This window comes from Trichosurus vulpecula, chromosome 3, assembly GCF_011100635.1.
Source record: "Trichosurus vulpecula isolate mTriVul1 chromosome 3, mTriVul1.pri, whole genome shotgun sequence".
In the NCBI taxonomy this organism is placed as follows: domain Eukaryota; kingdom Metazoa; phylum Chordata; class Mammalia; order Diprotodontia; family Phalangeridae; genus Trichosurus; species Trichosurus vulpecula.
In genome coordinates this window covers 286,885,125-287,173,482 of record NC_050575.1, presented here as the reverse complement: position 1 = coordinate 287,173,482, position 288,358 = coordinate 286,885,125, and the positions used below count along the sequence as shown (strand labels likewise).

The 288,358-nt window shown below is 37.8% G+C and overlaps 1 protein-coding gene and 1 pseudogene across 1 annotated transcript; one reads left to right on the top strand and one right to left on the bottom strand.

Moving 5' to 3' along the window:
• The first annotated feature begins 84,608 nt into the window (after positions 1-84,608).
• On the top strand, positions 84,609-84,983 carry LOC118842496 (annotated as a pseudogene).
• An 18,525-nt stretch (positions 84,984-103,508) lies between these two features.
• ANAPC1 (anaphase promoting complex subunit 1) lies at positions 103,509-252,968 on the bottom strand. Its single transcript, XM_036750871.1, has 48 exons — positions 252,704-252,968; positions 248,481-248,717; positions 247,344-247,505; positions 242,088-242,139; positions 241,784-241,884; positions 240,988-241,070; positions 238,268-238,341; positions 235,332-235,477; positions 234,474-234,694; positions 233,415-233,624; positions 230,285-230,380; positions 225,178-225,268; positions 225,005-225,070; positions 218,416-218,550; positions 217,536-217,676; positions 216,776-216,836; positions 213,164-213,351; positions 207,669-207,743; positions 206,529-206,794; positions 203,504-203,595; positions 200,636-200,784; positions 199,562-199,640; positions 196,410-196,446; positions 196,261-196,331; positions 194,961-195,139; positions 183,467-183,693; positions 177,949-178,067; positions 175,678-175,949; positions 175,246-175,480; positions 172,236-172,327; positions 170,255-170,389; positions 169,931-170,013; positions 168,705-168,783; positions 167,502-167,576; positions 165,438-165,514; positions 154,246-154,336; positions 154,104-154,157; positions 153,327-153,520; positions 146,254-146,340; positions 130,178-130,295; positions 129,238-129,315; positions 128,136-128,203; positions 126,675-126,813; positions 123,725-123,811; positions 121,386-121,481; positions 118,777-118,975; positions 112,370-112,504; positions 103,509-103,867 (listed from the first exon to the last, which is right to left on the bottom strand). The coding sequence occupies exons 2-48, from the start codon at positions 248,691-248,693 to the stop codon at positions 103,752-103,754; spliced, it is 5,844 nt and encodes a 1,947-aa protein (XP_036606766.1). The 5' UTR covers positions 248,694-248,717; positions 252,704-252,968; the 3' UTR covers positions 103,509-103,751.
• Between the last annotated feature and the right edge of the window lie 35,390 nt (positions 252,969-288,358).

Below are 288,358 nucleotides of genomic sequence, written 5' to 3'. Positions count from 1 at the left end.
TAAAACACTGAAGAAGAAAAAAAACTAGACTGACACATAGTAAGGATCCAGGACAAATGAGGCACATGGGATTTCTAACAGCCTGATTTTCTGGCAATTCTTAAAATGAAAGGAGATACCATTTCTATGGTGAGACTTTTTCCCATTCATTATGATTGGTGGAGAGGTATCTTAGTACAGTGGAAATAGAGCTGGCCTCAAAGCCAAGAAGACCTGGGTACAAGTCTCACCTCAGACTCTGGCTATGCGACCCTGAGCAAGTGCCTTAACCTTGCATCGGACCTTATGCAGTTTTCTCAGGTTCTAGGATGGTTTCTGATCTCCATTAATAAATTTATTTTAGCAGGAGTTCCCTTATAACAATGAATTATACCCTACCTCCCCTCCCAAAAAAATTGCTACAAGGTATTGGAGCTATGGAGCCATAAAAATTAGGAGTAAGTTTATAAAGGGGAGAAAGAAGGGAGAAAGACAGATTTGCATCCTCAGTTTGGGGCTGGGGGCTTTGTTTGTTGGTTTTTTGAGGCAGTTAGAGTTAAGTGACTTGCCCAAGGTTACACAGCTAGTAAGTGTCTGAGGCAAGATTAGAACTCAGGTCCTCCTGACTCCAGGGCTGGTACTCAAACCACTATACCACCCAGCTGCTCCTGCATCCTCAGTTTTTAACACTGTGTCTGGCACTTCTTTCATTTCCCAATGTCGACACTCATCTGTCTTTCTCCATCACAACTTAGGAACCTAATCATCCTTTGGAATCACTTCAGCCCTGTACCTCTTTAGTGCTCTCCAGCCCTTGGGCCTCCCTCTCCCTCTGATTGGAGGGCAGAGATCTCTCCACCTAGAACCTCTATTTAAGGAGGGAGACCAGATCCACCATCTCTTTATCTCCCACCCACATGGACCGTACTCTAGATTTCTTATGCCCCCACACTGGGTACCTTCCTCTTTCTATACTACTTTACCATGTCTATATATTATCTTCTCCCATTGAATTGTAAGCTCCTTGAAAGGGGAGACTGTTGTTTGATTTGATTTGTTTTGTATCCCCGGAGCTTAGCACAGTGCCTGGCACATAAAAGCCACTTTGTAAATATAAACTGATTGATGGGCACACTGTAAATGCTTCACAAATGCTTGTTGACCAAGAAATGCTCCCTACAGCCTCCCCTTCCAACTTGAGGGACAGAGCTCTCAGCTCAAGCAGGGCTTGTGATGCAGGGAATCAGCCTGAGGAGCCCTCAATACACAGAACTGCACCTCTGAGCATTTGTCTTCATAACCAAGCTCCCCACTCCCCCACTGACACAGGTAGGTTGGGTCCAGAGATGATAGCTAACACGGTCTTTCTCCAGGGTTCTAGGGATAACCCTAAGGAGGCTGATTTGTTTTCTAATGCTCACCATCAAATGGTATGCTCAATATCCATTAGCCAGCCAGAGTTAATTTGCTTTTAAAAGCACGTATTTACTAACATGGCACATAGTGAGACTACAAAATATCCCCCAAACTGGGGACATGCCCTCTTCTTGGCACACTCTCTAAGAATGGGCTCCAGTTTAGAGAGCATATATGGCAAAGGGGTAACTCATTGCTCCTCATCAGATAGAAGTCCTTTTTTCTCTTCCTAAAGTCCATAATATTCCACTGAGGTGGCTAATGAATCCAACTTTATCAGAATTCTGGGTGTTAATTTAAGCATTTTTGACTATACAGATGGAGAGAACTTTTAGTGTAATATCTACTCTCTAATTCTTCTGTCACTCAATAGTTATAGTCCTATATAATAAAAACCCAAGCCAGTCACATATGCCATCTTTTTTGATGATCATACATTGTTTTGTTTTCATCTTATTCAGCATGTAAAATGGTGGTATAAGAAATTCACAGTAACTAATAATCATAAGTAATTATTTGTAGAACCTAAAGGCAAAACTTTGGTGCAAAATGAATAGTTCTTCGTGAAGCAAGAAAAAATGGAGCACTGGATGTTTGGTTTTTTATCTTCAAACTCCAAGATCCTTGGAAAGAGACCACCTTCAATGCCTTCCTCTCTATCTCTGTCCCCCTTATAAGCTGTGTTCCTTTTGCCCACCATTCCTTTTCCTGCCCCCACAGGTTCTTCTATCCTGATCCCTTTGAAATCTTGGCATCCTCTCCTAAATCATGCTGGAATTAGGTCTAATAGACATTGAGACAATCCCAATGTGGCTCAGGGCTGCCCTGGACCTTTCTCTCATACTTCCCTAGCTCTACTATTACCAACAACTTCCTCCAACTAGCTAAACTTCTTATTGTATCTGGCTTTGAGCAATCTAGGTCCCTTGGTGGCCTCAGACTTTTCTCTATGAAAAAAAAATTGCATCCTCCAGGATCCAAAATTTTCTGCCATCTGGGCCTCATTGATAGAGTGGTGGTGACTGAGCATCCATGCTTCCCCTTTAGGGAGGAGTGGAAATTAGGGACTATGCCAAACCATAGGAATCAACATTTATTAAGTTCTCACACTATGATAAGCGATAGGGAGACAAACATTAAAAATGATACAATCCCTACACTCCAGAAACTTGCAATCTATTACCATGGGACCATCAATACCCCTCCCACCCAAGTTTTTAGCATAGTTAGTCACTTATGCTATCTATCTATAAGGCCAGTCCTGACTTTTCACTTCTTTTGTATATGTTAGAGGTTGTTGTTTGTTGTCCAGTCGTTTGTCTGAATCTTCAAGACCCCATTTGGGACTTTCTTGGAAAAGATACTAGAGTGGTTTGCTATTTCCTTCTCTGACTTATTTTACAAATGAGGAAACTGAGGCAAACAGGGTTAAATGACTTGCCCAGGTCACACAGCTAATGAGTATCTTGAGGCAGGATTTGCACTCACAAAGATGAGTCTTCCTGACTCCAGGCCCAGTACTCTATCCACTGCACCACCTAGCTCCCACGTTAGAGGTGGAAGTACCCAAAGGTACATCCTCCACACAGCTGCCAAAGTGATTTTTTTTTTAAAAGAGATATGGGTACTTCACTCTCCTATCTTAAGAAGCATCAGGAACTCCCAATTGCCTCTAGCACAAAATACAAACCCTTCAGTTTGGCATTTAAAGTAATTTACAATCTGGCTCCAAACTATCTTTCTAGTCTTATATTATTCCCCTTGTATGTTCTACATTCTGTCCAAACTGGCCTATTTGCTTTCACCCATAAATGATATTCCATTTCTCATCTCCGTGCCTTGGCCTAGATGACCTCTGGAGTTCCTCCCGGTTATCAGTCTATGATCTTAGGAGCTATGAACTATGGACATATGGACATATCATTTTTCCAATATAGGATAATTTTCATTTTTATCTTTATATGTCTGGCACTTAGCAAATATCATAGTACTTAATCACTGCTCATTGAATTTAATTTGTAAATATCCCAGAAGGATTGTTTTAAGTTCCATTTTGACTCTAAAATAAATTTTAAAATTTTTTTTAAATCACAGAATTTATAAAATGGAGCTATTTCTCTAAGCCCCACACTGGAGGGCCTGAACCCTCAAGTAGCAACTTTACTAAGAAAAAGCAGGTCAGTTTCTGATGTTGACACCCAAGACAAATGAAACGTGCCACCATTTGAAAGCAACAGGAGTGGAGCAAAAAGAAGGCAAACCTAAGTGTTTTCCTTGACATCACCACTAAAATCTCCCATACTATAAGAGAGGTGGGGAAAGAATGGATGCAGTTTGGTGGGAGTTGCAATTTTTTTAAGTGAGGCAAAAAGTCTTCTTTCAGAAAGAGAGAAAGGGAGTCTCTGTACACAGACAGTTCAATAAAGTTCCTGAAGTACTCTTCCCACTAAAAAATGATGCTTGGAAAGAGAATTAATTAGGGGTCTTTCAGGCTTGTGCTACTGAGGATAAAAAGGAGAGTTATTTGGGTACGGTCAAGTCAATAAGCATTGATTAAGCACCAACTATGTGCCTGGTAACTATGTTAATCATTGGAGATGCAAAGAAAGGCCTAAAACAAAACAGAACAGTCCCTGTTCTCAAGGCCTTGACAGTTTAATTGGAACCACAACATGCAAACAACTATGTACAAACAAAATAGATGCATAATAAATTGGAGATAATCTTAGAGGAAAGGCGCTGGCATTAAGAGGGATCAAGCAAGGCTTGTGGTAGAAGAGGGGATTTTAGCTGAAATCTCAGGGAAGCCAGGGGTCAAAGATGAGGAGGGAGAAAATTCCAGACCTGGGGGACAGTCAATGAGAATATAAAAGGTTGTGCACACGAAACAACAAGGACAGCCTCACCCTGGATAGAATTTGGCATGTAGAAGGTAGTAAAGTAGAAGAATACTGGAAAGGGAGGAAGAGCCAGATTATAAAGTGCTCTAAAAGCCAAACAGGGGAATTTATATTTGATGTAGGAAGTAATAGGGAACCAATAGTGTTCACTGAAATGTGAGAATGACACAGTTAACTCAAGTGGCACAGATCAAATATAAGAAGAAATTTAAGATGTCACAAAAATAAAGACATATTGGTCACGACAAGGGAGATGCACTCCTTCCCCCCATGTTCAAGGGAGGTTCCAGAAAATTCAGGATGATGCCAAAGGAGATCCTTTGGCCAAAAAAGTTTTAGAACCATCAATGGAGAGGAAGACAACCTTCCATCAAGGAACCTAAATTATTGTTGTTTGGCCATCACCGTACAAATTATGTAGTATCTTTTAGAGAATAACAAAAATCCTATTATGCCAACCATGGTCATCACATAAAGTATGCCTAATACAGCAAGTTGTTAATGTCATGGTAACACATTTAGTTTTGCAAATAACCTTTTTATAAAGGCCACTAGAGATCATTGATTTCTCAAGGGAGGTGAAATGCGCATACAGCTCTGAAGAAATAAAGAGACAAAAGAATGTCAGCAAAGATGTGGGAAAAGTGTATTTCAGGTTTGGGGGGACATGCTGCAGAAATGGACTATTTTAAAAGAATCTTATTAATTGTTGTATTATATTTGCCAATCTAAGGCTTTTAGATGGAAGACTGGGTTCCTCTCCATTGATGATTCTAAAACTTTTTCTTTTTTTTTTTTTTAATGATTGACTTCCTTTGGCATGCTCAGTCAGTCAATGACCAATTATTAATCACTTACTATGAGCCAGGTACCGTTAAGTGGTGGGAATACAAAGAAAGGTAAAGATGAAGTTCCTGACTACAAGGAGTTCACATTCCAGTAGGGGAGAAAATATGTGAACAAGGGAAGGGATGGGAATAAGCAGTTATATTTGTTGCTGTTCATTTGTTTTTCAGTGGTGTCCAATTCATGACCCCATTTGAGGTTTTCTTGGCAAAGATACTGGAGTGGGTTGCCATTTCCTTCTCCAGCTCATTTTTCAGATGAGGAAACTGAGGCAAACAGGGTTAAGTGACATGCCCAGGGTCACACAGCTAATAAATGTCTGAAGTCAGATTTGAACTCGGGAAGATGAGTCTTCCTGACTCCAGGCCAAATTTCTATCCACTATGCTACCTTACTGCCCCAAGCATTTATATAGCACCTACCAGGTACCAGGAAGTATGCTGGACATTTTACAATTATTATCTCATTTGACCCTCACAACAATCCTAGGAGGTAGATGACATTATTATCCCCATTTTACAGTTAAGGAAGCTGAGACAAACAGAAGTTAAGTGACTCGTCCAGGGTTACACAGCTAGTAAGTGTCTGAGGCTGGATTTGAATTATCTTCCTAACAAGGTAAATAAAGCATGGATAGAAAGCAATCTAACAGGGCATTAGCAGTAAGAGGGAAGCAGTGAAAAGAGGATCAGAGATTTGAATGGAGTCTTGAAGGAAGCCAGAGAAATTTGAAAATGGAGGTGGGGGAGCAGAGCAAGAGTATTCCAGGCATGGGGGACAGAGAGTTAGTGCAAAGCCACAAGAAGGAAGATGGAGGGTCACCCATTAGACTGGCAGCTTCTCAAGGGTAGAGACTGCCTAGCCTTCCTTTATAGCCCTGACACTTAGCATGGAAATAGTAGGTGCCTAATATATGCTTACAGGCTGACTCATGTTTGAGGAATTGTAAGCAGATCAAAGCTTCTGAAATGTAGAGTCTGTGTAGAAGCCTGGTTCTAAGGAACATTAACAAAAGAGCTTATATCTGATTCTAAAGATAAGAGGAGGCCACTGGGCTCATTGAGCAGGGCCAAAACATGATCCAACTTACCAAATTTTCAGGAAACTCCCTAGAATTTGGGAGACCTGAGGGTTATGGCGAATATATCATTAGTTTGTGATATTTAAATTAGAGCAGGAAAATATAGATTCCCTATCCCTCTTAGCTGATCAAAACAACTTGGAACAAACTGTGGGTTGGGCAGAAGAGGGTTGGTTGGGGAGGAAGATTCAGGGGCCCAGTACACAGAGGACAGTGCAAAGGATGGGGAGCCAAGTTGAGCCTTGAAGGAAAATAAGGATTTGAGTAGAGATGAAGAGGAATTGCATTCTAGTCCATAGGAGCTGATCCAATGCACGGAAGTGAGAGATGAAGTATCAAGCTGGGCGATCAGGGCAGGGAACAACCAATAATCCAATTTGGAAGTTATTCAGAATTCATGAAAAGAAATAATATGAAATAATGACGGGGGAAAATAAGCATATACAGGCCAGATTGTCAATATGAGGCTAGGTTTTTATATTTTATCCAGTTTTTTTTTTGATGAGCAAATGACACGATTATGCCTGTGCCTCAGAAAAATTATTTTGGTGGCTATATTGAAATGGTTTGGAGAAGGAAGGGGCTGGAAGCAGAATGATCAATTACAAGGTTACTGGAGGAGTTAAGGCCAGAGGTGATACTGACTATCCCCATACATAAGAACAGAAGCTTCCATGACATTCTCATCTTTCCTGAACTGGAGCAAAAACCATACTCATGGTCCCATTGCAAACCTGGTATGAATCTTTGCAAAGGGAAACCCGGTAGGTCCAACCACAAATTATGGACCTTTCCATTCTTTTCTCTTCTACCTTCTGTCACTTTGGCTCTGTCTGGACAGCTGGCTAAACACTCTTTGGAGATAAATTCTACAAACCCCTACTCTGGATGAACTTAAAATCTAATAATGAAGATGACACATGTACATAAATAACTGTGATATGTTAGAATATTTTTAAGTGTGCAGGAGGCTTGAGAGGGCCACGTGGAGAGCCAGGGATCATTTTGGGTAGGAGGAGAGAGCAAGGAATAGGAACCATAGAAAACTTCATGGAGGAGGTAGCACCTGAGCTAAGTCTTGAAGAAAAACATTTGCAAAGGACAAAAATGTCAAGGTAGGAGGAAGGAAGGAAGGAAAGAGGGAGGGAGGAAAGGTGGAAGGGAGAAAAGGAAGAAAGGAGGGAGGGAGGAAAGGTGGAAGGGAGAAAAGGAAGAAAGGCAGGGAGAGGAAGGCAGTGAAGAAGGAAGAAAGGGATGGAAGAAAGGAGGAAGAGAAGAAATAAGCATTTATTAAGTATATACTACATGCCAGGCACTTTATAAATATCATTTAATCTTCAGAATAACCCTGAGAAGTAGGTGTTATTACCTCCATTTTATAGTTGAGGAAACTGAGGCAGACAGAGTTTAAGCGATCTCCCCGGGTCCCCATACCTAATTTGTGTCTGGGGCCATATTTGAACTCAAGTTTTCCTGATTCTGAACCCAGTGCACCTAGGCATGAGAGGCAGAGTATACAAGTAATGTAGGAGTGGAAAAGGGTGTAATGAGACTTAGAAACCAAGCAGCATAGTTTGGCTGAAACATTAAAGCCCTCTACAGTCTGGCTCCAGCCCATCTCACTAGGCTGGTTTAATATCATTCTCATCCACTCTATATCCTAGGCAAATTGGCCTGCTTACTGTGCCCAGTACACAACATCCCATTTCCAAGCCTCTGGGCTGACTCCCACATCTAGAACGTTCTCCCCACTCATTGTCAGCCTCCTAAAATCACCATCTCCCTTCAAGGCCCAGCACAAGTGCTACATGAGAATCTTTAATTCTTGGTTAAAAAGTTTATATTTTATCACATGTACAGTGATGTGCTGGCAAACATTTAACAACCAAACATTTAACCAATCAAAAATGTACACACGACTGATTTTTTACACTTAATCCACATTATTAATGCCATCTCCATCACTTCCTTAAGTCTCAACAATGGATGAAACAATCAAGCTCTGATTTTTTTGTTTGCCAATTCATGAGTTGCAAAAGCTCATACTGCAATTTTAACCATCACCTTGTGAGCCTGTAAGAACAAGTTCCAGCACAGCCCTGCATACACCTCCCAAGAACAGTCACCAAAGCTTATGAACAGACTTAATCTTTTTAATCTTCTTAATCTTTGTACATGACTAATCATGTCACCTGAACCTCTTCACTTTAAATGAGTTCAATACTAAATTAAGACCCTCAGGCGTCATTTGAAGGCTCATCAGAAAAAGATAAAAAGCTCCTGTCATTTAAAAATAACAGTATTCATAATAATAGTATACTACAATGCCAAAGAAAAAGCACCTGCAAATCCAGCCTGTATCCTGCATGTTCATACACGAAGCCACTAGGTGGCGTAATGAACAGAGGCCAAATGTTGAGTCAGGAAAATCTTGAATTTTGTTGAGTCAGGAAGAATCTTGCCTCTGATACTGGCTAGCTATGTGTATCTGGGCAAGTCATTTATCTTCCCTGGACCCTAATTTCCTAATTTGTACAATGGGGATGATAAGACCACTGACACCTTGGTGTTGTGACTTTCAGATGAAAGAATATAATGTAAAGCTCTTTGAAAACCTTAAAGTGCTATATAAGTATTACCTATTATTACACATTTAAATTACTGAGTTAAAAACTTCTAAATGTACGTGTCTTATTAAATAATCTATAAACATAAAAACCTCAATGTCAACAATAATAAAAGCTGTTAAATATGAATTACTAAATAACTGTACCTCTTTTAAGCAATGCTTCATACTTTGCCCAGTGAATTAAAGCCAAAGACAGAAGAAGACAGATTCCCTATCCCTCTTAACTGATCAAGACTATACCTGGAACAAATGGTTGATTGGGGGAGAAGTTTCAGGACTATTGCGGAGAAATTTCAGCATAAAGAGAACAGTGCAATTCCATCTGATCCTAAAAAAATGATGTGAAGCTAGCTACATGTGAGAAATCTTTCTTTTTTTATTAAGACTAGTACACAACTACCAAAACGTTTTGTTAATGTTGTTCGGAAAGGTGATTTTGTCCATGCAGGGAACTCCTGGAAAATTCATTCTACCAATGGACATCAGCTACTGTTCTACAACTAATGGCCTTAGAGAGTTTCCTAGGGCATTGGGAGGTTAAGTGATGAGTTCAAAGCCCAGTACCGGATTTGCAGCTTTAAGCCCATCACTTAACCTCCCAAACAGAATATAAGGCAATCATCAGTCTATATGCATATGTGTGTGTGTGTGTGTGTGTGTGTGTGTGTGTACTGCTGATAGCCTTATATTCTGATGTACAGGTTTTATTACTATACATACCAAGCCTAGCGGTTGTATTTTTTCTACCGGTAGATGGCACTATAACCAAGCTTAACTAGCTTTGGATATGTGGGCTGTTTTAGCTACAAGCAGCTTTAGGAATTTGGAGACTGTCTAATCCAAACCACCATTTTACAGATGAAAATGATGAAGCCAAGAGAAGTTAGATGGTTTGCTCAGAGTCACAGAGCAGCTAGCAGGTTAAGAATTCTGGTTTTCAGGTCTCCTGACTCCCCAAAACAAAAAGCACAAAGAACAAACTTTCTTTGTCCTAGAGAAAATTACCCTCTTTAAAAAAAAATAGATTTTCTGATATACTTTCAGCATTTAGTATGAAGATCTGCCCATAGTAAGGGCTTAATAAAATTTTGTTCTACGGAATTGCTGTGATGACTACAGATTAAACCAAATAAACATGTGTACTTCCCCCAGAAATGGAGGAATACATTAGTTCTAATTCTATCCCGTATGCTTCAACAGGTAAAGTAGAAGAGCAGTGATCAGTGAGACTATAAAGGAATTATTCCTAAATCAAGGAATCATGGATTTATTCCTGGAAGGGAATCTAAAGGTTATTTTTCTAACCCTCTATTTTTACAGATGAGGAGACGGAGAGTCAGAGGAGCAAAATTGTTTTTACCAAGGCCATACAAGTTCTGAGTGGCAGACTGCGATTTAAACCTACAACTTTTAAGTCTAAATAGAAGGTTCTTTCCATTATGAGATCTCTTTTAGACATATACACGGAACCTGGTCCCAGTGAAATATGTCAGGCTATATTAAATTGAAATACTTTGACATCCTTAAAAGAAATCTGCTGTAACTAGAGAATTAAAAGTGATGATAGTGACTTCCTTCTGGAATATTATTTAAATTTTAAAACTTAATCATAATAATGATATTATGATGACAATCTGTAAAGGCTGAAGTTAATATCATTCCTCTGTTATTGGAGTTGTACCAGGGATACTTTCAGTGAGCCTAAGGAGGCTGAACTTACATGCTAACACTTTTAGCTAAGTGTAAAAAGCGGTTATTTTATCCACTTGTGCAATAGAAAGGGAGGAAGTAGGAAAGGAAGGGGGGAGGGAGGGAAAAAGGAAGGAGGAAAGAAGGGTTTATTAAGTACCTAGTATATGCCAGGCAGTATGCTAAACACTTTAGAAATAGTACCTCATTTGGTCCTCACAACTACCCTGGTAAGTAGACGTGATTATGATGCCCCATTTTACAGTTAAGCAAAAACTGAGGCAGTGACTAGCCCATTAGCTTGTAAGGGTCTAAGGTCAAATCTGAACTCAGGTCTGCCTAACTGCAGACCTAATGCTCTATCCACTGCCCTACCTAGCTGCCTCTAATCATCCATAAAACATCAAATATAAAAGAATTGATAATGACTTGTTCCAGGGTTGTTGTTTTCTCCTAAACCTCAAGTTAAAAATGAGAACTTTTTACTTTACCCATTGAAGCATACAGGATAGAAATAGAACCAATCTATCCCTCCATTTCTGGGACAAGTACACATATTTATTTGCTTTAATCTGTAGTCATCAAAGCAATTCCATGAGAACAAAATGAATACTACTTCACCTAATCACCACCACCACCACCACCACCACCACCACCACCACCATCACCATCATATTATATCACATAGAACTTTAAAGTTTACAGGCCTCTTTATAGGTCATCTAGCTCATTAGTCTCATAACAGCCCTAGAGGTCAGTGCTATTATTAGCACCATTTTACAGATGAAAAAACTGAAGTTCAGACAGGGTATATAATTTGTCCAGCGCCATACAACTATTAAGTATCTGAGACAGAATATCCAAGTCTTCCTAACTCCAGATCCAATATTCTGTTATCATTCAAGTATTTATCCACCTTAGTTTATCAAACTGAGAATAAAAATTGACCAAGAAAACATGACTAAAATTTAGAAAGCTTGCCTCTCTGTGGACACCCAATAAAGTATTTGGCAGAACCCAAAGTAAATGCATCATATTCCCTCTTTCCCTAGAAGGAATCACTGCTACAAAGTAGATCATGGGATGATCCTATTTCATATAGCATATATATATATATACATATATATACACACATATATAATTCATTAAAGTATTATTTCTGATTCCACTAATCAACAGAATAGATAATAGTGTAATAATAATACTTAGCACTTATACATTGAAATCTAATAAAGACAGAAAGGAAAAAATGAAAAGATCATTTTTTTCTAGTGATCTCAATTCACATTCTTTTTCATTGGCTGACTTTTTTATGAATGCAATTTTCAGGGTAAACCACTTCCTTTTTTGAATGAAGCTGGTTAGCAATATGGCTTACTGTAAAAGAGGAAATTACAAGAAAATCAATTTCTCAAAATGATAAACCGTGCACTTAAAAATACCTTGTAGATGAAGCAGGTCACCCTAAAACCTCTTCCTGGCAGCTCAAAATAACACCTGAAATTCTACCTATAGGGGAAAAAAATCACTTTGTATCTACTAAAAATTTAATGTTATGTTTTGACATGTTTTAAAGTGTTTTGTGCTAAAACTTTGGCAAATGAATATAGTAAGAGGCATATAGTGGTAGAATGGATTCAGAATTGGACCTGAAGTCAAGAAGTTTTGTCCGATGTTTCAGTTGTATCCAATTCTTCCTGATCCCATTTGGGGTTTTCTTGGCAAAGATTCTAGAATGGTTTTGCCATTTTCTTTTCCAGCTCTTTTTACAGATGAGGAAACTGAGGTAAACAGGGTGAAGCAACTAACCCAGGGTCATATAGCCAGGAAGTGTCTGAGGCTAAATTTGAACTCAGGAAAATGGAGTTTTCCTAGTACTAATACTTTGACTCCTTACTTTCACATACCTTATCCCATCAAAGCCAGGTGACAATTATCTAATCCAAAGGTGGGGAACCTGTGGCCTCAGAGGCCACATGTGGTCCTCTAGATAATCAAGTACAGCCCTTTGACTGAATCTCGAAGGGTTGCACTTGAGGACCTAGAGAGCCACATGTAGCCTCTAGGCCTCAGATTCCCCACCCCTGATCTAATCTGATTAATTAGACTAATGGAAGAAGGTTATAGGAGCTCATTACATTTAGAGAATTAGACTGATGACATACCAAGATCATGTCATGGAAGAATCAGATGAATGAAGTGGGAATTTTTAGCCAGCAAAAGAGAAGATATTGGGAGGGGTGGGGGTACAACATGATAGTCATCTTCAAGTATTTGGAGGGCTGGCATGTAGTAGACTCCTTCTACTTGGACCCAGAGGGCAGAACTAGGGGCTGTAGGTAGAAGTTGCAACAACAAAAATAAAAGTAGTTTTAGGTTTGATAAAAGGTATGTGAATGGATGCGAAATGAAGTAAGCGGAGACACAAAAACAATATGCACAATGACTAGAACGATATAAGCAGAAAGGACAACCACTGCAAATCAAGAGAAGACGAATGTTGTGAATTTATAAAGAATAAACTTAGACTGGAAGAAGAGACGAGGAGACATCTCCCTGCTCCACTACAGAGATAGGGGTCAATTGGTAAAGAACATTTCACAAAACAACAGATTATTTTAAAATACTTTCATTAGTTTTGCTAACCAACAACTCTTCATGCTCTTCCTCCCCCCTTTTTAAAGACTTCATTATAAGGTATGGCAGTCTGTGAGGAGGAGGAAAAAATACAAGGGGGAAATCTAGTTGATATAAAAAGAAATGATATCAATTGGTAGTACTTATTACTTGAATAACCATCTTTTAAAAAAGGCAAAAGAAATTCTTGTGACTGAGATAATACTGTCTCAGACCCCGGCAAGTCATTTAACCTCAGTTTCCCCATCTGTAAAATGAGAGGGATGGCTATAGCTTCTGCCATTGTGCCTGCTGTAGCTGGAATCATCGTGCTTTAACTAAATCAAACTATTTCACTTGCACTACCAAAAAGGGTTGAGATGATTTTGTTTTCTTCTTAATGATATGGGGAGGGGTATATTTAAGAGACAGAAAAGAATTCCAAGTTCTATAGCTAAGGATGGAAGCTCTGAGAACATCCTAAATCTGGGAGTAACAGTAAAAGGAAGATTGCCCATAAACCTCAAGGAACCATTATGTTCCAAAATGAGTGTGAGAGTAATACAAAGGAACCAAAAAGGCAGAAACCAATAGGATTTGGGACTTTTTGCAGAATCTCACATTTGGCCTCAGACACTCAACAGCAGTGAGTGGGCAGGTCTCTTACTTAGTTTGCCTCAGTTTTCCTCAACTAAAAAATGGGGATAATGATAACACCTACTTCCCATTCCTACTGCTCAAGTGGCTACAAGTAGAGTTACTACAGGAACTTCTAAAAGTCAGAAGATTTGCCCCTATAGAACGTGCCTTAAGACCCTGAGCAATCAACAACCGCTATGATGCTCAAATTCCTCATCTACAAAGTAGCAGGAGCAACCAGGTACTGCAGTGGTTAGAGTGCCAAGTTGGAGTCAGGAAGACTCATCTTCTTGGGTGAAAATCCAGCCTCAGACACTTAGTAGCTATATGACCCTACACAAGTCACTTAACCCTCTTTGCCTCAGTTTCCTCAACTGTCAAACGAGCTAGAGAAGGAAATGGTGAACCACTCCAATATCTTTGCCAAGAAAATCTCAAATGGGATCAGATACGACTGAACAACAGCAATCCGGTTGAGCAGATGCATCTCAGGATGTATCCAGAGTAAAATTTTGTAACATGCTGATGAAATGCCTAACTTTCCAGAGCTGGTGAATGCATCTGCTAAGATTAAAATGGTACTTTACTACCGCCATAGTTTAAATAATCAATTTCAATAGTGAGCACATACTGCTTAGACTTGGACGGACGCCACGGCATTTTGCCTTGTCACCGCCCACTCTAGATAACTAATATCTGTCAAAGAAATCTTTCTACCATGAAGCTTTCTCTATTTCACTGGGTTTCTTTTCATTTCAATACTCAAAGGAATAGAGCTGTAATCCAGAGATGAGGCAGCCAGGTCACAAGCTAAGAACATTGCCTTCATATCAAGTCACTGAACCTAGCTAGATCTCAGTAGTGGACCAGAACACAATATTCTCATAATCCCGGCTCTGCCACGGATTCTGTAATGTGAGTCTGGGAGAGTTATTTCAGTGAGACTCACTCAACACACCCAACAGAATGGGTCGAACTCTGTGCAAATTCCTCAGTTTCTTGTGAAGAACACAAATGACTGAAGACTCTCCGCAGTTATGAAAACTCTGAGCTATATAATGCAAGCAATCCAGCTGGCCAGACTCCAATATTAGTAATATCCTTTGCATTCCTACAAGAAAAAGAACAAAATTAGCATAGAACTAACATTGATTGCCATCTGAGGCCAGTTCTATAAACAAGGGATAAATTGAGATTCACATATGGAAGGAGAGGAGGAAATAAGCATTTATCAAGTGCCTTCTACGTGCCAGGCACTGTGCTAAGTGCTTTTCAAAACAACCGTCAGAAGTAGGTATTATTACCTCATTTTTCAGATGAAGAAACTGAGGTAAACAGGGTTAAGTGACTTAGCCAGAGCCACACAGTTAGTATCTGAGGCCAAACTTGAACTCAGGTCTTCCTGACTCTAGGCATAGCAGCTTATCCACTGTACCACCTAGCTGAAAATAAAATCATTTCAATACAAGTGAACCTTAATAAGTCGTAAAGGAAAGAGTGCTGGAGTTGGAGTCAGGGGTCTAGAACTGAAAAGGAGGCTCATAGCTAGCAGGCTGGCCTCTAGCTGATAAAATCTTGGGCCAGAGCAACCCAGCCCATAGAAGCTTACCTTGCTATCAGGATGCCAAATACATTTTTGAACCTAACAGTGCTCAGGATTTTCCAGTCCTGAGCCCCTATCTCTTTTATCATTATCAAAATCTCCAAAAAACTAGTACAATACCAACAACAACAAAACAGATAGATACAGTAGATGAAAACATGGAAAAAATTAAATTAAATTAAAAGGGTCAGCTAGGTGGCACTGTGGCTAGAACACTGGCTCTGAAGTCAGGAGGACCTGAGTTCAGATCCAACCTCAGACACTAATTGTATGACCTTGGGCAAGTCACTTAACCCTGATTGACTCTCCTCCAAAAGAAATCAGTACAGTCTCAAACTTCAGGAGACAAAGCATCTGATGGATACATACACTGCCTCTAAGTGGTGTTTGTTTGTTTTAATGACTATGTCAATAAAGCAACATTCCAAGCTAAGTTACACATCCTTTGGTGGCTTTCTAAGCCACTGTATGGTGTAGTAATGTGTTCTCTGCACTGAAATTTCAGTCCTTATGGCTGATGAGGGGGGGAACATGATTTTAGAGGATAATCAAACAGCAGCCATTTGCATCCTTTGAGAAGCTATGGAATGAAAATAATTTGGGACAAGATGAAAAGAGTCCTGGAAAGATTGCCTTAAGCTTTTGTGAGTTTGTAAACTTCAAAATTGCCTTAAATGGAACACTCCATGGTTTCACAAATCTGATGGTGTTATGGCAATAATTTTCCCCAGGCATGTACAGTCAAAGACAGAGGCACCATTCAGCTGCTATGAGAAACAAGTCCTTTCTGCACTAACAAACAAGACAGATCAATTCTGAGAGACAGCAGTAGGAAAATGGGTAAGATCTGGACTCTAGTTATCCGTCGGTCTCTAACTAGCTGTGTGATCTTGAGTAACCTACTTAACCTCTCTGGTCCTAAGTTTTCTGATGGATTTCAAGGATGATTTCTAATATCCCTTCCAATTCAAAAAAAAAATCTAAGTAATCTAAAAATCTAAGAAAATGTGCTCTGTATAACTCCATTGTTCTCCATAATGCATACTCTTTCCACCTACTTAATTTTTCTTGCTTTTTTTTTTGCAACATGGGTAATATGGAAATGTTTTGCATGATTTTACATGTATAATTGATATCATATTCCTTGCCTTTTCAGTGGGTGGGGAAGAAACTGGAGGGCAGGAGAGAATGTGGAACTCAAAATTTTAAAAAATTAATATTGAAAATAAATGAACGATTTTTTAAATGAGAGTTCTATGAGGACCATTCAATGATAATATTTTCCCTTCTAAAATATAAAACATGAAAGTACACATATCCCAATAATATTTGTTAGGTGTGATAAATTTTAGTATGAAGACGGTTTTATTTTTCCTGACTCCCCTGTATCTCAGGAGTATTTAATGACCCTTAGGTTCTCTAACCCAGAATTTTGGGATCCTATAATAATAGCTGAAACTTTATATATTATTTCAAGGTTTGCAAAGTGCTTTGTAAGTATTGTCTGATTTGATCTTCACAATAAGTCTGTGAGATAAGTGCTAAAGGAAAGATGATGTGTATAATTCATAAGACTTCGGTATTAGGGTAGCTGAAGGGAATATATATACATGTACATATATACACATATATACACATATATATATACATATATATACACATATATATACAGACAGAGGGCACAGGGTGAATTGAATATGAAGGGATGATATCTAAAAAAATCAAATCAAATCAAGGGATGAGAGAGGAATATATTGAGAGACGGAGAAAGGGAGAGATAGAATAGGGTAAATTATCTCACATAAAAGTAGCAAGAAAAAGCAGTTCTGTAGGAAGAGGGGGCAGGTGAGAGAGAATGAGTGAATCTTGCTCTCATCAGATTTGACCTGAGGAGGGAATACCATACACATTCAATTGGGCATCTTACCCCACAGGAAAGAAGGAGGAAGGAGATAAAAAAAGGGGGGACGATAGAAGGGAGGGCAGATGGGGGAGGAGGTAATCAAAAACAAACACTTTGAAAAGGGACAGGGTCAAGGGAGAAAATTGAATAAAAGGGGATAGGACAGGAAGGAGCAAAATATAGTGAGTCTTTCACACCATGAGTATTGTGGAAGGGTTTTACATAATGATATGCATGTGGCTTATGTTGAATTGCTTGCCTTCTTAGGAAGGGTGGGTGGGGAGGGAAGAGGTGAGAGAATTTGGAACTCAAAGTTTTAAAAACAGATGTTCAAAAAAAAAGTTTTTGCATGCAACTAGGAAATAAGATATATAGGCAATGGGGCAAAGAAATTTATCTTGCCCTACAAGAAAGTAAGGGAAAAGGGGATGGGCGGGGGGAGTGGGGTGACAAAAGGGAGGGCTGACTGGGGAATGGGGCAATCAGAATATATGCCATCTTGGAGTGGGTGGGAGGGTAGAAATGGGGAGAAAATTTGTAATTCAAACTCTTGTGAAAATCAATGCTGAAAACTAAAAATATTAAATAAATTAAATAATTTTAAAAAATGAGCTGGAGAAGGAAATGGCAAACCACTCCAGTGTCTTTGTTAACACGAAGAGTTAAACACTGAAACAAATCAATAACTACAATAGTAGCTGAGGAAGTATGATTTGGTCTGGGAAGTCACAGGAACGGGGAGTGGACCAATGTGACCATTTATTGATATACCTTTTCCAGAAGCTATGGATCCCCTTCCTCAGAATTGGCACTTAAATATAGCTCTCCTAGATTTCAAACTATACTGCAAATTAACAATCACCAAAAGTATTTGGTACTGGATAAAAACTAGAGATGTCAATCAGTGAAACATTAAACACACAAGCTAGAAGCTTACTGTTCAATAAACCCCAAGAAGTGGTTATGGACTCACTTGTTGACAAAAACTACCAGGAAAATTAGAAAGCAGTCTCTCAGAAACATCAAAGAAATCAATCAACATTTCACCTCACACACCAAAAATAAGCTCTAAATGAATATATGACAGACAAAAAAAAAAGGTGGCATGATATGCACATGAAAGGAGTAAGGAACAAGTTCTGATGTATGGATAGAGTAAGAGTTGATAACCAAAAACAGGTGAGGGAGAAATACAGATGATAAAATAGACAATTTTGATTATATAAAAGCTTTTGCAAAACAAAACTAATGAATTTAAATTTAGAAGGGAAATAGATAATGAGGAGAAAAAATATTTGCAGCAAGTTTCTCTGATAAAGTTCTCATGTCCAAGGAATCGATTAAAACATATAAGACTAAGAGCCATTCACCAATATATAAATAGTCAAAGGTGGTTTTCAAAGGAAGCTATCAAGAACCCAATCTATCAAAACCCATATGAAAAAGAAGGTTCTTCAAATCACCAATAATTGGAGAAATGCAATTTAAAGCAACTCTAAGGTTCGACCTCAAACTCATTGGATTAACAAAGGTGACAAAAGAGGAAAATGACAAAGGCTGGAAGGGCTAAGGTAAAACAGACACACTAATGAAGTCTTGGTAGAACTACAAAATAATCCAAGTACTTTGGAAAGCAATTTGAATTTATACCTCCAAAGTCACTGTATTTTGTTTACCCTTTGACCCAATGATACCCCTACTAGACCTATACATCAAAGAAACCAAAGAAAGAGGAAAGATACCTGTATGTACAAAAATATTTATAGCAGCCCTTTTTGTGGTAGCAAAAAAAAACTGGAAACTAAGGGGAGACCCACATATTGAGGAACAGATAAACTATGATATACGATTGTAGTGGAATGCTATTGCACTATAACAAATGACAAAACAAGCAATTCATAGGAAACTCAAGACCTCTATGAACTGACCCAGATTTAAATAAGCAGAACCAGAAGGACAATTCATAGAGACATCATAAGGAAAAACAACTTTGAAAGATTTGAAAACTGATAAACGCAATGAAAAAACACAGTTCCAAAGGACTGAAAGTGAAGAATCCTACCCATCTCTTACCAGAAAGGTGATAGGTTGAAAATGTAGAACCAGTTTATTTTGTACATTGTGTCAAATTAATTTTAATAAATTATAAAGTTACATATTTATATTCTCTACATATATTGTAAAAAGCAACTGAATCCTAATACTTAGCTTCAGATGATTCACTGTAATGCCATCTAATTCTTAGTGCAATAAGTTAATGGGACTTGAAGCATATGACAGGTCATATCATTTCAAGAAGCAGGAAAAACACTAGCACACTTAGGGTTGTAAAATGTTATGCATGTAATGCCTTTGGAGATTATTACCAAGTATTAGAATTTTTGATGCGTAAATAATGAATAGACGTCATTTCTATTTAACAAGCTCTTCATAAAAACCCACCAACAAATGGAAAACCCTTCCTTATGAGGGCTTTAGAAGTCTTTTTCGTCATTAGCATTCTTATAAACTTGATGTAACATCTTTAAAAAAGAAAAAAGAGGATGTAGAAGCAGGCACATTTTTGGACATGGTCATCATTATTTTGCTTGACTATTCCTATTTGTTAGGAGAGTTTTGTTTTTTAATTGTTCAATGGGGGAGGAGTAGGAGGGAGAGAAAGTAAATACTTGTTAATCAGGAAAAAATAGCATTTTTAAAACTAATAATAAAGGAAACATGTAATGGCTAGTTCTTCTGAATTGGTTGAGGAAAAGCTATCACCCTTAAAAGAATGTGATAAAATCAAAAATACTTCTCTCTAGTCAAAATCAAAGCCGTGCGAGTCTTCCAGATTGTGAGTTACTTGTTAACTGAGTTTCAGTGTAATGACGTTACTATCGTTATTCAGTTGTTTCATTCCTGTCCAATTCTTTGTGACCCCACTTAGGGTTTTCTTGGCAAAGATACAGAAGATAGGCCTGGCTGTCCAATTTAGAATGCAAGGCTAGGTTTTAACCTTCATGGTATGACCCTGCAGTGAACGAGTTCTCAGTGGCCAGAGCAGTACCTTCTGTACAGTGGGTACTAATAAATGTCCAGTGATTCACCCTGGTGCTCAAATCCCTTCCTGATCCTTTTTTGCTTTTCTTCTCTCAAAATAACTTTGTATGCACTCGAGGCCTTTCCTGACCAGTGCCTTCCCTTTGAGTCTACCCCCGGTGTATCCTGTCTATATCTTGTTTGCACGTTGTTCTTTATATGTTGTCTCCCCCATTAGATGGTGAGCTCCTTGAGAGAAGGGATTTGTTTTTGCCTTTTTTATCCCCAGTTCTTATCGCAGTCCCTGGCATATAATATTTGTTGGACTGGATTCAATTAAGACTACTAGCCAGGGTTCTCAGAGCAAAGTGGAACGTTATTTGGCTTTGGGCTTTTCAATATAGTAATGAGGAGGAGAAGGAGGAGGAGGAAGAGAAGGAAGAAGAAGAGGAGAAAGATGAGGAGGAGGAGCAGCAGGAGGAGGAGGAGGATAAATAGCTGACATTTATACTGTATTTTGAGGTCTACAAAGTGCCTTCACAATCAGTTCTCTCATATGCTGCTACATAGTCATCCTTTTGCTTTGGCACATAGCACATGTCAAGCTAAGTTGCTTCAGCTAAAGAATAAAAGAATTGGTGGGGAGGTTTCCTAGATGGAACTCTTTTTCCCTTCTTCACAAAGAATCTTTCTTTGCCCCATCCTTCCCCGAGGCAACAGACCTCTATGTCAAGGGTATTTATTTTACCTTAGCAACAGCATCATCATTACAGAGAGACTCCTATGGGCAGCATGAGCAGAGCCAAAGGCCCACTGAAGAATCACCCACATCCTCCTCCTCCCTTCCTTTTGCTTCCTCTCCCCTGAAACAGCAATGCCCCCCCCCCCCAGAGGAAAGAAGCGGGTGTGGTACAGCCAGCATCCTCCTCCCAACATTGCCACTTGAAATATATTGAAGCATCCAGCATCCTCCTCCCAACATTGCCACTTGAAATATATTGAAGCATCCAGAGTGGGTGGATCTTTCTCCTTTTTCAGCCCAGCAATACAGGAAGGAAAATGGGTGTGGACAAAAGGGAGAGCCTACACTAGCTACTACCCATCAGTGTTCAAGGAAGAGGGAGTAGAAGGAAGGAGGTCTTCATTGAAGGTCTCCAAGCAAGGGCTGGACATCCACTTGTTGGGTGTGTTGGAAAGAGACCTCTTGATCAAGCATGGCTTAAGCTAGATGGACACCCAAGTCCCTTCCAATTCAGATTCTGTGGTCCATACATCCCGCCACCACCCACACAGGAAGGAAGAGAAACACCAAACACACACACCCACTTTATCATCCTAGAGTGACTCTAGGAAAGGGAACTGTTATTTCACAATCCTGACATCACAGCAAGTGGTAGTGAAGGTAGAGGTAAAAGCAACTAAATCCCTCCCACCCTACCACTACTACCAGCAGCAACCTTCTTACTGTAGAAGAAATTCTACAGTAGGAACTAGACTTTTTAGCTACATCACCAAGAAAGGAATCATCAAGCTCCTTAACACCAGGATCCTAGGATCCAGTGTGGGGAAGGCTGAGGGAAGGAGGTGGGTAGGACAATAATTTAAAAGGGCAGACTACGCCCCTTCCTCTAAGGACTATATGACTAGGTCCTGGTTCTCCTAACCCCTCATCTATAGAGAAATGGAGCAGAGGGAAGGGGTAAGGCAGCACCAGTCAGAGCACCCACTACAACAGGGCCCTGCCCAACAAAGAGATTGATATCTATTGGTATGGTAGACCTCAAAGCCTTACCTGGTAAACCTCCCAGCTGGTTACTTCTGCATCCTATCACATCTATCACATATCTCTCTCTCTCTCTCTCTCTCTCTCTCTCTCTCTCTCTCTCTCTCTATCTCTCTCTCTCTCTATCTCTATCTCTCTCTCTCTCTCTCATTCCCAGAAGGAAGGAAAATACGATTGGTAACCGCACCCTATAAGGAGCAGGTAGCCTCCTCAACTTGCTAAATGATGAAACCCCAGGGAACCTCAAAGCCTCTAAATCACTGTCAGACTATGACCTCCCATAATTCCCAGAGACTTTTATCCTGGAAGCCTCTCCTTCTACTTGGTAGGATTTTGAATATCTATTAAGCCATCAGCTCCTTAGTCTAGAACCTTGACCTGAACCCCAGTTCCAAGCTCCCTTCCCAGTTCCCTGCCCTCATTATCTGGTACTGTTAAGACTCAGATAAGAACCTTATTAACACCTGCCTAGCTTCACCCAAGTTGGGCATTCAGTTCGGTCCAGGACCCCAGCAGACTGCCCTGTGTCCATCTTTCTTGACGACACCCTTGTTTTGTGATTTTCTCCCAAGTTTGCCTGCTTCATTTTCTCTCTATCTACTCTCCCTCATACTGCGGTACAGTGATACTCCACCTGCCAACCATGCTTGTTCTTTCCTTAGAAACTTGATGAGCCTGTGATCTAAGACCCAGACCTATTAAGAGGTACAAAGGAGAAAAACAAGAATAGACATATTGGTATGTGGGAAGAAAGAAGAAATTGCCCTGTAGGAAAGACTATCTCAGGGCTCCCTCAAAGAAATTTTCCTTAGGGTTTCATAGCTGAAGTTGGGGACAGTCTTTATCAGGCCTAGTTCAAAGTCAAAGCTGGAAAATTTACTGGCAGGCAGCAGAACACATGGGTCCACTACCTAACGATATGGCTATTCCAGTTTTAGACAACTCTGGGAGGTAGTAGGAAAGGTATGAGGTTCGGAGTAAAAGAACATGAGTTTGAATCCTGCCTCTCATGTCAACGATATGTTCTTAGACTACTCACTTTGCCTCTGAGGGTCTCAGTTTCCTCCACTAGAAAATGAAGAAATTAGATTAAATTGCCTCCAAGATCCTTTTTTAATCGGCTCTGATTCTTTTCTACGAGTCTCTTATCAGCTTGAGCTGCTCAATAGACAGTCTGGACCATTAATGCTTAAAGTTATCCATGGGCACATATATTTATTAAAAGGCAAGGGGCCTTAACATTTTTTGTTTCATAGATCCCTTTGGTAGTCTGGTAAAGCCAAAATTATGTTTTTAAATATATAAAATATATAGGTATAATGAGGAAACCAATTATATGAAATAATATCATTAATTTTCTTTAAATTCACGAATCCAAGATTAAGAACTTCTTTAAATTCATAATCTATGGAGGCTTAATTTATTCCTAGAACCTTAGGTTTGGAAGGATCTTAGAGGTCAGCGGGGCCCAATCTCTGAATTAACGCAGAAATTACTTCTATAGTACTCCTCACACATGGTCATTCAGCTTCTGCTTGAACACTTCTGAAAACATCAAGCTCCCAACTTAACAAAATAGCCCATTCCAATTTTCGACAACTCTTATTTGTCAATAATTCTTCTACGGAGCCAATTAGGCCCGCCCATATCTTCTCCTGGTTGGCCCTAGTTTTGTCCTTCAGAGTTACACAAGATAGTTCTAATTCCCCTTCTAGGCTGACAGCACAGCATTTCCTATTGATTGGCTTAGAATGAATATAAAGAGCAATTGTTTCTGTTTTGGCCAGAGACCCTGAGGGTCTTCCCCTCTCAGATCGATTTTTTAAAAAACTGTATTTATTTATTTATTTTAACTTTTGACTAGGTAAAGAGGCTATGCTCTGCCTCAATTCTTATTAAGCCTTGATCACTGAATGGGAGTTGCCTTTGTCAAACTGAGACCTTAGCTTGAAAAGACCAAGGTCTCCCACTGCATCCTGGGCCATATCCAGTAGTCCTGATCTATATCTGGCCACTGGACCCAGATGGCTCAGGAAGAGAAAGTAAGGCTGGTGACTTTGCACAGCCCTCCCTTACTTAAATCCAATTCATTTGCACGTCATGGCATCACCTTCCTGATGTCCTGGTCCTCTTCGAGAAAGGACAAACAACAGCAATAGCACTTCATATCATATTCCCTCTAAATCCTGCAACTGATCTTCATATAATCTGGTTTCTGAACCCTTAACCATCCTACGCCCCTCCTTATACATACTCTAGGTCATCAATATCTCTCTGGTACCATGATGGAACTATAATATTCCAGATGTAATCTGACCAGTACAGGGACTTTCCTAAAGAATTTCCAGACTGGAGAATTAAAGTGTGTGCCTGGGGCAGCCATTTCTCCAAAAGTCTATTCCTAAAGTTCTTCTAACTTTATGACTGCAAGTCAGGGGGCATTAATGGAACCCTTTTTTATTCCTTGTTCTCTCTACTCCTTCTGACCTTCCCCGAACAGCTCAGCCCTTGGCCCTCAAAGTTAAAGCGACTATAAGACATCTGGCCATCAAGTTTATTATCATATTTCCTAGTTATACTCAGAGTATAGTGTCAATTTTTCATGCTATTTCGTAGATCACTGATAGCTGCAAAGACTTTCATATGCCTATACATATGGGCATGTATACACACATATACAGACTCAAAACCATGTCATATGAAGAACAGCTGTAGGATCTAAGGAGAAGTTAACTTACCAAGGAACATGATAACTGTCTTTCCATATATGAAGAGTTGTGTATAAGGGAATCATTCAGACCAATGGAGAAAGCTACAGGGAGATGGAGTCGGTTTAAAGAAGACCTTTTTAATAATTAGTTATCCAAAACTAGAATGGAACATGTCATGAAGTAGCAAACTCCCTGTCACAATACATATCCACCTCTGACATTTACTATCTGTACCACCCTAGGCAAATCACTTTAACTTCTATGTGCCTCAAGCAATTCCCTAGGATTTAAAAGAGATGCTATGGTACAACATAGTACAATGAAGTGCTAGATTTGGAGTCAGAGAATCTGGGTTCAAACACTGTATCTATTCATTGGCTACCTGGATGTCCTTGGCTAACACAATTAACCTTTCTAGACCTCAGTTTCCTCATCTATAAAATGAGGGGGCTGGATTTGATGGTCCCTAAGGTCCCTTTCAGCATGACATCTATGACCCTATGATCAAAGCATGCAGCATGGTAGTGGATAGAAAGTTACCTTGGGAGTCAGGAAGGTCAGGATTCAACTCCCACCACTTACAAATACTGGCTTCGTGACCCTGGGTGAGTCACAGCTTCTACAGGCCTCTACCCATATAGACTGGTTGAGATAGAGAGCCTCACTAAGAGCTCCCTAGGCAGATAAAGTCTCAGATCTGGTTTAAAAAAAAATTATCCGCCAAGTCATAGACAGTTTGTGATCTGTGTCAGTAGAGTGAGTTTCTAAACTCAGTTTCCTACACATTGAGGAAATCAAAGATCTAATCTAATTACTAATCTAATTCCTAAAGGCAAGGTTTCATGATAATTCCCCTTTGTATTGTGCATTACTATCCACCAAAGGTCTTCAGGCCAAGAATGTAGAACGTGTACACGAAATAAGCACCTGAATTACGTGAAGAATCAGATTGTCTACAATTAAAAATATGAACATTTACAAACAAATTTTAAAGTGTTCTTCCTTACACTGTGGCCACATGGCAATCTAAGAGTCTGCCTTACCTTGCTAGTACAGGCTCTGCCTACAATGCCCACTTGTTATATGGAGGAGAGCTCGGGTAATCAGACTGGAACCAAAAATCAAATGTCAAAAGAGAACTGAAAAAGCTTATGATATGAAAGTGTCACAAGCATGACTCTGCAATCTTCTGACTCTGTTTCAAAGAAAACAATTAACTAGACTAAACTAGAACTTTGTGTTATCAAAAACCCGTTTTGATTCTTAACAAATACAACTTAATACAAATATGATCAGAGAACACAAAAATATGATCAAAAATTGGATTGATTCCTAAAGAAACCTTTTGCTGGCAGTCATTAATAAGATGACAGCCCTCCCCCACACGCCAAGCATGAAAAACTGTTTCTGAGCTAAGAGTCTGAAGAGTGGATGGGTGTGTCCAAGTGGCAGATTTCAAAATTCATTCATAATGTGCATTCTTCTACAGGAAGTGAGCTCCTGGCCGATTGGAGGCTTTCTACCCCCACTATAGCAGCTTTCCTTTTTTCAGAGTTTTTTTTTATTTCTCAATAAGAACAGGGACAACCCATCGGAACCCAGAGGATGTGTGGGCTGTATCCATAAGGAGGCTGCAGTAAAAAGAAAGGAGGAAGACAGTAAAGTAGTTTGAGATTAAGAATGATAATTATCACATTACAAATCTGTGAAGAGTGGGATTTTTACCTATTTTCCCCTAAAAATATTTTGAGAATGACCCTCTGTAGATTAGGGCCCTAAATCCATAGGAACTTCCCTGGGGAGCAGAGAGGATACCAATGACAATTTCTCTGCCTCCCGATTACAGAATGTCTTAAGCCAGTTGGCCCCAGGTTATAATTTAGAAAATGTTTCCTGATTTGGTAGTCAGTCCTCCCTGGAGGGAAAGTCTTTATACTTCATTCACCTCCATTCTAAATCTTCCACAACATTTCAAATGTCTGAATCACTCCTCCCTCCCCCCACCCGCTCGCCCCAGACTGCCTCAGTCTCTTCGGGTGGGGGAGGGGGGGGTGTTTGTGGAATAAGTAGGAAAGAAGGGGAAGTAGGAGTAGGGTGGCTGAGCGGTTTTTAACAGACGTCCTAGGTGGGAAAGGAAAGGAAGAGCCAACTGGACAATCAGCAGGACAAATGCTGCCCCTTCCCCATCCCTTCTTATGGGGGAGGGGATAAATCCAGGCTTGCAGTTGCCCAGGGTTAGCGATTGACTCACCTAGTCCCGTGTATGTGTACATTATTCAGAGAAACTCCACAAAAAGGAAAGTGAGGCAGCCTGCCTTTAACCGCCCTACCAACTCTCACTTACACGGCTAGGCAACCGGCAGCACAAGTAACTTTCTCCTACCTAATAACCCACTTCTTCTCACCATGCAGCTGCCCACTCAATCCTAGCACCACTGCCTAGCGCAGTGGAAGCCCCTAGATCCCCACTGGGTGCAGTGAGAGGGAACACGCCTGCTCCGGGGATAGTCCAGTCTTTTCCCACCCATGGACCACAAATGCCCCCTCCCCCACCGTCATATTAGGGCGAGGGGGTGGTGGGCGGGCAATGACTGGCGTCAAAGGCAGGAGGAGAAAAAGAGAACTGTGACAAATAGTGTACTGGAGGGAAGGTGAAATTGAGGGGAGGTAGAGGAGGGGTTGCTACAAACCTAGCCGGAGCGCAGAGACAGTAGTCCTAGCTTACCTCTGCAGGGGAGGCGCTGGGTGGGCTCTCGGACTGCTGGATCACTCACCCGGGACGAGAGCTGATTTGACACTTCTGCCCACCCCTGGCCGCCCCGAGGGGCCGGGGGCTCCCGGGCGCCCCCATCCCTCTGGTCCGGGTCCTGTTGCCCCTCTTCCCTCCTCGCCACGGCTGCTGGTCTTACCTCCTCCCCGCGAGCTCAGCCTCCCGGGTATTTGTAACGGGCGCCAGAAGAGACGTCATAAGAGGAACTCCCCATTTGGGTGCCCGCGCTCGTTACTGGTTTGTTTCAAATTTGGGCGGAAGCCCTTCTTTCTCCTTCTGAGCCTCATTGGGCTTCCCCAGCCCCAACCCCAGATTCTCCTGCCCTGTGGCCACCGCTCCCCCCGTTTCGCTGGCCTAGCTCACGGGTGGGGTCGCCTTCCTCCCACTTGGAGCAGCTTCCTGCACCCGACAAAGATGTTCAGCTCAGAAAGAATGGGTGCAGCATTGGCATTGGCCAGACCCACAGGATAAGGGGCTGTGAAGCGTGCCTCCCCCACCTCACCTCCACTCCATCTTTTCTTTCTAGGATCCAAAAAAACTGAGACAGGGACCCCCACTGTATCTCCTGTTAGTCTCTTTGAAAGGTCGAAAAGCTCTCCTCCTTCCAGCCACGTGTACAAATGTGTTCAAAAGATATCCAGCCCACCCCTATGAACCAGGGACTCCCAGCAGCCCTCTACACCTGCTTGCACTTCAGTGGGGTGGGTTGCTGCAGAGACTGATAATGCCAGGAAAGGTGGGATAGATACAAATTTCTTCCCGGGGAAGAGGGAGAAAATCATAAGACTTCTCAAAAATATACAGAAAGTGCCCTTAGTGGACTTTAAGGCTAGTGGCAGGCTTTGCCCAGGACACAGGCTGCAGGTGTGGAAGCAAACTTACCTGTTTCCTAATTAGGCAGAGCAGCTGGCTCTGGTTCTGGCTCCTGGCCCACACAGCTGATTCCTCTTCTAGGTTTTAAGACAGAAGAGGGAGAGGGTGGGGGATGGGCAGAGGGACTGCTTCCTCTATTAGGAAAGACTGAACAAGGGCATTACCCTGCTTCATAGAGTAGGCTCCCTGAAAAATAGGCACATTTCCAATAGGGAAGTTTCATATATCCAGGAAATACCTCAGGGTAAAAGGTGGATTTGACTACTGAACTGTGGTGGCATGGTTAGACCAAGTGATCTCTAAGATCTTCTGTAGTCTGAGTATTACAGTATTAGAGTATTCAGCCTGAAGACCCAGGAGTTGAAGCAAGATGATTGTTTAACACTTTCCTTTTGATTCCCCACCCCCAATCACACTGACAGGGAAATAGCCCCTACTCCCATAGGAATTAGTGTAAAGGAAATTTGGCACACCACAGGCCAGGGTAGTTTTTTGGAACTTGGGTTTGCTTTTCTTTTTGGAGGTTTTTGTTTTGTTTTCAAATTGGGTTGGTTTGTTGAAGGTTTTGAGGGGAGCTGGGATGGGTGAATATTAGTAATAATACCAATAGATTTCACTGATTTAGGGGATGGAGAACTTCTCTTGTAACAAAACAGGCAGTCCTCTTTTGCTCCGCTCTGCTACTAGACAGATAATTAGGAACAACAAAAATTAAAGAACAATAAACCTCCTCACTCTGACTTATGAGAAAGACCAGAGGGAGCCAGAGATGGAAAGTCCCAACAAAAAGCAGAAATCTTTTCAGTAAGTCCCCAGAATCCCTGGGTATGGTGTCTTCTTGCCAGTGTTGAAGATAACAAGTCATTCAGTGGTCTCTGGTGACCAGAGATATTACCTTTGGGGGTTGGTGAGATGCAAGATATACTGAGATTCTATAGTGTCAGGGACAATCTCCGCTCCCCCCCCCCCCCCCCCCCCCCCCGCCTTTCCTCAACACCCCTCCCCCTAAAAAAAAAGACAGAGAAGAGTCTGGTGTGGTGGCATAAAAGAAGTAGGCCTTTAATCTTACTTCTAGAAGGAACTAACTCCCAGATGAGAAAACTTCCTCTATCAATGTAGGTCTGAAACAGAGTAGTCTAGAATATCGAGAGGTAACTGATTTCTCCAGGCTTCCACAGTGCACATTTGCCAGGGACAAGGGTGGAAGCCCTACCTCTTGGGAGCATTGAGTACGTGAAGGGAAATAGTAGGAGACAAGCCTAGAAAGGCAAGGGGGTGCCATATTATGAACATCTTTGAGAATGTACAAGAGTACAAGAGTGCACTTGACTTGGTAAATGTCTTAGTCCAAATGATAAGGTAATGAGGAAACCTGAGGACTGGCAAATGGAGTATATTCAGGGTTGCTTTACTTGCATAGGGTTAGACACAGAAGTCAGCAGACCCACAAAGGCCAAAGGAGCTATAGATGTTCTATATGGCACCCCAGCCCTGGTGAAGAAATAGCTGATGTCAGGAATCTGATCAACACAGGACTTGGAACTCCTATGAAGCTGAAGAACCCATTTCTTTAAGAAAGTGACTGGGTGAAGGAACTATCATTTCAATAGATAGTCTAGAGCAGGGGTGGGGAACTTGCGACCTTGAGGCCACATGTGGCCCTCTAGGTCCTCAAGTGAGGCCCTTTGACTGAATCTAAACTTCACAGAACAAAGCCCCTTAATAAAAGGATTTGTTCTGTAAAACCTGGACTCCCTCAAAAAGCCACAGCCACCAAATGATTGATTGGCTGGTTGGTTGACTTGTAATGTTCACCCCAGGACACAAGGTACCAAGACCCTCTGAATGTGAGTAACACTAATGTTTTCAACCTTGGGCACTAGATAAATAGTAATGCCACTGGCAGATTATAATATAGTCAGAGGCTCAGGTTTAGTGGAAAGGATACAGAAATAAGCTCAGCTTTTAAATATGCTGAGCTTGAGGTGGAACATTCAGCTGAAAGTGCTATGTAGACATTTGGAGATGCAGGTCTAGAGCTCAGAAGAGAGGTCAGAACTGTAAGTGGAGATTTGGGAATCAGCTTCATGAAAGTGACCATTGAAATCATGAGAATGAAGCAAGTTGCTGAAGGGTAAAGAGATGCAGGGGGCCAAGGACAGAACCTCCTTGGGGAACACCTATCCTGAGGGGCTAGAGATAGGACAGCAAAGGAATGTTGGTCTTCTTTTCTCAACTAGATTATGTCTTCCTCGAGGATGAGGACCATGTCTTAAACTCTTTATGTACCTTTTAGAGCCTAGCACAGTGCTGATCACATAGTAGGAAGGAACTACACAACCTCATTCAAAAAACCTTTCCACTGTCATTTAGTCCAACATGCCCTGATAAGAATCCCTTTTACAATATCCCTGATACATGGTCATCTAGCCTTGTTTAAAGACTTATAGTGAAGGCAAGGGGAGGGAGGACTCATTATCTCCTAAGACATCTCATTCAATTTTTGGGATAGTTCTAATTGCTAGGAATTCCTCAGTCTCCTAAGTCAAAAGTGACTGGTAACAAGGGGAATTTCCTGCAACTATATTATTTTTAGAGAAAATGACCATCAATAGGTGGATGAGTCTGAGCTATGTCCTGGATTATCAGAAGACATGTACTAGAGTTCTTGAGACAGTGTAGAGTTGAGGTGACCGTGAAAAAGGAGTTGTCTGTCAAAATGCACTTCTGAATCTTTTGCAATATGAATGTTTCTTTTTGTTCAGGAAATAAATAGCTACGTTGCATATTAAGTATTTCTGTTAGACAGAGGCACTGGAGGCAATGCACTTCTGAATCTTTTGCAATATGAACATTTCTTTTTGTTCAGGAAATAAATAGCTGATCTACATTGCATATTAAGTATTTCTGTTAGACAGAGGCACTGGAGGCTTCAGACTACAGCCTCTAACAGGTTCATTCTTGATCTGGTCTAACAGGAAAGAGAGCTTCAAAGGGGTTAATAATCACCTTTATTCTAGTCTAGTTTTCTGTAACACAGTGTTGCTGGTAATGGAAGCACCACAAACTCCTACAGTATTCCCTAATCACCCTTCTCGCAGGGGCCAGTGAGAAGGGGGGCGGGGAGGCAAGTACTCCTACGTCTCGATGGAGACAATTGAGACAGGCACAACTTGTGCATTCAACCCTAAATCCCCTCTAGCCCCAATGGGGGCCGGTTGAGGCAAACACAGATTCCTCCGCCCCAGGCTTTGATGGGGGCCGATCAAGGCACACAGCATTCCAGTTTGTGCATTCAACCATAAAGGTTCCCCAGCTCACTGACCACTGCCCGCCTGTTCTTTTTTTTTAATTTCACAAAACTTTATTAAGGTCCTTTGTGAACAGCATGATGGTAGGTGGAAAGAGAGAGATTAAACAATCACTGCCCTTAAGGAGCTTACAATCTAGTAGAAAGAATCACGTGGCTGAGTAGTATAGTATCTCTTTGGGTGGGGTGTAGTTGAATGAGTGGATTGACTCCTGTCTTTTTTCAGAGGTGGTAGTGGCAACAAACATTACAGAGACATCACTGACCATGGAGGGCATTATTTATGTTCTGGACCCCGGTTTCTGCAAACAAAAAGAGGTACAATCCCAGAACTGGCATGGAATCCCTTACTGTCACACCCTGTAGCAACATCAGGACTTTGAGGCAGGAGCACATGGGGAAAGGGACACTTGGCCCCAGGAAAACTCAACTTCAGGGAGGGTGCCCACCTGTTTTATAGGGCATCAGACAAAGAAGGCATGTTGCCAGCAATAGCCTCACAAGTTTACATCACTTCATCCCTATATCTTACTGCACGGTCACAGTGGATGTTTACAGTTTCAGCACACATGTTCATATTATTTATCCTTATACAATGTTGCATAAGCATGGTGGAGATGTTTTGAACCATGAGCCTGGGAATTCATATCTAATACTTGGGAAACAGAGATTGTTATGGCCATATGGGAAACTGAGGTTGTTATAGCCACAGATCCTGGGAAACTGAGGTTGTTATGGCCATAAGAAATAACAAAAATCCACTTTACACACACTAAAATCCACCTTACTTACACTAAAATTCACCTTACTAACACTTTCTAATCCCTTTAGGGGAGATCCTTTGAGCAAAGCAGAATTGCGGTAGCTCAAAAGAAGCATGAGATGTGCACATTTAGAAACATCGCCCTCCCAAAAGGTCATATGGACTATTTGTGCCCGACCTGTGGTATTGATATGGTTGGCCACAGCAGGACACACTGTACATTGACCCCTATATCATGATGTCATTTTTATCTTCTTCAAGAACAAAGGGTAAAACAACAGGGGAGATACTAGATATGAGTCAAACCTAAACTTTAGGCCATATTCTCCAGGTTTGGGGTATAAAGAGTCAGGGACGATGAGAAGAACCTGATCCTTCTCTTTAGAGGCCAGGCTCTCCCTGGACTGAATGTAGTCCACATGAGCCTAGAGCTGGACCTCCTAATGACAAAGGACACGGCCAGCCTGCCTTGGACAACGCTACTTTGTTATCACATTTACATTAATATTAAAATTTCAACTTGTGGTAGCAGAGAGAAGGTAGCCCAAATTTTCCTTTTACTAAAATGAGTTACCCTATTTTGGTAATCTCTTTTTTCATTGTCAACGGGAATTCAAAACTAACCCTATGTTTTGCCTTCCTTTAACCTATGTGTTTTTACAAGATCGGCAAAAAGATAGAGAACACCCTGTCTTATATTAAGTCCAATGACAGAGTGGCCATTTAAAGAGTCCCTGTCCCCTCCCTTGAAATGCAATAAAATGCCCTCTAAGGCCAGTGAACTGATAACTGTGTTTTCTGTATATTATAAGTATGTATGGGATATGGCTCACATCCAGGGGTCCATTTGCCCCATAAGAACACCTTTCTCTACATGCCAACTGATGCAACTTCCTGCTGTGGCTTATCATTATGGTCTAAAAGTCTTTTATTGACTTGTATCATAAGTTGTCAGCAGAGGATTTTCTTTCCATGTCTTATTCATTCCTCCTATTTCTTCCCGTTGAGGTCAAGCAAAACAAGTCTAATACCTTTTACACGATAACTCTTCAAATATAAGAGAACTTTTAGGTCCACCCTAAGACTTCTCTTCTCCAATCTAAACATTCCCAGTTGCTTCATTTCATCCTCATCTGGCATGATCTCAAGGCCTTCTGATGTCTTGTCACCTTCCTCTGGAAGATCTCCTGCTTCTCAGAGTTTTCCCAATAGTAGGTTCTAAGTAGTAATTATCAGAAGAGCTGTATCAGAGAATTTTTTCTCTGCCTCTTGAATGCTCCCAATAGAGTTATAATCTAAACTTGGGTGACAATTTTCTGTGAGGGATCATTGGATATAAAGATGGAAAGGACATGAAATATCATGTCACCCAGCTCAGGTCCCTGGACTCCAAATCAGTTACTCTTTATACTATATACACTGACTTCTTTGGACTTTACTAATTGTAAAGTAAATTAGATTAAATGCATTTCAGAGCCGGCAAATCAGAACCCAAGTTTCTTTTGTCTATTAAATTAAACATTTTAGCTATGAGAGTATAACCTTGTGAGTAGGTGTGTGTACTTAACTCCATGTGGCCTACAGCTGGTCCATCTCCAGTTAGCCTGATCTACATCTAGCCCCTGGACCCTAATGGCTCCAGAGAAGAAAATATGGCTGGTGACTTTGCACAGCCTTCTCTCACTTAAATCCAATTCATTTGCAAGTCATGGCATCATCTTCCTGATGTCACGGTCCTCTTTGAGAACAAAGGACAAACCACACCGCACACATGACCTACATTCCAAATGAAATTGTATAAAAATTTGATACATAGAGATAGGAGGGTACAATAGGAGGAGAGAGGGCACTGAAGATGAAGGGGCCAAAAATAAAGGCTTGGAACCAACCCTAGTTTCATTTATTCATTTATAACAAATTCACTTTTTAAAAAAAGTCTTTTCATCAACAGTGGCAACTCAGTTAACCAAAACTGTACCTAGAACAAATAAGTTGAAGGGAAAGAGGAAGATCGATTGCCTTAGCTAGGAGCACATTCTAACTCTAGGTTGTGTTCTATGAAGAAGGTGAGACCTGTCCCTCAGTGAGTCCTGCAGAGTAAATTTTGATCCATACCTCAGGAAGACCTGGGAAGGAAATATGGAAACACTCTTTCCCAAAAGGATGCATGTATCCCTTCCAGGGGAAGAAATGGGAGGTCTGGGAGACACCAGAACTCTGGGGTCCAAGCTCTGAGTGTAGTACACTGGTTTCAACTCTGCACTCAGTTGTATTTTTTAATCCTATATTCAGATGGAAAGTGGCATTATACCATAATTAAACTTGGGGTGAGAAGGGCATATCCATAAACATAATGAGAATGTAAAACTCAAAGACAATCATTGGATACTTATATTCTTCACTGACCCCCCAGTAACCTCTTGTAAACTCTCCCTTCAAACTGTGGGAAAAGGTTATGAGTGAGTGAAGTGTGTCATACTGTTAAATTATAATCCAGTCAGGGCCTACGCACCAAGTGAAAGAAAGATCCTTTGTTGGATAATTCATTCCAGATATAATACTACCTTTGAAACTGTAAAGCATACTCTTTGACAAAAGAAATAACTTTCCCAGAAATAAATTACCTCCATGAAAGCATATTCATCTTTATTTCGGGCTTGGCAAATTCAGGTAAATTGTCTTGCCTTTTCACATTTTCAAAGTTATTCATTTCCCTTCTGCCTTACAACCAAGTCCATGAATCTTCAAGTTCCCCTCTTTTTCTCCAATATTTGGTCTTACCCTAGCTGAAAATCACCCTTTCACTGACAGTGACAAAACATAATCCTTTCCTGGACTTCTTAGGCCACATCACACACACACACACACACACACACACACACACACACACACACCCCACAGCATTTCCTTAATCTACTAATCCACTAACCCCTTTACAAAAGGAAATGAGGTTAATTTGGCATGGCATGTTCTCGTAACACTCAACTCTAAAATGATATTCAATTTAATATAATTTGATGATTCAGAAGGCCCTTCAGAATCTTATGATGCTTCATTATCAAAAAAAAAAAAACATTGTACAGTGCTAGTTATGTAACATTTCTGGAAGGCAGTGTGGTCTGGCGGTTAGAGTGCTAGATTTGAAATCGAGAAGATCTGTCTTCAAATCTATCTCCCACGTTTACTCACTATGTGACCACAGGTAAATCAAGCAGATCTGGCTTCAAATCTACCTCCCATGTTTACTCACTATGTGACCACAGGCAAGTCATATAAACTCTTGGAGCCTTACTTACCTTATCTGTGAAATGGGGGCAGTCATGCCTGTAGTACCTATCTCAAAAGGTTATCATGAATCTCATATAGAATAATGGATACTTTGCAGTCTTAAAAGCACTATGTCGGTTATTATTTCTGGATGACTAGATTCTGAATAGTTTACTATATTTGATGAAAAAAAGTTCTTTCACAAATCCCCTCCCCCGCTGAGCTTCCATATTTACTCACCCTTTTTCTTTATTTTGCCCATTTCTTCTTACACATTCTGTTCTTCTCTCTCCTCACTCCGTGAAGACCTCAGCAATCTACTTGTAAATTACACTAGAGATACAGCTAGGACCACAGTGGAGGGGGTCCATGGCATTGACCAAAGCAAGGCCCTAATGGTTTAGTGATTGGAGTAAGGGCCAAGAGAGATGTTTCTACCAAAGTAAGCATCCAGGAATTGGTGAGCATGAGCCAAGATCCTAGAGAAGGAAAAAGAGCATGGGAGCAGGAGTAACAAGACCTGGATTCAAATCCTGGTTCTGCTACTTACTGTTTGGTTTGGGGCAAACCATTACCCCTCTCAAGACCTTGGTTTTCTCACCTATAAAATGAAAGTCCTGGACGATATGACCTCTAAATCCCCTCCTGGCTTTAAAATTATGCTACTAACAAGAAGTGAGGCAGGCAAGTCAAAAAGCAGAGATAAGATGTCATGTCTAAATAGAAAACCAGTCCTGAGAAGGGACTAGCAAGAGGTGGTGAGTTAGAGGATTCCAGTTTGAAATGTTTGGAGTCAGTCAGAAAACAAATATTCCAGTTAGCCTAAAGTGACATCTCAACTTGTTGAATTTATTGGCCCCATGACACACGCAAGTTTAAAAGCCCAGCTATGCATGACTGGGCCCTGCCCTTCAGGCTTACACAAATTCTCTTTGACCAAAAAGCTTTTGTCAGTTGCTACCTTTCCTTAACTTCTTTGTAATTACATGAAGTGAAGCACAAAACTATTGACAGCTCACCCCTTTCAAGAAATCAAGTTGTAGTAACCAATACCCTTCCTGGAATTAGCTTAGGCCTTTATCATTTGAGATCATGTAGCTACAAAATATACAAGTTAATTCAAGATTCATTCATTCAAGAAGTATTCATTAGCATCTATTACATACCAGGCACTATGCTAGTTGGGGATACAAAAACAAAACACTCTTTGACCTTAAGGAGCTTAGTTTATGTTCTATTGGAAGCAAACCATATGTACATAAATAAGTAAATACTGAGATATATATGTGTATGTATACATATATGTGTATATATGTATGTGTATATACATATATTGATATTTAGATATCAACTTGTATTTAGATGTGAATATATATATATATATATATATGTGTGTGTGTGTGTGTGTATACATGCACATATACATGACCTGCAGATACAGTCATGAATATAACCTGCAGATACGTTCATGTGGAACACGACACAATATAAACTCACTTTGATCAAATTCAGACTTTGTTAAATACCCACTTTCTTTGAATTCTAGCCTGCCTTAGGCTACATTTCTCCCCTGCCCTGACCCTTAAATCTTGCTGCAGTTGCATTGTGAACTTACACACACACACACAGACACACACACACACACATACATATGCACATGTGCACACACCCACACACACACCGAGCAAAGTAAGTTCAGGGAGGAACCAAAACTACAGTCCTGGGGACAGAAAAGGCCTCTCAGTTGGCACCTGAGCTGAACCTTAAAGGAAGCTAGGGATTTCAAGAAAGAGAAGTAAAAAAAGGGAGTGTTTTCAGGGAATAGAGACAGCTTGTACAAAGCAATGGAGGTGGAACGTGGAACACAGAAATAATGGGTCATTTTGGCTAGAATATTGAATAATTGAGGGGGAGTATAATAACCAATCATTCTGGAAGGATAGATTGGAGCCAGATATAGAAGATTTTAAATGACAAAGAAGTATTTGTATGTTATTCTAGAGGCAAAATTGAGACTTCTTGGGAAGGAGATAACATGGTAAGACCTGCACTTTAGGAATATAAGTTTGGCAACTAAAAGAAAGGAAGCAGGGAGACCAATGAGGGCCAGAACTATGGTAGTATCTACATGTGAGTGGGAAGAAAGATATGGATGTGTGGAGTGTCGCAGAGGCTGAATTGGCAACTGACTGGATATGAGGGGACATAGAGGGTGAAGAGTTGAGAGCAACTCAAAGGTTGTGAAACTGGCTAACTAGAAAGATGGTGGTAAACTTAATAGACACTGAAGTAGGGGTAGGTTTGGAAATGGGATGGGTTTAGAAAGAAATATAAATGACATCTGTTTTGGACACACTTTTACATTATGATGTAAGAGAAAGAAGGCTGGCATGAGAGGCAGTAGACCCAGATTTTTATCACGATTCTGCTACTTAATAGCTGTGTGATCTTGGGTTAGTCATTTCTCCTCTTTGAACCTCAGATTCATCACCTGTAAAATGAAGGAGCTGTATTTGATCATCTCTATGGTTTCTTCCAGTTCTAACTTTCTAAGATTCTATCATTCCTCATTTTTGTATCCATGAGCCCCTTGTCAAAACCAAAACTTGCTCATGTCTATCCCTAGCTTAAATCTGAAATAGAAATGTTCTAACTCAGTGTTGTATTCCAATGGGCAGCAATGCTGAGAGAAGCAAATCTATACAAGCTGGATATAACTGGTTCTTAAAATGCATTCTTCCATCTATCTGTTTAATTACCAACCCCTAGGCAGCATTGTTTACACCACACACACACACACACACACACACACACACACACACACACAATTGAATCTGGAAAAAGAACTAATTCATTCTTTCTATTACTCAATTGTCTTGAAATGTGATGGGAGAGGGGGGGACTCTGAGTTCATGATGGATTACCACCCATTATGGAGTATTGCTGCTACTTTTGTTGAACCTCTGTGACTCAAAACAAAAGTTTTGCAATCTCAACCAGGAGGGCATTCATTTTTGAAGATTTGTTGCTCAAAAATCATTCTCTAGTCCTGTAAGCCTTCTTAATTGTTATAATCACTTAATCATTGCTGCAGAGGGATCATTAAATCAAATTACTCCACTTATCCAGCAATACAGGATGCAAAAAGCACAATCAAAGAAATCTGAGTTTTAAAGCAGGACTAGACAGTCAACTATGAGCAAAATTTACAAACTTCATGAGATCACTGGCATTTTAAACCTTCACTTTCTCTCATAGAACTTCCACACTGAAGCAGAAGTTTTGCTAAAAGTATATAGCACTCTTAAAGCAACCACTCAGATCTCACCTCACCATTCTATGCCCTGAAAGAAACAAGGAATTCCACTGGTCTGCCTTCATTTAAACACAGCTGTTTAGGCAGCGACTAGGAGCTGTCCACTGCTGAAGTTCGCCTAGGGGTTCAAGGAGTTGGGATTAGCAACACAGCCCTAGGTTTTACAAACCTGAAGATACATGTTCATATCCTAGAATGTGACACAATACAAACTCACTTTGGTCAAATTCAGATTTTGTTGGATACCCACTTTTTTCGAACACTGCCCTGCCTTAAGACTATATTTCCTCCCTGCCCTACCCCTTAAATTTTGCTGCAGTTGCATTGTGAACATAATCAATGGACATGATTCCTGTCTCATACTCCCCTCCCCATTTCCATTGTATTTCATCTGCATTATTCCAGTAACTGACCTTTCTGTTCTGTAGGATCTTCCTTTTGTTTCTGAACCCATAGGAACAGACTTCACTGCTACAGACATTACTGTCCTAGTTATCTCAGCTCAACTACACTGAACACTAGGAGACTTCCACTATAACCCTTGGTTTGTTCCACCCAGACCAAGCCAGGGGTAACAACACATTTAAAAGGGGAATCTTTTCATGTAGTCACAAAAGTGAAAGCCAATCATACATTTCTTTCTTTCTTTTCCTTTCTTTCTCTTTCTTCTTTCTCTTTGTTTCTTTCTCTCTAGATTAGGCATACCTCTCTCACCCAAGGTGTAGGTGTATGTGCTATTCACTGGCCCAGCTCAGTTCAAATCAGCATATATTTAGGAGCAGGAGGAGAGTTAGTATTTTTATAGGATTTTAAGGTTTGCAAAGTGTTTTGCTAATATGATCTCATTTGATCCGCACAACGACTCTGGGAGGTAGGTGTTATTATTATCACCATTTTACAAATGAGGAAACTAGCACAGAGAGGTTAAAATACTTTCCCAGGTCATCTGGCTAGTAATTGTCTGAGGCCACATATGAATTCAAGACTTACAGACACCTAAGTCTGACATTCTATCCATCTAGTTGCCTCAGAATCTTTGATCTGCTTCATTTCCAATCTGGGCATGGTCACCCCTCCTTTGGCAAACTGGTTCCCCATCCCCTTCTGGGATTTATCATTTTAATGCCATATTTATTTCAGACACCCAATTATTTTAGCCCATTGAAGCTCAGAATTCCTAAGTTCAAGAGATCCACCAGTCTCAGCCAGGTAGCTGGGATTACAGATGTGCACCCCCCCCCCACCATGCTCAGCTTCCAATCAAACATATCTATACATCACTCCCTCTTTCTTCCATGTCTCTCCTCTCTCTTTGAGTAAAGATAATGGGCTTTTTGGAGTTGCAAGAGAACTTAGAGCATCATTTAGTCATGGGATTATAGAATACAGACTTGGAAGTAGCCTTAGAAGTCATCCAGAATAGGTGCCTATCAATTGGTGAATGACTGGACAGTTACATTAATATAATGGACTATTAATCTACCATAAGAAATTATATATATGAGGAGTTGAGAGAAACCTGGCAAGATGCATGAACTGATTCACAGTGAAGTCAGCAGAACCAGGGAAATCCAATGGCTACAACAATATAAATGGGAAGAATGCTAAGATGCAACTGACACTATATAACAATAATGATCAAGCAGGGCTCCAGAAAAGAATTGAGAAAATTCACTTCCCTCCTTCCCTCAACCTCAGAAAGGGAGTCATGTATGTGGATTATTGTATGTACCATCATATATGATTTGATTGATGTGCTGTTTGGTTTTAATGAACTTTTTCTTTTTTTATAAGGGAAGGCTCAATGGATAAAGGAATGGGCACATAGTTACGCAAGAGGGTGATATAAAACCAAAAAGTATGAATTTAAAATAAATAAAATGGAAAGGGGAATAGAAATCATCTAATGTAACTGCTCATTTTACAGCTGAGAATCTTTAGGTCCCGAATGGTAAGATGACTGCCCCAGGTCACACAGACTGTAAGGAGCAAAGCTAAGTCAAGAACTCTTCTCACTCCAAATCCAGCACAAATCCTATTCTTCCCTATTCCCTTCACATACAAGCTCAGAGGAGTATCATAAACAAAGAGCAGTATATTTATAGTAAGAGGTTCCAGATAAGAATGCTGACTGCCATTTAATCAGTCAATAAGTAAACAATCATTTATTAAGTATCTACTATGTGCTGGGCACTGTGTTAAGCAGTGGAGATACAAAGAAAGGCAGAAGACAGTCCCTGCTCTCCAGGAGCTCACAGTCTAATGAGTGATACAACATGCAAACAACTATGCACGAACAAGATATCTACAGGATAAATTGGAGATAATCAATAGAGAGAAGGCATTAGCATTAAGAAGAATTAGGCAAGGCTTCTAGTAGAAAGGAGTATTTTAACTGGAATTTGAAGGAAGCCAGGAAGCGGAGACAGGGAGAAAGAGAATTCTAGAAAATGCACAGAGTTGGGAAATGGATTGTCTTGTGCAAGAAACAGCAAGGAAGCCAATGTCACTAGATTGCAGAGTACAGGGAGGAGAGTAATGTATATGAAGACTTGAAAGATGAGAGGGGGGCCAGGTTATAAAGGACTTTGAATGATAGAGAATTTCACTCTGGAAGTGACAGGGAGCCACTGGTGTTTATGACATGGAGAAGTGACATGGTCAGATTTGTGGTTTAGGAAGATCAGCTTTTCAGCTAAGTAGAGGACGGACTGGAGAGAGATAAACTAGTAGGCTATATAGTAGCCATACAAGGGAGAGGAGATGAGGGCTTGCACCAACGCTGGAACAGTGTCACTGGAAAGAAAGCGGCATATACAACAGATGTTACAATGGGAAAATCAACAAGACTTGGCAACTTATTTGGATATGGGTAGGGAGAGAGAGTAAGAAGTCAACAATGATACTTAGACTGTAAGTCTCAGTGACTGGGAGGATGGTGGCACCCTCAGCAGGAATAGGAGAGGGGAGTGAGAAAGAAGGGAGAACTTGGAAGTGGTAATGGAAGAGCAAGGAGTATAGTGAGTGTCCTCAACTGGTGAGTCAGGGGAATAAATGAATGAATGTGCAACTTGTGATGGAAAGAGTGGTCATGGAGGCTATGTCATCAGGAGAGAGCCAGGTCTAAGCTAAAACCAGAAGATAGGAGCAGGAAAAGAAAAGATTTAAGATAAAAGCAAGTTTATTGCCTATGGAGCAGGCAATGGGAGACGGAGACTGGGATACGAACTGAAGGTAAGGGTTCAGTATCACTGGGATGGAGAGGGCATGACTGGGTGGGAGTTTGCTAATAATCATTAAGGAATAAGTTAAGGCAGGTAATCCCTAGGAGTTTGGCCCCAGGGTGAAAATTTTCTTGGGACATTAGGCAGCTCCACAGGGAGGGAACCAGTGAGGAAACCCATAGAATGGCTTTTCTGTCCTTTCCCTGAAGGCAGGCATTTGCATGCCAATCCAGGCCAAAGGAGAGGAAACACAATGGAATGGCATTTCTCTCCAGGCCAGGCAGGCAGGAACAGGGCAGGCCAGGAGGTAGGTGGGAGCATGTTGGCATGGCGCTTGTGTGTATGTATATGGTATGTGTGTGTGTAAGAAGCCAGGCCCAAAATTGCTTTCTATAAAATGAAGGAATTGGACTAGGTGACCTCTAAGGTCCCTCCTAGTGCTAAATCTATGGCTCTATATTTACTATACTGTTTTGTATACCTTTTCCTAATTTTTATCTCTAGTTTCTTAGTTCTTTCTCTTTATATTCTGACCAAGTCGCCTTCCAGAAAAATGCCAATCACTGACAAATCGAAGAAATAAATTCCAGTAGTTGCTATTTCAGAAGTGTGGCAAATACCTTAAAGAAGTTTATTCTAGAGATTGTGTCCCATATGGGGTAGAACTCATGCTTTAATTGGACTTCTTCTTTCCTCCATGTATTTATGTGTCCTGTGTTTGTATTTTGAGATGTTTCTGCCAGTTGTGTGCATGAGTGGGACTGACAAGACTGATGCAGTTATAGCTAGAGGCTCTGGTCATCATCTGCATGCACTTCTGCTGCTTGTACTGTCTCCTTAATTCCCAGGGCCCTATGACTGACCTACTGACTCCAAAAGAGCCATCCCTACTCTAAAGAGCCTGAGTCTAACAAACACTCTATCATGATATACTATTGTAAATAAACACAAAAATGAAGTTTTAGAATACTTCACAAACAATGTAAAATGATTAGAGATACAGACAACCAATGACAATAATAAGCACGGTTGTGTCTAGGGTAGAATGCCTGAAACTTTACCTCTGGGCCCTGAAATTTGAAGTGCAAAAAATTTTTAAATCCTGCTTTTAAAAGACTATTTGATGCTAATTAAAACAACTCTGAGGTACCACATCACACCTATCAGAGTGGCTAACATGACAAAACAGGAAAATGATAAATGTTGGAGAAGATGTGGGAAAATTGGAACACTAATACACTGTTGGTGGAATTGTGAACTGATCCAACCATTCTGGAGACCAATTTGGAACTACGCCCAAAGAGCTGTAAAACTGTGCATACCCTTTGATCCAGCAATATCACTTCTAGGGCTGTATCCCAAAGAGATCATAAAAAAGGGGAAAAGGCCCACATGTACAAAAATATTTATAGCAGCTCTTTTTGTGGTGACAAAGAATTGGAAATTGAAGTGATGTTCATCAATTGGGGAATGGTTGAACAAGTTGTGGTATATGAATGTAATTGAATACTATTGTGCTATAAGAAAGAAGTGATTTCAGATTTCAAAAAAAAAACCTGGAAAGATTTACATGAACTGATGTTGAGTGAAGTGAGCAGAACGAGGAGAAGATTGTATACAGTAATAGCAACATTGTATGATGATCAATTTAGATTTAGTTCTTCTCAGTAATACAATGATCTAAAACAATTTTAAAAAATCCCCTCTGAATGCAGATCAAAGCATACTATTTTCTATTCTTCTCAGAGTATGTTATTCCCTCCTTGAACCAAATCCAATGAAAGTAAAACCCAAACACTGCTCTTCTCCCTCCCTTCTTTCCCTCTACTATAATGTTTTTCTGCCTCTTCATGTGATGTAATTTACCCTTTTCTGCCTCCTCCTTATCTCTTCTCTCAGAACAATCCCTTTGCACCCCTTAATTATGTTTTTTATCATCACATCAGTTACTTTATACTGACACCCTCAGTCTATGTATATCCCTTTTAATTGTCGTAATAACTGTACCATTCTCAAGATTGACATATGTAACATATATAAAACAATGTAATCCTCTATAAGGATGTAAACAATTTGCCCTTGTTGAATAACAAATTTTTCCCCCTGTTTACCTTTTTATGTCTGTCTTGAGCTTTGTATTTGAAGATCTAATTTTCTATTGAGCTCTGGCCTTTTCATCAGGAAGATCTGGAATTCCCTTATTTCATTGAATGTCCATCTCCTTGCCTGAAAAATTATGCTCAGTTTTGCTGGGTAGTTGATCCTTGGTTGTAGTCCAATCTCCTTTGCCTTTCAGAATATCATATTCCAATTCCTCATGTCTTTTAATGTAGAAGCTGCTAGGTCCTGTGTGATCCTGACTATAGTGCCACGATATTTGAATTGTTTCTTTCTGGCTGCTTGCAGTATTTTCTCCAAAGCATACTCATTTTCCCTTCCTTTGTTGTTTCATTTTTTCTTTCTCATGGTTTTTCCCTTTTGTTCTGATTCTTTTTTCACAACACGACTAATGTGGAAATATGTTTAATATGATTGTGCGTGTACAGCCTATATCAGATTGCATGCCATCTTGAAGAGGAAGGGAAATTTAGAACTCAAAATCTTATAAAAGTGAATGTTGAAAACTAAAAATAAATAAATTATTTTTAAAGACTATTTTATTTTGAATATTTTTACATTTACATTTTTATGGGGCAGCTAGTAGGTAAAGTTCTGGGTCTGGAGTCAGGAAGACTCCTTTTCCTGGGTTCAAATCTGACCTCAGACACTTAATAGCTGTGTGACCCTAGGCAAGTTACTTAACTCTATTTACCTCAGTTTCCTTATCTGTAGAATGAACTATAGAAGGAAATGGCAACCACTTCAGTATCTTTGCCAAGAAAACTCGAAATGGAGTCAAAAAGAGTAGGACCCAATGGAAAAGTGAATTGAATAACCACATTTTAATAGTGTTTTTACTCTTTTGATGGTGTAGAAATAACTGAACTTAGCACCGAGTTACAAAATTAATTAAATGAAAAGGGAACCAATTGACCAGATGTGGTAGCTGAGGCTGATGGATCTCTTGAGAGTTCTGAACTGCAGTAGGGCTAAAACTGAGTAGGTCCTCACTAAGTCTGACACCAATATGGTGAGCCCCTGGGGAGGAGGGGAGGGAGGACACCAGGCTACCTAAGTAGGGATGAACCAGCTTAGGCTGGAAATAGAGCACAGCTCATATGATGCAAAGGATCAGCCTGTGAGTGGTGGCCATGACATTTTCATCCTGAGTAAGATAGGGAGAAATAATCTTTAAGGAAAAGGTAGGGGGCCAAGTGGAGGATGGGGAGGGAAATCAGTTTGTGAGCTTCTTCTCCCTTCACCTGAGAGCACACCCAAGGTGAATTTATCTTTAGCCATGTCCTGTCCTCTAGGGAGGAAGACATTTGTTTCACCAACAAAGACATTCTAGGGTCTTCCCTACTGGGGATCAAGGGTTCCCATGAAGTTTCCCTTCCTACTAAATTGAATATTCTTAATCACTTTTTGTATTATTTTTCACATTATGAACATAAAAGTTGATTTAAAGGCACCTTTTAATGCTGCTTGCCCTTAGCACATTTTGTGCTGCTTACCCTGGGCCCCCAAATCGCAAGCTACAGCTCTGATTACAAGATTTTTTTATCTTCGTTAGGTTTCAAATTTTTTCCCTACCTTCTTACCCAAGTGTTCATTTCCCTTCGTGCATTTCCTGAAATACCTAAACATTTTCTTTTTTTAAGGAGCCAAATTGACGATCCTGAAAAATGTAATTGTCTTTTAAAACCCTGGTTATAGTTAAACATTCTTACTCTTGACTGAATCAGTCTAAGAAGTAAACTGACATTTTCCTAGATAGATCTAAAATGAGGCAGAAGAATGAACCACATTTCAGAAATACATACAATCAAGGCACGTTGTAATTAAAAAAAGTAGGAGAGTTGAAAAATATTTTCTAGTCAAAATGAGTTGTCACTTTACCTTAAAATAGAAGCTTCCCTGCCAGAAAGACAGATAGATGTCTATCACTTTTCCATATCTTGACACTTTATTTTGCTGCCTTTCAGGGAGATAACACTCATTGGGAGGGCTTGCAGATCAAGTTTTTGCTGGCTGGCCTTTTCCCTTCACTGAATTTACATGCAACCTTGGTAGGTAGATAGTATTAGTACAATGATACCAAACTCAAATAGGAACAGAGGCCACTAATCCATACATAAGGATCCCTGCAGGCTGTATATTGACAAGTCTAAAATGCAATATTATCTATGTTTTTGTTGTATTTTTATTTATTTTGTTAAATAATTCCTAAGTGGTTTTTTTTTTCAATCTGGTTCAGCTTAGCCTCTGGAGGCTTGTAGGCTGCATGTGGTTTGACGCCTCTTGTAGAGTAGATAGCTTGCTGGATTTAGAGTCTGGAAGACCTGAGTTCAAAGTCAGCTTCAGACACTTACTACCCGTGTAAGCCTGGGCTAGACATCTCAGCCTCAGTTTATTTATCTGTAAAATGAGAGTAATACTAGCACCTACTTCACAAGGTTTTATGAGGATTAAATGAAATAGTATAGGTAAAGTGCTTTACAATCCTTAAAGCACCATTCAAATAATTATTATCTTGCAGGGGCAACAAGGTGGTACAGTGGTTAGAGTGCTGGGCCCAAAGTCAGGAAGACTTATCTTCCTGAGTTCAAATCTAGCTTCAAACACTTCTAGCTGTGTGATCCTGGCAAGTCAGTTAATGCTGTTTGTCTCAGTTTCTCATCTGTAAAATGTTCTGGAGAAGAAAATGGCAAACCACTCCAGTATCTTTGTCAAGAAAACCCCAAATGGCATTATGAAGAGTTAGACATGACTGAACAACATTATCTTTAAACACTTGCTTTCAATTTTCCATTGAATTAAGCAAAACCCAGGGTCCAGCCTCATGATCCTTCCTGAACACAATACAAAGAGGGGAGTGAAAAGGTCAATGACCAATGTTCATGTTGTAGACACAGCCCATCCTAATGTTTTGAATCTTCTCTTTGCCAGGAGCATTCTTGTGGTTATGAATGGGATGTTCTGAACCCTCTACAGATTTATTTGATATTTCATCATGTGCCATTCTCCAGAATCATTCACAGTAAAGTTAAATTGTTTTAATAACCTGCTATTGTGCTCCCTGGTACACAGTGTCACTTCTCTAGGTACTAGTGGGGTTGATATAATGCAGATTGTTAACAGGTCAGTACAGGAAGGTCCTATGGAATCAACATGTTTAAACAAGTCCCTAATTCAGCAGGAGAGTAAATACACAAGCTTCTCTGGGGACAGTTTCTTACAATGGACAATGGAATGTGGAGCATGCTTGAATAGTAAGCTTTAGGGAGCCTTCATCTATTACCCATTGAAGGGATAGTTTAGGACATTAAAAGGCTTATATAATTGCTGGATTCTTACTTGGTTTCCCTTTTAAAAAAAACAGCTTTCTTACAAGTATAGTATTACCTCAATATGTTTCAAAGCACAATGAAAAAACCACATCAGTACAAATACGAATAACATTGCACTGTCAACAAAAATGGAAACAGCCACCTCAGCCTGCACAGATGACAGAAACCATTGGAGCTAGGGAATGATAATCTTAATAATAACTGGTATTTATGTAGTATTTTAAGGTTCTCAAAGCATTTTACATATAATATCTTACTTGAGACTGTGAGGTCAGTACTATAGGTTTTATCAATCCCTCTCAGCCCCTTATACAATAAAGAAACAGGCTCAGAGAGGTTAATGACTTGCCCATAGTCACACAACTAGTAAATACCAGAAGCAAGATTTGAACCTAGGTCTTCGAGACTCAAAAGTCCAGCCTTCTAGCTACTTTAATTCACGGCTCCTCAGAAGACTAATAAGAATATATCCCTCAAAGAGGACAAGGTCCCATATATGCCAAAATATTCACAGAACATAACTAAGGACCATAGTTGCCCATCAGCTAAAGAATAGTTGAACCAATTGTGGCATATGAAGATAAAGGAATATCATTGTACCATAATAAACAATAAAAATGAGGAATTCAGAGAAATGTGGTAAGACTTATTTGATTTGATGCAGAGTGAAGTAAGGAGAACTAGGGGAAGAACAACAAATATGAAAAAAGCATTAAAAGGGAATCGGATCAGAGTAATGACAGTGAACATCTTGGTATGTCTTGGAAAACAGATGATGAAACATAGATGTCTCCTCTCAGTAGAGAGGTCTACAGAGACAGAAGGTTGCAGGTGGAGTAGCTCTGTCACTTGGCTTTCTTTGACTGTTTTCTTTATTACAATGAAGGGTACAGTTTTAAGGAGGGGTCATATTGGAAAGTGACTATCACTATACTGTAAAAACAGAAAGAATGAGTAAAGCTTTTTTTTTGGATGTCTCCAAAAGGAAATAGAAAAGAGGATTTGACAAGAATCTGCTAATCACTAAAGACAAGTGAATGTCAGGTCTATTGAAAAAGGAAGGGAAAGGAGGGATAAATAAGTTAGGCTCACCTACAGTCAGGACAGAAAGACTCAGACTAGGGAGGTGACAAGGTATACAAAGTTTACCAGTGAGAAAAAGAGAGAAAGAGGTTACAAAATGGAGCCTTGCTAGATTTCTCCTAGAAATATTCTCAGAAAGGAAAGCTGAGAATAGTTTCTGATTGTATTCAGGTTTAATAGAAACCTGATACTAGTAAAGAAAAAAACAGCCGAGCAAGCCTAGCATCATATCTCAAAAGAAAAGGTAAGACCTCCTAGTGGCTGAGGCCCTTGCACAGTGAATAGGGAGCCAGTAGAAATGACAGAAGACGTGTGTTTCTTCCAGCAAGTATGGAATTTTAGATTGACTCACAAAGAATAAATTTTATTTATGTTTCTCCATATGAATTAGTATTTATTAAGCACTCACCAGATGCCAGGCTCTCTGCTAAGTACTAGTTATATGAAGAAAGGCAGAAGACAGTCATTGCTCTTAAGGAGCTCAGTCTAATGGAGGAGATAACATACAAACTATGTACAAAGATGACATATACAGGATACATTCAGGATACTTTCAAAGGGAAGGTACTGATATTCAGGAGCACTAGGAAAGGCTTCTTGTAGAAGGTGGAACTTTAGTAAAAACTTGAAAGAAGTCAGGTAAGCCAGGAGACAGAAATGAGGAGGAAGAGAGTTTCAGGAAGAGGGGAACAGTCAGTGAAAATGTTCAGTCTGCCAATGGAATGGCAAGGAACAGCAATGATATCGGTATCACTCACTGTACATGTAGAAGAGTGAAGTCAAGGAAAACTGATAAGATAGGAAGGAAACAGGTTAGGAAGTGTTTTTTTAAGTTAAATTTTATTTTCTAACAAAAAATAGCCTTCTCTAGCTCATTCTTCCCTCCCCCCGCCCACGTGGAGAAAGCAAGGGAAAAAAACCTGATATAAGCATGCATACAAATTTTCACGCTGGCTGTATTTTAAAAAAATATGTCTTAATCTTCACTCCATCACCTGTCAGGAACTGGACAGCATGTTTCATCATGAGTCCTTGTGATGGGGTGCTTGTGCTTGGACCCTAATTCTAACATCACATTTCCCCTTAGCCTCTGCCTGGGTGCCTGTGCCTGTGGCAGAATTCTAATTTCAGAACACATCTAGTTCTCTAACATATTCTTTCCCAGGCAGCCTCTCTAGCTAAAGGGCAGTGTGCCCCAAAATTATCTCTGCTTCTTCCTTAGTAAGCAGCTATGCCCAATTGTAGTTTGATTCCCAGGTGTTGATAACTGACCATATACTGAGTCTAACATGTATCCTAGACATAATTCAAATGTATACTCCCTTACATTAATCTTGACTAACAAGGCACTTGATGGAACCTAGCCAGTATCTCCAGCTAGCCCTGAACTCCTGGTGACTTAGTGGTGTTTCACAGGCAAAACCACACCTCCTCCTGCCCCCCCCCTGCCTTGGGCTATTTCCCAGTGAACTCTGGGTAAGATACCTGCACAGTAGATACAAAAAGTGCATGTTCCTTTAAGAACTGACCAACCCCTAATCATGCCCTGACCACTCCCTAATCCCACCCCAACACACCTGATTGACAGATTTCACCCCTAAATCTTGTACTTAAACTTTCCCTGTAGCCCTGTATGGTTGCAGGTTTCCTAAGAACTCTTGCCCGCTTTATTAAAGCATAATAAATCTTTACCTCCTTGACTTAAAGAATGCTTGGGTTCGTGAATTCATTCAGGCAGCCTTGCCTTGGGAATTTTGGTTTGGGATTTCTACATCTCTGGGTTCATTTCTCCCTCTACACTTTAAAATTATATTTGGTTATTATGTTGATCAGAGTGCCCAAGTTTTGTTTTCTTTTTTGTTTTAATCAGTCAAAATATGTCTTTTCCCTCTCACCACACCCACTTTCTCCACCTATTGAGAATACAAGAAAAATAAAACCAATTACAAACATGTATAGTCAATCAAAACAAATTTCCACATTGACCATGTCCTAAGGAAATATTTGCCTCTTCCTGTATTCTGATTTCCTTCACCTCTCTATCAGGAGATGGGTAGTACATTTCATCATTAGTCCTCTGGAATCCTGGGTGGTCATTACATTAATAAAAGCTCAGCAAAATAGTATTCCATCATATTTATATACCATAACTTATTCATCAATTCCCCAATTTATGGATATCTCCTCAGATTCCCATTCTTTGACACCTCAAAAATATTTTTGTATATCCTCAGAATATGTTATACCAAGGACAATTTCCTCCTTTAATTTACCCTACCTCTGTTTTCTCACCCTCACCCCTTTTCCCCTTTCCCTCCTATTTCCCTACTGAGTGAAATGTTTTTTCTGTAACCAACTCTGTGTGTGTATATGCATTCTTCTTTCTTTTGACCAGTTCAAATGAGAGTGAGGTTCAAGGGTCAACTGCTCCCTTCTACCCCTTCCTCCTGGTTTGTGTAGATGTCGACTTGTGTACCCCGATAATGTAAAATAATTTTCCCTAACCCTCTTTCCCCCATCCCCACCCTGACTAGTGTATTCCTCTTTCCCTCTCTTTCCATTCTCTTATTAAGATCCTAAAGACATAACAAAATCACTCTTAGTCTTTGTCTAATTGGATTCCCTCTATGGACCCAGCTGATGATAGGGATCAGAGGGGACACAAGCTACCATCTTCCTATATTTTAATGTAATCAGTTTATCCTTGTTTAGTCTTTTATCATTGGTCATTAATGTTTACCTTTTATGTTTCTCTTCATGCCTGTGTTTGAATTGCAAAATTTCTCCACAGCTCTGATCTTTTCATCAGGAAGGTTTGGAAGTCCTCAATATCATTAAAAGTTCATTCCCTCCATAGCTTTATATTCAGATTTGCTCAGTAAGTTTTTCCTGGCTATAAGCCTATATCCTTTGCATTCTAGGATATCACATTCCAAGTTCTCAGTTTCTTTATGTGTGTGAGCCTAACTGTGGTTCCTTGGTACTTAAATTCTTTCTTTCTGGTTGCCTGCAGAATTATTGCTATTTTTTTAAACAGGCAAACTCTGGATTTTGGCTGTGATGTTCCAGGGAGTTTTCATTTGAGGGCTTCTTTCAAGAAGTAACCAATGAATTCTTTCTTTTTTCTACTTTGTCCTCTTCTTCTAAGATATCTGGAAAGTTTTAAGATTTCTTGAAATTGAATGTTTAGATTCTTTTTTTAAACCATGGCATTCAGATAGTCCAACAATTCTTAAGTTTTACTTGATTTTACCAAAAATTACTTAATTTTTACTTGATCTATTTTTCAGGTCAATTGTTTTTACTATGAGATTATGTTTTCTTCAAATTTTTTCTGGTCTTTTGACTTTATTTTATTATTTCTTGTTGCTTCATGGAGCCATTAGGGAGGGGAAATCATGTACCAGAGAATTTGGCAAAAGCCCAATCCTGACTCTTTGGAGTCAGACTTCCTAGAATAAACCTGGTTCATATGAATCTCTAGTGGAAAGAGGGGCACCCTAAACCACAGATCTTTACATCTATGTTGGACCTTTCTCCTTTTTTACCAATTTGGAGTATATACTTAGTTATGTGATCTATGGGTTAAAGGACATGGACATTTTAATTACTTGTTTAGCATAAAAAATAGAAGCAGCCTGTATAGTGTATGGAGAGCAGGCCTTAGAACCTGGAATATAGGGATCAAATTTTGTCCCTGATAGGGCAAATCACTTAATTGACCTACACAACTTTATAAGTTGCAGATAAGGTGCTTGACCTATATTGGTAGAGTTTCTTCATCTGAAAGTTCCTTCTACCAATAAAAACACAGGTCCAGTCCCTGTTCTATTTAGCAGAATTTTAAATTGCCTGCCAGGACACCTGGAGGAATTCTCAACTAAGCTTTTTTTTTTTTAAGAATTCCACTTAAAAATTCAAGAAAGTCTGAAATTTTTTGTGGTGGCCAATCCATCCTTAATATGTGAAACCAACAAGAATAGAGACTGAGATGCATTCATCAACATAAGTACTAAAAATACCGAGTTCTTTACAACTATAGTTAAATAGCCACCATATTAATATAATCACCACTGTGAGCATAACAAAAGAATAGCAAGTTTGGTTTGATCAACAACTGAAAAATGTAATGAGGAGCAGAGGAATGAGTTGATTTGTGATTGGGAAAAGAGGATGAAGTAAGGAGAGGAGAACTATACCAGAAGGACAATTCTATCTTGAATTGGGCTAAAGGAAGAAACAGATTTTTGCAAAAATTATGGAGTTAATAGTGTGAAAGATAAGAATTGTGTTTAGGATTGTTTGTAGTTGAGTGTGTATACTTTAAGATTGGTTTGGTATTAGAATTAGTAAACTAAGACAGATTTTTCAAAGTACAATAAAGGTTTAGTCATTTTTTTTGAGGCAATCAGGGTTAAATGACTTGCCCAAGGTCACACAGCTAGTAAATGTCTGAGACCCGATTTGAACTCAGGTCCTCCTGACTCCAGGGCCAGTGCTCTATCCACTGCACCACCTAGCTGTCCCAGTCAAATTTAATCATTATAATACAAAAAGAAAATATATTGAATTACCCTCTAAAAAGAAAAAAAAGAGAATGAATGAATTAAAAAAACACAATTCAATAATATGTTGCCTATAGGAAAACACCTAATATAGAAAGATGAATGTAAAAGTTAGAGGTTGGACTAAAACTTTTTCTGCTTCAGCTGACTCCAGAAAATCTGTAACTATAAACAGAGCTGAATTCAAATTGGAAAGAATTAAGAGAGATAAGGGAGTTAGATCATGCTACTGTGATTAAAGACATAGTGAAAATAACATTAAATATCTATGCATCTAATGTACACAACTAATTTGACTAAAACATTGACAGGTGCAAAAAGGAATTAGAGAAATAATAGTAATAGGAAATTAATTTTAACACCCTAGAAATAGAGTATAGTAATGCAAACAAAAAGATAAGAAAATTACAGGCTTAAATAGAGTACTGCAGAAACCAGACCTGATAGATATTGTCCTTCAACCTGCCTGACAGCACCTCCTCTGTCTCTTTATTCCTGGATCATCATCTGTCTACTCTTCATGTTTCATGGGTATCGCAAAGGTCATTTTCTGTGCCCTCTTCCTGTCTCTTTACATGGTGATCTCTTCCATAGATTTAGCTGTCATCTCTATACAAATAGATATAGTGTATTCTCTGATGAATATGCACTTTTCCAGAACCAGGGCAGCAACATATACAGCTCAGGGTCCTAGGGGTGGTGCCCTGAGGGGTTTGTGGGTCCTTCTCTACTGCCATAGGCTTAAGTCCTGACTAGCTCTATCCACCCCACCCCACTGTTAGGTGCCAGTGACTAATAACACAGTTAAACATAACCACTTAATATCAAATAGCTTTTACAAAGGGACATTTACTTCAGAAACATGCAACAACAACAACAACAAAAAAAAATACAAACAATTCCCTTCAACCATTGGGAACCCTATCCTACCCTGGTCTGTGAAACAAGGCATTGGTCCCAGCAAGTTAACATTCAAATGAGACAGACTGCCACATAAACGCTTATCTTAACTACCACTAGAGTAGGTCATGAAGGTCCCTCCCAAAAGTCATCCCTTTCCTCTCTGAGCATCAATGCTGAGCTGGCTGCAAAACCCAGATGTCAGGATGCCAAAACAACAGTATACTGGGGTTCTGGGAAACCCAGATGCTGACTCTTGTTCTCTTTTGAAACTCACAAGGTGAAAGTTCCCAATTTCTTCACCTGGAGAGTCCAAGAACCAAGGTTCATTTCATGGAGCCACAGGAATGGGCCCTCCAAGGCATTTCCACTTTGTAGTATTATCTCTCACTGGACACTCTCAGTGAAGGAGTCAAGCTACCAGAGCATAGCCAAAGAAAATGACTTAGGCTAACTAAGGTGCTGGACCTTGAGTCAAGATGACCTCAGTTCAAATCCCACCTCAGACACTAACTAGTTGTGTGACCCTGTGACCTCAATTGTAAAATGGGGATAATACCTCACAAGATTGTTGTAAGGATCAAATGAGATATTTATAAAGGACTTAGCATAATGCCTGACACATGATAGGCACTTAGTGAATGTTTGTTTCCCTCCTTTCTTACTTCTTTAAAGGTGTCCTGAGTTCTAGTTAGGCAGTTTCTCCTAACTGTGTTGCATAACTGGAATCATTTGCTGAATGTCTACACATGCTCCAATGTCTCTCCAAGGTGCTCCCAATAAATGCCATCCCAACTCTCCTGTAAGCAGGCAACTTAGCCTCTTCCAAGTGGAAAATTTGCACCAGTCAAGCATATCGATGCACTCTGTCCATGTGCCAGTCTCCATTACACATTTATCTAACCTAAATCTCTCCCCTTAACTACCTGCTGGACATTCTCACTTGAATATCTCACCAGCACCTCAAACTCAACCTGTCCAAAACAGCATGTGCTATCTTCCCTACAAAAACTACCACTCCCTCACCCAAAAGAAGGCAACCAGTCAGAAATCTAGTAAAGACAGCACAAACAGCCTTATAGCACACTTCAGGTTTCTTCTCCCCAAGTAGAAAGAAGAAAGTTCTGGGGACTTGTCAGAAATAGTTGTTTTTAGTTGTTTTAAGGAATTTCACTGAAACACCTCCTGTCTTGCCTGGCTCACCTTGAAACCCTCAGTTCCTTGTTTTGAAAAGAGCTGGTTGGCAGTTTGGGCTCCTCTCCATGTCTAGGGTACACTGCTTTGCAGCACTTTGCAGCCAGGGGAGGTCTGTTAAAGCAAGAACAAGTTTACGAAATTAGAGACAATGACTACTTACCTGCTGAGGAAAATCCAAGACAAATTTTCAAACCGTGTGCACGGAGAAAGCTGCAACATAAAATACTTCTAAATAAAATTTAGTTCAAAAACTACCACTCCTTCAACTTTTCTCTTTTTGTTGAAGGTATCACTATTCCCCCACCCCAGTCACTCAGGATCAATAAAAATATAAAAGTCACTCATTATTTATCAAGCAGCAAGCTTTATTTTCAAGAGGCAAGAAAAGGCGTCAGGAATTCCTAAGGTTATTTTAAACTTCCTTGTTCTAATGTCACACACATGGCTTTTGTGGATAAGCAAAGTCAATGTTAACTCAGCTGCATCTTCTATGATGTCCTTGCTGTTTGATTATATTCTCTGTCTGGGTTTTCTCTACAAGCTGCTAATTGTATTCATTCATAGTCCAGTGTTTTATACATTCACAGGAGGTGGAGATACATTGTCAAAGTCAGACAAGTAATCTGATGTGATTGAAATACAGTTATTCAAGGGGAGTAATATGAAATAAAGCAGGAAAGTCAGAGTGGAGGAAGATTGAGGAAGGTCTTAAAAGCCAAGCTGAAGAGTTTGTATTTTATCCTAGAGACAATAAGGAAGCCACTTAGGTTTTGAGCAAGATTCCAACAAGACATCCATGTGGAGATGTCCAACAGGCATTTGGAAGTGTGGGTCTGGGGTTCAGGAGAGAGATAGGGGCTGGAGATCTGGGAATGGGAATCATCTTAGAGAAGATAAATTGTATCTGTTAAGATCACAAAGGAAAAAATTAAGGAAAGAGTACAAAAGGGGGCTGCGAAACATCCTTGAGGGACATCTATAACTTAGGCCAGTCATGGGTATGCTACTGGGTTCAGTTTGGCATAGGTTTACACTTCCCTAGCTCATACTTGGAAAATGTTTTTTGGTTTACAAAGCATTTTGTAATGCTCACAGAAATCCTATGAAGTAGGTTAGTATTAGTATTAAACCAATTTTATGAAGGAGTAAATGGAAGTTAAGAGAAGAAGTGATTTGGCCAAGGCCAGGGTCATCTAGTAAATTTCCAAGTTAGAGTTCAAATGCAGGTCTCCTGGCCTCAAGTTTTTATTCTCATATCTAGTTACCCTTTCCAGTTGAACCTCTCTTCTACCCCTGCCCTAGTAAAGTTCTTTTATAGCTCCTCCAATAACTGAGAAAGTAAGGTCTTTTCTTTGGGGGCAAAGGTCTCCTTCTGGTTTCAGGTTAAAACTGTATTCCTGCAAATACCCAATCCTTAATTTGGCAGCACTCGTGGGATTCTGCCTATAGAATTTCCCTGATGTAGATTCTTCCTTCTCTAATCAGCCCTCCTGAGATGCTACTGCTCTGGTATCCTTGTCTACTCTAAAAACACCATTTTCTCTCTCAAAACTCCAAAGTTGTTTCACAGTTCTGTGCTTCCTAAACACACTTCCAGTTATCATTGTAGCTTAAATATAAATATTAGCATAAACATTGACACATCTCAAGATCAGTCACATTTCTATTACTCCACCCCCACCACCAGACCGAGGGGTCTCTCAAATCACATCCAATGCTGGGGAAGGGGAATTTTCCAAAGAAGAGTTTACATATTAAAGCTCAAATCCAGAAATTTGTTAAGGTTTCTTCTCCCTATATTCATAATGGGAAATATAGCCTAAAAGTTAAGAAAATGCACTACATTTCCACTTCATTATTCTGTCTTCTTGTCCATTAGAGAGATAGGCAATTAAGAAACTCTCTGTATATATTTACTTCAGTCATGCAAACATGCATATGCATATATGAGGGTTAAGAAAAGACAAAGGTGAAAAAGACTCTCTTTAAACCACTCTTCCAATGATAAGTTTCTCCAGTGGTTTGGTTACCCAGAACTGTGACAGTACAAGTCTTACATTTTAAACCACAGCCTCAGCAGCCTCACAAGGTAGCACATCTAAAGGGAGCACTTAGGAGCCAGAGCCCCTAACTATACACCTGACAAAAACAACATCACCTTAAACTGTAGGACCTATTGCATTTTTGTATCCAAAGTTCCTGGGACATTAGGCACTTCATAAGTGCTTGCTCTACTGAATCTGGTGATTAACATGGCCAATAGAAGGCATTGGGTTGGCCATGTACATTGTATTGAAAATGGTGGTAAAATTAAAAGACATTGATTTTCAATAAATGTCATTAAAAAGAGGATGCAAACATTGTTGAGCAGTAGAGAAATGACCTTAAAAAGAAAAGGAAGGAAGAAGAATAGAGGAGCCATGTTGTAATGGGCTTTGAATACCAAAAAAGTAGGATTTGTATTTGATCCCAGACACAATAGGGAGGCACTGACAGTTCTTGAGCAGGGGAATGACATGGGCAGATGTCAGGAGCTATGTGGAGGATAGACTGATGGGGGGAGTAACTAGAAATAGGGAGAACAATCAGTAGGCTATGTGCAATAGTCCAGGCAAAAGGTAAGGAAGGCCTGAGCTGGAGTGCTGGCTGTATGAAGGGAGAGAAGAGGGTGGATATCAGAGATGTAATAGAATCAACACAGCATGGCACCTGAGGATGAGGATGGGAGGGAGAGGGCGGAGTTAGTTGATGAACCCAAGATTCCAAAGCTGAGTAATACCTGCTCCAGGAGAACTTCCCCAGTGCCTCCCACCCTCATTCAGCCCCATACTTTCTAGACCTATTCCTCTCCAAGGAAATGTCCGAAATTCAGAGGTATCAAGCTGCCACTCCACTCTTTTATCTGCATGTCTGGGTCTAGAAGCTTTTAGTGGCCAAGAAATGATCTTATAAACAAGATTTGTGCTTTTCTTGTAATTTATGAATGCAGCAAGAAGCAGACCACCAATGGTTAATGAGGCATATTGTGAAGTGAAGACATTGTGACCTACCCTTGAAAGCAGGAAATAACAGTCATTTAGGGATCTTTATAAATGAATGTGGTTATCCGTGGTTAATCTGAAGTGTGAACAACAGGCCTAAAACCTGGTTACCTGAAGTAGAGTAACTATGAAAAGGAACTGGCTTCTTATACATCAGCTCTATGTTTCATCATTCTTCTCTACCTAGCTATTCTTGTTCGAAATCTCCCTTGCTCAAGCCGACTTTATGCAAGAATTTCTCCCCCCCACCCCCACTCCTGACAGAAGACCAGCATTTTAGGAGTGTAGCAACCACTTTCTTGTTACATAAAAATAGCATTTCTTAGCAGGAGGTGTTGGGAGAGGTCATGGTAAACAAGGAACTGCCTATGGAGAAATTTGAGGCTTCTTTTGTATTTACCCTTTGGGTTTCAAGTAATTGAAAACCTAACACTCAAGAGTTTGCAATACACAGTCTAAAACTAGGCTAAGAGAATCGTACCCTGGTCAGGTTCATCCATAAAGTTAGCCTCTTACCTTCATCCACCTCCATGACCCCTTTGCTCAAAGACATGAAAAAAACATTCAGAGATTGTTCAGACCCACTACAAAGGGAAGAGTTCCACTCCAGGACAGGGCAGAGCCAAGATGGCAACTGGAAAGCAGTGACTTGCATGAACTCCCCACCAAGTCCCTCCAAAAACCTATAAAAATGGCTCTAAACAAATTCTAGAACTGCAGAACCCACAAAATAGCAGAGGGAAGCAGGCCTCCAGCCCAGGACAGCCTGGATGGTCTCTGGGTAAGGTCTATTGCTCATGGAGCTGGGAGCAGAGTGGAGCACAGTGTGGGCAGCGGCAGGACCAACCAGACCAGGAGCCGGGCAGAACAGGCCCTAGCGCCCTGAATCAGTGAGCTGTGGCAGTTACCAGACTTCTCAACCCACAAACACCAAAGACAACAGAGAAGGTTAGGGGGAAAAGCTGCAGGGGACAGAGTGAAAGGAGCTTGTGCTTTGGCCACCACCCCGGGACAGCGGAGGTGGTGCGGGTGCAGCTACAGAACTACAACTGCAGTTGCTTCTGGCCCCAGGCCCACCTGGTAGGAGGAATTAAGTGGCGGATCAGAGCAGGAGTAAAGAGCCTGCTGAAGATCTGAGTCACCTCCGGGTTGGGGGTACTTGGGGAAGGAGGAGTGCTGGTGTGGCAGTGTTGGCTGCATAGAAATAGCTCTGAAAACAACAGCGCATACCCACAAGCATGGAACAAAGTACTCTTTACTCTACAAGCAGTCATACCCTGACAAAAAACTCATGGGTCAAGCAGTTGGCTGGGATTATGAACAGGCAGCAAAAAAGGACTCAGACTCAGACTCAGGCTCAGACTATATAATCTTTTTTTGGTGACAAAGAAGATCAAAACATGCAGCCAGAAGAAGACAACAAAGTCAAAGAGTCTACATCAAAAGCCTCCAAGAAAAATATGAATTGGTCTCAGGCCATGGAAGAGCTCAAAAAGGATTTGGAAAAGCAAGTAAGAGAACTAGAGGAAAAATTGGGAAGAAAAATGAAAGTGATGCAAGAAAACCATGAAAAACAACAAGTCAATGACTTGCTAAAGGAGACCCAAAAAAATACTGAAGAAAATAACACCTTAAAAAATAGACTAACCCAAATGGCAAAAGAGCTCCAAAAAGCCAATGAGGAGAAGAATGCCTTGAAAGGCAGAATTAGCCAAATGGAAAAGGAGGTCCAAAAGACCACTGAAGAAAATACCACCTTAAAAATTAGATTGGAGCAAGTGGAAGCTAGTGACTTGATGAAAAATCAAGATATTATAAAACAGAATCAAAGGAATGAAAAAATGGAAGACAATGTGAAATATCTCATAGCAAAAACCACTCACCTGGAGAATAGATCCAGAAGACATAATTTAAAAATTATTGGACTACCTGAAAGCCATGATTAAAAAAAGAGCCTAGAAATCATCTTTCAAGAAACTACCAAGGAAAACTGCTCTGATATTCTAGAACCAGAGGATAAAAAAGAAATTGAAAGAATCCACCAATTGCCTCTTGAAAAAGATCCCAAAAAGAAAACTCCTAGGAATATTGCAGCCAAATTCCAGAGTTCCCAAGGTCAAGGAGAAAATATTGCAAACAGCCAGAAAGAAACAATTGGAGCATTGTGGAAACACAATCAGGATAATACAAGATCTAGCAGCTTCTACACTAAGGGATCGAAGGGCTTCGAATATGATATTCCAGAGGTCAAAGGAGCTAGGATTAAAACCAAGAATCAACTATCCAGCAAATCTGAGTATAATACCCCAAGGCAAAATATGGATTTTCAATAAAATAGAGGACTTTCAAGCTTTCTCAATGAAAAGACCAGAGCTGAATAGAAAATTTGACTTTCAGATACAAGAATCAAGAGAAGCATGAAAAGGTAAACAAGACAATATATTGCAAGAAGGAGAAAGGGAGAGGTAGAATGGGGTAAATTATCTCACACATAAAAGTAACAAGAAAAAGTAGTTCTGTTGGAGGGGAAGAGGGGGCAGGTAAAAGGGAATGAGTGAATCTTGCTCTCATTGGAATTGACTTAAGGAGGGAATAACATGCACACTCAATTGGGTATCTTACCCCACAGGAAAGAAGGAGGAAGAAGATAAAAAAGAGGGATGATAGAAGGGAGGGCAGATAGGGGGAAGAGGTAATCAAAAACAAACACTTTTGAAAAGGGACAGGGTCAAGGGAGAAAAATGAATAAAGGGGGACAGGATAGGATGGAGGGAAATATAGTTAGTCTTTCACAACATGACTGTTATGGAAATGTTTTGCATAATGATATATACATGGCGTATGTTGAATTGCTTGCCCTCTCAAGTAGTGTGGGTGGGGAGGGAAGAAGGGAGAGAATTTGGAACTCAAAGTTCTAAAAACTCAGAAAAGCTCAGAAAAAGTTGTTTTTACATGCAGCTGAGAAATAAGATATACAGGCAATGGGGTATAGAAATCTATCTCACCGTACAAGAAAGTAAGAGGAAAAGGGATAAGGGGGGAAGAGTGGGGTGACAGAAGGGAGGGCAGACTGGGGAAAAGAGCAATCAGAATATATGCCATCTTGGAGTGGAGGGGAGGGTAGAGATGGGGAGAAAAATTTGTAACTCAAAATCTTGTGGAAATCAATGTTGAAAACTAAAAATATTAAATAAATAATAAAAAAAATTTTAAAAAAGGAAAACCTGTGAACAACATCGTCCATGGGATCATGAAGAAGAGGAAATGATTGAACAACAATGATGAAAATCATCTCTTTCATGCATTCCATTCTACATTTATGTGGCATAGTGGACAGAATCCTGGGCTTAGAGTCAGGAAAACCTGAGTTCAAATCTAACTTCAGACATTCAGTAGCTGTGTGATCCTGGGCAAGTCACTAAACTCCCGTTCACTACAATTTTCTCATCTGTAAAATGGGGATAATGGCACCTACCTCCCAGGATCAAGTGAGATAATTATGACAGCTTAGCATGGTCCCTGGCACATAGTAAGTGCTATATAAATGTCAGCTATTGTTATTTTTATTCCATGTGTGGCCCTCACCTCTCTGACTTTTCTTTTTTTTTTTTAATTTAAATTTATTTATTTAACATATTTGGTTTTCAGCATTGATTTCCACAACAGTTTGAATTACAAATTTTCTCCCCATTTCTACCCTCCCCCCCCCACTCCAAGATGGCGTATATTCTGGTTGCCCTGTTCCCCAGTCAGCCCTCCCCTCTATCACCCCGCTCCCCTCTCATCCCCTTTTCCCTTCCTTTCTTGTAGGGCAAGATAAATTTCTATAAATTTCTAGGCCCCATTGCCTGTGTATCTTATTTTTTAGTTGCATGCAAAAACTTTTTTTGTTTTTGAACATCTGATTTTAAAACTTTGAGTTCCATATTCTCTCCCCTCTTCCCTTCCCACCCACCCTCCCTAAGAAGTCGAGCAATTCAACCTAGGCCACACATGTATCATTATGTATAACCCTTCCACAATACTCATGTTGTGAAAGGCTAACTACATTTTGCTCCTTCCCAACCCATCCCGCTTTATTGAATTTTCTCCCTTGACCCTGTCCCCTTTCCAAAGTGTTTGTTTTGATTACCTCTACCCCCATCTGCCCTCCCCTCCATCACCCCCACCTTTTATTTTTTTTTTATCTTCCTCCCTCTTCTTTCCTGTGGGGTAAGATACCCAACTGAGTATGTATGGTATTCCCCCTCAGGCCAAATCTGATGAGAGCAAGGTTCACTCATTCCCCCCTCACCTGCCCTCTCCCCTCCTCCCACAGAACTGCTTCCTCTTGCCACCTTTATGCGAGATAATCCACCCCATTCTATCTCTCCCTATCTCCCTCTCTCAGTATGTTGCTCTCTCATCCCTTAATTTCATTTTATTTCTTTTAGATATCTTCCCTTCATCTTCAACTCACCCTGTGTCTGCTCTCTCTCTTTTACATATATATGTATATACATATATAAAAACACACATATATATATACACATACATACATATACACATAGATGTATACATACATACACATTCACCTATATATATACATAAACATATATATATATATATATATGCATATTCCCTTCAACTACCCTAATACTGAGGTCTCATGAATCACACACATCATCTTTCCATGTAGGAATGTAAACAAAACAGTTCAACTTTAGTAAGTCCCTTGCAATTTCCGTTTCTTGATTACCTTTTCATGCTTCTCTTGATTCTTGTGTTTGAAAGTCAAATTTTCTATTCAGTTCTGGTCTTTTCACTGAGAAAGCTTGGCAGTCCTCTATTTTACTGAAAATCCATATTTTGCCTTGGAACATGATACTCAGTTTTGCTGGGTAGGTGATTCTAGGTTTTAATCCTAGCTCCATTGACCTCCGGAATATCGCATTCCAAGCCCTTCGATCTCTTTTTTTTTTTTTAAATGCAATTTATTTATTTAACATATTTGGTTTTCAGCATTGATTTTCACAACATTTTGAATTACAAATTTTCTCCCCATTTCTACCCTCCCCCCCACTCCAAGATGGCTTATATTCTGGTTGCCCTGTTCCCCAGTCAGCCCTCCCCTCTATCACCCCGCCTCCCCTCTCATCCCCTTTTCCCTTCCTTTCATGTAGGGCAAGATAAATTTCTACGCCCCATTGCCTGTGTATCTTATTTTTTAGTTGCATACAAAAACTTTTTTTGTTTTTGAACATCTGATTTTAAAACTTTGAGTTCCAAATTCTCTTCCCTCTTCCCTTCCCACCCACCCTCCCTAAGAAGTTGAGCAATTCAACCTAGGCCACACATGTATTATTATGTATAATCCTTCCACAATACTCATGTTGTGAAAGGCTAACTACATTTTGCTCCTTCCCAACCCATCCCGCTTTATTGAATTTTCTCCCTTGACCCTGTCCCCTTTCTAAAGTGTTTGTTTTGATTACCTCCACCCCCATCTGCCCTCCCCTCCATCATCCCCCCCGCCTTTTATTTTTTTTTTTAATCTTCCTCCCTCTTCTTTCCTGTGGGGTAAGATACCCAACTGAGTATGTATGGTATTCCCCCTCAGGCCAAATCTAATGAGAGCAAGGTTCACTCATTCCCCCCTCACCTGCCCTCTCCCCTCCTCCCACAGAACTGCTTCCTCTTGCCACCTTTATGCGAGATAATCCACCCCATTCTATCTCTCCCTATCTCCCTCTCTCAGTATGTTACTCTCTCATCCCTTAATTTCATTTTATTTCTTTTAGATATCTTCCCTTCATCTTCAACTCACCCTGTGTCTGCTCTCTCTCTTTTACATTTATATATATATAAACACACACATATATATATACACATACATACATATACACATAGATACATACATACATACACATTCACTTATATATATACATAAACATATATATATACACATATATATATATATGCATATTCCCTTCAACTACCCTAATACTGAGGTCTCATGAATCATACTCATCATCTTTCCATGTAGGAATGTAAACAAAACAGTTCAACTTTAATAAGTCCCTTGCAATTTCCGTTTCTTGATTACCTTTTCATGCTTCTCTTGATTCTTGTGTTTGAAAGTCAAATTTTCTATTCAGTTCTGGTCTTTTCACTGAGAAAGCTTGAAAGTCCTCTATTTTATTGAAACTCCATATTTTGCCTTGGAACATGATAGTTTTGCTGGGTAGGTGATTCTAGGTTTTAATCCTAGCTCCATTGACCTCCGGAATATCGCATTCCAAGCCCTTCAATCTCTTAATGTAGAAGCTGCCAGATCTTGGGTTATTCTGATTGGGTTTCCACAATACTCAAATTGTTTCTTTCTGGCTGCTTGCAGTATTTTCTCCTTCATCTGGGAGCTCTGGAATTTGGCAACAATATTCCTAGGAGATTTCTTTTTGGGATCTATTTGAGGAGGCGATCGATGGATTCTTTCAATTTCTATTTTGCCCTGTGGCTCTAGAATATCAGGGCAGTTCTCCTTGATAATTTCTTGAAAGATGGTATCTAGGCTCTTTTTTTGATCATGGCTTTCAGGTAGTCCAATAATTTTTAAATTATCTCTCCTGGATCTATTTTCCAGGTCAGTGGTTTTTCCAAGGAGATATTTCACATTGTCTTCCATTTTTTCATTCCTTTGATTCTGTTTTATAATATCCTGATTTCTCATAAAGTCACTAGCTTCCACTTGCTCCAATCTAATTTTTAAAGTAGTATTTTCTTCAGTGGTCTTTTGGACCTCCTTTTCCATTTGGCTAATTCTGCCTTTCAAAGCATTCTTCTCCTCATTGGCTTTTTGGAGCTCTTTTGCCATTTGAGTTAGTCTGTTTTTTAAGGTGTTGTTTTCTTCAGTGTATTTTTCAGTATTTTTTTGGGTCTCCTTTAGCAAGTCATTGACTTGTTTTTCATGGTTTTCTCGCAACCTTCTCATTTCTCTTCCCAATTTTTCCTCTACTTCTCTAACTTGCTTTTCCAAATCCTTTTTGAGTTCTTCTATGGCCTGGGGCCAGTTCATGTTTTTCTTGGAGGCTTTGGTTGTAGGCTCTATGACTTTGTTGTCTTCTTTAGGCTGTATGTTTTGGTCTTCTTTGTCACCAAAGAAAGAATCCAAAGTCTGAGACTGAATCTGGGCGCGTTTTCGCTGCCTGGCCATATTCCCAACCAACTAACTTGACCCTTGAGTTTTTCAGTGGGGTATTACTGCTTGTAGACTAATGAGTTCTATGTTCCACGTTTGGGGGGGAGGTGCCAGCTCTGTCAGAGCCACACTCCTCCTTCCCCAAGGACCCCCAGTCCAGACTGGGCTTAGATCTTCAGCAGGCTGTTGCACTCCTGCTCTGATCCGCCACTTAATTCCTCCCACCAGGTGGGCCTGGAGCCGGAAGTAACAACAGCTGTAGCTGCCCCACCTCCGCTGCCCCCGGGGCTGGAAGCCGAACCGCGAACTCCTTCCACTCCTGCAGCTTTTCCCACTAACCTTCTCCGCAGTCTTTGGTGTTTGTGGGTCGAGGGGTCTGGTAACTGCCGCAGCTCACATATTCAGGGCGCTAGGGCCCCCTCCGCCCGGCTTCTGGTCTGGATGGTCCACGCCACTCAGGCTGGGCTCTGCTCCACTTCGTTCCTAGCTCCCAGCTCCGTGTGGAATAAACTTCACCCAGAGACCATCCAGGCTGTCCTGGGCTGGAGCCCTGCTTCCCTCTGCTGTTCTGTGGGTTCTGCCGTTCTAGAATTGGTTCAGAGCCATTTTTTATAGGTTTTTGGAGGGACTCGGGTACAGAGCTCACTCTAGTCCCTGCTTACCAGCTGCCATCCCTCTCTGACTTTTCTACAAATAGGAACCACTTTAGCACTTCCAATCACTGAGAATTTGCTGCTGTTCAGTCATTTTAGTCATGTCTGACTCTTCGAGATCCTACTTGGGTTTTTTTTTGGCAAAGACACTGGAGCAGTTTGGCATTTCCTTCTCCAGCTCTGGTAGTATGGGAAGTGAGCTTAGGATATGTGTCAGTTGATGATTTTTTCTTTTTAACCTGCTTTTAGATTCCAGGTGTTCCATGCTACAGAGATAGCTGAAGTTGTCTTATCTTTGTTACATAATTTTAGAACATAATAAATTTGAAACGTCATGGGGATCAGAGAAAATGTCTAGTCCTCTATCCTGTTGGTCACATGACCTGGAAGTGCCATTCTGCTTTTAAGATCGTCAATTCGCTACTCCTAAGGCTTCTGTCTAATTAAGTTCCTTCTATACCTCCAAATGATAATAGAGTTTTGGGGGACACATGCATCATGTTATCATATTAGAATGTAAATAGTTTGTCCTTCTTTGGTCATTTATTATTCATTTATGTTCACCTTTTTATATTTCTCTTGACACCTGTGTTTGCACTTCAAAGATTCTACACGGCTCTGCTCTTTTCTTCAGGAATTTCTGCAAGTCCTCTGTTTCATTAAAATTCTACTTTACCTTTGTAGAATTAAACTTAAGTTTATTGCTCCTGGATCAAAGTCACATGCTTATCTTTGAACTTGTTCTTAGATCGGTACACAGTCTAGGGCCCAGGACTGCTTCTTACCCCAGAAGCTACCATTGGACACAGAACCCCTCCTTATTCTTCCTCTATAGGTAACTAAGTGAGAGATCTGCCAATGGGCACCTGTTCTAGTATCCTGCATGAGGTCAAGATGCCCAATATAGGTCTGGGACCTTGCTTGTCCCAGTTCACAGTCTCTGTCTACTTTTAGTCCCTGGGCACTGAGATGCTTTTTGGGGCTTACTCTCAGCCTATGTCCCCAATAACCCCAAATCTCTCTGTCTATCTTTATATGCTAACCTGAGCTAGAAAAAAATCACTCATTGCCTATTTTTTCTTGGATTTCCCCATTAGGATTCAGTCTGGTACGTTTTATAGATCTATTTGGATGAGTTTTGTGTACAGTGTGGGGAGCTCACAGTACTTCTTCTTGTTCCTCTTACCATTTGGGCTCCAACTCTAAGACAGAGGTTCTTGACCTGGGGTCTATAAGCCCCACAATGAGTCTGTGGACAGATTTGGGGAAGGGCTTAGTAAAATAAGATGGGAAAATTAGATCTTCATTTTCACTTACATTTGTTTTCTTTTGTATCTTATTTTAGTCTTTTAACATTATTCTGAAAAAATGGGTCCATAGGCTTTACTAGACTGCCAAGGGGGTCCATGGAACAAAAAAAACGTTAAAATCCTCTATTCTAAGACTGCAAGTTGCCAAAAAGATGTTGGTCTTGCATCGGTAGAGGAAGTTTCCCCATTGAAAATTCCCTATATCGGTTAAATCACAGAGCCAAGAGGAAAAAAACAAAAACAAAAACTTTCAAAGACCATCCAGTGAGTAGTTGAGAATTTGTGATCAGAGCTGGTAGAGGCAGTGACTTGCATCAAATAACAGACCTTTAGGTCCCCAAGTGAATGATCCTTCTAACAAACCCATCCTAAATTCCCATCATTCATTGTCACAGATGTAATCTTCTTTTCTCATGTTACAGTGCCTTAGAGATGAACACAGTTTTGAACCCGTTGAAATAAGGAAAAACAAGAAAGCATTGAGTTACAGCAAAGGGGAATCTGATCCCTTCTAACTCTGGAGGAAGAGGGGATATTCCCATCTCATTGAATATTTTCTGATGATTTACACAAAAAGACAAATAGAATCCCCAGTTCCATTCTACATTATATCACAATGGATGATTAGGAGTAGTTACTTCTCTGTCAACTTCCGTTTCTCATTTTAAAAAAATTAAGGTTATTTACAAATGCTTTAAGAAATTACTATCTGCTTGCATACTATTTGACCATTTACCCACTTCTGTGTGTCAACAAATATTCATCGAGTTGTGTGCAAAGCCCTACTCCTGCTTACAATTTAGAAGGGAATATAACAAGCACAAAATCAATGAAAGTACAAGACAGACTGCGATAGGCACCTCATGAAGATATTTGTTTGGGGTTAGGAGCATTAAAAATGTCAGAGCCATCTCTAGATGGACTTGGGTACCCTGAGTCTGTGCCCAGTGCCCTACCTAACCATAGTTATAAAGAGGTCAATCATGACTTCAGGCCTATGTGTCTTCATCATTCTAATGAATGGGTTAAACTTTTCCTAGTAGCCCCTAAATTGTGTATCTTTTCTACCAAATTAGGTAGTGTATGCAAAGCCCCTTGCAAAGTTCAATGTAAACACAGGCTGTTATTTCCTACACTATTGTCTGGAAATGGATCTGGGGTTCCAGCTGATACACATTTGGTCCTTACATTAAGCCTACATTTGTACATCATTTTACAGTTTACAATGTGTTTTCCCTCCTTCCAATCATCATCAGATATAGGTAATGCAAGTATTAATTATTATCCTTTGATCTATAAATGAGCAACAATTTAGCACTGGAAGGAATGGTGGCAACCGGTATGGACCATCTGCCACGCATCCTCTTCTCCACTCTAAACTAGTCCTGATCCCTGCCATTCAGCTGTGAGATGGGTCCCCAGGTCAGCCATCAGAAGGATACTTCAGAAGGCAGTAGAGGGATATGAAGGCCACAAGATCCTTGAGGTGGGGGCTAGCAACATGGGGCAGAAGAGAGAGTGGGGGCGGGCCTGTTGCCTCCATCGTGCTCTGTAGGAGGAAGGAATGTCACCTTCTCTATACCACTAAATTACTTCCTGGGATCATAAGTTGCCAAATGTTAGTTTTGGCTCCAGTCTGAATTAACTTGCCTTTTCAGAAGCTGACTCTTCAGTTCATTACTTCTTATTCTTTACTGTTATATTTGGACCTTTCTTCCATTTAAAAATAATTTTTCAATTATTAACAATTAACAAAAGTCTACTTTCTCTCTCTCACCCCTTACTCCCTTCAGAAAAATAAAAACAAAGATAAAATCACTTAAAATGTGCATAGCCAATCAAAAGGAATTCCTTCTTTGACCTTGTCTAATACATATATAATATTATGTATATATATATATATATGTACATAAAAATACACAAATTTGTGTGTGTGTACATGTGTGTAAATCTTCACCCGGCTCTAATACTTCTTCAGGAGGCTGGTGGAAAGCATCATCATTAGTCCTTTGGAATCATGGTTGATCATTGCATTGATCAGCATTCTTAAGTCTTTCAGAGTTCTTGGTCTTTACAATGTTATTTTTATTGTATAAATATTTCTCTTAGTTCTGATCACTTCACTCTGTATCCGTTGATATAAGTCTTCCCAAATATTTTCTGAAACTATCTCCATCATTTCTTGTAGCACAATATTACTCATTACATTCATGTGACATACTTAGTTCAGTCATATCCCCAGTTGATGGGCATTCCCTTAGTTTCGAGTTTTCTGCCACCTCTAAAAAGAGCTGCTATAAATATTTTTGAACACATGGGTTCTTTTCCTCTTTCTTTGACTCCTTTGGAGAATAGGACTAGTAGTGGTATCAGTAGTCAAAGGTTATACACAGGTTAGTAACTTTTAGCATACAGTCCCAAATTATTTTTCAGAATGATTGATCTATTCACAGCTCTACTAACAGTCTAACAATGTTCCCATTTCTTCAGTTCCCTTCCAAAACTTGACATTTTATAAACTTTGCCAATCTAATGAGTATAAGGTGAACCCTCACAGTTGTTTTAATTTATGTTTCTCTAATTATTCATGAGTTATAGCATATGTAAACAAATGGCTATTGATAGCTTAGATTTCTTCCTTAAGATACTGCCTATTTATAACCTTTGCCCATTTATCAATTAGGAAATTGTTCTTATTCTTATATATTTGTGTCCATTCTTTATATAGCCTGGAAATGAGAACTTCATTTAAAAAATTCTAAAGCTTTTCTTCCCATTTCTGTTTCTCTTCTAATTTTAGCTACATTGGTTTTGTTTGGTCAAAAACTTTTAAATTTTTATATAATCAAAATCGTTTATTTGATCTTCTCTATCCTTTGTTCAGTCATGAACGTTTCCCTTATTTATTGATCTGAAAGTTCATTTCCTTTTTGCTCCTCTAATTCATTTTTTTTCTTTTTTAAAATTTTTTTATTTAATATTTTAGTTTTCAACATTGATTTCCACAAGATTTTGAGTTACAAATTTTCTCGCCATTTCCACCCTCCCTCCATTCCAACATGGCATATATTCTGATTGCTTCATTCCCCGGTTAGCCCTCTTTCTTTCACCCCACTCCCCACCCATCCCCTTTTCCCTTACTTTCTTGTAGGGCAGGATAGATTTTTATGCCCCATTGCCTGTATATCTTATTTCCCAGTTGCATGCAAAAACTTTTTTTTTTGGGCAGAACCCACAAAATAGCAGAGGGAAACAGGGATCCAGCCCAGGACAGCCTGGATGTTTGCTGGATGAGGTCTATCGTGCACCGAGTGGAGGGGAGCAGAGCTCAGCATGGGAGGCAGCAGGACCAACCAGACCAGGAGCAGGGCAGGACAAGCCCTAGCACCCTGAATCAGTGAGCTGTGGCAGTTACCAGACTTCTCAACCCACAAACACCAAAGACAACAGAGAAGGTTAGTAGGAAAAGCTGTAGGGGACAGAGTTCGCTGTTTGGCCACCGCCCCAGGGGCAGCGGGAGAGGTGCAGCTACAGAACTACAGCTGCAGTTACTTCCGGCCCCAGGTCCACCTGGTGGGAGGAATTAAGTGGCAGATCAGAGCAGGAATGCAGAGCCTGCTGAAGATTTGCATCAGGTCCAGGTTGGTGGTTCTTGAGGAAGGAGGAGTGCTGGTGTGGCAGAGCTGGCTGTATAGAAATAGCTCTGAAATCAACGGTGCATCCCCTCAAGCTTGGAACAAAGTACTCTTTGCTCTACAAGCAGTCACACCCTGACGAAAAACTCAAGGGTCAAGTAAGTTGGCTGGGAACATGAACAGGCAGCGAAAATGCACCCAGATTCAGTCTCAGACTTTGGAACCCTTCTTTGGTGACAAAGAAGACCAAAACATATAGACAGAAGAAGTCAACAAAGTCCAAGAGCCTACACCAAAAGCCTCCAAGAAAAACATGAACTGGTCTCAGGCCATGGAAGAGCTCAAAAAGGAGTTGGAAAAGCAAGTTAGAGAACTAGAGGAAAAATTGGGAAGAGAAATGAGAAGGATGCAAGAAAACCATGAAAAACAAGTCAATGACTTGCTAAAGGAGACCCAAAAAATACTGAAAAAAATTTTGAAGAAAACAACACTTTAAAAAAATAGACTAACTCAAATGTCAAAAGAGCTCCAAAAAGCCAATGAGGAGAAGAATGCTTCGAAAGGCAGAATTAGCCAAATGGAAAAGGAGGTCTAAAAGACCACTGAAGAAAATGCTACCTTAAAAATTAGATTGGAGCAAGTGGAAGCTAGTGACTTGATGAGAAATCAAGATATTATAAAACAGAACCAACGGAATGAAAAAATGGAAGACAATGTGAAATATCTCCTTGGAAAAACCACTGACCTAGAAAATAGATCCAGGAGAGATAATTTAAAAATTATTGGACTACCTGAAAGCCATGATCAAAACAAGAGCCTAGATATCATCTTTCAAGAAATTATTAAGGAGAATAACCCTGATATTCTAGAGCCAGAGGGTAAAATAGAAATTGAAAGATCCACAGATCGCCTCCTCAAATAGATCCCAAAAAGAAAACTCCTAGGAACATTGTCGCCAAATTCCAGAGCTCCCAGGTCAAGGAGAAAATACTGCAAGCAGCCAGAAAGAAACAATTTGAATATTGTGGAAAAACAATCAGGATAACACAGGATCTGGCAGCTTCCACATCAAGAGACCGAACGGCTTGGAATATGATATGCCGGAGGTCAATGGAGCTAGGATTAAAACCAAGAATCACCTACCCAGCAAAACTGAGTATCATGCTCCAAGGCAAAATATGGATTTTCAGTAAAAGAGAGGACTTTCAAGCTTTCTCAGTGAAAAGACGTGAGCTGAATAGAAAATTTGACTTTCAAACATAAGAATCAAGAGAAGCATGAAAAGGTAAACAAGAAAGAGAAATCATAAGCGACTTACTAAAGTTGAACTGTTTTGTTTACATTCCTCCATAGAAAGATGATGTGTATGATTCATGAGACCTCAATATCATAGTAGCTAAAAGGAATATGCATATATATATATGTGTGTGTGTATATACATATATATATATATACATATGTGTGTGTCTATGTATGTATATATATAGGTGTATATATATATATATATGTATATATATACACACACAAAGGGCACAGAGTGAGTTGAATATGAAGGGATGATATCTAAGAAAATAAAATCAATTTAAGGGATAAGAGAGGAATATATTGAGAGAGGGAGAAAGGGAGAGATAGAATGGGGCAAATTATCTCACATAAAAGTGGCAAGAAAAAGTAGTTCTGTAGAAAAGGAAGAGGGGGCAGGTGAGGGGGAATGAGTAAATCTTGCTCTCATCGGATTTGACCTGAGGAGGGAATACCATACACACTCAATTGGGTATCTTACCCCACAGGAAAGAAGGAGGAAGAAGATAAAAAAGGGGGGATGATAGAAGGGAGGGCAGACGGGGGGAGGAGGTAATCAAAAACAAACATTTTCAAAAAGGGACAGGGTCAAGGCAGAAAATTCAATAAAGGGGAATAGGTTAGGAAGGAGCAAAACATAGTTAATCTTTCACAACATGACTATTGTGGAAGGGTTTTACATAATGATACACATGTGGCCTATGTTGAATTGCTTGCCTTCTTAGGGAGGGTGGGTGGGGAGGGAAGAGGGAAGAGAATTTGGAACTCAAAGTTTTAAAAACAGATGTTCAAAAACAACAACAACAACAAAAAAGTTTTTTCATGCAACTAGGAAATAAGATACACAGGCAATGGGACATAGAAATTTATCTTTCCCTACAAGAGAAGAAGGGAAAGGGGGATGGGAGGGGAGTGGGTGACAGAAGGGAGGGCTGACTGGGGAACAGGGCAACCAGAATATACGCCATCTTGGAGTGGGGGGAGGGTAGAAATGGGGAAAAAATTTGTAATTCAAACTCTTGTGAAAATCAATACTGAAAAATAAATATATTAAATAAATTTTAAAAAAACTTTTTTTTTGAACATCTGCTTTAAAACTTTGACTTCCAAATTCTTTCCCCTCTTCCCTTCCCACCCACCCTCCCTAGGAAGGCAAGCAATTCAACATAGATCACAAATGCATCATTACTTAAAACACTTCCACAATGCTCATGTTGTGAAAGGCTAACTATATTTCCTTCCATCCTATCCTGTCCCCCTTTATTCAGTTTTCTCCCTTGACCCTGTCCCTTTTCAAAAGTGTTTGCTTTTGATTTCCTCCTCCCCCTCTCTGCCCACCCTTCTATCATCCCCCCCCTTTTTATCCCTTTCCCTTTACTTAAGATACCCAATTGAGTGTGCATGTTATTCCCTCTGAAAGTTGAGAGTAAGAGTAAGATTCACTCATTCCCCCTCACCTGCCCCCTCTTCCCTTCCAACAGAACTGCTTTTTCTTGCCACTTTTATGTGAGATAATTTACCCCATTCTATCTCTCCCTTTCTCTCTCTCTCAATATATTCCTCTCTCACCTCTTAAATTTATTTCATTTTTTTAGATATCACCCCTTCATATTCAACTCATCCTGTGCCCTCTGTCTATATTCCCTCCAACTCCCCTAATACTGAGAAAGGCCTCATGAATTACACACATCATCTTTCCATGTAGGAATGTAAACATAACAGTTCAACTTTAGTAAGTTCCTTATGATTTCTCTTTCCTGTTTACCTTTTCATGCTTTTCTTGATTATTATATTTGAAAGTCAAATTTTCTATTCAGCTAAGTCATCTATTTTATTGAAAATCCATATTTTGCCTTGGAGTATTATACTCAGTTTCACTGGGTAGTTGATTCTTGGTTTTAATTCTAGCCCCTTTGACCTCTGGAATATCATATTCCAAGCCTTTCGATCCCTTAGTGTAGAAGCTGCTAGATCTTGTATTATCCTGATTGTGTTTCCACAATACTCCAGTTGTTTCTTTCTGGCTGTTTGAAATATTTTCTCCTTGACCTGGGAACTCTGGAGTTTGGCTACAATATTCCTAGGAGTTTTCTTTTTGGGATCTTTTTCAAGAGGTGACTGGTGGATTCTTTCAATTTCTATTTTATCCTCAGGTTTGAGAATATCAGGGCAGTTTTCCTTGATAATTTCTTGAAAGATGATATCTAGGCCCTTTTTTTGATCATGGCTTTCAGGTAGTCCAATAATTTTTAAATTGTGTCTCCTGGATCTATTCTCCAGGTGAGTGGTTTTTGCTATGAGATATTTCATATTGTCTTCCATTTTTTCATTCCTTTGATTCTGTTTTATAATATCTTGATTTTTCATCAAGTCACTAGCTTCCACTTGCTCCAACCTAATTATTAAGGTGGTATTTTCTTCAGTGGTCTTTTGGACCTCCTTTTCCATTTGGCTGATTCTGCCTTTCAAGGCATTCTTCTCCTCATTGGCTTTTTGGAGCTCTTTTGCCATTTGGATTGGTCTATTTTTTAAGGTGTTATTTTCTTCAGTATTTTTTTGGGTCTCCTTTAGCAAGTCATTGACTTGTTGTTTTTCGTGGTTTTCTTGCATCACTTTCATTTTTCTTCCCAATTTTTCCTCTAATTCTCTTACTTGCTTTTCCAAATCCTTTTTGAGCTCTTCCATGGCCTGAGACCAATTCATATTTTTCTTGGAGGCTTTTGATGTAAGCTCTTTGACTTTGTTGACTTCTTCTGGCTATATGTTTAGATCTTCTTTGTCACCAAAAAAGGAATCTAGAGTTTGAGTTTGAGTCTGCATTTGAGTCTGAGTTCATTTTTGCTGCCTGTTCATGTTCCCAGCCAACTACTTGACCCTTGCGCTTTTTGTCAGGATATGACTGCTTGTAGAGTAGAGTGTACTTTATCCCAAGCTTTAGGGTCGAAGCACTGCTGTTTTCAGAGCTACTTCTACTCCACTGTCACCCCAGTGCTCATCCTCCCCCAAGAACTGCCAACCAGGACGGAAATACAATTCCAAGCAGGGCACAGCAAAAGAATCTGCCTTCATGCCCACAAAGCGTTCCTTGTACTCCCACTCTGATCTGCTGCTAGATTCCTCCCACCATGTGAGCCAGGGACTCGGGAAGCTCCTGAGGCTGCCTCCAGAGTACCTGCCACAGCTCACTGATTCATGGCCCCAAGGCCTGTTCTGGCTGGCTGACTCTGGGTCTGGTCTGTCCTGGCATAGCTCCGCTCCCTGCACTGTGGGATAGACCCTTCCCGGTGACCATCCAGGCTCTCCTGGGCTGGAGACCTGTTTCCCTCTCCTATCTTGTGGGTTCCGCAGCTCTACAATTTGTTTAGAGCCATTTTTTACAGGTGTTTGGAGGGATTTGGGGGAGAGCTTAAGCAGGTCCCTGCTTTCCAGCTGCCATCTTGGCTCCGCCCCCCTCTCATTTGTTTATGATGAAATTCTTTATGTAGAAGTCATATATCCATTTAGAGTTTACCTTGAATAATGGTGTAGGAAGTTGGTCTATAGATAGTTTCTGCCAAACTACTTTCTACTTTCCTCCTCCCACTTTTTAAAAAATGAATGCTTTATTCTTGTCAATAACATGAAGAGTAGAGAGACCTTCCTGAAGTCTCAAATTCTTTTCTAGCAGGGAAACCAGCCTGCACTGTGAGTAGGGATAGCAGTCACTTGGACATAGAAAAAATAGACATTTTATACTCAATGTAAGCCATTGAAGTCTCTTCCTGCTTTCTGTACTTACTAGAAGTAAGATCCTCAGTTCTTATTTTTCTTGCTAGTAGCAGCCCATAAGGCTTCTGTCAAACTGCTTCTAGGTACCTTCAGCTCTATACAAAACTCCTTATTTTGTAGAATCTTTTTTAATTCCTTGACAGGCAGCTTCAAATCTCTTTCCTTTCCCTTGTTGACTCTTACATTTTCTTCCCAATTGCCTTCTCCTTTTGTTCTTCTCTTTCTCTTCTTCATATTCCTTATGTCTTGCTCCAGTTTCTCTCCCTCTAATTTTTCCTCCTCGTATCCTTCTGCTCAAATTGCTGTTCTCTTTGAGATGTTTTTCTTTCTCTTCACTGCAAGTTCTCCTCTGCTATGGCTCTAACCCTTTGTATCCTTCAGCTTGGAATCCTTCTCCTCTTTCACAAGTTCTCCTAAATTTTCTTTCTACAAATTCAATATCTGGCTTTCTTTACAATCCATTTAAATGACTTTTACAACTCATGATGATTCTTCAGTTCAAATCATTGTCCTGATCCTGTTCTCTTTCTCACAAACTTTCCATGAAGAAGGCAGATGTAGTTCCATAGTTCTACATTTTAAAATGTATATTGATAAACTATAGAGTGTCCAGAAAGAGGTGACCATGTTGGAGAAGGTTCAGGTCCATGAGGATCTACAGAAGCAACTGAAGTGCTTAACATGTAGAAAATTGTGGTGGGGAGAGGGGTAACACATGGTAATTATCTTTAAGTATGTGATCTGCCCTATAGAGGAGAGATTATATTTGTACTTGGGGCCAGAGGGAATAAGTAGAGCAATGGGTGGAAGTTGAAAAGGGACAAACTTAGGCTCAACACAAAGAAAAATTTCCCCCATAATAAGAGCTACCCAAAAGTAGAATGGACTGCTTGCTGCATTGGGAGATAGTATGCTACCCTTCACTGGAGGTCTTCAAACAAAGGCTGGATAACCACCTGTCAGGTATGTTGTTTTTTTTTCCAGGTACACATAGGAACGAATGGTGTGGCTGAAAAATTTTGTTTTTCTTTGCTTGAAAAAAAAGGAATTTATTTTAAAAAATTGACTCAAAGTTACAGATTAACTTTGTTAATATGTATTGGCATAGATAGTTTCCATGCTAGGAGTTCCTTCAGCAAATAAATCACAAGTCCAGACAACCTCTCCTTCTACCCTCTACCCCCAAAAGGTTGAATTAATATTTTGTAAACAAGGAGGAGACAAAGAATATTTCTTACTCCTTTTATTTTCTTCTTCAAAATATAATCTTCAATTAAGGACATCAGTGACAGACTGAACTCTTGAAAAGGCCAGTGTGAATTATCCTTGGGAAGAAAAATGGTGTCAGGAAAAAACATACCAAAAATAGATTACTCAAAATCATTCAAGAAGCTACTCATAAAGGAAAATAGTCCTTTCAGATAGCTGTTCCTCTTTCATTCTTTGTAGAAACTGAAGAGAGTGATTGTGGGAGGACAAGATATAATACTCAAAGTTTTAACTCATTCGTTCTGATGCCCAAATTGTAAGGTTCTTCAATGTCAAACTGGTAGAAAGTAGAGATGGATGAATTTCAACAATTTAAGGAACATGAGAGATAAACAACCCTAAGCCTAGGTGCTTGTAATTTTTTTATAGTACAGAAGATCTCCACCACCCCATCACCCCAAACCAAATTGATTAATGGGACGTTGCTGTCGCAATTGCTTCCCCAGCTGGGGCTGGATAAAATCAGTAGGAGCTACTGTGACCTACCAGGATAAACAGAAGCTAACTGAACTTTTCTGAACCTGAAAGAGATTAAGTTAAGGATTTGGTGAAAGGTTCAAGTTCATTCTTGTGAACCATCAAGTCCGTTCTCTTTTTATCTGGGTTCCATCTGGGTTCAGATAAATGCTGCGTAGGGGGTGGAAGAAGTCATAGTTAATACGGACAGAAACAATGTCTTGCTTTCAAGGCATATAGTTGTTAGAGAACAAAAATAGGGACTTCAAAAGAAGGTGAAGGCCAGCAGAACATCTGGGGAGTGCCCTATTTCATTGCCTTTTTCTACTTGTTATAAGACATAAAAACAGACACTAGAAGAATGTTTCATGAATTGAATGTTATGATTCCATAAACTGATACTAGAGCTTTAGGGAACTGAATGAACTTTTCAGGAAGGCTGAGTTGTTATCTTAAAATAGATTCCAGGGGCAGCTAGGTAGCAAAGTCAGTAGAGCGCCGGCCTTGGAGTCAGGAGGAACTGAGTTCAAATCTGGCCTCAGACACCTGACACACTAACTAGCTGTGTGACCTTATACAAGTCACTTGACCCCAATTGCCCTGCCTCTCCTCCTGCAAAGAAAAAAAAAAGATATAGATGAAAACAAAGACTACTGTGGTATCTGGCCAAGATATTTAAAACTAAAGATAGTGCCTTCAAATCATTAGGAAAAAAAAGTAATTGCTTTTGTAGAATTTTTCCACTATAGAATGATAGGGCTAGTTATTCTTTAAGCCATAATCTGTCCATTTTACAGTGAGACTATGTGAAACCAATAGATCTACAATATTTTTCATTCTGCTTCTCTGCCCCACTATAGCGTCATCCTTGTGAGTTGTTAGAGTAGGCAGCTTTCTGCATAAAGTGATTTGAGAAGTAGCACAGAGATTCTTCCACATGCCATATCCTGTTTCCATCCCTTTGCACAGGCTGGGCCCATGCAATGATGTCCTTCTCCTCACTCCTGCCTCTTGGAATCTCTGTCTCCCTTGGAGATTTGGCTAATGTCACCATCAGAATGGGCAGCATTTCCTGATCTCTCCAGGTGTTAATGCCTTTCCCTCTACCTTAAATTTATTTTGCAATTTCTTTATATATATATATATATATGTATATATATATATATACACACACATATATATATATATATGTATGTATATTTTCTATTTCCTTACTTGTGTGCAGGTAATTTCCACTCAGTAGAAGATAAGCTTCTTGAGGGCAGAGGCTCTTTCACTTATATCTTTTTTATTCCCAGCACTTAGAAGAGAATCTTGTCCATATTGGACACAATAAATTTAATTGAATCAGTTCATGGCCCTTGTAATTCTTTAATGGTACCTAGAATCTAGCTTTAGAAATTAATTCCTTTGATCCTTGAAGTTATTTAAGATTTTAATAATATAATTACAGTAATGGGTTTGTTCATTTCTTTTTGCACAGTGCCCAGTACATAGTAAGTGCTTAACAAATGTTTCCTGATTTGACTGATTTTTATATAATGCTTTAATGTCTCCAAAGAGCTTTACAGATGTTATCTCACTTGATCTTCACAACTACCCTTTGAGAAAGGTGATATTGTGATCCCCATTATACAGTTGAAGAAACTGAGGCTCAGAGGGTTTAAGTGACTTCTCCAAACTCACAGAGCTAGTAAGTGACTGAGACAAGATTCAAATCCCGTTATTCCTGACTCTGAATGCTATGCTCCTTGGGGTAACATACTAAATCATTTACAACTAAAATCCTAATGGAAATCAACTGCTATCTTTATGAGAGCCAGGCCTTAGGGGAATACAACAGAGGACACATACCTGAGAAAATAGAAATACCAAGGTAGGGAAGAAGAGCACTAGGTAAGAGGGGGCATGATTAAGAATGCCAAAAACAAAGTTTGCCACAATAAACTTTGCCTAAGATTGACCTTATTCTTGGGGCCTATCCCTTGTATTCCATTGGACACAACCATGACAGAACTTCCATTTCACTGAAGAAGGTTTTTGGAGAGATCCAGGTGGGGAAGTCAATGCCAGTTGTTTTGCATACTATGAAGGATTAATAGTTTTTGGCCAGAAGGAGGGGCAGGCAAGAGTCAACACCATCTGTCTTCACTTCCTAACAGTTGGTCAAATCTCCTAACTCTGGTTGCCTTAACAGTGCTTCACTCTAACCCTCGACCTTCAAACCCTTTGAAAACCACTAAATTAAATCATTCTAGATCGGTGAGAATCTATTCTATTTTAAAAGAAGCAAATAAAAAATTCCAGTGAAAGAGATTCTGCAACATGCCTTGGAAAATCATTACAGTATTTTCCAAGCCTCAGGAGGAAATGTAAATCTATACAGTATCCACTTAACATCTCATCTCTTCTCCTAGACCCTACTGTAAATCAATTGACCAAGAAGTTATACACGTGAAGAGAAAATAGCTATTTTCCCTAAAGGGAAATTTCTGCTATTAACGGACAGGATTCCTATGATTTGCTTTGTATTTTCCAAAACTCACATTCTGTTCTCAGAAATACTTTGGACACCTTTTACATTTTAGGCTACCCTCTCACTAAAGATCAGAGTTTTCTACCTTAGATGCTCATTCATGATTAGCACCTGACTTGAAGCACCCTCCCAGCAGTTCTGCAGACAGATTTCTCTTCATATTAGACTAATATCTTTTAGAGATGACACCTGGAGAGTGTACAGAGGAGGGCAACTAGCATAGTGAAGGACTTTGAGTTCATAACATAGGATGATCAGTAGAAGGAAATTCCTACGTTTGGCCTAGAGAAAAGAGGACTGAGAGCAAATCTGTGTTCAAGTACTGGAAGGGCCCATGAGCATAAGGAGAAGGAATTATTCTGTTTGTTCACAAAGGGCAGAGCTGGGAGCAATGGGTAGAAGGTGAAAAGAGGCCTGTTAGGCTTGGTGCATCCCCCACAAAAAATTTTTTTTAATAATTAGAGCTCTTTAAAAATTAAATGGTTCACTTAAAAGGTGGTATATTCCCCCTCCTTGGAAGTCTACAGGAAGAATCTGGATGTCTGACATTGGGCATATTGTACATAATATTGGTTGGGATTCCTTCAGGTAAAGACTGGACAATATGGACTCTGACATCCTTTCCAACTCATAAATCTGTGATTCTGTGACTAATAACCATATTGCTACACTACAGTAATTTACTCTAGTTACAAAAGTAAGCTGCATAAGAAAAATATGGAATTCTTCATTGTTATTATTATGAAAAGACAATGACTCCCAAACAATGCAGAGGCAGAATAGTTTCATTCTGATTAAGGGATCTTTTAACCTTGAGCAAGATATAGCTTGCAGTGAAGTTTGGGATACAAAATGAGGAGCAATTACTTGGTTGGTTCCCCCTGGTGCCACTGAAAAGAACAATACTGGGCTGAAGACCACTTTTTTGGTGTCTTCAGTGCAGATGAAGCCTGAGGAGAGGTGACTAAAACACTTACTAAGGTACCCAAAAGCACCTTCAGTATTTTCATGACCTTCCTGTCAATTTCAGTGTCACAGCATCATCGTTATGAATTTGACACAAAAACTGATCAGCAAAATGGGTATCAATTGATTGGAGAAGGGCTGAGTGAACAAACTGTGGTATAGAAGAATAATAGAATATTGTTGTGCCATAAGAAATGACAAATGGGAATAATAGAAGATTTCTATGAACTGATTCCAAGTGAAGTTAGAAGAACCAGGAGAATAATATAGGAAATGAAAAAGTAAAATAAAGTCGAATGCTGAGTATCGTAATGACCTTTCTCGGCTTCAGAGAAGAGATGAATGAAATAGCAATTTCCTCTTAGAAGTGGAGAGGTAGGAGACTAAGGGCAGAGAATATTGCGTATCCTATCAGGAATATCCGATAATGTTTTTCTTTGTTACAAGGGAGGGTGCATGTAGTGGTGATAATTGGGAGGAAGTATACTTGGAATGTCTGTTAAGTTAAAACAAAAAGCATCAATAAAGCTAATTTTTATAACATTTTAAGAAAAGTCATTACTTTTGTCACATCCCCCCTTACCTTCCCTCCCTCCTTACCCATTGAGGACTACACCCATTACAATGGCCTCACTCTAGTTATATCTCTGCTTTCTTTCAGGTACAGCCAAAACTGCTGACCTCTGTCTACTGTAAATGATTCCCCAACAGCACAAACAGCCAAGGACATTAAATACTGTATATCTCTTCCAAGATTTTAACTTTTCATTTCCAAACCAATTTTCCCATCTGAAAAGCAGAATTGAAGATGCTTACTCTTAGGATTACTGTATAAATTTGCTGCCATGGAGCCTGAGGAATAATGTTTGTAAAGCACTTCAAAAGGATCATTACAATGACAGGCACATTTAGTAAGCTCAGAGAATACTGTTTAATTTCTTTGGGTTATAAAGCTGATCACTGCACATAAAAATCAAGCTTTTGCATGAATGGATATAGAGAACCTCCTGGTAGTCAATTCTGTGAGATATTATATTCAGTAACTAATTTTATAATAACTGGTGCACTCATTCAAAAATGTAGTCCATTTGCATAAAAAATACTGCTTAAATGACAAACCAATTATTACACACAAAGTCAATTATTACACATTTGTTTAAAAACTGAATATCATCATTAAAGTTTGAGTAATTTGATGTTTTTCTTATTCTAACATGAGTGTAGTAATTAGTATTCTACTTGTATAAGATTAAGTATTTCTAAAAAGTCATTAAAGTAAAAATCCCTAAACATAACGAAGAGTAAATATATGACAACTGTAGTGAATGGGATGGATAATTGTGAAGACTTCACAGGGTATGTCTAAGGGAGTAGGAGAGGTTTGGGGATTTGGCCTTGTCATTCTGGAAGGTCAAGACCTGGAGCTGTGGGCATGCCCTTCCTCCTCTTTCTCAGATGTTAGAAGATAATGAACTTCCTGTGACCTATTTGTTCTCTGCTCCAGGAAGATCTCTTCTCCACCCCACCCCACCCCCAACCCATTTCTTCTCCTAGACTTTCAGACACCTCCCTGGCAGTTGAGTTCTGATAGGGAAAACTTGAATGGACCGGATCAACCTTGGTCCTCTGTCTAGTTTTCATGCCTAGACTGTAAGCCCACCTCCAAGCCAATGGTGAGAAGGGATAGAGTTGGTCGGGAATCTTTTCTTTCATTAAGAGTATAAATTAAGGTAGGTTCCTTTTAACCTTGCCTCCTCCATTATGGAGGTATGCCCAAATCTTGCAAGGTTTGTAAAATAAATTTACCTTGTTTCTCCTGAAGATGTCTCTCCTATTATTTGAAAATCCCATCCCACGCAGTAGCATTTTAAGAAAAGTCCTATTCTTAGAAATGCTCATTCAATCCCTTTTTCCTTCCATGAGCAGATGACAGAAGTTTATTTTTCTTCTTTTGGGAGAGTGGGGTAGACTGAGACACACCTATGATTTCATTCATCCACATGTAGTCTAGGGGCATTAAGAAGTCAAACAATTTGCCCAAACCAGTAGTATGAGAGGGAGAACCAAGGATTTCATGGCCCCAAATGAGATTTTATGACTCTCTCTGCTTAGTATCATAAAAAGCTTAGACTTTGAAGACACTTTTGGACAACTTCTCATTTTAGAGATAAAGAAACTAAGATTCAAACCTAGGTCTCTCTCGAATCCTAGACTATCCCACAATGCCCTTTTTTTGCTTCCTGAAGGAAAGGTGGATGTTGAAGCTTAAAAGACACATTTAGATTTAGATTTAAGTTCTTGCCTAGCTTATAGATTAAATAAACACCATCCTAAAATTTCAGAAGTACTGTGTTAACAGGATTTCTGTGGCTAATTCTCTAATTATGAAAGTAGAACACATTTACCCAAATGGAATTTAGCTCCTAATTTCAAAGTTCTCAAATTTTTGAAAAATAAATTAATAGTAAATGTCAACCAGAATAGAGTAGATATACTGAAGAACTGTTGAAGAATTCTAGATGGAACATTTTTAAAAGCCAACAAGCATTAAGAACTTACTGTGTGCCAAACACCGTGTTACATTCAGAAGATCAAAATAAAAACTTAAAAGAAGTTTTCATCTTCAGGGAGCTTAGACTCTAATGTGGGAGAGTGCCTATATAAATCAACAAATACAAGACAAATACAGAGTAGATGGAAGGTAGCCTTAGGGGAGAAGGTATTGTAAGCTAAGGGAATTGGGGGAGGGGATGTTGGAGGAGGTGGCATTTGAGCTGAATCTTAAAGAAAGCTAAGGATTGGCAGTGAGGAAAGAGCATTTCAGTGAAAAGGCACAGAGATAGTTGACAGGAGTGTGTAAGGAACAGGAAGTTGAAGTGTAAACTCACCATAGAGCAGATGAAGTTGAATAATGTGTTAAAAGATTAGAAAGATCAATCGGTCATAGTTGTCTCAGACCAGATGGCTTCAAGGTTACTGAGGGGTGCTGGGGCACTGGCAATCCAGGCATTGAGGGCTTCTGGCCCTGCTCAGGCAGCTCCATGGCAACCGGAGGAGGTATCCCTTCTGATGAGGAGCAGGCTATTGGCTTGGAGAGGGAGATTATGATGGCTGCAAGGAATGATTTGGATCCATACAATATGCTAGCCCCAAAGGCTAGGGACTAAGCAGGAGCTCAACCTGGTCCCTTCTATCATTGACAAGCGAATAGTGGGCTATACCTGTGAAGAGGACAACAGTGCAGTCATCTGGTTCTGGCTTCACAAAGGCAAGACACAGAATCGCCCTAATTGTGGCACCCATTACAAGCTGGTACCACACCAGTTTAGCCCCTGAGCCCCTGAACTAGTTTACTTGAGATGTGTTATGTTTTCTTCCCTCCAATGAAAGACTAGCCATTTCCCTGGCTCTCCCATTAAAAAAAAAAGATTAGAAAGACAGGAAGGGACCAGCTCCTGCTGCTGTAGCTCTAATCACAAACAGATAAATAGAAACATATAAAAGTATTAGCCTGTTTTGGCATGTAGTTAGTGTGTTATCACTACCTTTAACATTAAAGTATTATCGTGGTTTTGGGCAAGTAATTAGAATGTGATTGATTTGAAAAAGTGATATCTATGTGTAATGGGCATGTTGCTGGAAGGTAATGGGTGTGTTACAGAACTTTTAAGGTGATGCTGCTGGTGTTGTAGCTGCTGCTGCTGTTGGTACTGGTGGTGGTACTTGTGCTGCTGTTGCTGCTGCTGCTAGTGGTAGTGCTATGCTCTTTTTCCTGGGGCTGCTCTATTTGGGGTAGTGTTGGTGCTAGAACCGCTAGTGCTAGATCTGCTGGATCTGCCAATGGTAGTGATAGTGGCGCTGGTGCTGGTGTTGCTGACCCTGCTGCTTCTGCTACTGGGAGGCTGCTGCTCTTTTTCCTGGGGCTGTTCTATTTGAGGTGGTGTTGGTGCTGGAGCTGCTGCTGCTGCTGGAGTTGCTGGTGGTGGTGGTGGTGGTGGTGGTGGTGGTGGTGGTGGTAGTAGTAGTGGTGCTAGTGGTGCATCCAGCCTTGCTGCTTCTAATACAGGTGGTGGTGCTCCTGCATTTCCTGAAGCTGCTATGCATGGTGGTGTTGGTGCTGGAGCTGCTGTGTTGGAGATGTTCTTGATGTTCCTGCTGCTGCTGCTTTGGCTGCTTTTCTTCTAGCTCCTGCTGGTTTTGCTGCTGCTGCTGGTGCTCGTGTTACTGGAACTGCAGGGCATTATCATGCTGATGAGTTTGCCACAGTGATATCTGTGAGTAATTGGCATGTTTCTGGCATGTAATTGGTGTGTTGTTACCTCTGAAGGTGTTGCTGCTCATGATGAAGCTGCTGGTGCTTGTGGTGGTACTGGCGGGGGTGAGGGTGGGGTGGTCCAAGTGTTGCTGCTTCTCTTGCTGTAGCTGCTGCTGCTGCTTTGGCTGCTTTTGTGCCAGCTCCGGCTGTTTTTTCTGCCTCTGGTGCCTGTGGTGTTACTGGCACAACCACAGATACAGCATCTCCAAAAATGACAGCAGCGGTTCCACTAGTAGTAAAAGCAGCAAGGTCAGCAGCAACACCAGCACCACAACCACCACCACAAGCACCAGCACCACTAACACCAGCAGTACTCCAGCATCAGAGCTCCAATTGCTATTGGTGCTGCTACTGCTGGTGGTGCAGGTGGCCTGTTGCTGGCTTTCAGGTAAATTATTAGCATGTTGTTGGAGTGTAATTGCTGCTGGAGCTGCTGCTGCTTGTGGTAGAGCTGCTAGTGCAGCTGTTGCTGATAATGATGTTGCTGCTCCCGCTGCTGATGCTGCTTGTGTTGGTGGTCTGTTGCTTGCTTTCAGGTAAAGTGTTTGCATGTTCTTGGAGGGTAATTGCTGGTGCTGCTGGTATTGCTCCTGCTGGTGTTGGTGCTGGTGCTGGTGGCCTGTTGCTGGCTTTCAGGTAAAGTATTAGCATGTTGTTGGAGTGTAATTGCTTGTGCTGGTGCTGCTACTGGTGAAGCTGCTACTGGTGCTGCCTAAAAAGCAGCAACAGGCCACAGGCACTAGGAGGAACAACACAGGATCGACCTCAGCAGCAGCACCCGCACCTACACCCATAGCAGCAGCTGCAATAGCAAAGCTAGCACCAGAGAACCAGCACCAGCACCAGCAGCACCAGCAATTACACTCCAACAACATGCTAACACTTTACCTGAAAGTCAGCAACAGGTCACCACCCGTAGCAGAAGCATCACCTGCACCAGCAGCACCAGCACTAGCAAATACATAAAATATCTGGGGATCAATCTCCCAAAGACCACAAAAAATTGTATAGATTCAATTACAAAGCACTTCTCAAAGATTTAAAGAGCAACCTAAATAGCTGGAGAAATAGTCAGTGCTCATGGCTAGGCCATGCCAATATAATAAAAATGGCAATACTATCAAATGTAATTTATACTTTTAATCCTATGCTAACCAAATCACCAAGTTATAAAAACTCAATAAAATAATAACATTATTCTTTCTTCAATCCACTATAATTATCAAACATTTTAAGTCAGAGGAGAAGGACTAAAGCATAAGAAGTGCTGAGGTTTTGGGAACTCTTGCAGGACAGTTCCTGATGATGTGCCAGATTTTGAAAGCCCAAGAGAGTCCTGAACAGCTCAGCTAAGCCTGCCACCTCTAGATGGACCCCTATGCCACATAACTAAAAGAGGCATTAGAGCCCTGTGATGACACTGAGTTCCGAGGCACCAGCTGCTGCAGCATATATGTCCCTCACTCCAAAGCATCACTATATTTCCAGCAATGCTATCTGATTATTAAAACAAACATCACACTATAAGCAATTTGGGAGAGCAAGGAATAGTTTACCTGTCAGATTTATGGGAATGGGAAGAATTCATGACCCAACAAGAGATAGAGTGCATTATAAAATGCAAAATGGATAATTTTGATTATGCTAAACTGAAAAGTTTTGTATGAACAAAGCCAATGCAACAAAGATTAGGAGGGAAGCAGAAAATTGGGAGAAAATCTTTACAACCAATGTCTCTGATGAAGGCCTCATATCTAAAATATACAGGGAACTGAGCCAAATTTATAGGAATAAAAGTCATTCCCCAATTGAGAAATGGTCAAAGGATATGAACAGGCAGTTTTCAGAGGAAGAAATTAAAGATGTCTATAGGCATATGAGAAAATGCTCTAAATCACTATTGATTAGAGAAATGCAAATCAAAACAACTCTTAGGAACCACATCTCTCCTGTCAGATTGGCTAAAATGACAAAACAGGAAAATGATAAATGCTGGAGAGGATGTGGGAAAATTGGAACACTGTTACACTGCTGGTGGAGTTGTGAACTAATCCAGCCACTCTGGAGAGCAATTTGGAGCTATGCCCAAAGGGCTATAAAAATGTTCATACCCTTTGACCCAGCAATACCACTTCTAAGGCTGTATCCCAAAGAGATCACACAAGTGGGAAAAGGGCCCATATGTACAAAAATATTTATAGCAGCTCTTTTTGTAGTAGCAAAGAATTGGAAATCAAGGGGATGCCCATCAACTGGGGAATGGCTGAACAAGCTGTGGTATATGAATGTAATGGAATACTATTGTGCTATAAGAAATGGGGAAGATACGGACTTCATAATAATCTGGAAAAACCTACATGACATAATGCTGAGTAAACAGAGCAGAACTAGGAGAGCATTATACACAACGACTAATATATGGATTCTGTGATGACTAACTTTGATAGACTTTGCTCTTCTCAGCAATACAAGGTTCAAAGACAACTCCAAAGGACTCACGATGGAGAGAGCTATCTACATCCAGAGAAAGAACTATGGAGTCTGAATGCAAATTGAGGCAAACTATTTGCTCACCTTTTTTTTCTCTTTTGTTTTTGTTATTTTTGGTTTTGTTTCTTCTTTCTCATGATTCATCCATTGGTCATAATTCTTTTTTGCAACTTGACTATTGTGTAAATAAGTTTAATGCAAAGGTTTATGTAGAATCTATATCGGACTGCATGGCATCTTGCAGGGGAGGGGGGAGAGGAGGGAAGGGAAGAAAATTTGAAAGTCAAGAACATGTAAAACTAAGTGTTGTAAACAAAAAATAAAAAATCTAATTAAAAAAAAACAAACATCACAATAGATGGACTTGTTATGTGTGCTTGTTAACTATTCCACTTTTTCTTTTCTCTGCGAAGCCCTTTGGTCTGCTTCATAAAATCCTAGAGGTTCTTGAAACAGAGTTTGAAGACTGTTCATCTTATCTTTTCAATAAGAAAATGGAAAGGGATTGTGTTTTACCCCAAATTCACACAGTGGCAGTACTTCCACCAAAACCTATGCATATAAAGTCCCATTTTTCTTAGTCTTTCCTCATTCTTAAGTCCTTCATTCCTCCGATAATTTTAATTGTCCTCTTCTGGATTTTTTCTAGCTCTAGTAAGCCTTTCTTGATGTAATGTAAACAAAATTGCACGAGAACCACAGGCATCTTCCATCAAACAACTCAAACTGTTCTATAATCTTAATAGTGAAGTATTTGTTAGGGACTGAGCTGTAGGTGGTTTGTTAGCTATTAATGATGTCACAGCTATTCCAGTGAAACCAGAACTATTCCTCCGAAGAGAATTGTCTGCTTCAGTTCCTTCTGTTTATTTGCTGCTGTAGTCCTGCTTTACCAGTTTATTTATCTTATAAACCTCTTACATCACCTGTTCTTACACCTACAAGTCTCTTAGCTCCCATTATAAAACAGATGCCCATGAATTAGTAACTTCTTTTTCTCAGAAGTGAACTAGAAAGAACACCATGCTAATAAGAGAACCATGTGCATTACTTACAAAATGCTTTAAAAGATATGCTACATTCACTTCTGTGCCTTTACTCATGCCATCCCCTACATCTGGAGTGTCCTGAAAAAAATTATCACTAATCATTTCCTCCAAAATCTGGATGAAAACATATCAGTAATCTTTCAGGATGTCTTTGAAGAATTTTATGGCACAATGGGAAAAGTACTGAGTTTGGAATTGGAGGACCTATGCTTGAACTATTGTTCTGCCGATGACAATCTCTGGGACCCTGGGCAAGTTCCTTAACTTATCTGGCCTTCAATGTTTCCTCATCTGTAAAATGAAAGGTTAACATTAGAAAGATTCCTGCCAAATACTGTTACATTGTTGGTGGAGTTGTGAACTGATCTGGCCATTCTGGAGAGCAATTTGGAACTATGCCCAAAGGGCTATAAAAATGTGTATACCCTTTGACCCAGCAATACCACTTCTACGGCTGTATCCCAAAGAGATCACACAAGTGGGAAAGAGACCCGTGTGTGCAAAAATATTCATAACAGCTCTTTTTGTGGTGGCAAAGAACTGGAAATCAAGGGGATGCCCATCAATTGGGGAATGGCTAAACAAATTGTGGTATATGAATGTAATGGAATACTACTGTGCTATAAGAAATGAGGAGCAGACAGACTTCATAATAATCTAGAAAGACTTATGTGATCTGATGCTGAGCGAGGGGAGCAGAATCAGGAGAACATTACATGGTTACAGACACACGGTATCTCTGATGACTAACTTTGATAGACTTGGCTATTCTTAGCAACACAAGGTTCAAAGAGAGCTCTAAAAGACTCATGACAGAAAAAACTATCCACATCCAAAGAAAGAATTACATAATCTGAATGTAGATTGAGGCAAACTATTTGCTCACTTTTTTCCCCTTCTATTTTGGTTTTGTTTCTTCTTTCTCATGGCTCATTTCATTGGTTATAATTCTTCTTTACAACTTGACTACTGTGTAAATAAGTTTAATGCGAAGGTATATGTAGAACCTATACAGGATTACAGGCAGTTGGGGCTGGTGGGGGCGGGGGGGAGGGGGGGGGAAGGGGGAAGAGGGAGGGAGAGGAAATAAATGTTCCTGCCAGCCCTAAATCTATGCTACATGATCACTCCTTTTATAGCCATGGGATTTTAAGACTGAGAAGGACCTTAGAAATGCTATAATCCAAACCCCTAATTTCACCATTCGTGTTTGTACTGTAGTATGTGGTTAGGATTGGTCGATATTTCATTTTTAAAGTACCTTCAAGTTTACTTCTGTTTATCTTTTCTCTCTAATAACAAGAACTGAATCTACTCACTTTTATTATGAAAAAATGTCAAGAAAGTAGCAGCAGAGATAATGCCAGTAGCAGAGATAATGCATTAACCCAGGGTAAGATCATCCAGTATTCTATGATACTATGATTCATATGATACTATGATTCATTTGCATATGACCAACTAGAGAATTTGGAATCAATAAATGGAACCATGAAGCTCAGAACTATTTTGTGATTATTAGGTAAATATACATTGCCTAGATATGGCTTAATTGGCAATGAGGATTTAATTATTTTCCATAAGTGAAATTTCTCACTGTGAGACCCTTTCTATAAACAGGAAAAGTTGATCAAAGAAAACATTCCAGAGCTATGTGAAAGAGAGAAGACTTGGTTGGTGTAAGAGTCACTGTAGTCTGCACTACCACCTGGATGGTAGCAGAAGGAGCAGAACTGGAGATGTTTTGTCAGTCCTAGAGGAAGGGTCCTTCCTCTTCTAAAAGAGCATAACGCTATCACAGCTGAGGATTAGCTGACCCTGAAGCTGGAAGTGTTTGAGACTACAATTGCTGTAAAGGAGGAAACCCAGCTGAATGGAACCTATAGTTGAGTAGCAGTGGAACAGCAAAGTAGATATGGGAAGCTAGATGGTGCAGTGGGTAGAGCCCCAGGCCAGGGGTCAGGAAGATGTCTTCCTAGGTTCAATCTGGCTTCATATACCTACTAGCCACCTTGGGCAAGTCATTTAACCCTTTTGTCTCTGTTTCCTCATCTGTAAAATGAACTGGAGAAGGAAACTGGCAAACTACTGCAGTATCTTAGCTAACAAATGGGGTCACAAAGAGTCAGGTATGACTGAACAAGCAAAGTAGATCAACTCATCCAACTGAGGCCAGGTGCTTCGTGGCAACAGAGGGGTTACTCAGCTAAACCCTAAGATTCCTCAACTTCCATGAAAGACTTCAAGGTAATAATAAATTTCTTTCACCCCATAGAAAATACATAAAAACTCATAGTAGACCCTAAACAATCCATTCCATTCTCCATCTCCAAGGAGTCCCATCTACCCCTACCCCCCACCCTGGGCCCTTTGAATGAAGTTGGAGTTGCTAGACAGGAACATTTTGGTGACTGTCACTTTGACCAAGAGACTCATAAAAAGTATTTGACCTTATGGTACTACTGTAAGGATTTGGAATTCCTTAGAAGGAAAATATATCTTGAATTGCTATCCAGGCAGCTCTTTCCCATCAGACCCACACAAAATCTGGGGTTTTGCTTCCTCCTATTGTGGCTTCAGTCATTTCTTATTCCTCTAGCTGCAGTGAGGCAGGGGTGACATGCCTGATTTATATTAGAAATATCTTGGACATAGGTAAATGTCTTGATTTGGGGGGAAAAAAGAAAAATGTAGATTCTTCATACTCTAGGCTGGTGAGTTAGCCTTTGATATCTGCCAAATGTTTTAAATTACTTCCTCTTCAAGGACCATCACTTAAGCAGCAGGCCTATGGAAAAACTACATTGGAACATTCCCAGAGTGGTATGGTTCTTCAAATCATTTAAACCTCCTGGGTTTTTTTTACCCAGGTCCAACAGCCCGACTCTCTCTTTCCCTCTACCAGAGGCAGCCATGGGAGCAATCTTTCTTGGCTTGCTCAAACAGGACTCTGTTCTCTATTCCACAATTAAATCCATTCTGTGTGCCTCATCTCTCCTCAAGCCCTTGGGTGGGGCATTTTCTGCTTGCATTGACCACACAAGTGAGTCTTCACTGTCTTTCCACCTCCCATTTTTTTCCAGGGTGATTGGGCTTGTTTATGCAAATTATGCTCTATAATTCTTGAAGATTTGCCAAAGAGGTGGGGGGGGGGGCTGCCCCGCCACCGGGGGAGTGGAACTAGTGGCTCCTGATATCCCCTTTCCAGCACAACTGCTTATAATTCAAAGGGAACCTCCTGGGGAAGATTTCCTACCCCTGTAGGCCTGGGGGGAAAAATTAGTCCCTGAAAATGACAGCTCATTTTTACAGATGAGGAAACTGAGGCAAACAGGTTTAAATGACATGTCCAGGGGTCCAGGGATGTATGAGGCTAGATTTGAATTTGAGAAGATGATTAGTTTTGGGTCAAACTACTAAACTTTTATATTGCTTTCTTTTTCTTCACAAAGGAAAATGATCTTTGGACTGGAAAATAGAGAAGAAAAATGCCTAAAAGAGAGTTAAAAACCCCAAATAATCAGGAAATTAGAAAATGACACCAGGTAAATATGTACAGTTTATGAAGGCCCCACACATTAGAGACCACAGTGAGCTTCAGAAGGGAACACTGTGCAAAGCCCCAAAGCTGAGTTGCATGATTATTTGTTTGATTTTGAGTCAAGGGCCAACTAGATTAAAGACCCCTTTTTGGTGAATGGTGTTAATGCCATGCTTTCATCCTTTACATCAAAAGAACAAGTTAATAGAACTTTTGTGGGATGATTTTTTGAAAGTAATCTTCATATGAAAGTACCCAGCTGGCCTCTGGCCACTTGTATATCATGGATACCTTGAACTGCCTGATTAAAACCATGAATTTACCCAACACCATTTTTTCCCCTAACATACATTAGTGAAGGTGAACTTTTTTGCATTTGTCGAATTCAAATCTAAATTCCAGAACAAGCTAGATTTGGAACCAGATTAAAGACTGAAACTTTCAATGCTTTGGCCAGACTTCCAGTCTCTGAAAGCTGCTAGATTGGACCAGTTGGATCTCATTCAATCATAGTATAATGGAGAGGTTGCATGACAGTAGTGGGTAGAAAGCTGGTATCAAAGTCAGGAAGACTTAGGGTCCAGTCCCACTTTTGACACATGCTGGCTCTGAGATCCTGGGCAAAGCCTTTAACTTCTCAGGGCCCCAGGCATTTCTCTATGACTGAATCTCAAAGCAGGTGCTGATCTGTAAGGGAAGTTTCCTTCCTGGGATTCCTACATAACAATCACATCACAGGTCCAATCCAAAAAATAAGAAATAAGCAAGCCAACATGCCTTCTGTGGAGTAAATAAGGCCTCGCACATGCCATATATAATATTTTTCAAATGTATGCAGATGCTGTTATGATTCATAAAAATACAATTTCATTCAAACAAGCATTTACTATGTGTCAGGTACCATGCTAGGCACTATAGATACAAAGACAAAAATAAACCAGGCCCTGCCCTCAAGGAGCTTATATTCTATTCGGGAGACAATATGTACAAAATAAACACCGGATAGTTTCCAGGAGCAGAAGGGACAGCACTAGCTGCCAGAAGAATCAAGAAAGGCCTCTCATGAAGAAGGTAGAGATTGAAATGAACTTTGAAGAAAACCTGGCAGAGGTGCTGAGAAGGAAGTGCATTCTGGGCACAAGACAAAAACAGAGAGATAAGAGGAAGAAGGCTGGGTGTATAAAAGAGAATAATCTATAATAAACTTGGAAAGGCAGATGGGAGCCAAACTGGGAAGGACTTCAAATGGGCAGAGTAGTTTATATCTGGATACAAGAGGCAATAGGGAAGTCACTGGAGAATGCTGAAGAGGGTTATGATGTGGTCAAACCTGTATAAATCGCTTGGGCAGCTTTGTGGAGTGGGTATTGGAGAGAGGAGAGATCTGGAGCAGGGAGACCGATTAGAAAATGATTACAATACAACAGGGCATATAATCAGTGTTTATCGATTGAATATTCTAAGAGAGAAGTGAAGCTCTGAACTAGGAGGTTAGCCACATGAATAGAGAAAAGGGGACACTGTGAAAACAGAATGAAGAAGACTTGGCAATGGATATGATCCTTGGGTTGAGTGAAAATGAGTGAAAGGATGATTCTGAGATTGCAGACCTGACTGACTGCAAAGAGGGCGGTGCCTTCCACAAAACTGATAGGTCTGGAAGAGAGGTGGGCTTGGGGGAAATTTTAATTAGTTCTGTTTGGAACACACTGAATTCGAAATGCCTGAGGGGCATCCAGTTTGACATGTCCAATAAATGATAGGTGATGTGGGACTGGAGGTCAGTAGAGTCTAGGGCCAGACAGGTGAATTTGCAAATGATCTGTGTAGAAATAATTCAACTCATGACACAGTACTCTTGTATACTTTTCCATACTCCCTCTACTAGGACCTCATTACCACAAGCGAGAACCTATTCTCTCTAAGACAGTCAGTCCCTTTTGATCATTTACATAATACGGTTCCTAGTCCTAATTCTGTGCTACCCTAGAGTGTTTCTATTATTTCAAGGGATGTGAATGGGAATTACTATTTGCAAGCGAAAGTTATTTTGTAATTTTTAAAAATTCATTACGGGAAAAGCCGCAGCATTTTAAAGAAAGACTCTTTGGGTAAAAACCCAAATTCAAGAAGGAAAAAAATTGTAGGAAACAGAAAAGGGTTATAAAATGCAACAGGTTTTTTGTTTTGTTTTTGTTTTTTTCCCAGAACTTTCACTGGTTTAGGAAACTCTCATTAAGGAAACTCCCTCTAGCAAAGCAGATTGGTACCTGTTCTGTTACCCATAGTCTTAAAAGATTTGCCCAGGACACTGAGAGGTTAAATGGGTTCTAGAGCTTGTATATGTCTGAGGCTGAACTTGAACTCAGATCTTCTTAACACATAGGCCAGATCTTTATTCTTGTTCCACTATGCCTTGCTCAAATAAACAAAGAAATTAATAAATAAACAAGCAAGCATAGTTTAACCAAATAAAACCTTTCAGTGCTAATAATTTATTCTATGGAAAGGGTGCTACGATGGAGGAGCAAAAATCAGTATCTTGTGCAATTATATCTATACAGCTCAGGCAAACTGTAGAAAACTTGGTTTTCTCCATTTTTATGCTCAGAAAGGGTAGCAGAGATGTTTTAGAAACCTAGTCGGGGAGCAAGGGGCCTCTGAGAATGGCTGGGCAGGGATTGTCCTTGTAGGTCCGGAATAATAACCAAAGGCAAATGACCATCAACTAGGCAGTGAAATGGATTGAGTGCTACAGACCTCTGGGCATAGTTCCAGATTGTACTGAAGTAGTGTCTTGAGATGGGTACCATGATTCGAGGCATGAAGCATTTTTTTACAACCCAATGCCTTAAGCTGGATAAGAGAGTATATAGCTTATTTTGGGTTTTGGTGTTTGGAAATAACATTTGTACCTACTAACCAATTAATGCAGTTCATTACTTTTTGGTATATAGGTCTTTAACTGTACTGATAAATAACTGACAATAGCTACATCTACATAGCACTTGCAGGTCTACAAAATTCTTTCCTTACAATAATTCTGTGAAGTAGGTAGTATCAGGGGTGGGGAACCTCCAGTCTCAAGGCCACATGTGGCCTTCTAGGTCCTTAGGTGAGGTCTTTTGACTGAGTCTTTTTATTAAAAGGATTTGTTCTATGAAGTTTGGATTCGGTCAAAGGGTTGCACTTGAGGACCTAGTGGGCTCTATGTGGCCTCAAGACCAAAGGTTCCCCACCCCTGGTATAAATTACGTTATCTTTATTTCACAGGCAAGAAAACTAAAGTTCAGAGAGGTATATTTAGTAACTTGGATAGGTTCACATAGCTAACGTTGGAACTGGAATTCAAATCTGATTCCTGAATCCACAGCCACTGCTTCATGTTCCTTTATCACACAGGCTCTGTTTCTCTGGAACAATGCTGTTTCCGTACCTCAAAGATGGCCCATAGGAGTAATGGTTTGCAGATGTGGTTACCATGAAATTGACTTTGAAAAATTCTGTCCAACACTTTCCTTTACCGGCTTTTGTTTGGGTGGCAATCGTTCTCTACAACCACAAAACTGGTGTTTTTGCTGTTTATCATTTGTAGAAAAACTGCATTTGAGGTCAGTAAAACTGTTGAAATGTACAGGTTTTACATTGGTGTTTTAACCAATGCAAGCATTCTTACATCGTTTGCTCTAAATCTAAAAATGATTCTGCTTTCTGTGTCCCTATTCTTCTGTTTTTTAGAATTATATTTTTTATTTACACCTTTAAGCATGTGAAGACTTCCCCTAGTAGAGTGGGCAGATAAGAACAATTTGTTCCAATGGCTGTGAAAGTGGCTAAAGTAGGCGCTGTGGAGCACTCAGAGATGGTCAGACATTGAAGATGACAACATCATCCATTGCATCCCAAGCCATCGCCAGTGGTCCTGACTTTGTGCAACTGCCTCATGTAAATCTATTTCACACTTGAATCAAGATATCGCCCAAGGCTGTCATTGGTTCTCTTTGAAAATGAACGATGAGCAAACAAGAACAAGAAGGACTGGAAGCAGGAAGACCTGAATTCAAATCTGCCCACCGACATTTAGTAGCTGTGTCATCTAGGGTAAGTCATTGCACCTCTGTTTGCCTCAGTTTCCTCAACTGTAAGAGGGGGATAATAATAGCACTTGTGAGGATCAAACGAGATAATAGTTGTAAAGTGCTTAGCACAGTGCCTGGAATGTAGAAGACATTATATAAATGCTTATTCTCTTTCCCTCCCTTTGTCTTTGTGGGAAATTATAAAGGTATGCATTGCTTCTGAAACAGTCAGGTTTTGAAATACCAAAGGCAATGGCAGAAGCGGCTAGCACAACTGCGTAGAGGCATGACATACCACAAGTGATAAGAGTGTGACCATTTAATCACTTATTAAGTGATTAGCAAACTCCAAACTACGTAAAACTGTGACCAAGAAAAGACAAAATAGCATCAATTTGTTCTAGGGTACTATTGTCACTAAATCTTACTCTAAATGGTATTTTCTCTTAAATGTTCTGATTTCATATTACCTAACCAAATGTAGATGTAATACTGGCAAAGCCTAAACACAGGTAAGTCTCCACAGGTCATAGTCCAAACATTCACAGATAAGACTCACCTAAACCACATAAGAAACATGGTCATTCATGTATTTCTACGTCAACCCTGAAGACTCTTATTTCACAATCTCCCTCTGAAACCTATTAAGATCACACCAAAGATTAAACAGTTCTTCCTTAAAATCTATTCTAAATCTTTCTTCAGTTTAAATCTGTTTTATTTCATTCAGTCCTCCCCAGAGTTGAACCATTATTTCAGCACCTTTTGCTAACTTAAACTTGGACGTTAGAAGGGTACGTAATCCAATCCAATAAGCATTTATTAAGTGCCAGCTATGTGCTAGGCACCGTACTAAGGGCTAGGGATGCAATTAATAAAAAGAGTTCCTGCCCTCAAGGGGTGTACAATCTAACTGCGGGGGAGGGGGGACAGCACGAGGGGAAGAAGGAAAGCTGGGTTACCTGGCTCAGAGGCATCTTGTTCCATGGAGTTGAAACCAAGCAAGGCAGCAGATTCGAAGTGGAGGGTCTAGCAATCCAAGTTCCGCCTTCTATAAAGGAAGGCACTGGGAGGAGTTTGGTTCTCTGCCCTCCAAACACAGGGGAAGAGGAAGCTTGGGGAAGTGGTATCAGTCAAAGCTTGAGGTAGCTGCACAGTGATGAGATCAGAAGTGATGAGCTTAACCTGGGAGTTGCCTCTTGTTGGGTGGAATGGAAACCAGGCAGAGCAGCAGGTGCAATGCGTAACTCAGTTCTTGGATAACTTGTCAACATTGGTTCTGTTTTTAGTGGCTTTTATAAAATCACTAACTCTATAACTCTAAGCTTGTCCCCCACATTAACAATAACCCATTTAAAGAGATTCTACCTTTCCAGACTTACTGCACATTACTCTCCTCCATGACTTTTATACTCCAGACAAAATGGCTTATGTGCTATTCCCCATAACAGGACCCTTCTATTTCTCCCATCTATGCCTTCGCACAGTACCTGGAATGCCATTCTTCCTCATCTCTGCCTTATTTAATCCCTAGCTTCCTTCAAAGTTTAAATACCACTTCCTATAGGGAGCCTATTCAAATCCTACCCATTTTCCACGTATACATTACTTTTTTCCCCTCCCATCTTCCCCTTCCCTCCCTCAGTAGAATATAATAAGTTCAAGGGCAGGGACTGTTCTGTTTTATCTTTGTATCCAAGCACCTGACACATGGTAGATGCAGAAATGAATACTTTTTGAATGAATATTAAGAGACTATTTGGTGTTAATCCATCTTCAGACACTTACTAGCTGTGTGACCCTGGGCAAGTCACTCAACCCTGTTTGCCTCAGTTTCTTCATCTATAAAATGAGCTGGAGAAGGAAATAGCAAAACCATTCCAGTATCTCTGTCAAGAAAATCCAAATGGGGTCATGAAGAGTTGGACATGACTGAGACAACCGAACAACAACAAATTCCAAAGAAATGGGGACAGGACTCACATGTACAAAAATGTTTATAGTAGCATTTTTTGGTGTAGCTAAGAATAAGAAACTAAGGGGGAACCCATGAATCTGAGAACAGCTAACCAAATGATAGCATATGAATGAAATAGAACATTATCACACCATAGGAAGTTCAATAAACATTTTAGTTCACTACACATTTATTAAGCACCTCCTATGTGCCAAATGCGGGGCAACTAGGTGGCACAATGGATAGAAGACCAGGCCTGGAGTCAGGAAGACCAGAGTTCAAACCTGGCCTCAGACACTTACCAGTTGTGCGATCCTGGGTAAGTCACTTAATCCTGTTTGCCTCAGTTTCCTCATATGTAAAATGAGCTAGAGAAGGAAAGGGCAAACCACTCCAGTGTCTTTGTGGAGAAAATCCCAAAACAGGGTTATGAAGCGTCAGACAGCTGAAAACGACTGAACAACAAATGTGCCAAGCACTGTAATAAACCCTCGGGGTACAAATAAGAAAATGACAGTCCCTGTCCTCAAGGAATTTACAGTCAAATGGGGGGCAGACAACACACAAAAGGAAGCTGAAAAGGGGGGAGCCCCTGGGGGTACACAACATGGGAGCACAATGCTCCAGTGAGTTGAAACCAAGAAGAGCTGCTGATGAAACATGGGAAAATTACCTGAAAAATTCTGATCTGAGCCCTCTATAAAGGAATGCTTTGGGAGGAGTTTATTGTTCCGCCCTCCAGACCTTCAATCTGAGGGGAGAGGAGGCTGAGGGAACTGAGAAAGCAGTAAGTACTAAAAACTGGGTCCACTTGCATGGGGATGAGATTTCAGGCCATCGGCTCATCCTGGGGGAGGCAGGATGTTTCATGGAGTTGAAAGCAAGCAGAGCCACGGATGGAAAATGGAGAGGTGCCATTGATGAAAGTTACCAATGATGACAGCAATGGATTTGGAGAAAGAAGACATATCTGAATCAATGAAGAAAGAAGTGAGAAAAACCAGAGCAACAATTTATACACTACAGCTTCACAAAAATTTTAAAAAATTATTTTATTCTGAACTTAATAAACACCAATTAAAACAGACATTTCCATATAAAGGATTGTACTTGAAACTGTAAATCTCTGTTATGTACATTTTTTTATATATATAAAGAATTTTATGTGTAACTTTCAAAGCCGTCCTTGTCTGTGATTCTGGCCTTCCCCTGCTCTCTTCTGTGCGCCTAAAAATGCCTCTCTCTATTCTCTTGCTTTCTCTTTTCTCCTCTCTCTCTCTCTCTCTCTGTCTCTGTCTCTCTCTCTATCTCCCTCTCTTTCTCTCTTTCTACCTCTTAATCTTCCCCCCCCCCCGAAAGAAAAAAAAGACTCTTGCACCTCATGCAAAACAAAATTTCACACTGTTCATGTTTGGGAATGTATGACTTAATCTACATCTTGAGTCCAGGAGAAGGTAGTATTGCTTCATTATCATTGGTCATTTGGAGTCATGATTTGTTATTTCCCTGATCAGACTTCTTAAGTCTTTCAAAATTAATTTTCTTTACAATGTTGTTATCGCACATGAATGATTCTTCTGGTTTTGCTCACTTCCCTCAGCATCACTTCATAAAATTGTTCCTGGCTTTTTTTAGACTCTTTTGTCATTTCTTACAGCATAATATTGTATTATATTCATACACTGTAATTTGTTCACTCATTGTATCCAGTTCATCAGAGACAGTATACTTTCTGTACCATCAGTAAAAGACGGAAGCTGGGAAGTTATTTTCAAGGGAATCAATCAAGGCACGTCAACAAGCATTTACTAAGTGCCTACTATGTTCCGCACTGTGCTGTCAGCACTCAGGATACAAAGGCAAAACCAACAAAACTAGTTCTTCATCTCAAGGAGCTCACAGTTGTAGGGGGAAGACGACCTGCAAACCACCATGTACAAACAAGATATATAAAGAATAAATTGGCAATAATCTCAGAGGTTAGAAACTAAGATGAAGGAGCATCTGGAAAGGTTTCCTGTAGAGGACAGAACTTTTGCTGGGACTTGAAGGAAGCTAGGGAAGACAGGAGGCAGACATGAATAGGGAGCAAGTTTCAGGTATGGGGTCGGCCAGTGAAAATACAGTCAGGAGATGGAATGCTCCCTTCAGGGAAAAGCAAGATCTCCATCATAAACTGGACAGGCCTCAGGCAGAGGGTGCGCGGTGCTGCCAATGTCTGCTGAGAAGTCCCAGGTCCCATGTTATCTGGGCTGGGTTGAGGATTCCAGAAGTCCATTTAGACAGTGGGGTCAGGGGCAGTGTCCTCGATGCGAGTCAGTGGGTGGCTAGCAGTGCTTGGTACCAGCTACGTGTGGGGCCTGTGTCTCAAAGGCACGGGTGAGACTGTAAGGCTTTGAGGAAGGATCCTGGGGTGAGTTTATTCTAGGATGTGTCTATGACCTGCTATGAAAAGATCTTGGGGTCTACATCACAAGGTTGAGAGGGCACCTAGTTGCCAAGAGGGGTGCTGGGGCTGTGACAGCAGGTGGTCAATACTCAAGGGTTTGTGAAGGAAGCTGGCTACATCACAGGGATCGGTGTGAGGACAGGGGTCCTGGACTCCAGTTGCTAGTTTAAGATCCCAGGGTTACTGTCAACAGGCAGGCAGGGCTTGGGGTTGCTGACAAGAGGCTGTCGGTTGGTGTCTGTGTCAGAGGGTGGGTGAAGCTCAGAGAAGCTGCTAGAAAGCCTCTAGTCTATCTCGGCTGGGTTGGCTTTTCTCCAAGGTCTGTGGGAGCAGTAAATGTGGGGTGGGCTGGGGGTGGCTGAGAGGAAGTCCTGGGGTCCTTGTTGCCAGGTGGGCAGGGTTCCCAGGAGTGTGAAGGGATCTCAGGGTTGAAGGCAGCAGTGGGCAGGACTATGGGCAGCTTGGGCTGGGTGCTTGGTCAATGTCATTGCATTGGTGTATGGGGGCTAGGTAGGCTGTGGGGCCTTGGGCAGTCTTAGGACTCCAAGGGGCTGGGGTGAAGTGGCAAGTATCACAGGTGATGGTCAATGCATCCACTTTGTGTGTTTCCCAGGGGCCCATAGCCAAAGGTGGTAAAAGAGGGATGATTTAGGAAGGCATTAACAGCTAGCATTTACACAGTGCTTTACAATTTGCAAAGCACTTTACAAGCTAACTAATTTTATCCTTCCAACAATCATTCTGAGAAAGGCGCTATTAACATCCTGGTTATACAGCGTTAGTATATGTCTGAGGCTGGATTTGAACTCGGGGTCTTCCTAACCCTAAGCCCAGCCTCCATTCATTGGGCTGAGTAGATGCAATAAAACAAAGAAAGCAACTTGAGTTTTGTACATGTTGAGTACACTCAAATGTTCTTGAGACATCTAGTTAAAGTTTATCACTAGGCGGCTAGAGATTTGAAGTCAGGAAAGAGGGCCCAGAACAGAGCCTTAGGGGACAGAGTCCTGGATAAGGATCCAGCAAAGTAGAATGAGAAGCCTTGCTCTTTGGTTTTCTTCTTTCCTCCGATAAGGGTGGATGATGATTCATCCCACACTATCCCTCATTTGGAAATACCTTTGCCATCAAATATAGAAACTGAAATGGGCAGGAGAAATTTTTAATCTCTTCATTTTAAAACTCCTGTAACTTAAAGAAATAACCCTTATTAAAATGGCTACAGTTTATATCCCTAACTTAAATACCTACTTTTATTTTAGACACTCCTATGAAAGATGGGCCCAAGTTTGGGTTTCTTGTTTTTATCTCAGACAGCGGCTAAATGTCTGGGTCCTCTTGAAGCAAAGGACAGCCCCTGTACAAAGCCTACAACTTAAGCATAACCTTGAGGGGAAAGCCTCAGTTACAAAGGCGCTTATCACACTGGTCAGTGGTATAGAGACATCTTTACTACCTTGGTCTTTGAGCTAGTAGTTTTTATGGACAAAAAAAAGATGAATGATACCTTGGAGATTAACTTTCCTGAGGAAACATTAAACATGTAAATCAAACTGGTATCTCAGAGGGGCCAAAGGATAAATAAAAAGAGGAAAACTCAGGATAATGGAATCCTCTACAACAGAATTTTTTCCAATTCTGATTTACCTGAGCACTAGCATAAATCTTGCTATTGGCCAGTTTTAAATCATCAATGACCTTCCATTGAAGCAGGCCATTAAACACTCTATGACTAAATTATACCCTCACTTGATTAGGTGCTAAGCAAAACTTATTTTTGAACCTTGGTACAAGGTTAGATTAATGTAAAATTATATAGATTGCTAAACTCTATTCTCAATTTTTTTTCTGCTACAGAGAGAGGAGTAGAGGTTTTTTCTTAAGTTCTTGAACTTCAAGGTGTCCCAGAATTAAAAAAAAAAAATAGAGTCTAGTCAAGATACAGCCACTTCTAAACTAAAATACTTAAAGAGGTAGTTTTGAAAACAAAAAACTTTATTTACAAAAGTAAAGTTATTTTTAATTTCACTTTTACATATTCTAACAGCAACTGAGAGTTCTCTGTAACATTGAAAACATTTGTTTTAAAATACAATTTGATGTCTGTGTAGTTCGTTTTCCTTCACAGTTCTATTACATAACTTATAAACAATACTCTAGGCTTTGATGTTTGGTCACTTTTGTGCAGAATTCACATCCAGGACAGGTCAGCTAACTAGGGTGATCACAGTACCATTGATTGTGGACTTCCAAGAAGCAAAGGAGCCAATCTTAGCAATGCTCGGACTGGCATCTTCAGTTGCTTGAATTTTAGAAGCAGTTCAGAAAAACTCATGCTTCCTAATGAAACAGAAAAGGAAACAGGTTACAAAAATATGTATATATGTACACACATGTTATACACACACGCACTCTCTATACAGAAATAAATGCCTTGATCTAAAACAAAACTCAATACACCATTATCATATTATAGAATGTTTGAGCTGGAAGGAACCTTAGAGATCACCTAATTCAATATCTTAATTTTACAGAGGAGAAAAACAGAGGTCAAAGGGCTGAAGCAACTTCAAAAGTCATGTAGTTATTTAAGTGGTAGAGACTTGATTAGGGCCTAGGTCTTCTGACTCATCATTCAGGTGCTTTTCCATAATGCTGAAGCAATTCACATTTAATGAAAGATAGATTAGGAAGTGATTTTTAAAAAAAATTCTCATTCTGTAAAATAATTTATGATGAAATTCCTTTAAAGTGAAAGTTCACAGAGCATTTCAATATGTTCATAGATAACAATTTTTCAAGAGAATGTTTATAAAGTGAAATAATTACTATGTGGTATTATCAAGCATAGAAAATGTACATAATTATTTTCATTCTGCATGTTATTTATGCAAAAGGGAAGTGTGGCTAAGACATTTAGCAAAACTTTTACCTGTCAACTTCCCCATTTAAATGAAGTAGTAGATAAAGGACTGCTATATGTTCTCTCTTTGATACTTAAATTACTTCAATACTTCAAGGACTCAGGAGTTCACAGCATGAATATGCCCCCTACTAATACAGATCAGAACAGCTCTGTAACTTTGTAGGCGTCTTTATAAGCTGCAAAAAAATGTACCATCCTTCACTCATTCATCCTGTGACCAACCTGGTGAAAAACTCTGTATTTAGCTAGGGAGGTCCTTGAATGACCAGTAAACAATTATTTGTCCCAGACTTGAACCATTTCCAGCTTTTCAGGAACTCAAATTCTGCTGGCATAGCCTTTGAGAACCCATGGGTTATTTATACACCAGGAAGAAATATCAGAATAGGACTTAATGTTTAAAGGATTAAATAACTCAATATTAATTTTTTTAAAAGGCTATAAAAATTCCATTTATTTATATATTTTAACATTTAGTCAAAATCTTGAAGAGAATAATCTACACCTATGTCAAGGTAATCTTTGAAGACAGGATAAAGATGAAATAGACTGATTTTCATAAATGATATGCTATAGAAGACTTTTTATATCATGGGAGGCTGAAAGGTACAAAGAATACAAGATCCTGTGGTGTCTGTTTTCTGTAAAAAAAAACAAAACACAAAACCTAACACTTGACCACATAAAGCACAGTACCACCTTGGAGGGGCTTTTCTTTTTTAAAATTAATTTTCTTCTAAAGTTTTGAACTTAAACACTTTTACAGCATTTCCATATATAAAGAACATAAAAAGATTCTAAATGAAAAAAAATCTCATTACTTTTTTTTTTTAAAGTATCTAATAAAACCCACACATTGCTTTCAAAATTGTCTTTCTTGTCTGTGCTTCCTTCTGAACTGCCTTCTGTTCTCTTCTGTGCACTGAAAACATTTTCAGGGGTATTTTGGAGAGGATTATTACTGTTCACCCCTTCTTTTTGCCTTCAACTTCCTCTCCTAACCCCAAATTTAAAAAAAAAACTAAAGGAAAAAAAAACACCTTGGAACAAATAAGCATATCAAGCAAATCAAATCCACTTTTATGAACTGTGAATGCATCGCTTCTTTGACAGGAAGGCGGTAACATGTCTCACCATAGATCATCTAAGTTGGTCACTGCACTGATCAGTTTTAAAGTCTTTCAAAGTTGTTTTTCTTCACAGCATTTTTCTCCTTCAATAAGTTGTTTTGGTCCTGCTTGCTTCATTCTACATCAGTTCATACCACCCAAGAGTCTCTGCAATTATCTCTCTCATCATTTCTTATGGCACATCAATGTTCTATTTTATTCGTATTCCGTAACATGTTCAGTCATTTTCAAATTGATGGGCATCCCCCCAGATTCTAGTCTGCTTTTTTTTTCCTTTTAAATTCCACTTCAGGATCAGTAAGTTTACTTTGCTTACAATTCTCCTGCCACTAGTATTATCCTCCCTCAACTCTGCTCTTCCATTTGTTCCCAGTGTTTGATGTACTTCTACACCTACTCACGCATTCCAATTATGAGAAATAGCAAGTTCTACCCCCTTCTTCCTCCTTTATATACATTTTATATCTGTTTCACCATCTCTTCTTTTTCCCCTTTTAAAACCATCAGAACTAGAACCAATCCACCCACAGGTCCTCCGTTTTTCTTTTCTTTTTTACTTCCTTCAAAACTCTTTGAAGACATTAACACTTGTTACCCTTAGAATGTTTGCGCCATGTTATAATAAACCTCCTTCCAACCAATCAAATAAATTTATCTTTCTGGGTTTTTCTTTTGTGTTTGTGTTTCAAAGTTGCCTTCCTTTGTCTGTCCTGAAAACACCACACTCAAGGGTGTAGTTGATTTACTCCCCTGGGAACTGAGGCTTCCTTGTTGTCCCTGCACTAACTGGTATGGTTTCATTTTAGGCTTTAGGCCTTCCCTTGTTTAAGTTAAAATGGACCATAACAAATGCCCACTGATTTATATCATTTGACTATCTGATTCTTTTGTAAAAACCTCCTCTATGTTCCATAACCAGACCAGGACATCATACCAGATTAGGTGCAAGATGCTACAATTTTATTTGACCAACAGATTATTAATATCAAGGCCTACAATAGGAAGACACATATTCGCCAAAGATAAGTTTATCACGATCACGGAGGCTCTCTAGCAGAGTCCAAAAGAAAGACGGATGGGAAGGGGCCCCCAGATACTCCTATTTGCGAGTAATATCATGCTAACTGTACGAAACCTGGCAACACTGCAGACTCCCAAATGAGATCCATAATCACGAAGCGTTCCAACTATTCATGCAGAAAAAATAAACCCACGGAAATAAAGAACACTATTATCTAGCCTATGACATACTAGTTGAACTGCTTATGAACTTAGTCCAAGCCCTCTAATTTTATTTATTTTCAATTATATTTTATTTTTTTCAATTAGCGAAAATCTTTAGTGTCCTATATAAATCTCCCTCTCTCCCAGGCCCTGGGTGAGAACAAGAGAAAAACAAAACCAGTTAAAAACAGTCAACCAAAACAAATTTCCACACCGGCCATGACCAGAAAAAAGTTTTGTCTTATTCTTCACAGGGTCCTTCACCTCTTTTCCAGGAAGCGGGTAGTTTTTTTCATCATTAATCCTCTAAAATCCTGGAATTTATTCAAAGTGGTTTGCCGTCATCATATTGCTGTCATTGCATAAATTGTTTTCCTAGTTCTGCTCATTTCATTTCACATCAGTTCTACATGTCTTCCCAGGTTTCTCTGAAACCATTTCCTTCATCATTTCTTACAGCACAATAGTTTTTTTTTTTTAAAATCACATTTATATACCATAACTTGTTGATGTATTCCCCAATTTATGGGTGTCCCTTCAGATTCCCATTCTTTGCTGCCTCAAAAAAAAAATGAATGTTTTTGTACATCCTTAGTTTTGCTTAGTACAGATCCCTCCCTCAATGTGCTCTCCCTTTATTTCCTTCTTCATTCCCTTTCCCTCCTACTTCCCTGTTGAGTGAAATGTATTCTGTACCCACCTGTGTGTATTTTTCCTTCCTTTGACCAGTTAAGATGAGATGAAGTGTCAGCTACTCCCCTACCCTCTCCCTCCTTGTTTGTATAGCTGTCTACTTTCACACTTCAATTAACAAGATAATTTTCCTTAACCTTCCTTTCCCTTCACATACCACTCACTCTCCTCAGTAACAATTTCTCTTTTCCCTCTTTTTCCATTCTTTCTTCCAGATCATCATCACCTAAGAGAACTACTCCCAGGCCTTAAGACTTCAGATGGGACAAATCTATTATCTTGCCATATTCGAATATAAGCAGTTTATCTTTGTTTAGTACCTTATTAATGTCCAGTTATGTTTACCTTTTTATATTTCTCTTAACTATTGTGTGTGAACTTCAAAGATTTTACAGAATTCTAGTTTTTTCATCAGGAATGCTTTTAAGTCTTCTCTTGCATGAAAGGCCCATCCTTTCCTAGAGCATTATACTCAGTTTTGTTGGGTAAGTTATTCTTGACAGTAAGCCTGTATCTTTGCCTTCTAGAGTACAGTATTTCAAGTTCTCTGATCGTCTAGACTGGCGGCTGCTAAAGCACATGTGATCCTGACTGTGGCTCCTTGGTACTTAAATTCTTTCTTTCTGGTTCCTTGGATTATTTTTTCTGGTCCTTCCCAACAGACCAAAAATGCCTGTCTTCTTTAGAATCTTAGCACAGAAAAGGTGACAAATACCCACCACAGTGAAATAAAAGAATAAAAATTCTTTCCATTCTGTATATGCTGCACACAGTAGGCACTTATTCAATGTTTGGTGACTGAATGAACTCTGGTACATTTGGAAAGTTTCTAGTCAAACAGCAAAAAGCATATTTCCACTTTAATTCCACACTTTAAATTCCACTTTGGCTACTCTGTATGTTTTCCAACCACTGTCTTATTGAAGAGAAAATGCTACTATATTTCATAAGAACACTCCGTATCATCCTGCATTGTGTAGGTGTTTCTTTTATTTTGAAATTAATCATTCTGAATGGAATAACAGTAATAAATTTGCTTGCATTTGATCCAAATGTTGGTTTGAATAGTGAAACTGAATTACCATACTTTTCTTGTGAAAATTTAGTATATTACTCATAACAGTCTAATTCTCAGAACTTTCATTTATATGTGATTCTTCTAAGAAAAATGTAGATTTCAGAGAAAGAAAAACTTGTATCAATATCTAGGTCAAAGCAGAGTTAAAAGTAGTATAGGACTTAGACTTACAACTGGAAATACCTTAGAATTTGTAGCTCACACTATTTAAGAATTAGTAAAAGTTCCCATCACATCACAGACCTAAAGGAACCATTTCCAAATACATACCGCCATCATTCAACCCCTTTCCTTTGAAGTTCATGCCATACAATTACACCACTTTCTCTTGATCTTTGTCATTGTCACCTACTCATCCCCTAGCCCCAGAGTCCCTCACCTTCCACTTGATTTGGGATTGGAGAGAGGAGAGACCAGAGGTTGGGAGTCTATAGTCCAGGCAAGAAGTATGACTATGCACTTATAAAAGGGGACGCGGGAGAGATAAGTTATGGAAGCAGAATTAACAAGACTTGGCTGGATATGGGAATCATTGTACTAGAAATGTTAGCTACAGCAATAAGACAAGGAATAGAAATCAAAGGAATAAAAATAGACCATGAGGAAACAAAACTATCACTTTGTAGATGATATAATAGTATATTTAAAGAACTCTAGAAGATAAATAAACTAAAAAACTAGTTGAAACAATTAACAACTTCAGGGAAGTTGCAAGACAGAAAATAAATCCACATAAATCATCAACATTTCTATATACTACCAACAAAATCCAATAGCAAGAGATAAAAGGAGAAATTCCATTTAAAATAACAGCAAACAATATAAAATACTTGAGCGTCTATCTGCCAAGACAAATCCAGGGATTATATAAACACAATTATAAAACACTTTTCACACAAATAAAGACAGATCTAAACAATTGGAGAAATATTAATTGTTCATAGGTAGGCCAAACCAATGTAATAAAAATTACAATTCTACCTAAATTAATTTACTTAGTGCCATGCCAATCAAAGTATCACAGAATTATTTCTTCTATCTAGAAAAAATAAGAACAAAATTAATCTGGAAGAACAAAAGATCAAGAACATAAAGGGAATCAAAAAAACGTGAAGGAAGGTGGCCTATTACAAAGCAGTGATCATCAAAACAATCTTGTACTGGCTAAGAAATAAAGTGGTAGATCAGTGGCATAGATAAGGTACACAATACACAGCAATAAATGACCATAGTAATCTAATGTTTGATAAACCCAAAGAACCAAGCTTTTGGGGTAAGAACTCAACATCTGGCAAAAATTGCTAGGAAAACTGAATAAATTATTTAAGACATAAAGGCTGATATCACAAGTAAACTAAGGAAGCACGGAAATCTGTATCTATCAGATCTATGGATGAGGGAAGAGTTTATGACCAAACAAGAGATAAAAAGGATCATGGTAAGTATATTGGATAATTTTGATTACATGAAATTAAAAAGCTTTTGCACAAACAAAACTAAGGCAGTCAAAATTAGAAGGAAAACAGGAAATTGGGGAAAAAAATTTTTACAGTAAGTTTTGCTGATAAAGACCTCATTTCTCAAATATATAGAGAACTGAGTAAAATTCATAAAAATAAAAGCCACTCCCTCCTTGATAAATAGTCAAAGGATATGAACAGTTTTCAGAAGAAACCAAAGCTATCAATAGTCACATGAAAAAATGCTCTAAATCACTATTGATTAGAGAAATGTACATTGAAACAACTCTGACTCATGACAAAAAATGCTGTCCACATCCAGAGAAAAGAACTATGGAGTCTGAATCCAGATCGAAGCATACTATTTTCTCTTTTTTTTCCTCTCTTGTGGTTTTTTTTTTCCTTTTGTTCTGATTCTTCTTTCAAACATGAATAAAGTGGAAATATGTTTAATATAATTGTACCTGTACAGCCATTGCAGGGTGTCTTGGGAGGGAGGGAGAAAAATTTGGAACTCAAAATCTTATAAAAGTGAATGCTGAAAATGAAAACTAAATAAATAAATTAATCAAGCTCTGAGATACCACCTTATACTTATCAGATGTGCTAATGTGACAGAAAAAGAAAATGACAAAAGCTGGAGGAAATATTAAAAAAATGGGACACTAAATGCATTGTTAGTGGAGCTAAACTAGTCCAACCATTCTGAAAAACAATTTGGAACTACAACCAAAGAGCTATGATCCAGCATACCCTTTGACCCAGAATCATCATTACTCGATCTGTATCCCAAAGAGATCAAAGACAAGGAAAAGGACCTATTTGTACAAAAATATTTATAGTAGTTCTTTTGGTGGTGGCAAAGAAGTGGAAATTGAGGAGATACCCATCAATTGGGGAATGGCTGAACAAGTTGTGGTATATGAATGTAATGGAATACTATTATGCTATAAGGAATGATAAGCAGGCAGACTTCAGAAAAACCTGGACTTACATGAACTGATGCTGAGTGAAATGAGCAAAAACCCAGAGAACGCTGTATATAGTAACAACGATATTGTGAAGACTTAACTACTCTGTTCAACACAATGATCTAAGGCAATTCCAAAGGACCCATGACGAAAAATGCTAGCCACCTCCAGAAAGAGAACTGATAAACTCTGAAAGCATACTGAAGCATACTTTTTAAACTTTATTTTTCTTGTCTTATTTTTTGTATTTTCTTTCACAACATGACTAATACGGAAATATGTTTTGCATGACTTCACATGTATAACTGATATAAAATTGCTTGCCTTCTCAAAGTGGGGCAGGATGAGGAGGAAGAGAATTTGGAACTCCAAATTTTTAAAAAATGATTGCTAAATTTTTTTACATGTAATTGGGAAATATTTAATGAAATAAATAAAAATATATTTACATGCGTTAATTTGTGCTACAGTATTGAATGCTATTACATTTTCACACACACAAAAAGTTTTGCCTTTTTGTAAGGATATACACAGAACAAGAAGGTGAACTAAAACTAAAATACTATTATTATCCGTTTTCAAATGAGACTGTCAAACACGGAATGACCCAGAAGTAATTCAAAAAATCTCAAATGGGGAAAATGAAGACTACCCTTTGGCCTACTGAAAAATTTGGGTTTCTCCACTCTCAAAAAAGTGACAGAAATTAGATAGTGACACAAATAACAAAGGAACTGGACTACAATGACTATCATTAAAATTATGTCATACTGTATACCTAATTGTGAAGGATTTTATATTCATGTTCTAAAAAATATGCAGCATGATAATATTCACATAATGAATACTATTTATACAAGACTCAAAATATAAGAATTTAGTTGGCACATAAATACAAAGAGAATCTGAATGAACACAGAAAAATGTCATTAACAAAGACAAATATATCTAGACATAAATACCTAATCTTTTTTTAGGAGTTGATAAGCTTCTGAGGATCTTTTAAGACCTAAAAGGAACCTAATAATGATGCAACTCTGCTGTTAGCATCAAGGAAGTAATGTGAATTAGTCACTTTTCACAACAAAAAATTCTCTATTACAACACTAAAAAACTGAGAACTAATGCAATTAAAATTAAAAGGGCGGCAAAGTGAAAAATGAATAGAAAGAAAGCTTGTTCTGAAGTTAGAGCACCTTGGTTCAAATCCTGCCTCTGTTGCTTATTGCCTATGTGATCTTGGGCAAGGCGTTTAATCTCACTGGGCCTCAGCTTCCTCATCCACAAAACGAGAAGGGTTTGTGCCTCTGCGGTACCTTCCAACTGAACAACAGTACACAGAAGGTAGACACATAATTACCTTCTAATCCTCCAGCAGACAGCTGTCCTGGGGTAGGAACAGAATGATAAATCAAGAAGCATGCCAACATGCTCAGGTGAGCTTCTTCTGTGGGCTGGCCACTTAGATACGAATGCAGGCACACATCACCTCCAGCTGTCAAAGAAAAAGAGAAAGTAAATTAGCTGATTAAGATATACAATGAGATATACTTATTCTAGAGTGGGGAAGCTAGGTGGTGCAGTGGATTGAGCACTGGGTCTCTAGTCAGGTATACACAGCCCATATATACAAAATACACATAAAAATATAAGAGGAGGGCATGAGGAGGCAGAAGCAGCTAGGGACATCAGAAAAGGCTTTATATGGGAATTGGTATTTGAATTGAGTTTTAAACACAGAGTACTGATACTTCATTTCTATTCACTTAAGGACTTAATTAAGTTACTTGTCAATAAGTAACTTACTAGGGGAAAGGAAATAAAGCATTAGTCTTGGGTTAAAAAATTAAAATGTACAAGTACAAGGTAGGAACTTCTAGCCAAGGCTGATTGCCTGAATGGAAGCAGACCACCCAGCTCCCATAAACTTTTCCCACCAAAATTCCTCAAGTTCACATCAGACTGAATAATGATAAGGAAATCCAATAGGAAACGATACTAAGTGACTTCTTCTACCTTACCCTGGGACTGTACTAGAGGTTCAGAAGCCTAAGGGTAATAGGAAAGGGGGCTGCCAGCACAAGAAAAGGGCAACTTCCCAGCTTCACTAGAAGCAGCCAAAGGCACAGAGGTCAGAAACCCTGAAAGTGGGGACTGCCGAAGCCCCTTAGAAGTACAACAAACAGCACAGTGCCACAGTGCTCAAACTGGACAGTCTAAACCTGGAGGCTTCTGAGATGCCACAGACTTTGTCTGGAAGACTCAGTGCTTTAAACTTTAAAGACCATAAGGGAAGGTAAGCTAACTTGGGGAAGTAGAGGTCAGTACTGGAAACCAGGAAAGCCAAGACAAGACTAAATAGGGCCAACGATACCACCCAAAAGTATAGCAGGGGACAGACCCTGGCTCTCACATATAGCCCCAATTCAGGAATTAAAGCTAGAGAGATCAAAGAAACTATCAACACCAAAAATCATTGCAAACCTAAAGATGCTCCAAAAGAAGAAGAGTTAACTCCATAACAACTGCAAGTAGAAACTCAAAAGGAAACACGTTAATTTTCCATAAAGATTACATTTCTACACCTATAAGAAATGAAAAGAAAGGAATAACAGTGCTGGTAGAAAGAAATGGAAAGAGACTAAATAGCTGAGAAGAGAAAGCAGTCAATCTTACACAAGAAATCGACTCCATGACTACTAGAACAGATCAAATGGAAGTTAATGATTCTATGAGATTCTATGAGACAGCAAGAAATAATCACAGAAAATAGAAGAAAATATAAGTTATGTGACATAAAAACAACATGGAAAATAGATTAAGGAAAAATAATTTTAAAATACTGAAAATAATTTTAAAATTACTGAATTTTCTGAAAGTCATGACTTAAAAAAAGTGGATATTGTACTTCAAAAAATCATAAAAAATCTATAAATCACCTCTTGAAAGAAATTCCAAAAGGGAAAGTCTAAGGATTATCATGGCCAACATCCAGAGTTTTTATGTCAAGGAAAAAATATTGCAGGCATCTAGAAAGAAAATATGTTCATTCATGTATGACTGAACCATAGTCAGGCTCACACAAGACAATTAGCTTTTACTAAAAATGAGATGAGATTTTAGAATATAATATTTCCAAAGGCAAAAGATATAAGCTTCCAAACAGGAATTACTTATTCTGCAAAGCTGAGTATAATCTCACAGCAGGAAAAATGGACCTTCAATTCAGAGAGTTTTCAAAGCATTTCTGATGAAAAGATCAGAGATAAGTAGGAACTTTGAAATGCAAATACAAAAGTCAAGAGAAATCTAGAAAAGTTAATTTATTTGAGCAATTAGAAATAGATGTAAGATGGTATAGGGCCAACATTCATAGAAAAGCAAGTGCCGCTTAGAATGCTAATGTCTTCAAAGGGTATTGAGGGAGCTAAACAAGGACCTTAGAGCAGATTATTTCTGTTCTGAAGGTCTGAAGAGGGAAAATAGATGGTTATTGGTTAAAAGTCTAGAAAGGAGGAAGGACCTTGATGTTCTCCATAATTAGCATGTGGGAGAAGAAGATTATATAAACATGGAGAAAGAGGGAAGAGTGAGCATCAGAAGAACCTTACTCTTACATGAAAAAGACAAAGAAGTGTTGAACATGCAAAACGATTTGGTGTGAAAATACACCAAACTCAATGCTGGGAAATAAATTGGGATTGGCGAAGGAGGAGATTAAGAAAAAGGATAATGTCAGAGAAGGAAGTTTATAAGTAAAACAAAGTTCCCAAGAAGGGAGAATTAAAAGAGGAAAAAGAAAGAACTAGGATCGAAGGGGATGCCTTGGACTGCCTGTTAGATAATTTTGGAATGGCTTAACAAACTGTGGTATATATAAATGTAAAGGAATAGTATATGCCCTAAGAAATACTGGAAGATACTATTTCAGAGAATCATGGGTAGCATGAATTGACTCAGAGTGAAGTGAGCAGAACCAGAACAATTTATACTAGAAGAGTAACACAATAAAGAAAAATAACTTTGAAAGACTTAAGAACTCTAATCAATGTATTGACCAACCATCTATCAAGAGGATTACCATCTCCTGATAATGGCAATGGACTCAATGTGTAAAGAGACATACATTTTTGGATATGACCAATATATGGATTCACTCTGCTTGACCATGCTCATTTAGTACGAGGATCTTTCTAGCCCTTTATTTCATTCAATTTTTAATTGATGGTGAGGTGAGGAGGTTAGTATTAGTGTGCTCCTGGAAAAAGGGCCATTGGAAAAAGGAAAATTTTAAGTGCATAGAAGAGAACAGAAAGAAGTTAAACAACTGAGATACTTTGGAAAGTAATATGTACAATTTTTCAAATTTTCTTTTCTTTTTTTTGAGGGGGGAAGGCAGGGCAATTGAGGTTAAATGACTTGCCCAAGGTCACACAGTGTGTCAAGTGTCTGAAGCCAGATTTGAACTCAGTTCCTCCTAACCCCAGGGCCAGTACTCTACTCACTGTGCCATGTAGCTGCCCCCATATTTTTTTAAAAAGCAAGCAGTATGAAGTAGAGATTAAGTCAACAGTGTGATATGGCAGCCAAAAAAGCCAAAGTTATTTTAGGCTGCAATAAGAGAGGCAGAGGATCCAGAAATAGTGATGTGTTAGCCCTGTTCTTGTCAGATACTCTGCTCTTGTCAGGAATCTGAAGCACTGCATTCAGTTCAGGGTGTCATGTTTTAAGAAGAACATTGATAAGTTGGGATGTCTACAGGAGGGAAACCAGGACGGTGAGGGGCCTTGAGAACATATCATAAGAGGTTCAGTTAAAGAAATCTTTGGCCTAGATAAGAAAAGGGTACATGAAGATGGTGTCAAGTATTTCGAGGGCTGTTATGTGAAAAAAGGATTATACTTCCCTTCTCTGCTTGTTACAAGAATATAGAACTAGGAACAGTAAGCGGAAGTTGCAAAGAAGCACAATCAAGTCTGATGTCAGAAAAAATTCCTAATATTTGGAGGTATCCAAAAGTGGAATGGGTTGCCTCAGTAAAGAGAGAGTTTCCTCTCGCTGAAGTCTTTAAGGAAAGGCTAGATGACCCCTTGCTAGGTATGAGATTCTTGTTGGTGCACAGGTTGAACTTAAATGGCTGCTGAGGTGCCTTTCAATGCGAATATCCTGTGATTGCCCTCCAGAGTGAAGATCTTGGTAACCTTTCAAACATTCAAAGACACTGGTTTTATATACACACATGCATATGATTATATATGTAATCATTAAATCAAGACAACTCTGGAATTGGAAGAGACCTTTTTGGATCTTTATTCTGACAGTTAACAAATTAGCCATCCTTCTCTGCTCTCTGCAATCTACAAATTTAATGAAATGCATTTAACTCAATGGCAAAAATTCTCAAGAGAAGAAGGCTTTAAAAATCCAAGTTCCTTTATAAAGAACTGGGCAGTCTATATAATTAAATATTATAAGACTTTGTCAAAGGCCTTACTGATATCCAGGAGTACTATATATATTTTCCCTACTTTTGATATCTTTTCAGAAGACTTAGCAAATACTCTATCTATGCCTCATTTGATTTTCTTCTAAAGTCAATGTATTTACTTAGCAGAAAGTTATACAGAGATTTGCAGTTTCCCATCACAATATTTTTTCTGTTCTACTTTGTATATAGAAAAGCTCATTTTATTTGATGTCTCAGTGCAGAATTTTAAAAACTATATATAAATTTTAAAAAGGCTAAAACAGAAAGTAAATGTATTTTACACAATAATCCTCCATGTCTGATTCCATGGCATAAATGAAAGAGTGCTAGATCTGGAGTCTGGGACACTTGGTTTTGATTTCCACCTTAAGATATAAGCTATCTTATTAGCCTGTTTCTTTTCTCTAACAGAGAGATAATACTTGTTTTAGCTATCTCACAGGGTTTTTGTAAGGAAAAGTGCTTTGTAAATCTTAAAGCATTTTTAATTATTATATTATTATTATGTATTCTTAGGTATGAAGGAGGACTTTAGGTAGCTTTGCCTATCTGTTCATAAGCACCTAAGCAGTAAGAAATGGAAGGCTTCTCACAAGTCTTCAGTTCAATGACTACTGTATGCAAATCATTGCAACAATTTTTTTTTAAAATTTCTGACCCTTATCTCTGAGGAGAAAATTTTTTACTACTTCTTGCTTATATTAGTAAATTAATCAATCAAACATTTACCAAATCCCTAGGATTTGTTCATCATTATGTCATGTATAATGGGAATATAGGAGTGTAAATGGTTCCTCTACTTAAGGAACTAAAAATCTAGCTGGAGAGGAAAGCCATGAACACAGGTAAAGACGAAAGAAATAAAATCATATTAAATTATGTGAAAGCGGGGGAAAAGCTAATAAGGGAGATAAAGGTTTTCTTTTCTAATTCAAGTTACTAGTTGGCCACATTTTAAAACTAGAGGCTCACAAAAACTATTTTCTAATAGTGTAATATGATTTCTGTAAGCCGAAAGAAAAATTGTCAGATTTATGGTAGGCATTAATCACAAATACATCACTGCAAATATGGAAAATTACAGTTGTTGCTTTCCACATGGGCTTCACATATAACTTCTTTTATGGCTTAGTTTTTATAGAAATGAGTTTCCCAGTAATTTGGGTTTGTTGTTATTCAGCTGTATCTGACTCTTTGTGATCCCATTTGGGGCTTTCTCGGCAAAGATTAGACTAGAGTGGTGCCATTTTCTTCTCCAGCATGTCCCCATTTTACAAATGAAGAACTGAGGATCTGTCCAGGGGTCACACAGCTAGTGAGTGTCTGAGGCCAGATTTGAACTCAGATCTTCCTGATTCCTGGCCTAGTGCTCTATCCACTGTATCAGCTAGCTGCCTCCTGGTGTCTCTGCCTGATTGGTTCCAACAATTACTACATTATATGGCATCTCCCTTTAAAGGAATAAAGAATTGTCAGTACTGTTTTAACTAAACCCAGCATTAGCTCACCCTGGCCAGCTGTGATTACATACATATTAAGAGCATCTAAGCAAATAAAGTAATAACAAAAATGAGGCAATGAAGAGTCAAAATGAAAACAAGCCTAACTACATTTAAAGCATGCAGCTTTTACATGAAACTTTTCTAGAAATTCTCATATCATTTGACTTATAAAAGAAATGACCCTTCCTATTATCATAATAAAATATTAATCCTCTCTGAATCAAATCTTTCTTTCCATGGGCACACTGGCAATGTTAACTACATGATCAAAGTTCTTAAAAATTCACTCATGGAGCTGAAAAAAAGACATTCATTCATCAGACCAATAACCATTCATTAAACACATACTGTATATGCAGCACTAATGTCTTTTTAGAAGAAGAAAATGATCCCCATTCTCAAGTTACTTCTAGTAGGTAAGACAAAGTAAGCACATAAGAAATAATTACAGGATGTATTCCCTAGTGTCCATATTCATAGTAAAGATATTTTTATGTACAAATGCCAGAAAAAGAAAACAAAGTTTAGAAGTATGACAATTACCTGTTTAGAATAAATACAGTTTTACTTGAAGCTTCAAATACAAAAGATATTGTCTGAGACTTGCTTTAGTACATTTTTCAGAAGATGTGATTAAAACAGGTATTCAGATTTCAGGTTACTAAAAAAGAAATGTTAATTCCTAGACAGGATTCTCCCCTCATTCAAGAAAACATGATTTTAAAAACACAGACACATTGTAGTTTAAAAATCAATGTTGCCTCATGTTTCATTTACCTTGTAACCACTGATCCAAAGCATTATCAATTGTACACTTCATCACAGGAAGGAATTCAGAGTTCATAAAAAGCCCTCGACTAGGGATCTTTTGCATTCTCTCCTGGTGGCTTCTGGAGCTGAAGAATTCTAATACCAACTTTATTTGCCAGAGTTCAAAAGTCTCAGATATTTCCCTTCTTTCTAGTCTTCTGACAGTCTTGAAAAGACAAAATACAAATAGTGATGTTTCATCTACCCAATTTTTATAAGTGAAATCACTGTATAAGGTTCCTATGCCAGAATTTAATACCTCAGGTGCACTAAAGAATACTCCATTTCCACGTGTCTCCAAGTGAGGAGGTCATTTTCCTCCCCTTTTTGGGTGGCTTTTACCCTACAGATGTGCCTATTAGTCAGTTGATAAACATTTATTAAACATCTACTATGTGTAGGCTACACTGTGCTATTACCGTTATTGTGTCCATCTGTCTGTCTTGGCAGATGGCATCTCTTTAATTTGGGTGCCAAGAAGAACCCCCATCAAGTTGAAATTAATCACCTTTGAAAAAACAAAGGTTAGTAAAACGATGGTGTATATAAAATATACCTGATTCCTAGCTTCAGTACCCTACAATTCTTGAGTCTACGGCAGTTCAAAATGTACATTCCTTGAGGAAGTTTCTTTTCTTGGCTTTGTATCCCCAGTGCCTCCATGCTGGAGGCACTTTTAAATGCCCCTTTTAAATATTTGCTGAATTTCAATCTCTCAAAATGAATAGAGACAACCAAACTTGGCAGGAAGAGAAACAGGCAGAATCTGAGAGGGAAAAGGTGAACAAAACATGAGCACTTCAATTCCAATATTCTGATATTTCTCAATCTTTCACTAAACGCAAAGCAGAGGAAAAGTCCCTACTCTTAAAAAGTGCATTCTAAGGTACTTTCATGGATAAGTAAACACAGAGTAATATGAAGAGGAAGAGAACACTAATGGGAGGGGAGAAAAGAGGATTTCCAAAAGGTGGTAGCTTCTGAGCGAAACCTTTAATTAAAGAAAAGTAAGGATTCTTAGAAGGCAGAGCTAGGGAGGAAGTGTGTTCTAGGCATCCAGGGCAGTTTACGTAAAGACAAGGGGGAGATAGCAGATGGAATACTAAGTTCTATGAATAACTACTATTTCAGTTTGGTGGGGAAAATAACAGGAAAAAGAAGCAATATGAGATATTTGGAAAAGTAGGCTGGAGACAGGTTGGAGAAGCCTTAATGTTAGGCTGAAGAACACAGAAGAAAAAGCAGCACAGATTAACCGTCTCTGGAGTCTTCTTGTTTTCAATAATCTGCTCAACCATCACTATGTGGTCAGTCTGAAGAAGCTGACCATGGACACCTGGAGGCAGCGGAGACAGGGCCAGGCCTGGAGTCAGGAAGACCTGAGGCGAGTCCTGCTTTAGACACTTACTAGCTGTGTGATCCTGGGCAAGTTATTTAACCACTGTCTGCCTCAGTTTCTCCATCTGTCAAATGGCAATAATAACAGCACCTATCTCAGAGTTGTTATGAGGATCAAATCAGACATTTGTAAAGTGCTTAGCACTCACAGGTACAGAGTAGGTGTAATGTTAGTGGCTATCATCATTATTATTATTATTGTTAAAATGAGGATTTTACCTCCCTCCATGTCTTTGAAAAGAGGCAGTTAGGTGACACCATACTGGACTTGGAGTCTAAAAGATCTGCTATAAAACCCAACCTCAGATCCTGAGGAGGTCACCTAACCACGGTCTGCCTCAGTTTCCTCACCTGTAAAATGGAGATAATAACGTCTACCTATGGGGTTATTGTGAGGATCAAATGAGTTAACATACATAAAGTGCTCTGCAAACCTTAAAGTGAAATATAAATGCTAGTTCTTACTATTCCTATTCCTTTTTTATTCTTTATTATAAAAGATAAATTTTTGGGAGAGAGTAGTACAGCAGTAAGTAAAAGTAACACAAAAATAAAGGATATGAATAAAAAGGTATTTTTGAAAAAAGATAGGTCTTATCAAGAAGGTTGCTTTGTTTAATATCTACCTTTTTCATCTACCTTTCATCTACCTAATATCTACCTTTTCGATGGTAGAAATTTCATCATTAAAGATTAATTTACTGGTTTGTTTTAGTCCCTGTTAAAAAGCAAATACTTTAGGTAGGAAAACGATTAAGTTTTATCAGTCATTTTTACCTTTGTATGAATGAGTTTATCTGATTAGTTCCTAGGAGTGTTTGATAGAGGAAAATATGAAGCAACCAGATATCTGAAGAGAATGAGAAGAAAAAGGCTTCCCCAAAGGAAGAATAGAAGGGAAGACAGGAAACATTGAAGGCATACTTTGCCTACTTTACAAAATTATATAGAGCAACCCTTTAACAATATTATCATCCCTATTCTTAACGTGCAGGGATGATTCTTTTTCTTTTAATTATGGTATGAATATTTGATGACCTTGAACATATTTAGAAGATGCTTATTTCTGCAAAGACTATAGAAACCAATAAGGTAAGAATAACAAACTTCACTGGCAAGAAACACAAAATCACATCAAAACATTTTTCCCCCAAACCCTCTCTCTACTCATCAAGTACCTGATCTATTGCTATGTATGCAGGCAGCATCTCTGGATTCTCCTGAGTGACACATTCATACAATATTGAAGAAAAGAGATCAAGAATCTCCTGTTTCTGAAAGACACAAATTGCATACTGTATGTACAGAATACAGATATATTCTTCATTGAATAAATATTTATTAAGTATCTCCTGTGCACAGCATTATGCTAGATATCATAAAGGATACTAAAGTATGACAGTCTCCTTTCTTAAATAAGTGTCCTACAATCTACTTGAGACTGAAACATACCTGAAACCTAAAAGACAATAAAGGATAATTTGGATGAATCTAATATTTCAAAGATATGGGATTTCAGAGACGTATTTTGTCTCCAAAACAGATTATGAACTCTCCTTGAGAGCTGTTGTGGCCCAAAGCCAACAAGTATACCATCAGCTTGAGGCTAATTTGGTGAGGAGGCCCTCTAAATGACAGACATTAAGTTTTTCCAAACATCTGCCAGAATGTCTATTCTACTGGCACAACCCCTAAGTATCTAGGGTCACCTCTAAACCACAACAAGGCATCAGTTAACTGGATTATGCTGCAAAAATGAATGGCACAAAAAAAGGTGTTATAGGAATTCAGAAATGAGAAATATCAACAAAGGATGGAATGAACAGGCAAGATACCATGAAGGAGATGAAATCTGAAAGGTATAGTAAGAAGAGAATCAGACACAACAGAGGAGAAAAGTCATTGAAAGAGTGGAGGGAAAGGTGGGGATAGGGGAATACAGGTGAAGGTCTAGAAGAGTCAAACCAAAATTGCTTGGAGTGTTAGAAGGGGAGAGGAGTGTGAGGACAGTATGCTGGTTAGATTGAAAGGTTTATATTGAGTAGTGGGAGAAATGAGTAATAAGAAGTTCTAGAATGAGAAATAGGATGAAAATGGTATTTTTCTAAAATCAAACAATATGTATAAGATGGATTATAAAAAGAACAAACTAAATGATTGATTTAATTTTTGTGGTGATATTCGGTTCTCAATATTTCCATTTTCTTCTGATGCTTTTCTCAGAGACAGCATTCGTGAAATGTAAGTGTAAGAATACTATATGTATCGTGGCTAGTCTTAAACTTTATCTTCCAATGTAATTTTTGTTGTCCTTATTTATGTCTAACTTTGAATTGAAGTTATTGAATATCAAAGTACATATGTCCTTAATTTTGAGGATCTTATTTAAGTTCTTTAAAACTTCTCTATCTCTCTACCCTTTGCAACAGCTATTGGTACATAAGCTGCAAGTATCTTCATGATGGTCTCTTCTGAAAATACTCATCATGAACACTGCAATATGAAAAGACCAATGTCTCACAAAATATACTTCTTGTTGTCTTTGGATGGATGATGAAACCAACTCCACCAACTCCTTTATTCGCCCTTCCAAGAAAAACCATGAGCAACTTCTGTATGTCTCCTAGTTTGGTTTATAGTGAGAATGTTGAAGTGGACATAATTGATTCCTCCAGGAGTATATTCAGTTACTGGACAAGGATTTAACATTTAGACACCACCCTGTAAGTTAATGTAGCACTTCGCAATCTTGTCCACTATTCTTACATACCATCACCACAAGAGGAGGCCACACAGGACTGAGGGCTTTTTTTTTTAAACATTTTTTTGCTTCCTGAGCAGCTATGATCAAACAATTCATCACCAAGTGGCCAGCCTACTGGTGATGGGCTTTTCTATACTTAATTAAATTGGTTCTTGGAAAGCAGATAATTGCAGAGGTTATACTGGAAGCTCTTTTCAACACAGTACTACCTGCCAGGGCTATACTCCCACTGGCATAGCCTTTGAAAACTCAAGGTCACAACGAAATGAACTTTGTGCTGGTGGTAGTATTATGACCAGTAAAACAAGTAGAATTATGTAGGATGGACAGTAAATTAACGGAACATATTATCTCAAGAGATATTTGCAGCTGAAAACAGAAATCTAAATTCAAAAGTCTCAGATAAATTCAGGTAGAGATCCACGAGAAAAGGAGGTTTTTGAGAGTATATCCCTAACTTCTTGAAATTGCTATCAGGAATGATAAAAGACCTTTTTCTAATCATTCTTTAATGTCACTATCAGAACATGAGGCTATAAATGGACTGCTAGTTTAATTTTGAATCCATTTCTTATATTCTTAAATTCAGGTAATGAGGCTTTAAGACTATGGGCAATTCTTTCTCTGTTTTATAAAGAAATGTTTCACTTCTAATGCTTTCAGTCTCTCAAAGGTTAAAAATTGTTTGTTATTGTCCAAAAACCAACAGGAGAAACAACGAAAAACATCAGGAATGGTGTTTTAGTAAAATACCTGGCCCAAGTTCACAGTTGGTTTGCAGAAATATTCAGCAAATGACAAAAGTGCTGGATCAGAGGTGAAAGCTGAAATAGCTTCTGGCTAAAAGAAAATAAAATGTAAATAAGCTCCAGGAGTTTACTCATTGCTCAAACATAAAACACATACAATTATAACAGACCTTTTCTTCTCTTGAACTACATTTGTCTAAAACTCATGTTAGGCCCAAATAAAAAACTTGATGGAATTTAATCAAGTTCCTGCTAAAAGAATATGTTAAACATCTGGACAAGTATGAAATTAGCCTGCAGACCTATTAAACACTAACCATGAAAAAAACCCCTCCTAATCCCCTCAAAGGGACCATACAGCCCTAGTTCTGTGCACTCTCAATGCCTGACTAAAATAATTCCAAGACTGAGGAAAAGATTTAACTATTAAAAAAGCCAAACAAACAAAAATCATACTGAAAGTAGGAAAGAGTAACTAAAAATAAGTCAGAAAACAGGTGCTTTCAGTGTATGTCTGCTTTTTTCAAAACACCAGATACAGAGCTAGAAAGGACTTCAGAGACCATCCAGAACAGTAGTGTCAAACTCAAATATAAACAAAGGGCATATTGACTCACAAAACCACAAATTAACATTATCCATGTTGTACTGTATTTTTATTTCTTTGGTTAAACATTTCTCAATTATATTTCAATCTAGTTCAGACTGCACTCAGGACTCATGACTTCCAGGTCTCAAGTTTGACACCTCTGATCTAGAACACCCTCTCCACCCACATCCCATTTCAACGGTGAAGAAACTAAGACCCTGGGAAGTTAGGTTACTTGTCCTAGGTCACACAGGTAGCAAGAGTAGAGGTAAGGTTTGAATCCAGAACCTAGGAACTTAGAGAACGAGAGCTCTTTCATTATACCACACCATCTCCTTCCTGATGTCATGAGAATGGACAAACGACAATGACAACAACAACCTCTCTCTCCTCTGTCCGCGTAGAGAATCATAACAATGCCTGCGGGTGCTCTACCCAAAGGAATATAAATTTTAATCCCTGAAACTTGGCAAGATATCTTGGGACTTGGGGGCTAGATTTCTTTTTTATGGACATCCCTTAAATCCAAATCACTCTGGCTCTCGCTGACTGGCCAACAATAGGTCCCAAATCAAGCCTCACTTGGTCATTATTTGGATTCAGATGGCTCAGAGTGAGTGTAAATAGCAATTGTTTCTGTTTTGACCAGAAACCCTGAGGACCTTCCCCTCCTAGAATGATTTTTTTTTTGACTAGGTAAAAGAGGCCATTCTTTGTCTCATTTTTACCTAGCCTTAATCACTGAATGAGTGTGGCCTCAGACAAACTGAGACCAGGGAAAGACCTTAGTTTAAAAAGGCAAAGACCTCCCAGTGCATCCAGGGCCATCTCCAGTCATCCTGATCTCTATCTTGCCATTGGACCAAGGTGGCTGAGGGGGAGAGAATGAGGCTGGTGACTTTTCACAGCCCTCTCTCACTTAAATCCAATTCACTTTCAAGTCATGGCATCTCCTTCCTGATGTCATGGTCCTCTTCAAGAACGAAGGACAAACAATAAACAACAACAATCTATTTCTAAAGTCTTGTGGAGCAGAGACATACAGAAACATCTTCTAAACTTTGTATACTTCTCCCTTCACTTTGGACTTTAACATAATTATTTATGATTTTTATTTTCAGAGAAGGTTAGGCATTAGTAAATTTATCCTTGACTTTGTGCCTGTATTACATAAAGCACTGTATAAATACAGGCATATGTATATGCATGTATGTATAATTGCAGACAGTAAACTTCTCCCAACAAATCCTTTGCCAGTGCCTCTCACGTAAGCTAATGAACAATTTCCTCAACTTCATTTAGCCAAACAAAATCTAATAAGGTAAAATAGTCAATCAAATTTATTAAACATCAAGGACAGTAAGGCCTAATATATTAGTACTAGTTGATCTTTGCATGCTGAATAGAGGGCTGTACTGGAGTCAGGAAAACTTGAATTCAAATTCTACTGCAATCACTTATTAACAGAGTGATCCCTGGGTTAAGTCGCTTAACCTCCTTCCGCCTCAGTTTCTTCATCTGTAAAATGAGAATAGTTATAGCACCAACCTCACAGCGTTCTGAAGATCAAGTGAGATATTTGTAGTGCTATGCATACTCTCAAGCACTTTACAAATGCTACATATTATCATTATCATCACTGCCACTAACGCAGTTTAGAAAGCATTAAGAAATGTTGTTTTTTTTTAAAAATTAATGCCCACTGCTTTGAGAAGCAAAGCACCAATCCTATTCTTCTCAATACCCATTTGCATATGGCGACTGATTTTTTTTTGAAGTTTTTTGACTACATCTTGAAAGTGGTGTCTGCTTTAGACATTTATTCTCAACGATAGGAACTTAAAGGTTAAAGATTTGAGAGTAGTTGCTTTATGGCAGGATTACTCATTTTTTAAAACTTCTAAAATTTTTATGTTAATATCAAATATACAATTGTATTAGAAAAAGGAAAGTCTGATTTTTTTGTGACCTTTACACTCAAAGAGATGAAATCTGAACAAATGAAAGGACAAAAGGAGGAAGTGGCAGACAATACTAGACAAAAGACAAACCCTGACCAGTACCAGAATTAGCTAATGAGATAAACTAAGTTCCTAAAAAGCAGTGATTTCCTTTTGTAATGTTATTAACATACAATGCGCCATTCTATCTGCTGCTAGAAGGTAAATATTAATAAGAAGGCTGGCAGGTTCGCCTAAAGTGTCCCATAAACACCAAGCCCTATTCAACAAATTAGTCTTTCACTTCAAAGTTACTTGGAGGCTCAGCAACAAACCACAAGAGTCACCCAGAAAAAAAGTTTGAAGGCCAAGAGAAACTGGGGCCGTGACTACTCTTTCTCTCCTTTTTTGCTTATCACCATTACCTTGAAAGCCCTGGCTTCAGAATTCCTGTGGGTAACTGTTTGAGCTAACAAACTTTGCCAGCCCATTGGATCTTCCTTATAGGAGAGTTGCCCCGCCCTGAGTTTCACGTATAAAACCCCATCCTTGGAAAGGATTGATCTGGAAGAAAACAAGACCAAATTTAGTATACACTATTACTGGTAGTTCTTGGTAGTTAAAAAGTGTGGTGTTTTGCAGTATAATGAATGCTCACATGTTCGCAGAGCCTAAGGTAGTTCCTGGAGGAAAACAAGGCTGTTGGATTAGAAAAACATGCTACTTCTCATTTCTGTTACTTTTTGTCTGGATTATGGGGGAGGATAGAACATTGTGACTATTCCTCCTTAATCTTAGTACCTTCCCTCTTTTGACATTTCTAATTCATCCTGTTATCTATCTTATTTGTAGAGAGTTATTTGCATACTGTCTCCTCTACTAGACTGAGATCTTTGACAGCAGGGATTGTTTGCTGCCTTCCTTTGTATCCCCAGTGCTTAGCACAGTGCCTGGCATATAGCAGCTGATTAATAAATGTTCGATGACTTGACCTGACTTATCTTGATTCTGCTACTAGCTATATAACATTGGGAAAGTCATTTAACTGCTCAGTTTTGGCACCTTTAAGAAATTGGGACAATAATACCTGTTATACCAATCTCACAGATTTTTGTGAGAACAAAACTGATTTGTAAATATATGCATATGTATATGCATGTACGTATAATTATAGAGAGCAGAACACTATATAGATAGCAGTAAAATATAAAATCCTTGAAGACAGTGTGTTTCATTTTTGACACCCAGAACCTAGTACAGTGTTATGAATGTAGTATGTACTCACTGTTTATTGAACTGAATCATCATATTATTTTAGAATCAGTGCTGAAAGAAGCTTTGTGGGTCACTTAGTCCAACTTACTATCCAATTACAGGGAAACCCTTAAAAAAACAACCCAGGTCCTCTATGTTCATGACATGTGCTTCAATTACATCATACTTCCAGTGATAAATATTTTTATAATGTATCCTATTCCAATACTGAACAGATCAAACTGTTAGGATGTTCTTCTAATATTGAATTGAAATCATCCTCCTACTGCCTCAACCATAGTTCTCCCTGAACTATCCAGAATACATTTAATCTCTTTTTCCAAATGTCAAATTAACCATCAATAGAGACAATTACACCACTGTCCTAATGAAAGTAAATTCAAATTCCTAAATAAATCTAAAATAGATATATAAGGTTGTAAAGCCCTAAATTTAAACATATTTTTATCTTACTTATAAAATGAAACAGGCCTACAAAATATTTCATTCTAAAGATTAAGATATAACAAATAATATCCTGATTATTAATTTGTTTAAATAAACACTTTTCTATCTGAGCATTTTCTCCTATACTCCACAAAAGAGTATGACACAGATTTCAATGTACTTACTTCAAGTGGTGTGTTCCTTTACTTAAGTCTATAAGCAATTCCCAATATCGTGGGCCCTTCACTTTAATCTGTCAAGATAAATATAAATAGAGGTAAGCTATTATGTATATTACTTAGAGTAAGAAAGATTCAGATTATTTGGAAGAAATGAGACTAATAAAAACTGGAATGCACCTCTCGGGTAGCTAAGTGGATTTATTTCAAACTGCTGTGGGATGTAACCAGATGAATTCCTTTTGCCATCAGGGCTGCCTATCTCCACTCCCAGCCAATCTCCATGAAGCTACCAAAGTGATTTTCCTAAAATGCAGGTCAGATATATTATTCCCCCTACTCAATAAATTCCACTGGCTTCCTGTTGCTGCCAGGATCAAATACAAAATGCTCCTATTTGGCATTCAAAATCCTTCATAACCTAGCCTCCTCCCACCTTCCCAGTCTTCTCATACCTCACTGCCCAACACATACTCTTCAATCCAGCGACAATGGCCTCCTAGCTGTTATGCAAATAAGACACTCCATCTCTCTACTACGGGCATTTTCTCTGGCTGTCCCCCATGCATGGAAACACTCTCCCTCCTCCACTCCAACTACTGATGACCCAGGCTTCCTTTAAGTCCCAACTAAAATTTCATCCTCTACAGGAAGCCTTCCCTAAGCCCTATTAATTCGAGTACTTTGCCTCTTTTAATTATTTCCTATTAATCTTATATGTCACTCACTTTGTATATATTTGTTTGCATGTTGTTTCCTCTCTTAAACTGTAAGCTCCTTGAGGCCTCTTTTGTATCCCCAAGTGCTTAGCACAGTGGCAACCACATAGCAGTTGCTTAATAAATGTGTACTGATTATTATTCAAAATCTCTAGGAAAGGAAATATAATAACCTCACTCCATGACCCGTTTGGCATCTTAAAACTTGTGGATCTTGAAATTCCTTATTTCTACTGTCATTACTAGGCTATCATCTTCGATAATGCGGGAAGAAGGGGGAAAGGAACAATTTCACTAATTTTCACATGTTCAGTGTTATTCTGATTAAATTAAACATTAGGTAGGCACATATTCACAAATGGAAGTACTCAAATCTTGTCCCAATTTACCTGCTTTAAAAGGTGAAGCTCAGGAAGAAGAGTAGGTGCCATTAGCTCTTCTGTTGTTTCTTCATACCACTGAGTGCCCTTTATAACATCCAAAGAACAAGAGCTCAGTACAATGTGCTCGGTGGAAGCCAGAATGTAAAAAAGGCTCAATTTCCCACTGATTCTGTTATTAAATGTCCCATTTTTTTTAAAGCGGCCAAAACTGACATTGTCCTCTAATTTAAATGTACATAATATGAACAAAGGATATGCTGGTTTGTAATCTAATTGTGCATATTAAATCACTAATCCCTGAATAAGATTCCCAAGCTACCTAGTGCTCTGAAGTATCATGCTAGACAGTCTAGGAAGGATACAAAGTGTAGTAGCTCTTATATTACAGTTTTTTTAGTCATGTAAAAAATACAACATCTTCAATCAAGAAAGCGTAAGTGAAAAACAGTGTGAGAGATCATATAGACCTCAGATGACACTTTTTTACACAAATACAAAAAGGCATCAAACACAGCTTGATCAGATTCACTTACCAGGATAAGGTACCAGTGTCATATTCATAACCAGAATTTTTACTGTACAAGAGACTACAGGTTTTATGGGAACCATCCTACCTTCAATTCTAGCATTCAGGGGTGAAAGAGATCTTAGGTCTCTAATCTTATCTTACCTAGTCCAACCCCTTCAATTTACAGAAGATAAAACTCAGGCCCAAGGAAGGAAAGGACCAAAGCTGTGATTCTAACCCAAGTCCTTGATTTGGAATCCCTCTTTCTACTATATCATACTGTCTGCATAATTCTAGCTACTTATTTAAAGAGATTAACCCAGATGCATCGTAGTAAGGAATGATCGTGGAAAACTGGTGAGATAAACCCTAGGGCATGAATTGAGTTGTGTATGGGATGGGGAAGGAATGGGAGGATTGGAAGAAAAAAAAAATTACCTTGTAGGTAACCTCTAATAATGCATAGCAAGGAGTATTTGTATCTACATCAACAGGCACAAGAAGTCTTGGTTCTGCTGCTAGTACATACAAGTGTCGAAGAGCCTGGAGATGATACCTATTGACAGAAAATACAAGTGTGTGGTTAGGAAAACTGTATAGTTCCTAAAATTTTCATTTGTCTGCAAGCCCAAAATGAGAGCAATAATAACAGCCATCTGTAATCTGTTTCTGTAACTAGTGCTTCATCTTAACACTTGTTTAGGGAACAGAAGAACACCAAAGAGAGATCCTATGCAAACCTTTAGTCTGCCAACACTTACCAACCTCATTTGCTTGTCTGAAAAGCACATGATTTAACCCAGTTATAGGTCAACACTTTCCACATTCTCACTTTAACTGAAACTTAGTTGTCTGGATCCTCATCACCTATTCAGTGAGGTTTGAATTCCTCTACCTAGAATGTGAGGTCCTCTAACAACATGGCACTACCTTACCTTTGACCATATTAGTCTTGTCCACTCCCCTACATGCACTCTACTGTCCAGCCAAATTGACCTTCTTATTGTTCTTCTTTCCATCTCCTGCCACCAAACCTTTTTACTGGCCCTCTGCTTCATCAAAGAGTCAGCTTATCACTCAATAGCTCTCCCATCCTTCACAGCTGAAGTCCTAAACATAAACTGCAATTTGGCTTCAGCTCTCATTACCCAACTGAAACTGCTCTCTCCAAAGCTGCCAATAATCTCTCAGCTGCCAGATCTGACCACTTTTTCTCAATCCTCATCTTTCTCTATGTCTCTGAAGCACCATCCTCTCCTCCTAGATACTCTCATCTGTCTGGGTTCTCATGGCACTGCAGCTCTTCTGGTTCACCTCTTACCTGTCTGACCGCTCCTCCTCTGCTGGATCTAAATCCACGCCCCCACCCAGTCATTATGGGGGTGGTGTTCCAAGGTTCTGTGCTACGCCCTCTTCTCTCTCTATAGTCTAACTTCATGAATTCATCACTCTCAAAGGTTAAATTTATGTCCTTGCAGATGACTGTCTTAGACTGTCCTGAGCTCTAGTGCTATATTACCAACTGATTATTAGATATTCCAAACTAGACGTCCCACAGACATCTGAAACTCAACATGTCTAAAACAGAACTCATTTTCCCCTCAAACACAACCCTCTTCTACACTTTCCTATTAATAGTGAGGGAGCCACTATCCTCCAAATCACTCAGGTCCATCCTTGACTCCATCTTTTCTCAACAATTTATTTTCAATCATTAGCCAAATCTTGACATTTTAGCCTCCACAACAACACTCAAATACATGCCTATCTCTCCATCCACACAGCTACCATTCTAGGTCTGTACAGCATTGTCACCCTGCCAGACTACTGCAATAACTTCTCGATTGGTCTCTGACTCAAGTGTCTCCTCTTTCCACTCCACCCTCCACAAAGATGCCAAAGTGACTTTCCTATAGCATAAATCCTAAGGCACATATTGTACTTTCTTAATCAATAAACTTAACATCTGAAGCTCTTTATAACCTAGTCCTTCCCTTTTTTCCCTAGTCTTATTATAGAATATTCCCCCATGTACTCTCCTACCCAGCCAAACTGGTTTTCTTCCTATTCCTCTTACACAGTACTCCATCTCCTAATCTGTATGTTTGCACTGTCTGCCTGCCTCTCAGAATTGCTGGTTTCTTTCAAAAGTTAGTGTATCTTCTACATGAGGCCTTTCCTGATTGCCCCTAGTTGCTAGTACCTTCCTTCACTCCCTCCAAAACTGTCTTTGATCTACTCTGTCTATATCTTATATGTACCCATACATGGGTACTTTTGTTTCCCCAATAGAATGCAAGCTACTCAAGAGTAAACACTATTTTCGCTCTTGTCTTTGTATTCATTCCCAGCTTCTATTGCAGTGTTTGGTAAAATGAAAGTGCATAATAAATGCTTACTGATGGATTTCTATTTTTGATGTTCCTTGCTGACACAATCAGATCATTAGCTAGTTAGAGGAAAGGTCAAAAGTAATAATCAATTAGAAAAAGGGAGAAAAATGAGAAAATTAAATGAAAATTTTAAAATGAGAAAATTAAATTAAAATTAAATAAAGTAGAATTTCTTTAACTGAAATTATTATTTATTTCTATTCATCATAAGTCCTGCCAAGTTAAATGAATAAGTATCCTATGAGAGGTTTACTGTTTGAAAATCTGAAAGACATAAGAACTTTGATCAATGAAATGACCAATCATCATTTCAGAGGACTGATGAAAAAACATGCTACCCACTTCCTGAAAGAAAGGTGATGGACTCAAAATACAGAATGAGGCATACATTTCTGAACATGGCAAATGCAGGAAATTTGTCTTACTTGACTGTGAATATTTGTTATAAAGTCTTCAGCTTGCTTTTTTCTTTTTCAATTGTAGAGGGAAGTGGAAGAGAAAATGTGTTTGCTAGTTGAAAAACACTAAATTTTTAAAACAGTTTTATTGTTGATTGTGGTCATACTATAAAATTAACTTTGCTATCTATCTCAGCTGCTAGCCATTCTTCCATTTAACAGGAACATAGCTGTTTTCTATTTTCATTTATACTGACAATGGCAATATGGATGTGGTTCAATTTCTCCAATAATGCAACTAGGTCATTAGACAAAGATCACATATTAAGAGTACTAACAATTAAATACATGTGTACTTAATGCATTTGATAAACTGTGCAAATTTTAACATTCTTCTTTTTCTGTTGCTTTGCCAAAAATGCTGGAGTGCAAGGAGAATGTAGAGGACTGTGGTTTCATGGGACATCATAAATAACACCTTTATCATCTAGTAACTAGATAATCTTATGGTAATGAGCCTCTCCATATTTAGCTATATTTCTTCAGAAAGCAAACTCTATAGAAAAACAATCAAAATCTTTCCAGATTCATACGATTTCTAAAGCAGAATATGCCACTATCATAGTCTTTAGAGACTAGGGTCATCACTGCCATCTGCACACTAGAAGACACTGCAATTAGACACTTATGGAGGAAAATGAGGCTTAATGAGGATACAAATAAAGTCCTACATTTATCATGTTTTTAAAAATCATCTGAACAGACATGGAATGAGAAGGCATGAAGAAACAGTTTATGTGACTTACAGCCATATGGCAATTTGTTTCTAAGCTCAGATCGACCTTGTCATCTCAAAACAGCAAGAAATACACTAAACTAAAAGAACAACTAGTAAAAGAAGGGAAAAGAAAAAATGTATCTCCCTGCTCCCATGATGAAAACTTCCAAAGAAAAAACCCAGCAAAGACCAAGGAAAAGAGAAAGCAAAAAAAAAAAATTACAAGACTAGAAACCCCAGAAAATAGAATATCCACAAGAACCTAGATCTCTTCAGTGGTTGGAAAGCCTACTACAAAAGTTAAAGGAAGAGATAAAAAGTAAAATGAGAGCTCTTAATGAAAAATTCAAGATGACTTAGACCAGAAACTGAAAAGTAGGAAAAATCCCTTAAAAAAGGAGTGGTGAAAGAATTCAAAGATTCAATGATACAAGAATTATTAAAAGAAAGCAAAATTGGAAAATTTGATTAGATATTTGAAATTTTTTTAAATTGATCTGGGAAATAGGACTTGAAGAGAAAAATATAAAAACCACTAGCTTCCTAGGAAAGTACAATGAAATAAAACATCTCAAAATTTTAGGAAATTATAAGACTCTCAAATACCTACAGGTACTAAAAATACGGAGCAAAAGTTAGATCAATAAAAATCTACAAGTACCTCCCCCACAAAGCAACACTAAGCTTAACTCACCAAGAATTGTTATTTTGAAGCTCTAAAGCAGAGAAAGAAAATATTTAAAGTGCCAATAAGAAACAAAACAAACTTCAAGGAATTCTGATCAAAATTACCTAAGACTACTTACAAACAATAAAAAATTAAAGGCCGAAATATATGTGGAAAATGGTTTGTACCCAGTAAGTTTTTATCCTAAAAAAATTCATCATACTCCTACAGAAGAAGGAAAAAAAGGCTTTTCGATAGAATTGATGATTTCTACGTGAGAAAACCAGAGTTAAGCAGTTTTTGAAATATACAATGCCAAAGAGGTTTAAGAAAGGTAAACAAGTTTGATTACCTCAAAAGGCACAGGTGATGCTCCAGTGCTTACACAGAAGCAGAGAAAAGATTATTATCTCCAGGGAGTCCCACCATGGCTAACAGTCTAAGAGGCCTAGGTGAGTAAAAGGAAAAGCAAGAGGTAAAGGAAGATACTTAGTATTTCCTGAAAGCCAGGCACCAGAAGTGACAGTGATTTAAACATATAAGGAGAAGAACAGGGAACAGAATCTCATGAATCATATGCTTATCTGGATGCAACAGAGAAAAGTAGAAAAAAGATGAAGGAAATGGTGCCTGTATCAGAAGGTGGTATAGGGTGAGAAATGCCATAAATAAAACAAACTATTAAAAAGGAAGGTGAGGAAAAGGCCAAGTATTTTTTTTCTCAACAGGGAAAATAGGTCTATGATCAGACTGTTCCAAGAAATACTAAAATCAAGTTTGAAGTGATGATTTTTTTTCTTTCAAATAATGGTAAAAAAAAATTCTAACAAAATTTAATGATGGGAAAGATTAACTCAATAGTTATAACCATGAATGTGAATGGTATGAACTCACACATAAAATGGAGAAGTACAGCAAAACACACTGGAAAGTAAAATACTAAAATCTGTTGTATTCCAGAAATATACAACCTAAAGATACTTAGAATTAAAATGAGGGGTTGGAATATAATGTACTCCTCAGCTGAATCATAAAAAGTAGAAATAGTAATCATGATCTCAGTCATGGCAACTGTAAAAAATAGAAGTCAAAAGTGATAAGCAAGCTGGGAAATACCATAATACCATAGGCTTTAAGGCATCATAGATAATAAAAGAGAATTAATAATATATATGTATGTTTCTCTATAAGTGTGTGTGCCAAATGACTGGCACAGATAATAGTAATTAATGTAAAAACTAATTCCACTAACTGCAAGTGACTTTAACAGATTTCTTTTAGACTTAGATGTAATAGATAAATAAGAAATTAATGCTCTGAACAGAATGCTAGCAAAACTAGATATGATACACATCTTTGGAAGTCAATGAATTGGAATGTTAAGGAGAATAACTAACTCACAATACTTTGAGGCACTTTTAAATGAACTGATTATGTGATAGAGAATATAAAATAAACACACACTATTAAACCTATACAACAAGGAGGTTAATAACAATGGCTTAAATGAAGTTTAAATGTTATCCTAAATAATGTTAATCCTAGATAATGAGAGGGTTAAAGAACAAATATAGGTTGAAAGTGTGGAGAGAGAGCAAATGAAGACACTGTTACTGAAGGTGTGAATTGATTCAATCATTCTGGAAAGCAATTTCCAATTATGGTAAGAAAATGACTAAATGTCCAAGCCTTTCAACCCAGAGATCTCACTGCTAGGGATCTCGAGTTGGTCAAAGACATAAAATAAGAGTCCCACATGCACCAAAATATTTATAGCAGTACTTTCTGTAGTAGCAAAGACTGCAAACAAAGAAGATGCCCATCGACTGAGGAATAGCTAAACAAGCTGTCGCACATGAATGTAAAAGTATATTACTATGCCATAGGAAATGAAGAATACAGAGATATAAGGAAAGAATTATATGAACTGATAGAAAGTGAAATCATCATAACCAGGAAAACAACAGTAACCACAGTGATATAAATGGGAAGAACAAAAAAAATCCAAAATTAATGTTGTGAAATTATAATTATCAAGAAGCTTTACTCAAAATAACAGACAAGAGAAACTACCTCCTTCCTGCCTCTGCAGAGGGGGAGGAAACTATAAAAGTGTAACACTATAATGTCAGACTTGGTTGATGTATCGGGTTTTTCTCTTCTTTTTTATTTTTTTATTATAAAAGATGGATCCCTAGGAGGATAAGGTAGGAAGGAAACGTTGAAAAATAAAAGTGATGTAAAAACTAATCTTATTAACAAAATTTTTTAAAAACAACAAATTACAGAAACAAAAAAGGGAATTACAATTTGACAAATATAACCAAAGTTTTGGGATGCAAACTAACACAGTCCTTAGAGGAATATTTTTTATCTCTGAACACATATATTACGTTGTTGTAGTCAATGTATAAGGGCAGCCAGGTGGCAAAGTAGATAGAGCACTGAGCCTGGAGTCAGGAAGGTTTATCTTTCTGAGTTCAAATCTGATCTCTGCCACATACTAGCTGTGTGACCCTGGGCAACTCACTTAACTGTTTGTCTCATTTCCCTCACCTTAAAATGAGTTGGAGAAGGAAATGGCAAACCACTCCAGTATCTCTGCCAACTAAGAAAACCCTGGTCACAAAGAGTCAGACATGACTGAAAATGACTGACCAAGATACAACATACATATTCTTTTCCTTATTTTGCACTTTGCAGAAGGTCACATAAGTTTTCTCAAGCTTTTCTGAGGTCTTCGTATTTATTATTTCTTATGATTCAGTAATATTTCACTACATCTGTGGTATACTAAAATTTATTCAACCATTCCCCAATCGATGGAGATCTATTTTGTCTCCAATTCTTTGCTACTACAAAAAGTGCTACGAAGGAAGCATAAATACAACTAAAAACCCTCTTTACTATAAGACAGATCAAAACAAGTAGAGAGATACTGATTGTTCATAATTGGGCCATGTCAATATAATAATGCTACCTAAATTAATTTACTTATTCGGTGATAAACCAATGAAACTACCAAAGGATTACTTTAAAGAACTAGAAAAAATATTGTAAAAATTCATTGGGAGGAACAAAAATTCAAGGTTCTCAAGAGAAATAATGAAAAAAAAAGGTGGAAAAGAAAAGAAGCTAGCACTTACCAGATCTCAAAACCATACTATAAAGATGTAATCATCAAAACTATTAGGTATAGGCTAAAAATATAAAAGTCAATCAAAGGGAACAGATTAAATATCTATCACACAGAAGAAAAAGAACATAGCAACACAGTGTTTCATAAATCTGAAGACCGCAACTACTGAGGTAAAGACTCACCATTTAACAAAAACTGCTGGAAAAACTGGAAAGCAGTCTGGCAGAAATTAGGTTTAGAACAACATCTCACACCATATACCACAATAAGCTCCAAATGGATACATGACCTAGATATAAAAGGTCACATTACAAATAAATTAGAGGAGCAAAGAAGAAAATAAAAATACCTTTCAGAGCTATGGATAGGAGAAGAATTCATATCAGACAAGGGATAAAAAGGATCACAAAAGATAAACAATTTTGATAATATAAAAATTAAAAAGTTTTTGCGCAAACAAATCAATGCAGTTAATATTAGAAGGGAAACAGTTAACTTGGAAAAAAATCTTTGCAGGAAGTTCCTCTAACATAGGCCTCAAATCCAAGCTATATAAGCAACTGATACAAATATATAAAAATGATAGCCATTTCCCAACATATAAATCAACAAAAGATACGAGCAGTTCATTCTCAAAGGAAGAAAACCAAGCTCTCGACAATCATATGAAAAAAATGCTTTTGAATTCACTATTCAAAGAAATGCTAAATAAATCAATTCTGAGATTCCACCTCCCACCTACCAGATCAGGAAAGATAATAAAAAAGAGAATGGCAATTGTTGGAGGAGTTGTGGGAAAATAAACACACAGGTAAACTGTTAGTAGAACTGTGAATTGGCTCAGTTACTCTAGAAAACTGTATGGATCAATGCTTTTAAAAAGTCACTAACCTATGCTAACCTATGTAACCCTTTGACCTAGCCGAACCATTACTAGTCCTATAACCCAAAGATATCAAAGAAAGAGGGTAAAGATCCATAAGTACAAAACTATTGACAGCAGCTCTTTCTGCTGTTGCAAAGAACTACAAACAAAAGGGATGTTCATCAATTGGGGAATGGCAGAACAAATTGCAATAAATGAATATAATGGGATTTTGCCATAAGAAACGATGAAAGGGATGGATTCAAAGAAACCTGGGAAGAACTGTATGAACTGATGGAGAGCGAAATGAGCAGAACCAAGAAAAATATTTATACAGTAATGACTGGGGCAGCTAGGTGACACAGTGGATAAAACACTGGGCCTCTGATAAGCTGTGTCACCCTGGGAAGGGAACTTTTAACATCTGACTGCATAAAGCTGGAGAAGGAAATGGTAAACCAGTCCAATAATTTTTCCAAGAAAACCTCATGGACAGTTAAACCACGGGGTCATGAAGAGTCAGACGCGACTCAACAAATGAGCAACAAAAGGAGAAACAACTCAACAACTCTGATCAATGCAATGATCAACTATGATTGTACAGGGCAATGACCCTAACTACTTCCTAAGAAAGAAAACAAAGGTTCCAAGGTGCAGAATGAGACATACCTTTCTGGACATGATAAATACGTGAATATCTTTTGACTGACTTTACTTACTTGCTATAAAGATTGCATTTTTCTTTTTTTTATTGCTTGGAGGAGGCACTGGGGGACTAGAGTTATGGGGAGAGGAGTGGCATTAGCAAGAGAATTATTAAAAAAAAAGAAATGAAAGAAAAGAGGGTCATTGAAGCATTTTTTTAAATGTACAGAAGAAAACAGAAGGAAGTTTAGAAGGAATGATCAACAAGCAGTTCAGCTTCAAATATAACATGAAAATTTACTGTGTCTGTGTGTTCATTTGTATCAATATGTATATGTATATATGTATGCATATGTATACATGTATATTTACATATGTAAATGTATACATGTATATCTATATAGATACACACACATATAAAAACACCAGGTTGTACATTCAGAGTCATATGATCTCCTTTAAACTCATGGGGTATATGGATAGAAATGGGATAAATAGATCAAAGGGTATGAGCACTTAATAATTTTTTGACATACTTACAAACTGCTTTCTAGGATGACTAGCTCAACATTTTGTTTGTGTGTCTCTTTCCACTTACCACCCCTTCTAAAACTGACTGTTCTCATCTTTGTTTATCTTAGCCATTTTCCTGGGAGTAAAGTGAAAGTTCAAAACTGTTTTGACTTGCACTTTTCTAATTAGTTCTTTGGAGAAACTATGTGTTTGTTTTTTAACAGTTTACAATTATTCTTTTGAGAATTGTTTATTCATATCCTTTGACCATACTCACTAGGGAATGGCTTTTAGTCTTCTGTATTCATATTAGCTCCCAACATATTTTGGACACCAGACTCTGAACAGATTTTTGAAGCAAAAATTTCTTTATACATTGAAAAGTTTGTTGATAATAATTAAATTCACAATAAAAACGGAAATCAAAAACTTGAGTTTGCATTTTAGCTTTGCCACTTAAAAGCTCTATGATCTGGGACAAATCATTTACCTCTGAGAGCCTCGGTTTCCTTTTCTGTAGAGGAGGGATAATAACACTTGTACCATCTACTTTAAAGGGCTGTCATGAGTATACCCTATTAAATAAAAGTATTTTTAAAAACAATATGATGGTACCTGATTTGATCCTCTAATTTTTAGTGGTATAATCATGAATATTCAAGGTACCATATCCATTTTTATCTTACTGTGTGGTATATGGTATAAGATACTCATCTAAACTTAATTTCTGCCACACTGCTTTCTGGTTTTCCATACAGTTCTTGTCAAATAGATAATTCTTTTCCAAATGTTTTATGTTCTTTGGTTTACCTTAAGTTCAATTGTTGCTGATTGTTTTTCATCCAGTTTATTTCAATGACCTAATTTTCTAATTTCAAAACTAGTACCAAATAGTTTTTATGATAACTAACATTATTTGTAACTAAGAAACATTGAAAGTTCTCCTAATAATACTATGGTAAAAGATTGCCAATATCTCCACTGTTGCATTATTTTGTATCATACTATATTATTCCAAAGATTACAGGCACAGTGATTAAGAAAGATTTGTAAATTAAAATTCTAGTATTTTTCCATACAAGGTCATAATTTGAGGGAGGGATTTTTGAGTTATCTTTCTCACCAAAATAACCATTTGACGTAGAGGCTTTCAGTTACCTTTTTTTCACTCTAAGACCCATTTAAGGGGAGGCAAAGATTGCTTCATTTCCTTAAGGATCAAACAGAGATCCTTGTTAGCAAGGTAAGACTTATATATTCATCATCTTTACTTTTATTTTTAAATTTTATAAATCAATAAAGGAACATCCTTCCTTCCCATCTTCCTCCACTATGTAAAGTAATATAAGACTAAATGCCCAACATTGGTAAACTCCACCACCACCATTAGAAAGAACATAAAAATTTCTATACTTCCTTATGCTTTCTGATAGTTTCTTTCATTTTCTGTTAAACCAGCCTAATCTAAAACTAAAGTCCATAAGCTCCTCTTGCCTAGACACATGCTTTACTATCAATCACTAAAATCAGAATTCTTCGCTCCATTTTATATTGAGTTTCTTGTATACGTAGTAGTAGTAGGAGTAGTAGTAGTAGTAGACATACTGATATATTTCTTTGTACTCTCATTTTATCAGATGTGTTGAAAGTCTCTTGTTTATCATTAATCTTGAATTCCTAACGCTCAGAGGGATCTTTCTTACTCCCTCTCACTTTTTTAAACTTATTTTATTTTAATTTTTTTAGTTCTAGTTTTCAACATTCATTTTCATAAGATTTTGAGTTCTGAGTTTTCCCCCTCCTTCTTCACCAAGATGACATGTAATCTGATATAGGATATACATATACAATCATATTAAACATACTGCCATATTAGTTATGTTTCAGAACCAAAGGAAAAAACCACAAGAAAGAAAAAAAAGAGAGAAAAAATAGTATGCTTCGATCTGTATTCAGACTCCATAGTTCTTTCTCCGGATGTGGATAGCATCTCTCATCTTTAGTCTTTTGGAACTGTCTTAGATCATTGCATTGCTAAGAAAAGCTAAGTCTATCAAAATTAGTCATCATACAATGTTGCTATTACTGTGTACAATGTTCTGGTTCTGCTCACTTCACTCAGCATCAGTTCATTTAAGTTTTTCCTGGTTTTTCTGAAATTTGCCTGCTCATCATTTCTTATGAAACGACAATATTCCATTACGTTCATATACCACAACTTTGTCTGGCCATGATTCCCCTCAATTTCCAATTCGTTGGTACCACAAAAAGAGCTGCTATAAATATTTTTGTAAATATGGGTCCTTCTCCCTTTTCTTTGATGTCTTTGGGATACAGATCTAGAAGTGACATTGCTGGATCAAAGGGTATGCACAGTTTTATAGCCCTTTGGGCATAGTTTCAAATTGCTTTCCAGAATAGCTGGACCAGTGCTCAACTCCATCAACAATGCATTAGTGTTCCAATTTTCCCACATCTTCTCCAATATCTATCATTTTCCTGTTTTGTCATGTTAGCCAGTCTGATAGGTATGATGTGGTACCTCAGAGTTTTTCTAATTTGCATTTCTCTAATCCATAGTGATTTAGAGCATTTTTTCATGACTATAGACACCTTTAATTTCTTCATCTGAAAACTGCCTGTTTATATCCTCTCACCATTTATAAATTGGGGAATGACTTATAGTCTTATAAATTTGACTCAGCTCTCTATATATTTTAGAAATGAGGCCTTGATCAAAGAAACTGGCTATAAAAATTGTCTCTCAGCTTTCTGCTTCCCTTCTAATCTTGGTTTCATTGGCTTTGTTTGTGCAAAACCTTTTTAATTTAACATAATCGAAATTTTCCATTTTGCATTTCTGTCTCTTGTTTGGTCAAAAATTCTCATGTTCTCCATAGATCTGACAGGTAAACTATTCCTTGCTCTCCTAATCTGTTTATAGTATCACTCTTCATGTCTAAATCATGTACCCATTTTGACCTTACCTTGATATACAGTGTAAGATATTGGTCTATGCCTAGTTTCTGCTATACTATTTTCCAGTTTTCCCAGCAGTTTTTGTCAAATAGTGAGTTCTTATCCCAGAAGCTGGAGTCTTTGGGTTTATCAAACAGTAGATTATTATAGTCATTGATTACTATGTCTTATGTACCTAGCCTATTCCACTGATCTACCACTCTATTTCTCAGCCAGTACCAGGTAGTTTTGATGATTGCTGTTTTATAATACAGTTTTACATCTGGTATGGCTAGGCTACCTTCCCTTGCATTTCTTTTCATTAATCCCTTTGACATCCTGGACCTTTCATTCTTCCAAATGAATTTAGTTATTTTTTTTCTAGCTCTATAAAATAATTTTTGTAGTTTGGTATGGCACTGAATAAGTAAATTAATTTAGGTAGAATTGTCATTTTTATTATATTAGCTCAGCCTACCCACATGTATAACAAGAAGAAGAGTGGTTTAGTGCTATCTAATTTGAAAATACACTACAAAACAGCAATTATCAAACCTACTACCAAATAAATTCAATTCAATTCAGCTTAATCTCAGCATTTATTAGAGACTTACTGTGGGTGAAATATTGTTCCAGGCACCAGAGATACAAAGAAAAAGTTAAAAACAGTCCCTGCCTTCAAGAACCATACGATCACTGAAAGGATACAACATTAAAATAGATAAATACAATACAATCCGAGGAGGAAGAGAACACCAACAACTAGGGGAATCAGGAAAGATTTGCAGTAGGTAGAGGTATCTAAGTTGAGTTTTAAAGAAAACTAAGAGTTCTAAGACGCAGAGGTGAGAAAAGAATACATTTCAGGCATGAAGGCCAGCCTGTGCTAAGGCAGGGAGGCAGGAGATATTTGGCAAAAAGGTGCTAGATAAGTTTGCCTGCAAAAGAGAGAGTGAAGGGGAATAATAGTAAATAAATCTGGAAGGCTAAGCTAAAGCCAAACTGAGAAAGGCTTTAAATGCCAACATGAAAATTTTTTATTTTGTCCTAGAAGCAACAGAGAATCTGAGCAAAGGAAACAGTCAGCCTTGTGCTTTAAAAAGATTTTGGCAGCTGTTTAAAAGATGGGATTGAAGAAGAATGAGACTGGAAGTCAGGAGTCCAATTATAAGCTAGTTATATAGAGTCCAGAAAAGAGGTCATGACTATGGGAGTAGAGATGTGGCTATTACAAGATATATTATACAGGTAGAAACAAGGATTGCTGAGGTAGAGGGAAGTCAGACATAGGGATGATAGGAAAAAGCTGAAGGAACCTCTCAGCACTGGGCTATGGTATTATAAAAAGAACCTTGATTTTGGGAAAGGTAAACCTAAAGCTGCTCTTTTTTTTATGAGTATGTCACTGTGTACATGAATAATAAAGTTTACGCTATGCCTGATAACCTGAGAACACTGACACTACTTCTGGAAACTGGAGGAAAAAATGAAGAGAGCCATGTAATCTCAGAGACACATGTAAAAGTAATATTGATTAGAAAAATTTACATGGGCTGATTTTCACTGTATACCAGCTACTCACTGTATACCAGCCATTCACTGTATATATGATCAGGTATATCAATAACTGAGTCAGAGTAGCACAGGGCTGGATTCAGAGTTAAAAGACCAGGGATTAAATCCATGTGAGGCTACTTACTTCCTATGTGTCCCTGGACAAGTCACTTAATAAATCCAGGCCTTAGTTTCCTCATCTGTAAAATGAAGGTATTAAATGGGATTCCTCCAAGGTCTCTTCCAACTAGGCTGTACCATAAATGTTGTTCTTAGAGTCAGGAAAACCTGAGTTTAGCTCTTGCATCAGATATTTACTAGCTCTGTGTATTGGTAATCAAGGTGGGACTTTTTTTTTTTTTTAACTGTTTTCTCTTTCAGAAATGCTAAAGTAATCAAATGCCTTTGATTAAGCCTCACTAGATGCAAAGACCCAGGCTCACACCTTTTGCTGATTAGATGTGAATCCTTTGGGCCCTGAATAGGGTATAAAAACTCAAAGGTTAGCATTCTGTCTGGGGCTCTCACTCATGGAGGAGTGTTGGTGTGGAGACTCTGGGCACCTGTTGTTAAGAGCCCCCCAGCTTGTAAACCCAGATGTTGATGCCTTCCTGGTAACTATGAATTGTGATTTGAATCAGATAAGGTCTGTTTATAATGCATGTTTGTAATGTGTTTGTATTTGCTCTGAAGTTCAGGTTGCTGGCTTTTCCTCCTGAACTAAGTGAGTTTATATGTATATGTTGGATTAAAGTAAGATTGTTAACACCTTAACACTACTTTCCTTAGTAAAACAGATCAAAGAACCTGTGTTAGCAGCCCTTCTGTATGCTGGTTGTTGTTGGTTTTACACAGCCACAGTAGCTGCTAGCCAAATTGTTGTTACACTCTGTGATCCTGGGCAAGTCACTTAACTTTTCTCGGTCTCAATTTTCTCCCCTGTAAAATGAGAGAACTGAACTCTACAGCCTCTAAGGTTCCTCCTAGCACTGTGCTTAGTGTAAGGGATAAAAAGACAAAAATGAAATAGTTCCCCCTCTCAAGGAGCTAACAAGGTATCATATTATATCTGCCCAATGAACCAATGAACTTCTAAAAAGCTTCCTTTGGTAAAAGAAACCTATGTTTGTGCTCATATCACATAGTAAAATGGACCTGTTATCACTTTAAAAAAAAACAGAAGTAATCTTATTTATGAGGTGGTGACCCCAAAGTGGGTTGGCTTTAATATATAGTGAGCCTGAATTTGCTTAGTTACTTTAAAAGAAGTAAACAAGTTTAGATTACTACTTGTGCTAGGAAAAAAACATTTCTTTTATACCATGTTTCCATAGAGTAACAAGAACATACTTTTCCTATAAATCCAATACCATTATTAACTCAGCAATGTCATTTTTGAAGAGGTAATTCCAAAACTTGTGGAAATTTATACATCAAATCTGGTTATACTAAGCAGATGATATAGAAAATCTGGCTACTTGGGAATAAGATGCTGATAAAGATTTCACATCATCATTAACTCTTTGTTATCCACAAGTAGATTATTTGAAAACTATTCACGGCAAATAGGGACCTCCAGTAGATTCGAAAGCTTCCAGCAATAGAGAAGAGTTAAGAGGGAGTAAGGGCTGAGCTCAGAAGGAAAACTACCCATATAATTACCCTGAAATACCAACCAAAGGTTATGAGAATGACCCACCATTTTTTATTATTTATGACCTTATACCTGACATTAGTTCAGATATCTAGGCATAAAGAGGATACATTTTAATATATGACATATATGTGAAAAAATACATACACGAAATATTTGCATAGATATAGATACAATCATTGTATAGAAGATGTAATATAAATATAGAAAGTAGAACTTAATGTTATCCAACAGCCTAAAATATTAATTTTTAAAATAATGACTTTGAAATTGATTAAAGATACCTATTTGACCATATATGGCTAATAAAACCATAACAGAAAATTAATTCCAAAAACTTCTTTTAGGATATTAACATTTGAAGTCTTAATAAACTGTTATAGCTATTATAAATTTATGTGAGACTTTTAAAGCACAAAGATGAAATTTATTAACCCAGCGTTAGTACATTATGCATTTTAAGCTGGTTTTCCGTAGTTACCCACTCAACAGAAAGGGTAATTAGGAAATGAATCTATGGTTCCGAGTTTGATTAACATCATGCTCTAACAACAATTAAGGCAGGAGTTTTGGAGACCCCTTTGGCACCCTGAACTATATGGATAGACCTCTTCTCAAAATAAAGTTTTTAAAGCCAAAAAAATTACATAGAATTACAAAGGAAATTGATTATGTTGAAATAATATGATTTTTTTCCTATCCAAATTTATAGATCCCTTGAAATCTATCCATAAACCCCAAGATTTGAAACTCTGAAGCAAAGTAACAAACTCAGATATGGGAAAGCAAACTTGTAAAAAGTGAAAGAAAAGCCTCTTCAAATGATAGGACTATTGTTTCCATATGTGGGAAAATTTAAAACTATATTCCAATAAAACTAAAAACAATTAGAAAATTTCTCTTTAAAGAATTTGTGAAAATAGGATATTGAATAAAATTATCAAACTCACCTATTGTCAGTGCTATGAACTGGAAAGTGGGGATAAAGTGCACAAAGAAGAGCAGCAATTGAAGAATTTGAAGTACTCAAAGAGTATCTGCAAAAAAAAAAAAAAAGATTCAAGGCCTTATTACAGATATCACAGCTAGACCCAGTTTGCAAACCACTGAAAATCTGCAAGTATGGCTATTGTGGCAATTTGGAGCATGATCAGATGTACAAATATCTTTCAAATCAACAAAAGCTTTCTTCAAGAAAGAGACATTTTAGAATTAGTTAAAACAAAGTCAACTAATGATCCCCTAGATTAAAGAAGCAAGATTCCAGAGATAATAAAGTTTTACTTTTCTGTTTTCAAAAATTTTTCACTTTTATTTTCAAAAAGAAATAGTTTGTAAATAATAAACATGAACTCAGAGAACATTAAAAGTATTAAAAGAAGTGTAGCAATTTTTTCTTACTCCCATATTCTAATATGCCGCAGATAGTAATAAAACTCAAAACTTGAGATAGCCTATTTTTTCTTCTTCAGCAAAACATATATTGATAAATACATGAAGAAAAATGAAGTGACATTATCAAAAATTTTTCACAGCTATCCATCTAAACACAAAGCCAAGTAACAATAACACTTTTACTGATTGCATATTTACATGTGAGAGGAATATGACTGCTAATTTTTCTTTATGATCATTAATATCAAGATCACGTATACATTTAGAATATACTGTGATATGGGGTCTAAGGTGTTGGTCTAAGCCCGATTTCTGCTAGATTGCTTTCCAGTTTTCCCAAAAGTTTTTAATCAAATATGAAGTTTTCCCACTTTATCAAACACTGGGTTATTGAATTCTATTGTTTCTGAATTTTCTTTATCTAGTCTGTACCACTTATATATCTCTCTATCCTTTAACCAATACCAGATGGTTTCAATAACTCATGAATATAGTTTGAGTTCTTCAAGTGTTAGTCCTTACTTCTTTTCCCGTAATGTTCCATATCTTTTGTTTTTCCAAATAAATTTTATTATTACTTTATCAAATTCTGCAAAGTACCCCCTTGATAACATGATTCCACATAGCACTAAAAGTATAAATTAATTCTGCTAGCATTGTCATTACCATATTGGCACTGCCCAGCCATGAGCACTAAATATTCCTATAGCTCTTTAGGCTGTTAATTCTTTAAGTAGTGCTTTGTAATTAAATCCATACATGTCTTTTGTGTGTTTTAAGAGGTTGATTACCAGATATTTTATGCATTTTGTAGTTATGTAGAAGCAGATTTCCCTTCCTATTTTTGCTTCTTATATTTCGTTGTTATGTAGAAAGGCTATTGATTTTTGAGGATTTGGTACGTTACAATTTTCCTGAAGCTAATGATTATCTCAATTAGTATCTTTACTGATTCCCTAGGGTTTTTCCAAGTAAGCCATCATGTTATTGGCAAATGGATAGTTTTATTTGTTCTTTGCCTATCATTATTTAATTCCTTTCTCTTATCCTATTGCTACTGTCAGCATTTCTAAAACTATATTGAATAATGGTGGAGAGAATGGGTATCACTTCTCCATTCTCATATTTACTGAAAAAGGTTCCAGTGTAGTCCCACAGCATGCGATGCTTATTTTTTGCTTTTATGATATCAGAAAAAAAGTTTCCTCTATGCCTATACTTAGAAGGGTTTTTAGTATAAAAGAGAGGTACTTTGTTAAAGGCTTTTTTTGCATTTACTGAGATGATCATTTGGTTTTGGTTGTTTTAGTTTTTAATATGATTAATTACATTGTTTTCCTAATACTGAACCATCCTTGCATCCCTGATATTCAAGTCCCAATGAATGAATTTTTGGATAAACTGTTGTGGTCTGAAAAGGTTTTAATTTTAAAATTCTGAATCAATGTTCATTAATGACACTGGCCTATAATTTTCTTTCTGTGATTTACCTTTCCCAGGTTTAGGTATTTATTAGGACTGTATTTGTGGCATAAAAGGATTCTGGTAGAGTGATTTCTTAATTTTTTAAAAAATAATTTGTGATATACAGGTACAAACTGTTCTTTAAACATTTGATAGAACTCTCCTATGAATCCTTCAGGTCCAGATTTTTTTTTCTGTAGTTTATTTACAGCTGGATCTATTTCCTTTTCTGAGATGGTGTAATTTAAGATCTCCACCTGGTCTTCCAAGAGTTTGGGTATTTTATATTTCTAAAGGTATTCTCTATTTCTTCTGTTTTCAGTTTTGATAGCATGTAACTGTGCATAATATGTTCTGATTATTTTAATTTCTTGTGATTTTGCTGTGATTTGTTTGCTCATTTGCTACTTTGTTGATTTGATTTTCTGTTCCTTTTTATTCAGATTGGCTAAGGGTTTATCAATTTTAAGTCTCTTCAAAGAACCAGCTTTTAGTCTTATTTATCATTTCTATGGAGCTGTTTCCAGTTTATCTACCCTCTAATTTTTAAAATCTCCTCTTTTATTCTTATTTTAAGTTTGATGATTTGATGATTTTCTAATTTTTAAATGTTTATTCTGCTCATTAATCTTCTCTTTTTTCTATTATATATTAATCTATAATTGTAAGGCTATGATTTTTCCCCAAGGAACCACTTTGGCCACATCTTAGAAATTCTGATGTGTTATTTCATCATTTTTTTTTCCAGTTATCTGCTGAATAACTATGTTGTTCTTTGATCCACTCATTAGTTAAAATTTCATTGTTAAGTCCCCATTTGGGTCTGGAGATTTTGTTTGTGGTCCCTATGCCAATTTCTATTTTTATTCCGTTTTGGTTTGTAAAGGATGTATTGACTATTTTTGTCTTTTTATATTTGCTTGCAATATTTCTATGCCTAAGTACACGGTCAATTTCTGCTAAAAAAAAAAAAAGCCTTATTTGGGTGCAGAGAAATATTTACTGTCCCATTTAGAAGACACCAGTAACTCTAGTTTCTCTAAAAGTTTGCTCAGTTCCATATTTTCCCCTTTATCTTTCTGTTAGACATTCAAAACTGACAAAGGGATACTGACATCTCCAGTTACTATTGTGTTACTGTCTATGTCTTCTTGAAATTCAAATAAAGTTACATTATGAATTTAGATGGTAAGGAATTTGGCTGCCAAGGCTTGAGCAAAACTCTGCAATGTGGAGCCCGAGTCTCCATGGAACTGGAAAGACTAAAAGGGAAAAGGGGTACGGACGTGTTTTGATGTAAGGCTGCATTGTGTTTTTGGATCTGCTAGTGTGATCTAATCACCATTACTGTGGGAGGTGAAGGAGCAGTAGTGAGTGAACTTAGGGTCAATGATCCTCAGTTCCTGGGTTTTAGTTTTGCTTTTTTTTTTTAACCTTCTTTTGCATTCTGGGCATCCTAAACCATGGAAACAGCTGAAATTGCTGTATCTCTGGTGCATAATTTATGTTTTGGAGAGGTTTGAGAAGTCATCGGGATTGGAGAAAATTTTCCACCATGTTGCTCCTCACACAATATGCACTATTTCTTTAACTAGCTAAGCAATTATCTTGCTTTTTCTATCTTTTTGTCTAAAATTTCAGTGGCTTCATTATGACTGCTAATATTTATATAGCACTTTAAGGTTTTCAAAGAGCTTAACAAATATTTTATTTCATCTTCACAACAACCTTGGGAGATAAGTGCTATTATTACCTTTATTTTACAATGAGGAAAGTGAGATTCAGAGGGGTTAAGTGACTTGCATGGGGTCACACAACTAGAAAGGGCCTTGAGGCCAGATTTGAAGCCAGGTCCTGAGCTCTATCCACTGCGCCACTTAGCTGCTCTATAAGTAAGCCGTTCGACTAGTAAGATACTCAGGGATACAGATCACACACTTTATTTCACCCTGTATATGTTACAAAATGCAATCAATATTTTCTGTGCTTACATCCTTGAACCCTGTACATAATTCGTCCATCTAATTAGTAACATTAAAGGAAAGACAGCATTGTCATGTGGTTTAGTGCAAACAATGGCAGACTTTCAGAGAGCCTGGACTCAAATCTCAGCTCTCCTACCTATAACTTGTGTGATCTTTGATTTTTTATGTGTAAAATGAGGGGATTAGAGTGGATGGTCTCTGGAGTCTATCTTCTAGCTCTACATTTATATTTTTGTTTTATTTCATTTCCCAAGTTTCCCTCTGAAGTAGGATTTGAATTATACTAAAGCTAATTTTCTGCAATGAGAGCAACAGAATTTGTGATAATTTCAAGTTAAATTTTTGACCATTAGATGACAATTACATACTTCAGACTTAATTATTATCCTGGATTTTAATTTCATAACAACATAATTAGTGACCCTGGGCTTTTCAAAATTCTGTAGCTTGGGCCAAGGATCTCTAGGACACTAATGGCATGTACAGGAAATGTAGAAATACACCCCCACCCCCGCCAAATTCATTCTATACTTAAAGACTCAAGAGTGAAAAAGTATAGCAAGATAGAGAGGGGATTAAATTAATTGAACAAACACTTATTAAATACCTGTTCTATGCAAAGCATTATGGCGATGACAGGAGCCTGGAATGTTCACCTTATTGTCTTAGTTGCCTTCAGCACTGAGGGTCAAAGAGCTAGTTGGTGTCAGAGGTGGGACTTGAACCCAAATTTTCTTGATTCCAAGGCTGTCTCTTTATTCACTACATCTCTCATGCCCACTTTACAGATAAGCAGAGTGCTAAATGATTTGCTCAAAGTCAGACAAGTGAGCTAAACCATGGAGCTGAACTAGAGTCACATCTTTGTACTCCAAGACTCATGCTCTTTCCCCTCAAGAGTCCTTATTTTTATATTTTAAATCAATGGAATTTTTTATTGTTAAGCTACTATAACTAAAAGACTGACAAATGAATTTTCTTTGCATATACCTACTCCTTAATTTAAATATTTCTGGGCAGATATCTAAACTTTATCATCAAGGAAAAGACATTCAGACAGATATTCATATGGGTAAACAATAAACTTTCAGGAATTTAAAAGACAGTAAATTTAATCCAGATAATAATAACAAAAAACACCATTCCTAGTATCCTATAAACATTTTTTAAAATTCAATGTTACAGCATATGAAAGGCAGCAGAGTAGAAGAGGAAGAACACTGGCCTGAAAAAAAAATATATATATACACATAAATAAATAAATGAATAAATAAATAAATGAAAGCAAAACAACAACCAAAAAAACCCCTAGTCCCAGGGTACATACTCCTTAGCTTTGTGATTGGAGTAGTTCATTAAATCTGAGCTGTTAGCAGTGATATAATTTAAGTAGCCACAATAAAACTGTATTTCTGTGGCATTTTAGAATTTAAAAGACATTTTCAGTTAATATTTAATAAGTGCTAAAAGGAAGTACATACCAAGAATGAGCAGATACATAAAACTACAATTACTCCATCCTCCAGTTTCTAGGTTGTATATCTAAATGCCATCCCCATCAGATTTCTCTTTTAGAATTAAAATCTGCCAAATCTCTAAAATTTTCTTTGTAGAACCCACTTCCCAAGTCTTGATTTCTTTCCTCACAATGACACCAACAATTTTTTGAGGCTTGTTTAACCAGAAAATTCTCATTTTGATATGTGACTTGAATATACTAAGTAAAGTTGAAGGGTTACTTCGGTTCATAATTTGTCATGTTATCACGTATTTATCCTAAGAGCATTCAAGTAGTACTATATTAATTGTGGACTACTTTGATTCCATACACATATTTAAGACAAGGCCTACCATATGTATGTGGAAATTGTTAATAAAAATAAAAAGGATCATTTGAGTTTTCTTTACTACTTCTTTGCTTCAGTTTCAAGTTAGTTGGAATTAAAATTCTGCAAATAATAATGCCAATCATCTAAGCCCACATACACTTTTGATTTTAGTGTATTTGTAATTACAGCCCCTTACCAACTTTATACCCTCAAATTTAGGACACATGCTTAAAATGAAATCCCTTTGAAAGGAAAAAATATGTAGGCATATGCTAAAACAACAACAACAAAAAACTTTGACAATAACATAGTCTCCTTCAGATTTTATGTAAGCTACATATGGGTTAAAAAAAGGGAACTATATTCTGACAAACATGGCAGTATCTATATATTAGAAAATATGCTATGCACATCCAGAGAAAGAATTTTGGAGTCTGAATGCAAACTGAGGCAAACTATTTGCTCTTTTTTTTCCACTTCTTTTTTGATTTCGTTTCTTCTGTCTCATGATTCATTCCATTGATTACAATTCTTCTTTACAACTGGACTATTACGTAAATAAGTTCGATGTGAAGCTATATGTAGAACCTACATTGGATTACATGCCATCTTGGGGGAAAGGGGAGAGGGATGGAGAGAAAATTTGGAACTCAAAAACTTGTGGAACTGAGTGTTGTAAACTAAAAATAAAAAATAAATTTATTTTGAAAAATAAGCAGATAGGTCAACTAGTTTTAGCTAAATAATTCCTTTTCTACTTACAATTTCCAAATAAATAAATATACTTGTTTATCTTCCTTAAGAATTTCAGCAGGTTTTATCCAGAATACAAAAACAGAAATCAAAATAAAAGGAAACATGTTCAAAAGTATGGCTATTCTTTAGTTGTTTTTTTTTGGGAGGGGGTGGGGGGTGGTGGGAACAACCACAAAAGACAGTTTTCAATTTTCATTCTGACAAAGTTAAGGATTTCAAACTACAAATCTTGGGTTAAATGACAGCTAAATGTAGTTTACAGCTAAATATTCAATAATCCACTGTAATTTCCTTTCAAGAACTAAGACCCTTCAAAATTATAAGTAATACAGATAAGCAGATTTCAGTGTGTGTGTGTATGTGTGTGGACAGATACAGATGCAGATCTATCTATATGTATATGATGGTGAACATATTAAGACTGCTTTCAAGAAATTACAGTGCAGTTAAAAATAAACCTAATCCGAATTATGGAAATTATTTGCAGTTCACTGCCAAAACGAAGAAGTAACACACTTATTGATACCTCCCATGAACGCGAAAGATTAAAAAATATTTTCTTTCAGGAATATTTTTAAAAACTACATTTATTACCTGCCTCCTCCTAAAAAGAGAAGTCCAAGAGCCATATGATGAGCCAAATGGAAACCATAGTTCATTTCTCCACCTGTCTTCTTGTGCATGAAGCGACAAAGCTGGAGAACCTTCAGGTTTCCGGAGCCAGCCATGATCATGGCAAGAGAGAGGAGCACAACACTTAGGCAAGTTTCTAGGTTGTAATGGCCTGTCTTGAGATACAATAAATGAAATCACAATATTAAAATTATTATTGCTATACTTCTTTGTAATCACATCTAAATTGGCCAATATTAGAAAATTACAAATTTATGTAATTTTTATAAGAAACATAGTACTGTCACTGGATCAACAGATTAGAAAATCCTCAAGGATTAGAACCATATCTTGAATGAATTCAATGCCTAATACTGCCCGGCACATGGCAGATGCTTAAGAAATGCACATTTAATTGAATTCCATGGAAAGAGTCTGGTTAGCTAAAGGAATTAAAAATGTAGGAACTAATATAAATTAGCGTTGCATGAGTTTCTGTAGAATACATCAGACATTAGGCATTTCCTTATTTATTGTCTTTGCATAAGAATCTGTTACCCACCCCACTTACAAAGACAGAACCAGAAAAAGAAAGCTTTAGTCACAACTTAAGCAACTCCATTCTTAAACTGCAATACTGCAGTTATAATCAATAACATGGCAATAAAGTATCACTGAATTTTTCCTTTATCTCAATGAATGTGTATTATTAAAATAAGAGTTTCGCTATATTTCTAAAGGAAGAAGAAACAAACTTACCACGGAAGCTGTGGGTGCAGACAAACACTTCATAAAATCTTTTGCAAATTTGTACTATAAAAAAGGTGAAGAGCAAATTTCAGAGTTAAAAATGACATTTTAAAGATTATTTAGGAACAGAGTAAAAAGAGAAACTTCTTACCAAACAGTTAAATGCCGCTAAGTTTTCTGAACCAGCAAATCGAAAACCCAGAGATAAACAAGCTCCAGCAATTATATAGACATGTGCTTGCCTAAAACCAGAGGAAGAAAAAACCTCAACAATTTTATAATTACAATATACTTTAAAAGTTTACTTGGACTTAATATCTTCTTTGTTAAAGTAGTAATAAGTGCTTGGGCTATTATATTCTGTTGTTCTATCCATTCGACAAATATGGACTACATACCTATTATGTGAAAAATCACTGCTTAAAACTGAGTGATAAAAAGAATTGGCAACAATGCGGAGCCACAAAGAACTTACTATCTGGTAAGGCAGATTCGATGTATATATGAAAATGTATAACCTAACATGTAATGTAAAAGTTGGGCAAAAGAGATATAAAAAGTTTCACAAACAGAAAAATACGCTAGTCAGAGAGGGATCAGGATGCACAAGATCTAATACTAACTCTCCTAACTAGCTATGCAATCTTGACCCCTCTGGGCCTTGGTTGAAAAAAAGCTACTAGAATTCAGAAAGAAGATGATGATGGTGAGTAAGAAATGTAGATTATAAAAAAGCAATGGTGGAGAAAGTACAATGTATCACTACAGGCTGTAAAAAAAGCACCACCAAATATTTAGCAAGACATAACCTGGTGGCTAGAATTACAGATAAGAAGTTCACTACTTTTTACGAATTGAAAGACAACAAATTCCCTTACTAAAAATGTAAACGTCAAAAAATCCAGAAGAACTCAACGAATAAATTGTACAGAAACAAGAATATTAACACAGACTGAACCCCAAACCAAGTATAACTCTGATTCATAAAATGAAAAACAAAAATTTTAATAGATATTGCCATACCAAATATGGTGCCAAGGTACAAGGAACAGCAAGCTTTCGAAGCACAGAAATTTGCCCAAGATGATAATAATGTGTGAACAAGATAAAGTATATATTCTTTAGGTTGTTTTGTCTGTTACTGGAGTTGTACCAAGTACGCTTTTAGGGAGCCTACAAAAGGTGAAAATATCCTAGTCCCTTTATTCAGCTACAAAAAAAGCAGTTATTTTACTTGCCTGTGAAATAGTAGAAAAACACTAAATACAAAGGATTTGCAACAGGATAGGGACTTGTCTCAAAACTATTTCTCATTTCCTGTCTCAAGACCAAAGAAGATGACAGGAATGAGACAACAATAATAATAGTAAAAATCACCTCCTCAAAGTCAAACCCTTTCTCTATGTTGTGATGCTAATGGGGGTGGATATCAAAGTAAGGAAATGCTGGCCAGAATGAAGTACAGAAGGGATTCTGTGTGCCTTGAGACTGCTACATTATCTATGAAGGCTTGGCAGGAACCCTGAAATGCTAGTCAACTGGGTTCTGGCAATACTAGTCAGCATTCCAGCTAGTGGGAAGAAAAGACTCCTAAGAATCTAAGAAAAAGACAGAATAACACAGACTTGCAGGCTAACCTCAGACTTGCAGGCTAACCTCAATCAAAACCATAGTGATGACTAATTTAGCATGGAAGACAAGAGTGAGTGACGCTTCTTCATATTCTGATATCACAAGAAGGCAAGCTACACTGGAGCAAATCAGAAATACCAATATTTCACCGGCTTGAAATGCTTCAGTGCTGATAGCATTGACCACTAAAGTGGATACACCACAAGTATGCAGATAATAAAGACATGAATGCTTTCATTATGCACCATTACAATAAGAAAGTCAAGGAATTTATGTTAATTTTTGTTAGCAGTATTTAGCTCCAAGTCATGCAACATTATTGATGACCACTACAGGGAAATCACAAAAAATAATTATATACCTAAGACTAAATTAAACAAAATAACAGATAAAATCAAGAATCTACTAATGTCTGAAGAGGGAAAAACTGAAGACCCTGAAGTTACTAAGAATCTTGTATGCCAAAAAGGACATCCCAAGGTTTGAAGAGGAATTTATTGATGATTAAGGTAACTACTGAACAGCACTCCCAAATGTCATAACATTTACATTACCTTTGTAAATTACCAGGAAGTCTTTGACTTAATACCACCTACATGGCTATCATGTACTGAGACTGCATAAAACAGACCCAATTATAGAGTGCTAAAGTATTTGATGCCCATGGGGAAAATTAACTGCTTTATTTAAAACACTTCACTAATAATAATGTCAAGAATATCTGATATAAAACACGGAAGTTTTCAGGAAGACAGTTTAAGCCTATTACAATTCTGCCTGGACTAACTCAATTATAGCTTCTCCTAAATAAAACTAAGTCTTCCATTTTAAAGGAGTCAAACCAAAACATCTTATTAACCACTTCATGTAAATGTATGACATCAAGCTACATAGCTCCATTGAAAGACACATTAAAGTGCTCCTTCATTTTGTGAAATCTGTGTCCAATTTTATCAAAACATCATAAAATTCTTAACATATGGCAAGGCAAGATTCAGACTGAAGTCAAGCTCAAATCTGATGGTCACAATGAATCAATGGATGAAGGATTAGCCGACAGCTGACTCACACAATGGCCCTGTCAGGAAAGTAATATTATTAACCCATTTCTGCAGATAAAGAAACTGAGGCTGAGAGCAGTTAAGTGACTTGCCCATGGTTTCCCAATGAGGCAGATTCTAACTTAGGTCTTCCTAACTCTAGGTCCCTACACAAGCTCTAAGCAACCGAAGTTGAATATGAAAAACATGTTTAAAGCAACTAATACCTATACAAGTTTTAATATATTCTTTCAAAACTACAAAATGAGCCATAACCACATCCTAATAAAAAACTGTGCAATATTAAGATACCGGGTCCATTACCCTAAGCCAGGTTCCCCACCCCTGCAACTAAGCTACACAAAAATGAACAACATTTCCTGGCCAAAAAGGAAGAAGATCAACATTCTCAGGGCATATGATAAATACAAAAAGCCTACAGAATACTTTTGGAATAATTAGATATCACTTCAAAGAACAATGGTAATAGCTATTAACAGTCTTTGGAACGCAAATGAAAAGTCATCTACCTCTAGATAGAACCTACAAAACTGTTAAAATCCAAGAAGAGAATCAAAGAGCCCTCTGTGAATAACATCTGACATTAACTCAGTCAAGAAAATGTTAACATAGAAATACAGAAGAAATAGGTCAGTCATGCAGATTTGTTTATAGAAATGGAGGAGATTATGATGGCAATTCAGGAACAGGTTACTGTCACCACATATTATAGAAGTATTATCCTTTAGAAGCCAGGAGTAAGTGATTATGGTAAATTGTTTAGGGAAATAGCAAAAATTGTACAACACATCACTGCAGGCTGCAAAAATTTAGAACCTAACACACATACAAGACTGACTTGGTGATTAGAATTGCACAACAGAAGCACATTATCTTTTGTGGACTGAGAGAGAGGAAATCCCTATACTACAAATAAACACTTTAAAACTTTCTGGACAACTTACCCAATAAACTGTGCTGGAAACAGAGCATTAACACAGACCAAACAGGTCTCCATGATTATCCAAACATAACGCTGAGAAGTAAAACTTTAAGAACAATACTTTTAATTGATGCCACCTTCCTAATATTCATAACCACCAAGTTACTTGGAACAAAAAGCTTTCAAAATATTCAGACTTAGCAGAGGTCGAAATTGTTTAAGAACAGCCACAGTGGATAGATTCCTAGGCCTAGAGTCAGAAAGACCTGATTTCAAATCTGGCCTTAGAGTTCCTGACTGTGTGACCTTGGGCAAGTTACTTAACCTCTGTTTGCCTCAGTTTCCTCTTCTGTAAAGGGGGGGGGGGAGTAATAACACCTACCTCCCAGGGTTGTTGTGAGGATCAAATGAGATAATATCTGTAAAGCACTTAGCACATGCTTGGCACATAATAAGTGCTATATAAATATTAGCTATTATTATTATTATTATTAACAAGAAGACAGGTATATCATCCCTGTTGTCCTGTGGAGTTGTGCTAAAGATGAACTTTCAACTAATACTTTCAATCAACTAAGAAAAATAGTTATTTTAAGTACCTGTGAAAGAATATGCAGAAGTATTAAGTATAAAAGAGTAAAGAGGACAGCAATTCGTCTTATGATCATTTCTGTCTGAAAGAGATGAGATGATGATTGTCGTCATATGTTATACCTGACATTCATATCACTCTTTAAGATTTGTGCAGAGTTTTACATACATTTTCTCTTACATACATTTGAGTTAGACACTACAGTTACCATTACTCCTATTTTACAGAGGAGGCAACTGAGGCTTAGTAGGGTTAAGTGAATTTCTTGTGGACAGACAGTCAAATAAACATCAGAGACAAGATGTCAGCTTAGGTTTTCCTGACTCCAAGTCCAAGACTTTATCTACCAGGAAGAATCTGGGAAGGCTTCATTGATGAGAATATTGAGCTGGATTTTGAAGGGTCAGAATGAAACAGGCAGAACTAAAGCAGAAGATGTTTCCAGGAAGAAAGACTAGCATAAGCAAAGGCACAGAAATGGGATAAATATGAAAAATGAGAAAATGAAGGGTATCTCTGAGGAATAAAAAACAGTCCAGCTTGGCTACACTTATCAATCAGCAAGTCCTGTCAGTCTGATCTTTATCACGACTACATCCCTCATACCTGTTTCCCTTACTCTCTAGTCACATTTGTATCATCACAGTGCACGTCCTCTTAACTGGACTGTTCTAAGAGAACTCTAATTGACTCCACCACCTTTCCCTTCCAACCTATTTTTCACAAACATGCCAAAATAATTTTTCTGATGGCCAGGTCTAGTGTGACTCCCTGCTCAAAAATTGCCAGTGATTCCCTATTTCCTGTTTGATCAAATGAAAACATCTGGCTTTGAACTACATTTCAAGCTTTAGTGCATATCATTCTCTTTTACACATTCAATGGTCAGACAAACTCAACTGCTTACGGTTGTTTCTCAATCTTATCCTGCTCTTACCCACGCTCTATATTTGTACATACCATTTCCTGTACCTAGAATTGATTCTTTCCATATCTCCACTAAGTCAACACATATCTTGGTCTTACTTCAGCTTGAACAGCACCTTTTCCACGACACACTTTGAGTTCCTACCCTCTCCCCACCACTGCCCCCCGCCCCAAAAGTGATTTCTATAGCATTCCATCAAAACTCTTTGCCCAGACCATATTAAATCTTATATGAAATGTGTTGCTGTGCATTTCCACCCCAGTCCCCTGCCATTAGGCTTCAAGGACCCTCAAGACAAGGAGTGAAATTTTGCTGACCACTGTATTACCTATATCTAGTCCAAAGCCTTGCACATAGTAGATATTTAACATATGACTGCTGAATCAATAAATCAAAAAGCATTTGTTAAGTACCTACTAAAGGGCATACACTGGAACTAAAACTAAAATGAATGAAATAATTTCTACTCACGAGGAGTTTACACTCTAATGGGCAGACAACAAACACAGATGTTAGGATACACAAAAGAAAGAGAGTAAATACAAAACAGTGAAGTACAAAGTAGCTTGGGAAGGCATAGACTAGCATTGGAGGGGGGATCAAGCTAAGTTTCATGTAGAAGATGCTTTTTGAGCTACACTGTAAAGGAAGAAAGGAATTCCAGGCACGGGGGACAGCAAAGGCAGAGAGACAGGACTCATGAGACAGGAAATAGAGTGCTGCATGTAAGGAAGGGAGAGAGGCCAGTATGGCTGGACTGCTAAGTGTAGGGGAGAGAACAACGCTCAATGAAGCCTGAAAGATAAATTGGGGCAGAGGTGTATAGGGAGGAGTTTATATTTATCCTAGAGGCAAGAGAGACTCTACTAGAGTTACTGAGTAGGGGATTGATATAAGATCCACATTTAATAAAAATCACTTTGGCAGCAGCATGTAGGATACACTGGCCTGGTGAGAGTCTTAAGGCAGACAGACTAATTAGGGAGCTATTGCAATACTCCAGGTGAGAGGTGATGAAGGCCTGAACCAAGGTGGTAGCTGTCTGAGCAGAGAAAACAGAAAGAGACATTGGGGTAAACTGTAGAGGGCTTTGAATGCCAGGCTATGGAATTCTTAATTTTCATTTATAACAACAGCCATAATGATAATAATGACAGGCAATGGAGATATAAAGGTTTTGAGCAAAGATGTGATGTGATAAGAACTGTATCTTTGGATGCTTAATCTGGAAGCAATGTAGAGGGCAGACTAATGGAAGAAGAGCCTAGAAATAAGGAAGGCAGTTAGATGAATACTGCAATATTTTAGGCATTAAGAGCCTGAATTAAGGGGGCAGAAGTGGGAATTTTAAAAAATCACTTTGGCAGCGGAGTGTAGGATGGACTAGAGCAGTGAGAGATATGATTCATAGGATCATGAATTTAGAACTGGGAAGGACCCTAAAATCTAGTCAACCTCCTTATTTTATAGATAAGGAAACCAGGGCTCAGAGACTTTCAGTAACTTGCCTGACAGCCCACAGGCAAGCAGCAGAGGTAAGATTCAACACAAGACCCTCTCATTCTAAATCCAGAGTTCTCTCCAGTACAAAACATGAAAGACCCCATGTAGCATTAGGGTTGATCCAAAAGAATTTTTTAAGTTGACCCAAAAGATTGATTGAGACTTATCCTTTTATCCAAACATGATCTCAAGATTTCAAGCTTAAGTAACAAAATAAAAACTGGTGGCAAAAACAGAAATAGGTAAATCAGGAACAAAGGCATTATCTAGGTAAAAGCTAGGTTCAGTTTTTAGTAACTCTGTGGAGTTAAAGGGCCTGGCAGAACATTAAAGTAGAAATGACTAGCCAATTTATGGAAATGCTTATCTGGAAGTTCAGCAGAAAGGTTACAACCAGAGACAGATTTAAAAGGCATCTGCAGAGGTTATAATTGCAGCTATGCAAGTTGAGATCACCAAGAATGAATTTGATAAGAAGCTAAAGAACAGAACCATAAAAAATTCAGCAATTAGGAGCCAAGAGAAAGGTAGGAAAATCAGGAAAATAGTGTTCCAAGCTAGGAAAGGAGAAATTTAAGAAAAAATATAAGCAGTATCAAGCGCTATAGAAAACTCAAAAGGGATAAGGATTCCATAAAGGTTATTGGGCTACTGGTAACCTGTGACAGAATTTCCATACTGTTGGAGGTAGAAGCTAAATTGTTAGGGAACAGTGAGTTATCAGTAAAAAAGTGAAGGGAAATAAATAGAGACTATATTCTGGATGAGTGAGTCTGGCAGTCAAGTAAAAAGAGGGTAAGAAGGCTGTCTTAAAAGCCTAAGCCTTCAATCTTATTTCATAACACCCTCCTTTACATGCTACCCATTCCAAGCTGGGAAGTAGATGCTCATCGTACACAACGTTTCATCTGCTGCTTGTTGCTGTTGAATAGGCTGCATCCCATTTCTGAAGGAAATGGAGTGTTGTATGCAAGAAAGCCAATGACACTGGACTGCAGAGTACACAGAAAGGAAGCAGGGGTGGGGAATCTGCAGCCTGAAGGCCACCTGTGGCCCTCTAGATCCTCAAGTGAAGCCCTTTGACTGAATCCAAACTTCACAAAACAAATCCTCTTAAGGCTGAAAGTTTCCCACCCCTATCACCAGACTTCTCAACCCACAAACACCAAAGACAACAGAGAAGATTAGTGGGGAAAAAACTGCAGGGACAGAGGGAAAGGAGTTCACAGTTTGGCCACCACCCCAGGGGCAGTGGAGGTGATGCAGCTCTGAAGCTGGTTACAGAGCTACAGCTGCAGTTGCTTCCAGCCCCAGGTCCACCTGGTGGGAGAAATTAAATGACAGATCAGAGCAGGAGTGCAGAGCCTGCTTAAGATCTGAGTCAAGGTCTGGCTTGGCGGTTCTTGGGGGAGGAGGAGCGCTGGTGGAGCAGAGCTTGCTATGTAGAAATAGCTCTGAAAACAACAGTGCAGCCGCTCAAGCTTGGGACAAAGTACTCTCTACTCTACAAGCAGTCACACCCCAACAAAAAGCTCAAGGTTCAAGTAGTTGGTGGGGAACATGGCCAGGCAGCGAATAAGGATGCAGACTCAGACTTTGGAATCTTTCTTTGGTGACAAAGAAGACCAAAACATACAGCCAGAAGAAGTCAACAAAGTGCAAGAGCCTACATCAAAAGCCTCCAAGAAAAACATGAACTGGTCTCAAGCCATGGAAGAGCTCAAAAAGGATTTGGAAAAGCAGGTTAGAGAAGTAGAGGAAAAATTAGGAAGAGAAATAAGGGTGATGCAAGAAAACCATAAAAAACAAGTCAATGACTTGCTAAAGGAGACCCAAAAAATACTGAAGAAAATGATACCTTAAAAAATAGACTAACTCAAATGGCAAAAGAGCTCCAAAAAGCCAATGAGGAAAAGAATGCCTTGAAAGGCAGAATTAGTCAAATGGAAAAGGAAGTCCAAAAGACCATTAAAGAAAATACCACCTTAAAAATTAGATGGGAGCAAGTGGAAGCTAGTGACTTGATGAGAAATCAAGATATTATAAAACAGAACCAAAGGAATGAAAAAATGGAAGACAATGTAAAATATCTCATTGGAAAAACCACTGACCTGGAAAATAGATCCAGGAGAGATAATTTAAAAATTATTGGACTACCTGAAAGCCATGATCAAAAAAAGAGCCTAGATATCATCTTTCAAGAAATTATCAAGGAGAACTGCCCTGATATTCTAGAGCCAGAGGGTAAAATAGAAATTGAAAGAATCCACAGATCGCCTCCCCAAATAGATCCCAAAAAGAAAACTCCTAGGAACATTGTTGCCAAATTCCAAAGCTCCCAGATCAAGGAGAAAATACTGCAAGCAGCCAGAAAGAAACAATTTGAGTATTGTGGAAACACAATCAGAATAACACAAAATCTAGCAGCTTCTACATTAAGGGATTGAAGGGCTTGGAATATGATATTCTGGAAGTCAATGGAGCTAGGATTAAAACGAAGAATCACCTATCCAGCAAAAATGAGTATCATGCTCCAAGGCAAAATATGGATTTTCCAATAAAATAGAGGACTTTCAAGCTTTCTCAGTAAAAAGACCAGAGCTGACTTTCAAACACAAGAATCAAGAAAAGAATGAAAAGGTAAACAAGAAAGAGAAATCATAAGGGACTTACTAAAGTGGAACTGTTTTGTTTACATTCCTACATGGAAAGATGACGTGTATGATTCATGAGACCTCAGTATTAGGGTAGCTGAAGGGAATATACATATATAGAGAGACAGAGGGCACAGGGTGAGTTGAATATGAATGGATGATATCTAAAAAAATAAAATCAAATTAAGGGATGAGAGAGGAATATATTGAGAGAGAGAAAAAGGGAGAGATAGAATGGAGTAAATTATCTTGCATAAAAGTGGCAAGAAAAAGCAGTTCTGTAAGAAGGAAAGAGGTGGCAGTTAAGGGGGAATGAGTGAATCTTGCTCTTATCAGATTTGACCTGAGGAGGGAATAACATACACACTCAACTGGGTATCTTGCCCAACCGGGTATCTTACTCCACAAGAAAGAAGGAGGAAGGAGATAAAAAAAGGGGGGGATGATAGAAGGGAGGGCAGATAGGGGGAGGAGGTAATCAAAAACAAACACTTTCAAAAAGGGACAGGGTCAAGGGAGAAAACTGAACAAAGGGGGATAGTATAGGAAGGAGCAAAATAAAGTTAGTCTTTCACAACATGAGTATTGTGGAAGGGTTTTACATAATGATACACATGTGGCCTATGTTGAATTGCTTACCTACTTAAGGAGGGTGGGTGGGGAGGGAAGAGGGGAGAGAATTTGGAACTCAAAGTTTTAAAAGAAGATTTTCAAAAAAAACAGTTTTTGCATGCAACTAGGAAATAAGATATACAGGAAATGGGGCACAGAAATCTATCTTGCCCTACAAGAATGTAAGGGAAAAGGGGATGAGGGGAGTGGGGTGACAGAAGGGAGGGCTGACTGGGGAATGGAGCAATCAGAATATATGCCATCTTGGAGGGGGGTGAGGGTGGAAATAGGGAGAAAATTTGTAATTCAAACTCCTGTGAAAATCAATGTTGAAAACTAAAAATATTAAATAAATTTAAAAAAAAAGAAAGTTTCCCATCCCTGGAATAACATATAAGAAGCCTGGAATGGTAAGAAGGTGCCAGACTGTGAAGGGATTTAAATGCCAAACAGATGACTTTATATTTGATTGCGCAAGTAATGAGAAGCCAATGGAGTACACTGGGCATATTGTTCATAGGTTAGGAAAATCACTTTGACAGCTGTGTGGAGGATGGATTGGAGTGATAGAGATTTGGAATAGAGAAACCAGTTTAAAGGAACTGAAGTCATCTAGGAGAGAGGTAACAATAGCCTATTCTAAGTTGACGGTTGTGTCAATGGGGAAAAGGAGACATACAGAAAGAGATGTTGCAAAGATAGAAACAAGATTTAAGAACAGATTGAGTTGACAAAGAGATCGAATTAGTAGGAATTAGAGTGAGGATGGCATCAAGGTTGTTAAACAAGGGAACTGGGAGGATGCTGGTACCCTCAACTGTAATAGGAAAGATGGAAAGAGGACAGGTCTTGGAGGAAAAATACCGAGTTCTGTTTTGGACATGGCGAATCTGACATACCTACAATGTCCGAGATTTCCAAAAGGTAGTTAGTGATGAGCAGGACTGGAGCACAGAAGACAGACTAAGGTTAGATATATAAATCTGGGAACCATCAGGAGAGAGAAAATAATTGAACCTAAAGGAGATGATGAGATCCCCAAGTGAAATAGCATAAAGGCAGAAGAAAAGAGGGCCAAGAACAAAGCCTTGGGTGACATACCTATGCTTAGAGGGTATGACATTCATCTTCAGTCATGAATGTACTTAATAAATGCTTGGTGAAAAGAAATTGAACTGAACTCATTTTTACATACTACATTTTAAAGAGTACGTATCTTTTATTTTTTGGACATGGCTCATGTTGGAATTTGTTTTGCTTTATCGTGTATGTTTGTTACAAGGGTTTTGTTATTCTTTTTTCAATGGGAGGGACAAAGTGGTAGGGAAAGAGAATGCATTTTTATTAATTAAAAAATGTAAAATTCAATTTATAAAATAAAGAGTATGTATCTGATAGGAATTAGGTTTTTCAATTCTTTTTCATATTATAGTACTTACGCCAGGGTTTCCAAGTTCAGGTCCTCTGAAGATGGTATTTCAGTTTCATTAAGAGAAATACTATTTTCTCTTATGATCTGTAAAGTATAAATTAATCATCCTTAGATATTTATGACCGGTTTTCAACTTACACATTTAAGTGATTTAAGGAGTAAGACATGTCATGTCTATATTTACAGATATTAGTAGTTTTCTCAAATTATTTTATAATAGTACCCATATTAGAATCTCATCAGTTTGATCTTTTATATTCCCAAGTAATCCAAGGATATGTGATTATTGATTCAAACCTAAATTAACAAAAGAATATAAGTTTGGGAGCTCACCAAATATTTCCTGAATTTAGAGCTAAAAGTGACCTTTTTTTAGGAAACAAGAGCATGGTTGGGGATGAATTAGAGGTGAGGAAGAGAGAAAAGGTGGCAAGTTAATTCTCACCGAAAAAGAACAAAAAACATGGTTTGAAATCCAATCTCCTTAATAGAAAGTTGCTTTTCTCTGAACCAGTTTCCAACTCTTCCTCAGGTAATTGGCCCTGGAGTTTATCAAACACTGGGTTACTGGGTTAACTACTACACCGAATTCAATTACTTCCGATTTTTCCTTATCTTAAGGGCAGTTAGGTGGTACAATAGACAGGCTGTTGGCCATAGAATCAAGATCTAAGTTCGAATCTTCCTTCAGATAATTACTAGCTGTGTGACCCAGGGCAAGCTGATTAGCCTCTCCCAATTGCAGTATTCCCATCTGTAAAATGGGAACAACAGCACTTGTTTCACAGAGTTGTTCTGAGGATCAAATGAGCTAACATACACAAAGCACTCTGAAAACGCTAAAGCAGTCTATGTTTCCTAGCTACTACTATTACTGTTCCTTCTCTGCTCTATTCCAGTGGTCTGCTTTTGTGTATTTTAACCAGCTGTGATGACCACTGCTCTATGACTTAATTGGAAGTCTGGATGTGGTAGTCTCTCTTCATTCGTACTAATTTCTTTGTTTCTCTTAAGATTTTAGGCCTTTTGTTCCTTGGAATGAATTCCATTGTTACTTTGTTTATCTACATAAAGCACATTGTTGGTAGTGGGATTGACATGGCACTAAATCTGCCTATTAACTTAAAATGTATTTTTATTGACAAGAATATGATCAGATAAAGGAGTTTTCAGTTTAACACTGATATTGATTCACTGTCCATGGTTCCTTTAAGTACAATGTAGTGTTCCTGTTTCTCTCCCTTGTGATTTTGATTTCTGTCTTGTCTGTTAGCAAGATTACAACTCCTGCTTTTTTTGGAATCATCTGATCCATAATAAATTTTGTCACAGCATCACCTCCCCACCTCTCATTATTCCTTTACTATTTATTTATGGATTTGACTGAGATTCATCACCCATTCTTGGCCCTTTATCCTTCCCCTTCACTATGCAAAGTTCAAGTTCTTGAGGCCACTGGTGGTGGGGTGGATAGAGCTCTGGATCTAAAGTTAAGAAGACCTGAGTTCAAATCCAGCCTCAAACACTTACTCATTGTGTGACCCTGAGTAAATCACTTAACCCCTGCCTCAGTTTCCCAAACTGCAAAATAGGGATAATAATCTTATCTACCCTTCAGGGTTGTTGTGAGGATCAAATAACATATTGTAAAGTGTTTAACAAAATGCCTGGTCGTCGTAGTCATCATCATCATCACCATCATCACTTTAGTGTCTCCCACAAAAGATAGTGATTCTCTTCTTAGAGGTCAGGAGCTTAGCTCATGGAGTAATAATTCAACTCTTAGACCTTCCTTTAACCTGATTCTTTAAGTTTCAAAGTTAATCTGTAGCTCTTTATATCCTTTCTGTCCCTCAATGATCCCTTCTTTCTTTTACCCCAGAGATTAATGTGTTTGTTTTTTAAAACAATAGAACCGATTTCATTACTTAAGTCTTTTCTAAAATGGAAACAGCAATGCCTGTACTACCTCATTGGGTTGTTCTGTAGAAAACTTTGTAAGCTATAATGTTTTATATGAGCAGTAATTATCAATGCCAAAAATCTGACAAAATCCAATAAATGTACTCACTTGTGGAACATTGCTATCAACCCACTTGGAATTCGGCAAAATGTCATCCCATAAAATCAGGCATCGAGCAAGAGTCTTAAAAAGAGAAAAGGATCAGATTAAGTTCAAGATTAATAAAATATGCAAAGTTTCGTATTATAATCACATTATAATGATTAAAAAGACATTCTGGCATTCTCTAATAACCAAGCCTATGATAAACTCCAGATGATCAGTTTCTGTATAAAATATACCAAAAAACTTTGGTTGCCTCTAAGCTATTTGGTATTAAAGAAGTAGTTGTGTAATTACACAGTAAAAGCACTTAAGAGATTAGCAACATGTTAGTGGCATATATCTTAGGAATATAGGGATATATTTAGTGCCACCCAGAGGGGTAACTGCCAGGAAGCACACTGCCATTATAATCCCTCCCTTCATAGAAATAGAGAATTTATAGAACTATAGCAATCTAATCTCCTCAATTCTACAGATAAGGAAAGTTTTGGAGATGAAGTGATTTGCCCAGGCTCACAGTGAGTAAATGAGAGAACTGGGATTTTTCTTAAGAGTCTCCTAACACAGTCCACTACACCATACTTCTCCCTTAGGAAAAGGTGGGGATGTGGCTTTAGGTTCACAGAAGGGATATCCAGCACCTTAAGTCTTGATTATAACAATGGAAGACCCAAAACAGATGTAAGAAAACTAGATTTTCTCAGGACTAGATGTGGACACACTGCCTCATATACCAGTTCCCTTTTCAGGCATCCTTCAAAGTAATTTTAGGAAAATTTTAATTACACTCACCTAATCTCTTCCTCCCCCAACTCCTTTCCCATTTAAACACAGAAACTCTTTTAAAATGGCAGGCTTAATTAAAACTTGTTCAGGAAAAAAATTTTTAAACAATATTTTTAAACAGAAAAAATGCAGAATGACAATATTTTAAAACAATGTTTCCTAGTATGAAGGACAAGAAACAAAGCAAGCAATACAGGTTGCTGTTCATAACTTGAGAAGTCTAACAATTAGTTATCCCAAGTATCAGCTAATGAAATTACTGGCAAAAAAATAGCAAAATCCCTTTTTACTAACAAAGAAGCTTTACAATCCCCAATAGAAATGTCTTTTGGACATTTAGGAAAAAACACACAAACTGAATATTAAAAATACTGGTCATTGCCTCCATGATACTATGATTTAGAGGGATACAGTCCATACCCTAAGTAAAAGAAATTCTGGTTTCACAAAATCCAACAAATACATTGTATCAGGAGCTCGGAGCCAGTCAGCAATAGATCTGTTTAAGCAGAATAACACCGTTAAGACAAATGATAGAAAAAGAAGCAACATAATCAAGAATATTAAATCACAAAATATCACTATGTTCAACTATTTTGTTAATTATGTCATACATTCGTTTTTTTATTCTATCCTCCAAAAGAATGAAAGGCCCTTGAAGTCAGTGTTTCATTTTTGTCTTTGTATCCCGGTGACTAGCATAGTGCCTGGCATGCAGTTTTTAACTAATGCCTGTTGACTGATTTATTATTGAGGGAAAAAGTCTCAGAACATTCAAAAAACCTCTTGAAATAACCAGTCGTCTCACTATTTCCATTTAAACTTACAATAACCTAATAAAATTGATTAAACTCACAGTAGAGCCCCAGCTAAGGTGAAATTTCCCACAGTAAAGAAAACTCTTGCTCTATGTCAAAATTATCTGTAATGCATTTGATGAACAAGGTTTTCTAGCCACCTACTGTGTACAATGCAGAATACTAGCCATTGAGAGCAATATAAAAATTGAAGATATAGTTCCTGCTCTTGAGGAGCTTATGATCCAGTAGGATAGTTTAACATTTGTACTTTAGATAAAATAAAAAGCAAGAGGCCGATAGAAAGAAGAAGCTTTTTCATTCATAAGGGGATCAGCACAAGTTTTATGGGGAAAATAACATTTGAACAAGGCATTGGAGGATGGGTTCAGACAGGAAAGAGGGTCCTCCAGGTAGAGGAACAGTATGAGCAAAGTTAGTAATGACAGGGTTTGTTTGTTTGTTTGTTTATCCCTAAGATAAAACAGACTATATATTTGTATACAGGATGATGAAGCAGAATTTGGACTCATTTCAAAACAAATGACCTAACAGGTTGTTTTACTAATAACATAAATTATATAAGCGCTGAAATTTTAAAAATTTTAGAATCTGGAAATTTGCAAGAACTGGACATTGTCAGATTTTTTAAATTAACATCCAAAATTTATGACCCATAGCTGAAATCTTTATAAATGATATTGTATTTGGGTGTTGATAACTAGGGGTTCATCCCTGCAACAAGAATTTAAAGTGCTTTCTTTCTGCTTTATGATTATAGATGTAAAAGACTTTTTCCACATTTTACTTAGGAAATTTTTAAAAAGGAAAATCTGTAAATATCAATACCTGTTATTAGTTTTTAGGTAGATCATTGCCAAAGCTAGAGTTGCACCGGGACAAGTCACATCTACGTTGATTGTATCACCTTCCTATCAAAAGATAATTTTTGAAGTCAATACCAATTCACATATATGACCTCTGAATTTATTTTCTCTTAAAACAATTTATTCTGGATTCTGATTGGAATTATCTTGTTAATATACTTCCCAATTTATTCGTGCATCACTCATTCAAGAAATACCTATTTTCAATGGCTTCCCCAATGGTAACACGAAAACTTAAGAACTAGTGCTTATCTGCATTTTGATATGCCTTACTTTATTGACTTACTTTAATTTGGTAACTTGGAGATTTATGTTTTTCTCTATGAATTCCTGCTTGAAAGCGCCTGTGACCTCCAACCATATACTGATAAAGTTGCTCAGGTACATTGAGATCAGACATGCCTATCAGGTTGCTACCGTGCTTGAAATAAAGAAAAAAGAGATTTTAAAACAAATCTTAAGTGATCAATTAAAGAAATGAACTAAATATAAGTCACAACACTAAATGAACTGGATACTATCTATGCTCAAACATTTCAGAAAACAAACAAAACTTCAGACCCTCTCTCTCTGCAGGAAAGAACCCTCAGTCATCTTCTAGTACAGTTGCTTCCCTAGTACAGAAATACCCTCTATAGTGGGGGTTATTCATCTTCTTTTGTGTCATAGACCCTGAAGGCAGTCTAGTGAAACTTAAGTATCCCTTCTCAGAATAATACTTCTAAATGCATAAAACTTGTAATACTTTAAAGTTTGCAAAGAACTTTACAAATCATTTTTAAAAATCAGGTTCACAGACCTCAGGTTAAGAATCTTGTTTATGACATTGCTAATAAGTGATAATCTAATCTTTTCATGAACACCTCTAGTTAGGGAAAGGATTCACTGTAGCCCATTATATTTTTGGTCTTACTAGTCTCTTTTGCTGGTTTTTCTTTTACCTTATACTTGCTACTATGAGTATATCCCCCAAGCCTCTGTCCTAGGCCCTCTTCTGGTTTTTGCTGTATACTATCTTATTTGGGTGATTCTGTGCAGATGATGCCTAGATTTATGTACCCAGCTCTAGTCTCTCTTCTGAGCGCCAGTCCTCTATCAGCTTAGTTGATTTCTTTAATAACTTAAAACATGGGGGCAGCTAGGTGGTGCAGTGAGTAGAGCATCGGCCCTGGAGTCAGGAGGACCTGAGTTCAAATCCGGCCTCAGACACTTGACACATGTACTAGCTGTGTGACATTGGGCAAGTCACTTAATCCCAACTGCCCTGCCACAAAACAAAATAACTTAAAACATACTCAAGCTATTGATTCAGAAGTTTTTAAATAGAAAAAATCTAGTCAAAAATAATCTCTGACTAGAAATGAGTCCATTTCCATAGCATGAAAGAATTTATCCCATTATCGTATGAATGTGTGCATTTGCATATAAGCATATATTTTAAAATGTATATTATACATATTTTTGTGTATTTGTGTATATACATATAAATACACACACAAATGTGTATATACATACATATTTAAACATTTGTTGTTCAGTCGTTTCTGATACTTTGTGACCCTGTGGACCATAGCATACTAATACTGTCTATATTATGGGGTTTTCTTGGCAAAGACACTAGAATGGTTTGCCATTTCTTTCTCCAGTGAATTAAGGCAAACAGAGGTTAAGTAACATGCCCAGGGTCATACAGCTGGTAAACATCTGAATCTGGATTTGAACTCAGGCCTTCCCAACTCCAAGCCCAGTGTTCTATACACTGAGCCACCTAGCTGCCTCTATGTAAATATTTACATATATACACATGTAAACATACATATGTATGTAACTATATATCAAACAGGCAAAAAGAAGGCTACTATGTACCTGTAGCAATAAACACCAGATACTTTTAGATATTTCAGGTTCTCTGCCCCCACTGTGATGAGTGAAAACACCAGTTTGAAGTCTAACTATTCACACACTTTAGTTCTAGTTCGGCATCCTGCCTTAGACGCCTTGAACATTTACCATCCAACTCCCTTCTATTATTTTCATTCCACAGATAAACACTAAACTTTAGTAAAGAAAAGAATTTTTAAGTCAGATACATACTCCAAGATATCCTCCCACTAAAACCTGGTACTTCTTTAAAATCCACAAATGAAGGGAGAATTGAAAACAAAGCTGCTAGAGTAAGACAGAGTGAGCTTCAAAGAAAGATTCAATAAGACCAACTGCAAGTTTAAGAGCTACATGCTGAAAGTGAGAAAGAATAGTGTGCTTACCCCCAAGCAAACCATGCCCAGTGCCAAACCAGCTGCTAAAGAGTAAGATTCCCTGTCAGTGCAATATTCCATTTCTGGACCTGGAGGACGGCCTTTAAAAAATAAGAAACAAAATTTCAAACAGCCCTTCTAACATGTTAATGTGGTAAATAATTTTAAGGCATTAAATTTCTAATAATTAGCAGAGGAGTTAATGCTGATCTATGACTAGTCAAAATTACTTGCAGATAAGTAAAAAATGATGCTCACCATGGCCAAATTATTAGTGAAAGAAAACTGTAAATGATCCTTTCAATTAACAAATTTTACACTTACAAACTCTGTCCCATGGAACTGTGGAGTTTGAGGGGGTAGAAAAGTTAATGGAAAAAACTCAGTTATGAAGGATGCAGTAGTTTTAAAGTTATCTTTAATGGTTTGTCTTCCCTATATTTTGTTTGTTTAAGCCAATATTTAAAATAACATATATTTAAAGTTCTTTTTATTATCACATAGCAATATATCTCAAACATTGTACCTAGTAGCATAGAACATAGACACTACTTGTTGGAAAAGATTATTTACAGCTGAAGGAAGAATAACAGACCAATCTATGTTGGTGAAAATGTTAGTTATAAAAAAAAGCATTTTCAATTATCTCAAGAAAAGATGCTGGTACCTAGACTACTCTGTCCAGTGGAAAGGCCACACAAATTGATTTAAATTTTAAAATCAAGAAAACACAAACCAAAAAAACATGATGAACAGCATTTCAAAAGTATCAGCAAGCATTAATTAAGTACCAACTATGTGCTGGCACATACAAGTACCAAGTATGAAACAATCCCTACTGGTAATGAGCTTACATTCAAGTACATACAAAAATAAGTACAACAAAAATGTAACGTCAATAAACATAAATATTTACAAGGCAGTTTGGAAGGGAGACGCTAGCAGTTAAGAACAGAAAGAACAGGAAATCAGGAAAGGCTGCATGATGAAGGATGGTACCTATGTTGTATCTTAAAGGATGAGAGGGACTCTATCAGGTAAAGGGAAGGAGGGAGTGCTGCTGCAATAATTTAGGCAAGAAGTGATCAGGGTCCAAATTAAGGTGATAGCTATATGTGTGGAAAGAAGTAGGATACAAGAAATGTTATGAAGGGAAAAAGGGCAAAATCTGGCAACTGATTTAGATATGTAGGATAAAAAAAAGGGATGAGATCAAAGTTGTGAGCCTGAGTGACCAGGAGGACATTGGTACTCTCAACTGCAATAGAAAAATTCATAGGAGGGGAGGGCCTGGGGTAAAAGATGAGTTCAGTTTTAGATACGTTGAGTTTAAAATGTTTCTAAGACGTCCTGTGTGAAATGTCCAACTGGAAACTGGTGCTCTAAAACTGATTTGGGGAAGAGACTGGAGCTGGATATATAGAGCTGTGAGTCATCTGCATGGAAATGATAGTTAAAACCATGGCATCTGATGAGAAAGTACAGATTCCTAAAACTCGTGTCCCTGAAGTAAAAAAAAAATTTTTTTTGCTATTTTTCAATATAGTTAATTTCCTTCCTAATTCTATCTAGCTTATTTCATTCATTTAAAAATGTTACTGGAAAAGGGTCCATTGGGAAGTGACAGGAATTTTCTTAAAAAGCACCGATAAAATATTTTTTAAAGAAAAAATAAAGGGCCACTATTCAATGTTCATAATTTAGTACGTCACAAAATTAAATTCCTAGTCAAAAATGATAAAATCAGAACTCAAGAATATAATGCTTAAAGCACATCTGAGGTCAGGCTTTTAGCTATTATTGCTTCTTCCTCAGATATATTCTGGCAAAAAGAATAAGCCGTAAGTTAATCGCGAAACATTTACTAAGCAACTATTATGTGCCACACATTGGGCTAAGCACTAGGGATACAAAAAAGGGCAAATGATAATCCCTGCCCTCGAGGAGCTCACAATCTAATAGGGGAGACAACATGTAAACAACCATGTACAAAATATAATAAATCCGAAATAATTAACAGAGATTGGAAGGCACTGGACATAAGAGGGATGAAGAAAGACTTCCTCAAGGAGGTGATATTTTAGCTAGGACTTAAGAAAGTCAGTGAATCTAGGAGGCAGAGATGAGGAAGGAGAATATTCTATGTATCCAGAGCAGCCAATGAAAATGCTTGGAGCAGGGAGATGGATTATCTTGCTCAAGGAATAACAAGGAGGCCAGTGTCAGTCGATGGAAGAGTATGTGGTGGGTGAAAAAGGGAAGGGAAGAGAGGTCAGGGTATACACTGCAAGAAGACTGAAAAATGACTACGTATTTTTAATAAAATTATATATTTTAGCCGCATTGTTTGAAAGCGATTTTTAAAGTACAATAATGGATGCTAACTATGCCATATTTACTTCTTTAAAACATCATCTTGAGATGGATACTACAGGTTAATACTTGTAGACAAATTAAGTTATATATTCTTGTATGGGGGAAAAAGGAGAAAGGAACTACGACTTCATTAGTGTTGTGCTCTCCTGGTGAGGAAATTCATTTTTACAATGTAGGTAAGCAACTGCTGTGCAATTTAGAATCTTAGAGAGTTGCCTAGGGAACTGAGGGGTTAAGTGATTTGCTATGGGTCACATATTCAGTTATGTGTCAGAGACAGGATTTGAACCTAACTCTTCTTGACTCTAAGAACAACTTTCTATCTACTGTATCACATTCCTTCTGTTATAAGAGTCACAAGATTCTACTACTTTAGCAACAGTGAGTACCTAGACAGAGTCAACAATGATACACTTTGAGAGCACGGACTGTCTTTTACCTTTCTTTGCATCCTCAGCAGTAAGGACAGTGGCTGGCATATACTAGGTGCTTACTAAATGCTTGCTGACTACTTTTGGTATTAGAAAAAAATTCTAGAACTGTTTCATTCTCAACTAAACCTCCTATTTATCTTAATTTTTCTAACCTTACCATTATTTTAATTTTGAAGAAATATGCTATTAAAGCCCAAATAAGATCTTACCAATTTCAGCCAACAGAACTTCTGCAGTATGCCTGTGAGCTGTCCCTTGATAGACAAGGCCTATGCCTATCACTGCAGCCACTTGAACATTGTGAGGGACATCAAGTTCTGTTGAAGTTGGAGGCAAGAGAGCAGGGATATGGATGCTGAGAAGCCGAGTAATTGACATATCCATCGTGCCTAATTTAGCAGCAGAAACACCAAGTAGCAGTCCTATGCTTGTCATCTCATGGCCCTAAAACAGTGAATTGATTGAGAATAAAAAAAAAGAACTTATGAGGGAGAAAATACACCTTTAATTCTTAGCTGCTGCATTCACAATAAACTCTAGGAGTCAAACAATAATCTTAAAGATGATCCAGCTTGGCACACTCTATGCCAGAAAATATAAGAGGATGCTAACGTTTCTCTGTTTCAAATTCAGATTCTCACCTTGGTCAAATAGTCATGTATATTAAGCGTAGCTAGCTTTGTAAGATGCCCATTCAAGCCTAAGGCCATAAGAAAGCCTGCATACTCATTGGCCAATTCTGCATTCTTTGGCTTGTTGTAGACAATCCAAGCTGAGTCAATCTGGGAAGCAGGGGCTATTTTTAACCCAGCAGCAACACCATTGTGAAAGCTAGCCCAACATGCCATGTTGGGAGGCACATCAATATTTCCACTGTTAAGGTCCACAGTTGTATTCCTAGGAGGAGCCCGTCCTATTCAGCAAAATAAAATTTAATATTAAAAATGGAAAATAAAAAATACCCAACACAAGGTAAATAGCTAAATTTAGCTCCATAAAGCACAGACTTCTTCATGTTCTTTATTACTAAACCCTTAATACCTAAATTCATGTTAAGGTTCTGTAAGCCGTCAAAAATTAACATCAATAAAAATGAATTACTTGTCTTTAAAATCAGGGACAAAGAGAGAGTTAAATTAAAAAGGTTCCCTTTTGTTGAAACACATGGAATATTCTATGATTGGTGACAAGTTCTTATATGTGAATCTGGTCACATATCATTCAGAAACATGACCCTTAAAACAGCCTACCAAACAGCAAGACACTTCAACACTGAAGTTGAGATCCATGTCAGAGACAAGAAGATAGTTTACATTACTATACATGATTAATGAAACTAGTGTTAATTCCATACATGCTGTCATGAATCTTCACTGCAATACAGTATCAGGTAGAGGTATTAAAGGAGAAATGGCATTTTCTCTGCAAATCAACCACATATGGAAAAACATTTTTAGCTTAATTATCACACAGTAGGGTGTGTGTGTGTGTGTGTGTGTGTGTGTGTGTGTATTACTACAAGCACTTTAAATTACTTTTAGACACTAGTAGAAAAGAGTGTTCACTAGGTTTTTTGAGATTGAGTCATTACTATACTTAATGCTATAGTCCTTCACTGATGCCTCACCACAGTAAGCAGTAATCACTGGCTCTCAAATAACTCTACCCCCATCTTTTAGGCTAAAGAGATTTTCAAAAACGAAGACTAGTGGTGATCTGTTTGTCTGTCATCAGAGGACCAATGTTGAATTTCCTTTTTTTTTTCTTTAGCCTTAATTTCATGGTTCTATTACTAATAGTCTAATATCCCTTAAGAGCACGAATAAGTGTTCAAGCTAAAATTAAGATAGTTAACATCATGCTGTCTAAAGTATCACAAAAAAGAGACCAAATTCAAAGTAGGCTTGAAAACAAATTTTAGAATAAAGTTTAAAAATAACATTTTAAAAGGCTGTCACCATTATCAGTACAGGGAGTAGAAAGGCAGTACAATGAGTTAAACTGGAATTTAATAAATACCTATCAAATATTCTATTAATCCAATCAAATAATAAAGTACAGTGTTGGGTCTCAATTTTTCTAATTAAGACTGAAAAGGTATACCACTGTACATAATACAAGTTAAGCCTTTAGAAATAATATAAACATTTTATCGAATAATGAAACCATTTTTCTTAAAATATAACCATCTATGGCATTAGTTTTAAATTCTTCCTAAAAAATGTTTTTACCCAACTGTCAAAAACACTCTTCTCAATCCTGCAGACAAGTCTTTCATCATTACTATATAAAGCAGCATAATAGTATCATAAAATAAAAAAGATGCTTTTGAACTGTGAGCCATTTCAGAAATCCTTTATTTTGGAATGGGTCTTTTGTATTTAAATTAACAATATTAAATAATACACAAATGAGAGATGGACTTGTATTCTCCTCCACTCGGTTTTTTAAATTACTTTATTTAATAAAGTGCTAAAGTTTTATCACACAAAACAGAATGTGTGTCATAAAGGAAAAAAAAATGAAAATGTGTTTCTTTTGTTTTCAATCCAATTTATTCCAAAAGAACTCTTTGGGACATGTTTGTTTATAATTTTCTATCACTTCTATGAGGCCTACAACTTAAATGACAATCACAGAATATCAGAGTTGCAAGGGACCTCAGTGGTAACTTTGACCATCTAGTCAAACTATACCTGAATAAGCATTTCTTATACACTGCAACAGATAAGTGGTCATCTCCCTTTGCTTGGTGAACTCCAGTTCAAGGGAAAGAATTACTTCCCAAGGTAACCCATTTCACTTTGAAATAGCTCTAATTATTAATGTTTTCTATTACATCAAGACTAAATTTATGTCTTTGCAACTTCCACCCACTGCTCCTATTTCTGCCCTCTGGGCCAACGACATACCAGTTAGATTCAGTTTAGGAACAGGCAACGGTTCTGTTGGAACTGGATGGTATGAAAACAAAGTAAACATTCCTCGCCCCAAGGGAAGTGCCATAGTTCGCTGACACAACTGGAGCAACCTATGATAAAAATAAAAAATAATGGTAGGTATGAAAAGTTAAAAAGCAATTAATAATACTATAAATCCCACATGAAGGGGCTATTTTATGTAACTCAACCTGATGTTAGCTCACAATGTAGAAGGAATATTCTCTTCAGTTCATAAGATGTCCTAACAAAATATCCTTACTCCCATTTATATACTCTATAGTAGAGAATAACCCATTTTTCTTCTGTCCACATCTACTGAGTAAAAAGCATCTAGCCTATGAACCAAATTAACCCCCAATATTCACAGAGAAATATATTCTAAGAGCCTTAAAGATATATTATGCTTTTTTTTAATTCTCACATACTGTAAGGGTTCAAATGCCCAGCTACACTGAACAAATTACACAAAGGGCCCCCAAGAATACAAATCTGTAACACAAGAATAGCTGAGGATGTAATTAGGGGAATAGCATACACATAAGGAACTTCAAGACTACGGAGGAGATAAGAGATAAGTGCAAAGGTAAAATGTAATGAAAAATATCAAGAATGGTGTGTGTTTCAAGGCCCACACTTTTTAAAATAATTATTTTTAGTTTTCAACATTCACTTCCATAAGATTTTGAGTTTTAAATTTTCTCCTGATCCTTCTCTGGCCCCTCCCCAAGACAGCATGTAATCTGATATAAGCTCTACATATATATTTATATTAAACATATTTTCACATTAGTCATGATGTAAAGAAGAATTAGGACCAACGGGAGGAACCATAAGAAAGAACAAAAAAAAAAAAAAAAAAGAGAGAGCAAATAGTATGCTTCCATCTGCATTCAGACTCCAAAGTTCTTTCTCTGGAGGCGGACAGCATTTTTCATCCGAAGTCTTTTGGAGTTGTCTTAGATCCTTGCATTGGTGAGAAGAGCTAAGTCTATCAAAGTAAGTCATTGCACAATGTGGCTGTTACTGTGTACAATGATCCCCTGGTTCTGCTCATTTCACTCAGCATCAGTTCATATAAGTCTTTTCAGGTTTTTCTGAAATACATCAAGGCTCATATTTTGAGCATCCTAAATACTGGAAAGTTTCATTTCCTTGTTTTGAGGTTCTGATGAAGCTTTATTTCAGCTACTAAAGTAAAGGAAAATAGTGCTTTGGCAGGTCTCAATTTATGAATATTCCTTACTTACAAAGGGCCATCTTATCAATAAACTCACTACCACCACCACTACTACTACTGAAACTCTTCCCTTTAAATTACTGTTAAGGACAGCCAGAAATTCTGTCCCTTTGCTGCTGAGGACTCCTGGGCCTGCTTGCCTTCTCGTCTGGACTGAAGCTCAGAAAAAAATACTGCTCTGATTTGGCACGGGAGATGAGAAAAGAGAATGGCCAACCTTATTGCTACAGTTATATTAGAGGAAAATATATTCTGTGAGTTCTCACACAGTAACTGTATCATGAAGGATAGTTATGTACCCTTAGCATTGTTCAGCTATATAAGGGGTAAGCTATCCTAGGACCTGACCATTTAAATCATTGTTTCTGTGGCAAGATACATTACAAGCAACTGATTTAGAAATAATCTTTTAAAATATAATTTATTTATAAATTGGATACACTGCTTGAGTAAGTATCTCAGGATTTTGAAACCTGTTCTTCAAATAAAAATGAGATTCTGCTTTTCCAAAAAGAAAATATCTTAAACACCACATACCTCTCCATGTTACATCTCTTCCTTCAATTCATTCAGAGGGATTATAAACTGAAACTACCATGGGATGGACTCAAGATACTGCCCAATCCGAATGTGTTATCAGGTCAGGTGATATATACCAATTAGCATTTTGTTATCCTGTTCAAACATTATGTAAAGCTTTCTTATATTATTTCCTTAAGTAAGATATTTATGGTTTTTATTTATTACTCTCACTTGGTGCCTTCAGAATCTTTTGGGAGATCTCTGATCCTTATGTTTATTTTGTAAAGCTCAATCCTTTTGGCTTACATGTAATTCATCTATTCTTTTAAAATTACTATCTTTTATTCTTTTTCCGACAAATTTTCTACCACTTCTGTATTTCTATGTTTTAAATCTGTCACACACTCTTTAAAAGCTACTTCTTTGTAGAAATTCTCTACAGTGTGTTGGAAATTTTCTATTTGTGGACTGTCTTCTTAATTCTGCAGTGAAAACTCTGGTTTCTGACTTAATTTTCAATCAACAAGCATTATTAAGAATCTACTATATATCAGGAACTGTGCTAGTCATTTCTGCTACAAATACAAAAGAAAAAGAATAAGAAAAAAAGAAACAATTCTTATTCTCAAAGACCTTATTCAAATACGGAAGACAACAAGTATATATTGATAAGTACAGATGGGATAAATATAGAGAATAAATAAAAAAATATATAAACACAAGGTAATTTGGGAAAGAGAGCACAAGGTTTCCTGCAGATAGTGAAGTCTGAGGTACACCTTGAAGAGAAGGATTATACATAATAAGACAGAGGTAAGGAGGCAGTGCATTCCAAGCTTGGGGGAAAAGTTGTTGCAACAATTCGGCTAGCAGCTGCTGTGGGGGTGAAAGACCAACACAAGCCCAACAACAAGAATGCTACCAGCACAGGTTCTTTTGATCTGCTTTACTAAGGAAAGTAATGTTAGGGGGTTAACAATCTTATTTCAATCCAACATACAAATATCATTCACTTAATTCAGGGGAAAAAGCTAGCTCCCTGAACCTCAGAGCAAATACAAAAAAATTACAAACGTACATTATAAACAGATCAAATACAATTCATAGTTACCAAGACACCATCAACATCTGAGTTCAGGAGCCGGGGAGCTCATAACAGCGGCTGGCCGAGAGTCATGCACCATTCCTCCTGTGGCTCAGAGCCCCAACAAATAGCTCTCTTCTCTCTTTTTATACACTCTTTAGCTGTCATCAAACATCATCTGAGGGACCAGAACTTAGGCTCCTACTATTGGCTCTGGTCTTAGCAACTCCTCTTAGGACCCTGAGGGCTTCGAACCCACATAGGTTTAGCACCTAGTAGTAGTTAGGGGTATGGGGCTGGGGCTTTGCACCTAGTAAGGCTCAATCAAAGATACTTAATTAATTTATCATTCTAAAACAGTAAAAAAGTGCCAACTTAATTGATATTACAAGAGTGCAAAGGCAGAGAGAAGTAAAATGAAGCATGAATAAAGAACAGAGGGAAGGTCAGTTTGGCTAGACTACAGAGTGTGGGAAGGAGAATAACATCCAGTAAGGTTGGAAAGAAAGGTTAAGGCAGAACATGAAAGTCTTTAAAAGATAAACAGAGAAATTTATATTACATCCTCAAGTCAAGAGGGAACCACTGGAGTTGATTAAGTATGGGAGTCAAATCTGTACTTAAGGAAAATCGTTTTGGCAGCAGTGTGTAAGACAGATTGGGCTGGGAAGAAATATAAAGCAAGGAGACCAATTAGAAGGTTGTTATAACAATCTAGGAGAAAGGCAATAAGTACCTGAAATATGGTGGTGACTGTGAGAATAGAGAGAAGGGGCTGGATGCAAAGAGAAGTTATGGAGGTAAAAATGGCAAGATTTGGCAACTGAGGATATACCGAATGAAAGAGAGTAATGGATCCAAGATAATGCCATCATGATAAACCTGGAAGACTTGAAGACTGGTGGTGCCTTAGATAGAAATGGGGGAATTCAAACTATGGGAGGATCTGGCAGGGAGAACCAGTAAGTTTCATTTTGGACATGCTGAGCTTCAGATGTCTCCACAACATCTAGATGAAATGTCCCACAGGATGCTGATAATGTGGGGCCAAGGTTCAAGAGAAGGTACTGGACCTAGATACGTAGAGCAGTGAATCATCTGCATAGAGATGGTATTTAAATTCATGGTGACATAGTAAGAACTAAGAGAGACTTTTAAAAGTTATGTTTCTTCTTTTAAAAGTTTTACTTCTGTTTTAAACAATTCTAGCGTTTTTTGAGGGTTTTTGTTTTTTGTTTTTTTTTTTTCCTGTAGCTCTATGATCTCTGGGGAGTCCACAGTACTCTAGGATTAGAGACCATTGGTTCATTTTCCTTCATAGTACAATGCTTGATGAAATTGTGATGGTCTCTATTATACCTTTACTCATTTTACCTTCAGTTTTTGTGCATTTCCTTGTTGGTTTATCTTCTTGGGAGCTATATTTATATGGGGCTCTCATCAAATTTATAATGGGCATCTCATCCAAGAGTCTTCCTGACTCTTTCTCTTATTTGTGGTAGCTTTTCTACTTATTCTTGGCACATACCCAAGACAGACTGGACTGGGGAGAAATTTAAAGCAAGGAGACCAATTAGACGGTTGTTAGAGCTTCAGAGATGGCTACAACTTGGCCTTAGAATGTCAACCTCCTTATGTTGTAGAGTGTAGGGGTCTGGCTGGTTCCTTGCCCAGAGTAAACAGTGTGGGGAGAGGACTGACTACAGCTGGATTTTTAGTACTCTTTCTTCAGGCACACAAGTCCTAAGTGCTTGCCCTCAAGCTGCCAATGAACTGCTGCTAACTTTCTCTTCCAGTTCTAAAACATTCTTTTCAGGATCAGTGTCTTCTGCCCTTTGTGATATGCCTAGGTTGGAGAACAGAGTAGACTTCACATTGGATGACAACCAGATAGAATAGCAGGAACCCCTACAGTCTGACTTTACAGCAAAAGTTTTCCAGGTCACTTCCAGTACCTGCACCACACCCAGTGGAGGGAGTTGCCTAGGGATGGAGATGCTGACAGAAATTTTAAGTATCTTTAATTGTCTAAGTTATTTCATGAGACTTTTACTGTGGTGTTTCCTTTAGTTACTCTATACTTGTACATATGTACTTTGTTGAGATTTTTAGGCTGGAGAAGTTTGTGGAAAATAACTACTCTGCCATCTTGCTGATGATGTGATCTTGTATTTCTATCTCATAAAGAAAGAAATTATGTTGCTTAGGGTAACACTAGACCATCTGGCGTAGCAAGTACTCAAATCTATACACAAATGGGAACTGACCAACATATTTTATACCATAAATAGATACAAAAGACTATAGTGTATGTATGTGTGTTTGTATTTACTTGTAAGTGAAGTAATCAACAGGAAGTATGAAATTCTGCTTTTCAAAAGTAAACTCCACTGTACCTCAAAAGGGGCATGGTCTGGATTCACAGAAATATTTCACTGAATACAAAGATATTTTGCATACATTTACAGTATGCTATGACTAGCATGAACTTCTAAAAGACATGGTATTTCTTTAAAGTATCTCATTAATATTATAGAGATACCAAAAAATTTGTATACTCTAAGCTAAAAGAGCTACAGTTAAAACTCAAATGTAAAAGACTGGGTGTAAGCAATGGCTGATGGAATACTGCTGAGGTCACTTGCCTGTTTTCTTTTTCTTCAATGTATTCATGGTCATTAACTTCTGGCATCTGTACTACATTGACTCGGACAGGATGAGCACTTTGGAGGAGTCTTCGGACCTCCTGGACCCTTAAATCTTCATTCCATATCAGCGACATGACTTCCTGATTCATATCATTCATGCCATCATCTTCCTCCTCTGCTTCAGTTCCTGAAGGCACATCTGATGAGAGCACCTGAGCAACAGACTGAATGGGAACAACACAATGCGAGAGTCAGTCAAGAAGCATTTACTGAGCATTCAGGATACATGAGCACTGTACAGATTTCAAGAGCAAAAGAGGTCAAAAAATGCTTTTAGAAGTAGGGACAACCCTAGTTGAGCCTTCCATCATCTCTCACCTAGATTCCTTGTCTCTCTTCTCCCCTCATTCCAATCTATCCTTCACTCATCTGCCAAAGCAATTTTCCTCTATCAAAGGTCTGACTATGTCATCCCTACCCCCATCAAAAAGTTCCACTGGTTCCCTATTACCTCCAGGATTTAATATAAAATCCTCTTCTCGGCTTTTAAGGCCCTCATGACCTGGCCCCTTTCTTCCTTTCCAGTATTCTCAAACTGCGTCTTGCGCTTCCTCGACACTTACTCTACAATAGGTGATACTAGTCCTCTTGCTGCTCCTCACACACTACACTCCATCTCCTGACTCTAACTGCCTTCCACCCTAGGAACATCTCGCTTCCTCCAGGATAAGCTCAACAGCAGAAGTATCATCACCCCAGAAGTTGTTTCAGTCTTGGTGCCCAACGCCTTGTTATCACCCTCAGTTGCTCTCCCCTCTGACCTCCCACAGCCTCCCTTTCTAGCAGGCTCAGAACTTTTTTCTCATCATTTCCCACCAGCTGAGCCGCTTGGTTTTGACTCCACTAGAGCAACATATCACAGCTCTAGACATCCTCTGACACAGTCCCTTCTTCTTTGTGGCTTTCTTTTGTGTAGTGTCTTTCATCATTAAACTATAAGCTCCTTAAAGGCAAGGAAGGGCTCTCTTTCTTTTTCCTATCTGTATCCCCAGCACTCAGCACAGTGGCTCATGTGGTTGTTAAACCGTTTTTCAATCCTGTCTGACTCTTTGTGATCCCAATTGGGATTTTCTTTGAAAAGACATTGGAGTGGTGTGCCATTTCCTTCTCCAGCTCTTTTTACTGAGGAGGAAACTGAGGCAAACAAGGTGAAGTGATTTGTCCAGGGTCACATAGCCAGCGTCTGAGGCTGGATCTGAAGTCAGGAAGTTGAGCCTTCCTGATTCCAGGCCCAGCACTCTGCGCGCTGCACACCTGGCTACATAAAAGCTTATCATATTGCGACATATTGTCACTAGCTCTGCGACCTTAGGCAAATCACTTAACCTGTTTGAACCAGTTTCCTCATCTGTAAAATGAAAACAATAACACCGACCTTCCAGGGCTATTATGAAGATCAAATCAGACAATATTTGTAAAGTGCTTAGCATACTACCCGGCACGTAGAAGGCATTAGATAAATGTTTTCTACTATTATTATTATTATTTCAATCATCCTCTAAAAACATATAACACAAAGGCATACAGGCATACATGAAAATAATATAAAGACCTATCTTTCTATAAATCTTACATGTGCAATTTCTTGAACGTTCTCTCCCTTTTTAAAAGGTGAGCTCCTTGAGGGCCAGGACCCTATTCCCGACCGTCTTAGTGCAGTGGTTAGCCCAGTGCCCAGCACACAGTCAGTAAAAGCTTGCTGACTACCCAGAGTCAGGCCTGTGCTTTCAAGGCAATTCAGAATTCTAAAAGGCTGGACAAGCAGAAAGTACAGCCTGATCCAAAACTGGAGCTCAGTCTGTGCAACAGACCAACCACGAGACCAACCTAGAAGAGACTGCATGTGAAAGAATACGAAACAAGACTGAAGAGCTAGGCAAGAGCCACATTGCAGTGGGACTTTAAAATAACCATGTGGAGACACAGTAAACACTGGGTGAAAGCTTTATCCCTCGATGAAAATTCCTCCTCTAAAATTAAACGTCAATGGAGGATCACTGCTATGAGCAATGAGCTGAAACAACAACAACAATAACAACAGCGACAGCCAGCACTTCAAGACCCAAAACGCTTTACAAATGTTGTCTCCCTTGATCCTCACGACAACCCTGGGAGAGAGGTGCGATCATTAGCCCCACTGTGGAGACGAGGAAACCAACGGTGAGGGAGCTTTTAAGAGACTTACCACACTTATACAGCTGTTAAGCAGGGAAAAAGAGTAGAAGATAAGAGCACAGTTATATAGCTTATTGAAGTTTAATACAAGTCAGATTTGGATAAAAACTTTGGCCTGTGTCAAAAGAGATCTAAGCCACGTAAAAGAAGCCAAACCTCCAGGAAATCCTGTTTCTAAATTAACTTCCTAAGAACTAGGAACAAAATAGATATCTGCTCATCAACAGGGGAATGGCTGAACAAATTGTGGCTTGCTTAACAGAATGTCACTGTACTGGAAGAAATAAATAAGAAAGTTACAAAAAAAAGTATGACACATATAAACTGGTGAGAAGTACAACAGGCAGAAACAATACATAAAATGAGTACAAGGCTGCTGGGCAGCTAGATGGGTACAATGCTGGGTCCACGTGGACTCAGGAAGACCTGAGGTCAAATGCAGCTGAGTGACCCTAGCCAAGTAACTCAATCTCTGTCCACCTCAGTATCCTCAAATGCAAAAAAGGGCTAATAATAGCACTTACTTCATGGTGGGGGGGGGGGGGGAGTTGTGAGGATCAAATGAGATAATATATATATATGTCAGTCTTGAGAATAGTACAGCTATTATGACAATTGAAAGGGATACACATAGATTGTGAATGCCTGTATAAAATGACTGATATAAGGATAAAAAACATAAGTAAGAGATGTAAAGGGAGGGCCATGAGAGAAGAGGTAAGGAGGTAGTAGAAAAGGGTAAATTATACCAAATGAAGAGGCACAAAAACATATTATAGTAGAGGGAAAGAAGGGAAGGAGAAGAGCAGTATTTGAGCTTTACTGTCATCTGATCTGGTTCAAGAAGGGAATAACATACCCTGATAAGTTTAGAAATCTAACTTGTCCTACGGGAAGTAGGAGGGGAAAGGGGGAAAAAAAGGAGAGGGGTGGTCAGAAGGGAGGGGAGAAGTAACAAGTGGGAAATGGTGAGATAAGGGAGGGGAATAAAGAGGGAGGGTAAACTGAGGAAGGCAGTGGACAAAAGCAAAACTTTGTTGAGGAGGGGAAGGGGAAAGGGAGAAATAAAAGCATACAGTGGACAAAAGCAAAACTTTGTTGAGGAGGGGAAGGGGAAAGGGAGAAATAAAAGCATAAACAGAGGGAAATAGGATGGAGAAAAAGACACAGATAGCAATTATAACTGTGAACATGAATGGGATGAACTCTCCCATAAAACGGAAGCAGATAGCAGAATGGATTAAAAACCATAATCCTACAATATGCTGTTTACAAGAAACACATTTGAAACAGGGGGATAAGCTAGATGCATTCCCAATAAGATCAGGGGTGAAACAAGGATGTCCATTATCACCCCTACTATTCAATTTGGTACTAGAAACTTTAGCTGTAGCAATAAGAGAAGAAAAAGAAATTGAAGGAATTAGAATAGGAAAAGAAGAAGCTAAATGATCACTTTTTGCAGATGATATGACGATTTACTTAGAGAATCCTAGAGAATCAAGTAAAAAACTACTTGAAATAATAAACAACTTTAGCGAAGTTGCAGGATATAAAATAAACCCACATAAATTCTCAGCATTCCCATACATTACTAACAAAGCCCAACAGCAAGAGACAGAAAGAGAAATTCCATTCAAAGTTACTGTAGACACTATAAAATATTTGGGAGTCTATCTGCCAAGACAAACCCAGGGCCTATATGAACATAATTATGAAACACTTTTCACACGAATAAAGTCAGATCTAAATAAATGGAAAAATATCAGGTGCTCATGGTTAGGCCGAGCTAATATAATAAAAATGACAATTTTACCTAAACTAATCTATCTATTCAGTGCCATACCAATTGAACTACCAAAAAATTATTTTATAGAGCTGGACAAAGTAATAACAAAATTCATCTGGAAGAACAAGAGGTCTAGAATATCTAAGGTATTGATAAAAAGAAATGCTAGAGAAGGTAGCCTAGCCATACCAGATATTAAACTGTACTATAGAGCAGCAGTCATCAAAACTACCTGGTACTGGCTAAGAAACAGAGTTGTGGATCAGTGGAATAGGATAGGAACACAAGATGGAGAAGTCAAGAACTATAGCAATCTACTCTTTGATAAACCCAAAGAGGCCAGCTTCTGGGCTAAGAATTCACTATTTCACAAAAACTGTTGGGAAAATTGGAAAATGGTAGGGCAGAAACTGGGCATAGACCAATATCTTACACCATATACCAAAATAAAGCCAAAATAGGTTCATGATTTAGGAGTAAGGGCTGATACTAAAAGTAATTTGGGAGAGCAAGGAATAGTTTACTTATCAGATTTATGGAAAAGAAAAGAATTCATGACCCAACAAGAGATAGAGAGCATTACAAAATGCAAAATGAACAATTTTGATTATGCTAAATTGAAATGTTTTTGTATAAAAAAAGCGAAGCATCAAAGATTAGGAGGGAAGCAGAAAATTGGGAGAAAATCTTTACAACCAGAGTCACTGATAAAGGCCTCATTTCCAAAATATACAAGGAACCGAACCAAATATATAGGAATACAAGTCATTCCCCAATTGAGAAATGGTCAAAGGATATGAACAGGCAGTTTTCAGAGGAAGAAACTAAAGATATCTATAGGCATATGAAAAAATGCTCGAAATCACTACTGATTAGAGAAATGCAAATCAAAACAAGTCTTAGATACCACATCTCTCCTGTCAGATTGGCTAAAATAACAAAACAGGAAAATGATAAATGCTGGAGAGGATGTGGGAAAATTGGAACATTGTTACATTACTGGTGGAGTTGTGAGCTGATCCAGCCATTTTGGAGAGTAATTTGGAACTATGCCCAAAGGGCTATAAAAATGTTCATACCCTTTGACCCAGCAATACCACTTCTAGGGCTGTATCCCAAAGAAATCACACAAGCAGGAAAAGGACCCATATGTACAAAAATATTTATAGCGGCTCTTTTTGTGGTAGCTAAGAATGGGAAATCAAAGGGATTCTCATCAATTGGGGAATGGCTGAACAAGTTGTGGTATATGAAGGTAATGAAATACTATTGTGCTATAAGAAATGGAGATGATACGGACTTAACAACCTGGAAAAACCTACACGACATAATGCTGAGTGAATGGAGCAGAGCCAGGAGAACATTATACACAACCACAGATATGTGGATTCTGTGAGGACCAACCCTGAGAGACTTCGCTCTTCTCAGCAACACAAGGTACAAAGACAACTCCAAAGGACTCACGATGGAGAATGCTATCTACATCCAGAGAAAGAACTATTAAGTATGAATGCAGATTGAGGCACACTTCATGCCAGCCGTTTTTTTTTTTCCCTTTTTCTCTTTTGTTTTTGGGTTGGTTTTTTTTTTGGTCCTTTTTCTTCATTTCATTGATCACAGTTCTTCTCCATAAAAAAAAAAAAAAGTAGGGAACTGTGTGAGTAAAGTGAGGTGACCAAATCTGGAACTTTTCAAGATATGTAGGCCAGGCCCCATAGTATGAGCTAAGGCTTCAAAGGTTAGGCTGGGGCTATTTTGCACAAAGCCTTGAAAGCCAGACTTAACTTGGAAAGCAAATGGAGGATATTGGCAGTAGAGTGGCATGTTCAAAGTGGTACCCAAGCAAGACTCACCTGGCAGTGCATAGTGGAAGGAAAAGAGATTGGGGGTAAGCCACTTATTTGGAGGCAAATAGTCTAGGCAATGAAGGCCTGAACCAGCATAGTAGGAACAAATGATTCATGGATCAAACAAGGATGGATGCAAAGATAATTCAAAGGCTATGGGCACAAGTCAACTGGAAGAATATAAATACCAATGATGGAGATAGGAAAGTCAAGGAGAGAATCAAAATTTAGGGGAGAAATGATGAGCTCATTTCTTGGGGCTTCAAGAGAAAGCTGGGTCCAGGCCTATTATTGATGCAAAACAGAGTTGGTTCAAGGTTTGATTGTAGCCAACAGACTGAGACCAAATGAAAACAAAGTAATCTTTTTTTTTTTAAGGGGGAAGGTGTTTGAGGAGGGGAGAGGGACAATCTACTATATTGAGCTAGGTAACCAAAAGCAACCTAGAGATTCCAAAATTTTGTACTTTGATCATAAAGACAGACTTCAATGAGGCCTCAAGGTAAAACAAACTACCCTGTTCATCATATCATTCAGAAATTAACACTGGCATTAATACAAAATCAATTAACTTCCACTGATTAACACTATTGTACCTCAACTGATTCAGACAGTTTTTATTGGCATTGTTGGTGTTGCTGAAATTCATTCCTTTAAACTGGGCACCTTAGGAACGAGTGAGAAATGCTTTCCTAATGAACAACCTGACATAAAGTAGATTCCCCAAAGATGACCACAAAGCATTATAAATGTAATAAAGATATTATCACTAAAGTTTAATAGTTTGAGAAGTAAAATAATGTTTTAGGTAGATATATACTCACTGATCAGAAATGGGATCCTGTAGCATAATTGGTAAATATAGCACATAAAAATACAACTACACTATTATCAAACACATATAAACCTATTTAAAACAAATACTAGGATAAACAAATTAAGAATGGCTTTGCTTGCCTTTCTTGAAATTCGGGAATGCTTTTGGTGAGACTAATCCAAGGTATCTGACAGACAAGATCAAAGAGAAATATCACTGAGTGGAATAGTATAAAAGGAGAAGAGAAGGCGGCCCAGGACAGAATCCTGAGGGGCAAGTATAGTTAGAAGGCATGAGGTAACTGCAAAGGAGACAGAGAAGAAATGGTCTGAAAGGTAGGAAAATAACCAGGAGAAGGTGGTGTCCCCAAAACTAAAGAGAGGACAGAGTGAATAACAGTATCAAAGGCTGCAGATAGGTCTACGAAAATGAAGACTGAGAAAAGTCCTTTAGCTATAGCAACTAAGAGAACATTGATGAAATGATAAGGTCAGAAACTGGATTGTAAGGCATTAAGAAAAGGGTGAGATCAGAGAAAACGGAGACACCTAATTCTGCAGCAAAATTCACAAAGGAAAAATTTCAGTCTTGGAAGAAACAATGAATTTTTTTTTAACTACTGGTAGATTTTTAAAACCTTATCATTTGGAAATGATAAACCCAACTAAAAAAAAAAAAAGAAAAATTACATAGCTAAGCAGGATTTTTTTTTAAAAGGAAAAAAACAAGATCTAATAGACCTATAGGGGAAAATGAAAAGAACAAAGACTCTTTCTTTTTTTTTTCCCAGCACTTGGAAAACATGCAAACATTTACCATATGCTAAGCCGAAATGACAACCCATGCAAATACAGAAAAGCAAATCCCATACATTATATGTATTCAATACATGGTAATAAAACGACTGGTAAATAAACATGATGAATAAAAGGTATAGACAAAAACAAAAACTAAAAAAAGTAAAATTAAAGAAGACTTGATGAAAGAGAACAATAAAAAAATTAATAGCAGAATACATCTGGGATAATAACAGATATATAAATCAAGACAATCTTTAGATATCACCTTGCACTTCACAAAATGGCCAAAGATTTTATATAGCAGTGGCAGGGCTGTGGGGCCCTGCCCACAAGCGCACTATAGTCTGAATATAAGAAAATGAATATGAAAAAATATGAAAAAGTCTGAACATAATCTAAATCATAAAACTAGGCATATTTTTCAATTGAATAATTCAAAGTGCCATTGAAATGAAATTTTAAAAAAATAATTTCTCCATACGAAAATCTTGAGAGCTGTTCTATTAAAAACAGAAAAAAGTCCAAAATCAGGGAGCAGCTAAAGAAATTCCATTAGTATCAATGTAATGGAATATAATGGTTTATCACCAGCAATCTTATATAATAATCTTTTATAATGAAGCATATAAAAAATATGGAAAAGACCCATATGAAGTAATATAAAGTGAAATCAATCTGATTAGAACAAGACTGACTACCCCCAAGGCAAAGCAAGAAAAAGCCATATGTAGCAGAATCTCGAAAAGACCTGAAAACTACACAAAGAACAAAAGCATTTTTGCTTATTTGTTAATTCACTTGATTCTACATTATTAACTGCTAAAGGATCATTTAAGGTGTGCCTGATTACCCTCTATCTTTACTTAGTTTTGAAAGCATTTAATAAATTTATGCTTTTTATTAATTTAGAAAGGCTTTTTGGTATGATATGTCCAAATTACTTTACAAAGCTATTCAAAATAATCTGAAAGATGCTTTCTCTTTCTCCCCCAAAACCAGTATAGCAAACAATAGCATTCCAATTCAACACACTGCCTTAGAGTTTTGCCCAAAGTTGGGACCATTCTTCTCAACAGCAGATGGATCACAGGACAAAAATATCAAAAAATTTACACCTTTGCCTTGGTCATAGTGGAAATATCTATGTGTGGACTAATGGCTGAAAGAGTAGTTAAGAAGGTAAGTGTTCATTATTCTCAAATGACCATTGAGCTAAATACAAAAGAAATAGAATAGAGCTTGTTTATAATGAGTAATTTCCATTAGTGGTATAGACAATATAAATCTATATATAATTAACCTATGGCATTCAGAAACTGGCCTAGGACAGATCCTGCAATGGGAAGCTTATTGAATGAACTACCCTCTTAGTTCTTTCTGTATCCTCTATACTTGTAGGAAGCTGAAAGTGCCTTAAGGTAACTTACTAGAGTAATTTAAAGAAGCCAATTTTAAGAATTATATTCTTTTAAAAAAAACTATCATTAAACAGGATACCCTTTAAATACTATAAAAAATGGAGCACAATACAAGTTACATTAAAATTCTGTGTTTACATAAGAATCCTACTAATTCTAAGTTTAATCTGCCAAAAAGAAAAAAAAAGTCAAAGTATTATATGAAACAGATAATTTCATAAGTTAATGAGAAAATGCCCCTAAGAAAAATTAATTTATACTTATAAAATTAATTCTAGTTTTATAATTAAGCAAACTATTTCACCTCTCCGGAACTCTTTCCTTATTTATAAAATGACCTAAAATATACTATTAATACATTATTATTGATTTTCACTAGTAATTATATTAAGTCCTGGCAAGAGATTAGGCCCATAGGAAGTTCTTAATAAATGCTTTTTATTCATCTACCCATCCATCTATTCAATCTATCAGTAACAGGAAGTGGTGATTAAGTTGAGATGAGTTTCAAGAGAGGGTATGGATTTTAATCAATCACAATGCTATGAAGCATTACTGTGCACCAGGCAAAGCGCTAGGCTAAGCACTGAAAGACAAAAGCTGCCAGACCTGGCGCTCTGCCATTATACCTTTAAAAATTTATGGTCACCTCCACAATACAGTAAGATATCTATCTTGGCGGGACTTTAGTGGAGGCTATAAGTTTATAAAAGGAAAAAATAAGGCAATAAGAGGGGGAAAGAGGAAAAGAATACACAGTTATTGGATTATGTAAATTTGCATTATGCAAATTATACTTTGCATAAAAAATTCTAGAAGAAATCTGCCTTCCAAAAAACACCAGTTAACTTTACAGTACAGTACTGTGCTCTCTCTTTCTGCTCCTGTCCCTAGGCTCAGCACTCTGCATCCCACCCCACAACCAAAAATAATGCCTCCAAGTAAAAGTAGAACTGAGGCATGGAGAGACCACCAAGGATCAGGGGCTTGGCTTGAGACTTCCAGAGAGATAAGAGAGGAGACCTTTGCCTTGCTCCACCCACCTGTCCAAGGGTCTGGACCCTTTGTGTTGCTCTTGCTTGTGTTCATGTCCAGCCCTCACATGTCTGTATGCTCCCTTCACCTTTCCTTCCCCACCTCCACTGGCAAATTTACATTATGTAAAAATCGCTTTACATGGATGTCTTTGGAATAGTCCACTTAAGTGAGAACTGTCTATAGTTGAAGTTCACTTTTTAAAAGATAAAATTTTTGTAAATCTAAGCTGATTTTTTTTATTATTTAAAATTTATAACAAATTATCTGCATATATGAAAGTATGAAAGATAAATGACTAAAAATAAACTTTATATTTTGTATACTAGAGCTCAAGCTTTTGATATTCAACTAGTAGCAGAATAATAGGAGAATGGAGTCAAATGTGCTGAAATTTAGTTCCAGACATACCAAATAGCTGGGTACTTCATGAGCTTCTATAAACAAAGTACTTAAGCTAAGTCCTTCAGGGATGCAAATATAAAAGGACAGAATATCTGTCCTCTAGACTTGTATAGCTGGAGGTTTGGAGAGAGGAGAACAGGAAAGCAAGGGCACATAGGAGACATGTTCACAAATAAGTATATGTATAAAGTAGAATGTAAAAATGTGTAAGACAGGAATAAAGTGCTATGGAGGTTCAAAAAAGTTAGAGATCACTTCTAACTAAGATGATTAGAGAATTTCAAAAGGCAGAGCGATTATGTTAATGGCTAATGAGCAAAGCCAAAGAGGAGAAAAAAAAATACAAATTCTCTCTGAGTAATGGCAAGTAGTGGGAGTCGAGTCCAAGGTAGGGAAAGGGGGACAAGGTGAGATAAAGTTCGAAAAGGAGGCACTCTCAGTCCATGAATCTTCATTAAGTGGCCACTAAGTGCCAAGCACAGAATTAAAGCACTAGAGACACAAAGAAAGGCAAATTCAGTCTGTGGTCACAAGAGCTTCACAACCTCTGGCAAGAGCACTGGCCCCAGGGCTGCAGGACCCATCTGATGCTTATGCTCTGGGTGATGTTCGACCGGGACCAAAGTCCCCTCCTGTGTAAAATGAAGGGAGTGGACCAAACTGCCTGGGAGAATTCTTCCAGCTCTCCTTCTCTACCCAAGAACCTACCTCAACCTTGGGCAAGTCACTGAACCTAATCTCTCTGAGCCATTTTTTCCCCAAAATGAGAGAAAGAGTCAGACCAGGAGATCTCTCAGATTCCTTCAAGTCTTAAAACCCTATGATTCTGCATCATACCCTGCAAATGCTTTGCTGACTCCACTCTACTGTTGACTCAGGAACAAAGAAAAGGCTAACAGCTGTAACAGTGGTACATATGTCTTATAATTTTCCTTGCTGGGCATACAATTCTCTGTCCAAACTCAAGAACTACTCATTTTCACTTTTTTATTCAACATATTAGTAAAATAGGAAATTTGTAATAGTGACAATAATCTTAAGTGGCTATTTTAAAATGTATTATAATTTATTTTAAAATTATAATTGTATGAAATCCTACATATCAAACCAGCAATTAGTTCAATGAAAACCAATGTGATACTCACAGATTTCCCTTTTGGTAAGTTCCCTTCACAGGCTTGTTTGGAAAGATCCTGACGCCCAATCAAGAGACAGACAGCTTCTGGCCAATCTGAAGCAGGCTGTTCTCGGCAATGATAAATAGCATCTCTGATAGGAAGAGCAACTCCAAAAGGAAGAGACTCCAAATCCCTCAGGGTGAAGCCTTACAGAGATAAAAAAGGAAAAAATATCATCAGTAAAACATAAAACCTAATACTTACCTCAGCCTCTTGTCTATAACCAAGAAGATCTCTGAAAAGATGCTACAGAAGATCACCCACAGAGAGATAAAACATCAGCACTTCTTTACATGGATATACTCCAAATGGTCGTTTTTTCCCCCAGCTGGACATCCTACATGACTGATATGCTCTTTTGGGGAGGGTGGGGGATGGGAGGAGTAGGGAAAGGAATAAGAGAACTATAAATATTGGGGTGAGTTTCTACACAAGCAAATTAATTTCAAAAAAAAAAGGCAAAACAAATGTTTGTTACTGTTTTTAAATTTAAACACTTTTTATGTTATACTAATGCCAGTTAGTATAGCTTTTTGTTTCCTACATAGTTTTCTCTCGTTTTTAAAAAGAGAATCTTAGAACCTTACTTTCCATTAGAAATCGTGCAAAACTGTCACTTACACTGTTCTAAGGGTAATTAATGTTTGTGCCCAAGTGAAAAGCTCTCTAACTAGAAAAAGGAAGTTATCTCCTAGAAATCACAAGGCTCAGTACTCATATCACTTCACCTCCTCTTTCCCTTACTGGATCACCCCTCCCTACCTGCAACCAGGTATGTTAACTTTAAAGCTTACAACAGTATGGTCCAACAAGAAGGCTCAGGAATAATTTTTCAAACTTTACTGGAGATACTCTGATCCCTGAGGTCACTGAATTCGACTATAGAGTAATTCATGCTCTCCAGTCTAAGGACAGCCTTTACCATCACCACTACAACAGAAAAAAGTTTACTGGTACCAAAATCACAGGAAGGTTCCTTGACCCAAGTGGTCTTCAAAATTGTTAGGCCTCCCACAGATTACAGAAGGCTATAAGAATGTCATGGAAAACAGCAGTGTCCTTTTGCTAAGTAAGTAGATCTTTATATTATGCTTTATATTCTATAATTATCTCAATTCTATGGAACACTCCCAGAAAGTACTAACTAAAGCCCTCCTCACTTCTAGCAAAGAAACAGCAGGTACTAATCAGATTCTAGAGCAGAAAAGTGTGGCTTTCTACTTGTTAATTGTAAGGTTAATACAAAGTAAGAAAAAAATGGCCTTACCTACATTAGTCATCCAGAGCACTAATTTTTCAGCTAGGCTATTAACAGGTGTACTATGTCTGAAACTATATCTACAAAAAAAGAGAACATAACATTATTAAATATATCAATTAAAAAGTAAGAACAAAAACTACTTAGTTCAAAATTACCTGTTGTCATTTTGATCCATTTGACTCTTTTTTGGTGCTGAAAAGGAATAAAATGAAGTTACAGTATTTTAATCAAGTTGGTAAAGAAACATATTCTACTCAATCCCTATTGCAGACCACTTGAAATTAATGTTCTTTTCCTAGAGGCTTTTAAAAAAGTAGTTGGCAGTGCTATGGTCACTAGACGGTGAACAGATGGGGAGGTGTAATGGGTTGCAAGTGAGAATCCTGGTTAATTCATTTTTACTGAACTGCTAAGAATGGCCTTTCAAGGTGTCTGCTTTTAAGTGGGTAGGAAAAATGGATATAAACCAAAGGAAAGGATATTTTAACAATACATGAAAATAACTAACACGTTATGAAAGGATAAAACACAAAACATCACTTAGTTTAAATGGATTTTCATCTTACTGCCACCTTATGGGTGTGCATCCCTCAAGGTAAAGAATTGCCTAAACTCAAACATGTTGGTCTTCCTCTCCCTTTCTCTGAATTGCTCCCTAGGTCTGGAATGTTCTCCCCTTCCTCTTCCACAAAATCACATCTCCCAGAAGACTTTCCTGATCTTCCTTTAAATAGCAGCATTTCTAGCACACCTCACTTAGTATTTCATTTTAAACTTTTCTAAACAGTTACTGTGCATTACTAGTATCTGTATGTTCATGTACATTGATCCTTCTACAATGAAAGCTACACAGGAGCATGAGCTAAATCTCACCTAAATTTTTCTACTTGGCCCTAGGACTTAAGCAGAGTATTCTTTAAAAAGTAAATGATTAATAAAAGTTAGCTAATAAATTCAAATCTCTGAAGGTGTTGGTTGGAACGGCATTTGGCAAAGGATGGAATAACAAAAACCTGGTAACTGGACAAAAAACCAGTTTTGTACATTTTCTAAAATCTCCATGAATAATCTGCAATCTCCTGGAGAGTAACTCATATAATTTCTAATGGTAAAGATCTAGTTCTGAATTGTCATCATAAACAAACAAATTTATATTATTGACTTGGCCATTTGGGTGATGCTTCTTTGTCAACATATTGTTGACAAAGTTCATACCGAAGTTACCCATGGGAGTGGGGTGGGGAGCCTTTAATTTCCATCCTTGGATCTTAATGATCATGCTTCACCTGGCCTTAGACTGTTCTAATTGACATTCAACAAATCCAATGACGCATATACCTGTTGTCGGCTTTTACTATTACTTGAGGTCTGCTTGTTGCCAAAGTATTTCCGTAGGCTTTTTTTGTGCTTATTGTGTATTCAGAAAAGTCTATTGATCCTCATACTCCTTTTTTGGCAACTCTTTCTATAATTTCCTTCAGATGATGGACCCTTTGTTAATATTGTATTAGTTCTTGATAAGATACTTTCCAAATCTATTATGTTCTCTTTTATAGGTCCAAAATTATAAATTAAGATTTTGTGAAAGTGTAAATTAAGTATCTAGAAAGCAGAAATTAAATATTCCGTAGCTCTTAACTGTTTGAAATGTACTCTTACCACTGAGACTTGATTTCGAGATGCCAAAAAGTCTCTGAAAAATTAAACCATGGCTTTCTTCTTCATAGCTTTATGCTCATCATATTTTGCCCGGAGACCAAAGAACCATGTATTGGTTCATTCTGATCTCTAGTTCAAGCTCCAAAGTCAGCACTCTATCCACTGCTCCACACTACCTCTAAAATTGTTCTTAATATTACTGTGTCGGTGGTACATTTTAAAAAGAGAATAGTTTTACATGTGGATAGCAAATACTCTTTAAGAGTTCTCATTATACTTGGGTCTTATATATTGTCAATATGTGAATAAACTTCAAGTGTAGAAATGAGCCGTAAGCTTCTGGATAACGAACCTAACAAATGTGATGTTGCAAAGATATCAGGTAGCTTGTTCAATAATTACTGAATTGTTGGACTCCACTCTTTAGACCCTGAGATTTTTTTTGGCACACTATTCTTGCTCCTCAGTTAATATATTATTTTCTTCTAAGTACGTTTATATATTTTTGCAAATGCTGTGTACAAAGTACTCAAAGACATAACCGGACTGTGTTTAGAGGGGTCCGTACTCTCATCTCTCGGTAGTAGATGCGTGATGCCTTCTGTTAAAAAAAGAGTATCATCAGACTCTCATTTGAAAGGAAACTGACCAAGTGCTCTGCGCATGTTTCATGTCCACAATGAAGCCCTCAGGTCCTTTAACTGGCTCTAGAGGGTCCCTCTGCCTTCCAGTTTTGCAGAGAAGCAGGGTTTCAGGTACCTTCCGTGGCATAACTCTTCCACCATTCTTTATATTAATAATATACAAGCTTTCTGCTTCTCATTTGATTGAACTTTCTTATTTCTTGTGGTTGACCATCATCCTCCTTCAAGTGTTGCGCCTCCCTGAATTTCGCTGCCTCTCAGCATTCTGTGGCAAAGTTTTGATGTATGTAACGTTCTTTCTTCTTTGTACTGCTTTGACTCCTGTTTCTGGTATACTTCTGTTTTTCAGACTGCTTTTCATGTTTCTATTTTTTGTTGAATTTGAGAACTATGGCATTCAAGCTTTCTAGTATAGGCAGCAACTAAGTATTATTGTGATGATGATAATTATTAATTGTAGTTAACGATGGGCATATATGTAGCACTTTAAAGTTTGGAAAAGGGCAATATATTCATTACCTCATTTGATCCTTGTAACAAAAAAAAAACACATAGTCCCTGACCTCAAGGAGCTTACTTTCTACAGAAAAGCATAACAGAGCTGAATAATTATGTAAAAGAGGAAGGAAAAGAGGAAAGTTTATGGAGAGGGGAGAAGACTTTCAGCTTGGGGTTGAAGGAGTGGGAAGGTTTCGTGAAGGAGGTTGGCACCTGAGTTGAGCCTTGAAGAAAGATAAGGATTTTGACAGATGGAGGTGAGGAAAATATACCTTCTTGACATGGAGAAATACTTATGGACAGAGAAAGAAGACAGAATGCCAAGTTTGGGAAACAGATATTAGTCTGGTCTGGAAGGAGACAATATATACAAAGGGGTAGCAATGTGAAATAAGTCTGAAAGGTAAGTTGGAGCCAGACAGAAGGAAATCTTAATTGTCAAGCTGAGGAATTTGTATTTTATCCTAAAGGAAACAGGGAGCAAAACAGTTAGCATATCATACTACCTGAAGTTACTTTGGATAAATATTGTGATGCTTCATTAGAAACAGCTCTCTCATCACCAAGTATATAGAGTGCAACACTCTGCAAGGGAAAAAAATATTACACTTAAATTTATTCCCATCATATAAAATCCATTAAAATAATATAAAATTAAAAGATACATAGATGGGAAAAACTCAAAATTTACAGTTTTTACCTTAATGTTCCAGTATACAAAATGTGTAATCAAATACATATTTCAAAGGTTAGCTAACAGGCTAAATTATCTACTTCACTAAGTTTCCACTAAAGGGTATCATGGCATTTTTTTCTCAAAATAATGAGGAAAATAGTTATATCAGAGGATGAAAAGCCAAGCAATTCTAAAGCCATGCGATTCTAATGGTACCTAAAAACACCTAACATGTTTAAAATAAAAGCATCAGATACAAATCCCTATATTTAAATCAGTTATCATTCTTCAATTGTACACTATTAAAACTGATGTAAAAGCTTTTTCCAGCTCTTATCTTTAATACAACTCTTTTTTTAAAACAACAAAATACAATGCTCTTCTGGTCAATTCCTGTTCATAAGGTTTTCCCTTATGATAGTTCCATATAAGGGGCTGGATAAGATTCATAACTGGATCAAATGCTTCAGAATGGCACATAAATTACTAATAACAATTTAATTTTCAGTTATCATGCTATTAAACCAAACTTCCTTACTAATGTTTAGGCCACATTCTACATCCTACAAAAAAAATTAACCTATAATAATCCTACTTTAGCTCAGAATTTTATCACCTTTTTAAAATCTCAATGGTACTCTACATTGTTGGTAAAGAGAACTGTATGTGTGTGTGGAATTTCTTATTTCCCTTTTGAGAATAAGCAGTTTTTACTAAACGGCACCTTTGGAAAAAAATTTTTTTAAAGGATTTTGTTGTGTTTCTTTAATATTCCGATTCCAGATTACTCATTTATAATACTGATTAAAAATAACATATTCAAATTGGTATCTGGCTGGGGCTTTGAAACACTGAGGTAGTTATTTAAAACTAACATAAAAGTTAAAATTGTGATAGTACATACCAACACTATGAGTTTGCTTCGTTCACAGACTCCAGATAGGTAAGGATAAGGTGATGCTCCTTCACCCTTTAAACAAGAACTCAGCCACTGATATATGCTTGGAGGCTCAGGTGTAAAAAATGAAGGGTGATGCATAAGTCCTATTTGGGCTTTAAAGTGGATGAAATTTTTAAAACACATAAAAGCATAGGAAGACAATGTTTTTACTCTATTCTAAAACAAAAGATATGTACTCTTTACTGCAATGGTCAAAACATGGTCCTCCATTTCCCCCTGCGTTTGGCTTGTATAAAACCTAAGTGTGGCTCTTTGTACCACAAACATAGCTTAGGCTTCCCTGGTCTCCCAAAGCAGAATCAAAATTGTTAACCATTTTGTTCTTGCTGGTAATATCCATCTCCATCACCTCCCTCAGCTCTTAGGAGATAAATTCCCTTACATACCATGTAGGAAAGGACCAATATTGATGGAGAGAAGAGATTACGGGGAGTTATTATCCCCCCAAAATCTGTACTTTGATCTGAAGTTCCACTTCCAATTTGTAAATAGATAACATCTAAGCTATTGCTCAAAAGTACCGTGGTGAGTACAGTGGTGAAAGGTATAGGGGCAGCTAGGTGGCACAGTGGAAAGAGTGCTGGATCTGACGTCAGAAAGACTCATCTTCCTGAGTTCAAATATGGCCTCAGACACTTACTGTGACCCTGGCCAAAGCACTTAGTCTTGTTTGCCTCAGTTTCCTCATCTGTAAAATGAGCTGGAGAAGGAAATGGCAAACCTCTCCAGTATCTTTACCAAAAAAATCTCAAATGGGGTCACAAAGAGTAGGACATGACTGAAAATGATTCAGCAACAAATAGTGGCAACTGTCAAGCTGAGTATCATAGAATAGAAACATAGGCAATATAAATAAAGGCAGGAGTACTAATCCTACAGCAGCATGGGAGTTCCTAAGACCTGCAATTTTGATAACATAAAGTCATTTAATTAACAACTAGAATGAAGATATATAAATGGTACTCAGTATTCAAAAACATTTAGGCCAGCTAGAATTTTACAGACAAAAACCTGCTCACCAGTGCTTCATATTATATGTTAAAAAAAAAATTCCACTCTAGAAAGGGTAACACTTCCACTAATAAAAAATACCGCATCTTGTAAAACACACATCAAATTAAAATCTTTGGGGGGGGGGGGGCACAACTTTGAAAACTTAATAAAATCTAGATTGTTGATCCAAATATAAAAGAATTATCTATGATTACTGTGTGGTAAAATTTTCTTGGAAACAGTTTTTCAAGGTCTGGCTCTGCTATAACCAGAGAACTCTTTTAAGTCCCTGTTAAACCTGTCCCTGAAGGGAAAGAGTAAAGTTGATAGGCGGGGTTCATTTATGCTGAACGTTGCACTATATAGATGCTCTACTGCATGTTATATCATATTTCTAAAGTCCCATGGCCCATTTTCTCACTCAGAATCTCAAGGTAAAGTCCACGTACAAAATGAAATTTCTCCACATTTATTTATGCTCAATTTTAGAAGTGCAGGGAACACTGTTAAAGGAGATGAACTGATACAGTCTATCATATTAATGACATTTAAAGAAAATTTAACTATTGAACCATTTTATAATTCTCAATATTAAAGGTCCTTATGACTTCAAATTAAATGAGATGATATATGATAAAACACTTTACAAACTTTCAGGTACTACATAAATTAAGTTAGTTATTGTTAAGTGGTGCAGTAGATACTGCTGGACTTGAAATTAGGAAAACCTAAGTTTGAATCCCATCTCTGACACTAGCTGTGTGTCCCTGGGCAAATCATGCAACCTCTCTCAGCCTCAGTTTTGTCATCTGTTAAAGGGGAGAAGAGCAGCACCTATTTCTGGGTAAACTGTGAGTACCAAATGAAAATCACATATAAACTATTTTGCCAACCTTAAAGTGTTATATAAACGCTAGCTGCATGACTAGGTGGTACAGTAGATAGCGCTGGACTTGAAGTCAGAAAGACTTGCCTCGAATACTTACCAGCTGTGTGACCCTGAGTGATAAATCACCTAATTGTTCTCAGTCTCAGTTTCTTTATCTTTAAAATGAGGATAACAGCACTAATTTCTCAGGATTGTTGCAAGGACAAAATGAGATAACATTCATGAAGCAACTTGAAAACCTTAGAACACTATATAAATGCTAGCTGCTATTATTATTATAATAAAATACACTGCAATACCACTCCTACCCTCTTTCAAAAAGGGTTCTGAAGTTTTTCAAATTATCCATGAAGGCTTTGGCTTCACCAAAGTTCAGGTTTCAAGCACAGTATCAGATTTGTTTGGTGGGGAAAATTTGTCTCTTACACAGAGGTTAGACAATAGAGGGAAGAGATTCAAATTACACCGCTCTTTAAAAGCAGCAAGATAGGTCAAAAATGTAGGAATTGCAACAATTATTTTAGAAACCATAAGTTTCTAAGTTTAAATAATTTCTTCTTTCCTTTCATTTCTTAATTCATTAAAGATAATAATTATTAAGAAAAAAGAAATCCAGGATTTATAATAGTAAATTATGGGAATGAATGCATTGACAACATGAGTCTTTTGAGTCAAAGATTCTGTTTAAATGTAAAGAGCTTTGGTGTTTATCCATCATTAAGTCATTTGGGCAAAATGTACACAGGCAGAATGGATCAGAAGCACATTTACAATGGCGTCAAGAGTTTCTGAATTTGAGCTTCTAAGAATGCTGCCAAGCCTAAATCTTATGTAATTGCTACCCCACGGCTACAGGAAAGCTTACTGAGAGAGATTCTGATAAATGACACACCACTGCCTAGAAAATCATTAATGCCACAGCAGCTTACCTTGATCAATTATGCATGTTTGTCGGGAAGCTTTCACAAGTATTGGATAATCTCTATAGTAGTAATCTAAATATGGCTCCAACTGTAAATCTCTAAAACAATAAAGAATATAAGAAAGGGAAAAGGAAAAGATGTTACTCTCAAAAACACAAAAGACTTCTGAGTTCTGTGTTGTTTAAAGGGACTTAACAGTTTACTGTTGTTCAGTTGTTTTTCAATTTCATCCGACTCTTTGTGACCCCATGTCGGGTTTTCTTGGCAAAGATACTGGAGTGGTTTATTTCCTTCTCCAGCTCATTTTACAGATGAGGAAATAGAAGCAAACAGAGGTAAGTGATTTGCCCAGGGTCACACAGCTAGTGAGCATCTGAGGCCAGACTTGAATTCACGAACATGAGTCTTCCTGACTCCAGGCCCAGCACCCTATCCACTGTACTACCCAGCTTGTCAAATAATTCTTTTCTGAATTTTTAAAGGAACAAGAGAAGAAAGTAGGGAAAACCATCAGACCATGTAAGTTTGACCTAAATAACATCTCTTATGAATGTGAAGTGGAAGTAATGATAGGTTTAAGGCAGGGCTGTCCAAAATGCAGTGCGACTTATGCAGCCCGCCTATAAGCATAAAAATTTACATAAATGCTTCAGTAAACCCCAGCTACAGCAGAGCTCTCACTAAAATAGCAAATCAAAATATACTGTCTGTTGTTTCAATAAAAACCTAAGGTTAAACAGCCCTGGTTTAAGGGATTAGATCTGATAGATAAAGAGTGCCTGAAGAACTATGGATAGAGGTTTGCAATACTGTAAAGAAAGCAGCTACAAAAAAACATTCCAATGAAGAAGAGCAAGAAAGCAAAATGGCTGTCTGATGAGGTTTTACAAATAGCTGAGGAAAAGAAGGAAAATGAAAAGGAAAGGAGAAACGGAAAGATATATTCAATGCAGAATTACAGAGAACAGCAAGGAGAGATATGGTTTTCTTAAATGAGTAATGAAAAGAAATAGAAGAAAACAAGAGAATGAGAGACAAGAAATGTCTTTAAGAAAATTAGATATGAAGAGAACACGATAAAGGCACAATAAAAGACAAACTTGTAGGAACTTAACAGAAGTAGAAGACATTAAGAGGTGGCAAGAATATACAGAAGAACTATACAAGAAAGATCTTAACATCACCAATAACCACAATAGTATGATTACTGACCTAGAGTCAGACATCCTGGAGAACAAAGTTAAGCAGGCCTTACGAAGCATCGCTAACAATAAAACTGATGGAGGTGATGGAATTCCAGCTGAGCTATTTAAAATCCTAAAAGATGATGCTGTTAAAGTGCTGTGCTTAATATGCCAGCAAATTTGGAAAACTCAACAGTGGTCATGGCAAAAGATCAATTCATGTCCCAATCCTGAAGAAGGGCAATGCTGAAGAATGTTCAAATTATTGACCAATTGTGCTCATTTCACATTCCATCAAGGTTATGCTTAAGAGTCTGCAAGCTAGGCTTCAGCAATATGTGAACTGAGAATTACCAGAAGAGCAGGCTGGTTTTCAAAGAGGCATAGGAACTAGACACTAAATTGCCAACATTCACTGGAGAAATAAAGGGAGTTCTAGAAAAACATCTACATCTGCCTCACTGACTACACTAAAGCCTTTGATTGTATGGATCACAACAAAATGTGGCAAGTTCTCAAAGAGACAGGAGTACCAGATCAACTTATTAGTCTGCTGAGGAACCTGTATGTAGGCCAAGAAGCAACAGAACCAAACGTGGAACAACTGATTGGGTTAAGGTTGGAAAAAGAGTACAACAGGCTGTCAATTGTCACCTTATTTAGTTAACTTATATGCAGAATACATCCTATGAAATGCCAGGCTGGGTGAATCAAAAGCCAGAAGAAACAACAACAACTTCAGATATGCAGATGATACCACTCTGACAGCAGAAGGTGAAAAATTAAGAAGCCTCTTAATAGGAGGAGAGTGTAAAGAGGAGGGTGTAAAAGGTGGCTTAAAGCTTAATTAAAAACAAAAATGCTGAAGATCTTGCAATTGGTCTTATCATTTTCTGGCAAATAAGAGGGGAAAGAAATGAAAGCAATTGTCAGACTTTATATTCTTGAACTCAAAGATCACTATGGATGCTGACTGTAGCCATGAAATTAAAAGATGCTTGCTCCTTGGAAGGAAAGCTGTGGCAAATCTGGATAGCATACTAAAAAGCAGAGACATCGCTTTGCCAACAAAGGTCCAATGAATGCCTGTGAAAGTCGGACTATAATGAAAGCTGAGCGCCACAGAATCATCGCTTCTGAAGAGTTCTGGGAGTTCCTTGAACAGCAAGGAAATCAAATCAGTCAGTACTTTAAGAAATCCAGACTATTCACTGAAAGGTCAAATACTGAAGCTGAAATACGTTGGCCACATAATAAGACAGGAGTCACTGGAAAAGACCCTGATGTTGGGAAAGACTGAAGGCAGGAGGGAAATGGAACAGCAGAGGATAAGATGGATAGATAGTGTCATGGAAGCAAGAACGTATGTTTAGATGGACTTCGGGAGACAGCAGAGGACAGCAGGACCTGGTGTGCTATGGTTCATGGGGTCACAAAGAGCTGGACACAGATGAAGGACTGATCGACAACAACTTGATCAATGCTCCAAACAATAGTATTTAACAGATCATGCAGAGTCTCATAGAGCCTTCAATGCTTTTCCTTTAGTAGTACAAAGTAGCCCATTACACTAGTCCCATAACTGGCTCTGGCAGGAATTCAGAATGTACTTTAAGAGCATAACAAACGATGAATGCTAAGCTTAACTAGAGAACAGTAACAGCTGATTAATTTAAAAGTTAAAGATACATTACAAATACTCTAATGGAGGGTATAATAAAATAAAGGGGAAAAATACTTGATTCTTATTTGTGTAAGTTGCCATATACCATTCATAAAATTCTTAGGGTCAATATAAATTCATTTAAGAACATTCCAGATACTTCTAACTTACAAAGGCCACATACCTTGCCAACTGAACTAGAAGAACAACGAGTGAACGTATTCCTTCTCCCATTAAACTATTCAATTTTAATTCCTCATAAACAAGATGAAGCACAAAAAAAATAGCAGGTATATGAGTGAAGAGAAGTGTAGAAGAATCCAAAGTAAGGTTATGTAAAACATCCTCCTTCAACAGTGAAACTTCCAAAGGATTCAAATGCAAAGCTCTAGTCAAAAGATGAGACTCAACATTCTGGTGATAGTCTGAATTTAGTAAATATTCCCAGTCCTAATCAGAGGAACAGAAAAACAGATGCATTAATAATAAACCTAATAACATCTCTTTTATCCCCAGGAGTTATTTTATTTTCATTAGTGGAAAAACTAAATACTAACAGCAAAAAAAAAATCTAATTTATTTGTGACAATTCCAGTACTAGTAGCTTGAGATTAAATGTACTTTCAAGTATCAAAAAAAGTCATAATGTCAAATGTAGAGATGTCAAACATGAAGAGCCAAATAGTTGACACAGGTCACAAATATTGTGACAGGTCATCTTCAGAAAGCCGTGGGCGGGGGGGGGGGGGAATCCATCTATGGATAGAGTGATAAGGTGAAGGTATTTGGGTGTACGCTGTGTCCAAAAAAAAGCTGCTATATACAATAGTAGTTGAAACAAAAGAGATGAAGCAATTAATCTCGGGTTGGTTCTAAGTTAATGTGATGCTGGAATACTACACTATAACAAGAACCTGTGATTTCATTAATGCGATAATTCTTTCTATCGAAGCTAGATCTAAACCAGTCGGTAACTTATAGTCTTAGGAAGATGCCACAATAATGGCCTCAAATGTAAAAAGTTTTATTAACCAGTTATGTGGAGTATTGGATAGTAAATAACCTCTTTCATTTTTTCCCCTGAATTGATCAATTGCTTTGATACCAGATAGATAGCCTCAGAGCCATAATACTCCAGCTTAGATTTTTATTTTTATGCTCAATGACGTATGGGTGCTATCCAAATAAACTTGACCCTATGGCAAACATCATAATTTTAAATAGGTACCTTAGGCAGACAATGGAAACAATAAAACAATAAAAACTGATAACACAAACACCGGTGTAACAAATTAACCCATTAGCAATGAACCACAATATTTACCTCATCTGATCCAGTGTCAGAAGGTCTTGCTTTTTTAGGTGCAATGACTGGGGAAAGAGATCCTTCAAAGTCAAGCTGCAAATTATCACCCCAAAAAAGAAACAAAAATTTGAGTTTAATATATGATTTTATTAGAGGATACTCAGTAATCCTTTTCTGCAGCTTATCAACTTAATATCAATTTGATGTGGACATTCATAATGACTTGTATTAAGAAGTTAATCTCACCATAAACAAATATTACATCATCTGTTATCACATGATATATCATGATCAACAAGTACAGACAGCATTTTAAGAACTCTTATATACCACCACTAACAGGTAAACTATTTAGTTTCAATTTACAGATAGAGATAGAGCCAATTCATTGACCAACATTTAATAAGCACTAATCCTTCAAGGGAAAAAATGGACATCTAATGAAAAAGAGGACTTTCAACCCTTCTTGATGAAAAGACCAGAACTGAACATAAAATCTGACATTCAAACACAAGACTCAAAAGAAGCACAAAAAGTTAAACATAAAAAGAGTAATCATAAGTGACTCACTAAAGTTAAACTACTTACATTCCTATATGGCAAGATGATACATGTAACTCTTAAGAACTTTATCATTATTAAGCCAGTGAGGGGTCTACCTAGAAAGAGGGCATGAATGTGAGTCAATCAAGTTGGGATGATCTCAAATAAATGAATGATAGAATGAATGAATGAATGAATGAACAAATGGTGGGATGAGAAAGATAGATGCAGCGGGAGAAGGGGAAAGGGACAGATAGAATGGGGGGAAATTTCTAACATAAAAGAGGCACACAAGGAAGAGCTTTTATAGTGAAGGAAAAATGGGGGGGAGGGAGTGGCACTCAATGTTTGACCCTCAGTCTCATTGGAATTGCTTCAAAGAGGGAACTGACTCAGTTGGTTATAGAAATCTATCTTACCTAACAAGAAAATAGGAAGGGAAAGGGATAAGAGATATGGGGGGTCGGGGGGGGGGGAACGGTGGCAGGGAAGAGGAGGAAAGATGATAAAAGAGAAAACAGATTAAAGGAGGCAGTAGTCAGAGGCAAAACAGACTTTTGAGGAAAGACAATTAAAAAAGAGAGAGAAAGAAAGATAAATAGAAGAAACTAGAATAAAGGGAAATACACAGTTAGCAATCGTAAGGGTGAATGCGAATGAGATGAGTTCACCCATAAGGTGAGATAGTAGATACCATAAGGAGATAGTAGAATGGATTAGAAACTAGAATCCAATAATATGTTGTTCACAAGACACACTCGAAACAGAAACGCACACATGGAGTTAAAATAAAGGGCTGAAGCAGAATCTATCATACTTTAGTTGAAGTAAAAAAAGTCAGGGGTGGCAATCACAATCTCAGACAATGCAAGAACATAAATGAGATAAAAGAAATAATCAGGGAAACAACATTTTTCCAAAAAGTACCATAGACAATGAAACAACAGAAAAAAATGTAATAGCAAGTTTCTCTAATAAAGGCCTTATTTCTCAAATATAGAGGGAACTGTGTCAAATTTAGAAAAATAAGAGCCATTCCCCAAATGAAAAATGGTTAAATGATATCAACAGGCAGCTTTCAAAAGACAAAATCAAAGCTTTCTATTGTCATATGAAAAAACACTCTAAATCATTAATGATTAGAGAAATGCAAATTAAAACTCTGAGGTACTACCTCAGACCTATCAGAAATGACAAATGATGGAGGAGATGAGTGAAAACAGGTATACTAACAAATCACTGGTAGAACAGGGAATTAGTCGGAACATTCTGGAGAACAATTTAAAAGTATATAGCCCAAAGAGCTATAAAACTGTACATACTCTTTGACCCAGGAATACCACTAGAAGGTCTGCATACCAAACAGATCAAAGAAAAAGGAAAAGGACTATAATATGCAAAAATATTTATGGCAGTTCTTTTTGTGGTGGCAAAGAATTGGAAATTTAGGGGATGCTCATCAATTGGGGCATGGCTGAACACGTTCTAGCATATGATTTTGATAAAGTAGTATTGTGCTATAAGAAAGGACAAGGGAGTGGTTTCAGAAAAAAACATGACAAGACATATGAACTGATACAAGGTAAAGTGAGAAGAATCAGCAGATCATTGTGCACAGTGACAGCAATGTTGCAATAAAGATCAACTGTAAAAGACTTGGCTACTCTGATCAATACAATGATCCAAGGTAATTCCAAAGGATTCATGATGAAAAAAGGCCATCTACCTCCAGAGAAAGAACTGATGAATTCTGAGTACATATTGAAGTAATTTTCTCACTTTTTTTTTGGTGATATGGCTAATGTGGGAATGTTTTTCATGATTTCACATGTATAACTGATTTTATTTGCTTGCCTTCTTAGTGGAAGTGAATTTTGAACTTAAAATTCAAAAAGAAAAGAATGCCAAAAATAAACAATGAATTTGACTTTGTAAAAAAAAAATTTAATGAGTACCCATTAAGCTACACACTATGATGGGATTTAAAAAAAAGGGAACCAAGGGCAGAAAGATCAAGTAACAGGCAAAAAATAATTAATGTTATGAACCATAACTTTTTAAAGTGCCTTTTATAGCTGCATCTGAGACAAAAAACTCATACTGGGAATTGAAACTATTTTAACTTTCTGGCTGGCACTTAGGCAAACTGTATATCCATAACAACAGAAGAGCAAAATGAATATGCACAGCTCAAGGCTCAGTATTCTCAAAAGGGCTGTCAACTGGATGAGGCACCACGTAGGGTTTCAAACTCTGGAGGGGGTGAGGAGAGTTGATACCACTGATAAAGGCAGAACAGTCAGAGAGGAAGATGGCACAGCAGCAGAATGAGCACTGGTCTTAGAGTCAGAAGACCTCAGGTCAAGTTCTGGCTCTAATACTTAAAAACTATAGGCCTTTGAGGAAGTCACTAAACCTCTCTGAACCTCAGTTTCCTGATCTGTAAAGCTTAGTTCATATACTTCTGTGAAAGACAAAAAAACAGCAAATCTCAATTCTGGCTACTATGTTTCCACTAAGAGCACATTACTTAGGCTAACTAAATAAACAGCACAGGGAAAAATGGAAGAAATGTTCTCCAGAAAACACCTTTGTATCTGGATGAGACAAGAACCTATGGCCTAAATGGAGGGAAACGGAGAATTAATTTAAAACTACCCAATCAACAAACATTTATTAAGCACTTACTCTGGGCCACACAATATGCTAGGGCCTGAGAATACCAAGAAAACCCACGTCTCTTCACTCCACCTTATAACATACAATTAAATCAGTATAGCAGTTGGAGGGAAGAACTAGCAGCTAAAGGAAAGGCCTCTTGCACTCGGTAATACTTGAGCTGAGTCTTAAAGGAAGCCAGGGTGAGAAATCAGAGTCAAATATTTATTTGGAGTTTGTTCTGCTATGCTCATATCTATTGACATAGCATTAAAGTTTCTCCCTAACTACCTAATCCTCTTCAACCATCCTCTGGCTGATATATACCTAGAAGGAAATTTAGAAAGAATTGCTATAATTCCTTTCATTTTTACCCTTATAGATGTCAACCTCGAAGGTTACCCAATACAACACATACATAATACACAATACAAGAACCCAAACTAAGTACATTTGAACAGAGCAAACATGAAGAATTCCAACCTAGTGAATCTCTCTCAGATGTATCATAAGCAAACCATCTATCAATGGACAAGGACAATTAATTATACTCCCAAGCTCTCTCTCAATTAAGAAAAAACATGTTGTTTTAACTATGATGCTTAATTAACTAAGCAAGTTAAAATAATTCCACCCAAAAAACTAAATTCTTCTTTCCTTGGGAGTCTTACATAATAGACATGTCAGAAAGCTTTCCTTCTCACTGAAGAGTGATGCAAGGAAAAGTGGGTTCTCAACTCCTGATGATGAGAAAAGAGAGAAAAGGCATGATCATTAATACTTTCTCTTACAAACTTTGGTTCTCTGCCATAGGATGGAATACAGTGAGATGTATACTTATCAGCAAGTTATCATAATTGAATAGCACATAACAATTTAAAAAGCTAAAAGGGAGTTATCTAAGGCAGCTTGTTTTCATATTTCAAAAGAATGGAATATTTATGTAGAAGAAATATATATAGTTTTGAATAAGTCGTTAGGTAAAACTGTTCTTATTTTCCCAATAAGATTTCTTCTCAAAGAATAAGAACTTTTAAAAATATAGCTCACAAAAGTAACCCAGTAACATAGTCATGTGAACTTATTCTTATAACCATTAGTCAATCAACAAACATGTACTAAGCCTTAGCACAGAGCCTGTCACACAAAAGACGCTTCATGGATATTTAATAATTGGTTGTGCTGTACTTTAAATAGCTCAAGGCTATATAACTGAATGTACTCTTTCTTTAACCTTTTCTTTTTGTGTCATATTATAAACAGAACTCCAAAACCAAAAACTGGATTGTGTATGCTTGTGGGAAAAGTGGCAGGAAAGAGTGCTTTTAAAAGCATATTCTTAGTTAAGGTAAGGGAGAAAGGAAAAGGGAAGGAAAAAAAGGACAGAACTGAGAAAGATAAGGAGAAAAGAAAGAAAGCAAAGATGTAAAAAAGAGGAAAGGAGGGGTGAACTTTGACTTTTAACACTGCTAAAGACTAGGCTTACTGTCAAGTAAAGCTGTATCCCCTAGATGACAAATGGGATTTGTCATTTAAAGAAATGTTTGTGAAAGATAAATGTCCTTACAGACGGACTCCTTTTTTTCTTTCCAACATATGTAAATGAGTTTAGGATTACCTAAAATGCAGGGGGTCTAGAGGTATTTATTCATTTTGTATCAATAAAAGTTTTTCTCTTTTTTTTTGGTGGGAATGGAAGGGAATGATATGGTTCTCACAAACCAGAGGCCTCCTAGGTACATCTAAATGTATAAAGACAGATTGGGAATACTGGTCTAATGAAAAAGATCAGTGAGATAGGAATCGGAAGAAAATGGTTCTAGGCTCATTTGGAATACAAACTAGTTGTTTGATCCTGGACAAAGAATATAATCTCTTGACACCCTGGTTTTCTCTCATGTTAATGAGACTAACAACTGGCTCATCTTGTAAGGAATGTCATAAGCATAAAATAACATCATATGTAAATATGCTTAGAAAGGGTAAAAGTGATCTTTGTAAAATCATTAAATTGTTTTACACTTGTAATAAATATTTATAATTATTAATTTTTTTTAAAAAAAGAAAAAGTGTTATGCAAATATAGGGTATGATTTTAGATTTTCAAGTTAACTTTGCCCTAAGTAACTCAGGTACAAAATATATAAACACAAGCAATAACAAATTTTACTCATGCATTTGATTATTTTGGATAAAGTAGATTTATCATTTAATTTACCTGACTATGCTCTGAATACTGTGGTACTATTAACTATGCAAACATTATGCTGATACAAACATAAGAACACAGGAAAAAAAAGAACTTAACTTACATTACGGATCCATGCCAAGCGGTCTGTGTTATAGCCCATCATATTCATGAGACAAGTTATGAATAAATTCCATTCTGAATGATAACTGGGTCCTCCTGGAGCATTGTGAACATTGTACCATTTGACAAGCATCTGCACAGCTATCTCTTTGGGTAGTATAGACTTGACAGCTTGTAAACACTTTTTTACTATTAGAAACAAAGGTTAGTTTTAGTATATTTTCTAAGCACACAATTTTCCCTCCTCAAAAAGGTTCACTATTAAAAGGCATAAGATGTCAAAAAGTAGGTAGGTATTGTTTGAAAAAAACAACAAAATGAAAAATCACCAACTTAATGATCTCAAAGTCACCTACGGGATGGAAAAAAGTGATTTAAAAGTGGGGTCTTCTCTCACCTAAATTTTTTAACAACACTAAAGGTCATTGTCCACACACTCCTCCCTCCATTCAGGTATTCTCTCTTCATTAAGTGACAGATAATTAACAAACTTCTGCTTGAAACCTGTCATTAAATACTGCACAATGCCATAAAGTAGTCATAATAGCTAGCATTCATACGGTGTTTTCAGGTTTGCAAAGCAGGTTATCTCATTTGAGCCTCACAATAACCTGGTGAGGTAGGTGCTATTCTCATACTCGTAGTAAGAGGCATCCTGGTGGTAGAGACACCACTAGACTTACAAGTCAAAAAAACCTAGATGTGGGACTCTGGGTAAGTCACTGAACCTCTCTCTGCCTCAGTTTCTTCATGTGTAAAATGGGGATAGTACCTACTCCACAAAGCTGTTGTGAGGATCAAATGAAATAACACTGGTAAAGTGCTTTGCAGATCTTAAGACACTATAAAAAAGTACAGAGCTAGTAAGGATCTGAGCAGCAGGATTTTAACTAGGGCTTCTTTAACTCCAGGTACAGCCTTCTGATCCAGGCACTTATGCCACCTAGCGGCTTATATCTTCAGAGGTTACTGAAGCATGCAGAACTTTCTGACCCTAAAGTAAATGGCATTAGACTGCTAAATTGTTTTAATCTTGCAGATACTCCACTCCTTCAATGTTACTTCCTGGAATCAGTATGCCTTCCTCCACAAAGACTACCTTCTAATTTGCTTTGGGTTGAGAAATCTGATAACAAAGCTTATTACAAACAGGTATAAAATAAGCATAAGCAGAATTCAGTTAGTCTAGGCTAGATGGCATGCTGTTGTTCTGTGAAATGAGGACCTGACAAACTACTGGTTGAACACTTGCTCTTTAGTGCATGCCTCTATTACACCTATGTTTACACAGAGGCCCTTATTTCCCTAACCTATTCTCAATAAACAGCTGGCAGATAAAAGAAACATTAATGTATCAAGACAGACTATCACATAATACATCAGAGGAAGGAAAAGTTTTTAAATGAAGAATTATTCTATTCTCTACACCAAATTCAAGGAATCACATGATTCACTAATCCCTCAAGATAAGAAATGCTTTAGATCACAAAATTACTCAGTTTCATTATTTTTACCACACTACACATGCAGTTTCCTCTTAATTTACACTTTTAAGCTAACTTTTTCTACTGAGAATTTTGTTTACATTGCCAGATTGTGCCCTAGGTCTTACAAGTCTTCTCCACTTAGTATTTTCAAAACTACAACTGAATGACAATATTAACAGAATCAGATGACTCACTTAAAATTCCTCTGGCTAATCTTGACAAGTGAATAATTACGACAAGTGAATCCTTTTAATGTTTCAAAAGATACATTTTTTTTTATCAGTAAATCCTTTCCATGTTTCAAACAATAAACTATTTTACCAAGTACTCCCTGCATTTGTCGGAGACTGTAACTCTTCCACAGGTAGATGATCACAGAAGTTAAAAAATTATAGGTTGAAAAAAACCCTAACATCTGATAGTTTTCACAACTTAGCAATGGCATGTTGGACAGAGTGCAGGACGTAAGAGTCAAGAAGACTCTCTGATACCTGCTAGCCATGTCAATCACAAACATGTCATTTACACCTTATAACTTCTCTAACTCTTAGTTCGTTAATCTATATAAAGGGGCTAATAATGCCTATAGTGCCTAATAGGCACTAATAGGCCTAATAGGGATTGTGTAAATTGCTCTATATACATATCCCAAAGCACTATATAAATATCAACTATTATTGTTTATCATGACTCGTAAACAGATACGTTTAATTATGTTGAAAGAGCTACTTCTTTACTTAGATTTTTTTTAATTGTTAATAGGGCATTCCTTCGTAAAAAATAATTTATACAGTGCCAGGACAACTTCAAATTGGTTCTTACTTTAACTGCTTCCCCTAGAGAAAAATAGTTACATACATGAAATTAGCATGATTAAATAAATGGTCAAAGATAGGAACAAGTAGCTCTCAAAAGAAGGACTGAAAAATTATTAACAACCACAAGAATGTGCCAAATCACTAGCAATAAGAGAAATACAAATGAAAAACTTTGAGACATCATCTCATAACTACAAAATTAGCAAAGATGACAAAAGATGGAAAGAATTCATGTTGGAACTGCTGTAGAAAACAGGCACAGCAATGCACTATTAATGAAACTGAGAACCTGTACAATCATCCTGGAAAGCTATATGGAATTATGCTAAGAGTGCGACTAAAATGCCCAGACCCTATGACCCAGTGATTTCACTACCATGCATACATACAAGTCAGTAACAAAAAAAAAGCAACATCTCATATAGAGCAAAATATTTATAGCAGCATTTCTTGTAATAACAAAGAACTATAAGCAAAATAAATGTGCATCAACTGGGAAATGGCTAAATAGCCTGAATTCCAAATGATTTTAAATTAGTTGTTTGAAACTTAGACCACATCTTGCCATGTAATGTTCTAAATGGCCAAACATGTTGTGATACATGAATGAGAAGGAATATTATTGTACTGTAAGAAATGATTAATAATATGAACACAAAGAAGCATGGGAAGATATATGAACTATTTAAAAATAAAGCAAGTAGGACCAGGGGAAAAATATAGACAATGATTACAACGATGTAAATGGGAAAGAACAACAAACAAATGGGAACCGGATGTTGGGAAATTGAAATGATCAAGACTGGCTCCAAAAAAGAACTAGAAGAAGACATTTCTCCCTGCTTCTTTACTGTGTTATTATAGTGCATATAATATCAGTCTTTTCCAATACATTGTTTACTTTTGCTGATTTTCCCCCCCTCTTTTTTACTCTTTGTTATAAGGATGGAACTTTGAGGGGAAGGAAACTGGGACATGTAGGTGACATAAAAATAAAGATATAAATAAAAATTTATTTTTAAAAATAGCTAAAAAGAAATTGACATAATTTAAAAGCAACATTGAAATGTGACCCCTGGGCCTGTTACATTTCAAAAGTTTTTTAAAACTCAGACTAACACCCAAAACTTACTCTAACCACACTGCAAAAAGAACTTGCTCAAAATAGTTTTGAGAATGGATCTTCAAATTTCCAAAATGCTGATGTAAATTACAGGAATATTAATATTGTAGCTATTGCTCCAAATTATAAATACAACAAACCAAATAGAATAGATGCATGAGTCTTAAGTTAATTTTCAATCATACCTAATTCTGAGGTGGCAATTTCAGGAATGGTGATCCTAACCATTGAACCATTACTGAGCTCCTAGTAAAGTGAATGGAAAAAATTATTAGGAAGCAAATATTCCTATTTATGATACATTCCTATTTACACACTCTTATTTAAAAACATACAATCCTATAAATATACACTTCTATTTATAAACATTTTCAAATCATTCCAATACAAACTAAATATTAATTGCCTATGCTTTTGCAAGGCACTGTTTAAGTAAGAGCCTTTATAAACCTGTCAAAACACTGAAAAACTATTAGGATGTTATTCTAAAAAACAATATTTTAGTTTTAAAGGTCTGTAAACATGCCCATTTTCTACATAGTATTAAGTCCACTTGCATAAATACTAACAAGATTTTGGGATCAAAGTATACAAAAGAGCAGTAATGATCCTTAAAATAGTAATCACTAGACTCCCAAATCCTTAACTGTGATGAATGCTCTAATAAAAAGAGGGAAAAATTTGCAAGGCATAATTACAACCTAATTCCAAAAAAAATTTCTTAATAAACTCTTGGCAATATAACCTCCTTAAAATCTAAGCTGAAAGATCTTTATAGAAATTTAAAACAAAACAATGCTGAGTGATACAAGGAATTTAAACAGGTGAAGAAGGTATAACAACAGAGAAAAATTTCTTCTTCAAATTCAAAGTTTATCCTGTCAAATTTGAAATCATGGCTATATTTCTTTTTTCAGGATTTCTAATCATAGAATACATACTTACAAGTGTTACTCGGTTGTGGACAGGATCTCTAACAGAGTGAATGTAACTTCCAAGTTGCTGAAAAGTACAGTCATCGATATAAGGCGAATCATGCAGTTTTGAAGAATCCCTCAGCTCTGGAACTGGCGACAGAAGTACTACCTATAGGAAGAGAAAAGGAAAAAAAATCAATTCCGTGGAATGAAATCAGTATAAAAAGCTAATAATTCCCCTACACACACTAAATTTTTGTAAGTCCAAGTAAGGCTTAAATCTAGAATCAGAAAATTTATGTATGTAAGAAAACTGCAACTTACAAATAGTTTGAATTCCAAGAGATGATTTTAAATTAGTTGTTTAGAACTTGTATCACATCTTACGATTTAATGTTATAAATGGTGCCTGGACTCCAAGACCTGCTCACAAGTTCAATGTAGCATATTCAAGGCAACCACAGAAAAAGGCATCACCAAAATGGCAGGGAAATACCTGGTCCCCACTCATGGGTGCTTTGTTGCTTGGCTGAATATACAGGTGACCATTTCTATGTATGGGATGTTTTAACTCAAAGGCTTTTATTTTTCTTCAGTGTAGTGGGCAATTATATTTTTATAGGAGACTAAAGAAAATGCCATTAAAACCTCCAACTATGAATCTATTCAAGGACTAACTTTTAAAAGAGAAACAGAACAAATCTTCTAACTCAGTGCTTTACAAGCTGAGATTATCCAAATATAAACTTTGTCTTAATTCCAGTAGGGATATATATTAGCTCAACTCCTGCATTTTTATTCTAGATTTTTTTCACTATTAGAAAAATGCAACAATTCAAAAAATTAGATGGCTAACAGAAGCTTTAAATATATAGGTGATTTTGAACATTTCAGAATATATTTCTTACCTCATCCAAGGAACCAAGTGGTTTGCTTAGAGGCTTAGGAGTACTAACGCTGTCCAGGGGAGTGCTAGGTCTTGGCATTGTATTTGACATTGTCAGGGAAGGAACTGGCAGTCCAGGAATGAAAACTTTCCCTACCTTTTGTAAATAAATAAGAGAAGGGGGAAAAATATTGACTTTGATGATATATGATAATGCCATATAATTATAATTACTTATGAATGTAAGACATACAACTTTATCATCCTAAACTGTAGAATAGTCATTAAAGATAAAATGAACCACTTAAAATAAGAATGCTAATCTGAGTTTACAATGTTAAATTGTTAATGCTCAATAGTCAGAAGCCAAAAGAGGGTAAGGATATAAAAATGTTAACCCTTCTTAATATGATACTGATCATTTCTTGGTCTACCAGTTCTTCAAAAGAGCTACGATTCCATTAATATAAGAGTACTCTCTTCATTGATACAGATCAAAATCCCTCCATAGAAGATAGTTTTACAAGTTGCTGTGGCCAAAAATTTCATTACTTGGTGGCCAGTTAGCTTGCTGGTGATGAATTTTTCCAACATGGCTAAGCTGGACCTCGGGTACTACAGCCTCCACATGAAGCCTCTTGAGTTTGATAAAATTTTCCAGAGTTTGGGGCTAAATGGCAAAGTCCTTTAGATTCCAGGGTTCCTATTACAAAAAAATAAGTCACTGGTGGAAAGATTTCAATAAGAACGTTTTTTAAATTATGTAACAAAGGGATCCTATGGCATTAGAAAATTATTTTGGGTCCTCTTAGCTATTTGAGTAGCAATTGTTTTCACTATATAGCACAGAAAGCTAAAAATAACAAAATAAATTTTGTAATACCATGCAAATCCCAGCAGTTTATTTTATTTTGTCCCTTGCTCAAGTTGGTAGTCTCTTTTCTCATGAAATCTATAAAAAGTAATACCTTATTTCTTTGTGGGTTATAACCTGTAATGCAAAAGGACAATACTCTGCGCCACAGCAGAATTAACATTATGATACAAAGCCTAAGAACAAGAAATGGTACTTTTGACTGAAATGTTACTTTGTAAACGTGTACCTTTTTAAGAAAAAAAAAAAAGTAAAATGATGAGGGGGTTTGGGGACATATACTTATATGAAAAGTCTAGGCACCAAAGAGCAGAAGCATGGTGGAAAAGATGTAGATGAAGATCATCACGGGCAGAAACAGATCTAGTGTTGTGACAGGAGTAAACTACAGACCACAATGTCAAAAATATATATATATATATACAATGACTTTAGAAAACAAATTACATGACTCTCATGGAGCATGACAGTGTAAGGATAAAGGTCTTGAATCAAGTGGATGTTATCTAAAGCTCTTCTGCCAAAAGCAGAACAGAAAACTTCTTGGCTTGTCTGATAATTTCCATTCTTTTTTTTTTTTTTTTTTTGCTTTTTGGCAGGGCAATTGGGGTTTAAGTGACTTGCCCAAGGTCACACAGCTAGTACAAATGTCAAGTGTCTGAGGCCGGATTTGAACTCAGGTCCTCCTGACTCCAGGGCCGGTGCTCTACTCACTGTGCCACCTAGCCGCCCCTAATTTCCACTCTTGAAAAGGTGAAGTAAAAACCAAAACCAGAGAATCTGATTCTCAATAATAAAGAAGATATGGTTGTTAAAGTAGCAATTCTAAGACTTCTGGGAAAAAGTGAGTATCTTATTATTTTTGAATAGAAAAGAAAGAGAAAGGGGGGCACAGTCTAGCGTGCATGCTAGATTTTGGGACAGATTTCAATGGGTTCAGAGAAAGGATAGGAAGGAAGGCATGGCCTATATTCTGTAAGAGAAGTCAAAACTGGGAAGGACATAAAGTTGTCAAGAAGCATTCTAAAGACACAAAGACAATTCCAATCAAGCAAAGGAGGACAACTATCTAAAGGGAATGATGAGCTGGCAGCACAGGGACATCCTATACTAACTTATTATTGGAAATACTTTATTATTTCTATTATATTAGTTATTATAAAATTAGGTATTCCATTAGGGATTATAAAAAGAAATGCATAGAAGACAGAAGCAAAGGTAGACAATAAAAGATGCATACAAAAGCACAGCACAGTCCATTGCAACACAGTCAGGAGCACTAAAACTTGCAATGGATGTAATTAAGAAGAAATGTCAGGGACAATAAAAGAGGTTCTGGAGCCGTGTTGGGAAAAAAAAAGAAGAAAAGAAATGAGTCCACAGCTTGAGACAGGAATGGATGACAGAGCAAAGGCAGAACTAATCAACACTTATTTTGCTTGTTTTCTCTGCAAAGGATATTATTGTTGGGCTGGAAAAGACAAAGCAGAAAATGACTAAGAAAAATTAAATTCAAGATAAATAAGGAGATATTTAAGTCAATGGGCTTAATTAAACTACAATCTAGAGCAGAGTAGACAGCAGATACAACTGTTGAATTACTATCCATCTTTAAAAGATCTCTCTCATGGAATGGGGGAAGTTATTGTAGGACTAAAAAGGGAAAATGTAATATCGTATTTTCAAAATACGAAAAGAAGAGGCTCTGCAAACTATATGCCAGTAAGCTTGATTTCAATTTCTGACAAGATTCTAGAACATAAAGGGATTAATAAAGGAAAAAAGAAGAGATTTTTAAAAAGATTCAGAAATTGGTGAGTGTTCCCGTGAGCACTACACCCACTCTCTCAAGGAGCGTAATAAAATGCCCTCCTCTGCCCAAAAAAAAAAAAAAAAAAGATTCAGAAGAATAAATGAAGAAAGCCTCTGACAAAGTACAACATTCATTTATGTTAAAACCCGTACAAAGCATAGGCATAGGATATTTAACATAATAATTTTTAAAATTGTCTAAAACTGTAAACCAGCATTACATGAAATATCAGAAAATACCAGAAGCCTTCCCAAGGGAAGCAGTGAAAAACTAGGAATGGAACATCTCCAGACCTATATTATATAGAAGTAGCCACCAAAATTACTTGGAACTGGTTAAAAAATAGAAATGTACATCAATGGAATAGACAACGAAGAATAAGAAATAACTGAATTTGATAACTCAATGTTTGATAAACTCCAAACCATAAATTACAAAGGAAAGTACTCCTTATTTGACAAGAATTGATAGCTGGAAAAACTGGAAAACAGTTTGACATAAATTAAATGTAAAGCACAATAACCTCAAATGGATACCTTATCTAATTAACGATCATACCATAAAAAAAATTTAGAAGAGAACTAAATCAGATACCTTTCAGTTATGGATGAAGGATGAATTCTTAAACTAGAAGCTAGAGGCAATTACAAAAGATAAAATGGATAATTTTGATTATGTGAAATTGAAATGCTTTTGCACAAACAAAATTAATACATCTAGGAAAGAAATGGTCAAATGGGAAAACATGTGTATCAATGTCTTTGATAAAAGTTTGCTATCCCAGATATACAGATAACAGAAATATCTAAGACCAAAGACCATTTTCAAAGAAAAATAGCAAAAGGATATAAACAATTCTCAAAGAATTGCCAACTACAAACAACGACATGAAATAACAAGAGAAAGGCAAATCAAAACAACCCTGGGATTTTACTTTATACCTAACAAGTCAGTGATGAGAAAAGATGGGAAGAGTCAATGTGGAGGGCATGTGAAACCCTAATGCACTGTATGAGGAGCTGTGGATTGGTACCACCATTCTGAAAACTAATTTGGAATCATTCAAATAAAGTGAATAAAATTTCTATATCCTTTGATTCAGACATTCCACTGCTAAATGTATATCTCAAAAATAAATGACAAAAAGGAAGGCTCCATACACCAAAACATTTATAGCAGTACAATAGCAAAAAGCTGGAAACAAAGGAGATAACCCATCACTTTCAGGAATAGTTAAACAGATTACCATTACCAAAGTTACCATTGTTCTCTTAATTGCCATATCCAAAGGCCTATTTTCAACCTTCAATCTGCAGCCCATGACAGTACTCATCACTCTCTCTTCCTTGATCCTCTCTTTCCTCTATGTTTTTGGGACATCACTCTCTCCTGGTTCTCTTCCTTCCTGACAGTTCCTTCTCAGTCTCCTTTGCTAGATCCTGTTTGAGATCATGCCTTCTAAGCACGGGAATACCTTAGAGGTCTGTGTGTTACCTCTTCTTTTCTCTGTCTGTAATACTTCACCTGGTGATCTCATCAGTTCCCATGGATTTCATTACCATCTCAGGACTGATGATTCTCAAATCAACCTATTCCGCCCCAAACCCTCTTTTGACCTCCAGTCAACTGCTTGAGACATCTCAAACTGGATGTCCAGAAGACATCTTAAACCAAGGGTGGGGAACCTGTGGCCTTCTAGGTCCTCAAGTGTGGCTTTTTGAGTCCAAGTTTTACAGAACAAATCCTTTTATTAAGGGGATTTGTTCTGTGAATTTTGGATTCAAAGGACAACACTTCAGGACCTAGAGGGCCACATGTGGCCTCGAAGCCACAGGTTCCTCACCCATCTTAACCTAAACACATTCAAAACAGAACTCAGTATCTTTCCCCCAAAACCTCCTCCCTTTCTACCTTGCTTATTGGACAGTAAAGCCATTCTCCCAGTCTCTCAGGCTCACAACCAAGGAATCATCCTCAACTCCTCATCATCTCTCATCACCCATATCCAATCTGTTACTTAAAGCCTGTCAATTCCACCTTTGTAATATCCCTCAAATGTGTCTCCTTCTCTCCTGACACTGCCACTACTCTTGCAGGCCCTCAACATCTCATTCCAAGACTTTTGGAATAGTTTGACATTGAGTGCTTGCCTCAAGTCTCTCTCCACTCCAGTCCATCATCCACTCAGCCACTAAAGTAATTTTCTTAGAGCACAGGTCCTACCATGTCACTCCCCTATTCAATAACTTCTAGTTGTTCCCTATCACTTCTAGGATCAAATACAAAATACTGTTTAGCATTCAAAACCTAGCCCCATCCTATTTTTCCAGTCTTCCTGAAACTTACTCCACGACACATACTCCACAATCCAGTGACACTGGCCTCCTGGCTAGCCCACAGACAAGACACTCCACCTCAACCTCTGGGCATTTTCTCTTATTTTCCCCCATGCCTGGAACATTATTCCTCCTCAATTCCACCTACTAACTTACCTGGCTTCCTTTAAGTCCCAACTAAAATTTCATTTTTTTTTTAAGAGAAGCCTTTCCCAACTCCTCTTATTCTAGTGCCTTCCCTCTGTTACTCATTTCTTATTTATTCAATACATAGTTTGCTTTGTAGACTTTTTTTGCACGTTGTCTCCTCCATTAGATTGTGAGTTCCTTGAAGGCAAGGACTGTTTTATTCTTCTTTTAGAATTCCCATCACTTAGCACAGTCCCTGCCACACAGTAGGTGCTTAACATTTACTGACTGAATAAGTGGTCAAAGAATATGAATAAACAGTTCTCAAAATAAGAACTTATAACTATTATTATTTGAAAGAACATTCCAAATAATTAATAGTAAGAGAAATAAAAACCAAAACAAGTCTGATTTTCACCTTACACCCACAAAATTAACAAAAATGAAAAAATATAGGTGAAGGTTCAAGAGGTTGTGGAAAGACAAGTACACTACTGCACTATCAGTGGAGTTGAGAATTTGTCCAACCATCCTGGAAAGTAATTTGGAATTATGCTAAGAAAGTGACAAAGATGTCTATATCCTTTGTTCCAGAGGTTCCATTACTAATTAGGGAGATTAAAAAAAAAAAAGCTTTCCAAAAGAGGTGGCACCTTGAAGAAAGCTAGGAATTTTAAAACCAGAAGCAAAGATGGAGTGCATTCTAGGCACATGGAACAACCTTTGTAAGGGCATGGATTCAAAAAATAGAATGCTGAGTTCAGGCCAGAATAAGCAGCCCATTTTGGCTGGGATGGAAAGTTGTGTAAAGGAGGATGTGAAAAGTCTGGAAGAACAGGAATACTGTGTGAAATACTACAAATAACATCAGATTTTTCAAATGTGATGATGGCTAACTTTGCTCAACTTCTCCCCCTTTTAATGCTTCTTTTTTATTTTTTAAATAAGAGACGTTTCTCTGGGAAGGGGATAGGAAAGGAATACGTTGGAAAAGGGAGGTGATGCAAAAATAAAGGATTTTTTTTTTAATTTTAAAGGAAAAGATCTGGGAGCTTTAGCAGACTTCTCTGTCCATATAAGTCAAGAAAATGATATGGAAAACATATAGGCTAATGAATTATTAGTCTACATTAAGAAAGACGGTCTCTCCAGCAGGTGATAGTACCACCATATTCTACCTTGGTCTGACTACATCTACAATACTATTTTTAGTCTGGGCAAGCATATTTTAGGAAGATTCAACAGTAGAGGGTAACAAGGATGGCAAAAAAAAGTTTCAAGATCAGGTTTTAAAGATGTTCAGTCTGGAAGAAAGAAGACATGAAGAGGATATGACAGTTGTATTCAAGTAACTGAAGGGGCTATCAGGTGTAAAAGGGATGAACAAGACAGTTCAGCAATACATAAGAAGGTAGTACTCTAACAAAAAGCATTAATGCAAATGCAACAAAGTACATACCCGAACCAATCCAGTGTATAGTACCAGGTTTCCATTGCCTTCTAGGACCAACATGGTATCAATTTTCTAAAATTAGATATAATAAACTAGTTAAGTTTGCTAATATGAGAAAAGCTGACTCTTTAACTATAAAAGTTTAAGAAGGCCTAATGTACAAAATTTTTTTTACTTGCCTCCACTGGTGCCGCATCCTTTGCCTGTAAGTTGGTGACAGAACCAAAGATCAACTGGGTTTTATCATTACTCTCTTGAAATTTTACACAACTAAATAATGGAATTAAAAAAAAGAAAGCTTTACAATAAGTTCAAAGACAACGGAAATGCATTTCTTCCTTAAAATAACAGTGACAACAGAAAAAGGAAGAGGAAAAGTCCAGATAGCATTAAATATGCTGAAGAAAGGCATATTCCATGATTTCCAAAATACGTTTACATTGTAATCTTATTTGCATTGATGAGCAATTTTCTCATTTTTCTCTGCTGTTCTGTCTCTTTTTGTCGTTGTCTCACAGCTAATTCCTTTCCTTTTTTCCCCCTCACCACCAAAAACGTTAGGAGATCAAAGCATTAACTAGCTTACTATTACTAGTTGCTCAATCTAAAATTGATAATAAATATTGTTAACCCCTGTAGACAAGTTCTATGTCTGAAATAAATAGAGTGTTCTGGAATTCAGATCTTAACCTCACTTGTAAAACCTGTTTTGTGTGTGTGTTTTTCCCCTAAATCAAGAAGCATGGAATTGGGAATAGGGCTGCACTTGAGAGCCCAAAAGATATGAATTAATCTTGCCTCAGACACTAATTGGGTAACTCTGGATAAGTCATTCAACCTCTGCCAGTCTCCTTTTCTCCACCTGTAAGATGGGAATAACAGTACCTATCATATGGGTTTATCATGAGGATTTAATGAGATAATACATGTAAAACAGAAACTTAAGAGAGGTATAGAAATCTTCCTGAATTTTGGAAATTGTATCTTGTGGATTTTTCTTTCAAAAGCAGACTAGTCTATAACATGCTTGTTTCATTTCATGTAAAAATCTTAAGAGAGAAGCATCAGACAAACTGGTGGGGCACAGGGAATAATCCAGTTTGAGACATTTTAATTATTCTCCTAAGTAGTAAGTATAATGGTATTGGTATAAAATTATTGACTTTAAAACTAAAGGTTTGTAGTATAAGGTGAGAATCTTCATTTTCAAAGACATGGGCCCTGATATCAGTGTAAAAGAGTAGAAAAGACACTGACTCAAATCAGAGGACCTGCATTCAAATCCCACCTCTGGGATGATCTATGAGACCTCAGACATGTCAATATTTCTCCCATCTATAAAACAGAGTTAAGCTAGAGAGCATCTGAAAACTACTCCTGTTCTCTTGGTCTATGATCTGTTATGTTCATTCTAAGAGAAAATTTCATTATTTTTTCAACATCAGACATTTTGCTATTTGTTTGAATATATGTTACTTAACAAAATATCATTTAATTCATAGAAGAAAATTAAATTCAATACTTAAACTTAATTTAGAGATTGTAAATTATCCATAAAAGAGTCAAGAGGTTATTTTGTAGGGGTTAGCAAATAAAAGAGAAAGGCTTAGTTCCATGACCCGTAGATTGTGGACACCTAAGTTTTTATGGCTTCTGTATCACACCCATATTGACCTGAAAGTTCACTAAAAACTTCAAATCTCTTTTCAGACAAACTGCTTTTTTGTCGCATCTTCCCTACCTTATACTTGTGGAGTTGACTATTTGAATCTAGGTGGAAGACTTTATATTTATCCTTATTAAATTTCATTTTATTTGATTTGACCCAATATTCTGGCCTTTCAAGATCTTTTATGACCTCAAATACTATCCAGCATATTCCTCCTGTTTTGTATCACTTGTGAATTTTTTAAGCAGCATATCTATGCTTCATCTAAGTTAGTGATAAAAATGTTAAATAGCACATGGCCAAAAAGTGAAAGATTCTCAGAGCACTCTGCTGAAGAACTCCTCCAAAGCTAACCTTGAACTCTGGCTCTGATCATTCAACCAGTTCTGAATACACTTAACCTTGCCAAAGAAGGAAATGAGGTTTAGCTTAGTTTTCCTTGTTCTTCCATGAAACAATCCTATTTTTTTTGTGATCTTCCTACTGATATTTAAAATAGAAAATTGTGATCAGCTGTATTTTCCTTTATAACTCTTATTTTTCAGCATCAATACCTTGTTAAACAGGTTGTACTTGCAGCAAGTAATTTGCTCATAATACTTTCTAATCTTTATTTTCTTCTAATTTGGTACTCTTCACACTGCTCTAACCAAACACATAAACAACTATACACAAATAAGTGATCGAGAAACAGATACTACATCAGTAACAAAATAATTTTATCTCCAGGTAGTATGGTTTTTTGATGCTTCTTGGTGTTCATGTGTCCAGGTCTTCCACAGCCCTTCTTAAAGAAACTACTGTCACATAAAATCAGAAAGCTTCTAAGCAATCTATAAGCATTAGGTTTGTTTCATTCTTTCTTAATCCTGGACAATATTATCCAATTATAATTTGTACAATCCCCTATTGTCTACCTTTGCTATGAAGTCACCAATTAGCAACAGGTCTATACATGTATATATGAAACCAAGTCTGCCTAATTTAAGAAGGACCTATGAGCTAACCTATTTACTTGCAAATTCCCTTTGTCTTCTGGCTTCATTTGTAGCCAGAATATCAGTATTAATACGTTTCAGTTACTACAATAACACCAGCTTCTTGTTTCTTGCTCAAGAATCTCCCATTTGAAGTGGCAAGAGTTAAATTTGTAAGTTCTAAAATTTACGTAATTCTTAGCATCCTGTACCTCCTTGTCTGTAATAATTATACAGAGGAAGAATAAAGCCATATAAGACAGAAGCCAACTGTTTATTTGCTCCACGAGTTGATATATCTTGACACTTTGCAAAAAAAATAAACTATCTGTTGGCTGAAGTAGTTTCTGGGCTTTTTTAGTCTCCTCATTAGAACAAGTGATTTACATCAGTTAAATTTCTTTAGGGAATTGTTATAAACTGTGTCAGTGTTTGTTCTGTCACCTCTTTTCCATTTTTTCCAGAATCAATAACTTAAGTAGGTCAGATTAAAGTGGTGTTAACTACACGATGTATTTCTTCTCATTTTTATTCTTATCAATTTTATATTAATTTCTATTTTGCTCTACCAAGGCGACCTGACTATACAGAAAGCTAATTTGGAAATTATTTCCACATCAGTAAAAGCCATTTCCTGACTGTTAAAATAGAGAAAATTTCATCCTTTATGTCCAACACCTCCAGATTCTTGTTGCATGATATTTCATGAAACTAGCCACTAAAATCTCCAGCATGCCTTTCATGAAAACATGAAGAAGAATCCTGCAGCCTTAAGACAGTGCAGAGGAGTTGTGATTTATATCAGCGGAAGGAGTTACACTGATACCAATGAAAATATAGACCCAGAGTATTACTCTAAGAGATATCAGTCAAAGGTGAGTTGAATAACTCACAAAAGCTATACTGTTTTCCTTAGAGGTCATTCTTACTGAGGCTATTAGGAGGCACAACACTTTAAAATAAGCCAAGATCCATTCAAAAATACTACAGAAACATCGAATCAAAGAACTAAATACAAACCCTTCCACAAACACTTAGTAGCTCTACAATCCTGGGCAAATCACTTAACCTCTGCCAACTTTTATTTCCTCATCTGTGAAATAACAATAGCATCTACCCCACAAGGTCACTGTTAGGAGCAAATGAAATCATATATGTACAATGCTTTGCAAAACTTAAAGCGCTACATAAATGTTAACTATTATTATGTATAGCATTAGACATGAATTATAATAAAATTTACCTGGAGGACCAAAGTCAGAAATCTCAAGAAAAATAATGAAACAAAGCAGTAAGGAAGGGGACCCAGAATTATCAGATCTCAAGTGTTACAAAGCAATAATAATCATATAGATTTGATATGGTTTAAAAAAAAGAATTGATCCATGGAACAGACTAGGTACAGATAATGTAGACACACTGACACACAATAGTGTTTGATAAACCTAATGAAACAAAATACTGGGCTAAGGACATACTAGTTAACAAAAACTGCTAGGAAAATCAGAAAGCTGTCTGGAAGAACTAGGGCTTACATCAATATCTCATACCACAAAAAGCTCCAAATAGATACATGACCTAGATATAAAAGGTCTAATTATCAACAAATGAGAGGAAAACTGGATGAGATACCTCTTACAAGAGGGGAATAGTTCATGACAAAACAAGAGACAAGAGAATCACAAGGGATAAGAAGCACAATTTTGGTGAAATAAAATTGAAGTGCCTTCATACAAACAAATTCAATGTGGTTAGAACATCTATGTATACACACACACACACACACAGAGGCTTCCACATGAGGGGGAGTGAGAAGGGTTAGGGTTAGTGATGATAGTGATACAAAAAAAGAAAAGAGTGTCAACAAAACACTTTAAATATAGAGAGGATACCAAGAAAGGTGAAGGGTTTCAGAGGGGGACACACTAATAGCTCTGAGGAAACAAGAGATACTCTGTTGTCTAAATCCACTTCACAGGTTTGTCACGAGAAACAAATGAAAAAATGTTTTGGAAAGTTCTTTGAAAACTTAAAAGGACCACACAAATGATAGGTATACAAGCGTCTATGTGTATGGAGCAGAATTTTCTGAACTAGAATCCAAGGCTGTGTCCTGGTGCAATGCTCACTCCACTGTAGCCTCTAAGCATTTCAATCAACAACATTAACCATACAAGTTTTTATAAAAAAGGGATTTTTAAATAACTGGGTGGGAGAACTTCTGACATTTTTATGGTCACATGTTCTATGCTCCTCATAAAATTCACACTCATGAATGCTTCTTATGGATTTATAGACTTTTAAAACTAAAAGTGACCTTGGAAATATTCTTAACACCAACCCCAGATTTCCAGATAAGGTAATAGATGCAGTAAGTGCAAAATTTGGCCAAAATTTTGGACAAAATCTACTCATTCAGAGTCAGAGCCAGGTTTAAACCTAAGGATACCTGATTTAAGAATTTACAGATTACACTAGCGCAATGATTTCCAAGATTTGTGAATTTAGAGATTTTATCCATCAACTTTCAATTAACAGAATATTGATCTGACATCAATATTTGTACAGAAACACTACAATCATTTCTATAAGAACTTAAAATATACCTACACACAGAAATACACATACACATGCACTTACCGAAGCTGGAGCTGGGATTCTACTAAAAAACACAAAAACTTCTGGCCACAGAGGTCAGATGTAATAAATACTTTTGAGGCTGGAGAATTTTTCTCTCTAAAAATATTAAAAAGAAAAAAAAAAGAACAATTGTCAGCACTGTGGTTTGGTCCAGACCATTATTTAAATGGACAAGAAAGATATTCAACAAGAAATGAGGCAGGATCAAATTTGGATCAAAGAACCCTGATAAGGCAAAACAGGTTTTCTACTCACATTTTCTTTAAACGCATTTTAAATTTTCAAACACAGGCAAAAATAGCTTCTTTTATACAACAACATATTGCTTAAGGCATAATTTCCCAAAATGGAATTCATATTCTTCAAATTATCTTAAGGAGTTTATGGGGGATAGAATATAGCTACTTAATACCATAGTCTTGAAATCAAATCTTGTCTCTTATATCCAGCCTCTCTTTTAGGTCCCCTCCCTTCTCTCCCACCCCCTTCTACCAAGTCCCTTCAATTTGACCCTTATGAAGTTGGCCACATCTATCTTCTTCAGCAGCTGCAAATACTCCCTCTTGGACCATGGGTTTTTAATCTGGGGTCTGTGGATAGATTTCATGGCATCTAAGTCTAATGAGTGAACCTGGATGGGGAAAAAAATTATATCTTAATTTTCACTGATCTCTATCTAAAATTCAGCATTTCCTTCAATTATTTAAAAATATTATTCTGAGAAGGGGTCCACAGTCTACACCAAACTGCCAAAGGAAGAACATGACATAAAAAAAGTTAAGAACCCCTGTCCTACACCAACAGGCTGCTGTTTCCAGTCACTTTCCTCCTGGCCATACTCCCTCTCCATATATTAACAGCATAAGATTGCTTTCAATCACATCCCTCTAAACCAATTTCCTTGCTCCCAGCATGACACATAGGTCTACTGCTGGTTTTGTCTGCTTTATTTGGTCACGGGGAGTAAAGGAAAGAGAAAAAACAGTCAGAGTATGAGGAAGAAGTTACAGGGCTCTTCAACGACATTTCTGTAGGGTAAAACTTAAGAATCACTGATTTAATATTGGCACCATTGTTAGTGATGACATTTTCCTTTGGATCAAATATCCATCTGGAAAAAAGGTTGGCTCTCAGCCATAGAGCAGGTGAGAGCTTACTATAAAACAGTATATTACATTTTCATAAATATACTTCCACCAATATGTAAAATTTAAAAGATCCTAATTCCAAATAGTGTTACAACTTAAATTCACAGATAATATAATGACTGTCATATCTTTACTGCTTGAAGTTTTACAAAGCACTTGCCTTACAGCAATCTTAAGGGTTGAGAATACAAGTAAAAACGGTCAATGTGAAGATGTAACTCTCAGCATTACAGTTCAGTTAATGGACGCTTATTGAGGCAAAGTGACTTGCCCACATACAACTACTTAAATGTCAGAGGCAGGATTTGAACATAGGTCTTCTGTACACCAAAGTTGCTTCTAATGTACATGGAATTAGTCACGAAGAATTAATAACGTATGGTACAGATTAAAAATTAAAACTACTCAAAATCAAAATAAATCTATATATCTTAAGTATGGATAACACAAAAACCTTTCCTTCCTAAAAAAACTATTTAAAGAAACAAGTCCATTATTTGAGTTCATATACATATCTATATTATGCTTCCTGGCTATATGACTATAACTGACTTACCCTCTCCCTATTCTTTTATTTGTAAAATGAGGATAGTAACCCTAGCACTACCTCTCTACTTCATACAGTTGTTTTGAGATAAATGCTTTATAAACTTTAAAGTTCTAAGAAAATGCAAGTTACATAATTAAGCAGATAAAAACCACAGCAAAAAGCACCAAAAGTAAAACAACTTAGATATGGAGACTGGGCTGGAGGTCACATTTTAAATGAGTCCTCACAATCAACTCGGGGACCAGTAAATGACTGGCAGCAAATGTGATTCCAGTGACACACCAGCTGCCACCAGGGCCCTGTCCCAAACTGCTAAAGAGGCAGTTTCCCCCCTCCCACCTCCCTTTTCTTCTCAAGTTACCCACCCGTTTCCACCCTCTACTCATAGGCTACCAGCACTCTCATGCTATCCTCCAAGGTCCAAAATTGTATAATCTACCCTGACCTACCTTTGCTCTGTCCCAGAATTTAAAATTACCCCTTCCTCCACTTCCCTAATTCCACAATTAAGGAAGCTAAAGGACATTATCAATTAGGTGCCACTTGTCTAACTAATATAACAATAATGTATGTGTCAATAACTAAGGTGCTATCCTCTGAAGGGTTATTTCCCACCCAAAGAAAATCTAGTTAACCCACCTTAATCTCCAATTTGGAGGATGTAGGAAGGAAATAGTTTTCAGTAGGATGCTGTGTTGCCATGTCTTGCCAACTAGAGGATGCTCCATATCTCTCATTCCTCCAATCCCTAATCAGTGCCAGGATGTTAAAAACCTGGAATCAGCACTGACAGGTAATAAGTGACCACACCACACCAGGCTCATTAAAAACCAAAGAGGATTTTTACTGGTGTCAAATGTACGTGGACACAAAACAAGGGCAAATATCAAGCAGGAATGCAGAGTGCCTCCTGTGGCATACACTACTCTTATGTCAACAACATTTCAGGAATACAATAACTAAATTTAGTTTCATTTAGATTAAGACTTGAACACCACTAAAGTAAAACTTATAAGACACGACAAATAAAAGACATAATCTTCCAATCCCTTTCCTTCAGGCTCTAAATACTATGACCCTGTGAGATGTGGTCAACCTATTTTCCCTCAAAGGAAAAAAATCTCCCATCTTGGCAGTCCTCTCTGCCATGTTACGATACCGAACACAAATCCAATAAGAAGAATCATGATCTCATTGTGGTTTTTCTACAACAATATGAGCGAGGAAAGGTTAGTTGGCTTCTTCCTCTACACAGCCTGTTCGTGTGTGTGTGTGTGTGTGTGTGTGTGTGTGTGTGTGTGTGTGTGTAGATAGATAGATATATGTATGTATGTATATACGTACACGTCATTAATGTTTAACAGCAAAGCTCTATCAAAGGCAATGAAACACAGTGTTTCTCCTGAAATGATTGCAAATGTAAACTACAAACCTGGTACTGGTAATTGCTTCTGTCCATAAATGGTCAATACAAAGTTCTGGAACAATTGGTTCCATTTCTGGTGCAAGAAAGGAGTCATTAGAAGTACTGTTTGGAGAATGAGAAATACTCTGCCTCTTTGGAGACTGATTATGGCTTGAAAAGTTGAATCTCTGCACCCCTGAGAATGAGTGTACTCCTAAGGCAGGAGAATGAGAACGACTGCAAAACCAAATACAGAATATCAGCAGCAATAACGGATTATTAACACAGAGTTAAAAAATACATACAATAACATCTTCTAGTACTAGAGTATTCTTAGAATAATGTGTTAGAAATACCATGCTAGTGTTCTCCTGAACCAACTTAAATATACAACAAAGCAGTTACCTATTGCATGGCGAGGAAGTGGAGAGCTGTTTTATTTTCTGCTTTTATTTAGTTGGCTAGTTAATTCTATAATCAAAATAATTTACCCTGGTCTGAACTATGATGATGCAGTCTGCCATATTTTTAAATTACACATTTGCCAATAAAAATAAAAAACAAAACCAGAAAATTTCAAAATATGTCAAACAGTGAAGAATTATTAAAACAGTAGCTAAATTTTTTATCAAGTCCCTTTCCTTCAAGCTCTAAATACTATGACCCTATGAAATGTGGTCAACCTATTCTCCCTCAAAGGAAAAAAATCTCCCATCTTGGCAGTCCTCTCTGCCATGTTACAATACTGAACACAATTCCAATAAGAAGAATAATGATTATGGCTTGAAAAGTTTTTGTGGTTTTTCTACAACATTCTGAGTGAGGCGAGGTTAGTTGGCTTCTTCCTCTACAAAGCCTATTCATGTATATATGTATGTATATATGAGTACGTCATTAATGTTTAACAGCAAACTACTATCAAGGCAATGAAGCACAGCGTTTCAAACATCAATGCCTTCTCCTGAGACATTCCATCGCGGCATGATTTTGATATTGTACAATAACATGAAGCCAAGTTTCAATGTTCCAATGTACACTTCCCCCGGGATTTGAAAGTCATTTACCACGAGCACTGCTAGTACTCACCTAAGAGCTGCCATATTGGAAATAGAAGGTGAACGAGAATGTAAACTGGGTGAGGATGTTGACCGACTCTGACTGTGAATGGAAGAATAATTCTGGAAAGGTGAAGCCACAGGTGAATCTCCTTTTGAGAGACTTCTGAGGTGGGCAGTAAGGGAGCTGCTGGTAGCCACATGCTGTGGGGTGCCCCCTTGTTCCGAGAACTTTAAAACAGCATTCTGTTCCTTAATTTAAAAAGGAAAAAGAAAAGGAAAAAAAATGATACTGAAACAGCCATTTCTCTAAAATGAGAATAGATGGCTTTTTTGAGTATTTTTCTTTTATATATATCACATTTATTAATAACAAATATCAGAGCTAAATAATTTATATTTTATCTCTCAGGTAAGCAGTACAATTACTACTATCCCCATGTTTTTGGCTTGCCAGAGGTCACATGGCTAAAAAGTGATAGAAATAAAATTTGAACCCAGGTCTTCTGACTCCCAGCCACTCTTTCTCCTGAGAGGTAGCATGAATGTCACAGTGGATTCAATGACAGACTTGGAACCCAAAATCTCAGATCTGAATCCTACCTCTGACACTTACTAGCTGTGAGATCACAGGAAAGTCAGTTTTCTCATCAGTAAAATGGAGATAATAATAATGCTACCTCAGAGTGTTACAAGGATCAAAAGAAATAGCGTATAAAGAATTTTCCAAAATTTAAAATACTATATATCACCTACTCTTATAACACACAGCTGTGCAATGTAACTCAGGGGAAAAAAAATCTTTCTCACATTCCTGTAATATAAGCAGGGGCCAAGGATTACTAATACTTCAAATGTGGCAAATATTGACTTGCTCTTGTTTCCGTACCTCAGGTTTCACTCTGCGTAGAATCCAGAGAGAATGTAAACCCTGAACAGCATCATAAGTCATTATGATGGAAGGGTCAGCATTGAGAAAAACAATTTTCATTGCACTATCTGCAACATAATGTACCCTTGATGTTCCAAAAAGACCTATGAATAAAGGAACAGTAATAATGAAAATAGATATTCAGCTAAAAATCAGTCACCAATCATATACTTAACTAAAAGATATGGCAGCCTTATCTTAAGAATCAAGATTTAAAACCATTAAAAACACATAAGGTACATGGACAATTGGGGCGAGGAATATACAATATAAAATTTAAAAATTTTAATGCATACTTACTCCTATACTTTTAATATTCTTACTTTCACAGAATTAGAAAAGGCCCCAGGGAGCATCTGAAACTCAGCAGATGTCAAACTGAATGTATTATCTATCCCCAAAATCCACCCTCTTCCACTCCTCTCTGCTTCTGTTGAGGGTTCCCTTATTCTTCCAGTTACTCAAGTTCACTACGTCTGTCAACTTCAGCTACTTATTCTCACTCTTTCCACATCTCTAATCAACTGTCAAGCCTTGTTACCCTTACCCTCTTTCATGGTCTTTTTCTGTCTCCACTGATAGCCACTATCCAAGTTCAAGCCTGGGTCACCTCTCAAAAGCTTCCTAATTGGTCTCTCTGCTTCAAGTCTCTCCCCACAGTCACAAAAGTGATCTTTTCCAACGGCCAAATACAAACTCCTCTAACACCGAAAGCTTGTCAAAATCTTGTCCCAAACTACCTTTTCTACCTTACTATATACCATTACTTCCCTCCATGCATACTATGGTCGAGCTTAGGAGTTCTTAAATCTTTTTTTGTGTGTCATGCATCCCCTTTGACAGTCTAGGGAATCAAGCAATAAACACTTATTAAGCAGCTACTATGTGCCAGGAAGCCTATGGAACCTTTCTCAGAATAATGTTTTTAAATGCATTTTTAAAAACATGTACAATTACTCTACAGACCAGTGACAATGGGCTCCTCGCTGATCCTCACACATGACATTCCTTCTCCTGACTAAATATTTTTCACTGATTATGCCCCACTCCTGGAATTCTCTCCATTCTCATCTCTGTCTCCTAGCTTCTTTCAGGTCTCAGATAAAATATCACCTTCTGCAAGAAGCTTCCCCAATTCTCCTTAATGCTAGTGCTTTCCTTCTAAGATTATCATCAATTTGCTGTTTATATCTTGCATGTATATAGTTATTTGCAGGTCCTCTCTCCTGATTAACTGTGAAATCCTTGAGAGCAGCAACTGGTTTTTTGCCCTTTATTGTAGATCAAGCACACAGCATAGTCCTGGCACATAGTAGGTACTTAATAAATACTTGTTGACTTGACTCTACGGCAGAATACTACAGCAGGACTAGTATCTCTCCAACCCTTCATGTTCTATCTTTTTTTAATGCAGCCTGTAATTACACTGGTGTTCTAAGTTGCCATAGCTGCACAGTTGATTCATATTGACCTGGCAATCGACTAAAAAATCCAGATCTTTTTCAGACAAATTGCTACTCAGCCACATTTCCCCCATTTTATAAATGTAAGGTTGACTTTTTAAACTCAAGTGAAAAACTTTACATTAACCTCTATCAAAATTCATCTTATTAGATTTGGTTCTATGTTCTAGTCGAGTGGTTGGCAAATTATGTCCCAAAGGTTAAATCCAGTCCACTGTCTGTTTTTGTATGACCCACAAGTTAAGAATGGTTTTTACATTTTTAAATACAATAAAACTTTATTTTGAGAAGCTTACTAAACCCTTTAATAAAAGGTTCTAAAATTTTGTTAAATTCTAGAAATTAAAATCAAGGTCACTGGCCTACAGTACAGTTTTAGACTCCATTCTCTCCCCTTTTTCAGAATTCTGACCTTTACCTTCTTCAATCAAGTAGTACTCTTCTGTTGTCCATGACCTTTCAAAAGATCATTACCAATGGTTCAACAATCACACCTACCAGTTCTTTTGGATATAATTCTTTTGGGCCAAGTGACATTAAAAGAGGTTATATAAGTGAATTGAAGGAATATTAAGTACTATAAGATCATAACTTTAAAAATAATTAACTAAATCTATCTCCAATACCTTGGGTAAATTTTTAGTATTGTTACTACAAAGTCTTCCTTTGTGCCTTTATAGTAATTCAAGCTTATGTGAGTACATTTAAAATTTCAGAAATAAGTATCTAGAGAGACATGGAAGAAGAAAATTCTAAGCCCTAGGGAAAAAAATGAGAGAACAGAAAATAAGGGAGAATAATATGCTTCCAAAATATAGGCTGAAAGTTTAATATCTTATTTCTGTCTTTAGTTTCACAATAATGCTAATATCGATTCAAAGAATTATTAACTTCTACTTAGGTTTGGTAACCAACCAAAACATTAACATTTATGATTTCCTCATGAGAAAGGGCCTAATCATAAATTTAAAAAATTAATATTTTCATAGCATTTAATCTTTGACTATAGTCATACTCTGATGTTTCACTGGGGATAGAGAGAACTCTAGGATCTCCAATGATCAGACAGAAGTTGAAAAAAAAATCGTAGTTCTTACCAAGCAAAAATCGTCTAATTAGATTATGAAGTCAAAGACATATATGGAACTAGCTAAGTTCAGAGATACCACCAAAAAGGTGGCCACAAGTGATAAAATATTTCTGGCCAAAAGCTCAAGAAACCATTTATTAAAGTCTGAGGGAACTGTAATCAACGCTCATATAGAGCAAGCACACTAAAATATTACAAATGTTTTGAAGTACTTAAGTACATGTCCAGTATTATATCACCTAAGCATGACTATTTTATTTTTAAAAATAAGTGTTGATGTACATTACTGTAGTTTTAGTGAGCCATCCTTAACCCAAGGTACAGCCACCAAATCCACTTACCTCCAGATTTACAAACTAGAGGAGTTATTTCATCCAGCGGATGCAGCATACTGAACATAGTTGGTAAAGGTTCTCTAGCAAAAAAAAGTGAGGAAAGCTAAATGAAATGAGCACTAAAATAAATATAACTATATTATTAGATAGTACACACACTAACTTTTTCCTTGTAAAGGATAGCTCTAAATTATAAGGTAAACCATAAAGAATTATAAGACTCAAATTCCCTAATAGATACATGGTCAAAGCATATGAACAAACAGTTTTCAAAAGAATAAGGGCATATTTATCACCACATGAGACAATGCTCCAAATTACTTACAATAAGAGAAATGCAAGTCAAACCAATCCTGAGGTTTTACCTCATACCCAGAAAACTGGCAAAGATGAAAAAAAGATGGAAACAATCAATGCTGGAAGAGATGTGCAAAGACAAGCACACCGAAGTATTGGTAACAGGGCTGTGAAATAGTTCAACCATTCTAGGAAGCAATTAGGAATTATGCAAATTAAGTGACTAAAATGTCCATACCCTCTGACCTAGAGATTTCATTACTGGGCTTATACCGCAAAGTGGCCATTAATATGAAGAAAGTTGCCATATACAGCAAAATATTTGTAGCAGCACTTTTTGTGATGGCAAGGAATTAGAAACCAAGTAGATGCCCATCAATTGGAGAATAGCAGTGGAACATGCACACAATGAAAATTACTGTGCTGTAAGGAATGATGAACGTGATGAATACTGAGACTTATGGAAAGATATAAATGGACTGATGCAGTGAAGTAAATAGGACCAAAAACCAATATAGACAATGTAACTACAAAGAACAATCACACATACAAAAAAAAAATTACAAAGAATAGGCATGGCTCCAAAGAAGAAATATGAAAGGATGGACCCAATCAACCCCTTCTCAGGGCTGGGAAGAACACAGGTGCTGCTCACTGCAAGTTTTCAAACTTTTTCAGTGTATTGATAGACTGTGCTGATCTTTTCCTCTTTTTTTGTATTTAAAAAATATAGTTTGTTATATGGGACAGCTCTGTGGAAGGGGGAAAGGGAAGAATACTGAGGAAAACTGTTTTAAAAAAAAAACCAAAAGATATCAATAAAAACATTTTTTAAAAAGAATGTGATTGCTGCAAAATCATAAAGAATAAGGCTGCCCTAAATAGAGATATAAGAAAACAACTTTCTCCCCTATACTCTGTACAGAAGTGAAGGGTGGAAGAAAGTCCATGAATGTGAAACACTGCCTATATCAGATTTTTTTTTAACATACTGAACAGTTTTGCTGATTTTTGGTTTTTTTTTTCTTAAAAAATTCCTGTTATAAATGAGAACACTGTGATGGGAAAGGAATGCAAAGGAAAATACATGTGATATAAAAATGATCAATAAAAATGAACAATAAAAATGAATTTTTTTAAAAAAGAATATGGTTACAAAAGTCAACTTTTGGTCAAAAGCCAGTTTTTTCCTTTATCCAATCTAGTGCTTCTACCCTAGTTACTATAACTTTTTTCCAGTCTACAATCACCCACCCCCAACCCCTTCCAATCTTCATAGTCCCAGAAGCATATTTTGGGGGCATGTTCAGATCTGTGATTTCAGCAGTGAGAGAATTCCTGGTGTTCTCTTCAATGCCTACAACTTGTAGCCTTAGAGAAGTTGCCTGGACAATCAAAGGTTACATGACTTGTTCACAGTCACAGCAAAAGCAGTAATCGAGCCCCTGTTTTCCTTGCTCCTAGGCTGACTCTGCATTACAGTTAGCCAGTACTTAATGTTTGTTGAGTTGAATTTAAAATGGCCTAGTGAGCACTAGTCACCACAATTCAGAAGTAAATTAATAAATGAGAAAAAGATCCTTTATTCTACTAAGATCCCTTAGTGAAACTGCTTCCACTAAAACAGATTAAAAATCGTAATTTCTGTGAGGAATTTTTCTGTACTAATCAAAATATTAACAGATTGCATCTCCTAAGAAGGAAGGAAACACACAAACACACACACACTATTTAGCTAAATGAGAAATCTTTAGGGTTTTACAGTTTAAAGTGAACTTTTAATCATTTTTTTTCTCCTCCTTCACCCTTCGCAAAAGCTCAAAAATCCAATATTAAAAAAAAATTGCTGAGCTAAGTGTGATGGCACATGCCTGCAGTCCCTGAAGCTAGAGAAGCTGAGGCTGGTAGATCACCTGAGCTCAGGAGTTCTGAGTTACAGTAGGGCTGAAGTTGATAAGGTGTCTGCACTAAGTCTGGCACCAATATGGTTAGTCCCAGGAGTAGAGAACAACCAGGATGCCTAAGGAGGGGCAAACAGCCCAAGGTTAGTAAAACAGAGCAGGTTAAAGTTTCTGTGCTTATCAGTTTGGTATTGGGTCCATGAGTGGCCACTTTACTTTTAGACTAGGTAAAATAGGGAGATCCAGTCTTGAGGGGGGGGGGAGCAATTTACTAAGTACCTACTATGTGCATAGTATTTTACTGCATGTTATAGATCCTTGCTCCCACAATGTAATTAGGAAGAAAAGACATAGACTCAGTGAAATAATAATAATACAAAGCAGCAAATGATTAAGTGCCAAATGAAAGGAATGGTCAATAAATGCATGATATCTGTAAATGTTCTCCCCCAAACATTTCCTTTTTAAGAAATTTTGCTTTATAACAGTCAATAAAAAAAAGTCAAGGTGAAATTCTTCAATGAATACCTGGGTGGACTTGGAGGTACTTCATGTGCAGAACTGCTTCGTTCAAACAATAAACCATATTTGGTGGGCCAAACATTTGCCACCTACCAGTTGGGAGGAGAAGGAGGAAAGAAAAGTTAAGACATTACATTAACAAAATAATCTTGGGGTTTTTCTCTACTCAATAAGGACACAACAAAGGAACTACATCATTTCTATAAAATGTTTTATTTAGCTACCCTAAGGATGAAATGGTACTTGTACTCTCAAAATCTCAAAACTAAAACCAAGACTCAAAATAGGACAACTATGCCAAATTTTCAGAACATGAGGTATCAGAAAAGAATACAATCTAATAAAGTACAGAAAGGAGACACGGGATTAAAAGGTAACTTTGTACCCATATAATTCCCTAATATAATCAAAATTTATTAACCTGATCTAAACTGACAAATGTTTTACATTCAAGAATGTTTATTTTAATCTCATTAATACTACTATGGTTAATCTGTAATTGCTCAATTAGAAATGAAAAAATAATATAATCAACAATTCATTCAACTTTAATGAAAATGGTTCAGACTAGAGTATAACTATGATTTAATATTTTTAAATTCACCACACTAATTTTTCCCCTCGTAACAGATGAACAAACCTTAAGCAAATGGAACACAATCATCATTTAGTAATTTTGTTTAAAGTAACATTATTCTCACAAGATCAAATTTATAACACTGTTAGCATGCAACAGTTTACCATAAGACTATCCACAAACTAAAAATATATGCAAAAAGATGAAAGCTTTAAGCAAATTTACCTGAAAAGGTAAGGAAGCTATATAATCCTTCCCCTCCATACTATGCACATTTATGCAAGAACTTTGTAATATGCATATGCATTTTTCTACCTCATTGCTATCTGAAATTAAAGAAAATAAAAAGGTTATTTATAAACTTCTATATTTTAGTCCCCATAATCAGATTCTTTTCAATCTACAAATAGTTGTGTTGTAAGTGAAAAATCACAAATTAACTTAAGGTAGAGGAGAATTTGTATAAATAATTAAATAGATGACAGAATATAACCCAAGATAAAATAAAGTTTGAAGAAAGGAAACTTACTGTCATCTTTTTCAGATTTGTCCTGTGATATGATGAAGTCACACCACAATGCCTAAAATCAAAACAAGCATGTTTACTAAAAAAAAAAAACATAAAACTGGTATTTAGAAAATTTTTTTCCTTCCCTCCCAACAACAAAAGCCATTAGGACTTTCATTTGTAAAATTAAAAAAAAAAGAACTCCCCTGTACAATCATTTAAGATGAAATTTTATTATCTCTATTTCCCCCCCCCAAAATCTTTATCTTAAGAGTCTATGTATTCTGTACTGTAATTAAGGTCCTAGAAATCACAAAAGAAATATTATCTTGCAACTCTTCAGTTCCCAAAGACAGTGTTTGGGATGTAATCAGAGCAATAATTAATGGAAAGTGCTGCCTCCTTTTCTTTTTTAAAAATAATTAATTTATCCTTCTCCCCTTGCCTGCCCCAGGGAACAATTTTTTTAAAAAGAAAAAAAAGCCTTATAACTAATATGCATTATCCAGCAAAACCAGTTCCTACATTGACCATGTCCAGAAAAATGTATATCTCACTCTGCACGTTAAATCCATCATCTCTCTGGCAAGAGACGACTTGGCCTTCTTTCTTAAAAATCAAAGAGAAAAAACAAGCAATAAAACGTATGGCACAGTGGACTGACAGCTTGCCATAGGGTCAGAGAGATGAGGGGAACATCTGGCCTCTAGATACTTGCTAGTTGGGTGACCAAGATAAGTCACAGCAATCCAGTGCCCAGGAGATTGTCTAAAGCCTACATGCTTACACTGTAGAAAATGCTGATCTGCACACAGAGAAGAAATACCTCACCAGACCTCTCTAAATCAATACAATCATGGATCCACTCAATAAATAAATAAATCTAAGAAAATCATATAGACCATCACTAGTATAAAACACTTGGAAAGTGAGGAAAAATTGGGTAAAATGAGACCTGCTAGAAATGAGTGCTACAAGAACACATAACTGTATTTGCAAAAGAGTATTAATGAAAGAGAGGGGAGAAAGAAAGGGAATAAGCATTTATACAGTGCCCACTCTGTGACAGGTACTGTGCTAAACACTTTTTACAAATATTAGCTCATTTGATCCTCACAACAACCCTGCAAGGTAGGTGCTATTATTATCTTCATCTAACAATTGAAAAAACTAAGGTGAACCAATTTTATCAGCATAAAAAACTACCAGTATGAGAACTCCCTCCACCAATACAGCTAAGCAACCCACCTATAACTTAGAAGATATATCCTAGGAAGTTGATTGAGGCATATTCAAGTCAAGTGACTTGCCCAAGGTCACACAGCTAATAAACATTGGAGGTGGGAACTGAATCCGTTTTCTCAATTCTAAGCCCAACACTAATCTATTGTCATTGTTGGTCAGTCATATTCAACTCTGAGACCCCATTTGGGGTTTTCTTGGCAAAGATGCTGGAGTGGTTTGCAATTTCCTTCTCTAGCTCATTTTACAGATGAGGAAACTGAGGCACACAGGGTTAAGTGACTTGCCCAGGGTCATATAGCTACTAAGTGTCTGCAGCTGGATTTGAACTCAGGAAAATGAGCATTCCTGATTTCAGGATCAGCACTCTATGCACTACGGCGCCACGTAGCGGCCCTCTAACCTACTGAGTTAAGCTCAATTCCAAAGGAAGAAACTTCACAGATCCACAAAATTTTACAGCTGGTCCAACCTCCTCATATTTTCAGATTAAGAACTGATAACCAGAAGTGTGCTTAAGATCTCAAAGCTAGGAGGGGGTGGAGCCAAGATGGCAGCTGGAAAGCAGGGACTAGCGTGAGCTCCCTGCAGAGTCCCTCCAAAAACCTATGAAAAATGGCTCTGAACCAATTCTAGAACTGTAGAACCCACAAAACAGCAGAGGGAAGCAGGGCTCCAGCCCAGGACAGCCTGGATGGTCTCTGGGTGAGGTCTATCCCACACGGAGCTGGGAGCAGAGCAGAGCAGAGCACAGCAGAGCCTAGCCTGAGTGGCGCGGACCAACCAGACCAGGAGCCAGGCGGAGGGGGCCCTAGCGCCCTGAATATGTGAGCTGCGGCAGTTACCAGACCCCTCGACCCACAAACACCAAAGACTGCGGAGAAGGTTAGTGGGAAAAGCTGCGGAAGTGGAAGGAGTTCCTGGTTCAGCCACCGCCCCCAGGGCAGCGGAGGTGGGGCAGCTACAGCTGCAGTTGCTTCTGGCCCCAGGCCCACCTGGTGGGAGGAATTAAGTGGCAGATCAGAGCAGAAGTGCACAGCCTGCTGAAGAGCTAAGCCCAATCCGGGTTAGGGGTTCTTGGGGAAGGAGGAGGGCTGGTGTGGCAGAGCCGGCATATCCCCCCAAGTGTGGAACATAGTTCTCTTAACTCCACAAGCAGTCTTACCCCGCTGAAAAACTCAAGGGTCAAGTTAGTTGGCTGGGAATATGGCCAGGGAGCAAAAACACACCCAGATTCAGTCTCAGACTTTGGATTCTTTCCTTGGTGACAAAGAAGACCAAAACATACAGCCTAAAGAAGTCAACAAAGTGCAAGAGCCTACAACAAAAGCCTCCAAGAAAAACATGAACTGGTCCCAGGCCATGGAAGAGCTCAAAAAGGAGTTGGAAAAGCAAGTTAGAGAACTAGAGGAAAAACTGGGAAGAGAAATGAGAAGGATGCGAGAAAACCATGAAAAACAAGTCAATGACTTGCTAAAGGAGACCCAAAAAAATACTGAAAAATACACTGAAGAAAACAACACCTTAAAAAATAGACTAACTCAAATGGCAAAAGAGCTCCAAAAAGCCAAAGAGGAGAAGAATGCCTTGAAAGGCAGAATTAGCCAAATGGAAAAGGAGGTCCAAAAGACCACTGAAGAAAATACTACCTTATAAATTAGATTGGAGCAAGTGGAAGCTAGTGACTTGATGAGAAATCAAGATATTATAAAACAGAATCAAAGGAATAAAAAAATGGAAGACAATGTGAAATATCTCATTGGAAAAACCACTGACCTGGAAAATAGATCCAGGAGAGATAATTTAAAAATTATTGGACTACCTGAAAGCCATGATCAAAAAAAGAGCCTAGATATCATCTTTCAAGAAATTATCAAGGAGAACTGCCCTGATATTCTAGAGCCACAGGGCAAAATAGAAATTGAAAGAATCCACAGATCACCTCCTCAAATAGATCCCAAAAAGAAATCTCGTAGGAGTATTGTCGCCAAATTCCAGAGCTCCCAGATCAAGGAGAAAATACTGCAAGCAGCCAGAAAGAAACAATTTGACTATTGTGGAAACCCAATCAGAATAACATAAGATCTGGCAGCTTCTACATTAAGAGATCGAAGGGCTTGGAATATGATATTCCGCAGGTCAATGGAGCTAGGATTAAAACCTAGAACCACATACCCAGCAAAACTGAGTATCATGCTCCAAGGCAAAATATGGACTTTCAATAAAATAGAGGACTTTCAAGCTTTCTCAGTGGAAAGACCAGAGCTGAATAGAAAATTTGACTTTCAAACACAAGAATCAAGAGAAGCATGAAAAGGTATACAAGAAAGAGAAATCATAAGGGACTTACTAAAGTTGAACTGTTTTGTTTACATTCCTACATAGAAAGATGATGTGTATGATTCATGAGACCTCAATATCATAGTAGCTGAAAGGAATAGGCAAATATATATATATATATGTATATATATACATATATATATGTTTATGTATGTATATATATATATAAGTGAATGTGTATGCATGTATATATGTATGTGTGTGTATATATATATAGAGAGAGAGAGAGAAAGAGAGAGAGAGTGGACACAGGGTGAGTTGAAGATGAAGGGAAGATATCTAAAAGAAATAAAATGAAATTAAGGAATGAGAGAGCAACATACTGAGAGAGGGAGACAGGGAGAGATAGAATGGGGTGGATTATCTCGCATAAAGATGGCAAGAGGAAGCAGTTCTGTGGGAGGAGGGGAGAGGGCAGGTGAGGGGGGAATGAGTGAATCTTGCTCTCATCAAATTTGGCCTGAGGAGGGAATACCATACATACTCAATTGGGTATCTTACCCCACAGGAGAGAAGAGGGAAGAAGGTAAAAAAAGGGGGGGATGATGGAGGGGAGGGCAGATGGGGGTGGAGGTAATCAAAAACAAACACTTAGGAAAGGGGACAGGGTCAAGGGAGAAAATTCAATAAAGTGGGATGGGTTGGGAAGGAGCAAAACATAGTTAGTCTTTCACAACATGAGTATTGTAGAAGGGTTATACATAATGATACACATGTGGCCTAGGTTGAATTGCTAGACTTCTTAGGGAGGGTAGGTGGGAAGGGAAGAGGGGAGAGAATTTGGTACTCAAAGTTTTAAAAACAGATGTTCAACAACAAAATAAAAAAGTTTTTGCATGCAACTAGAAAATAAGATACACAGGCAATGGGACGTAGAAATTTATCTTGCCCTACAAGAAAGGAAGGGAAAAGGCGATGGAAGGGGAGTGGGGTGACAGAAGGGAAGGCTGACTGGGGAACAGGGGAACCAGAATATACATCATCTTGGAGTGGGAGGGAGGGTAGAAATGGGGAGAAAATTTGTAATTCAAACTCTTGTGAAAATCAATGCTGAAAACTAAATATGTTAAATAAATAAATTTTAAAAAAATTTTACATGCAAAAAAAAAAAAAAAGAAAGCATTCTGTGCAGTGCCTATTGCATTGAGTCCCAGAACTAACCAATCTCCCTAGACAAATCCACGGTGATGTTAAAAAAGAATGGTTTAACCATCTACAAAAAAAAAAAAAATCTCAAAGTTAGTCATGGTCAGAAATAAGAGGTGAGTCCAGGTCTCCTGAAATTTGCAGAGCTAAACAAGAGAATCACAAGAATTCTGTCATCAAATTACAATCTGAAAAGATATTAGGGGTTATGATAAAAAGATAAAGCATCACCATGGATCAAGCCATTTTTTTAACCCAAGATCAATGCTTATCTTTTGTGATTCTGGAAGTCCCTTTAAAATTTTATCAAAAAGAGAAAAAAAAAACATAATATAAAAGACATAATATAAAACAAAATAATACAGATAATCTTTTATCGGTAGCACATATTAAAACTAATTGCTTCTAGAATTGCTAAACTATATGAAATATCATGCCCTATACATTTTCTATTATTACTGTTACATGAATATGAAGAAAATTAAAACTTTGCTGAGGGAGGGTTTAAACAATATATTGTCAAATGATAAAACTTAAATAATTTCTAACCTGAAGAACAGGACTATCCACTGTAAAAGCTTTATAGACAGTAGAAGCCTGACTTTTACTTCCTTTGCTCCAGATGACCATATTACCAGCCACATATAATTCTTCATCATATTCTACCTCTTCTCCAACATCACTTACACCTTTCCTTAAATGCCAGCTTTCCTGAAAAGAGATTTAGAAAATGGTTATAAATTCTTCTCATGTACTACCTTTAAAAATCTGTCCCATTTGATTGACTAATTAACAGAGTAAAAATATTCTTAAGACCAATTACTACAAACTACTACAAAATTCTTAGCAAGAAAGGCAAAAATTGTGGACATAGAATCTTATACTTTAGCTATGCCACACAAGAAACTTTATGAGCAGAAACTTACGATTTTGCTAATACTAAGCTTTGTTACCATGTATCTATGGCTCTGCTAAACAAAAATATGAATATGCAAAAAATACTGCCCAGACCCATCTCTGGGACCAGAAACAACACGCAGAGAAACTGCAGAAAAATAACTTATATGCAATGATGTTGACATTTTTCTTCTCTCTTTTAATAAAGTTTAAGATCTTTGACAGCCAAGATCATGTCCAATTTTCCTCCATTTCCCCATAAATAATTAGTATGGTATTATATAATGTATCTCAAATTTTTGCTGGATGATTGTGCATTAGCAAGCTTATATAATAATTAACTGAATATGACTCTGTGAAAAGCACAATCATAACCAACCAAAATATGGAGATGTCTGACCTCTGGGATACAAAAAAAAAAAAAAAAAGACTAAATCTAAGTCTGGAGTTCTTAACCTGTTTTGTATCATAGATCCCTCTGGCAGGCAGTCCCAAGAAAAATATGGACCCCCCTTCTCAGAATGTTTTTAAATGAACAAAGCAAAATATAGTGCTACAAAAGGAAACTAATATGTTTATCACAATTTTTAAAAAAAGTTCAGAAACCTCAGATTAAGAACTCCTGATCTAAGGGATGTTTTTAATCTCCTATTTCTTAATAAAATCTATCACCAGATCTAATGACTTCTGTCCTAGAAATTGCATGTCATTTCTCAGTTTGCATGCAGGTTACCTTGGGTAATTATATTATTCTAGCTTTCCAAAATATAACTGGAAATTTAATAGAACCTTCTGTTTTTCATGGATTGTAACCTCCTGAAGGGATCCCACCAAACCAGCAGCTCCATCAGAAGACCACAGCTCAGATGCAGGCTGCAGCTGCCGAAGTTGAAGATTCAGCGCATTAGGGTGGTGCTTGCAGTGATCACGGCCAAAAGGAACAAACTCCTGCAAATCCCCTGCTGCAATCATCGTTACCTTCTCTTCATAGATGTTCGACATGGGTTCCAAATATCAACATTATTTCTGCATTAAAATAAAAGATATGCCTGTCAATTTTCAGAATCAAAGCTAAACAAAAATACTATAAAGATTATGCAAAATACTGATGATCATAATTGTGTATGTGTACATATATATGCATAGATAGATCTGATCCTCCAGTCTTCTAAAAGGTAACCTATTGATTCTTCACATACAAGGAAAACCAGGTCCAGAGACTATCTGAGGACCCCTGGCCCAGAGCTTTCTTTGAATTGAAAGAACACTTAATTGGTAAACTGTTGTAGATTAGACAAACATAATATGGATTCTCTTAGTCCACTCATGATTTTATCAGTGTGGGAACTCCTAGAGTAGAAACTCTCTGCATTGGTAGAGATGAGAAGCTCATCTTTACTTTCTATTCTTAGAGCACCTGGAACACTTGAAGGTTTAGTGACTTACCAGTGGTTTCCTGGTATATGTCAAAGACAGACCTTAAATCCAGGTCTTCCAGACTCAAGTGCTGACCCCTCTATTCACTATGCCAAGTGACTTTTTAATCTGCTTTATATTCCATTAAACAGGTTCTATAAAAGTTCTTCTATAATAGCTCACATTTATAAAGCACTTAAAGGCTATGGAATAATTTCCTCACAAGCACCTAGGTACTATCACTATACATGTTAAAAGGAATCAGGTTGAGATTGAAATGATTTGCCCATAAGCGTAAGTTGTTAAGTGGCAAAGTGTAAATTTGAACCCAGATCTTCTAAGTTCAAGTACAGTATTCTTCTACACATACACAGCCTCATTTCTGCTCTGGGGTTTAGAATTGTACAAGATACGCAGAATACATTTGAAGAAGATAGCTATGTGACCATAGGCTAACTTTATCTGCACCAAAAATGTGACTAGAGATTTGCTGAGAACTGCCATAAGATTAACAAAAAGCTACAGCTTCCAGCTGACTAAACTGTTTTAATGAGAATGACTAAGTATCAAGTAATCTGTTGGTAATCAAACATAATTCAGCTGTGCTTTATGGGTCCCCTTTTCCCCTTCCCTAAGGATAGAGGAAATCACGTGATCAAACTGACTGACCACAAAGGCTTTTGATAAAACTTACCTTTATACAGCCAGCAATCTCCCTTAGATGCACTAGTACCGCCAGTTGTCTTTGTGCATAAAGGGTAAAAAACTGAAGCAAAGTTGACCCAAAACAAGCACTAATCTTAAAATCACTCAAGGTTAGGTTTGGAAAGTGATTTTGTTTCTAACAAATTTATGTTCCTAATTTTTTTGTATTAGGACAATCTATTATAGCATAGTTTATTTCAGTTTCTGACTGCATCAAATCATGTCCCTCAAAACATCAAGTATATAAGTAAAATTTTGATAACATAAATCCAATCTTAAACTAAATTGCATTCCATAAATACACACCAAGTGAAAGCAGGAAAAAAATGACAGGGAGCCACTAAAAATGGTATGTAAAATGTATTACACAGATAATAAGGAGTTTACTGTGCAGAACACAAACAAGATTTTGACAGTCACCAAGCAGTCTACATATGCTCCTTGACAATCCCACCAAAAATGTTTAGGTCATTTGTCCCTTGGGCAATATGCTGTACTGCACAGACAGAACAAAATAAAATCATCTAAGTGAAGATAATACCAAATTCTCAATTCAAAGTACAGTTGTCTCTTCCCCATAGTAACTTTTTCCATTGCAGTTTTGATACATCACGGGTTGGCGTAAGAAACTAAATGGGGATTTTGGGGGAGTTTTGCAGAAGCCTCAGATGACATGAGAAGACCAGCAGAAAACACAGAAAAAGTTCAGAAACTCAGAAAAACATAAATGTAAAGTATTGTACAATATCAACATATTTTATCTTCTAATACCATAATAATTCAGACTTCTCAGGTACAAAGGGAGGGCCAAAAAATTTTATGTGAATTTTCCAGATTGAAGGGGTGATGGGGCCCTAACCCCAATGATGTGGAAGGATAACTGTAAAGAGGCAGCATGGGTAGAGGTATTTTCAAACGGGCCTATCTTGTATATTCTAATGTATTTAAATGAAATTTGGCATGAGTCGAGGTTATAAAATAGTTTTGTGATTGCACTGAATAAGGTACAAAGTGGACAAAACCATCAGTCTATTCAACACCCAAGTTACAATACTCATTCTTACCACATTATAAATAAGGTACTGTATATTGATACTGGGGTACTAAACAATCCTCCCCCTCAAAATAAAACATTTAAAGAGATTTAAGAAAAAAAACCCACACAATACAAAGAAACATAACAGACATGGACATAAATGACATGGATGTTCTCCTCCATTAAAAAAAAATGCATGTTCAAATGAGATGTATTTCAAAGTGTTTTGCAGACCACAAAGCACTACAAAGCTGTCAGCCATTATTATAAATTCAAGAACTGTCTATAGTAAAATCACAAAGTGATTACAAGTCAGATTAGCACAGAGCCTCTTTTTTAATTAATTGCTGGGAAAATAATTTTTTTAATGTGTTACCAAGGTGGTATGTGACCTAAGTAGAATGTAACCTGATGAACTGGTTCTCAAAGATACCTCAATTTTCAAATAATCTTGTAAAAATTAGACTAACATACACACCCTCAGCCTTCAAAATTTTAAACTGAAATGGAAAGACTGAAACAACATTCTCATAGCTTTTCATTAAAACTACAATTCAATGAAGCATCATAGAGCTCCGATAGGTGTACTGGACTTGGAGTCAGGAAGACTTGGGTTCAAATGTTGAGGACCATAAGTGAACTCAGTAAGAGGCACTGGAGAGACATGCTCCATGATAACAGCACTGTAGTAAATGTGTTGAGTGGCAGCTAGGTGGAGCAATGGTTAGAGCGCTGGGCTCAGATCGGAGTTTGAGAGTGGTCTCACCTCCCACTTAAATAGCAAATCACCTAAACTTGTTCAGCCTCAATTTACCCATCTCTAAAAGGGGGAGAACAATAACACATATCTCGGAGAGTTATTCTAAGGACCGAGAAAGATAACCCGTAAAGGGATGGAAAAAGAGAGATATAGAGTTACATCTCTATATACAGTTACACACACATCTATCTATAAATTTTTTTTCCCTCTCTCACTATACACAGAGACAAAGAGAGATAGAAACACAGACAAAAAGAGAAAGAGAGACAGGAAAGAGGAAGAGGGAAGGGGAGGAAGAGGGAAGGGGAGGGAGAGGTGGGGGGGAGAGAGGGAGAGGAGAGGGAGAGAGAAGGAGAGAGAGGGGGAGGGAGAGGGAGGGAGGGGGAGGGAGAGAGAGAGAATAAGAATGAATAAATATTCCCTGCATGGAGGGGAAGGGGAAAACACCAACCTGTGCCATGGAAGCAGGAGATGGGATGCCTGGGCTGAGGCCAGTTTGGTTTGATTAAATAGTGCTTGAAAACTGAAAAAATATTCATGCCAAATGTGATACATGCGTATGTATGTATATCGTATCTTTATCTATATATGGAATTTCTGTGATCCTGTGACAGCGCCAAGGGCTATGGGGAGGGACGGAACTGCTGAAGGGGGAAGGGTACTTCTGGGGGGCACTACTGAAGGGAGAGGTACTTCTGGAGGAAGAGGGGGCACGATGGAAGGTAGTTGTTTAAGTTTCTCCCCTGGAGCTTCCACACGCACTGACTGGGGAGACACCTGCCTGCACCTCCCCCTACCAACAAAACTTGAACAATTTAGGGCAAGGCCCGGGCTCCCCCCACGAGGCGACACAAGCCTTTACTGCCTCGAGGGGCGAAGCGCGGCAGTCTGGGCAACCTCTGCTCCGTGAGACCCGGTGCCCCCCGCCCCCGAAGCCAAGAAAACGGCGGGGCCGCGACCGCCGGGGTGAAAGGAGGCTGGCGGGAGCACGGAGTCGAGCCTGGGGCACCGGGAGGAAGGGAAAGGCGCCGGGAGGGCACCCAGGCTGGACGCAGCGGAGGGGTGGTCCCGGCACCTTCTGGGGGGTGCGCCCACCTGAGTGACCCAGGAAACGTCGGGCGCTGCCCCTGCTGCTCCCCGGAGACGCGGGGACCGGGGCGAAGACAGGATCGGGCAAGCGGAGCGATGCGTCGCGGTGACTCCTCGGCCGCTACAACTTCTCATGCCCTCCCCCCTCTCCCTCCCGGGCTCCAGAGGAAGTGGTGACGATGGCGGAGAAGGCGGGAGGGCGACGCGGTGCCTCTCGTATCCGGGAGGGCTGAAGACCGAGCTAGCGGGTGCGCGAGCTGCTGGGGCGAGAGGTTCAAATGGGCGCGGCCATCTTGGATGTCCCGTCATGCCCCGCGCCCGTGAGGGGCGGAGCCTCCTCATCGGGCCCCGCCCCTCTCTTTGCCCTCAGCTTCGCGTCTTGAGCCCCTACTTCGGCCTAGGCCGAGGGCGGGAGGGAGCCAGCGAGCGAATGAGAGAGAAGGAGGGTGGGGCAAAGCCGGCATACCTGGGCCGCGCGGGCTGAGGCTCCTCGGCGGGCTGCTGGAGTCCTGGTCCTCATACCCTGACCCTGAAAGAAAAAGAAAATTGAGAAAGCGACACCCCACCCCGCGCTGGGAAGCAGGCCCTTTGATCTTTTTGCTTCTTTGCATATATTAGGGGGAGTGGGTGTGTGTGTGGCGGGGTGATTGGCTTTCATTTAAATAGTCCTAGCTTAAAACCCGGATCTCTTACCTTCTTTTGAAGCTCTTAAGTCCTTCATAAACTGCTTAACCTTTACGGATTTATTGAATGTTACCCTCCTTCAGGCCTTCTTTGGTCCAACCAGCCGGCCTCACCCCGACACCCAGTCTCCTGCCTCCCTGACGCAGGCTGTGTGTGTCCCCGTCCCCCACCCCCACCCCCGCCTCCTTTAAGGGAATGCCCTCCCTCCTTCACCTCTGCCTCTTAAAATACCTTTTTCCCCTTCAGAGTTCAGCTAGAAGAGCATCTTTTCCATAGAGCCTTTCTTGATCCCCTCCCCCATGAAATGCGCCCCCCCCATCCCCCCATTACCTTTCACTTACCCATATATACTTAATTTGTATATGCTCTTATGAGGACCAATTTCTCTTCTTGGAGAATGTAAGCTTCTGCAGGATAAGGATTGTTGCCCTTATTTCTTTGTATCCCTGGTGCCTGACTTGCTTCAAGACCCAGTCCTTGAGACCATCTTCTGCATTAGGTTCCTCTGCCTCAAGGCCTGGTATGAAAGAACTGATTCCAGAAAGCCAAGAACTAGAGATAGGCCGACTACAAATTAGGGCTGGATTTATTGTTTTATTGATTCTCTACACTGTAGAAAACGTTAATAATGTCGAGTAAATTGTAAAGTGTGTCCTGAGTATTTTTTCCAAAGAACTAGTTGTTAAAAACATTTTCGAGTACAACCCTACTCCTTATATCTGTGTTGTATGAATTTGCGGGAGTGGGGGGAAGGGGGGGCGGTGTTTGCTTTGTTTTTTACAAATTGAAGGTTTGTGGCAGCCCTGCATCCAGCAAGTCTATTGCTACCACTTTTCCAACAGCATATGCTTACATTGTGTCTCTATGTCACATTTTAGTAATTCTCACAATATTTCAAACTTTTTCATTATTGTTACATCTGTTAATGGTGATCTGTAATCAGTGATCTTAGATGCTGCCATTGTAACTGTTTTCGGACACCAAAAACCACACCCATATAAATCCTGAATGTAGTTAATAAATGTTGCCTGTGCTTTGACAACTCCAGTGACCTTTCTTCCTTCTCCTTATCTGTCCTCCACTGTCCTCCCTATTCCCTGAGAAGCAACAATATTGAAGAATATTACATAAACTTAGTTGATAAAGCAGCAGTTGAAAAGATTGACTCCAATTTTGAAAGAGGATCTACTGTGGGTAAAGTGCTATCAGACGGCATCACATGCTACAGAGAAATCTTTTGTGAAAGGAAGAGTAAATCAGTGTGGCAAACTTCATTGTTTTAGTTTAAGAAATTGCCACAGGCACCCCAGTCTTCAGCAACCATCAACATAAAGGCAAGACCCTTCACCAGCAAAAAGATTACGACTCACTGAAGACTCAGATGATGGTTAACAATTTTAGTAATAAAGTATTTTTAATTAAGGCATGTACATTTTTTTAGACATAATATTATTGCACACTTGATAGACTAAGGTATAATGTAAACATAACTTTTATATGCACTGGAAAACCAAAAAATTTGTGCGACTCGCTTTATTGTGATATTTGCTTTAAGTTGGGGGTGGGGGAGGGGGTCTGGAACCCAAGCCTAAATATCTCTGAGGTATGCCTGTAGAGCTAACAATTCCTAGCAAAGGGTTGATTGGCCACAGAAACTTATAGGATATGTAGTTCTGCCCTCTGACACGGGGAAGAAGGTTTTCCCATAAATTGACAATAAGAGTTTTGGGGCAGGGGGCACTAGGAGAATGAGGAAAAAAAAGGAGAGACAGCAGCCATCTCAGGGCAACAACCAAACTATGGAATTAGCAGCATCTGCAGATGTCTGGACCTGTGTAGTCCCATTACAATGGGTTGTAGAAAGGGGAATGGGGTTGAGTTACCCTAATATGAGAGATGACATCTAAGTGAACAACCTGAGAGTTGTGTGACTGTGTTATCATAGGCACTTGCTCAGGTAGAAGGAGCCCTGAGAGAAACAAGCCAGCTGGAAGAAATGAAAGGGGAGGCCTACCCCACTCTGGCCTTACACTTAAGGATGTTTCTAAAATTTATTCTGTTAAAGAGAGTTGCCAAAACATATTATTAATCATAAACACATATGGTTGATCTGGTCCTGATGTTTCCTGATTTCCCCCCTCCTCCAACCTTTTTTTTTTTTCCTCAGCATGAGGATGCAGTGGGAGTCACCCAGGAGAGAGGGATCTTTCTCAAGGCTGGGAGCTCAACCTCATTCCCCACCCTGCAACTTATTGTTACAGAGTTTTGCCATCTAACTGGAGGCATATGCAAAAGATACCTTCTAATCACTTTTTAAGGGCAGAATTACCAAGAATGTAGGCCATTGATGTGAGTCAAGATAATCTCTCTCTGTCTCTGTCTCTGTGTCTCTCTCTGTCTCTGTTTCTGTCTCTGTCTGTCTCTGTCTCTCTCTCTCTCTGTCTCTCTCTCTCTTCTCTTTCCCTGTCTCTCCCTCTCCCCACCCCAACCCCACCTCTGGGCAGCCAGTTGGCACAGTGGACAGAGTACCAGCCCTGGAATCAGGAAGATTCATCTTCCTAAGTTCAATTCTGGCCTCAGACACTTGCTAGCTGTGTGACCCTGGGCAAGTCACTTAACCCTGTCTGCCTTAGTTTCCTCATCTGTCAAGTTGGAGAGAGAAGGAAATGTCAAACCACTCTAGCATCTTTGCCAAGAAAACCCTAAATGGGTCATGAAGAGTCAGACACAACTGAATAACAACAATGTTTTCAGGTAAAAATTTGTGAAGATGTTCATTGTTTCTCTCTCTCTTTCTCTCTCTCTCTCTCTCTCTCTCTCTCTCTCTCTCTCTCTCTCTCTCTGTCTCTGTCTCTGTCTCTCTCTCTCTCTCTCTCTCTCTCTCTCTCTGTCTCTCTGTCTCTCTCTCTCTCTCTCTCTCTCTCTCTCTCTCTCTCTCACACACACACACACACACACACACACACACACACACACACGCCCCTGACATTTGCTTTTCCCTCAGAGTGTTTATAAGGTTTCAGATTATAATTTATGCTAGACTGAAAAATAAGTGTGGGATAGGGGAGAGAGACTGGTTTCCACTCAGAGAACTTTTCACCAACAGTGGAACTTCCCAAGGTCCTTTGTACTTTTCCTAATAGCAAGTTATCTCAACACACAGGTATACAAATTTAAACAAAAAAGACAGGGGTTTGGGTGCATTTGCATTTTTTAATTTTAATGGATCTTGCATTTTAAATTTATTTTTTACAAGCAAATATCTCTTCCACTTCCTCATCCATTGTACTATTTTAATAAAACCTTCTTAATATTTTCTAGGTAAACCATCATATCTTATGCAAAAAGCTATAATTTTACTTCTTCTTTAACTGCTAATTTCCTTATTTTCTCTTTATCATCTTATTGTCATAGCAGTTTTTTCTAGCACTTTGTTAAATAGTAATGGTGGTAATGAACACCCTTTCTTTGCCTCTAATCTTACTGGAAAGGCCTCTAACTTTTCTCCATTACATATAGTGTTTCTCTTGGTTTTAAATAGATATTATTTACTATATTGAGGATAGATTCATTTAAATGTGTGCTTTCTAGTGTGTGTGCATGTGTGTTTCTTTTTAGGAATGGGAACTGGATTTTTCATAGACCTCATCAGCATCTATTGATAAAAATCATGTTTTTATTTTTTGTGTTAATATGGTTTATTAATGTCATAGTGTTCCTTATATTGAAAGAATCCTGTATTCCTGACAAGTTGAACTTGGTCATTGTACATAATATTTCTAATGTGTTGTTGTAGTCTATTTGCTGATACTTCATTTAAAAATTTTGTATCAGTATTCATGTGGGATAGTAGTCATGGTTTTCTATCACTGATTTAAGAATTGAAATCACATGTTTTTAATCACAGAAAAGGATGAAAAGAATCCTTTCTTTTACTATTTTTGCAAACAATTTATATAATATTGGAATTAATTGGTCCGTAAATGTTTGGTAAGATTCACTTGTAAATCCATCTTACCCTGGAGTTCTTTTTGTCTTTAGGAGTTCATTTGTAGGTTAATCAATTCATCTTTTTCTCATATTGGGTTAAGTAATCTATTCTATTAATCTATGTATTTTATATTTTGATAAATATTCATCCATTTCTTTTAAGTTATCAGTTCTGTTGGAATATACCTGGAAAAAATTTTCAGATGATTTTCTTTATTTCTTCAATTGCATAAAGTCTACTTTTTCATTTTCAATATGAACAACTTTCTTTTCCTCTCTTTTTAAAAATCAGATTAACTGTTTATATAATTCTTTAAAAGCTCCTGATTTTGTTTATCAATTCAATGATGCTTTTTATTTCCATTTTATTCATCTCTCCTTTGATTTTTCAGAATTTTTTCTTTAATATTTATTTAGTACATTTTGATTTGTTGTTGTTTCAGTCTTTTTTATTTCAGGCCCAATTCATCAATATGTTGTTTCTCTCTTGATGAAACCATTTAGAGACATAAATTTCCCCCTGACAACTACTTTAGCTGTATCCTGTAAGTTTTGGTGTGTTGTCTCATTACTTTTTCATGAAAGTTTTTTTTGTTTGTTTCTATAATTTGTCCTTTGACTCACCAGTTCTAATTAAATTTTTCTACTAATTTTGAATTGTTTCTTCTAGCACTTTATTGAGTATAATTTTTATTGCATTGTGCTCAGTAAATGACATGTTTAGTATTTCTACTTTTTTGCATTTTGGGGTGTGGTCTTTATACCCCACCACATGGTCCTTTTTTATAAAGGTACTATGTGCAGGGTAGAAGTACATCAGTTCCTTTTTGTTCTGATTCAGTAATCACCAAAGATCTATCATCTCTAATTATTTAAAAATTATATTCAGGTCCTTAGCTTCTCTTTTGTCTATCTTTTGGTTATATTTGTCTAAGTCTGTAGGAGGCATATTAAGATCCCCCACTATTATAGTTTTACTATATTTCTTCTTGCAATTCAATATTCCTCTGAGATGCCATGCCATTTAGTACAACATATTAATTAATGATATTAATTCATTTTCTGTGGTGCATTTAAGCCCAATGTAGTTTCCTTGCTTGTCTCTTTTTATCATTTCTATATTTTCTGTAGCCTTATCTGAAATCATGCTTGGTATGCCTGTTTTTATTGTTGCTGTTGTTCAGCTAAAGCACAGCAGATTTTGTTTCAACCACCCATTCACTCATTTTAACTTTATGTGAATCTTTATGTTTCAAGTGTCTTTCTTATAAACAATATATTTTTGGGTTCTATTTTCTCATCCATATTTCCGTCCTTTTCCATTCTATGAGTTAATTCGTTCTATTTACTTTCACAGTTATAAATATTAATTGTGTATTTCTATACATTCTATCTTCTTGTAGTTTTTCCTCTCTTTATTCTTGCCAAACTTCTTTACTAATAAGGTAATAAAAGAAAGGGAATTGCCTAATATTTGGGATGTATGAATGAAGTGGCCTATTTCTGCTCTGTTACTCTTCTTTTCTTTCCCTGCCCACCACCCCCGATCCCAGGTTTTTACTTTTTCTTCCTCTACTTTTAATAACTCTTCCCATTACCCTCCACAACACTGGAGTTTGTTTTGCTTTACCTATCCTACCCTCCATTTTAAATTTCTCTGTGTCAATTAGTCAATAAACAGTTATTCATCTCTCCTTTGATTTTTCAGAATTTTATTAATTGCTCAATATTTATTTATTTAGATTAATTAATTAATTGAAATATCAAGTTCTACCATGTGACAGTTACTGTGCCAGGTGCTGGGGATAAAAAAAAAATACAAAAGACATTACCTGCCCTCAGGGAGCTTACAACTTCCCCCTTCCCTTTCTGTGACCTTTTTTACCCTTTTGAATTTAATATATTCCTATCCCTCATTCTGTGTGTATGTGTGTGTGTGTTCATATGTTCAATCTTCCTCTGTCCAATAGAGATGAAAGTGAAATTCATGGAATGCTCACACCACTTCTTCTGTGTTTAAATACTTTTCTTATGCACCTCTACTATATAATAATGGTGTTTTTTCCCCTTCCCCTTCCTTTATTTCCAAGTGTAGTTGCCAGTCCCTCCCATTTCTGTCTCCTGTCAATGACTATTGGAGAAGACACTTGTTTTTATCCTTTTATTAAAGTATAAACAGTTCATCCCAATATAGTCCTTTCCAGTTGAAGAAATATGTATATCTTTCTATGTTTCTCTTGGCTTTTGCATTTCCATTTCAAAAATTTCTACTCAATTTAGGCCTTTTCATCAAGAATACGTGGAAATCTATTTCATGATAAATCTAGCCTTTTGGGACATCATATTCCTGTCTTCTCCTTTACAATGGTGTAATGGCAAGCAGGATGGGACTTTTTGCTGTTTTTTGCTTTGGAGTGCTTCTCAGCAGTAAGGCAATTAAGTGTCTTTGAGTCTTGCCTTTGTTTCAATCAAGAGTCTTTGATTGAATTGGGAGTCTTTGATGACCTGCTTAAGTCAAGGGAGGGCCTAGGTCACATGGATTTGAGTTACATGGCTGTGATGCCCTCTAATCCTGAAGAAGTATATATATACTCAGATGTTAGCATTTTGCTTTCAGGGCTCACTCACTGAAAGAGTGTCATGTAATCAAACCAGTCTCACCAGATGAGACTCTGGGTAGCCCTTGAAGCCCTCTGGCTTTGAAAACCCAGGTATTGGTGCTTCTCTCTCTGGTAACTGTGTATGTATTGCTATGGTCAGACAGATAGAAGCCTATCTGCTGATTTGTGTTATTTTGCTCTGTTTATAATTTCTGTTTATATAGTTTCTGTTTGTATTTACTCTGAAGTTCAGGGTGCTGACTTTTTCCCCTGAACTAAGCAAATGATATGTGTATGTTTGATTAAAGTGAGATTGTAAACCTCTTAAAGTTGCTTTCCTTAGAAAAGCAGATCAAAGAACTTGTGCTAGTAGCCCTCCTGTGTGCTGGTATTGTTGATCTTACACAGCCACAGTAGCAACAAGTAGCATTGTTGTTACAAATGGTAGCTGTTAAGTCTTGTATAATCTTGACTCTGGCTCCTTGATATTTGATTTTTTTTCTTTTCGTTGCTTTTAGTATTTTTTCTTTAACCTGAAATCTCTGGATTTTGGTTATGATGTTTCTTGGAGTGTCCATTTAGGGGTTTCTTTCAGGAAGTATACAGTGGGTTTTTTTCTATTTTCACTTTGTCCTCTGGATTCTAAGAATATTCACTTATGATTTCTTCAAATATAGGATCCACATTTTTGGTTTTTTATCATGATTTTCAGAGAGTCAGATAATTCTTAGATTATCTCTTCTTGACCTGTCTTCAAGGTAAGTTGTTTATTATATTTCTTACTTTTTAAAATTTTTTTCAATCTTTTCATTTTGTTTGAATGGGGTTTTTTTGATGTCTCATTAAGTTTTTTTTTCTATTTGGTTCATTCTAATTTGCAGGACCTTCAGTTCTTTTGTAAGGTTAACCACCATCTTTTTTTTTTAATCAAGTCTTTGCCATTGTTTCCTCCCTAGCTATTCCATTTTGTATATCTTGTTTCATTTCTTCCAGGAAGTCTTGTAATCCTTGAGGTCAGGATATTTTTTTTTCTCTGAGGCTCTACTTGGACTTTTTGTGGGAGTACTCTTCTTCAGGCTTCACCCACTGAGCATCTCTCAAACCAAGATATTTCTTAATAATATTCAGTGTTTTCTTTGATTTACTCATATCTGCAACCTTAGATTCTGAGTTGGGGGACCTGAGCTTTAGTCAAACTATACTCCTATATCCCTAGATGGTAAGGGCAGACCCTCCTTAGACTTTTAGTGTTATTGGTAAGACTTAAGCTCTGCAAGAATGATTTGGCCTTATCTCCTTTTGTGGTTCAGACCCAGGCTTCCTACATGCTGGTTTAGCCTGGGGCTGCCTGGATGCTGCTCAGGACCTAAATTCTGCTGTGGACTGGATCCTGCATGGTACTGCCACTAAGGCCTTTTTTCTCCAGCTGCTAAAGGGAACCCAGGCCAACCACATGGTCTCTATCCAGAGTCTTTTTCTTTTCGCCATGGGGCTCTGGAGCTGACCCGGTACTGAGATTTTTTCCTTGACTGTCTAGGGCCCCTCCCACACTGAGCTCTGCCTGGGGCCTTTCTTTTGACAAGAGGCTTTGAGATCCTTAGAAGACTAGCTTGTCTATGCGTTTTTCTCCCCTAAACTGAACCTTACTTTGCTCTGGTGCTTGGCATAAATTTACTTGAAGGAACTGTGAAAGATCTATGAGATGTGAAAGGCCTATGAAATGTACTATATAGAAGAGCCATCTGTATTTATCTGTTATATACCTATGTCACATGTGTTATATACCTATATCTGTTTCTGTTGTATGCCTATGTCACTTCTTATGTCAGTGGCTATAAATATATTCTCTAAAAAGGTATTTGTTAAGTGCCCATACTGATGCATAAAACTGTCTATAATGATTGATTTACAGATTGTTACAATTGATGAACCTAATGTTCTTTATAATCGTGTCACTTCATTTTTTAAGATACCAGATATGGTTCCTGGTACTGTCAATCTGAAATGGCACCATATTGATTTTTTATTACACAATCTGAAATTAGGAAAGATTATTGTAAAGAAGATTATTGCAAATGCTATACTAGTTTTGTTAAAATGACCCTTTCTTTGGCAACCTTACCAATACTCTTGTTACTACTCTAAGAGGTTGTCTGATTGATACAACTTAAAGACCTGACTAGCATCTGAGTGTCTTTACTGTTGAGGAGAGGTAGGTAAGATTTACTTACTTTTTTTTATAAAGCCAACACTAGCTTCAGTCCAAAATATATACAAAGGCCTAGAAGAATTCCACTAATTGGTGTGGTTAGAAAAGCTGTAATTTTTATGAAAGGAATCTAATTGAATCAACCTGAGATAGGTGGGAATGTTCCATGTCATAACAACTAGGGAAACATAGAAAAATTCCTCTTTTCATTGATGAGTCAGGTTATTTAACAGGCTGAGATACTCCAATGGGACAGAAGAGTTCTATGAGGTCCAGAATTTCTTGAATGACCAGATGTGAGCCTAACCTCAGTTATGAACTGGCCAGGCAGCTCAAGGGATCAAGAATCACTCCTGAACTAGCCATGAAGTTATGTTTGGAGGTTTTCAGAATGAGGATACAACCACTCATAATGTACCTTCCATGACTATAGTACTATTAAGGGAATCTGAGCCCTGACTCAGGTACCTGGGAAGTTTGCGTATGGGACTGAGTAGTCAGTGCATTGTGATGTACGATAATTTAAACCCCTAGTTATTTCATAATAAGCATTACTATAGTAACACCAGATAGTCATTATAAAACAGGTAATTAGTGGACTTCCTGGCCTTTAAAACCCTCAATTGTTTTTACTTTTAATTTATTATTTTTTAAAATTTATTTATTTAATATATTTAGTTTTCAGCATTGATTTTCACAATAGTCGGAATTATGAATTTTCTCCACCTTTCTACCCCCCCCACTCCAAGATGGCATATATTCTGGTTGCCCTTTTCCCCAGTCAGCCCTCCCTTCTGTCACCCCACTCCCCTCCCATCACCTTTTCCCTTCCTTTCTTGTAGGGCTAGATAAATTTCTACGCCCCATTGCCTGTGTATCTTATTTTCTAGTTGCATGCAGAAACTTTTTTTTTTGTTTTTGAACATCTGTTTTTAAAACTTTGAGTTCCAAATTCTCTCCCCTTTTCCCTTCCCATCCACCCTCCCTAAGAACTCAAGCAATTCAACATAGGCCACATGTGTATCATTATGTATAACCCTTCCACAATACTCATGTTGTGAAAGACTAGCTATATTTTGCCCCTTCCCAACCCATCTCCCTTTATTGAATTTTCTCCCTTGACCCTGTCTCCTTTCGAAAGTGTTTGTTTTTGATTATCTCCACCCCCATCTGTCCTGCCCTCCATCATCCCCCCCCTTTTTTTTATCTTCTTCTTCCCTCTTCTTTCCTGTGGGGTAAGATACCCAATTGAGTATGTATGGTATTCCCTCCTCAGGCCAAATCTGATGAGAGCAAGATTCACTCATTCCCCCCTCACCTGGCCTCTCCCCTCCTCCCACAGAACTGCTTCCTCTTGACACCTTTATGCGAGATAATCCACCCCATTCTATCTCACCCTATCTCCCTCTCTCAATATATTCCTCTCTCATCCCTTAATTTGATTTTATTTCTTTTAAATATCTTCCCTTCATCTTCAACTCACCCTGTGTCCACTCTCTCTCTCTCTCTCTCTCTCTCTCTCTCTCTATATATATATATATATATATGTGTGTGTGTGTGTGTGTGTGTGTGTGTGTGTATATACATATACACACATACATATATACATACATACACATTCACTTATATATATACATAAACATATACATATATATATATATGCATATTCCCTTCAGCTACCCTAATGCTGAGGTCTCATGAATCATACACATCATCTCTCCATGTAAGAATGTAAACAAAACAGTTCAACTTTAGTAAGTCCCTTGCAATTTCTTTTTCTTGTTCTTTTTCTTGATTACCTTTTCATGCTTCTCTTGATTCTTGTGTTTGAAAGTCAAATTTTCTATTCAGCTCTGGTCTTTTCACTGAGAAAGCTTGAAAGTCCTCTATTTTATTGAAAATCCATATTTTGCCTTGGAGCATGATACTCAGTTTTGCTGGGTAGGTGATTCTAGGTTTTAATCTTAGCTCCATTGACCTGCGGAATATCATATTCCAAGCCCTTCGATCTCTTAATGTAGAAGCTGCCAGATCTTGTGTTATTCTGATTGTGTTTCCACAATACTCAAATTATTTCTTTCTGACTGCTTGCAGTATTTTCTCCTTGATCTGGGAGCTCTGGAATTTGGCGACAATATTCCTTGGGATCTATTTGAGGGGGTGATCAATGGATTCTTTCAATTTCTATTTTGCCCTGTGGCTCTAGATTATCAGGGCAGTTCTCCTTGATAATTTCTTGAAAGATGATATCTAGGCTCTTTTTTTGATCATGGCTTTCAGGTAGTCCAATAATTTTTAAATGATCTCTCCTGGATCTATTTTCCAGGTCAGTGGTTTTTCCAATGAGATATTTCACATTGTCTTCCACTTATTCATTCCTTTGGTTCTGTTTTATAATATCTTGATTTCTCATCAAGTCACTAGCTTCCACTTGCTCCCATCTAATTTTTAAGGTAGTATTTTCTTCAGTGGTCTTTTGGACCTCCTTTTCCATTTGGCTAATTCTGCCTTTCAAGACATTCTTCTCCTCATTGGCTTTTTGGAGCTCTTTTACCATTTGAGTTAGTCTATTTTTTAAGGTGTTGTTTTCTTCAGTATTTTTTTCAGTATTTTTTTGGGTCTCCTTTAGCAAGTCATTGACTTGTTTTTCATGGTTTTCTTGCATCTTTCTCATTTCTCTTCCCAGTTTTTCCTCTACTTCTCTAACTTGCTTTTCCAAATCCTTTTTGAGCTCTTCCATGGCCTGGGACCAGTTCATGTTTTTCTTGGAGGCTTTTGTTGTAGGCTCTTGCACTTTGTTAACTTCTTCTGTCTGTATGTTTTGGTCTTCTTTGTCACCAAGGAAAGAATCCAAAGCCTGAGACTGAATCTGGGTGTGTTTTTGCTCCCTGGCCATATTCCCAGCCAACTAACTTGACCCTTGAGTTTTTCAGCGGGGTAAGACTGCTTGTGGAGTTAAGAGAACTATGTTCCACACTTGGGGGGATATGCTGGCTCTGCCACACCAGCACTCCTCCTTCCCCAAGAACCCCCAACCTGGACTGGACTTAGATCTTCAGCAGGCTCTTCACTCCTGCTCTGATCTGCCACTTAATTCCTCCCACCAGGTGGGCCTGGGGCTGGAAGCAACTGCAGCTATACTTCTGTAGCTGCCCCAACTCTGCTGCCCCCAGGGTGGTAGCCAAACCATGAACTCCTTCCACTCCCACAGCTTTTCCCACTAACCTTCTTTGTTGTCTTTGGTGTTTGTGGGTTGAGAAGTCTGGTAACTGCTGCAGCTCACTGATTCAGGGTGCTAGGGCACACTCCGCCTGGCTCCTGGTCTGGTTGGTCTGTGCCACTCAGGCTGGGCTCTGCTCTGCTCCGCCCCACTCTGCTCCCAGCTCCATGCAGGATAGACCTCACCCAGAGACCATCCAGGCTGTCCTGGGATGGAGCCCTGCTTCCCTCTGCTGTTTGGTGGGTTCTACCATTCTAGAATTGGTTCAGAGCCATTTTTTATAGGTTTTTGGAGGGACTCGGCAGGGAGCTCACGCTAGTCCCTGCTTTCCAGCTGCCATCTTGGCTCCACCTCCCTTATTTTTTTATTTTTAATCAATTACATGTAAGCAAATATTTTTAACCTTTTTTAAATTTTGAGTTCCAGATTCTCTCCCTCCTTTGCTCTCTCCCCCCTCCTTGAGAAGGCAAGCACTTTGATGTAGATTATACATGTACAATCATGCTGCCATGCTGCAAAAGAAAACAGACCAAAAAACAAAAATAATAAAAAATTTTAAAGTATGTTTCAATTTGTACTTGGATGTCATCATTTCTTTCTCTGGGAGTGGATGGCATTTTTCATCATCAGTCCTTCAGAATTGTTTTGGATCATTGTATTGCTTAGTTATTCATAGTTGATTATTATACAATATCCTTGTTACTTTGTACAATGTTCTCTGGTGCTGCTCATTTCACTTGGCATGTATCAGTTCATATAAGTCTTCTCAGCTGAAAGCATCCTGCTTGTCATTTCTTATAGCACGATAATATTCCATCACAATTATATAACACAACTCATTTGGCCATTCCCTAATGTCCAGTTTTTTGTCACCATAAAAAGAATATATCTGCCAAGAAAACCATGTGCAAAGGTCCATAGGGTAACAGTCAGACGTGACTGAAATGACTGAACAAGAACAAGAGTAAATATTTTTGTATGTATAGGTCCTTTTCCCTTTTTTTAATCTCTTTGGGATACAAGCCTAGTGGTGGTATTGCTGGATCAAAGGTTATGCATAGTTTTATAGCCCTTTGGGCATAGTTCCAAATTTCTTTCCAGAATGGTTGGATCAATTCATAACTTCAGCAACGGTGCATTAGTCTTCCTATTTTCCCACACCCTCTCCTACATTTGTCATTTTCCTTTTCTGTCGTAATAGCCAGTCTGATAGGTGAGAGGTGGTACCTCAGAGTTGTTCTAATTTGCATTTCTCTTGACCCTGAATACAGGGGAAAACAGCTTTTTCTGCATTAAAAACAGTTAATTGAATAAGACCAACTAATTAAAAGAAAACACCAGGATACAAAATTAGGTAAACTGATTTCTGATTGGAGGGGAGGAAAGATTAGGATTTTCCAAGTTGAGAAAAGGAGAGTGAACAGGAGCAGTTCCCTGAAATCAGAAAAAGAAATGTCCCACTCCCCCCAAGTGTCTGTATTCAGTCAAAGGAACATGAAAACAATAAATGTTTGACCAGAGTGGGACCATTTTTAAGATAAGATATATTAGTTGCTTGAGATATATAATTGTGAGAACACTCCTTGCATCAGTCTTCAGATCTAACCATGTTTCTAGTAAGCATAGCCTAGGTCCTTAATTAAGCATCTCTAAGCATCAGGGAGAGGGCACTCACCTTCCAGCCATGCAGTGCTGAATTCAAACAAAGCAATAAGGTTTTCCCACAGTTTCCACCATTGAATAAAGTTTTCTCATAAAACAGAAATTGTACTAGACCCTTAATTGAATAGAAAGGGAAGTGAGCTAGCTCCAGAATTGAGTCACAAGATGGAGTCAGTGTGGTTCAGTCAATTTCCACTACCACTTGCTGTTTTAGTACCCTCGGTTCCCTCATTTCCCTCAAAGCTAGTACCAGATTGTTTTGATGACTACAGCTTTGTAATATGGTTTGAGATCCAGTACTGTCATGCTACCTTCCTTCACATTTTTTTTCATTGATTCCCTTGATATTGTTAACCTTTCATGCTTCCAGATAAATTTTGTTATGATTTTTTCCTAGCTCTATAATTTTTTTGGTAATTTGATTGGTATGGCCCTGAATAAGTAAATGAATTTAGGTAGAATTATCATTTTTATTATATTAACTCAGCTTACCCATGAGCAATTAATATTTCCCTAGTTGTTTAGATCTGACTTTATCTGTGTGAAAATTGTTTTGTAATTGTGTTCATATAGTTCCTGGGTTTGTCCTGGCAAGTAGACTCCCAAGTATTTTATATTGTCTTCACCTATTTAAATGGAATTTCTCTATCTCTTCCTCCTAGACTTTGGTGGTGTTATAAAGAAATGCTAATGATTTGTGTGGGTTTATTTTATATTCTGCAACTTTGCTAAAGTTGTTAATAATTTCAAGTAGTTTTTTTGGTTGATTCTCTAGGATTCTCTAAGTATAACATCATATCATCTACGAAGAGTGATGGTTCTTGTTTCCTCATTGCCTAGTCTAATTCCTTCTATTTCTTTTTCTTCTCTTATTGCTATAGCTAGCATTTGTAGTACAATATTGAATAATAGTGGTGATAATAGGCATCCTTGCTTCACCCCTGATTTTATTGGGAAGGCTTCTAGCTCATCCCCATTATAGATAATGCTTGCTGATGATGGCTTTAGATAAATACTATCATTTTATCATTTTAAGGAAAGCTCCATTTATTCAAATGCTTTCTAGTGTTTTTAATAGGAATGAGTATTGTGTTTTGTCAGAAGCTTTTTTTGCATCTATTGAGATAATTATGTCATTTTTTGTTGTTTTTGTTATTGATATGGTCAATTTATGCTAATAGTTTTCTTAATATTAAATCACCCTTGTATTCCTAGTATAAAGCCCACCTGGTTATAGCATATGATCTTTGTGATATATTTAATTTCCTTGCTAGTATTTTATTTAAAATTTTTTGCATCAGTATTCATTAGGGAAATTGGTCTACAATTTTCATTATTATCTCTCCCTCCTCAATCACTGCCATGCCACAGAAGAGAGGATTGTATGCCTAAATGAAACTATGAGCTATGCCATGCAGGGTTACCCATGACAGGTCATAGTAGAGAGTTCTAACAAAAGATAATGACTGAAGAAGGAAGTAGCAAACCACTCCAATTTCTTTGTCAAGAAAACCCCATGGACAAGTATTAAAATGATAATAGACATGACACTGGAACATGAGCCCCTCAGGCTAGAAGGTGTTCAACATGCTATTGGGGAAGAATGGAGGACAACTACAAGTAGCTCCAGAACTAATGAAACACATGAGCCAAAATTGAAAGGAAGCTCAGCTGCTTTCATCTGGTGATGAAAGAAAAGTCCTATGTCAGAGGTAGGGAACCTGCAGCACCGATGCCGCATGTGGCCTTTTTAGGTCTTTTGGGTGTGGCCTTTTGACTGAGTCCAAATCTGAGTCCAACAGATTTGTTCTGTGAAGTTTGGAGTCAGTCAAAGGGCCACACTTGAGGACCTAGGGGGCCATATGTGGCCTTGAGGCCAAAGGTTCCCCACCCCTGTCCTTTGCCATAAAGATCAATATTGCATAGGAACTTGCAATGTAAGAACTATGAATCAGGGTAAGTTGGATGTAGTCAAACAGGAAATAGAAAGATCAAACATTGACATCTTGGGTGTCAATGAACTTAAATGGATGGGAATAGGTTAATTTAATTCAAGTGATCACTACATATACTACTGTGGGCAAGAATCCCCTAGAAGAAATGGTGTGGCCTTCATAGTCAGTAAAAGGGCGTGAAATACAGTACTGGAGTATAATCTCAAACATGACTGGATGATATCTGTTTGAGTCCAAGGCAAGCCATTCAACATCAAAGTAATACTAGTCTATCCTGCAATCACTGATGCCAAAGAGACCAAAGTTGATCACTTCTATGAAGACCTATAGCATCTTCTAGAAACAACACCAAAAAAAGTCACATTCATCACGTTAGAATGCTTAAAGTAGGAAATCAAAAGATAATTGGCACAATAGGCAAGTTTGGCCTTAGAATACAAAATGAAGTGGGGCAGAGACTAAGAGAGATTTGTCAGGATTATTCGCTGGTCATAGAAAACATTCTTTTTCAACAATCCAATGGCTTTTGAATACATGTGGACATCATCAGATATTCAATACTGAGATCAGATTGATTGTATATTTTGTAGCCAAAGGTGGGAAAGCTCTACTTGGTCAGTTAAAACAAGAGTTGACTGTGGCTCAAATCCATGAGCTTCTTATTGCAAAATTCAGATTTAAATTGAGGAAAGTAGAGAAAACCATCAGACTATAGGTATGATCTAAATGAATATAAAGTGGAAGTGATAAATAGATTTAAGGGATTAAATTTGGTAAATAGAGTGCCTGAAGAACTATGGACAGAGGTTTACAGCATTGTAAAGGAGGTGGATACAAAAAACATTCCAGTAGTAATGTATGACTATGAGAGTTGGACTATAAGACTGAGTACCACAGAATCGACACTTTTGAATTGTGGTCCTAGACTTTGGAGAGTCCCTTGGACAGCAAAGAGATCAAATTAATCAATACTTAAAAGAAATTAATTCAAACTATTCACTGGAAGGTCAAATACTAAAGCAGAAGTTTAAATACTTTGGCCACATAATGAGAAGGCAGGATTCACTGGAAAAGACCCTAATGTTGGAAAAGATTGAAGGCAAAAGGAAAAATGGGATGGCAGAGGATGCGATGGATAGATAGTATCATGGAAATGATAAACATGAGATTGGACAGACTTTGGGAGATAGTGGAGGATAGAAGGGACTGGTGTGCTATAGTCCATGGGGTCACTAATAGTTGAACATGACTGAACAATAACATCATTATCTCATAATCCATGCCTTTCCCATCCCCTAAAGAGATAGGGCTTTTCAGGGGGCAGAGCCAAGATGGCAGCCAGAAAGCAGGGACTTGCATGAGCTCCCCACCAGGTCCCTCCAAAAACCTATAAAAATGACTCTGAACAAATTCTAGAACTGCAGAACCCACAAAATAGCAGAGGGAAGCAGGGCTCCAACCCAAGACAGCCTGGATAGTTGCTGGGCGAGGTCTATTGCACACCGAGCTGGGAGTGGAGGGGAGCTGAGCCCAACGTGTGTGGTGGCAGGACCAACCAGACTAGGAGCAGGGTGGAACAGGCGCTAGAGCCCTGAATCAGTGAGCTGTGGCAGTTACCAGACTTCTCAACCCACAAGCACCAAAGACAACATAGAAGGTTAGTGGGAAAAGCTGGGGGGGACAGAGTGGAAGGAGTTCATGGTTCGGCCACCGCCTCAGCGGCAGAGGGGGTGGTGCAGATACAGAACTACAGCTGCAGTTGCTTCCAGCCACAGGCCCACATGGTGGGAGGAATTAAATGGAGGATCAGAGCAGAAGTACAGAGCCTGCTTAAGATCTGAGTCAGGTCCAGGTTGGTGGTTCTTGGGGGAGGAGGAGTGCTGGTGTGGCAGAGCTGGCTGTATAGAAATAGCTCTGAAAACAGCAGTGCATCCCCTCAAGCTTGGAACAAAGTACTCTACTCTACAAGCAGTCATACCACAACAAAAAACTCAAGGGTCAAGTAAGTTGGCTGGGAACATGGCCAGGCAGCGAAAACACACTCAGATTCAGTCTCAGACTTTGGAATCTTTCTTTGGTGACAAAGAAGACCAAAACATACTGCCAGAAGAAGTCAACAAAGTCAAACAGCCTATATCAAAAGCCTCCAAGAAAAACATGAACTGGTCTCAGGCCATGGAGGAGCTAAAAAAGGATTTGGAAAAGCAAGTTAGAGAAGTAGAGGAAAAATTGGGAAGAGAAATGAGAAGGATGTGAGAAAACCATGAAAAACAAGTCAATGACTTGCTAAAAGAGACCCAAAAAAATACTGAAAAAAATACTGAAGAAAACAACACCTTAAAAAATAGACTAACTCAAATGGCAAAAGAGCTCCAAAAAGCCAACGAGGAAAAGAATGCCTTGAAAGGCAGAATTAGCCAAATGGAAAAGGAGGTCCAAAAGACCACTGAAGAAAATACTACCTTAAAAATTAGATGGGAGCAAGTGGAAGCTAGTGACTTGATGAGAAATCAAGATATTATAAAACAGAACCAAAGGAATGAAAAAGTGGAAAACAATGTGAAATATCTCATTGGAAAAACCACTGACCTGAAAAATAGATCCAGGAGAGATAATTTAAAAATTATTGGACTACCTGAAAGCCATGATCAAAAAAAGACCCTAGATATCATCTTTCAAGAAATTATCAAGGAGAACTGCCCTGATATTCTAGAGCCAGAGGGTTAAATAGAAATTGAAAGAATCCACAGATCACCTCCTCAAATAGATCCCAAAAAGAAAACTCCTAGGAATATTGCTGCCAAATTCTAGAGCTCCCAGGTCAAGGAGAAAATACTGCAAGCAGCCAGAAAGAAACAATTTGAGTATTGTGGAAACATAATCAGAATAACACAAGATCTAGCAGCTTCTACATTAAGGGATCGAAGGGCTTGGAATACGATATTCCGGAGGTCAACTGAGCTAGGATTAAAACCAAGAATCACCTACCCAGCGAAACTGAGTATCATGCTCCAAGGCAAAATATGGATTTTCAATAAAATAGGGGACTTTCAAGCTTTCTCAGTGAAAAGACCAGAGCTGAATAGAAAATTTGACTTTCAAACACAAGAATCAAGAGAAGCATGAGAAGGTAAACAAGAAAGAGAAATGACAAGGGACTTACTAAAGTTGAACTGTTTTGTTTGCATTCCTACATGGAAAGATGATGTGTATGATTCATGAGACCTCAGTATTAGTGTAGCCGAAGGGAATATACATATACATATATATATACATATATATATATGTGTGTATATATATGTATGTAGGTATATGTGTATGTGTGTATATATATATGTATGTATGTGTATATATATATGTATAGACAGGGCACAGGGTGAGTTGAATATGAAGGGATGATATCTAAAAAAAGTCAAATTAAGGGATGAGAGAGGAATATATCAAGAGGAGAAAGGGTGAGATAGAACGGGGTAAATTATCTCGCATAAAAGTGACAAGAAAAAGCAGTTCTGTAGGAAGGGAAGAGGGGGCAGGTGAGGGGGAATGAGTAAATCTTGCTCTCATCAGATTTGACCTGAGGAGGGAATACCATACACACTCGGTTGGGTATCTTACCTCACAGGAAAGAAGGAGCAAGAAGATAAGAGGTGGGACGATAGAAAGGAGGGCAGATAGGGGGAGGAGGTAATCAAAAACAAACACTTTCAAAAAGGGACAGGGTCAAGGGAGAAAATTGAATAAAGGGCGATAGGTTAGGAAGGAGCAAAATATAGCTAGTCTTTCACAACATGAGTATTGTGGAAGGGTTTTACATAATGATACACATGTGGCCTGTGTTGAATTGCTTGCCTTCTTAGGGAGGGTGGGTGGGGAGGGAAGAGGAGAGAGAATTTGGAACTCAAAGTTTTAAAAACAGATGTTCAAAAACAAAAAAAAATGTTTTTTCATGCAACCAGGAAATAAGATACACAGGCAATGGGGCATAGAAATTTATCTAGCCCTACAAGAAAGGAAGGGAAAAGGGGACGGGAAGGGGGTGGGGTGACAGAAAGGAGGGCTGACTGGGGAACGAGGCAACGAGAATATATGCCATCTTGGAGTGGGGGAGAGGGTAGAAATGGGGAGAAAATTCATAATTCCAACTATTGTGAAAATCAATGCTGAAAACTAAATATATTAAATAAATTAATTAAATAAATTATTTTAAAAAAAAGAAAAAAAAGATAGGGTTTTGATCCATTATTCTCCATTCAGGAAAAATTTTTGTGATATTGGGAGGAAATTCTTGCAACCTGCAAGGGGAAAGGTGAAGGAAGTAACTCTAGTGACTATTATGGAATATTAATAACATATTGTGATATTTTCCTTGTTCCAGATTCTTAATAATGTTACTCAAATTATCTTCAGGTATAGAGACTTTCCAAGGCTTGCTGAGGGATAATACTATTCCACTGTGGACATTGCTCTCTCTAGACTTGAAATACTTGGATATAGAATGTTAAATAAAATAATATTATTTCTAGCAGACTTCTGCCTTAAAACAGAGTACAGTATTAATTTTTTTCTTTAACTCTTGGTTTTTGCCATAAAGCTCTAGGTCTAGGTCTAGTATTTTGTTTAAGACTTAACCTCTGAGACTTTTAGCATCTCCCTATCAGAGAAAAATGTTTTATTTTTTATTACAGTGATCACTTACATTTTAGGGATCTCCTGTGGAATATTTATTTATTAGAGTACATGGACCAAAGTAGCTCAGGATGAGAGAGCATGGATAAGATGTGATCTGCACCATGATAGGTAGCATCCACACAGAAGAAATCATAGATCCATTGAAGTTGAAAACTAATACGTTAAGTAGTGCATTACAACTCTTTACACCAAGGACAGTTTAATAATATGCCATTTTTAAAATTTTGGTCTAGATCTATATCTATAACCAGTATAAAAACTTCTGTTGTTGATACAGATGAAGATAAGCAACTTTTTAGTTCAATGGCTTATGGTCACAGAGAAAGTATGTATCAAGAGCAGGATTTGAACCCATTTCTTCCTTACTCCAAGATTCTGCACACTCCATCCACAACTTCACACTGCCAAATTACAGACTAATTAAAAATTGTAAATCCCAACAGTTCAACAACCATTTTTCTTTTGCCTTTTCCATAGGCATAATTATGGTGGAATTTAGAAAAACTGGAATGATTAAAAGCATGCTTAGCTCTTTCAACTAATAGATTAAAATTTCTAACTTATTTTGTCTTAATACCTCAGCAATATTATTTTTTCCCTTCCAGAGCTGGTATTTTCCCAGATAGTGTGACTCTGAACACCTTTCTGCTTCAGGCTGCTCTTTTCCAAAGTAGTAGAATAAGGGACCACCTTGTTGGAAGGATCTGTAGTCCTTTCAGTAGCACCTTGTGTTCCTGGATGTGGTTAATATGTTGATATACCTGAACTAATTCCTTTCATTGTCCTGTATTTGGCTAGTCAATTGTCTGGAAACCCTGAAAAATTTTACCGGCATCTCAGAATGACTGCTTTTCTTTCTTCATTGTTCACATTTTTTCTGTGCTGCTTCTTCCTTCCTTCCTTCCTTCCTTCCTTCTTTCCTTCCTTCCTTCCTTCCTTCTTTCCTTTTTCTTCCTTCTTTCTGTCTCTTTCTTTCTTTTTTCCTTTCTTTCTTTCTACATCTCTCATGAAGACTTTTCCAAAAATTGACACTTTATCTTTTCTTGGTCTCACATGTGTCCACTTGGTGTCGCTCTCTTTCTATTCTGGTACCATTTTCACTGCACTATATTGAACTATAATAGAGATAGGGAATAGTTGCTTTTCAGTTTCCCTAATCAGAGAATCACAGAATGTTAGAATTGGAATTGACCCTAGAGGGCATCTGATATAACTCATACCTAAGCAAAGATCTCCTCTAAATATTCCAATCAAGTAGTCATTCTATCTTTGCTTGAAGAACTCCAATAAAAAAATGACAGCCTCCAGAGGCAGCCTATTCTAGCTTTTCATTTCTCTAATTGTTATGAAGTTTTTCTTTATGTTAAGCCTAAATTTCCTTTTTTTAACTTAAACCAATTGTTCTTAGTTCTATCCTCTGAAGACTAGAACAAATCTAATTCTTCTTTTATAGTATTGTCCTTCAAATACTTGAAAATAGCTATCACGTGATCCCTACATCTTCTTTTATCCAGTCTAACCAACCCAGTTCCTCAAATGAATTCTCATATGGTATGAACTCAAGGCCTTTCACCATACTTGTTGCCCTCCAGTGGACACAGAGCTAGAACTAGCATAGGGACAACATCCTAAGGTAGATAGTATTTCCTCCCTGCCTCCTGCCTTTGAAGATGGTATCTACTGACCTCTCACCTGTGCCAGCTCCTCCAAAGCCAGCTCCTTAGTCAGTCAGCTAGCCCTGGGCTGCCATCTCCCACAGACCCGTCCTTTAGTTGTCAAACCCTGACTTCTCACTAGGGCTCGTTGGACTATGCTCTACCTTCTCTCCAGGCCAACCATCAGGCCTGAGGTACCCAAACCATGCAGGACCCTTCCCTCTCTACCCCTGCTTCCATCAACTTGGGAACAGTTTGGGTGAACAACTCTGAAAAGGTCTCTGTAATGTCTGTCATCATCTTCTTTTCCTCCTCCTCCTCCTCTCTCTCCTCTCCTCTTCTTCTCCTCCTTTTTCCCCTCTTTCTTCTCCTCCCCTCTCAACTTTTCTTCTTCCTCTCCCTTCCTCCTTCCCTTCCTTTTTCCTCTCCTCCTGCTTCTCTACCCCCCACCATAACTGACCTATATGCAGAGACATCACTGGTGATCTCATCTTTTGGCAACTTATATGTGATGCTTTCTGTTAAGAAAGGTGAGGTTAGGTTAACATTTGAGAGAAAGCTGGTAAAATGTCTTTCTAATAATCCACGTACCCCATGAAGTGTTTTAGTAAATAATTATGGACCTCCTATGGCCCTACCACTTTGTGATTTTGCAGAGAAGCTCAAATTTTAATCACCTCCTTTCACATAACTGTTTATTCATTATATTAACAGTGCTAAAGCTTTCTGGTCCTCATTTGACTCAACCTGTCTTCTCATTGTGTTGTTCTTTCTAGTATATAGACCAGTGGTTGTTCTGGGTTTTTTTTTTATCATAAACTCTTATCAATTAAAAAATTGACCATGTGACCTCCAATATACAAATAAATTATATATGCATCATTATGCTAATAATGGTGTAAATTAAACATACAACATTTAATCTTTTTTAATTAGAAAAAGATTAAATCGGGCTTGAGACTAAATTCATGATTTCATTAATATAGAGAACGGCCAGGTGAGGCAACTCCCTCTTCCAACCTTTGCTACAAATTATAGCCTTACAGAATTGCCTAAAAGATTGAGATGTTAAGTGACTTAACCAGGCTCATAATAACCAGTATGTGTCAGAGGTGGACCTTGAACCAAGGTGGGTCTTCATGGCTTTGGCGTAGGCTCTCTGTCTCCTCTGCCACGCTATCTCTCACCTTCTAACACTTCTAACTGGAGGGGCTGTTATTATCCCCATTTTACAGATGAGGAAACTGAGGAACAGAGAGATTAAGTAATTTGCCCAGTGTTACACAGCCAGTAAGTGTCTGAGGCTGAAGTCTACCTGACCTCAGGCTGGGCTCCATCCACTGCATCACCTTGCTGCCTCATTTAATGATTCTTTCCTTCCCTACCTATCTCTGATTGCCACTTTATCATCTCCTTTAGCCCTTTTTTATCTAGTTGTAGGACTTTTCTTAGGAACTATTATTTCAAGCATTCTCTTAGCTACTATCTTATTTCAAGCCTTGCTTAGTTCACTTTGATTCTCAAACTCCACACATCCCAAAAAGAAATTATTCTTTCCCCTCAAGCCTTCTTCCCAAGTAATTTCTTCTTAGAAGGGGCTCTCTCTCTTCACTACTGCCAGATGCTAATTTGACCCAGAATTTCTTTCAATCCTGATTTGGCTTGATATTAATAGATAATTTCTAGGGTATAACTTATTTTCCTCATCCAACCCAAATACTCTTTCGGTGCAACATTGTTGCTGGCTTCTCAGGGATATTTAAAGTGATGAAGGTCTTTCTACGCTTTGTTGAACTGCTTTCATTGATTTGATTCAATCAGGATGAATTTCTACCTGGTATGGAGCCAGGACATAACATTCATCATTTACTTTGGGTGGGATAGGGTAATTTCATTGATTTACTCAACCAATACTGACCCTTAGATTTTTATCTCCAGCATTTAGCACAGTGGCTAGCTCACAAAAACTGCTTAATAAATGTTTGTTGATTAATTGGCCAGCTTTTTTGCTGTACATCTCAGTTTCTGTTAAGATTTTAAAAAATTTCTCATCCTTACCTTCCCCCCCCCCAACTTACTTCATACTTGCAAGGTACACATTAGCATTTTTTAAAGCTACTTATGAAATCTGGGATAAAAACTAAGGGAATAAGGAGAAGGGAATTTTTCCATAGATAAAAGGTAATAGAGATGGAAAAACTAGTCGGAGAGATGTTGAAGGGATAGCCCTTGAGAGTAATATAGACAGGAATCTATACATTCCTATGTGGATTTTAGAATATAAGCCTCTAGAGCACAGGAATCATTTCTTATTTCAAACTAACTTTAGCATGACCCTTAATAACATGACTATAATGACATAGACGTTATTTGATGATTTGACTGTCTCTGAGGTGCCAAAGTACAGTATTTTTTTTTCCTTATGTGACCTTTAAACTATGTTGCTTACCTCAGAAGGCATTTTCAATTGGAATGCTTGAACTTTAGCAGGCTACTAAATGTAGGTTTTCTCCTAATCCCTAAAAAGATTCTTTCTGACAACCAGGCCTAGCACATTCTAGCCAGGAATTTTGCAGCCTTGCCAAAATATAAGATCTCAAATATTTCACAGTAAATCTGTTGTGTTGGAAGAAAATAGGTCACCTACCAAAATCCAGCAGGAAGAGCTCAGATAGGCTAGCAAATAGCTTTATCATTTACTCTGTACTTGACTAATTGGATATGTCAGCTGTCTTTTTTCAGAATTATGGCTTGATCTAGAGCCAGATGACTTGATTTACTTAACTGCCCTTGTTGGTGAATAAGTGAAACCTTAACAAACAAAAATTCATGCCCCAGAAAAGTGGTGCTGAGAAAATAATGACAAAAAATCTGCTCAGTCTAAATTGGTTTAAATTGGTTTGAGTCTTTTGGTGATCCTGGACAATAAAAACTCATATTATGCTCATTTTGTTCCTGGTATTGTAACTATGATCAGGTTTAGAAAGTCTAAAAATGGGATGAGCTGGGTCAAGAGGTAATAAATTCCCTATTACTTAGAGATATTCAAGCAGAAGCTGGTATAATTCAAGTAAACAAATGACAAAATGAACAGGATTAGGGGATAGGGACACAAGGTTGGAAAAGAAACAGTACCTACTGTCAAGGAGAATGATGGGGAAGCAAAGTCCCTTACTCTGTCTTTTAGAAATATTTAAAAAGGTATTTTAAAATTATCCCAGTCTAAAGCATCGAGACTCATCTGAAAGAGAAACTGATCAGCCTTTCTTTCACTATCAATTCCTAAATGAAGTCCTTTCCCCTTTCCTCAAATCAGTTACAGGAAGGACTCCTCCCTTGAAAAAAATTAGGGTCATGGCCTGACAAGGATATGAACCAGAGCCCCTTGATTGAATCACCTTAAGGTATTAGAGTAATGATCTACCTAAAGGCCTCGAAAGGAATAAGGTATTGATCAGAATGAGGAGATCTCTCAGTCACTTCTGCTCGTTCACCTTTGACCAGCTAGAAGTTGGAGCCTTTGAGGGTAGTGGTCAAGATGCATTGAGTAGATTAAGGAGGATAATTTTCTTAGATGAAGTAGAATGTTGATTCTAAACTGTGTAACTACTGTGAGATTTTCATTGTTCAGGATCCCTATTAACGTTATTTCAAAATGTCTTGTGCTGGAGATATGTCTGAAGGCATGAGGGGACTATGTCAGTTTGAACAGTTCTCTCTCTGAACTAAAAATGCTTGAATTTAGAAAAATTTTAAATTAGTAAAAATTGTTTCTGCAACACTTATCCCTATGACACAGAATATAATACTAATATGTTTTCTTTGGTACTCCTAAATAGAGGAAAATAAATATTCCGGGAGGCTGAAATAAGGAAGGAGAACATTTCAGCATCAGACATAATTTGTGCAAAGGCACAAAAGTAGGAGATATAATGCTGAGTTTTAAGAACAATCTTTAGTCCGTTTTGGAAGGAGCACAGAGTATGTGAAGCGGATTGATGAAATATGGCTGGAAAGTACATCAAATTAAAAGTATGAAGAACCTTAAAAACAAGGATGAGGAGTTTATATATTTTGTCCTAGAGCCCAGCACAGAAATTTTGGGTTTTTGTCTTTGTTTTGTTTATTTTTTTGAGTGGAGAGAGTGATGTGGTCAGACCTATGACTTAAAAAAGATTACTTCTGCAGTTATGTGGATGTAGGAGAAACTGGAAAAGGGGAGTCAACTTGAGAGGCTATTACAGTGTTCAGGTGAAAGGTAATGAGAGCTTGAACTCCAGGGGCTGTCCATGTGAGTAGACATAAGGAGGCAGAAAAGAGAAGTGCTATGGAGATACAATTGACAAGAATAGGCAACTGATGTCATGTGTGGGTAGAGATGAGGAAGAAGAAAGAAGCAAGGATGGCTTTGGGGTTAGAAACCTGAGTGATTTGTGAGGATGACATTATTTTCAACATAAATAAGAAAGTTTAGAGGAAGTGTGGGTTTAAGGGAAAGGTAAGTCCTATTTCAGTTATGTTTTATTTGAGACACCAATGAAACATACTGGTGAAAATGTCTAGCAGGTGGCTAAAAATAGGAAACCAGAATTCAGGCGAAAGATTAAGGATGAATTTTGGATTCATCTGCATAGAAATGACTACAAAGCTTTTTGCATCTGATTAGATCACTGAGAGAAAATGCAAAGAAAGGAGGTCCAGAACAGAGTGTTGGGGGATACCCACAATTAACAAATGGGAGATGGATCATGACAGGCATGTAATACCGAATCAATCCGAGAAGAATAAATGGATTGCCATGCAGCAGTGAAAGCCCTGTTAAGACTGGATAACATGGGTTCATAGTGTAGTCAGTGAGCACATGTATGATAACCATGGTGTTTGTTGATATGAGTAGGAGCAAGTGATGCAGGCGACCCAGGCTTGAATGGCAATAAACCAACCAAAGAGGCAAGAAAATTCCACACTTAAGGAAAAATATAAAAGCAAGTGATTTATAGGTTAAAGACCACTTGTAATACATATTGAAAAGAAGACTTGTGCTTTAGGTAGAAATTAAATTAGATAGCCTCTAAGGCAGGAGTATAAAGGTAAATGTTTAATAACCAGCTCACTGGGGGAGGGGAAGAGAATTGGGTATGACATACTTTTAAGTTTAATCTGCATTATTAACATTTCTCTATCACTTCCATCAGTTTCAGCAATTAACAAAACAATAAATCAAGCCCCTATTTGTAGTGTTTGCCTATTTCTAAATGCTCACACTGAAAATTTAACAACTGGCTCTGTAGGAGCTGGCTCCAGCACAGCCCTGCTCTAAGAATCCTTTCCATTTCTAAACCCTTTGATCCTAAGATGCTAAGTGTAGCCTTCCTGGTTGTTGTATGTCTTTCTTCTTAGTTCAGAAACAGAGAAAGCTTTGTGGGACTGGAACGGGAGAGTGGAATTTTCTCTACTATATAGGGAGTTTAAATCTCTTAGAGAGAGAGGGAAAAACAGGCTAGATTATGAATTGTGCCACATAGTTTTTTTTTTTTCCCCTTAAAAAGAATAATGCTTTCCAGCACAAAGGAGTGGTTCCTCCTACAAAAGTCTGTCCCTCAAAAGTGGAAGACAACCAATTTAGCCAAAATCAGTGAAAACTGTCTTCCATGAGGTACCAAGGGGGTATGTCCATACCCTCCTTTAAAAGATATAATCAATTTAGTTAATCAAGAAATTATCTTGATTAACCCTTTATTATTCATTTCTAAATTAACAGAAGCTAAATTAGGAGGGATCTTGTTGGGTATCTTGCCCAGCTCACATCTTAGCAAGAATTCTTTTTACAGTAGACTAGACAAATGACCAAATATGTGAAGCCCTACTTTGTGGTTTTTTAAGGCTTTAAGCCTTTGCTTAAAGATCATTAGTGAAAAGAAAGCAACTATCTTCTGAGTAAATTTATTTCCTGTTTAGTGATTTCTAATTGTCGAACAGTTTTTCCTTATGTAAAGACCAATTTTGTCCTTTTTTGCAACTTCCAATCACTAATCCTAGCTAGTTCTGTTATTCTGGCCAAGCAGAACAAGTCTAATCTCTTTTCGAGGTGATAGGCCTTCAAGCACTTGAAGGAAGCTACCATGACATCCTAAATCTTTTTTTTTCCTCCAGATTAAGCATCTTCAATTTCTTCAACTGACCTTCACATGTCAGACACATTTATTAAGTGCCTTCCACATGCCAAGAACTGTGCCAAGCCCTGGGCATACAAAGAAAGGCAAAAGACAATTCATGCCCTTAAGAAGCTTACAATCTAATAAGGAAATAAAACACAAAAGGAAAATGAAAAGTTGGGGAGGGGAGGAAGGAAGTTCCTCAGCAAGACAGCACAATAGAAAAGTCCAGAAGAATGTAGCTGGTGAGAAATGAAAAGATGTCTGGTTTGGGCACTCTCCTTAACCGGAGATTCTGGGGAGCTCCTCACTCCCCACCCTCAATTCAGAAGGGGCCTCCGGAAAAGAGAATTCTGATGAAGTATGAGTTGCAAGCCTGACGTGATCCTGCATTGTGCTAGGTGATAAAGCTACAAAGACAAAAATGAAACAATTCTTACCCTCAAGAAACTTACATTCTAGTGTGTGGATACATCATGTACAAAAGCAAGTAAATACACAGTATATATGAAGCCCTGTTTTGTGATAGCAGAGAGTTTAATACCAGAGAGCTCTCAGTTGGTCACATAGGTGCTCTTTAGTCCTTCCCTCGTGTTGTCTCTTCTTACCTATTCCTACTTCCAAGGGAGTTAGTCACCTATCTGTATAGGAGGTACCTTCATCTGTATACAAGATGCCCTCATCTGTGTGGCAAAAGGTCCACACTCTGTAATTTCATCAAGTGGAGTCTTTTGGGTCGGAAATTCATATCAATCAGAAGTTATTCTGATTAATCCCCTACTGTGTATGTTTTAGGAATATCAACTGTGTGGGGGATGGATTGAAGAAGGAAGTGACTAGGGGCAGTAAGACGAATGTAGTAGGTAAGAGTTCGAAAGGACTTGAACTAGGGGAGATGTTGTTAAGATCTTTTTGGATCATGAGTCTCATTCACTGAGTTAATTATCCTATGTATTAAGCCTTCTTATGTTTGAGTGAGTTTAAAACAGCACATACTAAGATCCCCAAAATGCCTCCTGTGTGTTGAAAGGAACCCGTGGATTAAGAAAAAAAAAAGAGAGAGCGAGAGAGATTATACTTTTTTTTTGAGGGAGGAAGGCAGGGCAATTGGGGTTAAGTGACTTGCCCAAGGTCACACAGCTACTAAGTGTATCAATTGTCTGAGGCCAGATTTGAACTCAGGTCCTCCTGACTCCAGGGCCAGTGCTCTACTCACTGTGCCACCTAGCTGCCCAGAGATTGATTATACTTTTAATAAGCTCTGGAGACCTTTCTTTCGCCCTAGTCTACACTCAGGTGTATTATGAGGCTCAGACGTGATAATGGATATAAAACACTTTTCAAATCTTGAGCATCAGTTATCATAATCATCAGACTGCCGTCTGGTGATCGTTTCTTTCTCTGAGCCATCTACTAGACTCCTACTGAGCTCAAGCAATATTTATTGAGCAATACAGAGGTATGCTGGTAACAACCAGGCTCAAACAATGTTTATAGAGCAATACAGAAGTATTCTCGTAAATATTAAATGCCCAGGCTCTCTGGGGGAAAGGGGTGGGGAATGTATGCACATATATTTAAGTTTATTCTGCATTATTAACACTTTTTTTAAAGCCTAGAAATCAGTAAAACAATAAATCAAGCCCTTATTTTAGCCATTTCTGAGGTGTAAATATTCACTCTAAAAGTTTAACAGTCCTCTTCAAAATCCTAGAGCTGACTCCAGGACTCCAGGACCATCTATTTGTCTTTGAAAGTGATTTTAAATTGTCAAATCCCTCTGTTAAATTAGGAACAATGTGTCATACCAATTAGCACATGGTATAAATGTAGAGATATATTATTTCATTGCCTTATTCCTGCTCACAGTTAACTAATATGTAGAAACCAGAGGGCAGACATGAAAGGATAAAGAAAGGAAATTTAAACCTAAGTGTAGAGAAGGGGTTGGAACCCGAACCTCAATTTCCCTCATAGCCCCAAATGCACCCAGTAGGAGGAGAGGTTTGTATATACCAATTTACTGGTCCCTTTTGTGGGGATACTTTTCAAAGGTTTTTGGGTGGAGATTCAAACTAAAACCCATTGAACAACTTTTAGTTAAGAGATCTTGGGTATCAAATTATTCTGTTATATAGATACCTGATTTATGATAATTATATAGTAATGTTAAATTAATTAAATATATAATGCATTTATATATTGAATGAAAATTAATAGTAATTAATAATTAAGTTAATATCAGATGGGGAATAAGACGTATTATGGCTTGAATCCTTATCCTGGGGAAATCTCTTCACTTAGAGGAGGATTAGATGGGAGACTGTTGTCAGGTCTCCATGTGGAAACACAATAAATATCAGAAAGAATTTAAATTTGCTACAAATTTATTTAGTAACTATACTTTTTTGAGCTCTGAGCTAGATCCTAGATGAGACACACAATATATGCCCTCATATAGCTTACATCAAATAAGTAGATATGACAAATATAGAAATCATTATAATACAAAATGATATGTGGCAAATATATCATGAGGAACAGACACATAAAGTATAAACAGATAGCAAACAAATGCACAGTAAGCTTCCCATATCTAAAAGTTCAGAGCTTTAACTAGGAATCTAGAACCTTAGGGCAAGTACACTTGAAGGGAATGGGGGAAAGACAATCCCTAAGAGAGTTCAGCCTATGCCTCTGTAGAGCTTCATGGGCAATTCTGGTAGGCACTGGTAAAGATAGTCAAAGCTTCTGTGCCTGTTTGCTGACCCATAACTTTGTTCCCTAACATTTTCCATAGGGGCACAGGCAGAGAACAGATCAGTTCTCATTGTAGAGATTTGTAGGGTATTATTTATAAAATATTCATAGGGATTATTTATAAAATGAATCCAAGGCAGTGAGCCACTAGAGACTGATTTGATTGTCAAGACCATTGACAAACCACCTGAGAATTGAGAGAGAATATTCATTGGAAGGGGCAGCAGACATTCTAGACCAGAACATGTGTGATAAAGGGAATCATTTACTGGTGGGAAAACAGCAACATAACAGCACAGCCACAGTTACATGGTATTGCAGTTAAAATGAGAAACACAACTGGGGCAGAGGGATGGTAATGGTATTTATGACTTATTTTGCAGTTAAGATGAGAACCACAGTAGGGGTATTCATTGTCATCTCCAGTGCAACTTACTTGCAGTGTATCTCTTTTAATTAAGTGTCAATCTTGTGTCAAAAATTCTGGCCTACATAAAGTAGGATTCACATCTCTTTTGGCTTGAAGCCCAACTCAAAAAATGTGGGAAAATCTCTGTACTGAGTAGCCTGGTAGGCATTGAGCCCCTAATGTACAAATATATTGGCCACAATGTATCAGAGAGAAGTTTTACTTTTACTAAAAGAAAAGGAAAAAGTCACAGACGTTATACAAGACAAATCACAGTAACCTTAAGTTCCACATCTCCAATGAGCCGAGCAAGGCAAGGGATGCTAAAGTCAAGAAAGAAGGGTTTTTTACAGTTATATTTAGTGAAGAAAGAGGGTCAAAGAATGGATAGTATTCTTGCTTGGGGTGGATGGGAGGATGATAACTGACAAGGAGAAGGCAAAGCTGTTCAATATCATTTTGTTTTCTCTGGAAGGAGAATGGCCTTTACCCTGGAAATGATAGAACAAACATGATTAACAAGGAGTTGGCGATCGAGGTAAGTAAAGACATCCCTTAACTGTTCTTGATGAATTCATCACCTGGCCCAGATGAACCTTGGTTCATCATTCCTTAGTTCCTGAAATAACTGGCAGGTGTGACTGTGGAGTTACTGTCCTTGATATTTGAAAGATCATGGAAAACAGAAAGGTACCATGAAATTGGAGAAGGACAAATGTCATCCTGATTTTCAGAAAAGGGAAGAGAATGGAGGCTGCAAATTTGACTTTGGTCAGCAAGCTTGACTTTGATTCCTGGGAAACTTCTCAAAAAACTTCATGAAAGAGATGGTTGGCAAATCTCTAGGAAGGGAAGTTGTGTGTGATGGTTTCATCAAGAACAAGTCATAACAGACTGACCTCACTTTCCTTTTTGTATAAGATAATTAAACTAATAGATTAAGGGAAGGCAGTGGATATAGCTTACCTAGATTTTAGCAAAACTTCTGATAAATTATCTCATACTATTCTTTCAGAGAGGATGGAGAGATTTGTATTAGAATTAGATAATAAATCAATCAGATAGATTCACTTACAACTGGCTAGATGGCCAGACTCAAAGAGTAGTTGTTAATGGCTGAATGTAAGTATTGTTGGAAGTCTCTAGTGGAATGCCCAAGGGATCTGAGCTCTTGCTGGAGTGGTTTAAAAATCTTGTTAATGTCTTAGATAAAGACTTTATCTAAGGTAAGATAAAGACTTGCTCTAGGTCAGGGCTAGAGGGTATGTTGATCAAATTTGCAAATGACATAAAGCTGGGAAGGTTAGAGAGCACACTGGCTCAAAGTCAAGATCCTAAGGATCTTGACTTCTTAGAGTATTGCACTGGATCTAATAAGAAGAAAATCAATAGGCATATATTTAAAGTCTAGCGAAGAATCAACTAGGTGGCACAGTGGATAAAATTTTGGATCTAGAATCAGGAAGTCTTGAGTTCAAATCTGGCCTCAGACACTTACCAGTTGTATGACCCTAGGCAAGTCATTTAACACCTTTCATCTATAAAATAAGAATAATACTAGCAGCTACCTCCTAGGGTGGTGAAGAGGATAAAATAAAGATAGTATTTGTAAACTATATTGCAAATCTTAAAGCTATATGTAAATGCTAGCTATTATTAGGCACAAAAAAAAAATCCATTTCACAAGTATATGGGGAAGGGATGGTTAGAAGGCAACCTGAAAAGGATCTGGGGGTCTTAGTGAACTGCAAAGTCAATCTGAATCACAGTGTGATGTGGTTGAAGAAAAAAAAATGCTAGTATGATCATGGGTTGTATTAAGGGGATTGTAGCTTCCAGAAATAAGTAGTTTCACTATATTCTGCCTTCATCAGACCTCATTTGGAGCATTTTGCTCAGGTTTGAGTGCCACAGCTTAAGAATAACATTGAGGAGCCAGAGAAGTGCACCCAGGATGGTGAGGGGCCTTGAGTTCATGACATGTGAGGACTGGTTTAGGGAACTAGGCATGTGCAGCCCGGAGAAAAGAAGACTCACTGGGGACATGGTAACTATATTCAAGTATTTGAAAGACTGTCATGTGAAAGAGATAGGTGAGCTAGGTGGTACAGTGGATACAGCACTGGGTTTGGAGTTAAAAAGACAGTTCAAATCCATCCTCAGACACTGTGTGAACTTGGACAAGCCACCTAATCCTGTTTTCCTCAGTTTCCTCATCTAGAAAATGAGCTGGAGAAGCAAATGGCAAATGGTGTCAGTATCTTTGCCAAGAAAACCCCAAAAAGGATCACAAAGACTTGGACATGACTGAAATGACTGAACAACAACATGTGGAAGAGGCATCATACCCATTCTCTTTGGCCTCACAGGGCAGAACCAGAAGCGATGGGTGGAAGGTGCAAAGATACTTGATGTCGGGACAAGTTTCCTAACAAGTTTTCTGAGCTATCCAAAAGTAGGCTGAGGGGCTTGCCTTGAGAGGCAGTGAGTTCTCTCTCCTTGGAGGTCTTCAAGAAGAGGTTAGATGAGTTGTAGGGTACTTATAGTGAAGATTCCTTCATTTATGGGTTGGAACTGATAGTTGATGAGTTCCCTTCTAACTCTCATATTTTGTGATACTTCCCAAAGTCATCTATAGCCTCTCTATGATCAACCTGAGGAGATGTTCTTGAAACATTGGCTTTTGTACTCTGCTGGTGAGAGGGTACGATATACATACATACATACATACATGTTTTATATATATATATATACACCTACACACATATGTATATGTATATGTGTGTATCATACATGCATACACATTCATACATATGTATCTATGTACATTTTGAACTTTGGAAACACCAACAAACATGAACATTTTCACATACAAAGAAAAGAAAAAGAGGATTATATATTAAAATACATATATCTTGTTTTATTCCTTGTTTATCAGGGACCCTGGTAATGTACTTCAATTGTTTTCTAGTCCCAAAATTTATGCTCATTAGTTGCTGAACTCTGATGAGTACTGGTCACTACAATCCCCATTCCAGGGGAGTTATAGTCTAAGTAATTTCTAAAATATGCATGTCCTAATGACTTGACTACATTTGTCCTCAAAGATCTTGAGGGTAGGGAGTGGGATGGAGGAGATTCTTAGCTAAGACCGCTTATACGTTAAAGAATTAAATATAAGTCTCCCATTTTTTGCACATGTATACAAGACTGGAAAGTAAGCCTCCCCTGAAAGCATTTCTGGATGGTGTGTTGGTTGGTTTGCAAATAGAGCTCGTTCCTGGGAGCCTTGTACAAGGAGGGAGTCTAACCCACAATGGAAACAACGCTTCCTGTCACCTCCTCCTCCCTCCAACAAAAACATCTGATCAGTGCTACAAGCAGGATTTTTCATTTCAAATTATTTTTCAATGGCCAAACATTTTCATGTTTATATAGGGATATTTCTATCCCAATCTCCTGTCGTCTATGACAGACCAGTATCAAAGCATTTGTTTTTGGTGAAGATGGGGAGCATCTGTAAACAATACAAGTGATGAAGACTTAAAGAATGTTTAACTTGGAAAAGAGAATACTAAGGTGAGTGATGGGATCATAGACTATTCCATTTGGAAGGGACCTACCATGACACCTAGACCAATTCCTCCCATTTTACAGGAAAAAGGAAGTGTGT

What these genes read in the sequence shown, in the direction of transcription:
- ANAPC1 (XM_036750871.1), bottom strand. Translation starts at nt 248,693, where the DNA reads ATGTCGAACATCTATGAAGAGAAGGTAACGATGATTGCAGCAGGGGAT. An exon ending in CAAATCTGAAAAAGATGACA is followed by an intron (nt 241,885 to 242,087) that starts GTAAGTTTCCTT and finishes CTTTAATTTCAG; the next exon opens with ATAGCAATGAGGTAGAAAAA. An exon ending in GAAGCAAACTCATAGTGTTG is followed by an intron (nt 199,641 to 200,635) that starts GTATGTACTATC and finishes TTTCCCTTGCAG; the next exon opens with AGTGTTGCACTCTATATACT.